The 227006-nt window shown below is 45.0% G+C and overlaps 8 protein-coding genes across 21 annotated transcripts; 4 read left to right on the top strand and 4 right to left on the bottom strand.

Moving 5' to 3' along the window:
• The first annotated feature begins 352 nt into the window (after window positions 1–352).
• EFHC1 (EF-hand domain containing 1) lies at window positions 353–16253 on the top strand. 2 transcript variants are annotated; one of them, XM_078856953.1, is made up of 10 exons: window positions 353–440; window positions 552–618; window positions 2235–2468; window positions 4328–4615; window positions 5759–5905; window positions 6121–6307; window positions 8452–8675; window positions 11040–11180; window positions 11703–11916; window positions 14512–16253. In XM_078856953.1, exons 2-10 carry the CDS (start codon window positions 559–561, stop codon window positions 14691–14693), a joined length of 1677 nt encoding a protein of 558 aa, XP_078713079.1. In that variant the 5' UTR covers window positions 353–440; window positions 552–558; the 3' UTR covers window positions 14694–16253. The 2 variants fall into 2 exon arrangements, with proteins under 2 accessions (XP_078713079.1, XP_078713078.1); XM_078856952.1 differs by having other exon boundaries at window positions 360–618.
• Window positions 16254–21887: 5634 nt separating this feature from the next.
• ZMYND8 (zinc finger MYND-type containing 8) lies at window positions 21888–85956 on the top strand. Of its 12 annotated transcripts, none has more exons than XM_078856946.1 (25): window positions 21888–22059; window positions 41260–41333; window positions 47759–47967; window positions 48131–48337; window positions 55958–56071; window positions 60229–60321; window positions 62656–62743; window positions 64207–64262; window positions 65073–65150; window positions 66389–66504; window positions 69128–69357; window positions 70914–71105; window positions 71404–71544; window positions 72872–73027; window positions 74102–74394; window positions 75019–75406; window positions 77453–77923; window positions 78327–78610; window positions 79575–79655; window positions 80480–80558; window positions 81685–81924; window positions 82582–82778; window positions 83557–83589; window positions 83773–83862; window positions 84320–85956. In XM_078856946.1, exons 1-25 carry the CDS (start codon window positions 22031–22033, stop codon window positions 84404–84406), a joined length of 4026 nt encoding a protein of 1341 aa, XP_078713072.1. In that variant the 5' UTR covers window positions 21888–22030; the 3' UTR covers window positions 84407–85956. The 12 variants fall into 12 exon arrangements, with proteins under 12 accessions (XP_078713072.1, XP_078713075.1, XP_078713077.1 ...); XM_078856949.1 differs by lacking the exon at window positions 21888–22059 and adding an exon at window positions 23777–23845; XM_078856951.1 differs by lacking the exon at window positions 21888–22059 and adding an exon at window positions 24478–24576.
• A 2650-nt stretch (window positions 85957–88606) lies between these two features.
• On the top strand, window positions 88607–99443 carry LOC144932655 (XK-related protein 8-like). Its single transcript, XM_078856938.1, has 5 exons — window positions 88607–88635; window positions 90922–91264; window positions 92260–92450; window positions 93173–93492; window positions 94441–99443. Exons 2-5 carry the CDS (start codon window positions 90936–90938, stop codon window positions 94837–94839), a joined length of 1239 nt encoding a protein of 412 aa, XP_078713064.1. The 5' UTR covers window positions 88607–88635; window positions 90922–90935; the 3' UTR covers window positions 94840–99443.
• Window positions 99444–99617: 174 nt separating this feature from the next.
• C5H16orf89 (chromosome 5 C16orf89 homolog) lies at window positions 99618–109330 on the bottom strand. The gene is given in 10 exon segments (XM_078856937.1): window positions 99618–100950; window positions 100953–101010; window positions 101013–101119; window positions 101983–102045; window positions 103854–103970; window positions 104758–104893; window positions 106300–106414; window positions 107631–107862; window positions 108186–108356; window positions 108756–109330. Coding segments are annotated over 10 exon segments (1635 nt in total). The 5' UTR covers window positions 109321–109330; the 3' UTR covers window positions 99618–100879.
• Window positions 109331–109431: 101 nt separating this feature from the next.
• On the bottom strand, window positions 109432–117221 carry PTCD1 (pentatricopeptide repeat domain 1). Its single transcript, XM_078856935.1, has 9 exons — window positions 116691–117221; window positions 116063–116203; window positions 115469–115693; window positions 114232–114333; window positions 112897–113601; window positions 112203–112322; window positions 111114–111230; window positions 110258–110440; window positions 109432–109912 (listed from the first exon to the last, which is right to left on the bottom strand). The coding sequence occupies exons 1-9, from the start codon at window positions 117102–117104 to the stop codon at window positions 109805–109807; spliced, it is 2115 nt and encodes a 704-aa protein (XP_078713061.1). The 5' UTR covers window positions 117105–117221; the 3' UTR covers window positions 109432–109804.
• Window positions 117222–118330: 1109 nt separating this feature from the next.
• Window positions 118331–127135, bottom strand: LOC144932652 (ADP-ribosylation factor-like protein 6-interacting protein 1). The gene is made up of 6 exons (XM_078856934.1): window positions 126918–127135; window positions 123115–123248; window positions 121771–121890; window positions 121014–121131; window positions 120572–120656; window positions 118331–119963 (listed from the first exon to the last, which is right to left on the bottom strand). The coding sequence occupies exons 1-6, from the start codon at window positions 126948–126950 to the stop codon at window positions 119845–119847; spliced, it is 609 nt and encodes a 202-aa protein (XP_078713060.1). The 5' UTR covers window positions 126951–127135; the 3' UTR covers window positions 118331–119844.
• Window positions 127136–149361: 22226 nt separating this feature from the next.
• Window positions 149362–170585, top strand: GCKR (glucokinase regulator). The gene is made up of 18 exons (XM_078856210.1): window positions 149362–149523; window positions 150616–150684; window positions 151372–151440; window positions 152833–152906; window positions 153272–153338; window positions 154018–154071; window positions 155448–155542; window positions 156909–157017; window positions 159750–159868; window positions 162238–162336; window positions 164195–164292; window positions 164601–164677; window positions 165113–165209; window positions 166609–166706; window positions 167560–167643; window positions 168115–168264; window positions 169211–169345; window positions 170399–170585. Exons 1-18 carry the CDS (start codon window positions 149362–149364, stop codon window positions 170537–170539), a joined length of 1797 nt encoding a protein of 598 aa, XP_078712336.1. The 3' UTR covers window positions 170540–170585.
• Window positions 170586–175712: 5127 nt separating this feature from the next.
• LOC144932651 (tyrosine-protein kinase HCK-like) lies at window positions 175713–219279 on the bottom strand. 2 transcript variants are annotated; one of them, XM_078856932.1, is made up of 13 exons: window positions 219093–219279; window positions 214965–215122; window positions 204966–205017; window positions 203542–203632; window positions 201024–201122; window positions 199841–199944; window positions 197855–198004; window positions 195389–195541; window positions 194422–194601; window positions 189213–189289; window positions 182930–183083; window positions 181008–181139; window positions 175713–180764 (listed from the first exon to the last, which is right to left on the bottom strand). In XM_078856932.1, the coding sequence occupies exons 2-13, from the start codon at window positions 215082–215084 to the stop codon at window positions 180562–180564; spliced, it is 1515 nt and encodes a 504-aa protein (XP_078713058.1). In that variant the 5' UTR covers window positions 215085–215122; window positions 219093–219279; the 3' UTR covers window positions 175713–180561. The 2 variants fall into 2 exon arrangements, with proteins under 2 accessions (XP_078713058.1, XP_078713059.1); XM_078856933.1 differs by having other exon boundaries at window positions 219108–219279.
• Window positions 219280–227006: the final 7727 nt, after the last annotated feature.

Raw genomic sequence — 227006 nt, 5'->3', positions numbered from 1 at the left:
AAAGACAACGCACCATCAGAGTATGAGAGCTCGGGGTAAACATTTACACCATTGGAACCTCCTTTGCCAGGAGGTTCCAATCAGAGTTGTGTTTTTTGTTTGCATTCCGACTGCAGGTATTGTGGTTAATACAAACATGACTCCTTGTAAAAAAAGGTGTCAGTTTTGTTGCCAGATAAAAGGGTAAAAAAACAATTATCGTATTTTGCTACTGGCAAAGGAGGTTCCAATGGTGGGTGTGAGAATCTTTGTGTTTGTAACAGCAGCCGCACGTGGCACCGCCGGCTGTTGATGTGAGGCAGTCGCCTGGCAACCGTCGCCTGGCAACCGTCGCCGTGGAGACGCAAGGACGCGCCGCCACAGCCACCGCCGCCACCGCAGCTGTGAGCCGCAGTGACCCGCAGGAACCAACACGAGTGGTGGTGGCAGCAGTAGTAGCAGTGAGTTAGTGAGAGATAGTGAGAAGGCTGCTGTTGCTGTAGCCGTGAGAGAGAGTCTCTCTCTCTCTCTCCGTGTGGCCATTGATTCAGTTTGCGTGTTGTTGTTGTCAGATTGAAGATGTCTCTGTCCACGCCGGAGCTGCCATTCTTGCCCGGGAACTCCTTCAGGGACCCTGCCGTGAGTGAGATTCGAACTCCGTGGGGGGCTCGCACCCCCCCCCCCCTCTCTGCCCTTGTGATTCCACTTGCGGCTCCCCCTTTTAAAAGTTTATTTTTACGTCTCCTGTGCGTGTTATTTTGTCTCCTCCACAGTGTGCGTGTGTCTCTTGTGTCTCTTCATCCTGTGTACGTGTTGTTTATACCTCTCATCTATTTCGTTGTCGCCTCTGATATCTCCTCTTACGTCTCATTGTGTGTATTGTGATCCCTTTTCTGTCTCTTGTGTATATCATGTCTCCGTCTTTCACGCATTCTCCTGCATCTCTTACGTCCCCTGTTGTACTCATGTACCGTACGTAGCCAACCATGCTGATTCTCTCTCTTGTGTCTCCCTCGTGTGTGTCTCCCTCTTGTGTGTATTCTCTTTGGTGCCTTACACCTCCTATTGTGTCTGCTCGTGTCTATTGTTTCCACGTTGGATCCTCCTTCTTGTTGTTGTTTGTGTATTTGGCCTCTTGTGGCGAGTTCTTTTCAACCGCACCGTGTGCGTGACTTCATAAAAGTTTCACAAAAGCATTTTACAGGTTTTACTAACACTTCTTGATAATTACGCGTGCATTAAAGCATAGTAGGGCGGACATAATTGTCCGTGTTTTTAATTTAAGGCAGAGGGTGTATTCAAGTATCTCAACAAGAGTGGAGCAGTATTTATCTGTCTCTATAAGAGGTTTATTTTCAGTTAGATCGCCTAAATATAAATGTGTCGTTAAACCCGCCACCACTCGACCAGCCAATTAGTAAGGTTTGTCACGTAAACAGAACGTGCCAATTCGTTACTAGTACAGCACACCGGTGTGTTGGAGAGTAAACCTACAGCATTTACAATTTGAGTACGACGTTTCACCAGTAATTACAACTAGCTTCATCAGGCGATAGCCAGATTTGTGGAGAAATCCTGTTTCGTATTGTATCTGTCTCTTTGCGTTCCTGAGCCAGGGGTGGAAATCCATACAATTAAACGTTTGATTTTTATAGTGTTAAAATGTAAAAAAAAATATCGCAAGATGCCTGACAGGAAGGAATTCTGATCAAATGTATCTTAAGTGCAATAGAGAAAGTAGTCTTGATTTGAAGCTTTCGTGACTGCAGGAATCCATACTCTTTGGTTCTTTCGGTAAAGTCAGAACCAAAGAGTATAAATAGAGAAAGGTTAAAACAGACAAAAAACAATAGTTAAACACATTCAATTACTATTCTAGGGAATCGTAGGCAGAAGAGAAAGACGAGTCTTGAGCATGTTCTTCAAACAAAGGGAGAGCCAGCAATCCAGATATCATGGACTACGTATGTTGAATTTCTTTCGCACCGTACGTAAGTCAGTCGTGTTAATTGGAGGTACTATACCAGTGCAACCATTGACTTTTCATAAGCATAATCATCAGCAGTGTGCATGTGCATATCTGGGGTCTATTGTCCATTGACTTATCATAAAGTTGTACTCAATTTAACGACTATGTGCGATGATAAGCTGAGATTTTCATGCTGTTTATAATCACAGCAGAATTACGATTCCACATAGCCAAATTGCAACAGCAACCTTACACGTAACCCTTGAACGATGTTTGCTGAGAGCAGAAGCCCAGGTTCCATCGGCTGCAGACGCTGGACTACAGAAATGGGTACGCGCAGCCACGGGTGGCGAGCGCTGGCGTGGGCACAGAGGCACCGCAGTGGGGTCCGACACAAGTGCAGCCCTCGTTGGCCGAGCTGGAGGAGATGGCCACGCAGCAGGCCCTTCTTACGTATGGGCCACCCCGCACGCCACCACCACCGCCGTTCGTACCTGCGCACGTCATCTGGGACAAGAAGGTGATACATTATTTATGGCAGGAGCAGTGGTGGTGCACATGTCCTCTCCGTGGTCGCGTGGATTTTTCTCCTGGTCCTCCGGTTTTGCCCTCCACATTTAGAATCAAAATGCGTTTAGAGTATTTACCTGCTTTTATATTTCCACGTGATAACCCACTTCGTTGAGCTATCATTTGTGGCCATGTCGCTTCTGAAAAAGAGCTGCATAGTTCAGTGGGCCTTGCCTGATACATAAAACTGCACTGAGACCCACGGACCGGGCAGCCTAAAGTGGCCAGGCTATGATGAGGGGTGTGGAAATTGGACAGGGGAGCTGCATTTAATTTAATTCACCAGGGCCCATGCCAACCAGGCTACATCACTGGGGAGGCGATGGCTGCTTGTTACAATGAGCATGAAATGTTAAGTCTATTTGTCAGTTTGTCCGTCCATTTGCGGACACTTCACATTATTTTCCAGAAAGCTAGAAAACCTCTTAAACAATCATGACTAAACTTAAGATACAGCTTACCAATGGCAACAAAATAATTACAAGAAAGTGTTTATATTTGTATTTCATGTTATGTCATGTACGATACAGTATCACATTCTATATGGATGGCTTATAAACTGATTGCATTACGTGTATTTCTTACTATGAGCAGAGGTATTAGGATTAAAATTATAGGATTCAAAGTTGAATGTTTAACTTATTAGATAATTCACAATAAAGGGTTTACTGAGACCAAAGTTTAGTAAGTCACCGGCACTAATGGAGTAAAGTCAACCAGAAGAACTGTGTTTAGATGAATGTGCCTTTTCAATACTATTGCACTACTACTGTATTAGTTAAAAGATTACAGGTGCAATTTTGTTGTTACAACAGAAAAAGTAAAATGTTGAGCATTTCTGCAAGAACATTTTCGAAGAATTACTAAAAATAGCAGGTATCATACATGGTGCTTCATTACTGTCAGGCATCCTTGAATGTCACAAGTTTTCAAGAACTTGTTGAACATCGTAAGTTGTTTGCAAGTGCAGCCACTTGACATTTTTACAAAGCTGTGAGCACAGTATCCAGTGTTCTATCCACTTTCGCATATTGAGAGGCCATGAAGGTTTTTTTTTTACTGTTGACAATGCGAAGAACATTGTCAAATAAAGTGCAAGTGATTATCAGGACAAAAATATGGGACTGTATTGTTAGTGTTGTAAAAGCACGAACCATCATTAACACTCTCATATTAAATAAACATACAGAAAATATGCAACACGCTAAGATTTTGGACAATGGCACTTCTACAGATCAGCATTGCTATGATAATAGATATGTGTGCCGTTTGTCCTTATGATGTCATTTCGATGAATACAACATCTAAACGCACCCCAATCTCAAGACATTTAGGGCAGTAATGTTAGTCTTACAGTATGCGGTGTCTTGTTATGAGGCACCTCCGATTAGCACAGTTGGCTACGTACGGTGTGAATGAAGTTATATATACATACGAATTACGTGTGATAAGAAAGGTTAAATTTATTTAAAACAAGTTGAACTTCTACAATTGAGCACCTGGCTCCTCTGCTAACTACTTTCTTGAGCACACTATGCCAAGCGAATTGCCTTGTACAAATACTGTACTGTAATTAAATCAACAATGTTAAGCAATACAAAAATTTTGGTTAAATTTTTAAAAGCTGCAATGAACATTATAATCTGTCGACATATATGTATTCACCTCAGTCAGATGTTCTTGGAACAAACAGAGGCATTCTGCAAACTTAAAATGCATACGAAATATTGGCAACATAAAACACCGTAATATTGTCACAAATAAAACAGGATTCTGTTGTAAAAATGTCCTTGCTTTTACTTGCGTCAGGTGCTGCGTTTCGATGCCTACTTCAAGCAGAATGCGGACGAGTATTCTGACGAAGACGGATTCATTCGTCCAGTCATCATATACTATTACCTGGAGGATGACAGCATGGTGGTGATGGAGCCCCCGGTGGAGAACTCTGGTCTGACGCAGGGGAAGCTCATGAAGAGGCAGCAAATGCCTAAGAACAACGAGGGGCACACTTGGCACTGGAAGGACCTCAATGTGGCGACCAGCATCACGATGTACGGCAAGACTTTCCACATCATCAACTGCGACCGCTTCACTGCCGTACGTACCAAAGCCTACTTATGCACAAATCAATAAAACACTTAATTCACTGCATTTTTAATTCCCATTGTATGTATGTATGTTGAACTTATTTTGCACCGTAGTACCCAACCATGCTCATCAAAGGTGCGGGGAAGGACAACTAACTAAACTCACAAAGCAGTCCTAATGAAATTCCCTACCATTGTCCTTTAACAGTCGTTCCCAAATGGTGGCCCATGGGACACTCGTGGTCTGTGAAGCCGTGGGAAGTGGTCTACAGAATTGGGAAGTGGTCCACATAATTGTTGCAGATACAATATTTATTTTCACAATACTACACACCATAGATTTTTTTTTACTGAATTGTGGTCTGCAGAAATTGTTGTGAGGGTTGACAGTGGTCCACGCATCCATAAGGGTTAGGAACCACTGCTGTATAGCATCTATATAGAGTAGTGTATGTCGCATCTTTTGTCCACATTTTTTGTTGTTTAATATGGGTTTGTGGTTTATGTACCATTTCAAGAGTTCATTTTCCATTCTCCATAGGTATTGACGTCTCATGCCCATATGTATATTAGTCAATAAACTTCTAAATTGATTATTTTAGCATTGTAATGTAACGATTAAGATGGGCTAATACTGTTGAGTATCAGTTGAGACATTGACGTGTGTCCATACAGCGTCAAGGATACTGTTGAAGATCATTGTTTGGTTTAAATCTTTAGTCCACATGTAATTATGCAAAGTCATGATCTAGGAACAACCTGTATCCTTACTTTCCTTTCGCCTTGTTTTATGACTTGTTCATAAGAGTTTTTTTTTAAACAAATGCACGTAGATTATGTTTTTTACTATTTCTCTTTGTTTCATTGATAATGTTGAAATGTGCATACACGAAATGTAAAAATTTACAATCGACAAATTGTTATAGCAGCATATGCATTTATTCAATGTACGTGAATTTATGTTGCATTTGTTTAGCACTCACATAACATATCCGCCCAGTCACCTGGCCTTTGCCATTGCTGATACACGAGTCTGATTAAAAAATATTATTTCTATATATTATACTTCAGTGTGTATATTATCTTAAATGATCTGTACGTTATACCTCAGTGCGTACATCATGGTGTCCTCTTCCGCGCGATCTTCCTGTAGGATTTTCTGCAGAGCGAGGGGATATTGCTGAATGAGCCAGAGGAGATGCCATCAAATCCACGCCAGGAGATGCCTCCGCCAGCTCCGGCTGCCCCAATGCAAACCGCCTTGGACAAGCTCGGCCAGTTTCTCACCATGGACCGCAAGGTACCCTCTCCTTGACACATGTGAGGAAGCCGCTCAGCCATTTACATCTGATAGCACCTGATCACAAATTTAATTATAACCCTCTGATGTGCTACCGGGTTTTACCGTAAGTTGCTCGGCATTATTTCTGATGTTTTGCTCCACGTGTAAGGCAGCTTCTGCAGCAACTCAATGATCCGGAGAGAAACGTTGCTGTTGTGCTCTGTGTTGGCCAGGTGCTGAGGTTCTACTGCGTATGGGATGACAAGGAGAGCGGCGAGGTTCGGCCCGTGGTGCTGCAGTACTACCTGGTGGACGACACGCTGGAAGTGCGAGAGGTTCACCAGCCCAACGATGGCCGGGACCCCTTTCCCGTGCTCCTGCGACGACAGCGCATCCCCAAGGATCGTGGCTCCATAAGCCGTGGGTCCCACACTCCAAGGGTTCAATGTCCTTATAATGGCTTGCCATGAACCGGAGCTATAGAAGTTTTCTAATTATTATAATTAGTAATAATAAATTAATCATAATAAAAATTATATCATTTTAAGCATAATTTTACATCAATGGGTGCCACGATGGCGAGATGATAACGACCTCTCCTAGTATACAGGAGGGCATGGGTTCGATCCTAACCCTGATGCCTGTATATTTGGAGTTTGCGTGTTTTTCTCTCCCCGTGGTCGCGGGGATTTTTCTCCAGGTCCCCCGGTTTTTCCCTCCACATTTATAATCAACATGCGTTTAGAGTATTTGGCTGCTATAAATGTCCACATGATAAGCCACTTCGTTGAGCTCATTTGTGGCCAGGTCGCTTCTGAAAAAGAGCTATATAGCTCAGTGGGCCTTGGTAAAATACAAAGTTTAGTTTTAGTTTATAGGTGCAGCGCGCGGCCACTAGAGGGGGCCCCCTCTTGGGCTTAGGGGGCACCCGAAAAACAAACAGAGACCACACGTGGCCGCGAACAAATGTAATGATAATTTTTATTGGATATTATAATAATAAGCATGTGATTTTAATTTTTACATTGGATTAGCTTTTAATTGGTCCATGTTGCATGTTGAAGCATTTTTCTTCCCATTACGTTGGTAAATTCGCGAATAAACATGAACGTACCATGTTTATGTAAAAATACTACTTCATTTTACGACAAAATTATACTTAGGGCAAATACTCTACTTGAATCATTATACCGTGTTAACTTGTTTCTTTGTTCTTATGATTTAGATAACATTGCAATTGTGATATCCAAGTCATCGCTTGACACATGTAAATGTCCTTTTGATTCTTTCACAGCCTGCATCACCTTGTGGTCAGAGAACAAACACAGATGTCACAGACCTGAAGTCACTTTAACAGACCTTTTTATCCTGACTACGGTTATTTATTTTCTAAGATCTGTAACGAGTGTTCTTATATCAATCAATCTCAAGTAAACCAAATTAATGATGGGTTTTTTTTGCGACTCGCCTGAGCCCATTACCTTGTGACTACACCTACGATTTCATTTACACGGCAGAGCTCCTTGCGCTGTGACACTTATGCTTTTAAATCACAGCTGCCAAGCACAGGCCCAGAAGCCCAGAACGCCAAAGGGCCAGCGATAAACAACATTCATGACGGTGTACAAGAAAAGAGTTGTGTTTTTTTTTATTGAGCAAGATTCTAAGAACTTGGGAAAACGAGATGAAGGAATGGAATTTCAAAGTCGAGCAGGCTCAATAAAATAATTAGTTTGACAAGTGTTTTGGCACTCGGGCTCAGGTGAAACAAATATGTGGGAGGATTAGGTGTGGCGGTCACAGACTCCAGGATTCAGTTTTCTACTCATCTAAAGACCCTCGGCACCATATTCTACCAGAATATATCGTTTGATCACCACGTGCAAAATATCGCGTCTTGCAATGTTCATATCAGGGCTCTACAATACATTCTAGAACTGTTGAGTCATGACATAGCCAACACGGTGGCGTGTAGCATAGTTATATCGACAAGGCTTGATTATTGCAACTGACTACACTACGGGACGTCTGGAAAAGTACATTACCAAGCTGCAGAGTGTCCAATATTATTTGCCACGTGTCGTGACGGATAATGCAAGATCCGACTATGTCCATCGAGTGCCTACTGAGCTGCATTATAAGGTTACACTCATTACACACAAAGTGCTTGCCACATATGAACCACAATACCTTGCTGATCCCATCAAGGAGCATACATAATTCTGTAAACTCCGGTCATCCAGCTTTTGGTGAACCATTGAACAAAGATGGTCACTGCATCGCACGCTTTCTCGTGTGCTTCTGCAGCCGTCTGAAATGCTGTTCCTTGTGATATTTGAAAGCCACTGGAGCTATGCACTTTTAAATCTAAATTGGAAATGAATTTCTTTAGAACTGCTTTTGGTATTTAGCTGTCCTTCCCTCGTACCTCTGATTAGCACGGTTGGCTACATACGGTGCTAAAGAAGTTCAACATACATACAAACGTACGTCCTGCAGTATGGTTGTTGAACACAGTGCGAGGTGAGACGCTCTTCACACTATGCCCCCTGCCCCCCCTGCAGCTACGTTCCCATCGTGCGTCCTGGAGCTGTCAGACCAGGAGGTGTCGGGGTGGCTCTCGCCCAAGGACCTGGTCCTAGGGAAGGAGGTGGAGGTAATGGGACGCCGCTTCTTGCTGTACGACGCGGACCGTTTCACCAAGGACTTCTACCAGAAATACCTCAAGATGTCAGATGTCACTCCCGTGGAACCGCCCCAGCAGTACCCCTCGTACTCCATCACACGGGTGAGGCTCACTGCTCGACCCATTGGGTCTGTCTTGATATTGCATGCATATGAAACGGATGCGTTCATTTGTGACTGCACGGTGGACGACATCTGTGTGCACTTTCTTCAAGAAAATATTTAGACTCCTGTATACATGCTTGCACATCTGTATGACAACCACTCGATCTCTTGATATATAGTAATACCCCGATTTACACCTTCCCCTTTGACGTCGTTTCGCAAATACGTCGTCGGTTTATTATTAATACCCGATTTGCGCTACCTCAATCCACACTTACATCGCTGACTGCATCGTCCATCCTTGCTCGTATCCGTCGCCTCAGCCTTCGCCTCCACCTACCCTGTAAGTTTATTTGATTTACATCGTTTCAATATTTGTCATCGCACCTTTCGAGAAAGTATCCCCTGACGTTCACCAGGGTATTACTGTATATGGTTACGAAGACTGTTTGTGTATGTATTTACAAGGACATGATTACATTAATTTTGATTTCGCTCATACCTAATACAATCACCCAGGAATTTCTGTCCTTAACGCTCGTGACGTCACTCCACATCGACCAGCCCCCCTAATTAATATTCATGAGCAGGTGACGTCCCCCAAATGGACACCCCCCCCACCCCTGCTCATTAATAATCATGAGCGGGTGACGTCACTCAATATGGAGTGCTCCCCCCCCCTCACTAATAATCATGCGCAAGTGATGTCACTCCACATCAAACAGCCCCCCTCATTAATAATCATGAGCAGGTAACATCCTCCAAATGGACATCGTCCCTGTTACTATTACCTAATATAATGAGCCAAGAATGTCTGTGTGCAACGCTCGTGACGTCACTCCACGTCGACCAGCCCTCCTCATTAATAATCATGAACAGGTTACGTCCTCCACATGGACCCCCCCCCCCCTCTCATTAATAATTATGAGAAGATGACGTCACTCCAGATGAAGCACCCTCCCCCCTAATTAATAATCATGAGCAGGTGACGTTATTCCACGTCGACCATCCCCCCTCATTAATAATCATGAGCAGGTTACGTCCTCAAAATGGACCCCCCCCCCATTCATAATAATTAGCGGCTGACGTCACTCCACATGGGGGGCCGAGGCGCCTGCTCCCCCCTCCTCGGCGTCAACTTACAACCCTCACTACAAAGGCAGAACCCTCACATCACGCGATCTCCTAAACGCTATTGAGACATCAAAGTAAAAAGGACGTCATGATGAACAAGGGATTATAACATTAAAATTAAATAAGTCTTTGTCACCGCGGCCTTACAAATTGCACACGAATGGATGTAATGAATATCACGTCGCGGTCTGCCTTTCGCTTGCAAGTTTCAGATTTACTGCAATACACCCGTCCTTGGACGGGCAAAAGGCTAGTTGATACATAATTTTACTAAATGAGTCATTACCAGAGCTGCAAGTCTTAGAAAAGTACTCAATTATCAAACAAATGTTTGATATCAGTTTATAGCTGTGTAGTGACATCAGGGATGTCACTGTATGGTGCCGGCCCAGAAGGGCTGCGCCGTTCGATGTTCCTACATCGTGGACAGCACCGTGTGGGTGGCTGTGTGTAACACCAGCCCTAGCGGGGCTTGGCGAGCACTGGGATAGTGCGGGCACCATGCACAGCGTGTGGTGGGGGGCTCCCCCGAGGGGGAGTGGGTGAGTGTCAGCCCAGGGGCAGGGTTGCCCCGGGCCATGGCACTCTGGTTGACCCCGTAGACACGTGATCCCTAGTGTCCACACAGGGGGCCCCAGGTGGGGGGGCTAGTGGGTGATCACGTGTCTGGGGAAGGCTCTTGAGAAGGATCGAGAGGGAACGAGAATGCTCGAGAAGGCGGGGTCGAGGGCGGAGCGGCTCCGACCGTAGGGGGATATAAGGCGGGTCCCTGAGAGGGCCCGGGGGCTCTTCGTTCTACAAGCTGGAAGCTCTACGTCTCAAGCTGGAAGCTCTTTGTCCTACGAGGCAAACACGTGGTCGGAGACCCGAGTGAGGGTCCGACCCTTCGTAGCAGTAACTCCTCTGTATAGTGTAGTTAGCTGGGTGGTCACCACCCGAGGTTGTATTTGGTAAAGGGGCAGTTACCCCTTTGTGTTACGGTGTTACAAATAAAAGTGTTGCCTCTAAAAGGAACAACGTCTGCGACTCAGTTGGACACACTACAGCTGCATAAATGTTAATCTCTCGAGACCAACACATGTAGTGAATATTCCATTGACAACATTCTATCTGGCAGACCTAAACCAACAGTTCAAAGGAGCCGCTTTTATGTGCCTTGAAAAGTGTTATATCAGGAGGTGAAATACAAAATATTAATGCGGCTCATGTGTATTTCGTTTCATTGAAGGAAATTCCACCATACAATGGGCTTGGGTCCCTGGAGGACTCGCTGCAAAACTGCCTCACTCTGGTGCCGCAGCCGCCCAAGAAGGATGTTGTTAAAATGCTGGAGAACAACGGCAAAGTGCTGCGATACGAGGCTGTGCTGGTGAGAGGTCACTCGTGAATGGTCTACGACAGGCATCCCTTCGTTTAATATCAATGGGAAGGCTCAGGGTTTTAAGAGCTAGCTCCTTGCAAGGAATTCAGTCGAGGTTAAAAGGTCAGCAAGGCCAATGCCACCACACCTTGTCGTCGCTGACCCTTTGTTACTGCCTACGAAGGTTTTTACGGATTTGCTGTACGGCTCTCTGATATGTTTTAAGATTGTACCTCATGTTGTGCTGATAAAGCTCCCAGTACACGATAGCGAAACGTTGAGCATCATGCCAAACTACATTGAGTGCAACCCTAAAACACATCGCTACACTGCATTCCTTCGTTTTTGCAAAGTTGACACCTAACAGTTTTGCATTAAAACCACCACTTACATGTCTGATGACCCATATATGGTATTTAAAATGAAAGTGAATTATTTGTTATAGTATTATTATTAAATTCGACAACAATGTATCTCAGTCTTTAAAAATAACTAATGACAACTGCATTATCCCCTGTGTGTCTTCTCCAGGACTCTGTGCGGGAAGTTGAGAGAGGACGGCGGTTTATCATCTCGTACTACCTGTCCACGGACGCGGTCAGTATTTACGAGCCGCCCGTTCGTAACTCCGGTATCGTGGGCGGCAAGGTGCTGGAGAAGACACGCATCTCCAAGCCCGGCACCTCCACCGAGAGCCCGGAGTACTACGGACCAGCCGACTTTGCCATTGGCGCCACTATTCACGGTATCCTCAGCATGCCTGTGGCGTTTCACTTCAACGTATCTTGCCCCTTAAGTGGAAGGATACCAACGCATTGCGCTTGGTAACTCTCCGATGTGTTTGCGAGACGTACTGCGTGGTGTTTGGCATGATGTTCGGCGTTTCGCTCGATGTGCTGGCAGCGAGGCGCAACTTTTAGTTTCTGCAGAAGCTTCCAGCACGTGGAGCGAAATGTCACACGTCATGCAGAACAGCACGCGGTACAACCCAAAAACAAATCAGAGAGCTATACAGCACAACAGCAAAAGGTTACACAAAGTATTTTGCTTGACGTTATATCTGCATGTACTGTATATACATATATGTAATTTGATTGTGAGTGCAAGCTTGTGGGTGTTGTTTGCCGATATTTCACAATGCTAGTCATTGCTGGTTGATGAAGTGGGAGGGGCCCTAATGTTAGCCATGTTTAGGAGTTGGACCAAAATACTATATCGTCAGGATTATAGCGTAGTGCATGAACCACTGGACCACCACCCTACAAGAGGGGGTGGTTATTCCCAGCCACAGCTAACATCAGTAGCAAGCAGAGGTGGGACAAAGTCATTGTTATGCAAGTCCAAGTCGAGTCGCAAGTCATCAAATTCATGACTCGAGTCTGACTCGAGTCCAAGTCACATGACTCGAGTCCACATCTCATAGGTGGGACAAAGTCATTGTTATGCAAGTCCAAGTCGAGTCGCAAGTCATCAAATTCATGACTCGAGTCTGACTCGAGTCCAAGTCACATGACTCGAGTCCACACCTCTGGTAGCAAGTGATATATCGACCGGTCCTGTCCCCTGCCCTCTCATCAACCTGCACTGACCAGCAGGGTGAAATATGGCTAAACAATTTGAATGACTGATACAGTATAGGGAGGCCTTCATCCAGCAGTTGGTCGACAAAGGGCTGTGACATATAATGTTATTACTATAAACCAGTAGTGGGCTCTGCATCACACTATACAGGAGCCAAATGACTTGGTTCACTGAAGATACCAATGAAATATGAAGTGTTTATCACGAGACGTAATGAAGAAACATATTTTGGCTGACTGCCGTATGAGAGAAACAAAGCAACATTTTGGCCCTATGTTTTCGGGGCATACAAATTGGCAAATTTTAGTTTGTGGTATTTATAAGCCCAGACTCAACTGTATTTGTGATACATTCCAACTTTATAGCTGTTCTAGAATACAATTATAAATTACTTCAGTTACTCAGCCACAGAGCCAGGCACATATTCCTTTCTCAGTTTTTGGCTTGCTTTCACCTATCTACTACTCTCTAAGGTACATACATTCTTACAGCCAAGTATAATTTAGTCCACGATTAAAACTCAGAACTATATGGAGGTCTCAAAGGTGCCAGAGCAGTAATCTTATAAGAGGATTTAACCCACAAAGCAACACAGCCAGTCATGCAGAGCAACCTTTATTCCAGAGCAACCCATTATGTAATGTATGTGTTACAAGGGAGTCTTAACAGATCAGAGCACACTTTCGTCACAATTTGACTTTGATTGTGGGGATGCGAGGGATGTTATGCAGTTTGTTTTTTAAAATGTGAAAATGCCATTTAGTCCCAGGGCATTGTGACCTCTGATTATGCAGAGTGTTGACAGTTGGGAGGCTTGTAGACTGCACACCGCAGGCATATTGGTAGCCAGCCAAAGCATACACTGAGGTGGATTTTCCCCTTGTTCCATAATTTCATGTCAAGTCGTGATGCTCCATGCTTCCTGCAGCGATTCGTTCTGTGAAAGGTCTCCATGTCCCCCACACAATGAACTAATCTGACCCGCCTTCTGGCATTGAGTAGAGCCCTCATTTTCCCACCCAGCCAGAATACATTATTTGGGTAAATTAAAGTGCATTATGGTGGAATGATTAAATATAAAAGTAGTTTGTTGTCTCATTTGTTTTGGCTAAAAGGGAAGTACATTTGAATTGTGCAGATATCGGTGGGAGTAATGTGTTTTACAAGCACTCTTCTATTTCCCTAACAGTTACTTGTAAAGCCCCATTTTCATTGTCGGTCTATTGTTGTACACTATTTATGTTCACTTACAAATAATGGTTCACTTGCAGTTAACTATTTAATCACAGTGAGAAAAAATCCTCAAATTAACATTTTCGATTTTGCTCCTGCAAATATTACAGCCTGGAGGTGTATTGTTTTCACTTACACGGCAGCCTCATCTTAAAGCTCTAAATTGCTTAAAGTCTTGTGTTACATGTTTTAAATATACAATATGACTGCCATCATTGATAAACCAAGTCATTGCCATCAATGGAATGTAACTCTAAAACCATTATGAAGAAGGAAAAGCTATAATATAAGTTAATTTACACTGTGGACCTCATATCAGTGTAATCATTGTAGGGTTTCTACACAGTTAATAAACCTGCAATACTATTCTTAGTTTATTTCCCAAAGTTGTGATTATACCGTTTCTGAGTTTAATCATACACCAAGTCAAGCCGGTTCATATGTGGTTTGGGAAATTTAAAAAAAGACGTCTTCATGAATCTACTTACAGGCAGCATGTGTTGTGTTGTTTTTATGTCTTCTGCAGCGTTTGGGCACAGGTACATTATCACCGATGCTGACAAATACGTCCTCAAGTTTTTAAAGGAGAATGCTGCAATGATCCCACAAGCAACTCTCAAGACCTTCCAACAGAAGCACGACACAGCAAACTATGAGGAGCGAGCGCCACTGGATACTGAAGCATCAGCCACGGTGCAGGAGCAGTAATAGCTTCATGATTCCCACTGCCATCCTGCTTCTCCTCTGTAGCTTTTAAATACTGCAATACGATTGAAATACAGTAATTTCAAATCGCATTGTTGGAGCCCTATACTCAGGGCTTAATTTCCCACTGAATGATTTCTGGGTCACCAGTAGACTTGAGTATGCACATGAATAGTAGCGACATCCGCAGCGATAGGTAAACTGGATGTGGTGTGCCGGATGCGACTCAGATAGTTCCAGCTGAAATCAGGCCCTGCTTATACCGCATTTGAGTCATATTGCAATGTGGGTGCCGACTAACTACTGTTATCTTTTCAAATTTAATCAGACTTGAAATTCGAAAACCATACCTTTGTTTCATTTTAATACATATATATGAAACACAAAATGAACACCACATTATTTCAATCAGCACAGGAAGTCAAAACGAACTTTGTAAACTCTGGAGGTTCTCTTAGAACATTAAAATATTAATATCAGTGAATATGCTCTCTAGCATCTCATTACATGGATTCATTTAAACTAGCCAACCTGTGTACATACTTATGACAGCTGCAGGCTTGTTTCATTCCCCAAGTTTTAATATAAACCGGTTAAAAAATAATTCACCACTGATGTTAGGCATAGCTGGTAATTAAAATTAAGTCATTAGGTTCAAAGTTCAATGCGCTAAGCACTGCATTATTACTTCACCCCACATTCTAATATATTGGGATAAATAGAGTATTTTATAGAAATAGGCACCTTGTTAGCATGTTTGTGTTGCATTGGAAAATGCTGTATGCATTTTTTTCTAAAGTTTTGCAGTGCTACACATTTTGGCATTGATGTGTGCTGCTACGTAGTTTTTGTGAATTGATTAGAAATGGTTGAGAAAATATTTGTCTTCAGCTGTTACTTTGGTATTTTCTGTATCTTTTATAGTTCATACAGAGAAGTGCATAACGAAATCCCACGTGGTACAAGAATGAAAATAAGTGTAAACTTTTCCCCTTTTCAGGGATAAATTGGTGAGAAATGTATCCAAAACATGATGCAATAACTTGCTCCTGATCAAGACTGTGGAGGGATATTTTATTCCAGAAAGAAGCAGACAGAAGGGCAGGCGTAATGTGCCCTCTCAATCATGGTACACACTAATAATAGTCCTGCAATTCATTATCATCGGTGAACTTCCTCTACAGCAGCTTCACATTACAGTGTACTGCTATGTTTACATGCACAATGTGTTTCAGAAAATCCAAAGGCAATACAAAAATGAATATTGTGGTTCGTGTCATTACCGTGCTTTTTTTGGGCTGATAATATTTAATCTTTGAGTGTTAAGAATTAAAACATTTATCTTGCTTTAGATGCTTGCTAATTCAGTAATCACAGTACAGTATATGTCTTGTATGGGTGGGGAAATTTAGGTTAATTCCATTACATGAAATGGGGTGAAGAGCTCATGTTACTGAATTAAGATGTAAATGAAAAATATCTAAACTCAAAATTTTTAATAAAGCAATTTAAATGCCTGTATTAAAGTGTGTGGACACTACTAAAAAAGTTCAATATATATACCACCTTGTCGTTTTGAAGTTTTGTCATTTTACACCCATGTCCCCTAATTGGTGATATAGTCCGTTATTGTAACGATCAGTATCTGTAAGTTGGGCACATGAATGGATGTGTGATATTTTTTTTAATGAGACAAACACTGACTTAGTGGTGTTTGGTTGCAGTTGTACCATGAAATCCTTGATGATAGGGGTGGCGCATTTTGGCAGTTTTCTGCCTTTCCAAAAATAAATCTGCCTGCAACCTACAGGTAATCGTGTATCAGATAACACCATGAGACTCAAAAAGCGTATCTGCAACTGCTGGAAACTGCCGTTAAAACATAAAACCAGGCGACAACAATCTGATCAAATGTATATCCATTGTCAAATCCATTGCTGGATGAGGGCCTCCCCACGCCGTGGAGGTCAGGTGGGTTATTGGATCAGGGTTGATGAAGGCGAAGATCATGGAAGTGGGAGCATAGTTCAGTACAACAATGGATGTTGCTGCACCGCTCACCACATAGCCCCACAGTCCTATGACAACCCATGCATGGCGGTCGCCCATCCAAGCACTAACCAGGCCCTGCTTAGATTCCAAGATTTGAGATAGGGAGCATTGCAAGCGATTTGGTCATAAATAAAATAAAACAAAATACTCTACACCAATTAATCACAACAACGACATCAAAATAACCACTAAACCTGATTACAAGGCAATGCAACAGCTATACCCATACGACAACTTAGCCACGAAACACTACATACAATAACAAAAACCATAGTACAACATAGTTACAGCCAAACTACAGGTATCACAACAGAAACGCCCAAGAGGTGTGGTTTTTTTGTAAAATGAGTTGGATCGATGATGAGATGGATTGGTGGCAAGGTGTGGGTTACAAAGTGAACACGTCATGAGGTGGTGTTATACGAGCGCGTGGTGTTGCGAGTATTTGAAGTGGTGAATAATGACGTGAATGGGTGTTGAGAGGCGTTACATTGTGAGTTGATGTGGTTGGGCGATGAGGTGTGTGTAATGTGGAGTTAAGATGTGTGGGTGATGAGGTGGATCTTTAAGCTGACCAGTGCTACAGGGAGTTTTAGCGGATGTTAAGGTGGTGTTTTTTCCACTGATGCCGTGCAACATTGGTGGTGATAGAGAAGCAGTGGTGGTAACATATACAGAAAACAAGATTTGTGTGGAAGTAAATCTGAAATACGACCGTATCTTCACGTGGATTACCACATGACTGTACTGTATGTATAGAAATGTACTGATGCATAGGCAACCAATTTAACTGTGTACTGTAATATTGAAACCAAAATGCCAATCAGTATGATATTACACAATCTCAGCACATTGTTTAAGTGTTTTGCCTCAGATGAATACTGACTGAAACACGTGTAAGTACACTACTGCCACGGTGCACATGAACGTTTATGTCGACACGCATAAATTGTACAATTGTGATACGCTATGCGTATCAACAAAATCGCAATTCCGTCATCTAGAATTGGTATGCCGTGCCTCTCCTACGGTGAACATCTTGTGGCACCAACGTGGGAAATGAGTAACAGTGGCCACCAGGGGACGTGGGACTGACTGGCAGTGGTCAGGGGAACCTCTCGATGGTCCATTGTTTTTTTCCTGTGCTGTGACACCACAGAATTGACCACATTAAAAGCCAGGGGTGTTCAATTGAGACTTGCAAGATCTAGACAGCCCAAGGCTATGACATAACACTTACAGGTTATGGCGATACCAGGGCCACATGACAAATAATGCGTGAAATGAGCATAAAATAAAAAGACAATGACCCCCATTTAGCCTGAAATACATTTGGGTCAAGTGCTGGTAGGACCCTATTAAGTGAGGTCGAAATGGCATACGAGGGGATAGTGTGGCCAACCCAATGTTTATGCAATCCACCGACTACCTATTTAGGACTGGGTAGACCCTACGGGAGGCCCAGGACAGGGTCAGATACCACTTGCCACACATACTGGTGTTGTCCGAAGCCGATAATCCAACCCAGGTGGCTGGGATTGGAACACAGTGCACTCTAAACTTGCGCACCCACACACAACTATAGAGTACACAGAGTCACACATCTTTAGAGGTGAAAGGAAATTGTGCTGTGAAATGTATGAAAATACGCACTTCCACCGAGGATTTTGTCATGACGGATGTGTTTGAGACGTGAAATCTGTAGTTCTGTAAACTATTAACGCTGTGCTGCAATTTTCTTGTTAAATGTTTTTTTGCCAAATAATGGTTACTTTAAAAAAATCTATAAGTAGTATTCTGCTTTACAAAACGGTACTATATGTTGTGAAAAAACCTTCCAACAATAGAACTTGTTCATGTACACACTCTGGAAAAGTTGCAGCCAATATTATTAATGCTAAATTAATCTTGGGTTCACCATGCCCTTTATTAGAATGCCACAATGAAGGTGGCATTTTAATGCCACTATAGCAGCTACAGGGGTCATGTGAGCCCATTTAAACACATACAGATGGAAAATTATTGATTCTTCGGCAGTTTTTATACATTTATTGTGGGCTTATGAATCTATGAATCGATGCTTCCTCACACTTCTAATATTTATCGAATGTGAATTTGTAAATATTACATATTGGAGCTCTTATAGCCAGATGGTTTGATTCAAGACGCAGTTAGCTTATTGCTTTGTTCGTCTTTGTGGCGAGGAAGGATACCAAGCGTGACTGAAGCCTTACCGCGATGAGGCTAAACAACCTCTAAGAATGTGTGTGTGCCAGCAACAAATACAGTGGAACGCCTCTTATCCACTTTGATCTCGGGGGGCATGGTCGGGGTGTAACCGTTTTCTGATATTTCCCTAGACGAGAGGAGGAGTTCTCATCCTGTTATCCACAAAAACAACTCCTGTTAGCCACAAAAAACTAACAATGGCATAACATTATTCACGTGGCCCTATCTATCCGTGAAACTTAACGGGATGAATTTATCTCCTGTTGCGACCACTCTGGGACAACTCCTCTGATCCATGAAAATAGCAGATAATAAAAATTAGGAAACATCGGCCCCGCAAAACTCGGAAGCACAGGTCAACGGAGTCACGGATACAATGGTCACAGATAAGAGGAATTCCACTGTGTGTGTGGTACAGTTACATTAATTTTGTCAGCATAGATTAAGATGGCACATATGGCGACATTTTCTAATGCGTACATAATTTTTACATTCTTCAGTATGGTGTTATAACTAATGCGTGCCCTAATACATACCATACACTTACTACACATACACTCTAGGAAAGTAGCACTGTACTGCAATCAATTGTATTGTTATATATTGCTCTTTCATGAGTGCATAGATAGGTTCGTGTGTGCATTACGGTGCATTGTATAGACAGGAACATGTGCACAACATGGCTGAACACTGTGAGTGCCTGCTGTCATAATCTACCATATGGAGTGGTCCTGAGCCTTATATAGTGCCAACATCTGGGGCCCACTCACCCTTAACCCTGATATCCTATTGTACCTTTATTGATGGATTTCATAAACAATTCGTATTTTTGTTGTATATTGTCTCTAATCTTCTTTCGTATGGATTAATAGCAGCAGATGAAAGATGCAATTTCAGATTTGTTATCCACTCAATTGTCTGTTCATAAGCAGAGTGGATCACGTCCATTCCTCCTTAAAAGGAGTGGAGACAGCAGCGGAGTGTTTATGATGCGGTCGATGGTTTGGGATTCGTGGCCGGACCACTCCAAGGCCGCCGAATCTTTGATGTGTCGTTTGTGCATCGGAGAGCCGCATCGGGTCATGCCGATTCGGTTGATGGTTGACCATTGGCGAAGTGGAAGGTTTAAACCGGGAGGTATATATCGTGGCTGTGACGGTTCCACCTGAAGACGGAGGCTTGTGTTGCCTCCGAAACGTCGTGATTTTTATTTAATTTTACTTTTATTAATTTTAATGTTTTTACCTACGTGACTTTACCGAAAAAACCTAAGAATATGAATCCTTGCAGTCACGAAAGCTTCAAATCTAGAATTCAAATCTAGAATTAAACCGGGAGGCTCGATGGTAGGGTCCAGTATGGTTATTAAATTATTAATAATTTATTGTCTCTAATGAACAGTTAGTACTGCTCAGACACAAACAAGCTTAGCACAACACATGCAAATATTGAGGGCAATTTGTGCCATAGATGGTCGTGCATATTAAAGCGTATCATAGTACGGCAGGATATTTTGACCGGAAACATTTTATGTCTTCTTATAAGCCCATGATTACAGTACAGTGTTACTCTATCGTACATTGCAATGTGATATATATTGCTGTAGTTTACTGGAGTTCCCCATAAGGAGTTTAACATTGCAGATAATCTGTTGCCTGTTTTATTTGTCATGTGGAGAACGCGTGACACAAGTACGTTATGACTGAAACAGAATTGACAATGAACGTCAATATACTGCACCCGGATGTGGTATACCGGAACCGTTAAATTCATCCGATTATCTGAGCATTTGCGTGGATAAGAGTGACCCAAAAGGTGGTAGCAGGATCACCCTATTGTCTGGGTTTATCCGCAGTGGAAGAAGACGGTGATCTGTGCAGATAAACACGGTTAATGGGATCACGAACAGAAAACACTGACATCGAATTGGATGTAGGGAAATTCTGCGTATGTACTCATAATCTAACTGAGAATGCAACGAAACTGTATTGGACTTTACATATGTGTATAGACTCCAAATACAGGGCTCTATAAACCCAAAGACAATGAAAGTTACAGCTGCAGCTAACACTGTTTTGACTACGGTGTTGTATTGCTATGTGGATGTCGCAACAAAATGAGAGTAATGGTAAACAGCACTATTTCACACGGTCATTTATAGATGATCTGTAATGCACTCTAACCTTGAAATGGACATGCATTCTGTCATGCCTGGCAATTAAACATATAATTGAAACAATGAAAATGCTTGTGCAGATGTTGTTAAGTTGAGGTTTCTCCATCAAAGTTAAAGCAGACCATTGCTTTTCTGGAGCACTGTAGATTATACATATTTCCAGAAATATAATAAGTGGAAATGAAATACCAAATTTCACATGTCATAAAGAGTAGCGATGTTTTATGAGAGTACAGATATGACGTGATTGTTTTAGTGTTCTATAGTCAGGATGAACAACCGGAATTTGTTTTACAGTGCTGTTCTGGTCCCAGCATTGGTCATAAAGATCAAAGCTACTCGACACAATTTGTCATGTAAAATAAAATACACGACAATTATGTGGATCTGGAGTACAACAAATTGTGTTCATTTATCAATATTGAATGTTAATTTGCCAATGAAAACACAGCGCGTTAGACATATTAAAGCAGCTTTTTGGCTGCTTATTCAAGTTTTGATATCCACCAGGCTGTTGCATTTGTTAATTTGGCTCTCACTGATTCCTGTCATAATTTATTGGGCGACATGTGCTGTACATCCTTGACAGTGGCTTCACGATGCTGTAATACTGCGGATCTATGTCACTATGGCCTCTATGTTAGCCAGTAGCCTCAAAATGTAGTGCGTGCAGGCCCGTGAGCCTTGTTTGAGTCTCTCTAGCTATAGATTCCTTCCGTCCTCCCTCTCTCTCTTTCTCTCCACGCTGCCTCGGAGGCCGGTGCTGGTGGGAGCGCAACGCACGCACACTGCAGGAGGGCTTTCTTGGGCACTCACTCGTCAAGCCGGCGAACACATACGGTGGCAACCATCTGGAGGATAGCTCTGGTCTCTTCCCACGACCATGGTGGTGCGCGTTTTCCTGAGGAGAAGGTAGGAAGATTGCATAGAAGGGGCACTGTGGTCTCTTGGTGAATTCTGCTGGATGGTTGGCGGTGTGTGACTGCTTGTAGGATGCATGACAGTGTGAAAGTGTCACATCTGTGACAAAGAGTGCATAAAGATGGGCTGCCCAAATATTGTGTATGAAGCATACTTTCTTGCCATGTGGAAAGGCGGCGAATTTACATGTGAATGGTGTTTGTTGAAATTGTCTATTATGTTTGTTAACCGGGATTTGTGGTCATACAAATAGCTTTTAATAACTGGTACCTGGAATTAAGGTGCAGAATTAATCACGTTTTGGCAATATGGTCAGCAGAAGTGACTGCAACCCAGTGTTTTTGTTCACATTGCAACTACATTACTGTGTATGTGACTTTCCCCATCAAACATTGCATTGTATGCCCAGCTTAGAATTAAGGAGAGCATTTGCTTGAGAGTATTTGGATTTTTATACTATCAATGGCATACAGAAATTAGGAGAGTGATATTTCTGGTATGTATTGAAGAGTAAAATATGCTTTCGTTATGTGTTTCAATAAATACAGGATGGTGTCTGGAATATAAATAAGGTCATAAAATTGCACAACAGTTGCAATGGCGGAGGTTAATATTGGGTAAAGTCAGCGGCCCGGTTATCCAGATAAAACGAGGTTTAAGATAATGATGACATTTTCCTATTCATATTCTTTGACATTTTTATAAAAACATGGAAAAATAGTCACCTCGTACAGGAAAATGTTCACACCACAGAACCGGATTAGTCTAAAGTATGAAGATTTGGTACTGGAATACACAGCAAAATATACCGGATCACTGTTTTCAGTATGGTGATAACTGTAACTTTGAATTAGAAGAATATATCCAGAAAATAAATGTTTTAAAACGTAGGGATTATGGATTGTTATTAATTGCAGTGCTGTGATTGATTTGTTTTGTAAATCGGTTTCAGGTATATTTACATTTTTGGATTCAGGCTTAATTGCAGCAGCATAGAGTGGCCATACTCTTGCTAAAACATACACATAAAGAGTAGGTGCAGGTAAATGTATGTTTTGTTGTAATTGCGGTGTTATACGTACAACATTAAGCATATTTATTGTTACAAGTGCAATTACTAACAATGTTATCTTAAGCCAATTGCAATGTACAAGAGGAAAGACACAATTGGGGGAATCTGTCTCGAAGGTTCACCTCACACAGAACTTCCTGTGAAACAGGAAGGACCATTTAACACATTTCAGCGTCGCTGATAACCATTTTCCGGTCGACAAAATGCTAAATCAAGAAAGCATAATATATCGGTATCATCACATCAGCTTTTTTTAATGCCCATTACTGTGCCAGAACCTCTAGTCATTTATACAGCTACGGGTCAAAGTTCCAGTGTCCAGTTGACCTTCAATGGCTGTCAGGCCCCCATGGCTGCCTGCATGCTTGGTGACAATGTGGCACTGTGCATCATTGGAGTTGTGACGGCGCAAAATGGCTGTCCGATGTGCTTGTTGCATGCAGCTTTGCCTTGTGCAGGGGGCCACCAGCAAGCGGGTTTGTGCATGAGAGAGCCAGACTGCTCGGCCAGCTGCGACACTCCCTTCTTCTTCTTGACAGCCAATCAAGTGTGGTCTCTTTTCACGTGATTGCCAGCCAATGCAGTCCTATATAGAGTGTGCAAGGATTGTTTTTTTTTGGTGTGATCAGATACTTTCCACCATATTATGCCCTGAGACTGCAGACTTTGTTTCCCAGTCGGTTATTTTTTTGCACACAAAAAAAGGTAAGGCTAATTTTTCGTGAGATTGTACTAGATTTTGACATGGGGTTTTTTTTTGCAAACCATAATTTAATTACATTATAGAGTGTGTGTGTTTGCGTGAGATGAGCCAAAGATATGTATTTTGTAAGAGAAAAATGCTAGCGGTCGTTTGCGTACTGCGGTTATAATAATTGTGCCATCATGATGTTTGGGAAAATTGGTGCCATTTTACATCGACCCTACCCCATGAAGCCCTCCCCTTGCATCTGTTCATCCCGTAGCATCTTTCCATTGTTTCACGTTGACATGGGCCTCATTAAGGGCCGTGACTGAGTGAGCCCTGTGATTGTGCCATCTGCATGCTGTGTGACATGCCCAAGGAAAGGACGGGTGTAACGTGTTCTAAATCATACAGAAGCGCCATCGACGGTCCCTGGCCCCAAACACACGAGGTTTGTGCCACCGCATGCGGGATCAGCCTTAAAGAGCCTCTCTCCTCAGCTATATAGATTCCGTCCCCTCCTCCCGCTCTCTCTCTCCTCTCTTCTCCTCGCTCCCTCCTCGGAAGCTGCCTGGAAAAAAACCCAGACACGCACACTATAAGCGAGGGGGCATTGCTCGGGGGGGACGGGGGGCACTTCGCTTGTATCGGCGACGTCGGCGACGCAGGCGAGGGGCACGCGTCCTGTGGTTGGAGGAGATAAGAGCCATCATCGCAGGATCATGGTGGTGCGAGTTTTCCTAAGGAGAAGGTATGAGTCAAAAGAACCACCACCGCCACCACCGCCTCTTTTATTTGGCCATCATCGATGCGTTTCTTTGGGAACAACAGGGTGGCAAATCCGGGACGCTCTTTTGCAAATATTTTTTTCTAATGGTGCTATTTTGCCCTCATCTACATACATTTTTATACTCTGTAAATGTGTTGTATTTCCGGTGAGGAAAGCAGCCTCAATTTGTTGTTGTGTTATTTTAATGCAAGGACAAAATTTTAGTGAAAATGACAAGTAATGTGCATTGATATTGTGCAATAGTGTTGGACAGGAAACACGACAAGTACGTGGAGTTTACGAATCTCGAGAAGCGTGCTGAAAATGCCAGAGCAGCGATTGATTTTTTAAAATGACACGATCATTTGTCTTTGCTTCAAAGGGGCCAATGCAGCATTTCCTATGGAAATGTGACGTTTTTTTAAACTCAATACAGTGCTAACGAACCAGGGCACCTACCCGGTAAGCAACCATAATTAAGGTAGCTTATGCTATTTTATAAAAAGTGGAAGAGAATTAAAGTAGAATTGAGCATATTCGTGGAGTTATATAGGAATTACTCTGCAAAGTGTTTGTGGAATTGGAGGCTGAGACATGGAGGCTGCTGCTGTTCGGGCTGCAGAAAGTCAAGTTGGTTCCTGGATTAATGTTTCTGATAAAAAAAAATCTGTTAAGCTTAACACTGTTGTTGAATCCAGTACAAGCATAAATCCTCGACATGATTTATCCAATATTATTGATTTAGTTTAAGGGAAGTAACATGAAGCCTTTAGGAGCTGTTGAGTGGCACACGTGGTTACAAAATGAGCTCAGCTCTATGGAATGCGAGGGCTTGGTTTAAAAAAAAGAAGAGCTGAGAGAGCAAGTGGCGCATTGTGTATTTCTGGTTAGACGCAGGCCGCAATGGCTCTTTTAAGCAGACGAGCAAATCCACGGTTGAATTAATTTGTCGTGAAACCGGCCAGTCCATTGAACAATTTACGTAAATCGTATCCAATTTCCACCCGCATTTTGTTAACAACCACCTCGAACCAAAAACATTAACAACAACCCAGCAACACTTCAATGAAGTCTTCCTTCCCCCACGGGCTCGGTCAACTGTACGTACGTCAATTACAGGACAGCGTTTTTTGTTTTTATCACAGCAGATTTGCCGTAATGTGGAAGATACATTTGAGCCCGTAATTATGTAACATTTTGTTCCGATTTACTTAATTTGACGTCGATTACGTGTTTGGACAGTGCTGTATCTTTTAAACATTTGGTAACAATGTACACTTGTTTTAGCAGAATTGCATGCCATTTAATTGGCATATCGTAACGTGTTGGTAACGTGTAAAGACGGGTACATTTGCATTCGAGACCTGAATTGTTACGATGTTTGTGTATCCACAGTCGTCTGGTATTGTGTATTGTGTAGGTGTGTTGTTAATGTCATTGTGTGATGTAACGGATTTGAACGCCAGTTTTAACAATGGTGGTGGGCTCAAGAGGCAGAGCGAACGACATGAGATGGTAAGGTTGCGGGTTCATATCCTGGTTGGGCCTTGGACCCAGCCCATCATCTCACCCGGGGGTCGATACAACGAGTACCACTTTTTGGGGGGGGGGGTGGAGATCACAATGGTGGCTGCCCACAAGTGCGGAATTTCCATCGCTGGCTCGGCTCACTTGAGCAAGGAAATCATTTTGAGTTTAACAGCAAACAGGAGATGTCAACATGCTAGTTATTGATTTCTTTTTCATCTGTAAAATCATAAAGGCCACAGCTGCATTGTGACTTACAACACTTGCACACAAAACACTACGTTGCTGCTGTATTAGACAAACCCTAAATACACCGGCCACGTTTCATTGTGTAGATACAGTACATTAACATGACCGGAGAGTATAATTTTCTCCTTTGTTCCATTTGTGTGTAAAGTCCACAGCACCGCAGAATGTGCACGTTGCTGCCCCCCCATCAGTCAAAACTCAGTGCCAACCACCCCACACCCTGTCTGGGGTCACAAATGTCGTGCACAGGCATACACACAACATACCCACAGTGTCAACCACCCCACACACTCGCTGGGGTTACAAATGGCGTGCACACACAACACACCCACAACACACACACAATACACCCACACACAACACACAAACAACACACAGTGCCACCAACCCCACACCCTCTGGGGTCACAAATGGCGTGCACAGGCACACACACAACACACACACACAACACCCACAGTGCCAACCACCCCACACCCTCTCTGGGGTCACACATGGCGTGCACAGGCACATACACAACACACACCCACACAACACACAGTGCCAACCACCCCACACCCTCTCTGGGGTCACACATGGCGTGCACAGGCACACACACAACACACACCCACACAACACACAGTGCCAACCACCCCACACCCTCTCTGGGGTCACATGGCGTGCACAGGCACACACACAACACACACCCACACAACACACAGTGCCAACCACCCCACACCCTTTCTGGGGTCACAAATGGCGTGCACAGGCACACACACAACACACACCCACACAACACAGTGCCAACCACCCCACACCCTCTCTGGGGTCACAAATGGCGTGTACAGGCACACACACATAACACCCACAGTGCCAACCATCCCACACTCTCTCTGGGGTCACACATGGCGTGCACAGGCACACACACAACACACACCCACACAACACACACAGTGCCAACCACCAGACACCCTCTCTAGGGTCACATGGCGTGCACAGGCACACACACAACACACACCCACACAACACACACAGTGCCAACCACCAGACACCCTCTCTAGGGTCACATGGCGTGCACAGGCACACACACAACACACACCCACACAACACACAGTGCCAACCACCAGACACCCTCTCTAGGGTCACATGGCGTGCACAGGCACACACACAACACACACCCACACAACACACACAGTGCCAACCACCAGACACCCTCTCTAGGGTCACATGGCGTGCACAGGCACACACACAACACACACCCACACAACACACACAGTGCCAACCACCAGACACCCTCTCTAGGGTCACATGGCGTGCACAGGCACACACACAACACACCCACACAACACACAGTGCCAACCACCAGACACCCTCTCTAGGGTCACATGGCGTGCACAGGCACACACACAACACACACCCACACAACACACACAGTGCCAACCACCAGACACCCTCTCTAGGGTCACATGGCGTGCACAGGCACACACACAACACACACCCACACAACACACAGTGCCAACCACCAGACACCCTCTCTAGGGTCACATGGCGTGCACAGGCACACACACAACACACACCCACACAACACACAGTGCCAACCACCAGACACCCTCTCTAGGGTCACATGGCGTGCACAGGCACACACACAACACACAAACCCACAGTGCCACCCACCCCACTCCCTTTCTGGGGTCACAAATTGTGTGCACAGACACACACACAACACACACCCAGTGACACCCACAATGCCACCCACCCCACACCCTCTCTGGGGTCACACATGGCGTGCACAGACACACACACAACACACACCCAGTGACACCCACAATGCCACCCACCCCACACCCTCTCTGGGGTCACACATGGCGTGCACAGGCACACACACAACACACCCACACAACTCACACAGTGCCACCCACCCCACTCCCTCTGGGGTCACAAATGGCGTGCACACACACACATCCACAGTGCCACCCACCCCACACCCTCTTGGGTCACACATGGCGTGTACAGACACACACAACACACACCCACAGTGCCACCCACCACGACTTCCGCTCTGACATTGCAACCCCCATCTCTCTGAAACCAGCCAGGCAAGGGGCACACACCAAACATCTCGGACACCGCCCCGTGTAGCCTCGAACAGACTTGTTGGGGCGAGTGCTGCTAGCGAGAGTCTATGAAGGCACGGCACACCACGCCCGGGGGCCGCCTTTGTCTCCCCAAGTGGCGAAGCTTTTGTTCGCACACCGCACCAGGTGCTCATTCGAGGCCGAGTCGACCTAGGGGAGGGCCCATGACCGGTTCTGATAATCGTTACCGGGGATCGAACTCGGGGTGAGCTGGGGTTCGTAGCGCAGCGCCCTAAGTGCTACACCACCGCTCCACACACGACAACAACACCACACACGAGGATAGGATTCAGCATGGCTGCCAACAGAGTTAAAAATGTGTTGCCTCTTTGCCCAGCTGACAGCAACCCGCTGGCTGGTGGGGGGGGGCATCGTCGTCGTCTTCCCCTTCCCAGGGTAGCAACAGCCCGACTCTGCGTGCCCATTGGCCAACCGCGTGGCGGCCCATGCAGCCCAACGGCCAATGGGAGGCATCGGCGGGCAGCGGTGGGTGGGGGGGGCCCTCACCGAGTTGGGTTAATGAGTGACACGCACGCACGGGCGGGGCTGCCCCCCCCTCAACCCCCCCACCACCCACCCCCCCACCGCCCCCCCCCACCACCAACCCACCCCCTCCACCACCAACCCACCCCCTCCACCACCATCCCACTGCAGATGTCTGGAACCTTCCACCATCTTTGTTTCTTCTCCACCACCACCACAACCTCCTCCTCCCCCCCTCCCGCCCCAACAAGGTTAGAGGCTGCTAATGGCTGAGGCACTAGTGGAGCAGAGCTTTGGCTCTCAGTTGGCTCCACGACAGAGGTATGGCTGTTGTCGCCGTCTCTCACGGGTTCACAAGCGATGCCGCGTAGAGGCGACGGGGAGCAGCAGCAGCAGCGTCGTCATCATCGTCCTGGAGCAGTTGTCATGATGTAAAGGGAACAGTGTTTGCAGTGGGCCATACCACGATGTGTATGCAGTGCTGTTAATTACTAAGGGGGTGGTGAGGTTACAATGGGTACATTTTTTTGGTTTAACTGGTGATGAGTTTTGTGGCTGTCTTTGTGGTTTTTTTGTAATTGCAGTACATAAGATACAAATGTCTGGTGATGCTTTGCTGTGATGTTAATGTGAATTTAAGTTCTGTAGTGTTTTATGTATATTGTATATATTTTTTTATTTGTTGTTTTGTGAAGTGTGCTTGGGTCTGTAAATAGTCACCTTGTGATGTGAGCTGCTCTTAGGTACAGGGTGCTGCTGCCTGTGATGATGATGATGCAGCCTGGCAGCCATGTTCTCGACTGGGTCGTGCTCACAGCCAGGACGTACTGAGCAGCACGACACGTCAGCAGCAGCAGCACAACACACACCAACAGGAGCACAACACATCAACAGGAGCACAACACACCATCAGGAGCATAACACACATCAGCAGCAATCGGCACACACAGCAGCAGTACACATCAGCACAACACACAGTAGCAGCACAACAGACAGTAGCAACACAACACAGTAGCAGCACAACACAGTAGCAGCACAACAGACAGTAGCAGCACAGCAGCACAACACACATCAACAGGAGCATAACACACATCAACAGGAGCATAACACACATCAACAGGAGCACAACACACATCAACAGGAGCACAACACACATCAACAGGAGCACAACACACATCAACAGGAGCACAACACACATCAACAGGAGCACAACACACATCAACAGGAGCACAACACACATCAGCACAATACACATCAACAGGAGCACAACACACATCAGCAGCACAACACACATCAGCAGCACAATACACATCAACAGGGGCACAATACACATCAACAGGGGCACAATACACTTCAACAGGAGCACAATACACATCAACAGGAGCACAATACACATCAACAGGAGCACAATACACATCAACAGGAGCACAATACACATCAACAGGAGTACAACACACAGTAGCAGCGCAACACACAGTAGCAGCACAACACACAGTAGCAGCACAACACACATCAACAGGAGCACAACACACATCAACAGGAGCACAACACAGCAGCACAATACACATCAACAGGAGCACAACACACAGTAGCAGCACAACACAGCAGCACAATACACATCAACAGGGGCACAATACACATCAACAGGAGCACAACACACCAACAGGAGCACAATACACACCAACAGGAGCACAATACACATCAACAGGAGCACAATACACATCAACAGGAGCACAATACACATCAACAGGAGCACAATACACATCAGGAGTACAACACACAGTAGCAGCACAACACACATCAACAGGAGCACAACACACATCAACAGGAGCACAACACAGCAGCACAATACACATCAACAGGAGCACAACACACAGTAGCAGCACAACACACATCGGCAGCACAATACACATCAACAGGGGCACAATACACATCAACAGGAGCACAACACACCAACAGGAGCACAATACACATCAACAGGAGCACAACACACAGTAGCAGCAGCACAACACACAGCAGGAGCACAACACAAAAGCACAACACAGTAGCAGCAGCAGCACAACACAGTAGCAGCAGCACAACACACAGCAAACACAGCACAACAGCAGCAGCACAACACGCGTCAGCAGCACCACACAGCAGCACAGTACAACACATGTCAGCAGCAGCACCACAGAGCAGCACAACACACAAGCAGCACAACACACGTAAGCAGCAGCACAACACGTAAGCAGCAGCACAGCACAACACATGTTAGCAGTACAGCGCAAAACACATCAGCAGCACACAACACAGCAGCAAAATGACACATCAGCAGCAGTATAACACTTCGAAGCTGCACAACACACATCAGCAGCACATACAGCAGCAGCAGTACACTACTCAGCAGCAGCACAACAGCACAATACAGCACAACACACATCAGCAGCAGAACATACGTCAGCAATACAGCAGCAAAACAGCAAACATAGCAGCAGTACAACACGCAGGAGCAGCACAATACACATCAGCAATAGCAGCACACATAGCACAACACGCAGCAGAACGCAGCAGCAGCAGTACAACACTTAGCAGCAACGCAGCACACAGCAGCACAAAACACATCACACATCAGCACCAACACACATTAGCAGCAATATAACGCATCAGCACAACACGCATCAACAGGAGCACAATGCACATCAGCAGCACAATACACATCAACAGGAGCACAACACACATCAGCAGCACACATGAACAGCAGCACCACAGCAGCATACACATTAACAGCAGCAGCACAACACAGTAGCAGCATAACACACAGCAGGAGCACTACACACAGCAGGAGCACAACACAGTAGCAGCAACGCAACACACAGCAGCACAACAGCAGCACAACACACAGTAGCAGCACAACACACAGCAGCACAACACACAGCAGTAGCACAACACACAGCAGCAGCACAACACACAGTAGCAGCACAACACACAGCAGGATCACAACACAAAAGCACAACACAAGCACAACACAGTAGCAGCACAACACACAGTAGCAGCAGCACAACACAGTAGCAGCACAACACAAAAGCACAACACAGTAACAGCAGCACAACACACAGCAAACACAAGCACAACACAGCAGCAGCACAACACGCGTCAGCAGCAGCACCACACAGCAGCACAACACACAGCAGCAGCACAACACTACACATGTCAGCAGCACAACACATGTAAGCAGCAGCACAGCACAACACATGTCAGCAGCACAGCGCAAAACACATCAGCAGCACACAACACAGCAGCAACACGACACATCAGCAGCAGTACAACACTTCGAAGCAGCACAACACACATTGGCAGTATACTACTCAGCAGCAGCACATCAGCACAATACAGCACAACTCAGCAGCAGCAGAACATACAGCATTATTACAGCAGCAATACAGCAAACATAGCAGCAACAAAACATGCAGGAGCAGCACAACACACATCAGCAATAGCAGCACAACACACATCAGCAATAGCAGCACACACAGCACAACACGCAGTAGAACACAGCAGCACCAGTTCAACACTTAGCATCAACACAGCACACATCAGCAGCACAACACAGCAACACAAAACACATCAACACACAGCAGCACCAACCCATTAGCAGCAGCACAACACACATGAGTAGCACAGCACACAGGATCAGCTCAACATACATAAGCAGCAGCACAACACAGCAGCAGCACACAGCAGCAATATAACACATCAGCAGCAAAACACACACCAGCAGCACAGCACAAAAACATCAGCAGCAACATGCAACAGCAGCACACAACACACAGCAGCACACGCAGCAGCAGTACAACACTTAGCAACATCACAGCACACATCAGCACAGCAGCAACACAAACTATATCAGCAGTAACACAGCTGCACAACACACAGCATCAGTACAGCACACATGGGAAGCACAACACTCAGCAGCAGCACAACACTCAGCAGCAGCACAACACAGAGCAGCAACACAACACTCAGCAGCAGCACAACACACACCAGCAGCACAACACTCAGCAGGAGCACAACACTCAGCAGGAGCACAACACAGCAGGAGCACAACACAAAAGCACAACACAGCAGCACAACATGCGTCAGCAGCAGCACCACACAGCAGCACAACACGCGTCAGCAGCAGCACAACACGCGTCAGCAGCAGCACAACACGCGTCAGCAGCAGCACAACACGCGTCAGCAGCAGCACAACACACAGTAGCAGCGCACAACACACAGTAGGAGCACAACACACAGCAAACACAAAAACACAGAAGCACAACACAGCAGCACAAAACGCGTCAGTAGCAGCACCACACAGCACAACACACATAAGCAGCAGCGCAACACATGTCAGCAGCACAGCACAAAACACATCAGCAGCACACAACACAGCAGCAACACGACACATCAGTAGCAGTACAACACTTCGAAGCAGCACAACACACAGCAGCAGCACAACACACAGCAGCAGCACACACGGCAGCAGCACACACGGCAGCATAACACTCAGCAGCAACACAACAGCATAACACTCAGCAGCATAACACTCAGCAGCACAACACACACCAGCATAACACTCAGCAGCAGCACAACACACAGCAGCAGCACACAACAGCAGAATGACACTCAGCAGCATAACACTCAGCAGCAGCACAACACTCAACAGCAGCACAACACTCAGCAGCAGCACAACACACATTAGCAATAGCAGCACACATCAGCAGCACAATACGCAGCAGCAAAACACACATCAGCAGCACACACAGCAGCAGCAGTACAACACACACCAGCAGCACAACACATCAGCAGCCCAATACACACGGGCAGCACAACACACACCAGCAGCACAACTCACACCAGCAACACAACTCACAGCAGCAGCACAACTCAGTAGCAGCCCAATATACAGGAGCAGCACAACACGCAGCACAATACAGCACAACACTCGGCAGCAGCACAACACGCAGCAGCAGCACAACACGCAGCAGCAGCACAACACGCAGCAGCAGCACAACACGCAGCAGCAGCACAACACGCAGCAGCAGCACAACACACAGCAGCAGCACAACACGCAGCAGCAGCACAACACGCAGCAGCAGCACAACACGCAGCAGCAGCACAACACACAGCAACAGCAGCACAACACACAGCAACAGCGCCACAACACGCAGCCTCAACACAGCAGCACAACACTCAGCAGCACCACAACACGCAGCAGCACAACACAGCAACAGCAGCACAACACACAGCAGCACAACACACAGCAGCAGCAGCAGAACATATATCAGAACCACAACACGCAGCAGCACAAAAAGCAGCAGCACAAAAAGCAGCAGCGCAATACACATCAACAGCAGCACAACACACATCAGCAGTAACACAACACGCAGTAGCAGCACAACACACATCCTCACAACACAGCAGCACAACACGCATCAGCAGTAGCACAACACAAAGCAGCGCATGCCATCAGTCACCACCTGCAATGCAGTCCATTACAGTACTGCATTGGCATGTTATGGTCCAGTCTAATGCTGAACATGGAACACACATCAGAGAGTATACTAGCAGCATTAAACTAGTTTGTAGTGTTACATACACCGTATTAGTGTGCAATTTGAGGGCCGCATTTTAATGTGGAACTTAAATGCCTTGTTGGATTGTCAAATGTGGCACCTTTGGGTGTGCAGGCATGTGCACTCGGTGTGCATATTTCTGCTGTGAACCGTCACTACTCGCCTGCCCTGATTCAGTTGAACGGTAATTACTGTACAGTGCTTGGCCGAAATGACATAATTTGCAATGTGGCTCTAGTAGCAAAAGCCGTCTTGTGGAATACTTACCTGTATTATTGCCCCGCAGTGTGTTAGTTAAACAGTCATGTAGCTGGACCACATTTCACCACTTATTTAACTCCCATGTGTAGGAATCCACACTGTCTCAACGTTAGGTCAGGTGCTGCTGTGGCTTTTGTTTCTTCTGGCAGAGGGATGGGCGTTGGCCACATGTGCTCACCAGGGTGGTGGTGGTGAATCAGTGATGCAGCACAGTGCAGTGAACCCTCAGGCTTATTCTGTTATACAGCAGGTGATAACAGGAGGCCCAAGGGCTTACTCCACGCACACACACGCCGTGGCTGCAATGCAGGTGGTGCATTGGTGAGTAAAGTGGCCTTGTTTGGAAGGGCAACCATTTCCTGTGCTCCTTAAGTACAGGAAATTGCCCCGTTGCATTCTGAGAGTTAATGCTGCTGGAGAGTTTGTTGATGTACGTTTTATTCATTTATGTGCCAATATGTTGGTACTATGTATTCTGTATTTTAGACCAAAATAACACTCGTGGATTTCCTAAGCATATGATGCTTGGTATGCATTCTGTACTATGGGACTGGACCCACCATTTATTTAGAACGGCTTTTTATGTTACCACGGTTGACTACGTACGGTGCAAAATAAGTTAAACATACAGTTTGTAATTGACGTATGATTTGTTTATTTTTGGTATAGGATGGGTTATTGGTCCATGTGTGTTCACCAGAGTGGGGATTGTTGTACACAGCACGGGCAAGTGAGTCCCATGGTTGCTCGTTATTCAGCTGGTGATAGCAGGAGGCCTAGGGGCTTTAACTATTCCACACACAGTGCTGCATTGATGGCTGAGTGGCGCGATTGGAAAGGAAATCAACTATCTTGTGCTGCTTCAGGGAAGTGAATGTTTCGCTTGCCTTCTGAGAATTCATGTTGTGCAACCTCGTTCGAATGTGTTCTCTGCATTGATTGTGGTTGACAACTGTGTATAATTAGTCTGGACGACATATTTGAGATGGCTTGCCGGAGGAAACTACAGTCGTATGTTCTAACTCCTGTTGTATTAAATATTTCCCACTCCAGGTGACTGAAGTATAATACTTTCGTCCGCGATCTTTGTCCATATTTTGTTAAATTTCAGGAGACAACCCAGCGGTAATGTGTTACGGTTTAATTCTGTCCTGTATTTTTAAAGCGCGGTGACGTACTCTGTCTGTACTGGGTTTGTACTGCGGATAGTTATCAGAGAGAAACGTCGTTGGATCCACAAGGCATAGAGTAACATTGCGGTATTGTACTCTGTGTATGATTTGTGTCGACTCGTGTAAACATGCAGAGCGCCACAGCGTGTAAAGGTGACGGCAATGTAAACAGCAACGTTTATGATGCGCCGATGTTTACAGGGGTTCCAGTGGTGGGGTCCAAGTACTGTATGTTCAGTATACGTCTTTTAGGCCTTGGTTCAGGCACTGCGAGGCATATATCTATAACGGTTCAGTACATGTACTGAAGTAGATTTTTGGGACACGTGTTATTGTAATGTTTCGGGTAATGGCCTTTGTCAGTTGACCTTACCGAGTAGAATAGCAATCACGTGTGCACGTGTGCAGTATTGAATACCACTGATTTGTAGCACACCTTTGTTTTTTCACAGCTCTTTGTCAATCCACTCCTGGATGAAGGCCTCCCCCACATACAGGGGTCATGGAGGTTGTTTGAACATTCTTCTTCACCACGCTGATCAGTGCGGTTTGGTGAACGGGGGCTTCAGATGTCACGTGCCACTGATGTTAGTCGTGGCAGGGAATCGATCACAGGTTGCTGGTTTTGCGGTGCACTCCGTGAGCCACGCTGCGAGCCACTCTGCCACGGCTCCTTTATACCTTGAATACAATGCTATACATTTATAGGGCAACTGACACGGCCCAATACACAATCCACTGATACTACCTCCACTAAAGGGACAAAAGCATTTCTAACAGAGGTACAATAGTGTCAACACTTGCACCTGATGTTATTAGACATGATTCATACTTACTCTACGGTCCTGATGTACTGTATAGAACTACTATGTGGGTTGAACTGATGACTTTGTGCAGTGTGCAGCACACGCATACGTCCAGCTAATTGGCAATTTCGATAGGCGCTTAAATGATTGACAGTACAGTCTTTGTTTGTGTACAAACAAGTTAATTTTACCGTGGTAAGTGGTAAAACGCCGTTGAGTAGAACATTACCATGATGAAACATTGTTCTTTTGAAGTTTCGTGCAGCATGTGCTCAGATGAGTCAATTAGTCCCTTGTCCTGCTCACACGAGCTTTGTTGTGGAGTTTGTTGGTGAACTTGGCCAGGAGTGGAAATGTTACATTTCCATATTTGAGGCCAGTGCATTCAAACGAAACAACCACTGAACTTTCCACAGACAGTTGCTTGACTTCCGTTCAATTCTCGTGCATTTTAAACACGGGGATGATATGGCCCCGCAAAAAAATCACCCTGACTGTGCCCAACCTTGGAATCTCACAGTAACGTTGAGCCTGGTTAGTATAGCTAGTAAATCTCATGCTTACAGGACAGCCTTACCCACTGGGTCTGTAAGGGACAACAGAAGTGAGCTACACGACTTGTGCCATGCCCGTACCATGACAGGTAGCCCCTAAGTGGGTGCATCAAATAGCCAGGACATGGAATAAATGCCACTTGTCTTACCACCATCTCCTTTTAACGCATTGTATTGCCTACGGCAGAGATTACAGTGCTATTTATTGAGCTTAAATATTGCCCGTTTCATGTGGTGAACGTCCCTTTTTTTTTTGGTGACTTTGTTTATGATGTTGGGGAAAACGTGTGATGACGTTTCCATTACCAAAAATCGGAATGCAAATTGCCAGGGCAGTGCATTTTGGTCGTTTTGTCAAGATGTGAATGAATGTGGCCCATAGAGTCGAAGCTCTAACCCAGGTACCATTTTATGTCGATCGTGAAATTGGTAAATACCGTGCGATGAACAGATTGTACGCAGGTTTTTTCTGTGCAGTACTTAATTTCTGTACTGTGCGTACTACTGTGTATGGAAATAGGTGGTGCGTTTGAGGCCTGATTCTTACCTATTACAATGCAGAGTTACAATTACTGTATTGGGTAGCGCATGCAGCAAAGACTTTTAAACACATCCTCGCCCCAAGTTGTGGTCCTGAAACACGTCACTGATTTGTGATGAAATGCCATTTAAGGTTTAGACTTTGGAGGGTCACTTAAATGTGACGGATGTTTCGCTGAAATGTTCATGCTCGCATTCTCCATTGTGTATGCAAGTATTTTTAGTTTCACGATCAGTACTGTACTTTATTATTGCAAGTGACGGGGAATGGGTACTTTTAGGTAATTACCGACATCGTTGAGTCGCCTTTGTATTTGAATTGAGGGCCACATTTTCATTAATTAATTTGGCACAGATCCACTTGTGTATGTTGAACGTCTTTCGTAGCCGTACGTAGACAACCGTGATCATGGGAGGTGTGCGGGACGGACAGACAACAAACTTAAACACGAAAAGCAGTCATGAGTTACATTTGAAAGAACTCCCAATTTAGATTTAAAAGTGCATAGCTCCAGTGGCTTCTTAAAAGTAGATATCAGCATGGAATTGTTTACTGTTATATCTAGATTGTCTCTTTTCATTTATGGGCAGATAATTTACAAACCTTTCTGCACGGCATTCTGAATCGGCGTTTTTTTACACGTTGAAAGGTTTAAAGCTGTGATCTTAAAAGGGAAGTAATCCGGGGTTATATATCCTACTGGACAGTACTTTGCGTTACTTTCATTCCACAGAAATTGTGCAGACCGGCCATACATCCGGGCTGGATATACAGATACCAGGGTTTAACTCCAGTCGTCAGACAAGTGGGCCACCACCAATACGAAGAGATTGTGATTTGAAGTCTTGGCCAGTGTACAACTGTGCAATGTTTCCTTTAGGGGATTGGTTGAACGAGTAGAGTACTTTTCCGAACACGTATTGCCGCCCCCCCCTTCGTGAGTGTCTTGGCATGAACGCAGAACGGATGTTGTCTTGAGTACAGTACAGTAGATTGACCTTCAGTTTCACAAGATGAATGTGGAATTTTAGCTTATATGCAGGGGGAACGGCATATTCTGCTGCCTTAGTCTTTTTGGTTCCAGGTTCTGCTATTGACTTGTTTTTAGTTTGAACAGGGACATTCGATGACACGTTTTTGTACAATAACCATGCTGTATGTGGATTGTATGCACTTCTTAGACATGGGCACCCTGGCATTGTACTGCAGTATCTTAAAAAAATCACTTTCAGTTGTGGTTCCCATTTATGTTGAGTTAAATTACAACCTGTAGAAGAAAACCAAGAAGTATTGTACGAGTGTTTTATACAACCAAGAACTGAACTGACAATAATGCATAGCCATAATCCAGGTTTTTTGGATTAGATCGCGTAGATATCTATAAGTGTCGTTAAACCCGCCACCTCCCGACACAGCCAATTAGTAAGGTTTGTCACCTAAACAGAACATGCCAATTCGTTACTAGTACAGCACACCACTGTGTTGGAGAGCAAAGCCACAACATTTACAATCTGAGTAATTACAACTAGCTTCATCAGGCTGTCGCCTTCATCAGGCTGCAGAAGTTGTCTAGAGGGCCGTCCGCACACAGGCTGTCGCCTAATGAAGCTAGATCTGGCTGTATTATGGATGATATTGGTCGCGAAAGCCTACGTGTTAATTATGCACAGGTAAAAAATGTGACTTAAAATTTCCGACCTGACTCACCGAAGGCAAGATAATATTGTCTGCTATACTGTGCAAGTTGTTTGATCTTGCAGAAGTACTTTGAGCACGATTAATTTTAACTGTTAAACCTACTCTTGAGAAGTGGTACCTCAGTTCCAAGAAATGTTTGCCATATGATTGAGCTCATTTTGGTTTCGGTGAGCTCACAAAGAAAACTACCTGAAGTGTTTTTAGGCCAGATGCAGTAGTTGTCTAGAGGGCAGTCCGCACACAATACTGAACTGTAGTAGGTGAACCTATGAAACACAAGTGAGGTTGACGATGGTGTACTATAATACGCGGTAAAGGCTTCTTGCTTATGCCGATATTCAATTTTCCAACAAACATTGATGCACATTGCTGAGAGGTGCCATCTTGAAGCACGTGCAATGCTATGATCAAATATTTAGCTTATAAGTGCGTGAACAAATGATGCGTGTCAAGATTTGAGATTTACAGATATTTATGTTTCATGTCATTTTATGTGCACTCACTGGTACAAGGAATATAGCAGGACAATAATTGATGAGGTTCTGTGGAATAAATAATTAAATTATAGCATTTTTTTCACTCCGCTGCTGCATAAAGGCCTTTCCCACACCTTGTAAGTCACCACGATGGTTAGTATTGACTGTTGAAGGGATAACGTAGGACCGGTTAAGATATTACTTGCCACTGATTTAAGCCATGAACAGGAATACAACTCGGGTCGCCGGGTTTTTGGCAGTGTTTGCACTAACCACTGCACCAATGTTCCCACCCTTATAATCGAAGGTAATATACGTGCCTGCAAACATGCTGACTGCTGTGAACAATAGTCTACAGAAACCTCACACAGGAGCAACATTACTCAATGGTTTAAATTTCTACATCACAACAGCATTTTATAATAATAGCAGCCTTTTATAGGTTAGATACAAGACAGCCCAGCATAATTTATTTGATTTGATGTACCGTATTATTATGTTTCAAAACTAATTGTAAAGAATTTTCTGCATATGTAATGCAGTTCTAAATTACACTTGGCAATGTTACATGACTACAAATACGGCACCGAAATGTAAACATGTGCGGTCTTGCACAATATATCACGTGGTCGTCTTTGAGCATTATAAGTTTGGGTTGATTTTTTTTGCGTACAATTCTTAGAGCCATTGTCATGTAAGCAAGGTTTTGTAAAGTCGGCAAACTTAGAGCATGTCGTTTTTTTTGTACTTGCCAGTGCAGGGCATTTTAGTTTAAGTGTCTTATTTTGACTCGTTTTTCTTTTGGAAGACTGCAGGTGTCGTGGTTGATAAGACGGAGCATTTAAACTGGCCAGCCTGTTTTGACAGAAGAAGCTAAGCATGTCTGGGAGGCTTTATAAAGAATTGGTTCAAATTGGCGCCAGCATGGCTTACCCTGGCAGAGAAGCAGGGCGTTAACGATAGCCGCTGCACTGTACAACACCCTATACAGGCCCTTACGACAGCTGGTATGCATGCTAAACACCCCAAAGCTAATATCTGCATTAATGCAAAGTTGCGTTCACAAAACGACTGTTCCCACGGACACAACGATGGGAGAGTGATGCTGTTTGCAGATGCTAACCCTTTTTCTGCCTTCCCCCCCCCTCCCCCAACCCGTTGTGTGTGTGTGTGTGTTTTTTCCACGATAGCTTAACAAAGGAACCCCTTAACAGAACGGATGGTGAGCTGGCTGGGAAAATGGAGATGAATACAAGGCTGAGAGGTAAGCCGAAAGCCATAGCGAAACCATAATGAATGTGGTAAGCACCAATGGACAGATTAAAAATGCTGCACTGTATACCATATTATGGCACCACGTTTAAAATAGTAGCAGTGGTTTTACTTTAACAGTGCGCTATTGCAGCTTTTTTTTTGTACAGGTAGTTTGCACATAGGGGTTCACATTTGCGCACAACAGAGCCGGCTGTCATCTCCGTCATTCAGATTGTAACAAGCCTAATCCTGTGTTTTTGTGGAGGCTGGCGAGATCAACAACAGACAGGCAAATACGCGTTATCACAAATGACACACTGTGAAGGGAGCAGCTAAAATGGCCGACGTAAATGCAGCCTAGTCCCACAGGCGAGGGGAGAAGCGCTGTGTGCCAAGCAAGTGCCCACTATAACAGGCTGTCGCCACGAAAATGAACGCCTTTCGCACGCACATTGACCGTCTGCTTTGTTTGTAGGGTTGTTTTTATCGTCTTGCGTCGCCTTTTAAGGATTACTTATCGCATCGGTTAAGCAAATCAGTATCGCGTGTGCTGTATTACGGAAGTGCGCTATATTCTTCAGACAGGTGCAATGGTTGTTGATGGAAATACAGCCATTTCAACATTGACAGTTTAATAATATTACGAGAGTATGTGCAGATGAAGGCAGTGAATGTGCACAAAAATGGGTATGGCACTAACCTATGGGGCGAGGGGGGGGGTGTCTCTAACACAGTGGTGTTTTTTACATATAGTCATGGTTAAAAATATAGTAACTGGCATAACGTTAACAAGTTAAGCCCATTTTAGACGTGCCTTGTCTTTCATTGTACAACAATACAATTGGTTATATCTTTTTATCCAGAATAATTGTCTTCATGCATTCACGACGGCTTTAACGTATACTACAGTAGTGCTTTTTAACATTCCCTGTTTGTAACTTTGAACGAAGAACCTTGGCCCGATTGATGTATTTCCGGATGTTCTTTGACCGCTTTAATGTGTGGAAGCGTGCCAATTTCTCCTTGACCAAACACAAGGGCAAATTGATGAAGGCGATAAGTTTTGGCCATTTTATCAACGTGAGAATCTGGCCCTATTTCTGGTGTGCAGTATTATAGTAATAGGCACTCTATAGAGATGTGTTATTAGCTTTAGTTTGTGCAAGAATAGGCGATAACCTGTTTAGTAAATAAATGCATCACATTACAGAACGGTATATTGTTATGATTGTAGGGGAGCGGTTGTGCTGTGGTTAGCGCACTTTGTGATTAACCCAGCCGCCTGAGTTTGATATCCAGTCATGGCTAACGCCAATGGCGATCGATATCACCAACCCACACTGACCACCATGAAATATGATCAAACAAGCCCCATATGACCGATACGGAGGGAGGCCTTCATCCAGCAGTGGATTGACAAAGGGCTGTAAATTATTTTATTATAATTGGAAGCTTGTGAGTGGTTGACTAACCTGATGATAATTCTTTGGGCAGATTTTTCAATAACACTCCCTTTTAATATACATAGTACTATAATAGGCATTGAAGCATTGGATTCAAACTGATTCACTTTGTCTTCTGCACTGCTGCCAACACAATCCCATAATTGTTTGCCTTAATTTTGCTGGGTGAGTTGAAAAATATTAAAATTTCGGAATGTACATTCCAACAGAATGGTAAAGAAAACTATAAAAGTAGCTTTTCACATCTTGCATCGAGGCCTTTGTCGTCACCTGATCCAGTACCAAAATCAGAGGTCTCCCCACACCTGGTGAACATAAATGGTAAAGATTGCAACATAGATGCATCTCCATTCCATGGCCAAAATATACATCCAAACTTCCACAAGCTAACACATTCACACATCTGTCTTTAATGTGCAATTTCCAAAATAGTCCAGTAATTTGACTAATAAATGCAACATGAAAGTAGAGCAAATGTGTTTACTGTATTCTGTGTGGGGGAAATGGTTGCTTTTGGAATTTGTATTTTCCTAAATCAGAAACTATAGGGAGACAGCTTTTTGCAGTTTATTCAACAGAGTTTTACATTAAAAAAAAAGTTGTAATTAAATACATTAAAGCAATTTATCTTCTTGTTTCTTTCGGTAAATTCACGTAGATAGAAAACTAAAATTTAAAGCAAAAAACCCACGACGTTTCGATCGCAACACAAGCGGTCTTCTTCAGGTGGAGAGAAAAGGGAAGAAGACCGTTTGTGTTGTGATGGAAACATCGTGGGTTTTTTGCTTTTGATTTTTGTGTTCTATCTACGTGACTTTACCGAAAGAACCAAGAATATGAATTTCTGCAGTCACGAAAGTTTTAAGTCGATCTAAAAGCAATTCCTTAAGCATGTGCTGTGAGAAAGGAGGCTGAGAAAGGCATCACAGCGTCACATTTAAGATGTGTGATATTGCTCAGTGGTCGTGAACTTTTTGCATGAGTCGCCTCTCTCAGCCTGAGATGGCATTCTGGTGACAGAGTGTCCTTGTAGAATAATAATAGCAAGATAAAAAAACAGCTTTGTTTTGTAGGTTGACAGGAAGTCACCGTGGGGGAGGGGGGGGTAAAAGGGAAAAACATAGCTGAGACCCGGATTTACACAATCGTTCCATTATAAAATTGTCTCGCCAGTGCCCTTCATCCATGTGTTGCTTGCACCAGGAGGGAAAACAAGCAGACATACTGCTAATTGATTCAGTACAATAGAGTACTTGAATATTGTTTGAGTGCTCGTTTTTGGTCGTCTCATCCCCTAACGTTCTGCTCATTTCTTGAATCCTATTGAAATGATTGGGTCGAGTACATTGTTTAAATATTTCAATTAATTAGACACGATCACTGTCCTTTCTATACCTTGGCCTTAGCAATTATTACCAGTCATTAGCTGCGTGATTTCTGCTCTTGTGCTTTTGCCAGTGTTATGATGGCGCCTTATGCTAATGCATCGATTAACTTTGCTGGATATCCGCCTTCTAATAAAAGCTAATTTCCTTGTCTGATGGGAGTACTGTAATGCTTACTAATAACTTCCGTTTACTGGAAGGACAATGTAATGATGTCATATCTCAGGGGAGCAAATTTAAGTTCAGCTCGCTAGCCTTTGTATTGTTTGCTCCATAAGCATGAATGTAACAATTCTATATAGTTTGTCTAAATCGTGGATAATATATTTTCAATATTATTCATTGACTGTATCTTGAGCTTAATCTGAAATAGATTCAAAAGCACAAAATATAGGCATCATTGAATAAATTCTTCATTATCTTTGCACTGAAAACAACCACTGCACTGAAAATTATCTGCAACTGAAGCCCCTCTAATCTTGCAGAACCGAATTGGTATTGTACAAGGACATTTTAAGGGTGGAACATTTTTCGTTTAATGGTAAAGTAACCCACGGTGTTGTTGCGTTGCCTCGACTTGGAGATTTAGCAGAAATCATTGGCAGAGCCAAAAAGACATCTGCAGAGCTGCCTCATATTTCATATCATGTTGCTGTCACCATATTGGGTTGCTATCACCGGCCAATACATTCTTTATTAATGCTTCTTTGTATCAATACTGTGCCGTTTTATGTTTTGTATGGTACAAGTACTGTCTTGTACACAAATCTTGCCCATCGCGGATTGGACCATTCACGCCAAATTTATTGAGGTACAGATCACCAATTGTGCCTCTGTGGCTTGACCGTTGGTGGTTGACCGCAATATTCCTGTACAGTATGCATCGTAAAGAAGTGCTGCAGTTTTAACTGCACTGCTTGTGATGATGCTGCAGAGGAAGAAGACACACGCCATTGAGTCACCATCTTGTCTCCCAAGTGGCCCATCATGGGTCCCAGTTCTCGTGCAGCGAGATTTTTTTTTTACTTTTTCAGTGCCCTTGTGGGTTATTTTTCAATGGCTCCGAAAAGGAAATTGTAGGAGTGAATCCTGTCATTAATCATAGTAAGTCATCTTATTTTTAGTTTGAAAAGTATTCCAATTCAACGCTGCTCAAAGTGTCTTGAGACTCAGGCTTTCCTCAAATTAAAGTAATTGATTATAGACCAAGGAAAACGTGTCAGTTGTGCACGAGGAAAGATTAAAAACACATGAACAACATCGGTAATATGGAACTGCTTTTTCATCCTTTTTCAATCCGCTGCTGGACTAAAATGAGCACTCGGCTGTCACTTGGCACTTTTATAAATTAGACAGCGGTGTAAATTCCACATTCTTCTCACTGGGGCTAGTCACCAAAAATCATATGTATACATGTATTTGCCAGAGGGCTTAGTTAGCTCCCAACCAGAATTTAAAACCAGTACCATGTGAATAGAAGTCATGCAGCAGTACCACACACCAAGATAATAGTACAGAACTGCAAGTGTTGTTACCAATCCATGGCTGTGTACACCACACTAGAGTATGCGGTATTTGTTGAGTGCATGAAAGTAGGGGCATTCTGATGAATGCTCAATGCTGTCCCCTGCCAAAGGGTAGATGACCATGGTGTTAACGCCATGGTCGTGGGGGTGACGTATCTGTCTGGAATGTTTGGACCCTGCTGTACAGTTGCGTGTGGCTGGTTTCCTTCATGAGCCAAAGGCATTGTTGAAAAAAAATAGGGCAAGGAGGGTGAAACTGTTTCATCCTGCCAAGAAAATCTTGCTGAGCTCCTGAAAATTAATAAGCGGCCATTTTACTTCCTCTCAGATTACATTTGGCCAGTTGGTGCAAGCTGTGAGGTTTATATTGGAGTATTTTATTGTATGGCTGCATAAGTATGATTTATTTGTATTTTGTGCTAGTCTGGAATGTATGCATTGAAAACGTTTCTATTGCGTTGACAAAAGTGCTCCCTGGTTTGTATGTATGTATGTGGAATTTATTCCGCACCGTATGTAGTCAACCGTGCTAAAAGGCGTACAGCACAAAGACAATGCACTATCAGAGTAATGAGAGCTCGGGGTGAACATCTACATCATGGGACCTCCTTTTCCAGTACCAAAATATGAGAATAGGTTTTTCCCCTTTTATCTGGTAACAAAACAGGTGTTAAGTTGTTAAAACACCAAACTGAAATCTTTTACAAGGAATCATGTCTGCATTAACCACAATACTTGTGGTCAATGCAAACAAAAACATACTCTGATAATATATGCATTGTCTTTGAAACTGATTGGTCCACACCAGAGACAGCTTTTTTTTGAGTCTCGTCTCAAATGGTGTTAGACCAGAGGATGCCAAAAGGCGTACAGCAAGGGGAAAAAGGGGAAAAACCTATTCTCATATTTTGGTACTGGCAAAGGAGGTCCCATGATGTAGATTCTCACCCCGAGCTCTCATTACTCTTATAGTGCATTGTATTTGGGCTCTGTCCCTAAATCTTTGTATGACAAATAGAAACTTAACTTGTGTTATCTGTTCTACAAGAGTAAATGGCAATTTATATGAGTGGAATGATGTATTGATTGATCTATTAATGTGAATGCTTAAGCCTATAAAAAATACACATACATTTGTATGCGAATGAAGCTGTTTCAGATCACTATAGGTTGTGATGGGTGCACATCACCCCAGCAGCTACCAGATGCGCTAACATTTATCCCGATGTGAAAAAAACTATCGATTCTTGGATCGAATTGTAACCTACGCGCAATTCACGAAATTTGGCATGCTGAATCGTTCCTCCCCCAGCAATTAGTGTTGCTGTTTTTAAACTGTTTGTGTGGAAAATCGAAAGTGTGGATGGAAACTTGTTGACACGGGATGAAAAGTGGTCAAGTAGTCCCAAGAGATGAGGAACATGCAGTGAAGAGGCAGGCCGAGTGTAGATTACTCGAGATAGAGTAAGTGAACTTTGCTTGGCACGGCTGTGACCAACCTATTGTTGGACCTCTTGTTACTACGAATTGAGGTGGATAATTTGGTCGTGTTAAAATCCCAGACACCTTCGATGTCGCCCTTTTTCTAGGGCTTGTTCACATGAGTATCACGGAGTGGAAAATGGCTTTGTTATAGATGGACTCACCTTTGCCGCATGAATATGGAATTTTCATCACTGGCCTTGGAGACCTGGTGTTCTACTTAGCTTGAATAGTTACTTTGGTCTGCAGGATGTTAACGAGATGCAATGCATCAGGCAGTGTTCAAGTGTTTGCCCAGGCTCTCCACGTTTTCAATTGGCGTCATTCCTCTGCTTCCACTTGGCCACATTGTCACCAGTCTTTTCTTCCCAGTTCTCACTCGATTTTAAGTTCTCCAGTGTCTTTGTTCGAGGTCAGGAGATGAGTGTCACTACACGGTCGATTGAGCAGGGCACCACTTTGAGTTTTCCTTTAGTCACAGTGATGGGGGATTTTTGTTCTAATGTGATGTATCTATGTTGAACTTATTTCGCATCGTACGTAGCCAACTGTGCTAATCAGAGGTGGGGTGGTGTGCAGCCTCAAGCCCACACAACTCGGAGGGGGACATGGTGCTGCTGCACTCCGGAGAGCCAGGCACAGCCGAACGGGTACCGCAGAAGCGCCGGCTTCCGAGCCCTCAGCCTCCGTCCAACGGACACCACGCAACCCGCGATTCCTCTCCCGCATCCTCACCCTCCCCCGGCAAGAAGAAAAAGAGGCCCAACACCCCGCTGGGCAAGGAGCAGGTGGGAGAGGACCCCTGTGTGTGTGCGTGATATCATTTTCTGTGTTTTTGTGTGTGTGTGTGGACTTTGTTGTTTTTAGAAATAACTTGTCATCAATACCACAGGTTCCTTGTTCCTCTCGATCATATATTTTCGTGTCTGCTGCCTGTAATTATTTGTTTAGATGCCAGTGGCACGCGGACCATTCTACCAGCCCTCCTCTGACACGGCGCCGACGGCGCCGCAGGACGGACGCAACGATTTTTACTGTTGGGTTTGCCACCGCGAAGGCCAGGTGCTTTGCTGCGAACTCTGTCCACGTGTCTATCACGCCAAGTGTCTCAAACTCGCCGCGGAGCCTGAGGGAGACTGGTTCTGCCCTGAATGTGAGGTGAGCCATCGTCCGTTTTCAGTATATATAATACAACTGTTTGAGTTTTCAAAATGTCATTCAGATTATCACTCCAGAATAAAAAGTTGTATGGGAAAACCTCGCCTAATGCTCGGGCTATGTTCCTGGGAAATGCTGTGTTTGGGCAAAACCGCATTCAACAAATAATAGACCTAATGGGAAAATAGGGTTCCTGGTTCCGAAAATTCTCTCCCTATCTCTTTGTTTAGCTAATTTTATGAATTCCTCTCTTGTTATTGTACTTAAAGGATGCTGAGTTGCTCTCCATTTCTTGTGTTTGCACACTTTATTTTTCAATTTCACCTGAAGCCCAACGCTCACCCTTGACATTGACACTTGAACATTAATGATTCGTTTTCTAGGCATCCATATGACTGACGTCCTAAACAAGTGGACAGCTAGATGAATGGGGCATTGTGTGAACATTTGCGTTGTGTGTGAGTGTGTCGAGTACATATATGTTACATTATCCACATGAGAAAAAAAACTTTACTTCAAGCTTTCGTGACTGCAGGAATTCGTATTCTTTGGGTCTTTCGGTAAAGTCACGTAGGTAGGTACTGTATCTCAATTAAAAAAGAGGGATGACATCATCTTCGAGCCGACAAGGGCAATGCCACGGTCATGGACAAAACCACATACAATAACAAAATTCAGGACCTACTTAATGATGGCAGCTATACAAAAATTAAAAGATCCGACCAACAGCCTCGTTACAAAAAACAACAATATCACTGATTCGACTTCTTTAATCGAACAAACCAAGCGGTTTTCCTTAAAACCCTCTGCTGCTAGACCACCCAGATTGTATGGCTTACCATAAATCTATAAAGAAGGTACACCCCTTCGTTTTATCGTGTCCACCATTGACTCACTCGCATACAAACTCGCCCAATTTCTGTCTGAGACCTTACAACCATTCACTGGCAAGACCGCCTCAGCTGTACTTAACTCGGCTCAATTGGTATCGTTAATTAAGGACATCTCACTATCTCCAGGTGATTTGCTCGTTAGTTTCGATGTAATCTCTTTGTTTACCAAAGTTACTGTGCCTGACACCATTGCAATCATTGAAGATTTGGTTCAACAAGAACTGAATGCTGATGTACTGGCCCTGGTGAGACACTGCCTCACCAACACATACTTCACCTGGAATGGAACATTCTACAAACAAGTTGAAGGCACCCCAATGGGTTCTCCCTTATCTCCGGTTGGCGCCAATGTTTAATGGAAAGATTTGAGACAGATGCCATCCAGGCATCCACTCTACGTCCGTCCCTGTGGAAGAGGTACATAGATGACACGTTCGTCATCTGGCCACATGGCCGACCAGCTCTGAACCAATTCCTCAACCACATCAACTCCATACACCCAGCCATCAAATTCACCATGGAGGTGGAAAAGGATGGCAAACTACCATTCTTGGATGTTTTAATCGAAAAGAGACCAGATGGCTTAATGGGCCACTGTCTACAGGAAAGCAACCCATACTGATGCCTACCTAAAACCTGATTCCCACCACCATCCATCCCAGAAGAATTCCCTCATCAAAACTCGACACCATAGAGCTTGATGTATATCCTACCATCATCACCTAGCCAGTGAACTGAAACACGTACAACAAGCTTTCAAGAGGAATTGATATTTAGACTACACAATCTGTAAAGCTATCACCCCAACCGTTGGGAAAGAACCATCTGAGGACCCAATCAAAACCATCACCTTGCCATACATAGGGGTCACCAAAAATATTTCCAAAATTATGACTAAACAAGATCCAGGTTTGATTTAACAGTTCGTAAAATTCGTGATCTGATCCCATCTGTGAAGGATGTGATCCCTGACATGCAATACAACGGCGTCTACAAACTAAGCTGTGTCTGCGGCAATAGTTACATTGGAGAAACTAAGTGACATGTCTTGGACCGTGTTCGTGAGCATAAGGCAGATCTGAAACACGGTAGGACCAATACTTCGGCCTTGGCTGATCATTGTTTTAATGCCGTTGGCTCACACGAAATTGATTTTTCTAAGACGAAGGTACTTTGCAAGCCCACTGGCTATCAACACCGATGAATTCATGAAGCCATCCATATATTCAGACAGACAATTTCAACCGAGAGGATAGGTACAAACTCGGCAATCTCTGGAAGGACGTTATCAACCAGTTTTAAGTCATAACTGGCTGTAATGTTTCCATTTTAGTACTGTCCGTTGCGCACCAGTCTTTTAATCCCTCACATTAACATAACCGCCGCTCAATATGCCGAGGCCCACCGTTTTCTAATCTCTCACATTAACATAAGCTCCTCCACCCGTATTCCCCCAGGGTTCTTGTGCCCCGCCCACTCCGTTCTGACACACGGGCTACGCCCATTTTAAACCTTTATAAACAGTTTACCTTTAGAGGCTAACCCCTATTTTTTCTCCACCTTGTTGTATATGTTGGTTATCAAAATTTGTTATGTTGTATATGTGGGTTATGAATATTCAGTGAAAATAATAATAATCAAATGAAATTTGGCCAAATGTGTAATTATCCGGAAATATGTTAATTTATGTAATTATGCACATTTAATTATGCCAATTCGAGAGGTAATCGTAGTAATTATGCGAGTGGGTGTAATTATGATAATGCAAGTCGTTATGATAACCAGACCCCGCCTCGGTGACGAGGGTGGGTTATCGATCGGAATAAGGCAATTAATCGTATGCAGTTATGCAGGTGTGGTGTAAGTATGCAAGATTAACTTAGATTAACTCGGCATCGTTGTCTAGGTTCGTCTCATTCTCGCTTTAACATTCCCAGAGTGGGAATTCGTGGTTATATTTTAGGTCCCCGGTTCACCCCGTTATCGCTTTAACATTTACTGAGTATGTATTAGTGTGTTTATTAAGGTCACCAAGTTCAGATCTCAACGCAGAAGCGGATCTTATGCATAGATTTCAGGAAAGAATCACATAACCACTTCTGTATTAATCAATTTATTACTAATTCAACCTCAACTATGATATAGTATGCGAACTCTCAATCCCGGAACGTCAACACGGCATCAATACAGTATCATCAACGATTGTCTGATTTCACTTTGACAACGGCACATGGATCCCGCATAACGCGATGGTTGTTAGTGAGAGAGAGAGTCGTTAAAATATGCAAATACTATGCTAAGAAAAACCTTAACGTTAATGAATGATTATACTCAATATTGTTCACGCAGTACCGCACTCCTTATTGATCATACGCAACCCTTATCACGTTGTTAGCACCTTGGGTCACGGGACAGTTGAATATTCTGTAGAGGATGCGAGTACGTGCGGCGATTATGACTGAAAGATACTTGAAAGATTATACGGCGATAAAAAAACACAATCAAAAACAGTTATTATTCTTAAAGGCACCAATCTCAACAGATACATCGGCAGGTTATCTGACAACAGAATGGCTCGGAGTAAGGGCCTGCGACGGTGCTCCTTTTCCGAAGATCGTTATCTTATACCAAGTTTACTAATTGGGGACCAGATCACCTGATAAGGATCTGGTGGGCCACCACTCCCCACGTGAGCGTGGCTCGGCGGAAGGAGGTGCCAAGAATCAATTCGTATTGATGGATCTGTTGGGAATTTATGCGATTAAGAGTACAGCCCACTAAATATTAAAGATAAAAATTACGAATACTCTTATAAACGACGGATGGCCATCACTCGGTCTCGTTGTGATGCCTTCACAGCCACGGATGGCTTATGGGTTCGAGTGTGTTTGAGTGGTAAGAGTTGTCTTGAATAGTCAGTGTTCGGAGTCGGTTCTTTATGTCAAACAGACGCCTGGTGGTCGTGTGGTGAGGGGGCGGTGCGCGTCATACGTATCAGTCGCTCCCCTGTCACCGTGGTGAACTGGTTCGGATACCCGTTGATACGCTGTCGCAGTTCGGAACCCGGTCGGTAGGTGGTGCCCACAGCTCGCTCGCAGCGTGCAGTGTTGGGTCGTCGACCAGGGTGAGCACGGAGCCTCGTCGCCAAACCGCGACCGTCACCACTCCGGCGGCAGCAGAGACCTCCGACTCGGCAGAGGTTGACCCACGCAGGCCGAGTTGAGCTGTCAAGCGGGTCTTGCCCGCCTGCAGAGGAGATGGGGAGCCGCTTGAGTCGAGCCCCGAGAACCGGCTCCGAGCCGACCCGCTGGTCGCAGCTCGCTCCTGAGTCGACCCTCCCGGTCGAGCTGGTTTCCAATGCTCAGGGTCCTTTCTTTTATGCCGAAAAATCCCTTTGGATCCTGCCCACAAGGCGGGGTTTCTTTCGATTTTTGCTGTGTCAGGATCTGTCCGTAGGTAGGTGTGTCCATGTGTGTGTCCGTACGTCCGTATGTCCTTGTGTGCATCACCCACGGTATATTCCGTTGTCATACTCCCTCCATAAAATCCACGAGCAAACAATCAGATGTTACAAATTGCCTCGAAGTCGTCTCTCTGTCTGGGTGCGATATTATCTCTTGTCTGGCCTTCTTCATGAACCAAAACACAGACGTTACAAATCGTCTCATAGGTGTCTTTGTCCGTGTTGCACGACCTGGAGGGAGGGGCAACACTCCCTCCGACCCTCACCGACGCACAAAGAAATGGTTAAAAAGTTTTAACATTTGTCCCTTACCATTTCACAGTTATGATTCTGTATGTAACCTAAGGTCTGTCGTTTCCCATCGTGGTGCTTGACTCAAGTGGAGGTGTTTCCCCGAGCGTATACACACTCCTATCCCGCGCTGCGGGGATACAAAGACGGCCGGGATCTCCCTTTCTCTCCGACCCTGGGTTTAACATCGGTCTTTTATTATGTATTTTATATTCGACCTGGTGGTGATTCATCCCGTTATCCTGGCTTTTCCATAAGTTTTACTTTTGTCTTTTCATGCATATGCTTATTATTATTAATTTATTTCCGATATCTTAGGTTAAGGGGTAAGTTTCTTGATCCTAGGAATTCGTATTCCTTGGTGTCTGCATGGTTATATAAGCGGAATATAGTTTACGGTGAATAGCGTTAACATTGATGTTATGTACGATATTATGTATTGTGATGTCTTTAACTTAACTTGTTTGTCAGGGCTTTACTGACATGAAGTTGCATTTCATAGCCCCGCAGTCTTTGCCCCACCCTATCTCTGCTCGCCGTTGTTGTTGCTGTCCAGCTGACGCCGTTAACTCAAGGCCTCATTAATTTCTGTCACTCCTTGTAGGTGAGGGCGGTTGAACCTTGGAGTCAGTTCTGGTTTTTGTCTGCCTGCTTCTTCTTGTGTCCCCTGACCCCGGGAGTTATTATTTCTACTTTTATGGCCTGTCGAAGCCCGACTCGCTGTTGCTGGGCTGGTGGGTCGCTGGGTTGGTGTCGTTCCCGGCTTTTTGCTTACGTTTGCAGTTCGCCGTGCTCTTAATTTCCTTCCCTCTTCAACCTTATATCGACTATTCGCTCCTGTCTGGGTGCGATTCAATTTTGACTTAGGAAGGTTCTGATTGTCATATGCTTCAGGTCGAGTTGTATAGATGGAAATAACATTTCATATTGACTTAATGATGGTGATGGTTCAGTAGGCGTAACTTGTGGCCTGGTTTAATTGGAGTGGGTGTGAATATCAATAACTTTAGCCTACCCTGTTGTTAAATTCCGACTTTAACGTTACTTTAATAGCAATACAGAATAATTGAGCTTTTTGTCTTAACTAGGCGAACGCGAACTTCTGGTGACCCCCGCAGCCTTGTTGTTCAGCTGAGTCTGCATCCTTGAGAGATATACAACACTCTTATTCTCGTCTCACTGTGGCCCTCCAACCTTCTGCTCTGGGAGTGTTATTCTTAATCAGCTCCCTCCCCTGTGCACACAGCCTTGAGCTGACCCACTTCCTTGGCCTTTTTGGGTTTATCTTTGCTCCCTCAGCTGCAGGAGGACAAGGTGTATTTCTACCTCCTCCCTGTGTGCACGTGTTCCAATTAGCTCGGAATCCCTAAACACACAATCAGTGATGATTCCTGGCTTTCTGTGGTTGTGATTTAGACAAAGGCGCCTCTGCTTCCTTTAATTGCCTTTGAGTTGACACTGCCCTATTATTCGCCCATGTGCTGAGGTCATAGAATTCGTTTTGACTTCAGTAATATTAACATTCAGTATTGGATTAGCAAATGGGCAATGGTTCATTGATGTAGCTCGCAGCCTGGTCTCCAATTTGAGCGAGCGTGAGGATCGATAATTTAGCCTACTCTGTTGTTGAATTTCGAATTTTGACGTTACTTTAAAACCATGCAGGATGGTTGGGCTTTTTGCCTTAACTATGTCTGGCTGACTCTCCCACTGTCTCTGCCGCCTGCACGGGTGACATGTGCCCGTTTATCAGGCCTTATCTTTCCTTGAAGCAAGGTTGCAAATTCTGCCATCCTAGCCCTCCTCCAGTTCATTACTTAACAACACCTGGTGTTTTGCAGTTTGCTGCGCTTTGGTGTGTTTTCATTCATAATAAAAAAAGTAAAAAGATAATATATAAAAATATCAATTTTGGAAGAAGGGTTAGTATACAACAACCTGATGACGACCGCTTGTGTTGCGATCAAAACGTAGTAGTTGTATTATTTTTTTACCTATCTATGTGACTTTACTGAAAGACCCAAAGAATGAGAAAAAAAGTTACACAAAAAAGCATACGTGGTAAATAAATTATTCTTTGTCAATTCATCCACACCACAGCACCTTTGAACGAATGCAGCACTCGCCTCTCGCAAGCCTGTCTAACAACTATCATAGCAACATTAATCGGTGTATCGCTGAAACATTACCGCCATGTTCTGGAAAACAGACCTCTTAAAGTAAACCATGTATAGCCGAACCATGTGTTCAATAAAACCACGTTCAGTGAGGTTTTCCTGTACAACAATCCAAAATCTACACGCACAAAAATCCGTTTACCAAGTTGATTGTTTGCTTTTTTTTAATGTACATGATCTGACCTGGAGAGTGGGGGCAGTATTGTTTTTTTAAAGGTTAACATTGAATGCCAACGCATGAGATTTACCTGTTGTATGTATGTTGAACTTCATTCGCACTGCGTAGCCAACCATGCTGTTCACATAGAGGTCACTTGGGTTGCCAGTTGGTAATCTTTACTTGGAAATTAACTCGGGACACGGGGTGGGGAGAGGTGGAATTCTATTCCTAACTTGAGAACCAAAATGCGTCATAGAAAGCTTTGGAAGGCCCTTTGTTTATATCCCTGTCAGGGGTTGACTCAGTACATCGTGTCCCTCCATGTTAGTCAAGTGCATACTCCACCACGTTGTGAGAGTTTGCCATTGACTTTTTCTTTGTAATGATTATCCCTTGCCATAGAAACATGGAATTTCCACCTCTGGTCGAGGGTATTCATTGGAGATGTGCCAGCCAGTGTTTGTTTTGTGCAACTTCGTAAATAGTTATATCGTGTATCTTGCCAAATGACAGTATGCTTGACCATTAATTGACTTATATTTTATTTTGTTCATTTACATACCTTCCTTCAAACCACCATGTCTGCAAGACATTCTCAGTTTAATGTTATCTTTGATTCTGTCTCGTCCGTTGCAGAAAGTAACAGTGGCAGAGTGCATAGAGACGCAGAGCAAAGCGATGTCCATGCTCACAACGGACCAGCTCAGCTACCTGCTCAAGTTTGCCCTGCAGAGGATGAAACACACAGGGGTGAGTACCATCCATAAAAGGCCATCATATTGCACTCGGGAAATGTTTCAATAATCAACGTTGACATTCGTGACCTGCAATGGTTGCAACACAATTTTATGTTGCATAGCGTGTAGTTGACCAATTGGACAAATATTATCTTTCCTATTGTAGGCAACCAAGATGTACACTTTCAATCAAATCGGAGGTCACATGACTACGCAAGGTAGTGTGCTGTTGAGCAGTAATTCATGAAACAATTTTTAACTAACTGTTTTCATTTGCTCGACAGAACTCTTCAACTGTGCTATTGCCATTGTTTGTACAGGACATGCATTGCCGGTGACAATTTCCAACAACGATGGGGCTAAAATGTCCCAAAAGTGTCATGGCCTTCAGTATCGTTCCATGTGCTGTGCTGGGCCAATTAATGTGAGAACCGCCGCGTTGGGTGATTGTTTGGCAGCTAGGCAGGCAGGGGGCATGAGAAGAGGAATGTGCGTTGTGTGGCTTCTCCACAACATAATGTGTAAGCGAATTGTAGCCACTGAACTCACGATGACTCGGCTGGATTTTTATTTTATTAAATCAAGTCCGTTTTACAATAGGGCAGTCCTCGACTTGCACACGGGTTCCTTTCCTGAAACCCGTTCGTAAGTCGAACGGTTCGTAAGTCGGAACACAATGTATTGTATTTAAATGCATATACGGTCAGGGAAGCATTGTTAAACTCAAATAAAAATTGTACATTTGCATGTAATACTGTAATAAATACTGTGTAGTCAATAAAACATAAAATAAAGTAACATTAATAAAAAAATCAGTTTTATTTTCACAACTTGAGTCCTCATGCTGGCTTGCTTGTCGGAAGGGCGTAATGAGTCCCCACAATTGTGCGCACACAAACAATAATGACAACGATCCCCCGATATCCTTAACAGGTTGTTGGGTCAAGTGCTGTTAGCGAGCAGCGCTTATGAAGGCTGGCACGGCACACAAAGGGGTGGGTGGCCAGCACTATGCTCGTCTGCCTTTGACTCCCCAGTTGCGATGTTTACACACCCCAACAGGTACTTTTGCGGCCGCCTGGAATGCTCTTCCGATATTAGGAAGCCACTGGAGCTATTCACTTTTAAATATAGATTTTAAACTAATTTCTTTTGGACAGATTTTTGTGTTTATTTAGTTGTCCTTCCCCTGCACCTCCGATTAGTGTGGTTGGTGACGTACATTGCGAAAGAAGATCTACATACATACTCGTTTGAGGTTGAGTTGACCTAGGGGAGGCCCAGGACCCATTCAGATAATCGTCACTGGTGTTGGTCGTGGGTGAGAATTGAATTCAGGTCGCCGGGTTGATAGCAGTGCTAACCATTGCACTACTACTTGCATTTTCAAGTCTGTTTAAACTACAACTATCTCGTGGAAGCTGGTTCGTAACTGCGGATGTTCGTAAGTCTGGTGTTCATAAATCGAGGACTGTCCATAAGTACTGGGGATGCAACGATTCACCTCTCATCACCACCAATGCGATTTGATGAATTGTCAATTCGGTCATGATGCAGTTCAAGACTCTAATCTTGTTTTGTCTTGCTGTCTTGCACTGCCTGTTTGTGTTGTCTCTTGTTTGTTCTGTCTTGTTCAATGTGCTCATGTAAACACTATACCAATTCATTTGCATCGTTTGTAAATAACTTTTCTTTATATGCACTATTTGATGCATGCATCATTAACGTATATAAAATGCTTACAATTAAAAGCATTTTCCAATGCTACTGTATTTTAAAACATTGGAAATCTGCACAACTGTATGAAATACGTCTGTGTGTAAGATGGTAATTGTGATAGTTCAGAATTGAATATTTGAAAAACTACTTTGCAAGCAATCCTCACCTCTTCATACTCTTAACTATTGCAAAATGTGTTCGGGTGCATGCAGACATAATGACGCATCCAAGGCTGTAACTGGTAAAAAAGAAACTAAGTGTGTTTTACTTGAGAATTTTTCCCAAAAATAACTTTGATTTGCAAATACAGCACAGGGGGCAGGTGTTATTCTCTTATTTTAAAGCAGGAATAACATGCATTGTCACTCCAGAGTGCATTAAGTTGACAGGGTAATCTTTTATATTGCGTTGAGCGAAACTTGGCCATTGCCATGCAAGGATAGCATTGTGTGCAAGCATTTAGGGGCTTGCTGTGTATTCGGCCTGACAGGGTCGTAATCACTCATCCCATTTACTTGTTAATGTTTAACGTTTAATGTTTTTTTTACACGAGCAGGTCATTTTATGCTGCTGTCTTCAACGAAATGAAAAGCTGACTATAAATTAACTACTGGCTGTCATTGTGAAACTGTCTGCTTGCTCCCGCTATAAGCCAGTTGTGTAACAATTTCCGTTTATCCCCCAGTGCTTCAATACATTGTATTGATTCAGGGTCACAATTCAATTCAACAATTGAGTCTTTTGTGTATTGATTTCACTGTCTTGTTTCTATAGTTGCTTGATTTGTCTATGTTGCTTGCCTGGTTTTGTGTTGTAATACTACAAATGTATCACTAGCATGTGTTTTTTAATGTTATTTGAGTAAATTATGAACCAATCTATAGATGCACGTATTGCAATCTCAAAATCAGTCTAATCAATGAATTGTTGCACGTTGAGTGAAGACTGACTGTAAATTAACAACCGTCTGTGGTCGTACTGTCGGGCAGTCTCTGCTAGTGATATGAAAGCTGTGAGCAGGTTATTATTCCACCGTCGAAATAATGGTCCAGATTGTCATCTTGACAACATCTGTAAAACATTTCCTTGGCCGTTGGAGACAAGGGCACGTTTTCACCAAAGTCATAAAGAAAATGAACATTTGCCAACAACACGTAAATTATGGCCCATCGTCATGTAAACACAACTGGTCATCGCCAAGATTTTGGAGTACTTTGACTAATTAAGTTTTAGGAAACTGCTTTTAGGCTAAGCTGTAGAAATTACACTATTCTAGTATGGGATGTTTTTCGTTGAGCACATTTTAATTGTAATATACCTCATAAGAGCCTAAGCTGACATGAGTGTGGTTAAATAATATGTATATACATAATGACCTGAAAACCTTAATACGGGATACAGGTACCCCTCAATTTACGAATGTTCGGTTTTACGAAAGTCTCGTTGACGCAATTGACAAATTATGGCACTTTTTGATTAACGAAATCGAATTTCTGCGCGAACGAAATTTCATACGGCCACGTGCCATGACATCAAATAAGAAGCGCCGGGGAGGCTCCTTCATCCATCTGCAACAGTGTCAACGGTATCCCTGCAGTGCAACAGTACCGCCTCCAAATCGCCTCTCTAGTCATTCCAACGTGCAGGTCTTTTGTGAGTTGCCTGAAAAGGGTATTTCCAATTAATTATTCAACCATTTTTTGTATTGTGAAAAGTGATATAGGTGTCTATTTGTAGGTTAGGATTTAAGTTGGAATGACTGTCCGAAACGCGTCCCTAATTTATAGTATTAAATTAATGGGAAAAGCTGTTCCCATGAATAAATTTCACTTTACGTTATTTTTTTTAAACGCACCCCTTTTGTACCGTAAATCGCGGGATACCTGTGTTTTGCTTTAAGATTGTAGACAGCGGGGTACTGTAATGTTTATGATTGTTTAATTTACAAATTTGCAGCATCTTTATACGATCACTGGAAAGCGCACAATTCCTTCACTGCATTTTTTAAATTGTACTTTTAGCTTTATCTGACCCTGCTGTTTGAGTGCCCCACTCGGTTATATAGTTGCACGTTAGATCCTTGGTTGTGTATCGACTTAGTTTGGAATCTCTTCATGGGTCAGTACATTTTGTATTTGTTGGAAGTCAACAGTGGTTATCTTATTTGAGAGATACATTTCCCACCATGGGAACTTGGAATTTCCACCACTGGTTCAGGGCCACCAAAAAAAATTGCTCCACTCCTTTCCTCAAACAAATTATTTAGTGATGCTGCCTGGGCAGTGGTGCATGAGAGCAATTCAACATCACATATGTCTTTTTCTCATTTGATCAAGGAAGATGCTTTGGCCTTGAGCTTTTGTGACCTTACGCCTGGGAAGATTGGGCTGTATTCTTATGTTATTAACAAGTGCTATGTCATCACTTTTGTGTCATATGTTCTATGAACAGACGGAGCCATTTCAGAAACCCGTCTCTCTGGAGCAGCATCCTGACTACACGGAGTATATCTTCAACCCCATGGATCTGAGCACGCTGGAACGGGTGAGGCCAGAGTGGGCGAGGCAGCGTGTTTGAGCCGATCCTGCATTATTCATAGCTCCTTTGAAACACTTCGGGGTGTGGCAGTATTTTCACGTCAGGAATGTAAAGGCAACAGCCCTACAGCTGCCAACCTGTTCTACTAAACAAACAACATACATTCCGTGCTTACGTTTGTATAAAGTCAATGCTGGTGGATTAATGTTTGGAGGTTAATTCCCATAGGGAGGTTCACTGTTAAACTTGCAATGTCGTTGTTTTTTTTGTCATCGACACACTTTTCTTTAGAACAGATTTTTGTGTTTAGTGTGTTGTCCTTCCCTCACACTTGATTAGTACGGCTGGCTAAGTAAGGTTCTACATAAGTTCAATATAATACACTTAATATTTGTTAATTGACTCCTATGCGTTGGCTGATTGTGACCTGTGCCCTTTTTTGTTCTTGGGCTGGTTGAAAAACATCGTCAAAATCGATGTAAATAGAATGGCAGAATAACATTGTTTTGCTGATTCATGACTTCCCACAATTTGAGGTGATGACGCATAAAACTGATTATATTTTGCCCCCCATTGCGTTATTTGAAGGCAGGTTCTAGTTGGTATTTTTCCATGTTTTGTGCTTAACATAATTTAAAGAAAAAATTAATAGATATTTAGTGTGTCTTTCTTTAGCCACAATTTATCTGAAAGTTAATTCATCATTATTTGTGGGAACTCTGTTTCGCATGCGCGGTGGTATTTGCTCTTTGTTATTGTTTCTGCATCGTGAACTTAACATTTAATAAACACTTAATTTCAGTCACTTTAAAGCAATGTTGGAATCTCCAAATCAAAATAAAATACGTTAAGAATGTTCCGTGACCACCGTTCTAGATGCATTATCGCCATTGTCATATAGTGGTGCTCAATCATTTATCATTTTCACATCCAGTTATCTCTCATCTTCCAACTTTTTATTCACCAAGCTTGTGTGTGAAGATAATTGGTTGGGGGTGGGAACCATACTATCATTATCAGTAGGGTGCTGGATTGCGGTATTTAGCCACTTCCCTTGATGAGTGTTGGACATGTGGAAGAAAACCTATATATCCAGATAAAACCACGCATATGAGGGAATAACTCAAAGTTCTGCAAAGATAAATTCAAGAATCCAATGTTTTATTGCCATCTTCTGCCCACCTTACAGCCCTAGCCTAAAACACATTGTATTCCCAGGGTGAGTCCTATTCAACAACTCCTAACCTGTTCCTAGCTTTGACTAACTTCCTAGGTTTGACTAGATCAGATTGCAAGTAACTTGGTCACCAAAGTTCTGTTTGGTGATGTCTAGTAAGGCAAATTATTTCCAGGCAGGTGTAGAGTAGCGCTTTGTTTGTATTTAGTGTGCACCGCATGAAATTCTAATTTCCAGCTCGTTTGGTGCCACAGTGTGACGATATATATTGACCACTGTGCAGTGTCAGCAGGTGTTTGCTGATGTTGGAGATGTCGTTTTATGTCCCAGTAGCACATATTCAAGCAGGTTTCTATTTGTGTCTTTACGTGCCTAAATTATTTTTTCAGTTGAATCCCCTAGCTGAATAAATGCTCTGCTAATGGACTGGCTTTTACAGACATGTTATTTTTTTACAATCTATTTCATTACAAAGTAATTTTTGCAGTATGCATTGAAGAGATACATTTTTACTGTGTATACCCTCATCAACAGTGTTTCTTACAAAGTTAATCTGAATGTGCATGCACTAGGGCGGCATGGTGTTACTTATCATCTGGGTGTTTAGCCAGGTGGTGGTGGCGTTTACACGCCTGTAATCCAACACTGGAGGCGATGATTGGTGGGATCACACATGTTGTAAAACTCCCTTTCCGTGGTGTTGTAAATGTTGTAAAACTCCCTTTCCGTGGGTTTCGAGGTGCCATATGCTGGTTTGGCAGGAAAAGGCAGTATAGAAAGTGGAGTAATGGCCATCTGTAAACATCTGTAAGGGGATCTATTGTTGCCCGTGTGCAAGTGTGGGTTTCTTCCAGGCACTCTGGTTTCCTCCCACACGTATAATCATCAATTTACTGAACACATCTTCAAATGAAACCCCAAAGTGACAGGACCCTCCTGAAAAATAATCCTAAAACTCGGTGTGGCTTTTCTGTATAAATGAATAAAATACAAAATTAAGTTATGAACATTGTTTTATGGATGCTGTTGAATTTAAACCAGAATATGGCAAAATAACACAACTGTCATGTTAAATCGGATGCTTATTTTGAGCCACCCATTCCTTTGCTTATGTGTTGAAGATATGAATTCCACATTAAGATGGAATTGATTTATTTTTACAGAACATAAAAAAGAAAATATATGGCTGCACGGAAGCATTCCTTGCAGATTGCAAATGGATCCTCCATAACTGCATCATCTATAATGGAGGTAAGTGTACAAGGTCTCCCGTGCAAAGGAACTTGTGACCCCTATAAAGTAATGGCATCACTGGCCTGTTGTAAAGTCTTAAATAAGTGCACCAACGCAATCCATTAGAACCATATTAGCAAAACATCCTGCAATATAATTATACACCATTCAGGTTTATAAATGAGTATATATTTCCAAACTTGCTCGTTTACTGTGGTTTTCTTTCCTTTGTAAACAGAACGCTTGGTGGGGGCACACACTGTAACCCGTGCTTGAGTACACTTTCATTTGCGATAAGCGAGTGGTCCTGATAAGCCTGGTGTGGGTGGATGCCTGCCAAGTGGTAGTCTCTGGATAATCTGTGTATGTGTGGAAGGAAACTGTAGATTAGTGTTGGCCACAGACTTGGTGGTAATTATGTAATCTATTACAATAGTGCCACGTGGATCGTACACATTTACAGCTCATATTGGTCGTCAATGATAAAAGCTTCCAAATATAAACAGTTATTTTTAAATACAAGTACAATGTACTGCAGACTTAAACACATCAGTTAGTAAATACACTTTTAACATTGCTAGATTGCCAACAGTGACTGTATTGTTGCAGAACTAGCTTATCTATGACAAGTACACACAAAGATAAGCCTTCAATGGAGAGTTGCTTTGACTATACACTATTTTTTACATTTTGCATTGGACACAACAGCACAGGTCTCAGTGTTAAATCAACATAAAAATAGCAATAACATGGATGTATGTGCTCAAAAACGAACTTAAAGTATCTATTTCGATTTAAAGCTTTCGTGACTGCAGGGATTCATCTTCTTGGTTCTTTCGGTAAATTCATGTAGAAGGGAAATAATAAAAATAAACATAATAAAAAAAATAGTATGTTTTATTATTCATTATTTCCCTTCTATGTGACTGAAAGAACCAAGAAGGGAAAGTATCTAGCGAAGGCTGCTGCTACATATGGGATGTGGCATAGCCCAGTAGCAATGCCACTATTTTGGAGAGGTTCGCTGTTGTAATCCTGCTGCTGCTCTGTTCAATACTGTCAAGTTTCACAGTGGGCATTAAAAATAATGTGCCGCTGTCATGGTCCAAATTTACCAAAAAAAATGTGAAGTTATCCGCAAATGACTCAATTGTCATCTAGATGAGCAATCGTCACCCGTGACTACATTAACTTGGCAGGACCGTTCGGAAAAAGAATCACGAGGCTTTTGGTGAGGCTTTCCTGGGTAAGCAAACCTAATAATAAATATGTAATAACATACTTCAGGACATTAGTGGTCTCAAGACTGGAATTGAGAACCATTTGAATGTTTAATGAACAAAGCAAAATAATAATTGGGAGTCATTGGCTGCATATTGCTATTGCAGGGAAGTATTATGTCTTTGTATGTCCAAGGACACAATTTCTGTTTTCACATATTAATGGGCATTTCAAGTGACAATTGAATTCTTATTTTTCAGCCAATCATAAGCTGACCACCACTGCAAAAATGATCATCAAAATCTGTGAACATGAGGTGAGGCTGGAGTCTCAAGGATATCAACCACTTACACAGCATTTGGGTTCAAAAAATGCCTGAAATCCCTCATGTATAACTCCTTTGAAACTTAATGTGTCTACAAACATGTGATTTTCTTTTTACTGTATACTAGAATGTGATTGAAATATGCTGCAATATTTACACGGATTATCAAACATGCTTAATAGGCATGCACTGATTCATTGATTGATTTGTGGTGCTTAAACTCTCGGTACACGCATATAACTGTGCATATTAGAATTGGTTTTAGAGTTCATGAAAACTGCAACCGATACATTTAGACTGTGAGGGGTGAACGCGACGTTACAATACATAGAAAAAAACGTGAAAGGGTACAAACCAAACGGTACAGACGAGACAAAGAACCGATTGTTGCATCTTAATCGAGCCATCAATCTTGATTTGAAGCTTTCGTGACTGCAGGAATCCATACGCTTTGGTTCTTTCGGTCAAGTCACGTAGGTAGAAAATAAATAGATCACGACGTTTCGATCGCAACACAAGCGACCGTCATAAAACCAAGTAAATATCTGTTATCATAGGAGAGGGTTACTTGTTAGATGTGTACAAGTAGGTTTTTTGTCTTGTGGATGCGAAGACAGGCGATATTGTACTGTGTACACGTGGGGTGGGGGGGGGGTAGAGGTATCATATGAACGCCTACCTACACAAATATTTTTGGAATTCACCTTTTCTTAAAAGTCTTTTTTTTATTTCATACAGACTTGCACAACTATAAATGTAACTATTTTTCGCTGCTTTGTGTACCGTCTTGTGTGTGTGCAGATGAACGAAATCGAAGTGTGTCCCGAGTGCTACCTCTCCTCATGCCAAAAGCGAGACAACTGGTTTTGCGAGCCATGTGTACGTTGACGGTTTCTCATGCACTCTCCTACCCATGCCGCCCCCCTCCTCCTCCCTTGGTGGCACACAAAGAGATGCGTGGCTTCCTGCACCTCCGATTTAGTACGGTTGGCTACGTACAGTGCGAAAGACGTTCAACATGCATACGAGCAATGCATATATTTGCAAGTTGCTGCCTCCGTGTACAAATCCGTTGTGATATGGGGAAGCCTGCGGACTCCATAAGATGAGAATTTGCAGTGCGCACATACGTTTTGGGGATTTAAGGAGGAATATGTCACGTGACTAGCAATAGGTTCATAATTTTGATGATTTAATATTCAAGTAGAAAAATGCTAAAATCCTTACTAAAACGACATCACGTCCACGTCAACAGTGTGCGCGACAGGCGTAAAGTAAATAAAATAACTAGAACAAATTTTGCATCTCTTTTTTGTCTCAATATCTGTTGGTGTCTTTCCATGTGTCTCGATTTCCGTTTATCTTTGCATCTGCCTTTTTGCATTTCCATCTCTTCCTCTGGATCTCCGGGGAAACAGCTCAGTGCTGCCATCCACTGTGCAACAGCTATAACCCCATACAACGTTTTGAATGAAAAACACGGCTGACGTTACGTTATGCTATAGCAATGCCCAGTTTGCCACGTAGTGTAGGAGGAAGGAACTGCATGTTTGTCGAACAATGTACCGTAGATTGGTATAAATCCTGTGCAGTCCCGCCAGATTGTGGAAATTTATGAAATACCCTGAGTACATTAACATGAATGGTGGGCCTTTCATAGCTCATCGGATTCTTACAGGAAAAATAAAGATTCTACAAATTTTGATTCTGCCAAAACAAGATAACTAATGGGCCACCAGAGGCACTTCCATTCTCAGTGTTACAAAATAAATTATTTTTCATTTAAATCGAAAGCCCGAATTGTGACCATTTATCTAATCAACGGGACTGAATCTATCAATCCACCATTAATTGGAAGGCTGCAAGTTCATATGCTGGATTTTTTCCTACTCGCCTTTTGATCCATCTGCGGTTGATTAAAATGAGCGCCAGTTTTATGGAAATCAGCTGCAGTCATCCTTGGGAGAAACTGCCGTCCACCATAGAAATGTGGAATTTCCACCACTTGGGGTAAAAAGAAGATGAGCACCATCCCACGCTCGTTGAGCAGGAGAGACTCGGAGTTTATATCGAGGCTTCGGCGTGTAAATTGGCATGTCGATGTTGTTGGCTCACAGAGCATCCCGCACCCATTGGTTTGGGCCAAGCTCAAGGGCTTTCCGTTCTGGCCAGCCAAGGCCCTGCGTGAGCGGGATGGACAAGTGGATGTGCGCTTCTTTGGCCAGCATGACCGGTAAGTCTCTGCAAGTGTCATCCTCAGCCATAATCTGTCCACTGCTGGATGAAGCTGTTCCCAAGCCATCACCGTCTCTCAGTCCTGCAGTTCAACAAGTGTTGTGCTGTGCAAAAACTAAAGCATGATTTAATCTATAATCAAACAGCTTCATACCCAGTAGGTATTTAACAATTCATTGATATATATAATGATACTTGGGGTGTATTCATCCAAAAGCATGCATGGTAATTGGCAAATTATGTTTCATGCAAAGGCTATATTCATGTTACCCTCATCCAGGTTAGAGAAGATTCTGTTCTTAATTGAATTGATAAAATTGTAGTGCGTGACCATAGGAAGGAGGGAGAGCGCAATTTTCCCAAGCCTAGCACCGAGGTGGTTCCCCAGTTTGTCCGATTTAAAGTTTAGTATTTTGTGAATTAGATAAAAAAAAGACTTCAAAACCCGGGTCAAGCGAGTTATTAGAAGCTCTGGTGACATCACTTCGACCTTTCTACTGTAGAATACACTTTAATAAAATGTTACAGTGACCTTGCGAGAGAGTGATTATGGAATGTTTGACCATAATTTTAAATACATTTCTGAATAAAAGCAGCTTGAAACCCATGTTGGACAGCCCAAGGACACAGCTTAGCAAGAAAGAATCTAACACTTCACCCTCCACCCACCCTGTCCTCAGTGAATCATCACTATTTGCCTGATTTCTGCAGCCTCATATCTAATTTGTTTCTCAAGAATCGTCGATGCTATTGCAACATTGTTTTAAGTATCAAAAATTGCAGTTTCTATCAGATCTCCCTGGAACTGCCTGTGGCCAGTTTCTGGAGGAGAGCATATATTGTGTAGTCTAACGTTCAGTTCGCTTTGTTGATATACTGTACATGTAAACAGCGGATGAGATCACAGCTTGCAAGTGACCTGTTCTTTTGAATGCTATTGTAGCAGAAACGTTTATGCAAGCAATAATGCAGAATTTCTTAATCCAAATGGCAAGATACACTTCAGTATGTTACCGCACAATAAAAGCATGAGATGGATACCTTGAAGGATGGCATATGGAATCTCTTGAACATGTTAAATTAAGCAACTAGACATCAGCATCCCCACAGCCAAAAGTAACCTGTCATACATGGTCGTCGCCCATTCAAGCACTATGCAGGCTCAAGCACACTTAGCATTCGAGACCTGACGAAATCAGGGGCATTACAGGTGGCTTAGTCATAATAGGCCACAAAGGTGGGCTTGGTGAGCGGCAGTGGTTAATGCCGAGAAATACGATTATGCTTCCAAATCTATGCTTCCCACCTTCACTGGTGGAGTTTGGTTAAATAATCCCCAAGACCCACAAGGCATGGGGAGGCCCTCCGCCAACAGCAGTGGATTGACAAAAGGGGCTGTCCATGTATTACAAATCACCTGCATGAAAGTTTATGCTGCAGTACAGAATTTATAACAGGAGTGCCTTATATGCTGTGATCAATAAACATGTCTTGTATATGAACGTATTGGTGGTACACTGGTGCATGGTATACATTTTTATTTACATTTTTTGCAATTATTTATTTTCCGGCGATTTGCAACCCTGGTCAGAGTCTTGAGGGGTGCGTCAAATTTCAGTTCTCGTGATTTCGAAGCAGTCGGAAGGTTAATGTTATGAGCAGCTGAACATGAAGCTTCACAGTCTGTTGCCACATAGCTCCCAGGCTGATGGCAATTGGCTCCGTGTTTTGACTCGTGCCCTAGACAGATTTGACTAGTGCCCTAGACTTGGTCAGATGGTTCCTAACCCTAAAGCATTCAGGAGAAGTACGACACAATCCCAACGCTCTACTTGCCGTACTATCCATCGGCGGTCCAAGACGACGAAGGTGATGATGCTCCAGTCCCACCTCAGGCTTGTAAGGCAGGCAAGAAAGCTGCTGCTGTTGCTCCGGGCCCTCGCCCTCCTGGTCGGCCCAAAAAATTGTGTAGGCCGGAACTAAATCAACGGTCAATGTTGACATTTTCAGCAAGTCTCAGTCGACTGAATAAACCTTCGAATTGCATCAAACTTGGCGACAGTGTCAATTAAAGACTGATGAGCAGATTTGCGGATTCAAATTTAGATTTCGGACTGTTGTATGAAGACCAGAGTGTTATGGTGCACTGGTGTACGGCCAATACGTCCATATGCTGCTACTACATATGCCTCACCAAATGAATGATTATTAATAAGCGATAATAATACTTTACAGACTTTTGTCAATTCTTTGCTGGACGAAAGCCTCCCCCACACCGTGTCTGTCGTGGGGGTTGTTTGACCATACGTCACCATGCTGGTTGGTGAAGGGTGAGAGCATAGACATTGGAGCATAGTACATACAGTACAACATTGCATCTTTCTGCACTGCCCTCTGCTGACAACAAAGCCCTGCAGGAGCCTACAACAAAAGGCCATTAAATGCTAATTTAATAATTTCACCTTACACACAGCTGATGACTGGTAAAAAAATATATGTTTAAAAAATATATAATAATTAAGGCCTGCAGTTTGAGAAGCCCCACCCTAAGAGAAGGCTAAGTATGTAGTCGTGTATTTATCGCTAGTGTTGACCTCGTTGATTGTCACGCCTGCATGCAGGGCGTGGGTGCCGGTCAGCAACTGCTACCTGATGTCCAAGGAGATTCCCTTCTCGGTGAAGAAAGCTCGCGGCATCTTCAATAACGCCATGTCTGAGATGGAGGTGTACGTGGAGAACATCCGCCGGCGTTTCGGCCTCTTCAACTACGCGCAGTACCGTACGCCCTACACGCCCGATACGCGCTTCCAGATCCTGCGAGACCCCGGGAGCGGCATGCAGCCCAGTCCAGGTGAGACGTTTGCCTGTGCCACCGACACCCACAGAGATGAGAACAGCAGTAGTGTTCTTTAATTAACCGGAACAGCAGCCTTGCTTCGTATCAAGATTGTTTACCGGCCGTGTGCTCTGTTGTGATGTTTTGCCAATTTGTGTAGTTTGGGCAATATTAAATGAAATAAATATATTGACAAATGGTGTTGTTTCACCACCGTAAAATAACATTTAAAACCATCAATTGGTATTAGAAATAGCAATCATCACCCCCTTCTGCAAAAACCTTGGTAGGACTCTCCTGAAAAAGAGTCATGTGACTCGGTGAGGATTTCCTGGTTAAACAAGTATAATAATTATAAATGATAATAATCATCCAATGGATTTCTGAACAATTGTATTCCAACAGTGTTTGTTTTTGAACAGCAAACTGATCCTGCGTATGGACTCATAAATGTATCTTGGTAAAATTTTATGAAAATGACGCGTAATGTATTTTATCAGCTCCGAGTCGTTGAGTTGACCCACAACTTAGATTATAATTCAATTTAAATTTTAGATTTTTGGTTTGCATGTTTTAAATGTGTGAAATAAACATGATTATCCTGTTTTTTTGTGGATTTTCTTTGGTTGTGTTATGATAATAACAATCATATAACACAATTTCTAAGGCAAATTTCACAAAACGGAAAAAACAATTTCCGGTCAAGAGGTCGGAGGTGCGAATTCGGAGGTGTGATATATAAGATCCTAAAGCAGAATAATTGTCAGCATAGCACTAATTTTATCAGCGCTGACCAAGATGTAATACTAATTTGTCCAATTACTGCTAATTATAGATAACTGGTGTTTTCAATTTTATCCTCCATGGCTTAAGTGTCCAGTAGAATATGGCCAGGTGCTATTATTAGCACGCATAAAGTTTGGCAGTTCAATTTGTCCGTGCAACATGAATATATTATTTCACCGCAGTTGGATTACTGGAAAGCAATAATTGAAAGTGAATTGACTTCTATATAAAAATGAATAGCCCTTTTGTTTAAAATTATGTATTAAATGACAGAACTGTACAAAGGCATCTACAGCAAAGAATTTTAAGCTGCCAGCGTGAAAATATTTATCGCGTGTTATTATTTTTGCACGGCATTTTATGGTTTGTGGCTTTTTGAGTGGCAGATTTGTGCCAGAAAGGTGCCACATGTTGACCTGAAATAAATCGACTTGGCTTGTGTTTGTGTTAGCATTTGATTTTTCAAAAGAAATTTTTTTGTCCGTGTGTTTACATGGGTAATGGCATGTCTGTTGCATGTGTTTTTTTGTAAGGTAATGGTTGCGTGCATTGTGCGCTTATTCTTGCGCATTGTCATAAGAAAATGCCTTGTGATTGTTGACACGTGTGCCCACTTGCATTTCCGTGAGTGCGTTTGTAAGCATGATGATCGTTTTTATTGTCCCTTTGCATGTGAACCTGCTTGTGTAGTTGGTCGTGTATGATTCGTAAGATGTCACTTAACAGTGCTTGCTTCCGTTGGTGCGTGTGTGTGCCCCTCCCCGCCAACATCCCGTGCCTTGCAGACGAGGAGGTCGAGCGGGGAAAGCTGTCCTTTGACATGGCTGCCTCACCCAAGGTGGTGCTGAGCCGTCTGGGGATGTCAGGTGGCTCCTTGGGCTACGGCGGGCACGCCTCCTCCGTGGGCACGCGCTCCCCGCTCAGCAACGTGTCGTCAGTCCCCACGGGCTCGGATGCTGAGACGGAGGGAGACCGGGGTGCGTACCGCACATCACAAACAGCGGATCCACTGCTGACTCGTGCATGCTCTTTGTGTGTGTGCGGCAAAGAATGGGGATTGTGGTTTGACTTTTAAATAGAGCGCTAAATTAATCTGTGCGAAGTTTGTTTCTTCACCTAAAATTATGGTAGTGACCATTATTATCTATTAGTAGTGCTTGGCGTCCATTTTGAACGCCATAAAAACGTGTTTTTAAAATTTGCCTGCTTTACGTGACACAGCTCTGTGCCCGTGTTCTATAGCAATAGCACGCTTTGTTGCATGTGGGTCTACAGGGTCACCGAGTACTCTCAAGGGCTCGCTTAAGGTGGAGAGCCCGGGTTCCTCCATCTCGTCATCAAGCCGCAATGTGATTCCTAAATCGGAGAAGCTGTCCCGCACCTCACCGGCCAGCAGCATCCTCAACCTCAAGCTGGGTGAGCGGCCGTGCGGCCACTGCCTCTCTCGCACCCAGCACACGGGTTGCAGCGGCTGCCCTTATTACCTGCCTGAAGTGCAAAGGCGGCTCCACCTCCCACGATGTCGAGCATTCATAGCCGAGTTTGAAGAAACGTGGATGAGCAAGAGGCTTGATGTAAAAACTCTTGTAATGTGTTTTTAAATTGACTGTTTTAACGTTTTCTGACTTTTCCCGAACCATTTTGGTTACATTTAATCATATTTTGTGAAATGTTCTCCCATTACCTCGACACTTTCGTTTCCTTAAGGAATTTTGTAGCTTGTAATGTATTTATGTGTTAAGTGCAATTTACCTTTTTATTTGGTATTATTCACATTCTATTCACACATTTAGTATATTTGTTATTTAAATGGTTTCTAAATATTGTGTTCTTATTGTTCTTGATGTAACCCAGTTCGCGTTTGCAAAATGGGCAGTGCTGTTTCATATTGGCTCCGGGTTAAATACAGGATGCAAACTAATTTAGTGCCACCTAGCCATATCCTTTGAATTGGGGATTCTGAAACTTTCTGCCATGAACAACAAATTATGGACCGTACAATTTCGCACTGCCCCATATCTAAATTTTAAGGTGGTGATTGTGCAATTCACTCTTAAAACAAACCAATTTAATGGTTAAATAATTTGAACTGAATCTCTAACGATTGCTCTTCATTGGTCATATACAATAACACTGACATGCCTGTCATTATGAGAGAATCCCCACCATAATATTAGGCTTATGTAGACCCAGAATGCTTTGTGGATTGGGTAAGGTGAAACAGGGTGCACGGCTATGTATATAACAGAATTTTAAATCTTACTTCGTATGTCCAACATGATGGCACGTTATATTTTTGTGCATATTAATGTCACGGATGTGTTACAAAAATGTGAAGCTCTTTATAGATATATCGATTAAAATAGATTATTACTCTTAAAACGTGCGTGTCAGAATCAATACATTTCAGTTCGTATATATGTGTTGTATGTAATTGTTTCACGTAAACCTTGCAGGTACTAGAAGCACAGAATTTACCACATTTGTTTCAAGCATTGATTCTTAAGTCAAATCGCGATGTCAAATTGTTGCGATTCATACAATTTTGAGGGAGGGCAAACCGCAACATGCATAATAAAACACCAGCCTGCTTGCTGCACAAACGAGACACCTTGTTTCCGTTCGGGGTTGCGTCACGAAACATCGACGTCCATCGCCTCCCTTTTGAATCTCGCTCTGCTGTAGCAGCAGCACACTCACCCGGCGTGCGTGTGCCCTCTGTTCTGATTGCGAACTTGTCCAGACCGTAGCAAGGCGGAGATGGACCTGGAGGCGCTGAGCGAGACCGTGCAGCAGAGCGCCGCGCCCGTTGCCATGGCCCCGTCGCCAAAGAAACAAATCAAAAATAGCTTCTTCCTCAACCTCGACAAGACCATCGCCAACTGCAAAGCCTCCCTCGGTACAGCCACCTGTTATTTATAACACCCCCCCCCCCTCCTGCCTATGCGTGTTAGTAGACTGAGCGAGGCAGGAGTAGTTACTATGTTACCGTCATGGTCAGTGCACCATGGGGACCAGGGAAGTCACGTCGGGTAAAGCGTAGTACTTTCATAAGTAACCACCAGCATTATCGGCTATTGTAGGTCTGGGGCTGTTAGGTGGTCAGGAGATGGCAGCGCAGCGTTGCTTTGAAGTCATCCGGACAGAATTTTGACTGCTTTCTCCTCGTGGGTTGTCCAGTATCCCCCCCCAGATGCCAAGCAGTATCAGCAAAACAACTACATTAAGCAAAGCTTTTCTTACCAATACCTTGCATTTTATTTACAGAAAACTGCTGTAAATGGAAAATTGCGCTTTTAAGTGTGTTATGCAACTGCCCACTGAAATTGAACAAAGCAACGATAAAAAGTTCGTGCACGAGGGTGCTATAAATGTCATGGCATTGTAGATGTAATCTTGAAGAGGAGACAGGAAGACAGCCACATGCTCATGAAACACATAAGTTTATACTTTTAATGGAACAAATTATGGCAAAGTGTCGTGGTATTGCCTTGATGACCTCTCCTTTGAATGTTTTTGATGTTATTTGGACTGACAGCTACCTTTAGCATTTGGTGCCTAGTTCCTTTTTGGTGTTATTTGGACTGACAGCTACCTTTAGCATTTGGTGCCTAGTTCATTATACGGCCAGTGTAATATGAACAGGTTACAGCGTGCCGTGACCCTTGTTTAAACCTGTGATACTTGGGTACATTCTGAAGGGCCTTTGGTCGTTGCTGATGTTCATGATAACAACAGGTAATATCCCACAGCTGTTAACTTGTTGTGGTTTAACTAATAGTATTTTGTATGGGCTTTAGGAAATTAGTTAACTAGGAAAACATTTCAAGATAACCAAAGTGTATAAAAATTCATTGCACGTTTTGGAGCATGACATGTCGTGTGTTCCTACACAAAACGGGATGTTTAACCTTTTGCCATTTTTAAAGGTGCTTGTTTATGTCTCCTTGAAACTGCCCGCTCACCAACTCAGGCATCAAGAAGATGGCATCCGAGGAGCAGAGCGACTGGGAGATGTCGGAGAACTCTAGCGAGAGTGAGGCCGACAGCGTCGCCGAGGACGACGACGAGAGGGGCCTGGCTGCTCGACGGGCGCGGCGCGTGGCGGCCTCTGCCGCCTCGGCACCGGGCGCACTGGGCGCGGACGGCAGAGGCCGAGGACTCGGGGGTGGCGCCATTGCGCAGGGGGACGGCGGCGGCAACAGTGCTGGCAGAGAAGAGACGGCGGCCAGTGACAGCGGTGGTGTCAAGCAGGATCTGAGCCAGGTGAGTCGTAAGGGTGGGTCCAGGACACTTGGCTGGCTGCACACAGATATAACGTGAAGCATGCCAGTTTCTTAAGGGAGCCTCCATTCTATTCAGACATTCATGTGATACCGCATCCCCCCCCCCCCCCACCAGGTGATTAGTACTTGTGGAGACCAGGCCACGTGCCGCTGCTGCAAATAACAAGAAGTCAGTCCAGTCCATTAAGGGAGTCTGAAATTTGTTAAGGAATGACTTGGCCAGTGTTTGTCAAATTCCAATCTTTGTGATCCCTCACGGTGCAGTGTGTGGTAGTTTTTGTATACTACAGGACAATACATGGCTTGATAGGCTGATGTCCAAAAATTTACGTAAAATGCAATTGATTATTTTTATTCTATTTGCTAATTCAGGAGTTGTATTCCCAGCTAAAGCTAATGTTAATAATCAGTGAGACATAAAGCAGTCTTGAATATTCTCATTCACCAACCCACGCTGATTAGCGTTTTGAAGTACTCTCAAATAACCCCTACGATTGACACTGTGTGGGGAAGCGCTGTACATTATTAAAATTAATATTAAAAATAGCTATCTCACCATAGTGTCTTTTGTCGTTTATTTTGAATGCGTTTTCACGGCTACTAGAACGGGAATATGAGCGCCAGGCAGGACAAAGCGGGCAAGGAGAAACCCTCCGGACGGAGGGATGCAGCTTCGAGCAGCCCAAGCGATGCTGATGAGAAGCAGGCACATCGCTCCCTGCGTGTGCGGGCGGCTCCCTGCAAGGAGGAGGATGACGACGACGGCGACGATGACGACGACGACGACCCAGACTCGCCGCACTCCCTTGGCCTGGACAGCGACTCGGAGAGCGAGCTCGTCATTGACCTGGGGGAGGAGAGCCGCGATGAAAGGGGAGCACCCCCGCCATCCTCACGGCGAAAGGGCAGGAATGGCGAGACAGGGAAACAGACGAGCCGATCTCCACCCCGAAAAGAGGCACCCTCAAATTCCACGCAGCGTAGCACAAACAGTGAGTCGCTTGTTGTGCTGTGCCTTTGGCCGCTTTACGCGGAACATGGGTGGTGGGGGGGGGGCGGCACTGCGCTGTAGCCTTGTTTCCCACGCAAAAGACGAACAAGAGAAATGGCTATGAAAGTTGGGTTGTTAAAGTGCGCCGAGGAGTGGCATAGAAGAGTTATTTTCTGTCAAGTTAATTTTATTGTAAGCAGACATTGCCTCATGCTCGTAAGTGCATTTGAATATTACTATAAACAGTGAAACCTTGGATTGCGAGTAACTTGGTCTGCGAGTGTTTTGCAAGACGAGCAAATTTTTTAAATAAATAATAATTTGATAAACGAGCGAGGTCTTGCAATACGAGCCGTACGTACAGTATACGCTTTGTCTGCCGAGCGTCACGTGATCAACTGAGCCAATGGTTCTTCTCTCTCTCGCTGCGGGATTGTGGTTAATCATCTCCCATGCTCGGTCTCAGTCGGCGTGCCTCACTCGTATGGTCAACATCCATGCGAGTGTAGACTGTTTACTATAGTCTTCTTAGGTTTTTTCGGTAAAGTCACGTAGGTAAAACATCAAAATGAATGAAAATAAAAAAAATCACGACGTTTCGGAGGCAACACAAGTCTCCGTCATCAGGTGGGACCGTCACAGCCAGATTAGCTGCATCAAGTGAGGCAATGATTCAAGATGTAATCCCTTAAAAGCGAGTTGAGGGGGGGAGGAGAGGGAGGGGGGAGCTCATCAGACTATGGTAGCCAATGAATGGAACGTATCGGGAGGGAGGGGGGGCGAGGCCAAAAGGGTGGGCGACGGCGTGCAAGCGATTGTGCGCAAGCGGCTAATTACTGCACACGCCAACACAATGGAGCGATTATGCGCAAGCGGCCAACTGCCGCACACGCCAACACAATGGGCAGAGAGGGGGAGGGAAGCTCTAATACACATGATAGACAAAAGAACGAAAATGCCCATGTTAATACCAATGCTGGCTGAACAATGGGCATTTTCGTTCTTTTGTCTATCATGTGTATTAGAGCTTCCCTCCCCCTCTCTGCCCATTGTGTTGGCGTGTGCGGCAGTTGGCCGCTTGCGCATAATCGCTCCATTGTGTTGGCGTGTGCAGTAATTAGCCGCTTGCACGCCGTCGCCCACCCTTTTGGCCTCGCCCCCCCTCCCTCCCGATACGTTCCATTCATTGGCTACCATAGTCTGATGAGCTCCCCCCTCCCTCTCCTCCCCCCCCTCAACTCGCTTTTAAGGGATTACATCTTGAATCATTGCCTCACTTGATGCAGCTAATCTGGCTGTGACGGTCCCACCTGATGACGGAGACTTGTGTTGCCTCCGAAACGTCGTGATTTTTTATTTTATTTTATTTTCATTCATTTTGATGTTTTACCTACGTGACTTTACCGAAAAAACCTAAGAAGATGATTCCTTGCAGTCACGAAAGCTTCAAATCTAGAATGTTTACTATAGTGTTGTGACCACGTGTGTGTGCGTAAAGCATTTTTTTATTTTGTGTCCAAGTGTAGTTACTGTTCTTTAGTAACTGTACTGCAACAATGCTTTTTGCCTCCTCAAAAGGAGGCAAAAGCAAGTCATTGGATAGGTTCCTTGTTAAAGTCGCACAAAAAGAAAAAGATTACAGTGAGCCAACAGATGGCAGTGATTCCGTTACTGACAGTGAAAGTCGTCCTACACAATAACCCCCCTCCTCCTCTCCCCTCTCTCGTCTCCCTCACACCAGCCACGATTACATTTCATTAATACATTTGATTACTTAATATTAATTTTAAATACAAATATACAGTATTTTGTATTAATCATTTTTATATGAATATTTTTGAGTTGTGGAACGAATAATTATTTCTAATGGGGAAATTCGCTTTGATATACGAGTGCTTTGGATTACAAGCACGTTTCCGGATCGAATTATGCTCGCAATCCCAAGGTTTCACTGTACTCACAGGCAGATCTAAGAGTTGATTGTTTTAAACGTCATTACAGAGCTTTTCCCAGCGTGCCTGTGCTATGCGCGTATATGTCACTGCAGATCGTGCCAGCTCTTCGGCAGGCCCCCCACCAGCGGCCAAGCTCCTCGAGCCCTCATCCACTGGTAAGGAGAAAACCTCCACTGCAAACCCCAAGCCGTCGTCCTCCTCGTCTTTCTCCTCTCCTTCCGCCTCGCCATCCATCACCTCCCCACCAGCCATCGTCTCCACCTCATCTGTCACCCCAGCCACCCCTGCAACGGTGGCAGTCGTGAGTCCCATCAAGAAGCAGCGGCTGCTTCTGCCCAAGGACAGCGCTGCAGGACAGGGTACTACTCCCAGTGGGTCTGCTGCCGCTGCCGCCGCCACCGCCACCACATCCACCACAACAACCACTCGCTCGTCTTCCTGGGCAGTCCCCGGCAAGTTCCAGACGTCCTCACAGAAGTGGCACAACCAGCGGATGCAGAGGCAGCAGCAGCAACAGCGAGAAGGGATGGGCTCGCGCTACGCCACCAGGCAGGCAACTAAAGGTCAGAAGGCCTGAAAATATACTCGCAAATATGTACATCGTTGCCGTTATCGTTAATCGTCCATTTTTATCGTCTTGTCATTACTGTCATAAAAATCAGCAATATTTCTGTAATCGTCTCCGACATCATCGGTAATGTTTTTGTCATCGTGACCATTTTTATTTACAGTCTACAGTAAAACGGGTTCAGATATACTTGTTAGGAGATTTGATTTGCAAGAGAAATGCATCGAATTTTAAAATACCAGTATAATCGTAAAATGTATGCTATTATGTAATACATAGTTTCCTTCATTCAGTGAATTGTTAACAAGGCCACTCAAGCACTAGTAAAATTGCGCCTTTGTATTATGCATAACATGTACTCCATGTCTGTGTTCCCCCCTTGCTTGTTCATAATGCAGCCACCCAGGAGAAAGATATCCTGCCAGCACCACCCCCAAAATCCACCCCAACTGTCACCACGGCGACAGTGACCCTGGTTACCAGCTCGTTTTCGGGAGCAACCTCATCTGCCGGGAGTCGGAAGTTGCCTGCAACTGGCGAGGGTGGGGGCGGTGGTGGGGCAGGAGGAGCAGCAGGGGGCGCAGGGGGTGCTAATATCCCCCCCCTCTCCAAAGCCGAAACTACCAGCGTTGGGAGCAACTCTGCAGAGGTGGCGGCTGACATCGCCAAGTACACGAGCAAGGTGCGGGGAGACGAGTCTCGCTGATGCGTGCATGGGTTTGGCTTGCAACTGGGCTAAATGGTTGGTTTACGGAAGCCCTCTTTACACAAAAGAAAATAAGCCAGTTCACTGCATTTATGGTGAATGTAATGGGCCCCCAGTAGCCGCAGCAGTCACGTTTTAGTGAACTAGTTAACTCACAATTCATTCCATGCATTGTGGGTGTAAGGTAAATTTTAATCGAGTCATCGATCTGTCGGTACACTACTGATTACAAATCATAACCTACCTGAATGAATGACGGTAGGTTATTTTGTATCGTCAGAACGATTGGTTGCTCTGGAGTTTATTTTCTTTTGTGTAAAAATAGCTGGTGTCTCTGTCGCAGTGCTTGGCAAGGTAAGGTGTGTGTAGAGATTTGAAATGAAAGGGAGGCTCTGAAGGGAGGCTCAGAAACGATAGTTCATTCCATAATAGTTGCTCGCATGAATAGTGCGGTCTTAGTTTGCAAAAAATTGGTTTATATGTTGCAGTAGTAATGAAGCCATTGCAATTCAGATTAAGCCAATGTATGCCAGCTAAGTTATACATTAACAATTCAAACACAGCGACAGCAAAATGTAAAGTTATGCACATAGCTTAGGAGGGTTATCTTGTCTGCCATTGTCATTCTGTTACCATTTTTCAGCTTCATTTCATTTACATTTTTTTTTTAGTTTCTTTTTTCATTTCCAATTATTAACTCCTATTTTTCACTCTTTGGTCAGGCAAGCAGTTAAAATTTACAGTAATTCTCTACCACGGCATAGTGCTATAAAACAGCAGCCTTGGTGGTAGAGAAAAAGCTCAAGTGGCAATGGAGGAGCAGTGTTACTGACAAATACTTCATTCCTTACCCATGCAGGTTGCGTGACTTAGACGGGTTATCGGGTCGGCCCGGAAGCAAGGGCTAAGCTCATTGCTTTCTAATGCGTTCTGTTAGCAGATGATGGAAGCCATCAAAGGCACCGTAACGGAGATGTACAACGATCTGTCTTCGGGTTCTTCTGGAAACACTCTAGCGGAGGTAAAGACTGCCTGCCTTTCTCTGGGCCTTTCGTAGCGTCTTATACCAATGTGAATCAGACAGAGACATCGCAGCTGCTTTGCCTGCCTTTACTGGTTGAGAAAGATTTATGTGGCTTGCTTGAGGGAGGCACCCAGGGTGATGTGGGGGGAGGACAGGGAAAGTTATCTTCTCCCTGCCCTGTTCGTTTGACAGACTATGGTAAGGGAAAGTAGAGCTTTGTTTGCATGCGCACTCTTACGCAAATGGAATGCTCAAGCCTCCCCGTGTCACAGCAGTCGCCTGTGCTGTTTAATAAGCAATGCTGTGGTGTGTCCAGGTTATAGCAATGGTTGCAGAGTGCTAGTCCTTGTTTGCAATAGTCCATGGGCTGGAGCATTACTTTCTAGCACCTGAGGTGGGAAAACATGAGATATATTTATTGGCCCAATAACATGTGTATTGTCCCCCCCTCCAACACCCTGATAATTAAATGTCCCGTAAAATCAGGGTGAACATTTTGTGAACATTGTGGTAAATGTAACCACGTCTAGTGGTTACAGGGGTCACGTGATCCCATAACTTATAACATATATGAATCTGATATCGTTAGCTTAAAAATCTATACTTGAATGGATGCATCGTTATTCCGCTCGAAATAATCCACTCATTTGTAATGAACATATAAATATCACTACCACTGAAGTTTTGCCACCCCAAGTGGTACGGAAAAGTATAATATCTGATATTTGGGCGCCCATGGGCTACCACAGTACGAACGTTGGGTGTCCATAATCCCCGCGATTGTTGTGCTGTATTCATCTACGGAATTTCCTTTTCCACAGATAAGAAAGTTAAGGATAGAAATTGAAAAGCTTCAGTGGCTTCATCAACAGGAGTTGTTGGAAATGAAGCACAATGCAGGCAAGTTACCGTTGGAATCACACACATAATCCCTGGTGCAATCCAATGCGCTGACCAAATTGGCAGCGTTCATGTTGTTTTTAACTACCTTTATTTTGACCAATACACTTATTTTCCACCATACGTAGCCGACCGTGCTAATCAAAGGTGTGGGTGAATGAGAACAAACCACGTATAGTAGACTCTCTATAATTATCCGCGTGCGGTTTATCCGATTTGCGGATTAACCCCGAACCTGAAATTTTTACATAAATGAATAACTCTTGGATTTTACCTTAACCAAAATGAATAATCTAAAAACAATTTTTATTCTTGGAAATGTTTATTCATGCTTAAACTAAAAACATGTATTGATCCGTCGATTCTTTACTACATTTTTTTTGTTCATTAACAAACTCTATTTTCTTCATTTAAACTTAATTTATACCTATATTAGTGGTTTTTGGCATAGAGATCCACGGAAAATGGATATTTGTGGATTATCGGCGATTTTAAATTATCCGCGGCCATCCTCCCCGTCATTAGCGAGGATAATTGAAGCCTATTGTATTTAAAAGGATTTTTTAAAGTACAAATATTCACATTTGTTGATTGGTTTGTTGTCCTTCCCTCACACCTCTGTTGAGCACGGTTTGCAATGTGCGGTGCGAAAGAAGTTCAACATATTTCTTTAAAAAAAAATTCCTCATAAATGAGTGTGGAGAGCAGTGCTCATCCTCTTGTTTTGCAGCCTTGAGCCAGTGGTGGGAATTGTAATGGGCAGGGCATGCCTGTCCATAATACAACCATGATTGACTTTCCACAGACAGTGCTGTCCGTCATCAGGGCCATAAAGGGAGGGGCAGTTGGGGCATTTTACCCCAGACTTCAGGTCCAAGGGGACATCAAAGGGCCATGGAGGGGAAATGAGAAGGGGCCTCATCTGGCAATTTGCCTTGGGCCTCGAAAATATTTTTGACAGACCTGTTATACCATAGGAAAGTGGATTTTCCACCACTGGCACGGGATCTGCTATGGGCACCAACCCATGTTCACTTTGACCATGTTGACGCTCACTTATTGAGCATCCACTGCCACGGGGGGCCCCGTGCTGAGGGGAGCGTGCGCGTGCGTCCTCTTCCCTCAGAGCTCACCATGGCGGAGATGCGGCAGAGCTTCGAGCAGGAGCGAGACCGGCTAATGGGCGAGGTGCGCAAGCAGACGGAGATCGAGAAGCTGGCCGTGGTGGAGGAGACCAAGAAGAAGCAGTGGTGTGCCTACTGCCGCAAGGAGGCAATCTTCTACTGCTGCTGGAACACCAGCTACTGCGACTACCCCTGCCAGCAGGCGCACTGGCCCGAGCACATGAAGACCTGCACGCAGTCAGGTGGGGCTCAACCCGCCCATCTCGGTACGCACGCCGGTTTGGTTTCATTTGGATTCTTGCAGTGCTCGCTAATTCTGGGTTTCCAAATTCACAACACTCGGTCTGAGATTCCAGGAACAGGCGAAATAACTTAGGTTATTCTCGTCACATGTAAATGAACGAGTAGTAACTCACTGCTATGCCAGTAACTGACATGGTGTCCTGCGAGTTGTTTGCCGTTTTGGCAGGAGTAACCTGATTTTAACTGTCATTGGATAGAATCTGTTACATTTAGCTAATTTTTACTGAGTCATTGCATCTGAAATGCATATATTCAACATTTTGTAAAGGAGGTTTAAAATATTCTTCTGTTTGCAAGTAGATTCACCCTCATGAATGAATTATCAAAAGCTAAAACACTTTTTTGGGTTTAAAGTCAACTTACGAGTCAAAGGAATCCCTGAAGTGTTCCAATTTTACTAGCAGTTCCTAAACAATAGCAGGTCCACCACAGTAGACATTACTCACGAGAGAGGCTTAGAAATGTCTCCTCACCGGTTAATTTGGTTTCGGTTTTGGCAAGGGCAAATAAATAGTAACTAACCTCATTGCTTTGCCCAATCGCTTTTGACCACGAGTGTGTTTTGTCCCCTTGCTGTGCCCCGCGGCTGGCTGCAGCGAGCACCCAGCCAGAGGTGGAGGCAGAGGCGGTGCCGGAGACGGCGGTAAAGGTGACGGCCCAGCAGGTAGCTACTGCCACCTCCACGGCCACGCACACGGAGGGAAAAGTGGCGGCGGCGGTGGTGGTGGCGGCGGCAGCGACGGCGATGGGGGTGAAGGAGCAGGTCAAGGACAAGGGGCAGGAGAACGTTACGGTACGCCGAGCGGGGCAACCGTCCTGCTCACAGCTGCGTCGCCACGTGGCGGCACTCGCCCCCATGTGTCATTCATTCACGCAGCGCGCTCATTTGTTGAAATGTCTCTTAGAGAGTAAAGCCGTACTGTGTGCTCTAAGCAATGTAGTGGTTATTCGATTCATCTCTTGAAATAGCTTCTTGCACTTTACAGTATGCACTTCCAAAATGTGCACGTAATAATTCATTGTTTGCGAATCATGCTGATTAAATCGCATGTAGGTGAAATTGTAGATTGAGTTATAACCAGTAAGAACATTTTGAGGCCTGCGGGAATATGAATGTCAAAGAATATCCAGTGATGTGAAAAATATTGTATCAGAAAGGTAGCATTTAGCAGGTAGTACAGAAAGTAGGTTGCAGACATTTGAGGGGATTTAGCATTACCCCCTCATATAAATGGCATGTCGCCATACATTGTCATTTCCTACCCAAACACATTAAAGCTCCAAGGATTGCTCACATCCCTAGTTAGACCCTGTACTGATTATGCAGACTGGCATGGCCCTGTGAGTGATCCATATTGGAGTGATGTGGTTTTATTGTATATGCCTATTCATGTTCAATGCACATGAAGAGGCATAAAACTGTGTTTAGTTTCTACTTAACCCGCACCTCCGATTAGCACGGTTGGCCAAGTACGGTGTGAAGGAATGTTTACATACATACATTAATGCAATTTATTATATTACCTTTGCAATGGTGGTGAGTCAATACATTTTCTGGCATTTTCTCACAGGTTAAATTCATTCCAACAAGCCCGACTGCCCAGGTATTATGAATGACAGTGCGCACTAACAATGGCATCGTAGAGATTAGTGTCTTCCAACCTAACTCTTTTGTGGCGTGTGGTGTCTTTCCCAAAACTTCTCCCCAATGTGAACCAGTTGCTTCTATGCATCAACATCTTTTCTGCTGTGCGTGATTAATTCCACACGGTCTCATTTGTTTGCAGATAGTGACCAGCGTATCCACAAACCAGCCCATAAAGTTGATTCCTGTGCAACCACAGACAACGTTCATCCAGACAACACAGCCCACAATTGTAAGTGGTAATCATAATGAGAATAAAGTAATTTATCCAGAAACCCCTCCCTGAGTCTTGGAACTGTTACATGGGAGGATCCTGCATTGAGATGCTTGGCCCAATTTCTTTTTTAAAGACTGTTTCGCATATGGAGCAACTCGTGCATTAAAAGAGGTACCGTGAAAATATCTGCAGAGACGCTTTTGCAAAATGACTTTATTTTGATTCTTGGGCATTGCCTAGCCTGCTGAGGTTGGGTTTTTAACAAATATGCACAGGCCCCACCAACCTTCACCTAGAAACACTAGGGTCACAGGCGTGTATTGCTGTGCCCAGTAAGCAGCCTCAAGATTCACTGGCTTGGCTTTGCCCCATCGCAGAGGTCACCAGTGGGGTTCGGCTGCTTGCGCTCGGTATACCAGACTATGCACCGCGAACACGTGCACATTTATCTCTTTCTTTACTTTCCCCACAGGCCATCCCGGTGGTGATGGGAACCGCTGTGAGGCAAGGTGTCCAGTACGTGCAAACTAGCATGCCGCTGCAAGTCCGCCGGCTGTGAGGGGCCTCGAGCATGTTTATACTGTATATGCAAAATTCCCTGAACTGTTAAGACAAGAATACAAGCTCTTGCAAAGAATCGTTATTTGAACACCTAAGAAAAACCGAGACTTGATCACGCCAAGAAAACTGTTGATCTGAGAAGACTGAAACTGAACGTGATCAGTTTAGCAGAAATTTTAATAGAAGGATTGTGATGCAATCAAGAATTCTGGATAATTCAACAGAAGCTGGAATATGCTCTTCTTGCCACTACTCCCCAATTTGTCTACATCACTTCACTCCAAGACTTACAATTTTTGTAATAATCAAATACCCTCAGAGCCTGGGGTAATCCACACTGCCAGGTATGCTGTACAAAGGTCAAGCCATCGGTGAAGACGCCTGTAAATTGTTGTACGTTCATGACACTATACAAGGCCAATGTTAAAACGTAGGTGCTGTATCCAGGACTTGTAAATAAAACAAAAAAGATTGTCATGCTCACCGACGACAAGCATGCACCTGCTGCTCCATTAACATATACGACGTGTGTTTTTGTTTACAATAATTTTTTGTAATAAAAGAACAAAGATGGAACATGAAGAACACAATTCAGAGGTTTTGCGCTTGGGTACGTCACTGTATAAGACCACTGGGATGTGACCAATGTATGTCCACGTTGACATCTGTGCTTTATCTCGATGTAGCCCTTCAAAATAGAAACATGCTAAACCCGGTAGTATGCAGTCAGTCTCAAATGACAGTAGTTTTGTAACACAGTGTTTAATGCATATAAGGGAGAGCATGTGCGTACTTGATTTCTTGTGCTGAGAACGAGTTTAGGGTGGAGTTCACCAGGAATGCTTTCTGTGCTATTGCAGGGAGTTTTATATATATATAAATTGTAAGCTGTGAAATGTACATAGTTTCCCTTCACTACATTTGTAATAAACACAGGGGCCAAGAGCGGCTGAAGTGCTGCACCCCCTGACTGGGTTGGTGGCAGCACAGAGCTCCACAGGAGCTCGTGGTTGTGGATGATGGTGCAGCAGTGCATGTGTCTACCCCAGTGGTAACAGTCGCCCGTTTGTTTGCGGTGGGAAAGTCCCCTTATAGGGGGCTCTGAAACGTCCATTGCAGACAATTTATCTCGTGTCACAATCGGCTTTGTGTAAACTGCACGTATGTCTTTGCTTATTAAATAAGAAATGGATATTCCTCCTTAATTATTATTTTTTTACCAGACCTTCATAATTGTATAAAGAGCAGTTTAAACAGCACTTGTGTACATATAGAGAACGATAGCATTGTTTTGTAAAGTATTTCTGCGATTATTCCCCAACGAATTTTTGGGAGATGATAATGGCTGACACAGGTGGCATACTTGTGATCCTTGAAATGTAACGCTGGAGAACATTTTATTAACAGTCCACATTGTTTCTGGAACAGCAAGTAAGAGTGTTGTGTGTAACTTGCGGTATGGTCTCACCATAAGATACCTTATGAATGAATGTATGTTTTGTAAATTTAACTTTATTGTTTTGAATATTAAACCTATATGCTTGAAAATTGGTGTGTTACGTTTTTTTTTATCATAGATTTAAAACAGGATTAACAAAAAATTAGCACGCCATTAGCCCTAGCATATATGATACATTTAATAATGGTTATTGCTGGATGGTAGCATGTTTTACACAAATATTGACTTCTAAGAAATTATAATAAAAAGTGCAAATGTGGACATGTAATGAGCACATGAAATGTTCAGTATTTCACAGCAGTGTTTTGGCTTTTGTCAAAAGTATTTATGTTTAGGTAAAAAGTGTACAAGGGAGTCGCTATGTAAAATACACGAATACTTTACATTTACAATAAGGATGAGAAAGTGATGTAAATCTGACACCTGCATTACTTAAGGAAGCAATGCTAAAGTCAAATGGAATGATATATTAACCAGGTAAGACCAGATCTCAAGCCTTAAGGAGAGCCGAGTTTACTCTAGCAGATTCCTAAACGGCCGCCTGCCGTTACCATTTATTCCACTGTTACAAAATTTTTTTGGTTTTTGGGTAGCAAGTGTTGTTTTCCAAATTGCTTATGCCTCAAAAGTACAGAAAATGGCTTATTCCCCACCTATTTTCTGTGAGAACGTGTGCATTTGTGTTTTTCCTTCACATAAAGTCCTGGTCACAAAAGCAAAGTTTGTGGGTAATAGCCATTTTCTATACTTTTGAGGCATACGCAATTAGAAAAGAACACTTACTACCCAGGAACAAAAATCGTGTTACATAGTGTTATTAAACCACAGCCATTGCTTAAGACTAAAATATCGAATGTGCAATGCATGTTTATCATTTGCATGCGAAATGGGAAGGCGTCACAACGTGCCCACATTGTGCTGTACCTTGGGCTGTCAGAGTAACAATATTTAGTGATAGATGCATTCAAACATCACAGGCAGTGGCGCCACTAGGGGGGTGCGGGGGGTGTGGAACGCACCGGGTGACACCATCAGAGGGGGTGACACCAAAATGACTGTCTATGACAATTTTTGTGCAGTGTTTCTGCAGAAATTTGTTTTTTATTTTAAAAAATCCCCGTAGTTATATCAACATTTTTTTTCGTAAGCCCAGCTTACATTTACTGTTTCAATATACCTACAAGGCTTATAATCTATGCTAATTTACTTTTTGAACCACCTAATGCTCTCAGATCAGAGCTGTCATTGTTACCCAACTGCAGTGACGCTTCGAGTCACGTGGTTTCGTCTGCCACGCGCTGCGAGCACGCGCTGTTTTCGTTGCTGCTCGTGTTTTTATAGTCGCTGGTTTTGTCAAATTGTCTTGTGTTTTAGCTACAATGTTGTGCTAATTAGTATTTGTGAACCTATTTCAATAACTTTTGAGAATGAAGTAATTAAAGGAAATATGTATAATTTAAAGGTGTAATTTAAATTTGATATTTGTTTATGTGACTACTATTGCCATTACATTCAGTGATATTACGGGAATTATGATGTACGAGTAACATTAGTACCAAAAACATTACTAATGATTTTGTACGGTCTGGTACGGGCGGAGGTCCATGAGGGGTGACACCATGAGCTATCCCACTGGGTGACACCAACCCAAGTGACGTCACTGATACTACATCCACCATTCATGCACAGCCCGCTTTTGTCCAGTGCTAGCGTTTGTTGAGGGTTAACATTTGCGTCAGATGCCTTTGTTTTAATGTGTGTTGTACACGGCTGTAGTTGTTAACTTGCGACGCAACCAAGTCCACAACGTTGAAATCCGCAAATTGCAGTGGGAAAATAACTTCCCTCCGCACGCAATGAAACAACAGGTTTCCCTCGCCATGTGCGGTTAGATGCGTTCCGACAAAGGGGAACAGCGAAACTGCACGAGGCGGCTGTCCGCCGAGTTTCGCAATGTTGTCCCACGTCCGATCACATAGCCAAGGGGCCGTCCATAAATGACGTCACGCGATTTGAGACGATTTTTGAACCCCCCCCCCCCTAGTCACACAAAAAGTCAGACCCCCCTCAAATATGACGTCACAAAGCTCTGCCCCCCCCCCCCCAAATAAAACATGCTTCAAATCGTCTTCTTAGGTTTTTTCGGTAAAGTCACGTAGAAAGTAAAATAAAATAAAAACAAAAATCACGACGTTTCGGAGGCAACACAAGTCTCCGTCATCAGGTGGGACCGTCACACCTAAGAAGATGATTCCTTGCAGTCACGAAAGCTTCAAATCTAGAATTATGCTTCAAATCGCTTTAAACTATTGTCATTGTAGTGCGTATTTAATGTGGCGCTGCACTCTGATGTTTTAGGAGAAAACATTTATTAAAAAGTCTATTTAATTAAGTAGAACGTGTTTATATTTAAAGTTGCGCATTTTGATGTGACGTCACATTTCTCAAGCCCCCCCCCCCTCGTCACACATCGTCACATGTCTGACCCCCCCCCCCCTAGGTGCGTAACGTCATTTATGGACGGCCCCCCAAGGGGTCGGCAAACCAAAATAACAAGCACCAATTTTTTATCGACCAATTCGGAATAAATTGGTTCGGGGGGAGGGGTATGGGGGGACGGGGGGGGGTAAGGGGGGGACGGGGGAGGTATGGGGGGACGGGGTGGGGGCTATGGGGGGGACGGGGTGGGGGCTATGGGGGGTATGGGGAGGGGCTATGGGGGATGACGTCACACGGGCTTCCCGACCGCCATGACGGAGCGGCTTGTCGTAAGTTCCTTCTGACGTCTTCTCGCTTCTCGTCAATTTCGTGTCAAACTCTTTTTCTCAAGACGCCCTCGGCTCGCCTGCTTCGCTATCGACACCCCCCTCTCTGCGTGGGGTGTACACGAACAGACTAAATAACATTAATAAATACCGTACCAATGTTGAGCAACTTTGCTCTGCAGACTCCACGCATTCATCCGTGGAACGATGTCGCTGTTGTTGCTGCTGCAGATGTTGATGTTGGAGATGTTCATGTTTGAGATGTTGATGTTGTAGATGTTGATGATGTAGATGTTGTTGATGTTGGAGATGTTGGAAATATTGATTATGGAGATGTTGATGTTGTAGATGTTGGAAATGTTCATGTTTGAGATGTTCATGTTTGAGATGTTGGAGTTGTTGATGATGTTGATGTTGGAGATGTTGGAGATGTTCATGTTTGAGATGTTGATGTTGTAGATGTTGTAGATGATGTGGGAGGAGATGTTACAGAGAGAACCACAGGCATTGCATTACCACGTCCCGGCTTATTTTCTTCTTTCGTGTGGGTGATGTGTAAACTGTCCTGTACACACACACTGTCATTCGTGTATGTGTATATACTGTATATAAATATAATGATGTGTGTGTATACTGTCCTGTACATATACATTGTCATGTGTGTGTATGTATATACTGTATATAAATATAGTCATGTGTGTGTGTAGGCTATATGCTGTATATAAATATAGTCATGTGTATGTATATACTGTATACTGTATATAAATATAGTCATGTGTGTATATACTGTATACTGTATATAAATATAGTCATGTGGATGTATATACCGTCCTGTACACATACACTGTCGTGTGTGTATATATATACTGTCCTGTACACATATAGTCACCTGTATGTATATTTCCTGTTTTTTGGGTCTTTCGGTAAAGTCACGTAGATAGAAAAAAAACTATAAAATAATGACAATTAAAATAAAGTGAATTAAAACTAATAAGATAATACTGTCCTGTATATGCTGTTGTACCTCGCACTGCATCAAGCTACAGCAACATAGTGCAGTATACACAATAAGTAATGTGTATGTACACAATAGTACTGTGTACACACACACACAACAATACACACAACAATACTGTTGTGTGTACACACGACAGGATACAGGGTGGGCCAAAAGTCAGGTCACACGGTTATATTTATTTTAACTCATCACAGGGTTATTTAACATATTATTTTATATATTTTAACAAATCTTCAAAATGACTTACATTCACAGTAATGCGTGCGTTGAATATATTTTGAAATTAATGTAGTACCTTTGATTACGTTCATCAGTTGCGTTTTGTCTCAATTGTTTCAGGGTTCCTGGTCGAGTTTTGTAAAAGACGAATTTAAGGTTGACCCACAGGAAGAATATATATTAATGATAATTTCTACAATGTTCACTTTAATCGTTAACATTTACACATATTTAATGTTAGTGTTAAAATAAATAAAATAACCTTGTGTGTCCTGACTTTTGGGCCATCCTGTATACTGTCCACAATACAGGCTACTGTTGTGCAACGCTATGGTATATGCTGTACTCGCAAGGCAATGTACAACACACATGTGTTGTACACTGCCACACACGACTACAGTATTGTACATACACCTGGTATTACCAGGTATTCTTACGTTCAGGCACAAAGTCTGCTTGGTTTCTAGCATCTGACGAGATCGGGCGCGTTCTTGTTCATGTGGCCGTAGGCTGGACATAAGATACATTTGTATTTGAAAAACATTGTTCTGTAAAGGACTGAGTCACATGTTTGTGCTATGTTCTTCTTAGACGTGTTCTGGTTGTTCCACGTGTTGTTCGGTATGGTGTCCGATGCCTTCGCTCGGTGACGTGATGTTTTCTCTCTCGCCTGGGGCAGAGATCCCAGGTTCGATCCCGACCCTGACACCTGGTGTGCATTTGGAATTTGAATATTCTGCCCGTGGTCACGTGGATTTTATTTTTCTGGGGTCCTCCAGTTTTTCCCTCCACATTTAGAACCAACGTGTGTTTGGTTGCTATAAATGTCCACATGATAAGCCACTTCGTTGAGCTATCATTTGTGGCCAGGTCACTTCTGAAAAAGAGCTACATAGCTCAATGGGCCTTACCTGGTAAAATAGAAATAGTAGTGGAAGACTGAATTGAGCTGACGTTTTCACCCATGACCGTGTAAACCTACGCAGATATGTATGTTCTTCACTTTCCAGTCGCGTCTCTTATTAAACCATACACGTGCGTGTGTCGCACAGGCTTTGTTCCTGAGATGACGAACGCCAGCAGCCCAGGGGGCCTGCGCCGGTTCCACTTTGGTTACTTTGACCTCTTCTGGGCAAGCGTGGGGCTCATTTCTACGCTGCTTGACCTCGGCACCGACATCAACACCATCACGAAGCTGTACCTCGCCAGCCATGTTGTGTCGGCCTCCCTGCTGCTGGCCTGCAGGCTGACGGCCGACATCGTGGTGCAGTTCTTCAGCCTGGCGTGGCTCTACGATGACTGGGAAGAGCGACGCACGAATCAAAACTTGGAATTTCCGCGACCTTCATTGGTGGTCAAAGTGCTGCACTGCCTGCAGCTTGGCCTCATTTACAGGTGTCACATTTCGATTTAAAGCTTTTGTGACTGCAGGGATTTATCTTCTTGGTTCTTTCGGTAAAGTCACGTAGAAGAGAAATAATAAAATAATAAAAATAAACCACAATAATATGATATAATATTTTATTATATTTTATTTTTTATAATAAAATAATAAAAATAAAACAATAATATAATATTATATTTTATAATGTTTTATTTTTATTATTTTATTATTTCTCTTCTACGTGACTTTACCGAAAGAACCAAAAAGAAGTGTCACATTGACTGTCTATCCAGCAGTGTAAATATGGGTAACACCACCGTCTGAACAGGTCATGTGTGATGGGGTAATGTGTGGGTACTTTGACCTCTTACAAGACGTTCACGTTTGGCCAGAATGTAAATAGTAAATTGAAATGACCTCTAAACAAGTTTTCTACAGCTGGAATTGGCAAAACCTAAGGCGCTCTCGGAAAAAAAAGGGTTCCACTTGGTGAGGGTTTTCTGGATAAATGAAAATCATTCCTTGTGGATTACATGAGGGTCTTGCAACAAGCTGTGTGGACACCCGTCAAGTAAAATTCTCAAATGCAAAACTAACTTTGATTCAAATAAAACAGCTACGTAAGACTTACAAGTCAATGATCACTTTCACAATAAATAATTTAGTCTCCACAGAATCCTTACCACGTTCATAATAAAAATTGTCTTATAACATAAATAATAGGCTGCGTTAAGCAATTACCCTTAATCATAGCCGAAAGTGAGATTTTGATAGATATATGCATTTGTGTTCAAGATGAACCTGGTGATATGTTTTAAATTTGTGAAAATGCGCCACTGCCCATACAGTCACTTAAACATTTTTGTGCAATAATTGACAATGCTATAGCTCTCCGCTGTGTGTCGGGTTACGATCCCATTGGTTGAATCGCTATGAGGCGGGAGTTGACTCGTGACACATGCCTCGTGAATATTCCCCATTGGCAATGTCGCAATTTATTTGTCAGATTTGTGTGCGCCCTCCGCAAGGGCTGGAAAGCGATACAGGATGGCGGCGAGGGGTTGGCGGCTGAGGCAGTGTACCGCTCGACAGACATCACCATGCTGCGCCTATTCAAGACGTTTATAGAGAACGCTCCGCAGCTCGTGCTGCTCATCGGACGCATGGTGCAGGCGGAGCGGGTCAACCTGATGGAGGGTGCGTTCGCCACGCTTGTGCTGCACGCGGGCATCCATTTGAACACTTTTATCCATGAAGAAAGACGAAACCCAAAAAGTGAACAGATCTCCCCTTTCACTAATGGTTGGATTCTCTCGTGTTGTTGCTGCGTGAATTGTTTAAACATCATCAGCCATTCAATGTTTGGCTGATGACAAAGGGCTCACCAAATTGTGGCCCTTCTTGCGATGCAGTGATCCATCTTGCTTTTGCATGAAATTAACAAAAACAAATCTGGTTGTTTAGGGTGGCAGGAAGATTCCTCGTGAGTAGCACCTTGTGTCTGCATGTATGTGCACGTATGTGTATATTTATGTGGAGCGATAGTGTAGCGGTTAGCACGCTGCGCTATGAACCCGGCGACACGGGTTCGATTCCTGCTCACGGCCAACACCTGTGACGATTATCTGAACGGGTCCCGGGCCTCCCCTAGGTCGACTCAGCCTCAAATGAGTACCTGGTGCGGTGTGTAAACATTGCCACTAGGGAGATAAAGGCGGTCGGGCGTGGTGCTGGCCACCCACCCCCTCGTGTACCGTTACGGCCTTCATAGGTGCTCGCTAACAGCACTTGCCCCTACAGTCTGTTAAGGCTATATGGGGGATCTTTGATATATATGTCTACTACCATGCTTGTGCACATTTGTGCAAATATGAATGCACATGCGTGCGTACGTTTGCACATGTGCGTGACGTGTGCAGGCCTCAGTGCAGCCGTCTGCCTCTTCTCCATCTCCTGGATACTGCTCGACTACCACAAAGCGCTGCGCATCTCACTGAACCACAAGCTCCAGCTGCAGGGCTACCTGGCCTCGTTCGTCTACCTCCTGTGGAACCTGCTGCTGGTGGTGCCGCGCGTCGTCACGCTGGGTTTCTACGTGGCGGCCGTGGGCCCCATGGTGGCCGTGCACGTGGCGCTGTGGTGGTTCGCCATGCTGGTGTGGGCCCGCCTGCAGCACACTGATTTCACCACTTCGAAGAAGAAGGAGTTCGTATACAACAGCGTCGTGGCCGTCATATGGGTACGTGTTATTTATGTGGTCACACTCGTTACACCCAAAGGGCTTGGCCATAAATGAACCACAGTACCTTGCTGATCTCGTCAAGGAGCATAAACCATTGTGCGAACTCCGGTTATTCTAGCAGCGGCTTTTGGCTAATCTTAAAAACAAAAACAGCCTCTGCATTGCGCGTTTTCAGATGCGATTCTGCAGCCGTCTGGAACACTCTTCTTATATTAGGAAGCCACTGGAGCCATGCACTTTTAACTCTAAATTTAAAACTAATTTCTTGAGAACTCATTTTTGTGTTTCGTTGTCCTTCCCCCGCACCTCCAATTAGCACGGTGGGTTAAGTATGGTGCGAAAAAAGTTCAACATGCATACATCACAAACGTGCACCTGCACCAACTTTCCTCACCATTATTTTTGCAATGTAATCCAACGACCGAATCGCCCGATCCTGTTGGATCTTAGAAGCGAAGCAGGATTTGAGTCTGGTTTGAATATTGAGAATACCAGTTGTTGTAGGGTTTGGACTGTGAGGTGAATTTAACTTTTTCAGAGTTTTGAGTTTTCTCCAGATACTCCTGGTTCATCTCAAGTGCCAAATGCTCATTTTTTTAATTGGGGAAAAACATCCCAATATAGGTCCCTCCTGAAAAAAACTGTTTAAAGAATCATTGAGGTTTTACCTGAGTAAAGGAATATTATTTATATTTTTTACATGTTATTAATATCTCAAATGTGTTTCAATGCATTTTTTGTCATGCAGTTGAATACAGCTGATGAAAGGTCTTTACACTTTCAATTTCCCGCTTTGTTATGAATATTTTTTTTCTCGGCAATGATAGTTCAACATTTACCTTAACCATTTATTGTATGCTGCACTAGCCTTCGGAGGCGCTCGTGAACAGCACTTGCCCCCATGGTTTGCTTGACTAATGTTAATGTTTGTCTATCTGTGTACAGATCTTTTCCTGGTTCAATGTGTCGAAAGCCAGGACGTTGTGGAGGAGCGTCATCTACCACTCCGCTGTACTCGCCGACATCATCATCATGATCGTGGTGTATTGTGTTTTCCTTGGCGAGGACACTCAAAAGCTGGTGGTCTTGTGTTTTGTCCCCGTGGTGTTCATCTGCTATGCCTGTGGAATCGCGGTACGCTGTGTTTACTATAGGTGCCTCCACCCCAGTGTGACGGTGGCAGCCGTAGAGTCTGTGCAGCCTGAAGTGGACACAGATGGGCCAGTGGAGCCATTCACCGAGCAGGTGAACAAGCGAATCACAAAGTTTGTAGGGTACCCACATTTGCCCAATAGCAGTAGCAGCCAGCGTAATGGCAGCAACAGCCGCTCTAGAATTGTATAGCAGCAGGGAATGGCAGCGTTTTACAATCTGAGCCTATTTTTAATTCAGGGTGAGGACTACAGGTAGACCTCGCTTAATGCTACGCCGTAGAACGATGATTCGTTGTAGCGCTCTTTGAACCTGGAGATAATGTTTCCTAAAAATTTAAGAAAATCTAAAAGCGATTACGAGTGAGAACTCGCAAGCGCTGGCTAAGGAAACGTACCTGCCTAGCCAACCAGACCCAACCCCCGTGATTGTGATTCATAGTCACGATAAAACTTTTATCTGTTTTTTTTACATGTTTTTATCCGATGTTATTACAGTACAGTATTTGTTTAGCTAGGTGAGAACTCACGAGTCCCAGGCTCCATCGAAAATAAACCTTACCACTGAAATTTAGACTGAGGCCATCGCGAAGATCATAGAGGTCCTGGGAGCTCTTCTCTGAGAGTGACCCACATTGGGACCACAACAGCTCCTCCAACCTCATCTCCCACCGCCGCTGCCTTGTAGGAGGAGTCCAGTAGAATGCACTCGTGAGTACAGTAAAAAATACTTATGTAAAAATACATTTTTATATTTGTTTATGAAATAATGTTCGCCCTCTGTATTATTGTTCGTGCTATTATCGATACCCCAATGAAGCCCTCATATATTGCTCATACGAAATAAATAACGCTATCGGGAACGCATCCCCACATATAGAATGGTATAATGACCCCTTTTAGCGCCGATTCGATTAGCGCTCACTTCTCCAGGAATGCATCTTGAGCGCTAAGCGAGGTCTGCCTCTACTAGGTTTTAAGTTGTGCTGAACAGCACTCTGATGTGTGACCCGAAAACGCGAGAGAGAGCGGGTTGAGATCCATGTTGTGCAAAAACCCAAATGCTAATTATTTATATTTTTTGTCAACATGTTCATAATTACTTTATCCTGAGCCCTAGCTGTAAGCTGCCATTTTGTGTTAATTTATTTCAACACAATGCAAACATTTACATTCCACTTAGGCCAAGAGTTGGATTTTATGTCCTGATTAACAGTCGTTGTCAAAGTTATTTTGTTTTTTTACTGCCTTTTTATATTAGATTGTTATAAGACCCGGCCAAATGTAGTTTTCCTAATTTTGTACGTACTGTACTGTATTTACAGTTTACAATGCCTGTGACCAAATTGGCAATTTTTAAAAGCTAAGCCAGTTCGAGACTGGCGCAAGCTTGGATGGGAGACCACAATGGATAATAAGTTGCTATAGGCTTGACACGTAGGCTTTCGTGACCAATATGACTTTTTACCAATTCTGGCAAAATCGCCCAATGATGCTGGATGTAATTCCCAGCGAAACTTCGTACTCAAATTGTGAATATATCGTGGATTTACACTCCAACACACTGGTGCGCTGAAGTAGAGACTAAATGGCACGTTTTGTTTACGTGATAAACCTTATTCATTGGCTGTCAGGTGGTGGCGGGTTATCGACACATTTACGCGATATAACCCAAAAAAAACTTTATTATGAATTGCTACAGGCCGCTGTGGGGCTGTGTGTTGGGCAGCGGAGGGGAGTGCAGCAAATTGTATTATTGTACTGTACTCCTGGGCAAAAACACATCTATGCTACCCACCTTCAACCCACACTGACCAGCTGTGTAAAGTATGCCAATGTCCCCCCACAATCCTCATGACACGAGATAGCCCGTCCTCCAGCAGCGGACTGATTTAAAATAACTATTTGTCGACTTTATTATTTGCTTCTTTCGGTAAAGTCACGTAGGTGAAAAAATGTAATTTAAAATTAAGAATAAAAATAAAAAATAGAAATAATTAAATTAAATCACAATTACTTGTAGACTTTATTATTTCCCATACGTTTTGTACATGTCACCTAACCTTCAGGATGTTAAGTTGATGAATAGAAGTGTTTTTTTGCACGAACACTGTGCAGTATTTAACACGAATGTCTGTTCTATCAAGTACAACTCATTGGGGAGACAGCCAAGATAGAATGTTGTGCTGTGCTTGAGATTAGCGGCTGGCACGGCTGTGTAAAGCCACCATCGTCTCCTCAGAACGGAGAGAAGTGGGAATGTGTACAGAATGGTAATGTAAGAGTACAGCCCAAGACTTAATGCCATGTATTTATCCAGATTGCCTTGCTGAGTCTTAAGACTTCTCCTGCCTTAGCATAATTGGCTATTCCACTTTAATGAATGTTTTGCATTTGACAGAATAGAGTATCTGGATAAAACACATGCTTGTAAGGGTGTAACCCTCAAATAATCCACAGCATTGGGTTCATAAACCCATTTGCTGTACTGCCATCTCGTGGCCACTTCGTAGCCCAGCGAATTTGACAAATCTCTGTGTGGTCCAACATCCCTTTCCTCAAAAGTAGTGTGTGCCACAGCACCTAGCCTGGCACAACCGCCGTGGTGATGTCACCGCTACTTTGTGCACAATGGTAGTTGTGTGCGTTAGCATCCACACTCGCGTGCAGGTGCACTCATATTTCACACCTCCGATGAACATGGTTGGCTACGTACGGTGCGAAAGAAGTTAAACATACATTCATTTAACCGGAGTCAACAGACCCTGTAAGGAACCAAGGTGACTTTAGGAGGCAGTGAAAGGTGGAGTCGGTCAGGATAAGCATTAGGAGCTTAAGAGTTTCTACAGGGGAGTTTCCAGCGTACAAATACGACAGTCCCCGCCTCTGCTATACCATTGGCACACTTCAGTTATACTATACAGTTCACGTGTGAACAAATGTTGCTTTGCATCAGATTTTTGGTGAAAATGTGTCAATGTCTTGCCAATAATGGAGGAAATCTCCAAAGCTGCTTTGTTAAGATGTAAATCTGACTCATAGCTTTCAGTGTTTTCAGTAATCATGTACCGGCTACACATAAACAAGACTGTTCCATGCATGTAGGCCACCGGTGATCATAAGAGCCCCTTTCAGAGCATCTATTTCCCCAAGGATCCCGTGTAGTTACTCTGTGGCAGGTATAAAACATGGAGTCACTCTACCTGTGATTTTAATAATTCAGCACTTGGTATATTTCACGTTGCCTTTCTGAAAGCACTGAAGTTTGTTTACAACGTAATAGCTCGCGACCAGTTGATAGCGATTCCTAGCAATTTTAAACAAGATACAACGTTTTTTTGTCGTAAGAGCCTTTTTGTTGAGCGCGTAGATTCATGGATGTAAATTTATTTGTTCAAAGTGCACGGTGCATATCTTGTCTTGGACCGATTGGCAAATGCTGTGAACCAAATGGGGTCCAAGTCCTGTCCGTGACTTACTGGAGGAATTTTTGATACAGATTACGTAACACATTAAGCTTTTACAGTTGATAAATCTTCGTGAGGCACAAAAGCTCACTGTAATTCTTTGGGGTTAACCCATCACCTATCCGAAGTTCACATGAAATAGTCGTCGTTGGTAAGTTTATTCACAAATAATGTATGGAAAGAAATGTTGAAAGACTTTAGACCGTTGTGTTTTTCGTAAAAGTGACCAGATGCTGTGTGGCTGCTGTGTAAAGTTAAATACGTGGTATAACTGGATGCCATAAAATAGATCATTCCTCTGAGGCAGCTGGATGGCTTATGGGAACAATTCTGTGTTCATGTCAGCGGTGATGCAGTCCAGCTGAGATTCCGGGTGTGAATCCCAGGTTTCTACCCGATATTAAAACTGGGCTGGTGTTGTTGTGCTTAACAGCAACTGACTACATTACTGTATTCAAGACAGCTGGTATATATGAGTAGATAGCAGGCGAGAGATGATGAACACTCGCTCCGCTTGGCATGAAGATGCACTACTGATCATGGTTGCAGCTGTAGCTGTGACGTCGTTCTGCTACATGACATGGCTCTGTTGTTTGTGGGAACTTGCTGAAATGGGGGCTTCTTTGCCCGAAGCCTTGGTTCTGTCGGTATATGTGGGACGCGGGCCGTGGAAATCCATCAGCACGTCAATGGATGGCGATTTGTTTAATTCGAGGACGTATTTATGTCTATTTGAACTGATATTTTCTTTCTCCAGTATTTTATTTAAATTCACTTTCAGTAAAAGATGTCTCTCTTGTCAGTTGAGTGTTGCACAGTGCACTTTGCTTTTTGCAGTTCTGAGCCGGTGGTGGAAATGCTGTATTCCTGTCTGGCCAGTCTCACCACATGAAAGGTTCATTGCTTGAGTCGTGCCCCAACCAGGACCTAAACTCACAAACTTGTGTGAGTTGCACGCTCTGCCGTTGCAACGCATCCTTCTAAATTGCCTTTGCGGTTTGGACTTGTGGTAAAGTGTATGTTTTTGTGTATTGAAATGTGCATTGTGATATCAGTAAACCAATGATGTCTGGTACACTGAGAAAATCTGTGGAGAAAGTGTTAAGGATGATTCCTAAAATGTTTTAATGTCATCTCATTTGATGGTGCCTTTCTGACCAGCACAATAATATCCCAGGGAGATAATCCGTACACTTTGTAACTGGGTACTATTTGAGGTTTACGTTTCAAGCGTTCAATGTTAAACCTGAATATTTGTAATCAAAAGTCACACTACCTTTGTGTCAATGATTTTTTTAAAATATTAACATTGTGTTAATAAAACATTTGGATATGTTCTGTACATATCGGTCTCTATTTATTACATTGAGTAAATGCATTCAGAGTGTTTCATGCATTGGCTGTGACAGAGCAAAACGGATAAGCTGTATGACACTGGTTCTCCAGACTCGGGTCTCAATGAGCTGTTCACATCAGACCGACAAGAAAGCACTTCCACACCAAGCGTTTGTAGGGCGTTTAATGACGAACGAATCGATTCACAGTCGCAAATGCCCACACATCACGCTCACAGAAGCACATCGCAGTAATTGTCAATTCCTGCCCCGGGGAAAGTGGAGAAGCGTCGTGTACGGAGTCTTAACAAACTAAGGTGAAGCAAACCCAGAAAAAAAAACAATTCTCAAACACGAGGCAGCTTCAACTAAGCAGCGAACTTGTTTTAATGTTGCATCATTGTTGTGCAACTTTGTGGCTTGAAGCTCTTGTGGAGCATTCATGTGTTGTTATTGTGAATCGTTTATTACAGCGAATTTGTTTTAATAACCAGATGTATACAACAATATTTGTTTTACTCACCAGATGTCCACTCAAAGATCGGGTTTCACAAACTCCAGTCCTCGCGAACCACCACGCAACCTCTTTCTCCGTTTACCAATTTACTCCCCATTCTAATACGAATTAGCTCGTTCCAGCAGGCTCCTGTGTGATGCGCAAAGCGATGGACGCTCTGTCTTGCGTTAATAGCCAATTCAAATTAAGATCTCAATGTGCGTTTATGTTGAACTTCTTTTGCACCGTACGTAGCCAACCGTGCTAAACGGAGGTGCGTGTGTGCACGTGTTCCATTCGTGTGCGTGTGCACGTGTTCCGTTCGTGTGCACGTGTTCCGTGTGTGCGTGCATACGTGTTCCACGTGACAAGCCGGTGTAGATTGCTTCGTGTGTTACGTGGGTCGCGGGAACTGGAAACCCTGTGACAACTCGCCAACAAATAGAAGCTAATAAGCTCATTTTGCTTCGTGATTTGTTTACCTTTCTGATACGTTTGCACCTCCTATCGTGTTTTTGTGTTGTTTGCTGTTGTAACATTCTGACCCGCCCCTGCTGGACATCTGTGAAATAGAGCCCCGTAGCTCATCGGCAGATTCCTCCTCCAGTCTGAATGAATCTTGTGATTCTGAAATACTTCTGAGACAGCGTCTCTCCCCGACTGAAACCTCCATCGCAATCAACATTTATTTGGCGCTGTTCTTAAAACTACAGTAAAACCTTGGATTGCGAGCATAATTCGTTCCGGAAACGTGTTTGTAATCCAAAGCACTCGTATATCAAAGCACTCGTATATCAGTTGTGATCACAAAGCGTATACGTACTACTCGTATTGCGAGACCTCACTCGTTTATCAAATTAATACTTATTTTAAAAAATTGCTCGTCTTGCAAAACACTCGCAGACCAAGTTACTCGCAATCCAAGGATATACTGTACTAGAGAAAACTCTCACTCCGAGCGGTCGTCTCCGACGAGCCCTGTTGGCGTTTACTCCACAACCTGCCTGCGACTGGGAGCCGAATCGCTGGGTAGGGCGAGGAGGGAATCCGTCCATCCACGACGCCCACTCCGTGGCGGAATTGGCTCCGCGGCGCAGGAGACGAGGGGCAGCAACTCGCGCACAAAGCAACCCAGGAGACCCACGGCGACCCCAGTCTTGTGGCTTGAGCAGCCACCTCCACCGCACGGTCACACACACGCACACAGGCAAAAAGACAAGGATCCCCTGTGTATTCATCTTCTTGGTTCCTTTGGTAAAGTCACGTAGAAGAGAAATAATAAAATGATAAAAATAAACCAATAAAATTATCAAGACGTTTCGATTGCAACACAAGCAATCATCATCAGGTGTGAAAACCACAGACTTGTTGGGGGTAAGGGCTGTGAGCGAGCACCTATGAAAGCCAGCACGGCACACGAGGGGGTGGGTGGCCAGCACCACGCCCAGCTGCATTTGCCTCCCCAGTGGCGATGTTTACTACAAGCCGAGTCGACCTCGGGGAGGCCCAGCACCGGTTCAGATAATCGTCACTCGTGTTGACCGCGGGGGCGGGGATCGAACCCGTGTCACCGCATTCGTAGCACAGCGTGCTAACCGTATGCAAAATACAAAGATCCCCCGTGTAGCCTGTAACAGACTGTTGGGGCAAGTGCTGTTAGCGAGCACCGATGAAACCGTACACACACACATCGCCACTTTTTATTTCCCTTCACGAATTTCATTCAATCACCACAGCGCCCCTCATTCCGTCTCAGCCGGGTGAGTGTGGTGAAGCTGGGTCCTGTGCGGTTGCTCTGTGGTCTCACAATGGACGTGACAAGTGGCAGAGTTGGTGAAGTGATTAAACAAAGCGAGACTTTTACGTAAAAAAAAACTCCATTGATTTATGTTTACGTCTCGTTTTGACGCACATTTGTTTTGTGTTATCCACACACACGAGGTTTCTGTGGGTACTCCCACAGGTAATAATATTCACTCAGGAATGATTTTGAGGCTCGCGCATAAATGAAGAGACTAGTGCTGCTGGATTAAACTCACCATCGATCCGCTTCTCTCTCCTCTTGTGAAGCCGCTCGAGTCCCACTGGCTCCCTGTGGGAACCTGTCGAGACGGTGCAGGACATCACGCCGTGTGTGGTGAACCGGGATTAAAGGAGACGACAACCCAGTGAACAAATGGTTATCTTGCAGACACGAACCGAGGTTGTGCATCCCTGGCTGTCCTATGTGAGTTTAAAGCGGTCTGGATGGGGCAAGAAGACTTTAAATTTACGGTCCAGTGTGTCATTATACCACTCAACATCGCTTGCATGTTACTACATGAATGCAGCATCATCACAAGAACACCGTGACAGAGCGCATGGCAGTGATTCTTTCGAAAATTTTGTTCTCAATTCCGAAGGTTACAACTCTTGTAGGATAGCCGGCAGCATGCGGCCTATAACAGCCATTTGTGTTTTGGTTTGCATTTTCCTAAAATGCTGTGTGTGTGTTGTGACGTGATGCAGTAGATACGAACCTGGCAACCCGAATTCGATTCCTGCTCATGGTCAATACCAGTGACGATTATCTGAACCGGTCCTGGGCCTCCCCTACGTCGACTCAGCCTCTAACGAGTACCTGTTGCTATGTGTAAACATCACCACTGGGGAGACAAAGGCGGCTGGGCGTGGTGCTGGCCACTCACCCCTCGTGTGCCGTGCCAGCCTTCATAGGTGCTCGCTAACTGCACTTGCCCCAACGGTCTGTTACGGCTACACGGGGGATCTGTGTCTGTATTTGTAGCTACTCTAGGTATTGGCAGGTTTCTGACGATGCTGACATGAGGGATGATTGCAATGATTGAGCATTATCTTACGGTCGGAACACCCATCGGTTTGGGATGCGTGCGCGTGTCGAGAGGTGGACGATTGCTCTTGGAGCATCATCGCAGGTGAAGATATAAAGTTTCGCTCCCGTGCCACTGTCCCCGTCATGCACGCAACAAGTGAACTTCCTCACAAAACGATATTAGTGATGCCAGCTACGAATAATAACGACGGAGTAAATATCATCATCATCAGCGTTTGCCAATCTACTGCTGTATGAAGACCTTCCCATGACGTATTTGTTGGGGAGGGGGGGTTAATAACCCATTGTGTGTATTGTGGGGAGCAATAGTGTAGTGGTTAGTGCTTTGAGCTATGAACACGCTGATCCGAGTTCAATTCCCGCTAATGGCCAACACCAGTGATTACTTGAACCGGTCCTGGATCTACCCTAAGTCGACTCAGCCTCCAAACGAGTACCTGGTGCCATGTGTAAACATGGCCACTAGGAAGACAAAGGTGCGTGCTTTGCTGGCAAACACCTCGTGTGTCATGCCGGCTTCCATACATGCTTGCTAACAGCACTTGCCCCAACAATCTGTTAAGGCAAGGGGGAGGGGACCTTTGCCTTTACCGCTGTACTTAGCAATTTGCCACATAATTTGGCCAAGTGGCACAGTCATTAGAGCTCATGGCTTTCAGTTGGAAGGTTGTAAATTAAAATCCTAGGAGTGTGCATATCAACTGTGGCAGTGATCGCGTGCATGTGGGGAACTGCCAGTGTATGGCGAGCGGTGGTGATTAGTGCACTGTGCTACGAACACGTAGCTTCCTGCTCAGAGCAAACATCAGTGACGAATCGCTGAACTGGTCTCCCCTGGGTTGACTCGGCCTTAAATGTAAATGCTGCAAACACTTGGTAAGAACCACTTGAAAAGCTTCCCTGGATCAACAGGCGTAATGAGTGCAAAGTGTCAACATCACCACTGGGGAGACAAAGGCCGAAGGGTGTGGTGCCAGTCACTCTCAACCCCCCCCCCGCCCTCATGCTGTGGTGGCCTTCAAAGGTGCGAGTGGCTGGGTGTGTGGTAGAGTCTCTCACCGCCTCGTGCTGCCGGAGTCTTGAAGCAGCCGCTGTGTGGGTGCTGCATGTGCACGACTCTCCTGAGCCACGCAGCCTGCAGCCCCATGCGCCTCCCCGCCATGGAGCACAACAGCACTGCGCGACAAAGACAAATATTCCACATGCAGCCTTTCACAGACTGTTGAGCCAGGTGCTGTTAGCGAGCACTTATGAAGGCAGGCAAGGAGGCCAAGGCACATGATGGGGTGGGTGTCCAACCCACGCCCGGCCGCTTTTGTCTCCCGAGTGCTGATGTTAAAGTAAATTTAAGGCGGAGTCGACCTCGGGGAGGCCCAAACCCGGTTCAAATATTCATCAACCGGTTTGCCGTGAGAATACAATTCGGGTAAGCAGCCACTGCACGCACGAGGACTCTCTCGCCTCACCACCACAGATGATTGCACTCGCGCTGATAAAAAAAATGAACACATTCCTGCGGAGGGAGCTGGTAGGAACGTTGGGTTGCTCGGTCAATGGCCAGGGTCAACGGTGGCGTGGTGTATTCCGCAAATATGCCCGACTGTGAGGGCAGGCACAAGCCGGCGTGAGTAGGTTAAACGTTGAGTTTTATAAGGGCACCACGGGGTGACCAGCCCCTCCCCACCCAGCCCCACCCCTCCCACCCCCCACCCAGCCCCTATTATCAGGAATTAACAAGCAAAGGAAAAACAATGGTAGGGGTCAATTCATTGGCAGTCACAAGACATCTGGACCAGCCCTGCACAATCCCCAATGCCCACTGCTGCAAAGTCTGCCTGTGGGAAGCCATCCACTGCGGAGTCCACACCTCCACACTCTAGCGGCCCATAACAAATGTGATGATCGTTGGTATTAGCGAATGGGCCCCATCGACATCGGGGCCCAAAGTGTCTCGCTCCCATACTGTTCTCCACGAAGAGGTCCTCCTGCGGCTGTGGGAGTCCCAGTGCGGCCAGGGCGCCGTTGTGCCTCATCATCCGCGCGCACAGCGCCCCCTGCTGCGCCCATACGTCCGGGCCCCGAGACCAGGGGCAGCCGATCTGAGGAACGCGCGCGTCAGTTTAACATTTAGGCTTTCGCGGCCAATATCATCCATATTATCGGTGTTTTTTGGGTCAGATCGCGTAAATAAATGACTTTGTCGTTAAATCCGCCACCCACCCGACGCAGCCAATTAGTGAGGCTTGTCACGTAAACAGAACAATTCGTTACGAATCGAGCACACCGGTGTGTTCGAGAGCTAATCCACAACATTAACAATTGTCGGGTGGTAGCGGGTTTAACGACACATTAATATGTATGAGATCGAACCCAAAAAACCTATAACATGGAAGACACGCGCGTGACGGAGGCATCTTGTCAATCTGTTTGTCCTGCACTTTGAACTTCTTTAACAACGTACATGGCCAACCACGCTAATCGGAGGTGTGCGGGGAACGACAAAAAACGAAATACAAATAGCAGTTCTAGAGACATGAATTTTCAATCTAGATGATTTAAAAGTGCATAGCTCCAGTAGCTTCCTAATATCGGAAGAGCGTTCCAGACGGCCACAGAAGCGCATCCGAAAGCGTGTGATCCAGTGACCACCTTTGTTCGATGGCAAGCCAAAAGACTCCGCGAGGATGACCAGGGTCCGCGTGATGGTTTATGCTCCTTGACAAGATTAACAAGGCACACATCTGCTCAGTTTTTTTTGTTACTCGTGTTCTCCACAATAATGCCAATGGATTATCTTGTGTATGTGTATATGATAGTTCTGTGTCGAACTATGAACGACACCTATGAACATCTGGAAGTTCACCAGCATTTCTTCAAGCAAACCTCACTGCTGGTGAAACACTGAATGTTGAAATTGGTCCAACGTTTGCCTGCGACAAACCAGTGCTGCCGAATATATGCACCCTAAACACGTACATCATAGCAGGCAATATGCACCAACATACAGTACCGACATGGCATGGAGAGGCCTTCATCCAGCAGTGGAGTGACAAAAGGTTGTAATTCTTGGTTTGATAGTTTTGTTGATCCCCAGATCTCCCTTGTAAAATAGACGATCTCTCAATGAACCCGACTGAGATGAGCAAAGGCAATCTTGTGTGCGTGTCTGTTTGGCAAGTGGGGAGCAGCAGTGGAGCGATTCGTGCGCGCTGCGCTATGAACCCAGCGACCTAAGTATGATTCCCACAAATGGCCAACACCAGTGCTGATTAATTATCTGAACCGGCCCTGGGCCTCCCTTCGGTCGACTCAGCCTCAAATGAGTACCTGGTGCGGTGTCTAGTAAACATTGCCACTGGGGAGACAATGGCGGTCGGGTGTGGTGCTGACCACTTACTGCCTCGGTGTACCGAGCCGGCCTTGCTCGCTAACAGCACTTGCCCCAAAACCCTGTTGAGGCTACACGGGGGGATCTCTGTCTTTGTGGCGAGTGTTAGGTGCTTACCTGTGTTGCCACGAACAGGTAGAGCAGCTGATGGGAAAGTGCGTAGCCTGTGCACCCACCAGCACGCGCCCAGCGGGCACACGGCGTCGGCACAGAGCACACTGCCACGCCGGGCCTACACGCACACCAACAATCGTTACCCTCCACTGCATAGTGCCGGGCTCGCTAGCCAGGGGAGCAGGGGAGGCTGCGCAAAGCGGGGGAGGCTCGCAAGTTAGGAGGGGATGAGAGGCGAGCAGGTGATATCGGCGGCACAGTCAAAAGTCTTGACCCAAACGTGCCTTGATTGAAAATGTTGGTAGTAAGCGAAAACTCAGTTTTATGTAGAGACGTTAACACAAGGCCTCACAGCGCTTTACAACAGAATTGGAGTAAAAACCCTGAACGTTAAAATTAAGAGGCAAACAAGCCTAAACAGACAGATACACAAAAAAAAACATGGTCTATAAACTGGCAACCAGCAGAACTGGGCAATTCTGGTCTTTTCATTGCTAAAATTATGTCACGACGTTTCGATCGCAACACAAGCGGTCGTCCTCAGGTGGAAAAAATAATCCAGCAGTGGAAATACTGAACCAGCGAGAGAGCTGTTACAACAAGAGGTTATTTACATGTTTTTATTTTTTATTTTTATATCTACGTGACTTTACCGAGAGAACCAAAGAGTATGGAATCCTGCAGTCACGAAAGCTTCAAATCAAAATGATGTCATGTAACCAAAATCAGGATTTCATTTGCACGAAAATTAGTGAAATTATGGATATCAGTAAGTACTCAAGCACTTTTATCAACCAGGCTTTCTTGGGAAGGTCTCACATTGGGATATTTGGCTAACTCTATTATTATTTGATGTCTATACGAGACGAGAAAATATAGATTCTTGATTTGAATTGCGATCCGTATTCGTGACAATTCCCTGAATTGCAGGTGGGGGTGTGGTGGATATTTTACATGCCCATCGAATAGACGTGTGCTATGGGAAATGGCGCGAATACCAAATGTTCTGATAGCTATCATCATCTTGGTGGCGAGATGTTAACTACCTTGCCTGGTATACAAGAGGTCGTGGGTTCAACCCCAACCCTGACGCCTGTATAGAGTTTGCAAGTTCTCTCTATAGAAGCGTGGATTTTTATCCACATCCTCCGGTTTTCCCTCCACATTTAGAAAAGCATGCACTTAGAGTATGTGACTGCTAATCATTTCCACGTGATGATAAGCCACTTCATTGGGCTATCATTTGTGGCCAGGTCACCTCTGTAAAAGATCTATATGGCTCAGTGAGCTTTGCCAGGTAAAATAAAAAAAATAGTTTAGTTTTGTTTCAGTACCCGGTGCCCAGCAGGCTGCTGAGGCAGCTGTCGCTTGAGTTTTCGTCACGGATGCACGCCGAGCTCGGCAGAGGGAAGAGAGACTCCATGGAGCTCTCAAGTGGATTCTCCGCGGTCTCCTCCGCCTTCATGCGAGCTGCGTGCCGCCGGCTGTTTGGAAGGGGCATCTGCGAGCAGCGGGAACCTGGCTCTGTGTTTGACCACAAAGTTGAGATAGCCAACGGGGCCATCCCTGGAGATGTCGCATACACACACGCACACAGGGAAAAAAGAGTCATCTTCTTGATAAAATGACAGTGTGCTGCATATTTCCGATAACGGAGATGGTGGTGACAGTGGTGTTGTAGACGGCGTCACGGAGCCTGGCTGTTCTGGGGGCTTGTACCGCAGGAAGCGGTGGTGTTGTTTGTGATCATGGTGCTGTTGTTAGCGATTGCGGTGGGTGTGCTGGCGATTGTGCTGGCGTTGTTGGCAGCGATTGTGGGGGGCGTGTTGAAGGTGGAGAGTTAGGTGCGGAGTACCGCGCCACACGGCCCGGTGCTGCTGTTTGCTTACTCCAGCAGTAATGGGGCAGGGAGAGGCAGGCGTGTTGCAGGGCGTCTGAACTGAGTTCGTGCACACGCAGTGCAAGCTCCCGCACGCGCTCCACCATGGGGGTCACACGCAGCGCTCCACCACGCTCCCCACACAGCGCCGCCTCCAGCTGCAGACCGTCCGCCAACTGAGCTGCGCACGCACAAAGACGAAGGGGAGGCCCCATTTGAAGTGCCATGCGCGAGCACCTTTACGAGTAATTTGGTCTGCGAGTGTTTTGCAAGACGACTAATTTTTAGAATAAATATTAATTTGATAAACGAGCGAGGTCTTGCAATACGAGTAGTACGTATACACTTTGTCTGCCGAGCGTCACGTGATCACATCTGATATACGAGTGCTTTGGATTACAAACACGTTTCCGGAACGAATTATGCTCGCAATCCAAGGTTTTACTGTATAACTCTTGCCCTCTAGCCTGTGTATCACAACATCGTAAGCGTGCATGAATACGTGACAAGAGCCCTTGTGGTCAGCGTAATCATTTCCTTTACAAGTGGCCCTGCCCTGGCCTACAATGCGAGTACCCACCGTGCATCATGCGGAATCCGATGACGCCGTCAAAGTTCAGGAGCTCCCGCGACGCCTCCAGGAAACGAGCAGCTCGTTCCAGCGCCTGCACCGTGGCGTGAAGAGCCTCCTCTCGAGACGGCATTCCCAGGTCTTCGATTCCACCTTCTCCCGGACTCTCACCTCCAAATCCTCCCAGACTCTCACTCCCAGCACCACCGAGATCCTCACCCCGAGGACACTTCCCAGGTGGACCGGTCCCAGGTGAAGGGGTGTGAGTAGTAGCGCCGATCAAAGTTACGATTATTAGCAGCACTGCAGTCGCCATCCCAACTAAGCGTCCCTGTAGCATGCGCACGCACGCACACTCTGCGTATCCTGACACTGGCAACGGGACCATCTGATGCAACACAAGTACACGGGCAGCACCCCTCCTCGACTGGTACGCACACAGACGACACGGAGCCTGCCCCCACCACCTCCTCGTCACGGCTGCGTGGACGTTAACACCGCTGGTGAATGCGATCAATGGTGTAGTCTTCCGCGAGAGACGCGGCAGGAGATGTAATGATCCTCTGACACGCATTCACACCCGATATCTCTCACATCCATACTCACGCTCTCTCTTTGGCAACATACAACTCATAAGCGTTAGAAGCAGTCGGGTTTTATTGACATGGCAGCGTAATGCTCACTTCTCGCTCTCTTGTGCAGTGTTGAGACAGGGATGAGTGTACGCACGCGAATGTTGCAAACAACCACCACCTCACTTGGCCATTACTTTCATCGCGATAATGAAGTTGTAATAGTAACAGCGCCGAGTTCGAGATGCATTATTTCCACGAGTGTCTTCTCTCTTTGTTAGCTCCCACATGGAGGCAGGGTGATGTGCACTGCTTTGTGCCAAGTACGATAGCCGGATAGGTGAGATGGGGAAGGGGTACATATTTGTCCAGTCGTCATTGGCACAGGAAATGCAGCTCACAGCACTGCAGCCGAGTGTGGGAATGGTCTCTCGTGGGGAATATTTTATTGTCTCTTTACACCCTTGGCTCACAACGCCAACAGATTCACCGGACTTGCGTTGCGTCGTCCACGGCAGAGGTGTGCTTCAGCCAGAGCTGGTAGAACCCACGGAAGCCGTCGATCTTATCCAGATAGGCGTTCGATGCGCTGTACTGCACACAGACAAACATATTGACATTGTGTCAGAGACACACACATCACAAAGATTCCCAATATCCAAACTACAATTTTAACGGGGCTGAATTCTCCAACACAGACATATTATCCCCCATGCATTCGCTTATGAAACTTTTCGTTCGTTTAGTAAATAGATTTTTTAAATGTAGTTATATCATTATTTTTAATGTTGAGTGTCTGCTACTGCTGCTGTCCTGTACAGCGCTTTGAGATCGTTGATGAAAAGCACTATATAAATGAAATTATTTTTTATTACGTGAAAGCGTCAACTGTTGTGCCGGTGTGCGCAGCGTGTGGTGCCGTGTGCTGCGTGTGCTGACGTGATCATATCCCGGTGGGTAGCGGGCTGCGAAGTCGAGCTGCCGCAGGATGGCGGGCGAGGCGGCGATGCGCGACCGAGCCATCTCCTTGAGCACCGCGGTCAGGTACGAGTAGTCGAGACGACGGATCGCCACGGAGATGATCACCCCGCACACGTGGGAATTGGGAGTCAAGCCGCTCATCTGTAGGAAGCAGAAAACAACAAGGAAGAATCGCACACACGCATGGATTCTACAACGCTTTCACAAAAAACTTCGTCCTCCAAATTGGCGATAGCAGTATGTTTTTAAGCGCATAACAAGTTACACGGAGCATCGCATACGACTACACAAGATGACATGCCAATTTCCTTGGCCACTTAGGATACTTTTAAAACTGGGTTTTTTTTATTGCCAGGCTTTGGACAGATGGACAGAGATAATGCATTAACGATTTCAAACTTGGTTGGAAAGTGTAAAAATACCAAGCTAAGAGATGCGCAAACACGTACACAGCACTCGGCAATAAAATCAGATCCCACGGCAAGACATTTCCTCCAGTGTTGAGGTCAATATTCTACTTAGCGACACGAGTACAAATGTTTACATAAGAATCATTGCAGCGGGAAAAGTTGCCCCAATTAACTTATGATAATTTGGTTTGGGCATGACGCGTCGCTAGAAGGGACGATGTCTGGTGGGTCAATACTTCTGTCAGAGCGGCAACCAAAGGAGAGGACACGCCTGAGAAGACATCCGCCGTAATGAGATGAGATCAGTGTGAGATGTCAAAGCATTGTCGGGTAGGGCAGGATGTCTTCATCTAGCAGTACGCTGATCACAGCTGACGATGTTATGCTCGTCGCAAGGTGCGCACCCTCATGTCTCTCAGCAGCTGCACACCGTCCTCCTCGTGCTGGCAGCCTGCGGCCAGCGCGCTGTACGTGTGCATGTCAGGGGACAGCCCCTCCCGCACCAGCTCCCCCACCAACGCCTGCAAGCTCGCAAGTGCACGTTCATGAGCGGGCAAGCGTATGTGTAAAAACAGGCACACTTGTGTGTGCATGCACGCACGCATGCGCACACATGCTTTAGACAGGGGCATGCGTGTGTAGTAGGCACATAACGAGTCTGTATCCACTCATGCAGTGTGACAAATTGTCACAAGTCGGGGTCAAGATTGCAGAATGGATGATTTTTTTCGTACGGTCTGCTTTGTACGTTCTATCCAGTTGGTTGTCTCTTGTTCCATCAACCTACTGCACAAAATGTTCATGCAACGTAACGTGCAAGTGCATAGAAATGTTGATATGATGTGCGTGCATGTGTACATGGCAGCGCTCATTCGTGTATACAGTGTGTGCATGCTTTCATCACAGCATTCGTGTGTGTGTGTAGGTAGCGTGTGTGTCTGCATGGAAGCGTTCAAGTGTGACGTGTGTGCACGCATGTGTCCATGCTAGTAGGCAGCGTGTGCGCGCACATGTTTGCGTCACAGTGTACGTATGTTTCATTCTAGTTTATTTTAGATCAGGTGAGAACTCAAGAGCCCAGGAGAGCCTGATTAACAGGAGCGAGCTTGGTCACCAAGACGACAAAAGCAAAACAAAGGAGAGCAAATAGAAAGCAGAACAAGAACAAACTGCCTCGTTACGCGAGCAATAGAAAATAACGCATTAACGTAAATCGACGTTAAATTAATTCCTTGCTGGCAAAAGCTGGCTGTGGACGATTCTTTTTTAGACTGATCACAGTCCAACTACAAAATTAAGTTACAGACAAATTAAACTCATATAGGCTGACTATGGTATGAATGTGCAGAACTGCTTTTTGTGTTTAGTTTGTTGTCCTTCCCCCACACCTCCGATTAGCACAGTTGGCTACATACGGTGCGAAAGAAGTTCAACATGCACACACATGTACGTGTAAACAGGCGAGGATGTGTGTGTGTGTTTGCGGCCCCTACGCGCGCTGCGGCCAGGTCACTGGCGCGGCTCCTGCGCCCCACCAGCACGTTGTACAAGGTGACGTCTGGCTCCGCTCCGCAGGCCTTCGCCTCCTGCAGCAGCCGCTCGTCTTGATCAAACTGCCCGGGTCGTAAAGGTGAAGAAAGGGAAACAGCAGACACACAGGGGGGGGGAGTTTGGGGAAACTCAAGGGCCACCGTGGCCTAGTGGGCAATGCACGAGTTACAAGCCGTGGAGAGCAATGTGCAGCGTGGCCTTGTGAGGCACAGGGTTTATGTGAAAGAGTAGTGGCATGTGATGAATTGTCACAATTCGGGATCATGGTGAGTCATATCTCTAATAAATATGGTTTGCAAAAGGATTAATTCGCTGATGTAAAAATGCCTCCCGACGCTTTGTCAGTCATGGGGCACGTTTAACCACGTCGGCATGTTGGTCAGTGTGGGTTGGTCAAAGTGATGTCCAGAACCAGTTCACATATCCCTCGCCACTGACGTCAGCCATGGCTGGTAATCAAACTCAGGTCACTGATTTCACAGTGCAGCGGGTAACCACTGCCCCGTCACTCTACCCAGGCATAAGATTGATACAATTGGGACAACTATTACCATCAACAAATCATTAAAACTTTAAGCGTAACGATGAATAATTTGAGTGTTTGCCGTTGTCCGTGCGGATCAGCAGCATGCGAACCTGATCAGCAGGCAACAGCATAGCGAGCTGTGTGAAGATAAGCACGTTGGGGGCCAGGCCGTGCCTCCGTAGAGCCCCCAGCACTCCTGCCACACCGCCCAGAAGCGCCAGCCGATCGGCGGGGTCGGGCGCCGCCCTCAGAGACAGCACGTGGCCCTTGGCGCTGCACCGGCCTGGCTCCAGCAGACTGCCCTGTAACTCGAGGCGACTGCCGCCCGGCGATTCGGGCAAAAGTGCCAGCGATGTTGAGTGCTGGGGAATCTGCTCAGAGTGCCGCTGTGCGATTGCCATCTGCTCGGGACACTCCTCGACATCCGCTCGCTCCCGAGATGCACAACTCGTGGACAGCTGGTCAGCTCTCGTCTGTGGCGCGTGCTCGTGGGCGAGCTGCCACTCGTGTGCACCCCTCGTGCTCTTGTCCTGTTGCACGGAATCTGGATGTGGACAAGCTCTTTGAGAGTTGAACAGTCGCCCTTGAAGGTCCTGGACACTTGCCACTGCTGCACTCGTAGAAGTCCGTCTCTTGGCTCCCTTCTGGCTGCGGACTGGAAGATTCCGGATATTTTTGCTCTCACTGGAATCGTTTAGCAGCAGAGCAGTGGCAACCGCCGGGTCGCCTATGTCGCACTGCCGAGCAACGGACAGCAGGAAACTGTAGTTGTGGAGGTTTGGGGCCACTCCGACACGCTCCATCCAGCGCCACAGCTACAACGACAAATCACACAAGGGCACACGTATAACAACCAGCTCCACTAACTACCCTTTTTGTGTTAAGTTGTCCTTCCTCACACCTCCGATTAGCACGGTTGGCTTGATACGGTGCAAAAGAAGTTCAACGTGCATACCCATAACAGTGATGTCGTCAAGTCACTTAAACCAATCAGTGTTTACTCCGAAACGATATAGCATCTGTCTATTTGTAGTGGTGTTTGTGTATAATGGTGGTGTATGTTTGTTTTTAATGGGATGTGTTGTGTGTAGTGTTGGTATGTGTGTGTGATTGGTGGTAGTGGTGTGTGTGTGTGGGTAGTCTTCGATGTTAACTAGGATACCTGTGTATTGATGGTCGTGTGTATGTGTGTGTTTAGAAACACAGTTGGCACAGTGGGGAATACAAGTGGTGCATCTGCCAGTCGCCCCAGTCAACTGATAACAGCTGGGTCTGTCCCGTGGCCTCAAGGTACACCTAGCCTGGTACAAGTACTCTGGTCATGTCACCGCCACTAAGTGGCGAACGGCAATTGTTGTCGTTGAACTGCAGCGTCTTTATTGATGTTGTTGTGTATGTATTTGTGTTGTGCATCTGTACTGGTCGGTCGTGTGGTGTGTGCGAACCTGCAGGGCGTGGCGAAAGCCCTCCGAGGGATCTCGCTTGGCTGCCTCCAGCAGGAAGCTCAGCGTGGTGGAGGTTGGGACCACACCATTGCCAACCATTTCCTGGCAATAAAACAACAAAGTCAAACCAAGTCAGGAGGCATCCCACAAAGGTAAGATTTCATATGAGCACAGCCAGCAACCAGGAGGTGCTCCACTACAATTGACTGTGAACCCTGCTCCCCCCCCAGGTTTTGTGTGAACGAATTCACCCACCTCATCTCCCATCCAATACGTCAGTTACATCTCCACCTTCCACTTGGTGCTACACTTACTGGGAGCATAAACTGCAACGTCCCACTGCTCTCAGTTCACTCTCTGGTATCAGGTCTGATTTAGGACACCAGCTAGTTTCATGTGCCACCAGAAATGTGTTGATAGAATAGGGTTTGAAAGTGGACGCACAGATGCAGCTGTGGGTATTCAACAACGAGCAATACAATGATCTGTTCTCCAATAGGCATTGGAGATGGGTAGTCAAGTAGCACTCAGGAGGTCTGCAACCAAGGGGAAGACCGAAGCCAGACAGTGGAGGCATTGAGACAGTAAGAGGCGCCCATAAAGGAGATGTCGACTGCTCAACATGAGGAAGCCCTGAAACTGGATGGTGGGATACTGTAAATGTGGATGACTGTGGGGTTTTTAATGTTTTACCGATTATGGGTCCGAGCAGAAGAAATCGACAACAAGGTGTGGTGACATCAACGACATTTCTCCCCGAGATCCACTGACCTAGTTTTAGAATGTGAGAATTATTACGTCACCACAACCAACCAATTCAGGCTGCCTGCAAACCACACATGAAGCCTGTGTGGCATTCAAGTGTAGTGAGCGACTTCCGAGACACGTCGTGTAGAAGGCTTCTTATTTATTCTCACACCTTTAGCACAACACTGGGCGATACATCTATGTAACGTTCTACGTAGCTTCCCGACTGATTCTGCCTTTCACCTCTACCCCAGATACGCCCCCCTCACAATGAGAGATTACGTAACATGCCCATAACCGCGATTACCCCTTCAGGCCGACAGGTGGCACCCTGTCATTACACAAGCACCGGAACTTAGCAAGACTTCCGTTTCAGGATGAAACTTGGTGTACAGCATGGCAATACTTCTTTGTGAATGTTAATTGAGTTTGGCTCCTAATAAACAAAGTTATATTACTCCAAGAGTGTCACGATTGGTGTGGCGAGTACCTTGAGCACCTCGATGGCGGGCATCAGACTACCATAGCGTGCGTACACCTTGAGCAGGGCGTGGTACGTGTAAAGATGCGTATCCGCTCTTCCAGACTTCTGCTGCAGCTCGGCCCACAGCTTCTCCGCCAAATCTAGGCCCTGCTCAGGGCGTCCGCACTCCGCGCACGCGTTGAACAACGCCGTGTAGGTGTGCGAGCTCGGGGTAAGCCCACGCTTCTTCATCTGGGAGACACGGGACACCATGGTAGACTGTCAGGAGCAATAGCGGCTCACAGCAATGTATCGGAGGTGGACAAGTATCAAAAAGAGTAGGGGGCACCATGGATTAACTAGGTGATGCATGAGATTATGGGAGGAGGTCAAACCAATTTCTCGGGAAACTATTTTAAAGGGGGAAAAGAGTGGATCTGTTTAGGGGGCCACCGACATAATCTCAGCCAACAGTGGCAATGTGGAACTTGGCACAGTACGACACATGGATGCTGTGGCGATAGCAAACATTCACACTTGATGTAATTTAGCCGCACTGGTGCTTATTGCTGCACCAAGTGGCCCTGTGCTGTGGGACGGGCGCCAGCTGCCACCGCTCACATCGTTATAGAGGCGGAAGGCGCGGCGGGTGAGGCCAGCGCGGGCGCATGCCCCGATCAGCACCGTGAAGTTGAACTCCTCGGGCTGCAGGCGCTGCTGCTTCAGCCCCGTCTCCTCAAACAGACGGAGCGCCTCCTCCAGCTGCAACAAAAAACAAAGATCCCCCGTGTAGATTTAACAGACTGTTGGGACAAGTGCTGTGAGCGAGCACTTATTGAAGGCCGGCACGGCGCACGAAGAGGTAGGTGGCCAACACAACGCCAGGCCGCCTTTGCCTCCCGAGTGGCGATGTTAACACACACACACGGTACTCATTTGCGGTCGAATCGACTCTAGGGGAGGCCCAGAACCGGTTCAGATAATCGTCACCGGTGTTGGCCGTGTGCGGCAATAGGACTCGTGACGCTGCGTTCAAAGCGCAGCGCGCTAACCGCAACTCTACCGCTCCCCAAATGCACACACCACCCCACCGCACACACCACCGCACGCGCACAGACCACGGCACACGCCACCCCACACTCTCACACCATCGCACCGCTCCCACCACCCTACACATCACGCCACACACCACCCCACGCGCACACACCACCCCAGACGCACGATACAGAGCCCGCGTGGCGAGACGCACCTGTCCGCTCCGCGCCAGGCGCTTGCACTGCACGTGGAACCAGTACGCCGTGTCCCTGCGGCCTCCCCGCACCCTCTCCTCCTCCTCCCCCCCGTCCTCCTCTTCCTCCTCGTGTGTTGTCGTGCTCTTCCTGAAGAAGGAGCGCGCCGCGAAACGACTGGAGAGGCTCTTCTCCTCCTCCTCGGCGTCCTCCATCGCCGCCGACTCCGTCCTCTCCCTGCGCTCCCAGGAGGAGGCAGACGCCGCTCGCCTGGATTCCCGCCCGCAGCCTGGACCAGGCCTCCCGCAGCCCGGACCAGGCCTCTCGCAGCCCGCTGCACGCCGCAGCTGCCCCGCGGCGAGGGCTCTGCCGAGCGAAGCCAGGGAGCCCAGGGGCCCCCGGCGGGAGCAGCGTGCTACGGCGGCAGTGAGCATAGCTCGAGGAGGGGGGTGGCTTCGTGTGTTCCTGTCGGCCTCCTCCTGTGTGTGAGTGTGGAGCGGTAACTCAAGCGAGCTCCCTCACACGTCAAACGGATTGACCTTTTAGGAATCGCGGAGAAACGATTCCTCGTGCAAGAATCGAGAATCGATTCCATAGGCCCCGACTTACGAACAGGGTCGGCTCCTTCGTCGGGCGGTTCGTAAGTTGGGAACGCAATGGACCGCATCGCACAGCACATAGGGTCAGTGTTTACAATGTGTTAAGGGGCCGTCCATAAATGACGTCACGCGATTTTGGACGATTTTTTTACCCCGCCCCTCCTCGTCACACGGCGTCACAAAAAGTCAGACCCCCCCCTCAAATATGACGTCACAAAGCTCTGGCCCCCCCCCCCCCAAAATAAAACATGCTTCAAATCGCTTTAAACTATTGTCATTGCAGTGCGTATTTAATGTGGCGCTGCACTCTGATGTTGTAGGAGAAAACATTTATCAAAAAGTATATTTAATTAAGTAGAACGTGTTGTCTATATTTATTTAAAGTTGCGCATTTTGATGTGACGTCACATTTCTCAACCCCCCCCCCCTCGTCACACATCGTCACAAATGTCTGACCCCCCCCCCAGGTGCGTGACGTCATTTATGGACGGCCCCTAAAGTACAGCAACACAAAGGGAGGTATTGTTACACTCATAAATTAACACATTCCTGCGGAGGGAGCTGGTAGGAACGTTGGGTTGTTCGGTCAATGGCCAGGGTCAACGGCGGCGTGGTGTATTCCGGAAATATGCCCGACTGTGAGGGCGGGCACAAGCCGGCGTGAGTAGGTTAAACGTTCAGTTTTATAAGGGCACCATGGGGTGACCAGCCCCTCCCCACCCAGCCCCACCCCTCCCACCTAGCCCGCCCCCCACCCCTCCCACCCAGCCCGCCCCCCACCTCTCCCACCCAACCCCACCCCTCACCCCTCCCACCATACCCCGCCCCACCTCCCACCCAGCCCCACCCAGATTGACGTCTACTGTAGTCAAGTTTTACTTCGTATGCCACTGGCCTTACGTTTTTTTACAACATCTGCACCCCCCAAAGTAATTCCTATTATATTCCACCCATCTGTAGTGCTCTCATGGCCACCACTTGCACAACCGAACCGCTATATTTTAATTAAAGCAAAACACATCTGTACTCTGCCATGGAAATAAGCTTGTGTCCACATATAATTCTTTAAGCATAAATTTAATACACATGGTGCCTTTTTTCAAACTTCCCTCATGTACAATTGTGCACTTACAGGCAATTTCACTTAACAAAACCAGCAAATAAATTCTTCTCCATCCTCGTGATACTGTGCCAAGATGCATTGACATTGTGCATATATTAATATTCAAATTTATAAACGAAGGTAAGTTTTGTATGCCGGTGCTGTTAGTTAAACTTGTGGCTTATAAAATTTGCATTTTAATGTTCATTCAAGGGTGACTTTGCAGGGATCCCTGACTGAAAAACACTGCCAATAAGTTACTGGAACAAAATCTTAAGTTAATAAGAAAAAAGCTTCCATTATTATGGTTGGTCATTGCTTATTTTCTTCGAGCTGCATACTCGTTAAACCAAATTTCAATTTGCATCTTTAGTTACCAAAATGCCACGTGTAAGGTGTTGCCATTTAGATGACTAATTCTGGACTCAAAAACCACAACAGTTTTGTCCTCCCACAATGTTTCAGTACTCTGATCTAGTATTTCAGGCATTTTTTGTGGGTTCAATAATTCAATCCAGTAAAGGCCGGATATTTCATAGGCATTGGAATACATACAACACCTTCGTTATAGGCTATCCACGTGATAATGGAAAATGCATGCATCTGTCTGCCCAATTGCACATGTGCGACTGAGGGAGCTGAAAGGGATGATGGCTGTTTTTGCCAACTACCCCGTGACCAATGGAGGGGATGTGGGTGTTGGATTCGCCGCTTAAAATGTGGGACTTTACGGTGACACACCATTTGCAAACCAATCTTTATTTGTATTTTTCTTCCATCCATTTACGTTATATATTTGTTTTCTGACGCCACAATTACATCGCGGTTTTACTGTATCTGCAGCTTCTTAGTTCAGTGTATTTAAAGGTTTGAAAGCAAATTTTCTACTTAAAATGAAGATTCTCTTCTAGAAAAGCACATATGCAAAAAGGACCAACCAAATTAAAAAATACATTGGTAAATACTTGTGGGAATAATAAGAATGGCAAAGAGTAAAACGTTAACACCGATCGTTTAGTGCAAGAATCTCCAGTGTGACACCAAAGTATGTGGTTGAGAATTCACCCCATGCATAATATAGTTTTTTTGTAGAACATCTGAACGTTTCTACATTTACAGAGCAAAGATAACATAGTCCCACTGTTGAAGCTCCCTTGAAATGTTTTCTGAAGACGTTTCGGAAATATGCAGACACAACTACTACTAATTATAATTCAGTCATGAGAGCTTATTAAAATGCCACTTCTTTAAACAACCTCTAGGCAGCAAACCCATCATGCAATATTGATGCACAGTGCATTTGCATCAAACCTCAAAATAGATTACACATGTTCACACCAGTAAATACAAAATCCTAACACATTAATGTTCTGCTATAGCGTACAACTACATTTTGCAGGCTAACTTGGAGCAAGTCGACTGGTCCACTCTACGTTAATTATACCAGAACAGTGCAGCAATGAGAAAGGCTTTTCATTCTGCTTTCTTCTCCTTGCGTTTAAGGAGCTTGTTGATCTCTCGTTTTGCCATGCCCACATAACTGCAGATTATCCCTTGTTGGGTGAGTCCAGGAAAGAGCAGCAGAAAAGTCACTGCAATGACATCAACACAATAATTGTTTACAAACAAGTTAAAATGCATGTTCAAATGGGTTTAAACAAACAATCTTTGACAATGATATTTGGACAAATGTTTTACCTTTTTACCCATGCAGCCCATTGTTGTGGTTTTACTATACAAAATCAGGTAAGTTATGCATGCATAGAAATATTTTTACACTCATAATACATGCATCCCATTGTGGGAGTGAGAATACATTTTTTATGATGCATAGTGTCAGAATATACAGATTCTCTGGATTCCTATTACTACAGATTGTGATACCCTGATAGATTGTTACCCTCATGATACGTGCATAGTATGTATGTCATGTGTAAGAATCCATCCATAAAAAATTATGCAAATTAAAGCTTCCATTAGGATGATGGAACGGACGAGCTTGGATATACAGAATACAAATGGATGAAATAATAATATAACATTTTATTGATTCTTGAATAGAGTTGTCCATAAAATCATGAGATTGCATTCAATCTCAGGGGCACAATTTGTCATTTACCTACTGAACATATCTATGCATAAAGCAAAATTAGCTCACGAAGGTCATCTTATTCCCAGTCTGTGCTTTTATCAGACGTACCAATCAGGAAAGTAAGAAGAAGGTTATGAACTTGCTGACCAATCCAAGCAGCCAGAGCAAGGACGGTAGTCACGGAGATGAAGTACTGCAGAAAGGCACAGGAGAAAACTACAAGTCAGAGGTATTTAATACACTGCGCTTTTAAAAACTTTATTTCAGTATTTTAAAATCCCCACACTTGTACTTGAGAAAGGAAATGTTTTCGTACATAATCTAATGGAAGGAAATTAAGGTGAGGTCTTAGTAAAATATCATCAGGTTACACAATTAATATATATCACTGGGTTAGAATCGGCTGCATTGCTAAAATAGGTTATGTTCACTTTAAGAGGGTACAGAAACTTATTAGAAGGGATAAAAAAAAACATGTTATCATTATCAGGCAACGCTATATTGAACGATTTATTTGCGTGAGGATCTTTGCTAATCAACTGCGACGTACCACTTTTGGCTTCTCCTCTTTAAGTGCCAACAGTTGGTGTCCCCAGTGAGCTACAGACAAGCGAGCCTTCACCAGACTGCTGCAGATCTCATGAAAGCGCTGCTGCTGCTCCGTAGTCCTAACACGTACAGGACAAGAGGCAACCACTTAATCTTAAATTGCAGACAATGGCATTGACCGATTGGATTAAAGATGGAACCCCAAAAAAATGGCTCATCTTGTAGGTATGTACCAAGGCTCTGAACCTGGGTTGTCCAATGTGTTTTAATGAAAAAAAAGGCATTAAAGTTAGGCACAATATTTTAGCACTATGGTAAAGTCACTGCATTGGCATTGTTTTAAAATATAGGCAAATAGTGTGACAGACCGGTTACAAGAGTAGTGTAGTGGATTCCTGACAGTAATGTTAAAGATTCACTCTTGTGTTGGACATCCCTTGGCACACATGGCTTGATTATTCATCCACAACATCAAAAAAACATTTATTTTAGCGGACTGCTTCTCCTTTGCAAGTAACATGCATCTTATCAGCTGCAGGGTTAAGGATCTGGAAACACCCAACCACTACCAACATTTCAAACCGCAATGTTATTGGCCAACACTGTACAACTATGCTTTTGCGTTGTCCATGTTATTTGTTGGCAAATTACTCTATTATCACAAACGCAGATATCAGTAAAATAATTGAGCGATAAGGAATTTTAGCAAACACATGGATCCAGAAATATAATTAAGGATGTGAAAGATGTACACCCACCATTGCTTTGAACTGAGGAACTTAGCAGTGAGGGTTGGAATAAGGTAATCTGCCAGGCAGACCAACATCACCACGATTGAGAGGCCCGTGAGCACAGATGGGTCCAGCCAGTAAATCACTCTGAAACGGCAATGAACACAGTTATTTATATGGTACATAATCAGTTCCAGTTTAATGTTGCATCTACCACTTGCTGGGGACAGAGGCATATGTGAACATTTATACAGGTGGTCCTCGGACCTACATCAGGTTACGTTACTAGAAAAGGTGTCGTAAGTCGAAACAACGCAAGTCAAGACTGATTTTCCCAGAGAAACAATGATATAATCGTGGGTTACGTTCTTGACAAATGCTCCAAAATGCTACTTTTTATACATATGATCGCAAATAGCATATTTAATCAACTATCAATGATATACAAAGAAAAATAATAGTGTTTAGAAAGTTCTTACTTTGATTCTTAGCAATTCCTGGCTTATTTGGCCTGCTACAATCTTTTTAACACCTTCACGAGAGCAATGACCTTTCCTTTTATCAAACAATTTTAAGGATTAAATAAACAAATTAAAAATACTTTAATATGACTCCGAATGCACAGAGGTTTTGCACCAGATCACGTTGGGGAGGCAGGTTGACTGTGTGCAGAACCGGCGCCTGAGTTGGCATCATTCTGTAAGTGTGGATCGACATAAGTCGAACAAACTTAAGTCGAGGACCGCCTGTATATAAAAACGATGGTTATATACCGTGCACAAATAGGTCACTGGACAATTTAAGCACAAACTGGTTTAGACATGGGAATATGCTTGACTGTGCTTTAGAAGTAAATATATACCCGAGATTAAATATACATTGTTTTAAGTGAAAAGGTTGTATTTGTTAATATCTATAGAAAATTACAAGTTGCACCATGCAAAAGTACTGCACTGGGTGTGGATAGTCAATTGCTCAAGGTGGATCTGAGATGGTCAGATATCCATCATTGTACTGTACACACTGACTATATTAATACAATGACATGCAGGTTCCTATTTAAAATGTTTTTAAATATAAACAAACATTTCAGTGGTTTCCTGCTCAGCTGAGAAAATACTGTGCTCATATCCTGTTTACAACATCGAAGCAATGGTGGAAATTCCACATTCCTTTGGCAAGGATGTATCTATCCATAGGGGACAACAACTGTCAACGTCCCCACAGTGGTACTCGTTAACATTCACAAAGTACTGTGCATCAAAATGTGTAGTTCGGAACGTACCGCGACAGAACATTGTGGTTCTCACTAAATATTATACAGGAGAGTTGGGGTTGTATTGAACGCAAACTGACACGAACGTAGCTTACAGGAAGATTAAAGTGGTTGCAGAAACGACGAGAGCTGGGTAGTACGGTTTCTCCCAGCGAAGTACACGGTCTGCAGCCAGCAAAGCCTCCCCCCAGCCTTGCAGCTGCTCCTCCAGGCGGGCCGTCTCCTGTGCCTGATAGGACCAAACACCAGGGATTACCACCACTCAGAGGTCGCAAACGGGTTTTGATTCCTTACCCGTACCCGGCCGTACCCGGCCGTACCCGTACTCTACCCGTACCCTGCCGGGTACGGGTAGGGTATTGGGTACCTGATTGCGACCTCTGGGATGAAGCCATGTTGCAGGCGCGGGTGGGTTGATTCTAGGAACTTGAATTGTGAGAAGAAACAAGACGTTGGGAAATGAGTGACAAACAGTTACTCACCAGTGACTCACGGTCTACCCATACCCGTACCCGGCCGCACCAGGGTCGCTAACGGGTACCCGTACCCGGCCGGGTACGGGTAGCCGGGTATCGGGTAGGGTACGGGTATCGGGTACCCGGTTGCGACCTCTGCCACCACTCACCAGGAGACATGGGGAAAAACCGACACCTGTGGTGGCTAGGTGGCTCAAAGAGTTCAAAACGGCCGTGTCAAAGCACTGAGCTCCAGCACCACTGACATCCTTGGTTTAAATACTGTACAGGCTTCAGCCACTTTAAACCAAACTGGATTTTCAGTGTGGTCAGCTGATTGTCTCAACCCAGTATTTAATTTCTGCACTGCACGAAAATATATTACATTATTTGTTTTCCACGGAAAAACACATGGGCTATGTAAACAATAATTCATGAGTTCAAATACGACTGTTATATATACTTTCACGAGGCTTTCTCTGCCATCAAGGATATGTTAAACCGCGCACTCTAAAAGTTGTAAATAGACATTTCTGAAATTTGTAACATGAGGCAGAGAGCGCAACTGCAGGAAAAAACAAGAAAAAAATTGGCCTTAATTGTAAAATCAATCTGAAATATAAACCAAATCCGTCTAGTAGATACTTAATTGAAGCCAGCAGGTTACACCATTGAAAGATGTCGAAAAATACATCAGATTGTCATTTGAAATATCTTGTCACACATTTTTACTGTACTGTGGCATGCCAATAAAACAGCAATACAAATATCAAGCATAATAAACAGCAGTCATGTGCTTCCTCCAATATTTAAAACTCAGTGCTTGTTATTTTTGGTTTAACTTATAACAAAAAATGTTTAGTGTCAACCTTCTATGAGTTACAGCCGTGACATGGCAACATGACCTCGCGTGCATGCCAGTGCATTTTGCAATGGTACTACAATAATGATCTATTCAACATTGATATTCACAGAACGGGCCTTGTTCATACTATTTGCAGAGGGGGCCTCCAATAAGTATGGATAGAGGGCCTTTTCGTTAAGCGAAAAATTCACGAGATCATAATTACAATCCTATGATGTTGCAAATGATTTCGTGAACCCATTTAAAGTGACATTGTATGACCTTGTGCACACAAAAATAATACTATTAGTACACAAGCATTTCATATCACTGTGTATGCTTACATTACATTCATTATACAGTCACCATCGTCACCATCAGAAAATATTAATCCACTGCTGGATGAGACTAAATTACAACGGTATTATACAATATCCTCGCAGCGACATAACCTCGTTATTTTAAATTTGAGCTGTTAGTTATTGTTCGAGTTCTCTTTAGCAGTAAGCGTATATCTAATATTTCACAGGTATACATGTGTCGATGTGCATCACTTGGCTTGTTTCGCTACACTATAGCCGAATTGCTAATGGTGTCCCATTGTTGTATTGGGACCTGGCTAATCCGCAACCTATGCAGTATTAATGAACGTGAACCATAGCCGCGTTGAGGCCGCGACACCAGCTGCTTTAACAACCCCCATTCCCCATCACTCATTGTTCAAACCCCGTCGCCGGTGTGGACCCAAAACTCATTTAGTGTCTTTATAACGTCCACTTTGTTACTGAAGAATGCATTACTGCCATGCTAACATAAGAAACACCGCATCACACGTCGTTTGAAATCGTGACTTAAATGCAGTACAGCATTATTAGCCAGTGAACACTTTCGTGTCAATTTAAACTATTTAATGATTATCACAATACAGGGGGAAATCTTGTTTAGTGGTATTCGAGAGGCATGGGCCAAACACATAGTTTCAGAAATTACATTTGACTCTTACGCTCACAATGCATGCACCAAATGTGCATACTCCATTACAGTCCTGTATTTCCCATTCGTATACTGTGCGTTGTTTGTTAACGTAAACTGTGAAAGCACTCTTAAGAGATTATACATTCACAACAACATGGCAATCTATTATTAAAATCAAATCGTGATCATGACCCATGACAGACAGACAATTCATTGTGTCATGGGGATGGAGACTCCATACCATGCCGGGTATTTGGCGAATTCCACAATGTTAACCTCCGGGCGGTCCATAGTTTAACAGACAGCCTTTTGAAAAGCAACAAATGCATTATCTGACCCTCTTAACTCGACGGATAGGATGGTTGTGTTCACCACATCCAAACTGACTTTGTTCCATAATCTTAGGTTTTTTCCTTTGTTCCACCGAAGCCTAGGCACAACATCTACTTATCGTAAGTGTCTAAGATGCATGCGGCCAAGCTACATAGACAACATTAAGGCGATGTTCGCCTGCGGTCATTTATACAGAAACTGCAAGGTTGGAGGTGATATCTTTAAAGGTGTTTTACGAAACCCCTTTAATGTCGAGATTTAGAGCAAGGGATGGATGCAGAAACAGTATTTCACCAGAGTTACTGCAACACTGCGGGACTGGGTCATTTTTGTCAGACAGCAAATAATCCCACATCAGGCGGCCACAAATCCTGGCCTGTGATTGTATTTTGTCCCGCGTCCTTGCCTCCGACAATATTTACGGCGCTAACTGATCTCAATAAAGGAAAACCGATATAGTTACAGACATAATATAAATACCAAATCTTACTCTACAACACGGCCACACACGGCTGCTACCTGTAGTACAGCGACACGTGTCTAAAAACCCCACTACTATACACTATTACACAATAATTTGAGACGCAATTAAAACATTAACAGGGCCGTTAGGTCCCCACGGGCTGCCTGGGCCCTCTCGCATCTCAAACTCCCCGGGGCCACACCGGGGCCAGACCCAGCCAGCAACAGCAAGGCCACACCAGGCCCCCTGCATCGCACAAACCCGGCCAGACCCACCCAGACCTCTCGTCACACGAGGTTGTATTTGGTGCTATAAACGCACCAAACTCAACCTCCTAAAAGCCATAAAACAATGCACGAAACAACCAAAGCCGCGCAGGCCACACAAGGCCACGCCAGCCCTCTAAACGCCACACCAGGCCCTGGCCATCATCGCACAACCCCGACACAACTCTCTCTGTGCACACCGAGACCCCTGCCTGTATAACAACAAAGACAAACCCCTTCGACCGTATCCCGCCTTCTTTAGGCCATGGACCCCCCCCCCACTACCTCCTCCTATACATCAACAACAACCCGCCAGCACAACAACCTTCACGTCCCAGACTAGAATACGACGCGGCAGGGAAGGCCAAACACCACGGGCGAGGCGAGTAAATCCTCGACTCTGCTCGCTGGTGTTGTTATTGCTGTTGTTATTGCTGTTGTTGCTGCTGTTGTTGTTGCTGTTGTTGTTGTTGATGGCCGCGCCCTTCGCGAACGTGGATGTGGCCACCCGCCTCCGAGCGAGGCCTCTCCCCGCCGCCCCAGATGGGCCTCACTGCCTCACCACGGCGCTCGTGCTTTTGTTGTCGCCGTCCATATCGCTGCTGTGGCTGCCCAACACCGGCCCCTCTCTCTCTCTCTCCCTGTGTGTGTCCGTGTGGAGGTAACAGCGGTGGTGGTGGTGTTGTTGTTGTTTGCTGCTCCGAGCGAGTCAAAAGGCGACTTGCTGCGGCTGCTGAGCGGGTCCAGCGCCCGTCACTGACGACTGAGGGGCCGCCCACAAATGACGTCACGCACCTGGGGGAGGGGCGGGGGGCGGGGTCAGACATTTGTGACGACACGTGACGATGCGTGACGAGGGGGGGGGGGTTTGAGAAATGTGACGTCACATCAAAATGCGCAACTTTAAATAAATATAGACGACACGTGCTACTTAATTAAATAGACTTTGTAATAAATGTTTTGTCCTACAACATCAGAGTGCAGCGCCACGTTAAATACGCACTACAATGACATAAGGGGTGGGGGGGGCAGAGCTTTGTGACGTCATATTTGAGGGGGGGGGGTCTGACTTTTTGTGACGTCGTGTGACGAAGGGGGGGGGGGGGCAAAAATCGTCCAAAATCGCGTGACGTCATTTATGGACGGCCCCTTGAGGGTGGGTGGGTGCAGCTGAGATGAGAATGACGGTGGTTCCCTTATCCACAAACCAAACCCGGACAAACATCTCAGTCGCCTCGGTCTATCAAAACCGTGCAGTTTACTTAAATTAAGTTCAAAACAGAATCACAAGATCTCGATACAAATCAATTCCCGCCACGCGGACCATTATGCAAATTCCAGAGCTGTCCAGGTCAAACCAGGACGAGTGGCAACCCTAAATGGACCATACACTTCCAAATAAAACATAAATGTTTGTGTACCGCACACAACCAGCTTGGTTACTGCATCTCTTGCAAAAACAATGTCCTTGCCATGGCGTGATTAGTGAGACGCAGAAAGCTAGAATAACTTCAGGGAACACCTGAGAGGAAAAAATTAACCCGTAAAAACAAAGTTTTTCACTATAAATCCTTTATATGTAAGATCACCTCTTGACATGCCCCGTATATTCCCGAGGGCACTAGAGTTGACCCGTTTTACCACTTTCAAGAACCTGGCGGCTTCAATTTAACTGCTCGATAAATAGTCTCCATTGTACAGCGTGGGGGCAGGGATTTCATGCCATGTGGTGTCAACATTTGCGTCATCATGAAACGGGTGGCTAGAGTCCTCTCGTCCTCTGGCTTGAGATGGCTGCCACCTATGGGTCAGATGATTGTCTGCCACCATTAAGCAATTGGTAATTAAATATTTTTAAAAAATTCCCTAAACAGTGTAAAATTTTGGAAAAAAATTTTCACGAAAATTAATTGTCACGCACAACTCGATTGGATCACGGGAAGTGGGTTAAAAAACGACCGAAAGATTTGCACGGTCGTAAGCAAGCAAGCAAGCACGCAAGCACGCAAGCAAGCAAGCAAGTGAACTTAATATAAAGGATTTAAAAATACTTGATTTGGCGCTTTCGTGACTGGTTCTTTCTCAGATTTCACACTTAACTTCTAATTTAGCAATCCTTGGAAGAACGTAATCAACCAGGCCATGCGTTAATTGTGTGTTGACCGACTTTCTGTGTTGCATTGCATTACATTTCCAAATTTGACTAAGTTTGTTTGATTTAGTGTGGTTTCTCTCTCTCTCTCTGTCTCCCCTCGTTCTGTTGCTTTGTTTCCTGGTGTTGCGCCAAGTTTTCTCATTGTCATGCTAATTTCTCTACCCCACCCCCCTCTCTCTCTGCCCCCCTCTCTCTCTATTTAAGGCCTCGACACAGAGGCGTTGTTTCTCTGTGTACCTATGTGTGTGTCTCTCTCTCTGTGTCTCTGTGTTATCTCTCTCTGCTTTTGTGTCTGTCTATGTGTCTCCGTGTCTGTGTTTTGTCTCTCTCTCAAATTTAGCAATCTTTGGAAGAACGTAATCAACCAGGTGGGGTGTTGACTGTTATGTTAGCCGACTCTCTGTGTTGTATTGCATTATATTTCTAAGTTTACTAGGTTTGTTTTCTTTTTCATTTATACCTTATGATGATTGCTTGTGTTGCAATCGAAACGTCGTACGCTGTTAATTTATAATTTTCTCTTTCTACGTGACTTTACCGAAAGAACCAAACAGTAACACCTGAGAGGACTTGCCATCTCATCGCTAACCTCACCAGAGCAGTCACTGAATATTTTATAGCTTGCGATGTTGTAGCCAACTGTGCTCGACTTCAGAACGTCCACGATTCGTGGTGCTGCCACCAGGTGGAGGCATTTTTGTCTTGACGGCCCAGGGCAAGCATCGGATCCTGAATTAAGTCCACGATCTCACCTTTCCCAAATGCAATACAAATTATTTGGTGGTACTGCGTTGGCAGTGGTGGATGAGGGCCATTGCCCGAAACGTCGCCTGTTACGTTTTTATGCGGTTCTATGCTATTCGTGCGGGTGGCAATTTGTTCAGGAGCTAGATGCTACGTCTACGTTTGCTTGCCGCAAGAGGGCGTCACGAGAGAGTTCGTACCGTGTTGCTGCTATTCCCCCTCCGTTGAAGCAGCTAAGACGATAGTGGTTTGCTACGTGATCCATAGTTTGGCTTGCATGGCCACACTCGCACTAACGTGGCCTGTCTTTAAATTTACAATGATAAAGAAGTGCCTGTTGATGTTCTGATGCTATTTATGGTTCTTACCAGTGTCTTCGAGGAATGCAAGAAGGTGTGATGTTTGGGCAGAACCGGCCCTAGACCTTTGGGGGCCCTAAGCAAAATTTGGTTGGAGGCCCCTTTGATGTATGATTGTTTTCACCCACTAGCTAGCAGTGACTCTAGGGGGCCCTCTGCTGGCCACGGGGCCCTTTGCAATTGCAAGGGTCGCTTAGTGGCTGGGCCGGCTCTGTGTTTGGGTCTGGAATGAGGCGTTTATTCTGGGCGTCCGTGTTGTTCCCCTGTTCCCCAGCGTGTTATTTTACTTTGTGTAAGGGGCCGTTATTGGCGAATGTGTTGCGTTTTTTTTAACTACATTATAGTAATGTACAAATGGAATGTGTCTTGCGGACGCATTCATGAACATTAAGATACACGTGTTGCAGGCTATACATGCACAGTAGATTCTGGATATAAATACACTCCTTTGGAGCAAGACCTGCCGTGCTTATATCCGAAGTATGCTTGTATCAGAAGTGACCACCACTGTAATGTAATAAAATAATTCAACATATTCGTCAATAAAATTGAGAAAAGGAAAAATATATAACAAGTGACATTTTTGGCAATAGCCAACGCAGTGTCACCAAATATAATGAGTGTAACGTAAGGGGGCGTTGCTTTGATCAGAACAGCTTATATTTGGAATTTCACTGAGATAAAAAAACGCACGGATCAGGGAACAAGTGCCTAATTTTATACATCATGACTGTTTAGAAAATACTTAGTGGTCTTAGGCAGGACACTTTACGATAGGGGATGATTGCCTATGGACGAGATTGGTGATTGAATGTCAGCCAAAGTAGGGAACACACCGAAAAAGGATGATCACCGCGCACGTGGAGTGATGAGACCAGCTTATGTGCAGGAGCCAGAGGGATTGATTGTTGCATTACAGGACGGTGAGGATTGGTGACAAATTTTCAAGTTTCAGCCATTGTACGTTTCAATAAAAATGAATTAATTTTAAAGCATTGAAAGACACTACCATTGATTTTTTACACAACTGGAAATATTATATTATTATATATTAACATTGTAATTTACGTAGTTTAACTTTATTATGTGGACTGCCCTGCAGTCAGTGTGTGCTATGAGCGCATATACTGTACTGTTTATGTGTAGGAGGCATGTAATGCCCAATATAATACAATATTTTATCCAGAATTTTTTTACATTATTAACTGCAAATTGGGAATGACAGCGCACTGCACGCATGACTGTGTATCTATTAAAGAACTACAATGTACAGATTATAATGATAAAAGTACACTTGAAACAAAACTTGTATTCCCATATCCCTTAAAACGTTAAAAATAATTTAGCAGTACACAAGGGAGGGAACGCTTTAAATGAACGCAAATCCGCTTTAGCTGGCAGATGGGCGAGTTTGCACGATTGTGATCAGCGAGATTTGACAAACACGTTGGCTCTGGGTGCATGCTTGCATGAATGTGTGTCAGTGTTGTACCTTCCAGAGATAAGGACCGAGACAAACGTCAAGTTGATAAGGTGAAGGAAATTCATAGCTGACATTTCATTACCTGACTGAAAGAGCAAATATTTTAATAACTAATATTACAGTCGTCTTCATTATGCTTACTAATTCAATATCGTTATCTTCAGTGTGCTCTATTATGCATACATTTACTGTTTTTATATATATTTGACGTTCCTGCTCTACTTTGAAATCGTTTAAGTTGATCGTAAGATAACACATTATGAGTATAAGCAAAATTGCTGTAATATACGAGACCAGGAATGTGTTTTTTCACTCACAGACCTCAAAAAGACATCAACCAGACTGAAACTGTGATTGAGACCACACACACAGTACTGGAGGGTCGCAGGCAGATATACGATTCAGAACCCTACGAAGTTGTGTCTCTGTTAGGGAGACACTCATGGAACTTAAACCTACGTGTAAAGGGGACCATATTTCCAGACGACAGTCAATGTGGACTTCCCAAAATGCGGTGCTCATTTTATCAACGTCACAGAAACCATGAGCTGAGGCGACTCCTGGACAAGATTTGAAGTCGCTACTTTCTGAATGTGTCGAGAACTCCACCAAAGGGCCATCCCTCCAAAATTATTGGCCGAGGTAAAGTTTTCCCTCGTTTGTGCGTGTACAATTCTGGTGCATTTAATATTTTTTTCTGCTTCTGCATAGCTGGTTCATGGTTGCACCCAGTTTTTCCCGCACGCATGCGCATGCCTACGCACAGGGGTCTTACACACACTTCACCGCTTTCGCTAAAGGGAGTCAGACTGACATGTCCAGGATTTTATCGAAGGAACTTGAAAACATTTCAGCTTTGTGGACAGATTCCATTCCGGATGAGGACAATGATAAACAAGAACACAAGCACGATCGAAATATGATAAAAATACAATAATTACCAGAATACACCGTCAACAAGTATATTTTCTATGCTGTCAACACCATGGCATTTGGACTGTGGAGACTTACTCCAAGCTACTCCCGTCTCCTCCAGGTACGATTGATGAAGTTATAACCGCTTTATCCATAATAAAGGAAACGTTGTACTCGAATTGTAAATGTTATGGGTTTACTCTGCAACAAACCGGTTTGCTGAAGTAGTAACTAACTGGCACGTTTTGTTTACGTGACAAACCTTACTAATTGGCTGTCGGGTAGTGGTGGTGGGTTTAAAGACACATTTATGGATGGATAATATTGGTCTCGGAAACCTACGTGTTAAACTACTTCCTGATTGTATATCGAAAAGAAAAAGTACTTTGAGGTACTAAACAAATACTGTAAGAAAAATGTATTATGATACATGTTATTTCCTAATTGAATGTGTAATTTATTTGGATGTTATTGCTTATTAAGAAATTGTCATACAATGATATTGGCGCTTGTAGCCCAGTCTCATAGGCAATTCATCAAAATTAAATGATGAATATACAGACATAATATGTAAATACTGAAGGGGAAATATTTACGTTTGATTAATGCGCGTTTAATATGAATTGCACCAATGCAATTCAATTGCCATTTGCATTCACTTTACTGACTTTACTGGCACCAAAAGAAAGACCGCCAAATGGAATTATAGCCGGTGGTTGAGAATAACGATAAAGTGACATCCGAGGGAATGTACACGCTCGAGGGATCGTCCATGGAGGAGATGGAGCGATGAGACCAGGTTGTGTGTCGCAGCGACATGGATCGTTGTATTGCGAGAAAATGTGAGAGATGGCGATAGCTTGGGGAATCCTTCATCCCCGGCATTAGATAAATTACGGCTGATGAGGGTTATGATTGGTACAGGTTGATACAATATTCGTGTTGCTTTTGTCCCTGGGTCACTCCCTATAAGCAGTAATATCATTTAATCAATGTAACGTCAACATACAGGGAAATGGCAGATGCTACTGTACATGTCCTGGAGGCCATCTTGCTAAAACCTTCATTATTTCTTTCCACTCATCCAGTGTCCTCTTTTTATAAAATTCAATTGAGGTCAGACAGCTATTTTTCAAGGGAGACGTGAGTAAAATAGAGACACTGAGGCAGCAAAGGTCATGGTGCAATATATTAATACGCAGAGTTAAATATCATAACAGCAAGAGCACAGCAAGAGCAAAATAGGTTTGCGTGCAATGAATTCATAGAGTTAAACATCATAACAGAGTTAGAGATCTCAATCAGTAAACACTTTGATAGCAAACATGTTCTAACGTGCAATTATTTTTTCCATATTACATGCCTCACCTCATCATGTACATCCCCAGTAAACACGAAACGTTGGACCAATGTTGGCCGAACTTTCCATGAATACTGTGCCTGCTATAACATCTCAGTTTCAGTGCCATCCTTATACCTGAGGTCAGCTGACCATGACAGACGCATGTTTACTAGTAACGAATTGGCATGTTTTGTTTATGTGATACACCTAATCGGCTGCGTTGGGTGGTGGCGGGTTTAACAAACCAATAAAACATCTATTATGGATAATATTTGTCGCCTTCCAAATTTAATTATCTTTTATTGAGAATCCCATCCAACTGCTTACATCATGCTATTATTACAGATTTCCAAATGCTCGCTAAAAAAAAAACTAGTGCTTTCAAAGTGGAATTTAACAGCAAGAAAAGCGTTATAATTTTTGGGATGTTATTAGAACCAGGTCTCCGCCGGAGTGGAGATGACAAAGTCTGCAGACGTCCGTCTGAACCGTCTGGCCATCCTGCTTGGCCTCCTGGGCATCGGGGTGTCATCTTATGCAGTGCAGAAGATGGTTCACCTCAAACGTGTGTAGATGTGAACTACTGCATCGCATCTCCTCAGACTCCATAGCCCCCTTGCTCTACATACTGACCAAATGGGCGGTAAATGGTGAAGTATTTCCGAGTGGTATTGCTAAAGGCATGCTTAGTTGTCATAACCTATCCATACACAAGAGAACAATTGGGTGTATTCTGTCAGTTCACCTGTAGTTAGATTGAACCAGTGGAAAATGGCCCAAAGTATGCTGTATACATATATAGCGATTTTTTTAAATCAATTTATTGGCGGATGAGGGTCTCAAGCAGAGGTCGCAACCGGGTACCCGATACCCGTACCCTACCCGATACCCGGCTACCCGTACCCAGCCGGGTACGGGTAGCCGTTTGCGACCCTGGTGCGGCCGGGTACGGGTAGGCCGTGAGTCACTGGTGAGTAACTGTTTGTCACTCATTTTGGGTAGGGTACGGGTACGGGTACCCATTTGTGACCCTGGTGCGGCCGGGTACGGGTACGGGTAAGGAATCAAAATCCGTTTGCGACCTCTGGTCTCAAGACGTTGTGCATGCGGATCATGGGAGTTTTTTGACCGTACGTCACCACACTTGTTGCTGAAGGTGGGGAGGAAAGACGTGGGATCATTGTACAGTACAATTGATGGTGTTGTGCTGCTCACAACGTAGCCCTGCAGCCTTTAACACCTGTTATGCATGATGGTCGCCCATCCAAGCACTATCCAGACTTAACTCTGTTTAGCTTCCAAGATGTGACGAGATTTGGTGCATTCCGAGTGATTTGGTCATAGGTGTAAAGGGAATATGCAATACTATTCAAAGTGTAAGTATTGGGCTTGTGATAATATTTGTTGGTGCAGCTGAAAATTCCATATTCTCACAGTGGGAGCCAGTCTTTCTATAAGAAACATTCAATTCTGACTTTCCACAATGTGGTACAGTACTGAAAAGCAGATTTGACTCGCAAACGGGAGTTGAACTTACAACATTCCTATTGTAAGCCTAATGATCTACCACCGTGCCATCCAGATGATTAATGTTCTATATCCACGAAAGCTTCTCTGAGTCTTAAGACTGTCTTTCAATAGGGCTCTACTGGGAATATTTGGCTCAATCAGTGCTTTTTCCTGTGGAATAAAACCAGAGTATTTCACGAAATCCACACATATGAGTACACAACACTCCAGAAATGCATTATGCTGTGTATGTTATTAAAATACGATGCTTAATTTTGTATTGCACAATATCTGTTTACATTACTAATTGCTCGAAAATTGTCAGTCCATGGGACAAAACCATTTTAAAATAATAATTTCACACTTGCTTCTGCATTATCATCATGCAGTTAATCTATTCCTGATGACAGTCTATCTCAATCTCTCTGCTGAATGGGTGAGTACATTTTGTGATTCTGCTACTGCCTTGCCTTCAGAATCTAGGACTGTGGTGCATGTGTCGAACACAGGGGCGATGGGGTATGTTCTAAGCCTGTTGTTTTCAAATGGCTGTGCAGGTGGGGCCGATGTAATGGACCGTGATTAAGGAGAACACGTGCGACACTGCGAGGGACAAAATGTTGTCCCTCATGATTCCAGACCTTACATAATAGATCACCAAGTCCATGATGTTGCTAGACCACCAACAACCACCTTGCAGATCCCACGTGACCAGCTACTCAAGCTCAAGCATTTTACTCGCCATGAAGGGAATTCATCAAGAAGTCATCCAGAAGTCCCTCGCTGCCTGGATTGCCGTTTCCACATCGTTCCGAGGGGCTTAAATTTGGTTATCATCTTCCTGGGCCTGGTCTGGGATATTTTTTCGTGGAGGCAGTCACAGGTGGAGTTGGACCATCCATGAAACCACACTCAACACCACCGCAATGCTGGGATTGGTGGTCGCCACTCATTCTATCTGACCCACGTCCATCTGTCCATTTGCCCTTTCTGCCCATGTCTCTCTCTCTGTCCATATCTCCCTCTTTCTGCCTACAACTCTATCTGCCCATGTCCATTCCTTTTTCCATCTCTCTGCCTATCAATTACCCTCTTCCATTACGTTTAAGTTACATATTGTTCATATTACAGTATGTATAATGTTTAGTTGTATACCGTACTTATGATCCTAGGGTCTATTATTACATTATTGTGATTGTTGCACGGTTATGAACCTTAACGTTATTTATCTAACCCAAAAAAACTCTATTAGGGGTTATTGAGCATATTGTAATATCAAGAGGTGTCATGTGTATGCAAAACTGGGATATACTGTACAGAGAAGTGGGATTTAACTGAGGGGGAAAAAGATATATTTTTGTATATACGACTGTACATGAATGTTTATTCATTGCCCTTGTGACTTGAATAACGCCGCCGTGACTAATAACGTTGCCGTGAATGAACAACCGATTTCACCGTATGCGTCGTTGATTAACGTTGTCGAGTAATCGTCAGTGTTGTAGACACAATTTACGAAGCGCATCCATGAAAGCACACGCAGTCTGCAAGCCACTGCACGTACAAATATTGTAGCTTTCGTTCAAACGAAAGCCCTTGAATTGCGAGCGTTATTAATTTAACGGGCAACGGCAGAGCGGAGCACAGGCGAGGGCATTGTTGTTGCGTGTCTGGACCGCAACTCTTCGTCATGCTCCACTTGTCATCGATGTGTTGTTTCGTGCTCCAGTTACCCTGCCCTACGCATTTTTCCCTGCAAGGCAGGTTCACCGCTTTGTTCGAGGCTTGTTCTGGGGCCAGCAACGCGACATTAAAAATAATAATAATACACGGATCAATATTACATCGAACCGGCAACTGAATTTGGGGGAAAATAATAATATCGCGTAATTACACGATGCATACCGCACGTGTAACTTTGCATTAACTTTGCACTCAATTTAAAATCCATGCTAAGTCGTTACCCTTGTTTTATTTTCACCATTGCACAGGAGACAGGTTTGGCAAGGGTGATTTATAATTTAGGTAGATCCACTGTACACACGCAGTCCTGTATCTAGGAATCCCCAGAAGGGTCCTGCATTGGGATGTTTGGACAATGCCATTAATACTCCTGCCCCGAGGCTTTCGCCGTTGTGTCGCATCGCTTTCCGATGTGCTTTCGAGTTGTACCGCGTGTTGTTTGGCTTAGATGTTTGACGTTTCGCTCCATGTGCTGCTGAGAATTGTTTTTTGTTACAGTAACTGAATTGAGTTCCATCCTAAAGAAGCTCCCACCATGGAAACTGAACAACTATATCCCTAAATTTTGATTTAAAGCTTTCGTGACTGCAGGGATTCATATTCTTGGTTCTTTCGGTAAAGTCACGTAGAAGGGAAATAGTAAAATAAAAAAATTGAAAAAAATATATTTAAAAAACTTTTTATTTTTATTATTGTATTATTTCCCTTCTACATGACTTTACCAACAGAACCAAGAATACTATATCCCTGTTCTTTGGTTCTTTCGGTTAAGTCACGTCTAAAAATAAAATAATAAATTAAAATAATAGCGACGTTTCGATTGCAACATCGCTATTATTTTAATTTATTATTTTATTTTTAGACGTGACTTAACCGAAAGAACCAAAGAATAATTCCTGCAGTCACGAAAGCTCCAAATTAAGACTATATCCCTGATTTCAAAAAACGTCAGTGCCTGGAGAGAAACGCATTTTATATAGGCGTGACGCTTAACACTGCCATCTCCTGGCCACCTCACAACTCCATTCCTACTTCGCCTGGCAAGCCCTGGGGGCCACCAATCCAACAAGTGCTGACTTGGCTTGCACATCTTCGTTTTTGAGAACCAACAACATTGGGTGCATTTCGGGTGATTTTGTCAAAGGCAACCATAAAATCAGATTAGGTAAGTAGGTTGAAACGCTGTAAATACACCGTGCAAATAAAACATACGTGTATAGTCGTATAGGAAAAGATATAGTCATTAAGTATGGCTTTAAGAAATTGAAGAGGGCTAAAGCAAAGCCAACAGGGGACATTTCTAAACATGTTGGTGCCAGGAGATGTGCAGCACAATCAAGGTGGTTCACTCGTGTGGACTTTTGAACCCATCATCGTGAACTTTTGAGTTGTCGTCCCATCGTGTGTGTGGTGCGGTTGCTCCAGGTGCTCCCATTGTCCTATTATATGCAAAGTAATCCTTAAAAAGGAACTGGCCAAACATCCCAATGGAGCACGTCCCTCCTACAAGCGAGTCTTGGCACTCCGCGAGTGTGGTATTTGTGTAGTGGTTATTTGTACAACACGTCGGCGTTTACGACCAATATAATTCGTAAACACATTCCTGCGGAGGGAGCTGGTTGGAACGTTGGGTTGCTCGGTCAATGGCCAGGGTCAACGGCGGCGTGGTGTATTCCGCAAATATGCCCAACTGTGAGGTCGGGCACAAGCCGGTGTGAGTAGGTTAAACGTTGAGTTTTATAAGGGCACCACGAGATGACCAGCCCCACCCAGCCCCACCCCTCCCACCCCCCACCCAGCCCCACCCTCCCCACCCAGCCCCTCCCCACCCAGCCCTTCCACGCCCTCCCCTCTCCACCTAGCCCCACCCCTCCCATTTTTGGATGCACGACGGACGGACGGACGGACACAATAATCCCCTGTGGGCTAGTGGAACCAGGAGGTTCCTACCAGTATAAAGGTTGTTTTTGGGATAGAACGCGTAAATATAAATGTGTCGTTAAAGCCGCCACCACCCGACATAGCTAATTAGCAGCAGAAAATGGAGCCATGCCGAACGCGATGTGTAGACTGGTAGAATTGAGAGTGCATTGTTATAGTTTGGAAGGATGAGAGACGTTGAGAGAGATGAGATAAAACTACACGTGACATTTTATAAAGGCATTGCAAATTATTTATCTCCTACAAAATCACCAATTACAGTACATTATAGAGCTTTATTAACCGCGCAGACTTTGTCGTAAGTTTATACAGCATCGCATTGATATATATGCTTAGAAAATTGTTGTGCAATATTTTGTCAATTCATATGAAGTGCAATAAAAAAATAACAGTGATATAACCGCAATGGTATTGAAAATGATTCACCATTACTGTCCTCTGATTATGGTAAACATTCCAGAACGCTTTATCAAACTGGCTCTCGGTATCACATGTGACAGATTGTGCTCTGCTTGAGGCAATAAAGAAAATGGAAAAAGGGCACAAGGTACGGTCGCTTAGTTACAATGATAGAAATGCACACTCTAATGTGACTTGTTGGGAAATGTTGAAAAATGTCATTACATGACACTAGTTAGAGCGGTGTAGTTTTTTTTAATCAGTTGTGCTGTGTGGCTCTTCAATGTGTTTTCAGGTTGTGCCGCGTGTTGTTCTGCATCATGTCTGACCTTTCGCTCCGTGTACTGGGAGCTTCTTCAATTCCTAATATCGTTGTTGCGTTCCAAAGGAAGCTCACAGGGGTCGTCCATAAATGACGTCACGCACCTAGGGGAGAGAGGGGTCAGACATTTGGGACGATGTGTGACGATGGGGGGGGGGGGTGAGAAATGTGACGTCACATAAAAATGCGCAACTTTAAATAAATATAGACATGTTCTACTTAATTAAATAGACGTTTTAATAAATGTTTTCTCCTACAACATCAGAATGCAGCGCCACATTACATACGCACTACAATGACAATCGTTTAAAGTATGTTTTATTTGGAGGGGGGGGGCAGAGCTTTGTGACGTCATATTTGAGGGGGGGGTCTGACTTTTTGTGACGCCGTGTGACGAAGGGGGGGGGGGGGTCAAAAATCGTCCAAAATCGCGTGACGTCATTTATGGACGGCCCCACAAACACGTGGGGAATTATGTCAGACATCGTGCCAAAGCAGCACGCGGATCATTCCTGGAAACGCATCGGAGAGCCGTGCAGTGCAGCAAATCACTACTGTGCTTTCGGCTGCTGTAATGCGTTGTATGATCAACTCCGTAAATGGACCTCATGATCTGTAAATCTGCACCAGAGTGTGGAAATGGGGAGTCTACATCCGTATTTGGTTCCCAGAGGCAAGATTTTCATCAGTGAGCATTGGTGACTATACTGTACTGATGAGTCCTCGTGAGAACAAAACCGGTCTACAGTTGTCTGTGTCCATAAGAGGTTTTTTTCGGGTTAGATCGCGTAACTATCTAAATGTGTCGTTAAACCCTCCACCACCGACACAGCCAACTAGTAAGGGTTGTCACGTAAACAGAACATGCCAAGTTGTCCGTGTCTCACTGCTGCCTGACAGTCGGTAACATTTGCTCAAATTCTTACCGTAATTTATGGTAAGAATACCAACAATGAATTTCATCAGGAACTGCTGATTTTTGCATACACTGCGCAAAGGCTGCATGCTTTTTGTACACGTTTCCGTGTGTTTGTTTACTTGTGCTGTACGAGTTATCTCCATATATATAAAAGGCAAAGTTGTGAATATGTGTGTCTGTTCAAAATGTTTAGCGTACTTCCCGACATGCAACAAACTGGAAATTTGCCATGTGTATACTTTCCAGACTGTACACCATGCAAATATTATAAAAATACACTTTTTTTTTGGGGGGGGGGGGGAGCTCAATAATGCATTTATTTTTTGCACAGCAAGTGAGGTGTGACGTTAAATCTGTCATGTGACCCGCGCACGTGGAAGCGTAACGCATTGTAGTGTAGCAGGTAGCGCGCTGCGCTACGAACCCGGCGATCCGAGTTCGATTCCGGCTCACGGCCACCACCGGTAACGATTATTTCAACCGCTCCTGGGCCTCCCCTAGGTCGACTGGGGAGACAAAGGCAGCCGGGCGTGGTGGATCCAAGTCCCGGGTAGTACAGCTAGTCACTTATATACGATGTCTCAATAGTCCACTAGAAGGCAGCAAATCACCACATTGGAGAAGATAGTGGTGGCATTCTGTGACGCTAAATCGAATCGAATAGAGGTATTCCACCCAAACATGGTGATTTAAATGTGAAGTATGATTGTCCTGTACCGTCTTCATCAACCACGATCTATCCACTACTGGATGAAAGTCTCCCCAAGTAGAATTAAAAATTACTGGGGGAATTATACGCTAGTGAAAAAAACATCCAGGAATCAAACTGTTTTCTCAAGTATTGCTTTGAAGAGTACAGTATACAAGTAGCTACTTGTAATTCCAAATATAGTGCTATGTTTTTACTTGTAACGTGCCGCACAGTATTTTCTCACTCTCGAAGAGAGAGAACGACCAATAGGCACGAGGAGGGACCACAAAAACAGGCAGCAAAGCAGTCAGTGGGCGAGCAGGCGCTAACAATTGCCGAAGCTCTGCGGTTGTCTATTTATTAAGATGTTTCCAGCCAGTTAATGATTGTTTTACATGTGGGATGAAACCAGAGCACCAGGAGAAAACGCACAGCGTGCAAAGGGGCAACACTCTATCCCATACAGATGGAACAGATCACATTTTGGCAAGTTTAAATTATAATCACAAACATCAAGCTGATTGTTAATATTTTCTCACTGTTACCGTCCCTCTTAGCTTCACCTGTTGTTTATTTAAAATTGCGTCTGTTATGATCCTACCCCACCCACATTCAGCGATGAACTGCACAAGCGCATCGATCACGATCACAATGGCTCTAAGACTGGCACGGGGGGAAACCGCGTGGGCAATTTGTCAAGGGTTTAGCAGCATTCCTCTTTTTCTTTTCAACACAAACAGTTCCCCGTTGAACTGTGGCAAAGAGGTTTGCGTTTCCGAACGAAAAGGACCCTAAATGTCTGGCGTTCTTCTGCTTGCGGTTACGTTATTCTGTTTGTACAAAAACTACAGACGCACCATAGACGGGGCGGTGGAAACCGGCGGTGAGGGGGGTGGTTTGTCGGGGGAATTTCCCCGTGACGTCTCAGCACGTGGAGCGTGAGGATCAAAGACCGCAGGTGCGTGCCTGCCTTGGGGGTCGTCTTGACGGTACATGCACATGTGTGTACCCACATGAACACACACACACATTACGCATTCACGTCCACGCACAACGACGACGTTCATGTGTGTACCCTGCGAAACACATCAACACGGCCCTCTTCACATCGAGACACAGTGGCACAATGCAGACGTTGACGCGCATGGCAGGCACTGTGTGTGTGCACACACACGCGCGCATTAACACACACGCACTCGCTGTTAGCCGCGACACGTTAACACACCGAAGCGTACACGTGGGTGTACATGTAAACACATCGACACACTCGTTCACCCTCAACTCAGGACGCATCGACAAAGACGAAGATCCCCCGTATAGCCTCTAACAGACTGTCGGGGCAAGTGCTGTGAGCGAGTAGCACCTGTGAAGGCCGGCACCGTGGCACACGAGGGGGTGGGTGGCCAGCACCACGCCCCAGTGGCGATGTTTACTACACACCGCTAAACCAGGTACTCATTTGAGGCTGAGTCGACCGAGGGGAGGCCCAGGGACCGGTTCAGATAATCGGGAATTGAACTCGGGACGCCGGGTTGAAAGGGCTGCGTAACACTAACCACTACAGCAACGATCCCCATCAACATAGACACATGAACAACAACAACAACCGCCATTCACCACGAAGTGACGGTGACGTCACCACGGCGCTTGTGCCAGGCTACGTGCACGTTGAGGCCACGTGAAGTGTCGAACGCCCGCTGGCAGGAGGTCACGGGGCAGACCCAGGTGCCACGGGTCGACTGACTGAGATGACCGAGATGACTGGCTGATGCACCACCTGTGCCCCCTTTTGTGCCAACTTGCCGTGCTTTAGCCACACGGCGCTCCGCTCGTCGTTGTGAGCGTCGCTCCTCTGCCCTCCGTTGTTGGAGGGCGACTGCCTCCAACTGCCCAGTAGCATCCTTCACGAGCCTCCTCCACAGAGGCTGATCTTTACACTGCTGGTACCAGTCATCGGCAAGTCCACTCAGCTCCACGTCCTCATGTACCACATCACTCCATCTCTTCTCTAGCCCGTGCCGCGCCCGTTTAGCCCCCTCGATCCGGCCGAACAAAATCTGTTTAGGCATGCGGTGGCTGGGCATGCGGGCTACATGACCCAGCCAACGCAGCCTTGCCTGCCGGAGGAGCTCACTGATGGGACTTTGTCCAGATCTTTCAAGGATTTGTGAGCTCCTCACACAATCCAGCCTGGTTAAACCCAGGATGGATCGTAGGCAGGTCAGCCTAAATGTTTCTAACCGGTGAAGATGTTCCATTAGGGGGGTCCACGTTTCGCAAGCGTAGAGAAGGGAGGGAATGACCTGAAGCTTCGTGCGGAGCGACAGACCAGGTAGCTTCCACACAGCCAGAGGCGTAGCTAGGGGGGGGCAGGGGGGTACATATGTCCCCGGGCGCCAAGGTAAAGGGGCGCCAAAATGAGGCTTACAACGTCACATTATAACTTATTGCGGCGGGCGCGGCAGCCTGAAACTACTGCACAAATCTACACCTCAACCTAAAAGTTAAATATCCCGCCACACACAGCCTACATGTCATGTAATTACATTTTGGTACGCGCGCCTATTAAGAACTTACATGGAAGAACGTCCCAAACAACAGACAGGCGCAGTCTTTCAGCCTTAGTCACTGGCCTGTTTTTTGGTGGCGGAAACTACGACATGATGATGAACTTGTTGACAGTAACGGGGAAGATGAGATAGAAGAATCTTCTGATAGAGAAGCTGAAAATACTCATTATGATGATGTTCCTGCTGTACTAAGGTTTCACGATGTTGGCTACTTAGAATATGATAAAACGACAAAGCTATCGAAAATAGCACAGCCTCTTCGCAATGAAATGATTACTCTCGGATCCTTGCCTTTTCAGCACAGAGACAATCTATCATCAGTATCCAGCAGAGGTGGGACAAAGTCATTGTTATGCAAGTCCAAGTCGAGTCGCAAGTCATCAAATTCATGACTCGAGTCTGACTCGAGTCCAAGTCACATGACTCGAGTCCACATCTCATAGGTGGGACAAAGTCATTGTTATGCAAGTCCAAGTCGAGTCGCAAGTCATCAAATTCATGACTCGAGTCTGACTCGAGTCCAAGTCACATGACTCGAGTCCACACCTCTGGTATCCAGAGAACGTTCAATTACATCCGCATGGTATGAACGCCGACTAGCGAATGAAGAGGAAGTGAATCGTTCGTGGCTATTATATTCATCAATCAATAAAGCTGCTTACTGTTTCTGTTGTCTATTATTTACATCATCGAGTTAAAACTCACGAGCTTCGTTTGAGTTAACAAACGGTTTCAACAAGTGGAGAAAGCCAGAAAAACTAAATTCTCATGAAAACAATCCTAGCCACCGCACAGTATATATTTGTTTTTCTCTCGTTCAACAATTCGTTGCGAAGAGTTAAAAAAAGCTGTGCCCATCACAGTAAAGCGGGAGTCTGAAACACGCTGGAGTGCACGATCAGAAGCTGTTAAAGCTATCTATGAAGGACTGGATGAACTAGTAGGGCTGCTAGACAAATTATCCGAGGACGTAACTATGACGCCTGAAACCAGAAGCGATGCAGAACAGTTACAGGCATGCGTATAAAATTTTTACTTCATAGTTTTATTACATTTCTGGAATGTCATTCTTGGAAAGATTGATCGTGTTCAGAAGCGCTTACAGGATCCTACTATGAATTTCAAGGAAGCAGCAACTGATCTTGAATCTTTGGAGCATGAATTTGTCATGCTTCGTGATGATTTGAGCCAAGTTGCTGTAGAAAACGCCAAAACAAGATGCACAGCCTGGGGGATCGATGTGCACAGAAGAATTAGATTCCAGGAGAACTGGCAAGAGATGCAGAACTTTCAGCAGAAGAAGAAATTGTGCACGTTATGAAGAGCGTATTTTATCGACTTCAACAGGAGATGTCAACACGGTTTTTACGACTAAAAGACCTGAACACAAAATTTGGATTTCTGCTGGACGTCAAAACTCTTCTATCCGACACAGATGTCGATGCAATTCGTCGAAATTGCACAGATTTTGGAAATTTCTATGACACAGACATCAATGGCCACGAACTTTTCACAGAAATTGGAGGTTGCAAAATGCTGCTCAGTAACCGGAATTAAGTTCTACCAGAAACTCCTTTGGATCTTCTTGGTTTTATTGTGTTTTATGGAGACGACATATTTCCGAATTTGCGAATTTCACTGCAAATTTGATTAACAATAGCAGTTTCAATTGCAAGCTGTGAGCGGTCGTTCAGCAAATTGAAACTTATTTTGTCGTATTTGCGTGCTTCAATGGGACAAGATCGTCTCAGCGATCTTGCTCTTCTTAGCGTTGAAAGAGAAACATTGAAAAAAAACTGATTTTGATTACGTGATTGACTAGTTTGCGACAGTGAAATCAAGAAAAATTTATCTTTTGTAGACTATGTCAACCAGTCTACGACAGTGGCTGAGTGAGCCATGTAATATAATTTCTATATATTTGCTTCTTTAAATACAATGTAATAAGAAAATGTGATTAAACGGGGGGGGGAGGGGGGGGCGTCAATTTTATAGTTCGTCCCCGGGCGCAAAATATCCTAGCTACGCCTCTGCACACAGCGTTACGCAACCGATGAAAAGATAATGCCACTCGACTAATTCGGAGTGAGACCTCTGCTGTCAAACTGGAGCCGGTCATGAGCACACTGCCCAGGTATGGGAAACTCTCCACTCTCTCCACTATTGCCCCATCACCGATTGGGAGTTGTGGGGGTGGAGTGTCCGATGGTACAAAATACCCAGGCAGGCGCTTAGTTTTGGTGGGGCTGATGGTAAGGCCCCACCTCTTAGTGGCAAGCTCCAGGTTCAGCAGCAGCGTCTCCAACTCGTCCTCTGAGTGAGCAATAGGGAGCCATCCCTTGACCGCACCCGGGCATCGATCAGCCTCCCATTGTATCTGTACCAGATAGAATTTCCTCCGGTACAGCCATCGAAGGCTTCACGAACTACGTGGTCGAAAAAAATATTACATAATGTGGGAGCCAGAGGACATCCCTGTCGCACTCCAAGGTGAACAGGGAATGCCTCCGACTCCCGGCCACGTAGTTTTACCCGGGCCCGCTCACTATCATGAAGGTCCTTAATGATCGTGAGCAGAGGATCAGGGACTCCGAAAGCACGAAGAATAACCCAGAGTCCAGGCCTACTGATGGTATCATAGGCCTTGACCAGGTCAATAAAGCAGAGATGTAGGTCTTTTTGGAATTCCCCACACATCTGCTGTAGCAAACGGACAGAAAATATGGCATCTGTGCAGGACCGCCCTTTCCTGAAACCGCATTGGGGCTCCGCAAGCCTCTCCTCAGCGTGCCTGGCAAGGTGATGTTGAATAATCCTTGCCAGGATCTTTCCCGGCACACTGAGGAGTGAGATGCCCCTGTAGTTGTTACAGTCTGTGCGGTCCCCCTTCTTAAAGAGGGGGGCCACCAGGGCATCGTTCCAATCCTGCCGAACCCGTCCAGTGGTCCCGACTGTTGTTATGATGTCATGTAGGGCAATCTGTGCACAAACGCCACCCTCCCTCAGCATTTCGCTTGGGAGATCATCTCTGCCCGGTGCCTTTCCTGGTCTCAGACTCTGGATCGACCACCAGGGCATAATTTCCATTCCTGTCGCACCCGTCCAGAGCCCTCATTTGGCCGCTGTGGTGGTTACAAATGCCATGAGGGGAATGGCCAATCTGTTCGCCACAGCGTTGCCGTCCGGCACCAACGAGGAGGTGTAGGGGGTTGTTTTTGCCGGACACATGAACACACACAAACACCGACTATGCACACGTGAACACACGCTCACACTCAGTGTAGACACATCGACTCGCATAGACTCACAGAGACTCACTTTGCTGTGCACACGTGGCCAGACGCAGTGCTGTGGTCACACTCACTGCGCTGTTTACCTGATGCCACACGAGCACACTTAAATTTCGATTTAAAGCTTTCGTGACTGCAGGGATTCATCTTCTTTGTTCTTTCGGTAAAGTCACGTAGAAGGGAAGTAATAAAATAATAAAAAATAAAACATAATAAAATAATTCTCACGTTTCGGCCACAACGCAAGCAGCCGTCCTCAGGTGAAACCAGGTCTGTCGAGGCGACAGCGTTTTATTTTTACTATTTTATTACTTCCCTTCTACGTGACTTTACCGAAAGAACCAAGAAGACGAGCACACTTCTTACGCTCAGTGTAGACACGTTAACACACATTCCACGACCATCCACAATCTTACCTTCAGAGACACAAACACGTGAACCGTACAAACATTGACACACAATACAGTACTGTATGAACACAAAGCTTGCGAATATTTACACACATACACTCCAGTACGCATGAGCAAATACACTCAAGAGTATACACGTGAACACACGTAATCATGTTATATTTTGCGCACAATAACAAACACATGCTATGTTTCCCCGTAACTCATGACTTGAAAACACAATCTACAGGGTGGTCCAGATGTCTCGTGACCCCAATTTAATTCTCTAAAACGTATATATTTTTAAGTAAGGTTTATTTAAAACAGAATAGGGGTCGATTCATTGGGGGGTCACAAGACATCTGAACCACCCTGTACAGAAATCTACTGCTCTCTCCAATGAGGGGGGGGGGGGTTCTTCTTGAGATTCAACAGCTATGACACACAAACAGGCACACGCACACACGTGTCACACACGTGTCACAGCCCGCTTTGCAGTTTCAGCATCATCACCACCAGCCATGATCAATCCACTGCTGGATGAAGGCTTGGGGAGGCCTCATTTCTCCAGAAATGTTTTTTGTGTGTTTAGTTTGTTGTCCTTCCCCCCCCCCCACTTCCGATTAGCACGATTGGCTACGTACGGTGCGAAAGAAGTGCAACATACAGTCCCTCGTCATCTCTCACAGCCTTACGACGCAGCAATGAATCCACCTGGCAGTTGCACCTGAGCTGGATCTCATCGCTCCATCTCAACGGTTGGACGTCCTCTGAGAAGTGTTCTCTCCTTTGACTGCCACTCCAATCGTCAGTCTCACCGTGATCCCTTTCCAGTCACGTGTTCTGCTCAAGCCCTACAATACGTATGTTTTCGCAGCCAGTGGTGCATCTGTTTTGATATTGGTGCAAATGAGCAACTTGTGTTTTTTTTTATTTTACCGTGGCACTCACCACGGGGAAGGGAACGGAAGAGTCCAGGGACAAAGTAAAATAAAAATGGATATAGCAAAAAAGGAACGGGCGTGTGATGAGAAAGAATGGAAATTAGTCAAATAAATGGAAAAACGGGAGAAAAAGGTTCAGGGACGTAGAGGCGATGTAGGTATTGTATGTTGAACTTATTTCGCACCATACGTACGTACCGTGCTCATCGGAGGTGCTGCACAGAGCAGCGCGTGTTTTCACAAGGGGCGGGGAGAGACGGGGGTTGAGAGGGGTTGCCACACAGAAGTCACGGGATTTACATGGGGCTTGAGCCGATTTAAATACATATATAGATGGTGTTGTGTAAACATCTGTGCTTGTATTGTACTTTGGCCTGAATTATTGTTTGGGATTTTTTTAACGTAAAATGGTGCCTTTTAAATACAGAGCAAATGATTGTAATACATCTGGTAATATTGGTAGACTATGAGTGTGTTTTTTAAACGTTGGTGTTTACTCTAGCTGAGTTGTTAATTTATTTCGTTTTGTGGACTCTATGAATAAACTGGTTTAATTGAGTGAAAATAATTTCAATGAATTTTAAATGAAGAAATGATTCCGAATATAAATTGGTTCAAGCTACTGGTGAACATTGAATAAAAATCTTGCTTTGTTCAATTATATTACAGTCGTGTGACCCAGTGAAACTGGGAATGGAGATGTTCGTAAAAATGTTGATCGTCACCAAATGTAATGTCAGTCTCATTGAAACCATTTTCGATGGATAATACTAAAAAATTCAATGGAGCATGTCATGCACTATAAATGTATATACTGTATCAGCATAGCCATGAAAGTCAATGCACATTGCAAAAGCAAATACAGTTATTTCCACATAAAAAGTCATTCACATAAAAACGAATGCACTCCAGTTTTATTTAAAATGTAAGTTGGGCAGAAGCAGCCATAGTGTATTCTATGAATGTTGTGGCACTGTTGCTTTTTAAAATACCATACATATATTACATTACCTTGGACTAAAATTACCCTCTAGAACTCCTCTGTAGCGGAGGCCCTTACACCTGCAATTAAGTGAGCAAGTTTATTAGCTTAACGCTTTTACGATGATTGTACAGCATATTAATATGCAGTCGTGCGTCAGTTGCATGCTCTTCACACATTGCAAACTCTGCTTAATTGACTGCCACACTAAACCTGTATTCAAGTTTGTTTTACGTGTTTGCAGTTCGCTTGTGTGTGGCGCATGTCCCATTCTCAGATGTCTGTCTGGATAGCAGAGTCTGTGGGGAGATGGCAGCACTTGAAGATTTGGTGCCACACACAGAGAGGGCAAATCCACGTACCCATGGCCTGGACACTGCCTCGCCATCCCAGCTTGTCCAGCTTCTTCAGCAGTGCGATTTAGAGATCTTCCAACGAGATGACAAAGCAACAGCGGCTGAAGAACACATGGTCCTAACATTTGTGGTTACCTCCTGTGACAATAACTTGTGTGCACAACACTTTGTATGAGATGCATTTTTGGATTTTTAAATTTCAGACTTTTAACGGAATTTTCAGACCTTTTTTGGGTAGATTTTCGCATCTTTACATTTATTATAATTATATATACTGTAATAGCATCTTTAACTTAACATGTCTACGTGCTTTGCTAACAAAAGTGACATCAGCTGATACCACGCGCCATCGCTCTTGCCATAAAAGGAAATGACGGCGTAGAAGTATTTTCACTTTCCAGTGACGTCATAGTTGTGGACCAATCCAAAACAAACATTTAGATAATTGAGAATTAAAAGGCCCTATTTTAGAAAATGTGTTTTGTGCAACATTTAGGAACACATTACTACTTCGTGCTTGGTCAGAGGATAGCGTCACAATGATGTTGATTCATCTGGGCAACGAATAAGTGTATTTTGGTCATATCTCTTCAGAGGCTTTGATCTAGCTGGACTTATTGTACAAAGTGCGTACATTCACATTCCGGTGAAATTAACATGTTTATTTTTAGAAAGACTACATCATTAAAAATAAATAATAGTTCAAAATATAAATGGATCCTTTTGAAAAGGTATACCCTTTAATCCTATGTAAATATAAAAAATAGGCTTTGTTGGCTGTGGTTTACAAGCACAATTAAAGAACAACCTCATGGCATCATTACCACTGTAATGTGATAGAATATACAGTAACAGAGAATTAACGTTTCAGCCAATGGCCCATCTCGCTTTAGAAGTGGGCTTGATGGATTTTGCAGGTCAAAGGAGGCTACAGAGAAGGTTATCCACTATGTTTCTTCTCTGGCCTCTATATGCTGTGAAGGGGCCATTCTTTCACCCACATTGTCATTGTAGAGTTGTTTTTGTACAGAAGGTAGTTTGCCAACCTCTGCAAAGTTTGTATGTCTATCATGTGTAAAGGCATCCGGTGTGTGTGTGAATAGGTTGTATGGGATATGAAGTTGTTTGCGTTCAATGCAAGGTGAAGTAAAAATATTAAATACCAATGAAGTACTAATTTAAACATTCATTATTCCTTCTTTTATAGACATTATTTGGTGAGTCCACAATAAGGTTGATGAGCGATGTGGCTGCACAAGCAAAACGCATACTCGAGGTAAGGACTCTCATTAAAAGCCACATTGAAAATACAGAGAATATGTGCAAGTTTAACATGGCACAAAGGCAACAACGTACGTTTGTCATATATTCTTTGTTGACATTTGAATATCAACTTTTTTAGGCTGTGAAACGATGCATCGATTTGTATACTTTGTATGCAAAGAGAGGAGATGGCAGAAAAGAAAGTGGACCTCTTATGTGTGGGTTTTCAACTTAAAGGGAAATTGGGCAAACATCCCAATGCAGTACCCTTCTAAAAAAGCCTTAAGACTCAATGAGGTTTTCCCTCGATAAATAAATGACGCGATCATTGTTTTTGTGGAATTACCCACGCTGTTATCGGAAGTGTTTATCAATACTTTAAATATTAATGTTATTCAGGTACACCATGTGCAGCTATTTTGACTGAGTTCTAAGGCTCCTACGAAAATATTTAATTAAAAAGTAACCCATCGTACACAAATGCAGTTTAAGAAATTGGGCCTTTTCATGTTCACACTATATTCAACAAATTGCAAAACAAATGCTATTACAATTCATAAGGTCTGCCAAGTAAGTGCATGTGTGTCCTGTGGACCTGTGTGTGAATTCATTTCCATGTGCTAGACTATTAATGTACAGTGTATTGTATATTTTATTTGAAAACTGACAGTGTATCGATTGTACATGGCTTGGTTCTCAGAACCCGGAGAACAATGCGATCGTGCTGAGTGGATGTGGGACATCGGGAAGACTGGCGTTTCTTGTTGTGGTATGTCTAATTGCAGCCACTACTTCTACTTGAGGACTTTACAGATGTGCAGTGTATGATGGTGCTGTGTATCAAAATAGCACACAATCATAAAACACCTTTCAGCCAGGTTAAGTCCTTTAATTATGCCTAGTCTTCGGGTCTTTCAGTAAAGTCACGTAGATAGGTTCAAATAAAATAACCAAAAATATAAAAAAAACTACGACGTTTCGATCACAACAGAAGCGATTGAAACGTCCTAGTTTTTTGTTATTTTCCTGAAGACGATCGCTTGCGTTGCGATCGAAACGTCGTAGTTTTTTGTTATTTTTTGTTCTTTTCTTTGAACCTATCTCCGCGACTTTACCGAAAGACCCAACGAATATGAATTCCTGCAGTCACAAAAGCTTTAAGTCAAGATTTAATTACGCATAGTTTTGTAAGTATATTTTAAAATGTATCTTTAATTATGATTAAACTACACGATATTTATCAGCATTGCCACTGGACAAATAATGATGCAGTGAATATTAATAATATATTGTTATGCTCTTTCTGCATCCAATCAAGTTATATGTTCATGTTACATGTATGATAAATTAGCAATCAAAACTGAAGACTAAAATACAATTGTCGAGATGGTAAAATTAGAACAAAAATTACCGTACTGTGTTTTTAAATCAGACTGTGACTCCGAATGGTGACTATTCGTCGAACTGCTGGAAGGGAGGATGTGACCTGTTACATGCCGAATTGCGACAGTCAAATTGACTTTGCACTTATTGCATTAAAATTCCGTAGTCTCGACAAAAATATCTGTATACCGAGAGCAAGCCACGATTGAATTAACATGGGAATACACATTATGAATTACCTAAACAAATGAAAAATGTAACACTGTGAACTGAAAACATCGAGGCAGCTGCCTGTGATTACACTAGGTTCATCAAGTGTTCATACTCTTATGAACACAATCAAGTGTTACTATATTTAGCTGGCCAGAATGACTTTAAAACTTTTTTTATTTGATTAGTTCTGCACTCAGTATCTCAATGTGGCTAAATTACAGCTGTGAGCATTGACTGTCAAGCAACGAATATTATTCCGCAGAAGGGCAGGTGTGAATCAGAGGTAACTTGAAGAGATCTCAAGACTAGTGATATGTATATACCTAATAATAGGGCTATACCTAATATATGAACTTTGAACTTTGATGTATCCGCTTCCATGGCCCTTTTCAATAAGACAGCTGCCCTCTGCGAGAGCTCTGAATGGATTCTACGCACGTGACCATAACACCATTGGCACAATTGGGATAAAATTGTGGTAAAAGACTATTTGATTTTTTTTAATCCATAAGTTCTGCTGCCATTAGTTTAATTTACTGCCATGTGTGTTCACTGTTTACTGTAGAAATCTTTCAACAAACTGCTGCAGGACTGTGGACGTTCCCCGTGCTACACCCACGTCATTGCGGGTGGAGATAAGTATGGGCCGTGATGCATGAACAGCACTCGTGCGTGTCAACGCGGTGTGCATGCAGTGTCCGTCTTAAAGATGGGCATTTATATACGCATATATTCACGTGTACTGTACACACACACATGGACGTTACTCAAGCGAGAGGCCAGTGAGATGAAGCAATATAAATGAAATAGCACAAATGAGACGATAAAAAAAGATGTAAAAATCATTGATACTTCAATCGAATTACGACCATAATTCACCCAATTTCGTGGGGTGGGGGTCCGAGGGAGTGAATTGTTACAGTATAACGAATCTAAATCACAGAGCTGACACCCAGTACAAGCCGAATTGTCACGTCCTGTAAATGCCCTCTATATGCCCACAGGGCGTTGATGACATCTCAGGAGGCCCAGGAAGACCAGCCCGAGCTTGGGATACAGCAGCTGAGAGAGGTATTCAGGGTGACCCTAAAAACTGACTGGGTTGGCAAACGGTGGCTTACTGCAGCAGCTTATGTAAGGCGACATTCTCTTTTTTTTTATTACGAAGAGGTAATTACTGCTGGTTCTATTAATGTCATCACATCTTGCCTTCCTCTCCTGCCAGTTTTCCTGAGCTGTTGCACAGTTTTGACACGTGACATTCATGGGCTGTCTTCCTTTTACATCTCGTGCCCCTTCTTCGTTCACCTCTTGGGACATCATGTTGCTTTCGCTCACCGGTTTCTCTGCTAAAATTGTGTGGCTTGTCCTTCTAAGCAAGTGAGAGGGAACATATCCTTGGGAATGGGAAAGAGTTTGTTTTCTGTAGCAAAATAGTACCGTACTATAAATTGCTGGGGCATGGATTATAGCATCACGTCGAGGTTATTATAAAAAAAAATTGTAGCAAAAGTCTTTTTGTATGATTATCCTCGTGCATCTTGGAATATTTTAAATTTTATATTTCACACCATACACTTGCATGGCTCGAGCCAGATTCTCTTGTTGGGCAATGTGAGATTTTATGAATTTTTCAGTTTAAAAAAAATGTGTCTATGTCTCCAGTTACCGACAATGGGGGCAAATCACGACGCAGATGCGTGCGGTGGGAATCTGGCTTTGGATGATTTTTCCTCCCTTTCCAATGTAGGTCACAATGGATAAGAAGATGATCCTCTTCATAGGCATTACGTGCGGGTTGTCGGTGAGTGAAAGCGGAGTCCCACCATTAAGCCACAAAGTTGTGCCGAACTTAGTTTAACACGTAAGATTTTTTTTTTTTTACCAATATTATTCTTAATAATGTTTTTTTTGTGTTAGATCGCGTAAATATAAATGTGTTGTTAATCCACCACCACCCGACGCAGCCAATTAGTAAGGTGTTGAAGTCTTCCTGCCTCTGGTGTCAAATAGAGCAAGATGATGTCATCACTGTGTGCCTATCAGGCGTGAAGATCGGATGGAGGTGAATGTAATTATATAAATTACAATGGCTTATGTTAATCTGAAAATATTCAGTATATATTATCGGTTGGGATAATCCTAGTTACACAATATGTGATTACCTGAATAGGCATGCAGTTAAAAAGTGCATTTCTTAACACTGGAATACATTACCAATCAGCACTGAGTCTAGCTGGCAGAACTGTTAAACATCTGTTTGATTTCTCAACATTTTCATAGATTCTCTACTGCACAAGGTGAGGCTGCACCATTTTTTTTGTTGCTAATATCCTAAATAATCCTAAGATGTAAATAATAGAGAATAATAGTGTAGACTAGAAAAACCATGAGTTTGAAACAACACACAAAAATGTGTAAAAAGCACACAGCCTTTGTGCACATGCAAGCAAACCCATAGCCACTTCCTGAAGAAGTGCATTGTTGTTATCTTGTCTGAGGTCACAAGTGATGTCCCCTTGTACTTAACATTGACAGATGTCTCCTTATTCACAACCAATTACTTTACGAGCCCATTGAGATCAGAGCTGTTTTAAAAAGGGAGATGAGGGTTTCAGATTTATTCTCAATAAAAGCATAACACGCTTTAAAAATGTATGACACTCAATAATAATGTAGCTAAACATAATATAACATACATTTGGAATTACTGTAGGTGTGGTTGTGTGATTTATAGCATCGTGGAGATGAGCAAACATAACGTAATCAGCGATATACAGTAACATCCAATCTTGTTAACGTGTACTTGTGGAACAATTCATATCTCCCTCTCCGGAGATTTGACAGATTGTCACGATTCAGGGCCATAATTAGATTGAAGACTAGATTAATTGTTTAACGTTGTGGTGAACGATACCAGCTCTATTCTCTGCACTGGTCACTTGAAGCAATTACATGCAACATACACTAATACAAAATATCACTTCCATCACATGATTCTGCGCGTGAATCACGAACTTAAGAATCAATGTTAATTGATGAAAGGCTGCATCGTACTTCCCCGAAAACATGGCTTCACTGCTACACATACCACTACTGAACCTACAGACTATGAGCTCACGCACAGAAAGTGTATGGCAGGTTCTGGAAAGATGACCTATGACCCTTCCCCATTCTCAGGCTCCCTTTGTAGCTGGACAGTTGGACATGTGTCTGGCGGACCCAGGTCGCTTCACAGCGGTGCTGTTAGGGTTCAACCCTCTCAGTCTGGCACGGTGAGAATACACACAAAGACAAAGATTCCACGTATAGCCCAAACAGACTGTTGGGGCAAGTGCTGTTCGCGAGCACCTATGAAGGCTGGCACGGCACACGAGAGGGTGGGTGGCCAACACCAGTGGCGATGTTAACACACCACACCAGGTACTCATTTGAGGCTGAGTCGACCTAGGGGATGCCCATGACCGGTTCAGATAATCGTCACTGGTGTTGAGCAGGAATCGAACACGGGTTTCTGGGTTCGTAGCGCAGTGCGCTAACCTCTACATTATCGCTCCCCACGCACACAACTCACACACACACATCTACACGTTAACAGTCTACGCAGGTGTTTCTTTTCTTTCAAGGAATAACATGGAAAAGGGCAGAGATTCACAAATGAATGGCAGCGTATCCCAAAACAGAACTTCTGTACACCAAGCCAGCCTTAGCACCGAGTGTAAAATTTTACAACAGCTGTCTGATGTATTTATTTGGACCCCGGAATCGCTTGATAAAGATACTCTATTTGTCTCAGATGTCTCTTGATTTAAACGTCAGCACTAAATTATTACAAGAAATGTAAACTTATTTTTTAGGTGTTAGCCCTTTTCTGGATGACACTCACATTACAAGCGTACTGTTTTAAAGATAAAGATAAAACAGTACGGCTCTGACGACTGACCCCTTCGTGAGTTTATGACAATTAGGGATCATGAGTCACTCACTCAATATTTTTTTCAAGTGCAGTATAATCTGTAAAATCAATAGTGTGTGTAAATGTATAGTGGCTGCAGGGTTTCCATAAGTCAAATATATTTATGTCACGAGACTCAGTCAGGATTTTCTAGGTAAACTAGTGTGATAAACTATTACAACATTTAAATATACAAATCACAAGTATTACATCCTTACATGTAAATGTGGTGTTTGTATCATGAGTGTAAGTACCAATATTCATGCTGGAATCATAACATCTTACCCCGACATTAAAATAAAATAAAGAATCTGTGTTTCAATTTGATTTAAAACATTTGTCTTGCTTGTACTGTCTCCATTATATTATCTGCACGTTACATCTTGTTTGTACAGCCTTGTTCGCTGGGTAAAGCCTAAATATAACAAAACGTTGTTTTTTTGTTCATCAAATATCGATTCTTCTGTACATGATTCGCTGCATATATCTTTGGTTAAAGATTATACTGTATTTTAATAAATGGATCTTTACATTCCCAAGTAGACAGCACTCAATCACACATGATACAAAGGAGACCAATCGTGAGGTCTCATTTAAACCGTTAATTCTATGGATGTTTTGCCAAAAATGGCAGAGATTTCAGAGTGAGTTTTATTCTGAGCGCGTTCTGTCGGTGTTGTGCTCAGGACAGCCAAGGTGGAGGGCTGGCACTCAAGTTTTGCACAGGTGGCAGAAAGGATTCACTCAAGAAGCATCTCAACCACCACCTCCTTCCTTCTCAACCCATTGGTCGGGGTGAGTCCCTCCTTCGGTGGGCTTTTTCACAAGTCACCGTAGACTCAATACTTATTTCCAGTAAATAGTCAAATGTATCGAAGTGGTCAAGAGGCGAGACCACTCAGTTAATTTGTGGGTTTCAGCTGCAAACGGTAATTATTGACCAAGTGGTCACCACTTGGTCAATAACAATTGCACAAAAAAACCCATCAAGATTTCGTGTTTCGCTTAACTTGGCAAACTTGCATGACATGACCAACGACTCTCTAGAGTATGGCATGTGTGAAAGTGCAGATACACCGAGTGTGAATAAGAGGTCAGTTGAATCCCTTCAGAAGTAGTTGTGTGATATCTTTCACGAGCCATTCTATAATACGGAGTGATGCATCGCTCTGCGTGAGTTCCAGATGAACATTTCATCTGAAGACATGACGTCTAATGCAACTGGAATCAAACTGGGCAAGAAAAAGATAGATTCAAATATCTGAAATGTATTATTTAGGTATTGGTCTTCCAAGAAAAACAGAACCATAGTGTATAATGCCCATGAGGAACTCCATGATGAAGACGCTGTTTGCAGACAAGGCAGTTTGGAGTTTTTTTTCATTCTGAGATGAAGTCTATTTATTCTACTTGGTTTCCACCCCACAAAAAAATTGCATTTTAATATTTCATTATTCTTCCCCTTTTTGCTGGACATAGTCATCATTTCGATGGATTGCGGGATCTACATCGCTGTAGACGGGTGGAAAATGTGACCGTAGGCAAGTGAGATGCTACCAAAACATTTTGAAAACAGGATATTAAAAACATGAAAACGTTCATTTATTAAGTACAAATCTATCAGCATAAATTATTTGTTGTGTCTGCAGAAAATTAAGTCTCAAGTGCATATTTTGTGCGGTCGGATATGTGGTCGTGTGGACTTTTCTCCGGGTCCTCCGTTTTTTTCTCAACATTTAGAATCAACATGTGTTTTAGAGTATTTGGCTGCTATCAATTGCCACATAAGTCACTTCGTTGAGCTATCATTTGTGGTCAGGTCACGTCTGAAAAAGAGCTGTATAGCTCAGTGCGCTTTACCTGGTAGAATAAAAAGTTGCAGCTATAGCTGGCTGCAGGGTTTGAAGGGGCATTGCTCAGTGCTGTGTAGGAGAGATCCATTGAAGTGGCTACAGTAGCCCTGTAATTTGTCTCAGTCGATCTCTCGTGTGGTGAGATGCTGCCTTGGCTGAAGTGGTTTAAAGGGTGCCTTCTGAACCCGTGACACAATTATGATGCTATACACGAATCCCTTGCCAACCGCGGTTTCATGTATACATGGTTTATTAGTTGTATAACAATTTACCAATCACGGCCTGAAAATGTGAGTCTCTGCGAGTAAACACGGTGTTAAGGAAGTCACGCGACGTCTGTATTACGTCATTGCGTTACAGCAATGACGTCATTGCGTTACAGCAATGACGTCATTGCATTGCAGCATGACGTCCTGTTGCAATTTGGGCTGGGCCGTGGTTGTCTGCGCCACAGCGCCACCCCGTTACGTGCAAGCGGTTTGCGTTAATTTTATACTGGTAGGAACGAAGTGAACCAGCCTACAATAGATTATATCGTCCGTCCGTCCGATGTCCGATTAGGTGTAGCAACATCGCCCCCTACTGCAAACACTTGGCAGGACCCTACAAAAACCTTTACACTCAGTGAGGCTTTCCTGGCTAAACAAGTGTAACATTCCCTTATAATTCCCTGAGATAGTTTTTAATTAAAACATTTAAATTAAAAATTAACTCACAGCGGCCTAAAGCCTACAGCTAGGCCTAAAGCCTAGAACTAGGCCTCAAACTCTCCCTTCGTATCGTACCCCCGCCATTTAATTTTATTATAGCCATTCATTTGTTCGTTCCTACCAGCCCACCCCGCAGGGACTTGTTTTAGGGGCTTTAGTGCTGTTGATCTAAAGACATTGTATTCACCGCAGAGAACTGTAGCGACACGACCGCACTCTCATAGCTGGTGCCAAACTGTGCCACACGTCCTCCCGCATAGCCTATAGTGGGAGCCTCCGTACATCTTACGACCTAAAGACGCACTTTACCGATAAAATTATTACAAATTTTCCTCCGATTCCGTAAAAGGGCTAATTTTGCCCCTAATCATGAACCCGAAGCGAGTTGTTGTGGACTGAGCCCCCCTCCTTCTAACCAGCCCTTCCCCCCATCATGTCATTGTCATCATCAGCGTTAATATTAAAGGTATGCAAAGTACATTTTATGTTTATTTCAAATTGTATTATGTTATTGTGCAATGCACTGGATTTCATTCGTGTTTGGTGAAGAAACAGGCAACTTAGTTAAGCAATGACGAGTCTGACCGCGGCTGTGGTTCCCTTAACCCCCTTATTTCCCATATGTCCTGTGCTTTACCAACCGCGGTTTTGCTTACCGTGACCTTTTTCAGGAACCTAACCCCCGCGTTTGGCGAGGGATTGCTGTGTAACATGAAAAACAGCTTGAGCTTGATGCCACTTTCACAGTATACATTTCTCACATCATATTCTGCCCACCTCCTTGCATATAAGTAATAATTGACAAAATACATGTTTTTAAAATAATACATATCGAAATGTGATACTAAATTCCCACGGTGGAGTTTTGTAACCTGGACCCCTATATGCCAATAACTGTGGACTCTTGCACTTAACAGCTCAACGCTGCGCTAAGGAACTGTTTGAAATGTTTGGCGTGTGACAGGCGGAGGCTCTGACTGGCTCCACTCGCATGAAAGGAGGAAGCGCGACCAAGGTCATCTTAGAAACGGTTTTCCTGGCCGCGCACACGGCTCTAAACGCCGGCGTCGCAGTCTCACCCAGGTGCGACTTCATACAAAACTCAGGAAATTCAGTGTCTGCACATGGGACGCAATCGACGCAGCTCCTAAGCCTTTGACTGACGGATACAAGGGCGCCAATTCATTCAAATTAAGTAATATGATTGGGGATTATATGAAAACAGCAAACGCATTAGGAGAAATGTACAAGTCACGTTCGCCAATAATTGACTTCCTTTATAATATTAAAAGATGTCGTGGGCTCATGTTTGTCCCAGAGTGGAACGGAGAACCCAGCGACCGATGATGTTTGCACGGCTAACATCAGTGGCGACTGATATCTAAACCATTTCTGGGCTGGCCCCTTCATCAATCTGCGCTGTGACCAGCATGGTGACGTGTGGTGAAAGAGTGGTCACCCAATCTGGCCATTGTCTCTGTCTGCTCCTCTGAAGAAAGGCCATTGCGCAGAATGTTAGCCTGTTAAGGTGGTGCATTTTATGAATGCAATCATATAAAAATGATGGGGATTTATACAATATCGATGCACACTCATATCTATGCAATATATGATGTGTAAAGATGTTACATATTAAGGATACGGTGGTTTAATTTTCCTCGGATTGTCATTCCACTGCTGTACGAAGGCCTTCCCCATGCTGCATTGAGCATGGGTGTTGTTTGACCGTTCAGTGGTTGGTAAGAGTAGGGCCTTGGAGTGGTTCAGAAATAACTCGCCATTGAGTGGCATTGACTGCGAATCAAACTCGGGCCTCTGGGTTCACAGTATGGTCACCACGGCACCGCCACTTCACCCGAAAGGGCCCGTGTAATCATAGCTCATGTATGAATGTACGTTGACATTCTTTCGCACCGTACTTAACCAACCATGCTAATCGGAGGTGTGGGGGAAGGTCAAGAAACTAAACACAAAAAGCAATTCTAAAGGAATTATTTTTTAAATCTTGATTTAAAAGTGCGTAGCTCGAGTGTCTTCCTCATGTGTTCTACTTAAAGCATATTGACATGCAGGAGTCAAGAGTGCTTTCCTAGATATCAATGTCATGTTCCTCCAATTTGTTTGCTCTTAAAACGCAATTAAATATGAATGCACGCGCACATATTGGTACACGCAGCCTTTTTTATCCCGGCAGTAGTGCAAATTGTTAAACATTCTTTGAGGTCAGTGTCCTCAAATGAACCCCTGCAAGTCCATGGCTTTGCTGGCGTTAACTTTCAGCAGGCTTAGGTCGATGCTGCACACTTTCTGGGAAGTATTTTCACATGCAATGGTCCCTCGTTAACGATATTAATTGGTTCCACGAAAATCATCGTTAATTGAAATAGTCGTAAATCGAATGTAGGAAATACTTGTTAAAGGCTTAATTTGTTCCAAGGCGAGCAGAAGTTAAGTTTTTTCACCCTAAAAACATAGTTTAAATATTTAAGCACGCAATTTTAATAAATAAACGTTATAAAACATGTTAAATAATCTATACTAATACAAACATGGATAAATAATTAATAGATAGAGCATACAATAAAACAAATATTACCTTAGGCTATAGGGTTTTCCCCTTTTTTCTGGCAACATAACTAAAACCTTTTTACAAGGAATGATGTCTGCATTAACCACCATACTTGTGGTGAGAATGCAAACAAAATACATACTCTGATAATATATGCATTGTCCTTGAAAGTGATTGGTCCACACCAGAGACGGCTTTCTTTTGAGCCTCGTCTCAAACGGTGTTAGACCAGAGGACGCCAAAAGGCGTACAGCCCAAATACAATGCACTATCAGAGTAATGAGAGCTCGGGGTGAGCATCTACATCATGGGACCTCCTTTGCCAGTACCAAAATCTAAGAATAGGTTTTTCCTCTTTTTTATGGCAACAAAACTGAAACCTTTTTGCAAGGAATAATGTCTGCATTAACCACAATACTTGTGGTCAGAATTCAAACAAAAAACATACTTTGATAATATATGGATTGTCCTTGAAACTGATTGGTCCACGCCAGAGACAGCTTTCTTTTGAGCAGTTAGTTGCTCTTGACGCTTATAAAAGGGCTTCGCTGATTGGCAGAGGTCTGCTGAGTGCACTTAGGAGCACTCCAATTGGCCAAAATTAGCGGCCATGTGATATCGTAAATATATTGTTAATCGAAAATGTCTCGTTAATAAAAATAATGGGACCCTATGGGAGGCTGATCGTTAATCGAAATATCGTTAATCGATGGCATTGTAAAACCGAGGGCCACTGTATATTCTGTCGGGCTACTCGTCCTGGAGCCGTCCACTGGCTCACTCACCAACCTCGACATGAACGTCGATTTACTCCCCGCCAAAACGAAAGAAGAAGAAAGGTGTACACTAACACGGCGACGGTATCGTGTGACCGCGTGTGCAGCTGTGTTCGCGAGTGCCTGCTGTCCTACGAGGCGGTGCACAAGATCACCTACGCCTGCAGCCCAAGCATCGCTGAACTGGTGCACAGATGTGGAACAAGGTGAACTACAGATTCTACCTCCTACTCAATAGTGCCATATAAATGTACAACGAAAATTGTACTCTTTGTATTGCATCTCAATGCGGCTTCGTCTACAAGACGCGGGAAAAAATCGGGGCGCACGTTTTCTTGGGAAACCACAGACAAGAAGCTATATTTATCTCGTCATGTAGCATACACTATCACAAACTGCGGTCATCCTCACAGTGGATTTTGGCTGGCCATCGAACAATAATGGCCACCGCATCGCGCACTTTCAGATGAACGTCTGCGGCCGTCTGGAACGCTCTTCCTTCTGATATTAGGAAGCACCTTTAAATCTAGATTGAAAACTAGTTTCTTTCGAACTGATTTTTGTGTTTAGTTTGTTCTTCCCCCGCACTTCCAATGAGCACAGTTGGCTACGTACAGTGCAAAATTTCAACGTACGGTAGACAGTACAGTGTACGAGGAGGATGACAAAGGAAGGCCTTCATGGTTCGAGGGGAGAGCACATACCAGGAAGTAGAGTGACACAATCTATAAAAATAAAAGGGAAATATGTGTATGTGTGTCTGTTCGAAATGTTTAGCATACTTTGAATATGTGTATGTGTGTCTGTTCGAAATGTTTAGCATACTTTCCGACATGCAACAAACTTGAAAATTGGCATGTGGGTTCAGTTAATTTCAGTTCATTTATTAGGTATAGCCCTGTGAGCCATGCGGCCCTTGAATTGGGTGCAACCACAACAAACAAAAACATGAACAAGGAACATCTTAAAGTGACTACGCGCAACAGAAAATCCAGGAAAAAACAGCAAAGTCTTCCAGAAAAAGCACCATATATCAACGCTGTGTGCAAAATTCCCAGTGGGATGCAAGTCAAACAATAACAACCGTAAGACAATTTAGATTAAAGTTATCAGTCAAACTCTGTACTACAACAAACAAATATGGCTAAACCAAAACGTTTTCGAAATCACCAAAGTAAAGCTATAAAAACAATGTAACAGTGATCATAGGAACTGTGATTCAAATTTAACAATGAACGATATACATAACATATACGACCAAACTTTGCAGCAATAGCTGGCTGCATGACTCACTCCATAACAGCAGGAGTATCAGTAGGAGTATCAAAACATTTCAATGCACCTTTAAAGATCAGCACACTATAATAAAAACTCAAGATCATACTTTTCAGCGGTCATCCGGAGCGATACATTTGATTTCAGGCCACTGAATAGCAGTGGCAGCTAGGGGTGTACAACTCCTCTAGAGCAGTTTTGAGTGAAGATCTCACAGGTAGTGATCCAAGTTGCAGTTTATTGACGATACCATTCCAGACCCTGGGGGCATCAATAGCAAAGGCCCTTCCTCCAGTATTTGTACGGCAATAAGGAATGTGACGCTGGTAAATGAGGTAGTCTGCTGATTTTGTAAGTACATCATGAATAAATAAGATCTGATGCACAAGCCGTCGATCATTAAGATATGTTAAGTTTGACCCAATGTAGTGGTGGGTCCTAAATGGGCAGTTCAATGCAAATCTTATGGCCGAGTGATAAATTGAGTCAATCTTGAGTCAAGCTGAAGGTGCCTGTCCTCCTTCTCTGCAACAATGATGTTTTTGGTTTTGTTTTGTTGTTGCTGTGCTCACGCACCCCGGATGTCCCTTGTGGAAATAGCCGGAAAACTGGCTAAAGGTGATCGTCCGTGTAAAGAAATAAAATGAACTTAAACTAGTATTGCGTGAACATTAACACTTGTAATAATAGCTTTTGGGCCGTTACAATGTTGATCCTGAATTTCCTAAATTTGAATCATCACAATATGATCGTCTCACTTGGTCAAGGCTCTCGATACCTCATTCACAGCTTACAGCAAGCTGGGCACCTGTACTACCTGGGTTGGGGGACGTTGGGCATCGTGGCGATGATAGACGCCAGCGAATGTCCACCGACCTTCGGAGCCGGTCAGACACGTTCACCGCCACCGCATGAACATCCGCGTCACTGCACCTGCACTGCCTTTGGCACTTCCGTGTAACATATTTGCTGAATATGGCACGTTAAAAATCTTGAATTCATTGATTTGCTGATGTTATTCTACGTCTAATTTGCTCATTTCACTTTTAATTCGAGTGAGATGTGTGTATTACTTGGGCACATTCCGGGTGGGTTGGTAATAGGGCGGTAATACAGCTAATGCGATAAAACTAGACATGCAGGTCCTTATTGCAACAAGTGATGTGCAATGTCCTGTCTGTGTTTCCTTTTGAAGACATCAATGACGTGCGTGCTTTTCTCCATGGGGGTTACCAAACGCTGGGAATCAAGGAGGGTGACGTCTCATCTAAGGTACAGTATTGTGTTTGGCTCACGTCTAAGAGACATTATTGAACAATAAAGTATGTTTTTGTGACTGGAGCGGTGTTGGCGCAATGGTTAAAAGCCACCCGAGTACGATTCCTGGTTCCGGCTAACATCCGTAGCGAGTGATATCGGAATTGGTCTTAGGGTCTACGCCGCTTCAACAACCTGCACTGCGTGGAGAGGTTTACATTCAAATCGTAGGTGCGCTGTGGTGACGTCCAGCGCACATCTGCGTGATGACGTGGCCCGCATCCCAAAGTGTTGAACCGGGTTCATGCACCGTGCCGACGTCACACCCTCCAACCCAGCCGTGTATCTCATGCAAATGCACGGGCAGTGCTGCTTCCCATGTTAAACAGTCTTGACAGAGTTGGCGCGTTTCTTATCAGGGCCTTAACCATGTGACAACTTTGTGTTTAGGGTCAACAGTTTTGCCTTTCCCATGAGGACTTCAAGAAGAACATCTTACCGTGCTTGACTGATTGGGACACAGTGATCCTTATCTTCACTGGCGATGGTTTGTCTTTTAACATGACTATGTGGCTGAATGAAGCATCTCTCACAAGCCAATTCCTGTATATTTGTAATTGTGTTATTTAAATGAGATCTGAATGACACCAATCATGTGCTTAAGTGCTATCAAGTTGCAATGATACACGACACTAAAACTCTTTAACGTGATTTATAAAAGGAAACTATTGGGCAATAACCTTCCAGCAGTCCGTATAAATTGATTCATAAGAAAGGTTTTTGGGTTAGATCGCGTAAGTATAAATGTATCGTAACCCTCCACCACACAGCCAGTAAGGTTTGTCACGTTAAAAAAACGCGCCAATTAGTTACTACTTCAGCCCACCGGTGTGGTTGGAGAGTTACAACACATTTATACTTACACGATCTAACCCAAAAAACCTTAATTATGAATAACATTGGTCGCGAAAGCCTACGTGTTAAACATACCAATTGAGTTACATTTTCACTTACAGAGTATGGTAAATGTTTTACTTGCATAGTTTGAAGTAATTATCATGATACGAAGTATCGAATGGCATATTTTGACGGTAATATATTCTATTGATGTTCCAACATAATATATATCAGTTTGTAGTATGAAAATATGAGTTTCAATTCTGAATTTTTTTTTACGATTTTATAAATCACGGTTTCTGATTCAATACATTCTTCAGGATGGACGTAATTCTTATTTGTGTATTAATCTGTGGTTCTTCAGAGCAATAAGGATACCAGTTTTGGTGCAGAAAATGTTACCTTTTAAAACTACTCTCGCTTGGTATGCAGGAGTACGTAGGTTTCATCCTCACCCTGACATGTATATTGGGAGTTTGCATGTTCTCCCCGTGTTCGTGTGGATTTTTCTCTCGGTCCTCTAGTTTTTCTTTCCACATTTAGAAACATGCATTTCGAGTATTTGGCTGCTATATATTTCCACATGATAAGCCACTTCGTTGAACTATAATTTGTGGACAGGTCGCTTCTGAAAAAAATCTGTACAGCTCAGTGGGCCTTGCCTGGTAAAATAATTCTTGTAATAGTTTTTAGTTTATTTCACCACTCTGAAGACTACATCATAGAACTAATTTTTAAGTCGCCTTCAGATTATATTAAGATCTTTTAATGTAGTGCAAATATTGTTCATCATATGTCAATCAAAAGTCAAACTCACATTTTCAACTTATACATAAAATTTAGCCTAATTGAGCAAAACAAAATATACAGTGATCGTTTTTATTTTTGGGTGCTATGATTGGCGACCTGACTCAGGTCATCAACTTGTTAACCATGAGAACCCAAGTGAATTGACGCGCGGCTGAAACCCTGATTCGTACCCAGGATCTTGGCGGTGCCGGCTCGGACCCCCAGGCACCACACAAAATTCCTTTTGTGTGTGCGCACAGACGATCAGCTGGAAGTACGGTGCTTCGCAGAGGCGATCCACGCTCGCTCTCCACACATCTCAGCCATCGTTCATGCATCAAGTGAGCAACATCTAACGGTAAGCGTCAACACAGCATTTTGTTTAATTAAATTTCCTTTGTATTTTTATTTCAATCATCTTCTTGACGTTATATTTTCATGAGCTGCACACATTTTTATTTGGAACTGTGACGGTGAGCAACGCAAAATTATAACTGTGCTATCAGATTTCGATTTAAAGCTTTCGTGACTGCAGGAAATTATTTTATTATGTTTTATTTTTATTATTTTATTACTTCCTTTCTACGTGACTTTACCGAAAGAACCAAGAAGATGTGCTATCAGAATTATGTCAGCAAACTAAGAATCATGTCTATTTGGAAATCTTGCAGTTAGTAGAAAACATGCGGAGTCATTATTACATCACAGAACTACTTCTGAAGTTCCATCAAAATGCCTTTTTTATCCATATGCTCTTATGCAGAGCGATTACCGTATATCAATCAAACCAACTATTTTTTTAATTCTTAGAACTAGAATAAGCAGTGTTAAAAAAAGAATAAATAAATTAAATGCTTTTTTATTGTTATTCTGACTCAGCTGCGACCATACAATTAAGAACCAGTTTTAATCATGGGCAGCTGAACCCATGACACAAACAGTGGTGCCGGCTTCATGTCTCTGACACGGTGTTAACCTTCTGAGCCACCCAGCCTCCTCGACCACAAAATCAAGATGTCTTCATGCCCAAAGCCGCTAATGCCACCACATCACCGTGGCAATGCTTTCTATCCTCCGCCATTCTCAGTAGATGCGTGACCTCCAAGATCTGCCCTTGCAGTATCTACCACATAGAGCGCTTGTCATATATATATGCCACCCAATAATGAGTGAATGGTACCCACTAATATATTGTAGGGGTTTCTCTGCAGGGAGAACTGGAGAGGCTGTTTGCTACAATCGTGAAAGTAACATGGCCTACAAACAGTTCACACAAGATGAATCATTACTTGAAGGTACACAAACGTTTCACGGTTGCACTTTAATTTGTGCTTGGTTGCAATTTATCAGAATCTGGATATTTATTTTCCTGAAGGAATCCGATGAGCTATAAAGCTCTTTTTCACCAGTAGGGGCAAGCAAGAACATTACCTTTGCTAAGTCAGTGTTAGCGACCGAGGGCGTCACATGTTTATTTTTAATTCATGTTGCTGTACGCCCCTTGTACAATTTCCATTCTGTTGTAATGTGCACTGATGCCTACTTTATTGAGGGCAATATTGGCACGTAAAATAAAGATTGATTGATTACATGTTTTGTTATATCCAGTTGAATGCTTTCTTTACCACCATGAAGCTCGGCACCAGCTTTCAGTATGCAATAAAGAAGTTGATAATATCATTGATATTCCTGAAGACAATTACATTGTTGATCATGAAGACGATGATGCCGATAGCGAGAGTAGTAAACGATAACGTGTTCTCCAGATATTCCACTGGGAGCTTAGCACAAAGTGGATCCTGAATGCCGCCAGCACGGGCGCCCATGTGGCCAAGGGAAAGGTGCTCCACAACTTCATGGTGGACCTGAAAGTCAGCAACAAGAAGCTGTTTGAGCGAGCTTTGGGAATGCTGCAGGTAAGCCAACGGTGATACTCTGGAACGTTCTTCCCCTCCGATATTAGGAAGCCGCTGTAGCGATGCATTTTTATGCAGGAGGTGCGGGCTAAGGACATAAATTCTAGAGAAATGAGTTTTAAATGTAGATCATTGAAAACTCATTTCTCTCGAATTTATGTCCTTAGCCCGCACCTCTGATTAGCACGGTTGGCTACATACGGTGCGAAAGCAGTTGAACATACATACAAGTTACAGAACCTCTCGTTTTCTTTCCTGGCGTACCAAGCTTTAATGAAAATCGAGATCTTGTGCTTTAACATTTTCTGGCCTCATACTCAGCTCACGATACAGGCAAAAGGTGGGAGCTACCCGGGTAATGGGTATGGTTGGTCTGAAAGAACAAGGAGGCTGTTCACTGTGTGGGCAGGGTTCGTTATTGAGTGGGAGCGACTTTGTAAAGGTGGGCAGAGCTGATAGACGGAGTGCCCGCCAGCTTGCCACGTGTCCTGGTCGATCCTCCTAGGAATGTGGTAGTCGCTTTATGTATCGACTCAATGTGTGAAGATTCACCCCTGCTAGCGATTGAGTAAATTGTTTGCGATTGGGGGTCAACATTATATTCCATTCAAGAATTTAATGTCTCGCTTGTAATGTCTGCCTCATATATTCTAACTTGTTCTGTCTCGTGTATTCCATTATCCCAAGAAGGTGATATTTTTGCATAGCATTCATTGATCTTTGCACGTGCGAAAATCATTGAGTATAAACGTGCAAAACACAACATATTAGTAAAGCAATGCCTCTTGAACGTTAAAATGTTAACATATTCTTCATTTAGGGTAAGGCCCATTGAGCTAAGGAGTTCTTTTTCTGGGCATTGTATCTTTGGTAAATCGGTCACGAATGACAATGCATTTCTGGAGACGTGTGGTATCTATATTGAACTACAGATGATGTGCTTCAGAAATCCACAGGACAATCGCGGGAGGAGTGCCTAAATGCCTTACTGCGATGCATCTATGAGACAGAGGAGATTTCTGAGGAGACTTGCACTGCAGACATTTCAAGGCACATCCAAGTCATTGCGCACAAAGAAAAGGTGATGTAAACCCTGACTTGTTTATACACATTCGTGTCTGACCATAACTCTCCTTCGTGCTGGTTGGTGTTAATGGTTATATTATTTTGGACTGGACGGCATATGGGCCACAAAGGGAGTTTTTGAATAAAAAGTGGCTTGACAGGAAAAGGCAGTACAGCAAAGTGTGGACTAATCTCGATCTGTTCCACCTGCTCGGGATAGAATTTAACAATAGCGTGATTTTGTTAATCATCAAGACGTTCTTGGGCACCAAGCAGAAGCCCTGCGCAACGGGCCATGGCCAACGGTAGACTACAACCCTGCTTGCTCCCGTCCCCATCGCTGAATCTCCCCGCGGCGAGATATTAACTCCTGGTGCACAGGAAACCTCCTGGTTCGATCCCGACCCTTGACGCCTGCTGCATAGTTTGCGGAGTTTGCGCAGTTTGCGCAGTTGCGCAAACTGCGCAAACTGCGCAAACTGCGCAAAGAGTATTGCCCCTTCACACGCATGGGTTTTCTCCGGCTTCCTCCAACACGTAGAAATTATTATAAATCATTACAGAGCTTGGGCAATTGTTGGTGTCTGCTCACAGCTTGGCTGCTGCCTTCCAGCTTATCTGTGCTTCCTCAAAAATTGTGAGATGCAATTTGCATGAAGGCCTTACTGCCACGCTGACCAGATGTGGCGTCGCTTTGACGAGATGTTAACTACCTTACCTGGTTTGCAGGAGGTTGTGGATTCGATCCCGACCATGATGAATGTATATTTGGAGTATTCATGTTCTTCCCGTGGTCGTGTGGATTTTTCTCCGGTTCGTCCCGTTATTCCCTCCACATTTAGAAATATGCGTTTAGAGTATTTGGCTGCTATACATTTCCACATGATAAGCCACTTCGATGATCTATCATTTGTGGTAGCCAGGTCGCATATAAAAAAGAGTTATATAGCTCAGTGTGCCTTACCTGGTAAAATAAATATAGTTTAGTTTTAGTGTAGCATGAACAACGACGCTATAAAAATAAAACGTAACATTTGGATACATCATGAATCGTTACTGTGGTCTGCAGGTGGTGCCCACTGCCATGGTGGCTCTGCTGTGCGACTGCTCCGTACCAGAGGCACGGAGGCTGCTGAGTGAACGCCGCGTCATCAGAGACGCGATTGAGCACTGCCTGGACCTCCGCAGAGAGAGGACACCCATTGTCTGAGCTCTCACCAAGCAATGCGGGCCAAAAAGACCACGGGGTCCCAAAAGAATTGTCACAGACCTGGCCCTTCCTTAATAAATACAAATCACGGTTTTTAAGCACAGGCCCAATGGCCCAAACTGCTAGCAGCCTGTAACCAACAGCACTGTTGAAAGTAGAATAGATAAACGATTGTATGTGTTTCTTGAATCGAGCAAGGTTGTTCTAAGAAACTGGCGAGAACAGACGATGGGAGGGTATTCCAAATTGAGCAGTGTGAGGAAATAAGTATCAACACAGGATAAAAACTTATAGATCTCGCCCCGCTCATTAACTTTCACTGTGGCATGCTTTAAACGTAACCTTTATAAAATATTAAATGTTTTTGAAAGGAGATGATTATTTCCACGGTCATGTGATTAGGATTGGCAGTTTTATTTTTTACAGTGTCGGCAATTGCTGGAGTATAAATATTTTAACCACTTTTAAAATACTGTATGTAAAATCAGAGCCAAGGTAAGCACCTGTCCATACCAATGATGATACGAGAAAGTTTAATGTAAGATACAGTATAACATTGCCATTCTTTTTAACTACAAGATTTAATTTTCTAAAAAGTACCATGACCATCCATCTGTTAAATGTAACGGTGCATCCTTACTTGCAATGCTTAAATAATGTGGTAAAAAATTTTTTCGAGTATTTGCAACTTATGAAAATTATAAATGCTGTTATACTTTGGTTAATGGAGCAAACAAAACTGTACAAACAAGGCAGATAACATCAACAACAATAAAAACGACACAAACAAGAACTGATTTTGAATCGAATCACCACCTTTAATCACGACAATTAACCGAATTGTTACCCTCACTTAAATAGAACTTGGTCCATCCCCTGAAGATAGTGTTCCCAACCACTTTGCTAAAGTTCACGTTTCTCTTAGTCAGCCCTCATCTAATTTTTCTCATTGCAAGTTAGAAATAACTGTATGACATCCCAACACCAGAAAACCTCACCTTACGTTTTGAAGACCAATTAAACTGCTGCTTCTGGTGGCGTCCATCACGTGACTGTCCTATGACATTTTTTTTTCTCTCCATACATTTCAATCAGGTCTAAAATGAACCTCCCTGGATACAGGCAACTTTATTCAGGAACCAATATCTCCCTTGCCTGGTATGCAGGAGTTCGTGGGTTCTATCCTGACCCTGACGCCTGTATATTGAGTCCTTCGGGTTTTCCCTCCACATTTTTCAACATGCGTTTCGAGTATTTGGCTGCTATACATTTACAGTTGATAAGCCACTTCGTTGAGCTATCATTTGTGGTCAGGTCGCATCCAAAAAAGCTATATAGCTCAGTGGGCCTTATCCGGTAATTAAAAAATAGTTTAGTTTAGAATAACACGAACTTCAAGTTTAGGCAAGATTAACAATTTAAATTATGGTAGTGCAGCGGTTAGTGCGTGTGTCGTGAGGTCGAGATTCGACCGTGTCCGTCCGTCCGGTACTCGCCGAGACTGCATTGGCTTCCGCTTTGCCGAACGAAGCCATTATCAGCTGGCACTCATTTACACACAAAGTGCTTGGCCGCAAATTAACCACGATGCCGTTGCTGTTCTCGTCAAGGAGCATAAACTATCATCACGCGAACCCCGGTCACCCTCCCAGCAGTGTTTGGATAGCCATCGAACAAAAACGGCCACTGCATCGCGCACTTTCAGATGCGCTTCTGCGGCCATCTGGAACCCTCTTCCGATATTAAGAAGCCACTGGAGCTATGCACTTTCAAATTATCTAGATTGAAAACTAATTTCTTTAGAACTGCATTTTGTGTTTAGTTTGTTGTCCTTCCCCCGCACCTCCGATTAGCGGGGGTTGGCTCCGTACGTTGCGAAATAAGTTCAACATCCGTGACCGGGAATTGGACTCCGGTTTCCCCACGTGTAGAGGGCAGTGTGCTAACCACTGCTACACCCTGCCCTGATGTTACATTTACCGAAAGAACCAAAGAGTATTACATATCTAGTTTAAACATAAGTGTCTTACCCCTCTTTTTGCAGGAGGGTCCTGATTTTAGGATGTTTCATTAATTCCATTATTGAGAGAGAGAACAAAACATCAACACACTCGTCATCAACACTTTGGCCTTTATAAAAGAAAAAAACCATACACTCTAATCGGCGACGTTACGGACAATGACCCTTCTTCATAGCACATCATCAAATCATTTTTTAAACTTATAATTATATAATGAAGGCGCATTGAGTGGGTCTGTCCTGGGTATATGTTGCTCAGACCCACCACTTTACACCGCTGTACAGCATTGGCAGGCTTTCTTCCGAAAGACGCTCTGTGTGAATGAACACTGTTACAATATTTACGTAAAACACATGGGACGCATACGACATTGCACACATTTGAATCAACAAGCGTTATTAAGTCTTGTGCGGTGATGCATAATTAATGGTGTACTTAAAACATTAAGAGCCCGTGGAATGGATAATTATAAATTAATTATGAACGGATTTGGGTTCTCAGCTTGCGGCCAAGAAGATAATGCAATGGTTAACGGATTTGAGTACATCGGTGTCTGTGCCATATAGGCAGAGGTGTGGACTCGAGTCATGTGACTTGGACTCGAGTCAGACTCGAGTCATGAATTTGATGACTTGCGACTCGACTTGGACTTGCATAACAATGACTTTGTCCCACCTATGAGATGTGGACTCGAGTCATGTGACTTGGACTCGAGTCAGACTCGAGTCATGAATTTGATGACTTGCGACTCGACTTGGACTTGCATAACAATGACTTTGTCCCACCTCTGCATATAGGCTGGCTACGAATTCCCTCATTGTGTGTGTTAAACTTCTTTCGCCCCGTACGTAACCAACCCGCGCTAATCGGAGGTGTGGGGGAAAGACAACAAACTAAACACAAAAAGGCAGTTCTGAAGAAATTAGTTTGTCAATCGAGATGATTTAAAAGTGCATAGCTCCAGTGGCTGATATCGAAAGGAAGAGCGTTCCAGACGGCCGCAGAAGCGCACCTGAAATCGGGCGATGCGGTGAGGGTCTTTGTTCGATGGCCAGCCAGTCTATGTTTGTTTGCTTTTAAGGTCAGTTTTTTATGACGAATGTGTTTTCAATCTTTGATTGACTATTTAAATTCAGGATTAATTCCCCATCGTCGTTTGTAAGCGTAATCGTGAGCAGCGTTCTTGTGCTGAATATACAGGGTGATCCAGATGTCTTGTGACCCTCAATTAATTGACCTACGCATTGCTTTTCCGTTTTAGTTTCATTTCTGTTTTAAATCAACTTTATTTAAGAATACTGTACTAAGTTTTAGTTAATTAAATGGGGGTCACATGACATCTGGACTACCCTGTACAATAATTTGACTGTAATTTATCTCATTTAACATGTTAGAGATATGACTGGACGTGTAACTACAATTCACACATGGATGCAGGGATTTGAAGTTATCACTTGATTGAAGAGTCGATCACCGTGACTAGTTTTCAATGTCCGTGGTCAATACTCTCCAATCTTCTCTCGCCGAGTGACTGCAGGCTTTATACGTGGACCCAAACAAACACATCTCTGAATCCAAACCAATCGATTCCCGCGCGCATGATGAGATGCATTGATTACCTACCATGAGCGTAATACCATGCTAATGAATTGAATGATGCATCGTTACAATGTGCGCAATGTTGTTGTGTTTGTTGTTGTGTTTGTACATCAACCCGTGGCCTTGTGCGTACAGTGCAAGGAGTTTAAAATGACAGTTTACCGGTAACCAAATGAAAAAAAACCAGGCTATAAATCGCAGTTACCGGTTTTCAGCACGAATATATATAAACATGTATATGAGTAAACGTGGAATTTATTTATCTTCTTAACTGAGAAACGAAGGGATCTGCCGCCACAATGGTGTTCATCGTTGTCACATCGTTGTCACATTGGACTTCAGATGTCGCCGGTTCGATTCCACCTCCCGCCCCTCGCTCCAGCATCGGTCCATCCAACAGTATAAATGAGTGACACCACGGCGAGCAGATCGGGAGGTCACGGGCGCTGGGGTAAAGTGTGGGTGTACTGCCACCTCTTCCCAGAGATGTCAGGGCCGACGTGGAAGAGTAGACCAAACACCCTCCGGCGCTCCATTGAGTAAGCCGTCGCAGGGCTGCACCTTTACCTGTTTTAAAAACTAAAAATTTGCGCAAATGTACCACGCGGTGATTGAGGCCACGGTGCGGCGTGTCGATGAGGGCATGTATTCCTAAAATGCCACTGGAAGCGGTTTCCGGCTCCTTAACTGGTCATCGTTTGCATAACCGAAAATATGAAAATGATTAATCGGTTTAGCAGTTATTGCTTAACCCTAAATAGTGTAGTAAGAACAATACATTTGCGAAGGTAGAGCACGTTTTAGATGCAATTTTAAGTAATTATTAATTGCACTAAATATAACATAGCATTGAACATCAAGTCTTTATACTATTTTCGTCTCGCCACGACGGCGAGATGTTGACTACCTCGCCTGGTATACAGGAAGTCGTGGGTTCGATCCCGACCTTGACGCCTGCTCTATATTTGAAGTATGCAAGATCTCCCCGTGGTGGTGTGGATTTTTCTCCGGGTCATCTGTTCTTTCCCTCCACATTTAGAATCAGCATGCATTTAGAGCATTTGGCTGCTATAAATTTTCACATAAGGCACGTCGTTGAGCTATAATTTGTGGCCAGATCGCTTCTTAAAAGTAGCTATATAGCACATTACAACAGAATGGTTAAAAAGTGCCTCAATTGAATGTGTAAATCAGACCAGGTGGCTGAAACAGAGGAAATGGTGCAGATCTGCAAGTACTTTCCGATACCACTGCTGGTGGAAATGCTCTCTAAAGGGTATTTTTGATCTGCTCTTCTACCCTGCGAAGACGTCTTGGGAGGAGGTGAGGGTACCTACAGTTTACCCAACCACACACGACCTGCCAATCAACTCACTGTGGTTTACCTCGAAGGATTGTGGTCATCATCGGAGCCCTTACAAAAACGGTAAAACCACAAGCTCCCAAGCGAAAAGCACGTGGACAGCGACCATTGAATATAAACCACGCAAACACAGTGCATTCAGACAACATTGCAAATGGCTGGAGTTAGTTGATCGGCTCTTACACTTTATTAGGAAGTTTTTTTTCTTTCCAGAAAACAAAAATCTTCAGCGTATCGTAACACAGTGAAGCTGTCTTTAAGGCTGGCACTAGAATCCAGGTGACGAGTGCGGAGTGACTGATTGTGGCGTGTGGGGGTTTCACCGAAGGCTAGAAATCATGGTTTGACCTCGAATCAATTGGGCCTCGTGTGACGTACGTGGAAATGTACAGAGAGCCCCTGTTGCCAATCCACTGCTGAATGAAAGGCTTCCCCACTCCTCCGTGTGGGTCATGGAGGTTATTTGGCAATACTAAATGTCACCAATGGCCAGTGTGGGATGGTGAAGGCGTGGATCATAGTGCAGTACAACAAGCCGTTCTGTTGCACTATAGCCATGTGAAGTGGGCGCCACAAGATTCAAGTGTCTGGTCACCCTCACTCTCTCCTGGATTTTAGAGCTGATTAACAAAGATGGCTATAACTTATTATCATTATTACTTTACAATCACACGTTAGATGGAAAATATATTTTGAACACGAGCGTGTTGGAAAAGGCGGCAAGGGAAACTTGCTGTGTTAGAATGTCAAAGCGGGTTGTTTTTTTTTAAAGGTAACCCTTAATCGTATCCAACGCTTAACAAAACAAACTCACAAAGCAAGCTAGGGAATGGGTCACGATATATAAAATATAACTCTGAACAACATTACGTCGTTTAAATAACCAAAACAGAAGCCGTGTATATCGTACTTTGCTTAATCGCAAAAGGAAGCTCTTTCACATTAATGGCAGCTTTATCAAATAAAAGAAACCCAGTATGAGCCCGTGACGTGAAGCACTTGACAATTCGGTACCACTTGGGGACCTCAGTTCCTCTTAAGAGAACTGGGAGAGAAAATTATCTGCTGCACCGTCGACGATTACTCATTCCGTCACCGTCAGCCTTCACCCCCCTCCAACAAATACGATCGGATCTCTCCAGTGGGCTATGGGGTTGTGTCTCCGCGTGTCGGTCGGCATTTGTTTGACGTTTCGCTCCACATGGCGAGCCGATGACCCACAGCAACGAGAGGAACACCATCGACTCGAGATGTATAAGGACGTCAAACCTCAAAGGCTGGGTGACCCGTAAAATGACATGACATTTTTGGTGTGAATAGAAACACCTCCTGAAGAAGCTCTCAAGCTCCCTGGGGCGGAACGTCGGGCATCAAAGCCAAAATAGCACATCACTGAGAGGCAGGCAGCGCAACAGCAAACACCTAAACAACAGTTATTCCTAAATTTGATGTTCTCCTGTTCAAGGCTTGCGGCTCAACATTGAATCGTACATATTTCAGTTACAAACCTGGATTTTTCTTTAAATGTTTCGTCAAAATGTTAAATCGAGTAGCTTAAATTGTATACTTTGACTATGTGTCTAATTGTGTCATTAATTACCTTTAAAAAAGCTTCCAGTAAAAAAAAGATGATTACATGTTTCTGGAATGAAAAAAATAAGTTTAATTAAATGCATTATATTCTGTTGCGTGTTGGCACATTCGGGTCGCCGATAGTTATACATTTACGTTTTAAAGGAACTTTGTAGAGAAAAAAAGCGAAGTACTGTACAGTGCAGGAGAATGGGGAACCACGATAAACCCATGTCCTCTTATCAGCAGAACGAGGCCAACCATGCTGCTTCCTGAAAACATCACCACTGATCAACTTGCCTGTACAACACCCTCGCACGCACATTTACCCACTATCACACACGGAGACAAACATGCTGTTTGGGGCAAGTGCTGTTAGCGAGCACCTGTGCAAACCACCCACCCCGTCACGAAAAGGTAGATAACACCACGACGCACCAGGTACTCATTTGAGGCTGAGTCAACCTAGGGGAAGCCCAGAACCTGTTCAGATAATCGTCACTGGTGTTGGCCGTGAGCGGGAATCCATCTCGGGTCGCCGGGTTCGTGGCGAGGCACGCTAACCACTGCGCCACCGCTCCCACAACTATCACCACACACACACATTCATTTACACACAAAGACAACAAAGATCCCACGTATAGCAGGAATAACAGACGAGCGCTGTTAGCGAGCCCCTATGAAGGTCGGCACAGCACACGTGGGGGTGGGTGGCCAGCACCACGCGCCCTACCGCCGTCATCTCTCCGGTGGCGATGTTTACACAGCGAGGGCCAACACGCACACGTTGATGATTATGCACACTCCTTGCGAGGCAGCCGTCTGCTCTCGCCATGCTGCGGGGGATGACGAGGGCAGTGGCGCGCAGTGGAAAAGTTTTCTCGCCGCGTCCATGACCCCGGCGCGTGACCCTGAACTGGGCGCGATGGTGTTCCACGTTTACCCAGTGAACCGGCCAACGCAATTTTTAGCTTTTTCACGTGGGGCCAGGGGTGGTGTGGGGAGTGCCTGTGCACCATTCAATTTAAATCTTGTCGGTCACAACTGGGAAAATCATGGCAGGAGTTCTTAAGCTAATGTCCTCATAATTAGCCGATCAAACTATTACATGTTCACGAACAATTTATTTGCAGGCCTTTTTTCATTCCACTGCTGGATCAAAGGCTTATCCACCCCCCCTGCTGATGTGACCATACTTCACCATCCTGGTCAGTGCAGGTTGGTGAAGCATGGCGGTGAGCTGAAGCAGAAACCGGTTCAGATATTACTCGCCGATCATGATAGCCGTGGTCGGGAATCGAACTGAGGTCGCCGGAATTAAACTACCGCTCAACCACAAGGAATTTCAAAATTAAAGACATCACGAAGAGCAGAGGTCATGGGAGCAGACCCCAACCTCCACGAAGGAGCAACCTTTGCGAACGGCGGGCCACTCCCGACTTCCTGTCTCAGTTGTTGTTCGCTTTGTTAAAACAATGCTCACAGCTGCTGACGGGCAACAATGCGGAACACTCACCCACTCGCCGTAAGAATAACGACAAAGTCCCTGCAGCCAGTACCACCCCAGAGACACACGGGAGCAAGATAGTCCATTGTGATGTCAGGTGTAAAAAAACACATCAACACCGAACGTTTTGCATGGTTATGACGCTTGCCAATATTAACCCTCTCGTGCATCAACTATTAAAACAAAAACCCGAGAGCTATTTTCTTTTGTTTAATGTGATTTTAGGAGAAGCGTCCCCTCCCGTCCCTTCCCAAAAAACGTGTTGAAATAAAATTTCATAGCAGTCGTATATATCTTAGCGACTTCACCCGCAGTGGACGTGAACGCGTGAAGCAAAGTTAAACGTAACCAATGCGATTTGACAAAATGCGGACCCGTGTCAAAAACACCCACAGTGGAGAAGTCCACCGTCCGCTTTTTAAAATTGGATTTTGCCATATTCGCGTTTTGGTTTCTAAACAGCACACAGCGCTTTGTTTAGATTAAGGCCCTGTTTTTGGTATTTTTGCGTGTGTGACGCGGCTAAGTAGCGTCACACGGAGTTCAGAAAAAACCCGATTAACGCTCTCCCATTAAAAACATTGCAGAATACTCTGTAACAAACCCATTACTGTACAGTACGGTCACGATTCGGTTCCGGGCGATGTGACGGATGCGTGTGGTCCCAGTGACGAACCCGGAGTCCTAAATTGGACTCGATGAACACAAACACAATTTCACGGAGCTGGTGCAGGCCTCCACTCGCAAGTGGGCCACTGGAGGGAACTTATAATGAAACCAACCGTGGGTCTCAATGTTAGCAAACTCTAGCAGGTTGAGGCCAAACGATTTTGATTTGTGTTATATACTGCAAAAGTCTTGTGTATGGTGATGGTTGGAACACAATTTATGACAGCGTTATGCGTCTTTGGCAAAGTGAATAACTTCTGAATTGATTTCAAGGCATGAGACCGAGGCCACATCTTTCACGGTGTCAGAAGTTAACCCTGCTCCCGCGGGGAGAGGTTAATGTCACACGAATCGTTAAGCGGGGGTTCGTTCACCCCACGTGTGACCCTGTACGCGTACGCCCTGCCTCAACATTTAAATTGTCTGGCATGAGCCCTCTTAAGAAGCCACATTATCATGAAGTGGATCTCGTTCTACGAGCACTGCAAAAGCAGTGTGAGTTTTGGTAACCTGGGATAACGGTTTCCACAGCTCCAATCGGTGACACGCGGCGTTTTATGCGGAGATCCCCAAGCACAAATCTAGTGGAAGCCAACGCTACTCACCATGAGGAGCACGTTGTTGCCTATGTCAAATGTGACACGGTATTTTAAATTTGAAAGTGTACTTGGAAAAGGCATGGTGTTTTATGTAACAAAAATATAACATTTGAGCATTGTTTAATGAAGCAAAAGTGGTCTTGTGACTGTAGCACAAACGCACTAAACCATGACCACAGATCGCTTGTACAGACTCTAAACGCGAGGTCGTAGCTGTCGGCTGTCAAGATGAATGCTCTCAAAACAAATCACAGACCCAGCACAAATTAAAACTGCTGACACAAAGAAAATGAAAAACGGTGATAACAACGCGCATGCTACGGATGTTACTTATTTATGGTATTTCCACAGCTGTGCACTGGGAATACAATTTGTCTAAGTGCTCATGTGCATTTGTGTGCATCCTGTAAGCGGCACATTTGTGTTATGCGTGTACTATTCATACGAGCGTTTACACGCGCACGTGTGCAGTGTGCACATGCATGCACGTAAAATCACAGAAAAAAGAAAAAACCTGTGTTCCTACATTTGTGCAATGTGTATTTCATTTACCGTACGTGCACATTTGCATAATGTGACCAGACACACGCGCGCGCACAAAGTGCACTTGACGTGCGACCGCATACCCGCGCGCGTGCGTCGCAGTTCACGCCGCAGGGGCGCCATGCGCGCCGTTGCACACTCCCCGCGCCCTACACCTGCTGCTGGTACTGGCCCTCGGTCGATGTGAAGAAGTCTTCGAGCACTCCCTGCAGGTACTCAAACGTGGGCCTCTCCTCGGGCCGCTCCTTCCAGCAGTCCATCATGACGCCGTGGAGCTGCTTGGGAGCCTGCTCAGGGCACGGCATGCGGTAGCCGCGCTCGAGCTGTCGGATCACGTCCGAGTTGCTCATCCCTGGAAAATGCGCGCGGACGCGCACGCACGCACACAAGCACGCACGGGTCACAAACACTCGCAAAGGTCACTGGTAGACACGCAGAAGCATGCACAGGTCATAAGCAGGCATGCAGACAGACGCAGGCGCGCGTGCATGAACCCTGGGTCACGTTGATCGTTGTCCCGGTGTGTTGGGTACGACTCGAATGTTCCATGCTGCGGCGTGCAAAGGGTCGATAACACAGCGCGCGCAGTCCAAACCTGGGTAGGGGATCCTGCCGAAGGTGATGATCTCCGTGAGCAAGATGCCAAAGGACCACACGTCGGACTTGATGGAGAAGGAGCCGTAGTTTATGGCTTCGGGCGCCGTCCACTTGATGGGGAACTTGGCGCCTGCTCAGTTTGAACAAAGCCAAGAGAGCGCAGAGAAGAGGTGATCACCGAGCCACACGGAAGAGGCACCAAAGACAAATATCCTCATTTCGCCTAAATAGACTGTTGGGGGAAGTGCTCTTAGCGAGCACCTATGAAGGCCGGCACGGCACACGAGGGGGTGGGTGGCCAACACTACGCCCGGCCGCCTTTGTCTCCCGAACGGCGATGTTTACACATCGCACCAGGTACTCATTTGAGGCTGAGTCGACCTAGGGGAGGCCCCGGAGCGGTTCAGATAATCGTCACTGGTGTTGGCCGTGAGCGGGAATCGAACTCGGGTCACCGGTTCATAGCGCAAGCGCGCTAACCGCTGCACCACCCGCCTCCACACGTGGAAGAGGCACCGCACGCACGCACACGCACAAACTGTCATGAGGGATGAACGAAAGATTCTGGGCCGAGCCGGGCATGGTGACGTACGCTCGTAATCAAATAGGGCTTTTGAGTTGGGGTATCGCGCAGGATGTCAGCAGGGCGGCCCAGACAAGTGGGGGGGGCAAGTGGAGCGAGGGCCCCACAACGGGCGTCTAATTTTGCCGCTCATGAATCGAGCCGGCTCCTCGTGGCAATCTGCTCAGGGTATCTAGGAACCCCTGGGTGGCCCTGTTTTGACTCCTAAAATCCACTTCGCTGCAAAGTGACAAAGATGTGACAGCACAACAAGTGGGCTTTGTGTGAGACCGTCTGTGGAACTTTGATTGTTATAATCTTATAATAGGAGGGCTTTCTCCAGGTTTCTTCGTATCTTGCCAGGTGAAAACCAATCCTTAAAAGTGAAGTGAGCAATCATCCTTATTCAGGACCCTCCTATAAAAGTCTTGAGGCTCAGCGGGAATTTCCTGAACGAATAAATGGATGCCACTTCCTAGAAAGATAAATTACACAGGAAGCCAAGAATGACCACTTCCTCCCACGTCTGTCCCAATTTTATACAAACCCAGATTTGTACAAGGAGTGTACACATTTGCTCTGGTGTAAAGTCACTTTTCTGAAGCCTCTTCACTGTGCAATGATTTTCATTTAGTGTTTTCTTGGAAACGTATATTTTTGTACTCATAAATATTTTTTGTAACTTAAATTTGACATTTATTTGGTGTTTCTATGGTGTTTTCAGCAGGGAATTTTTGTAACTGGTACAAATATTTGTGCTCATATTCGCACCCCAGGTCTCCCTTGCAACAGATAATGTTTATGTCAGTTTGCTCTTAAGTCTGGTCCTAAACCAAGCCCATTGTTTGGATTGCACACCCCACCAGGGTTTCTCTGACCAAGTTTCACAATTATAATCTCTTAGTGCATCCGTCAACATACTTGGCATGACAGCTGCATCTGCTGTAGGATTTTCACGGGATGCTGCCGCAGTGGTGGAAAGGTTCTCGGCACACTGGCCTTGCAATCCTGAGGTCACCTGTTCGGTTCGATCTCCCGGCATGGCAGGTACGTTTCTTTTTTAAACCCTCGCCCCCCGCGCCTCTGTCTACCCAGCAGTATAAATAGGCACGCCACAGTTAGTTGATTGACAGGCCGCGTGTGGTGGGGTAATTTGTGGGTACCCCCCAGCTCTTCCAGGATGTATGGCCAGCGTGTGGAGTGGAGTCCCTTCTGTCAGCAGTGGCGTGAGCAAGACATTGCAAGGCTGCACCTTAACCTTTTTACTAGGCTAGTCACAAGTTATTTGCATTGCATAACAGCCGTTTTTTCTTGCCCGTGGCAAGCTGCTGTGGTTAGAAACGCGAGCGGTTGCGCACCTTCTCTCGCCGTGTACTCGTTGTCCTCGATGATGCGGGCCAGCCCGAAGTCGGCGATCTTGCTGGCGAGCTGCTCGTTGACCAGAATGTTGGCGGCGCGGAGGTCTCGGTGGATGTAGTTCTTCCTCTCGATGAACGCCATGCCCTCGGCGATCTGTGGACGTGAGGTGCGTTTCGTGCAGTCAGAGCCGTCTGGATGTGTGACTCGGTGCTTAGTGGAGAGCAGTGGCGTAGCAGTTGGTGCCCTGCGCTACGGGCCTGGCGACCTGAATTCGATTCCTGCTCACGGCCAACACCAGATTATCTGAACCGGTCCTGGGCCTCCCCTAGGTCGACTCAGCCTCAAATGAGTACCTGGTGCGATGTGTAAACATCGCCGCCTGGGAGACAACGGTGGTCGGGCATAGTGCTGGCCACCCACCCCCTCGTGTGCCGTGCCAGCCTTCATAGGTGCTCGCTAACAGCACTTGCCCCAACAGACTCTATGGGGGACCTTTGTTTTGTGTACACTTGCACGCGTATGTTCTCGTGTGTATTTGTCCAGTCAAAATTGCTAAATGTGAGTATCATACAACGGCAAATTTAGAATACAGTTTTAAATGGCAGGACATTAACTGACCGTACTTTATTCATGAGTGCATTTTAACGAGCGTCCATGCTGCAATTTGCGTTAATAGGCAGGGGTGAGGTGGGTTGAAGCATTGCAGGACCGCGACGGCGACGATGTAGGAAGGCCATCATCCAGCAGTGGATAGACAATGGCTCAAGATGATAACGATGGAGTATGCTTGGCAGAAGCGAAGAGTGTAAGAAACAATAAACAATCGATAATAGTGTAACATACAAAACGTGTAACAGAGTTCCTAAGTCCCGCTACGATCGGTTATGTAATCTCTCGGGCACATTTACTGGTTCATCTGATAAAAGCAACTGCTGCCTTCATTTGATCAAAACTACGAGGGGTCAGGGAGGTGTTGGTTGCTAGTTATTTCTTAAAAGCATTGGGCCATCAATCTTTCACGTTGAAGAAAAAGGGTAAAGTTACGTTTGATGCGAGAGAGCCGGAGAGGGCGCACACCCCGTGTCCTCGTTCGATCTGTCTCGCTGCGTCCGTGCAGCTTTGCATCTTCAGCTCCAGTCTCACGCCAATTAAGGCCATGGGTTATTGTTGTTTAAAAAAAAAAATCAGCACGGCAGGAAAGGAATGAAATGTCGAACGAAACCACACGGCGCGCACAGCCTACAGTGGACTTAGAACCCTGTTTGGTCATTCCGAGTGTCCACAGATTTGACGTTCAAAACCGATTCGTCAACCATGTTCTACCCACTGCTGGACGAAGGCTTCCCCAAGCGGTAACCATCTCTCATGGATTGTGCCATGCCACAATCCATGTCACTCGACGTGTCCTGCCCAAGCACACACTTCTTCACAGTCCATATTATTAGGAAGCCACTGGGGCTACTATGCACTTTTAAATCACCTCAATTGAAAACGAATTTCTTTAGAACTGCTTTTTGTGTTAAGTTTGTTGTCCTTCACCCGCGCCTCCGATGAGCGTAGTTGGCTACGCACGGTGCGAAAGAAGTTCAACATACATGCATATGATGTCCACACGTGCTGTTTTTCTGTCTTTCGGTGTAATTCCAAGCATGGACCTCTTTGCACCTTTTAAATCTTTTTTTACCACCTTCTTTGTCCGTGTACGTGTTTCCAATGGTAATGCCACTCTCCATAAACAGATTAAATCCATCTCGGTTCACCTTCAATAATTGATCCAGCTATACAGATAATAATGTGTTTTCCACTCATGTCCCACGAAATATTGTTTGATTTTGCTCAAAGTGACCAAACTGAATTATTATTTTTCTCATTCAACAAAAAATGCTTTGAATCGAGCAGTTTCAAAATCGGCGATATTGTTTTTCGTACGTTGCGATTTGGTTCCTGGAAAATTTGCAGCCCCTATTGCAGTTCAGTAATGCCACGTGCACCGCACTGTAAATGTAGATTTGTGAATCCTATCAAAATCATAACATTCAATCGAGTTGTTTCATGGGGTGAATTGTTAATATCTGCAAACCACTTAATTAGCATCTGCCTCCGGATTGCTCACTCTCCCTTGCAATTCAGATTAAAGTCTGTTTTAATATTGCTGTTCATGAAGGACTCTACTGAAAAGGGTTCCGTCAGTTTATTAAACGTCTATAATTAAAACAGTTCTAAAGCGTGGCACATACATGACGGGAGGAGAGATTCCAATTTAAACTAAATTATTGTGGAGACATTACTGCACTGCAGTCTTCATAACACGGTGCTTGAAATGCAAACTAAATTCAGTTTTGTATAATTCCCTTAATTAAAATGCTTTCAAAATGCAATTCCTCTTGCAAGTGTGTCTTAATGGGATTATAGAGCACAGTATTGTGGAGTGGATTTATATTAGTATTCATCAGTGGGCTGACCTGAATTTTATTCTCATTCTGAATTGATGTGCAAAATATTGCATTAGAGAGTGGCCGAGTGGCTGAAGGAGTTGGAGGTTCTGAGCCACCACTGCTGAAACCCTGGGTTCGCGTCTAGGTTTCAGCCAACCAAAATTAAACTGGGTTCTCCAGTGTAGTGAATTGTCTCAGCTTGGTCATCAATGACTACACACAAAAAACCCATTATGTTAAGTTTGGTTCATCATTCATTTATCTTATTCCAGCTCTAAAAAAGAGACTTAATTCTGAGTGTTGATAGTGACTTCAAGAAGTAGTTCTATTACATCAACTTCCAGGTTTATTCTTTCATGTGGTTAAGCGAGTAGCAACCATAAATCGATATCAAGTGCTGTGAATCCAGAAGCTGATTTCAGGGGACACAACGATCGTGGAGACCGCTCGTGCCCTCAGATAACGCTGGCAGTGGACACGAGTTCACGATCCGTTCCTAGCGTTCGTTGCGGCACGCCGCAGAATTGCATTTTGGGTGATTTTTTTTCTTCCATTTTTAGGAAAAAGGTGATTGCTCCTGCTGTGGTCGTCTCGGACATGGTTTAAGGTGACTCATTCCTCGGGTCATTCTCTCACGCATGGTGATGCACTGCTAGCTGTGAGAGTGCCACATTGTATTTCTTTGTCTAGTGATAAAACTCAAGCAATCAACTGGGAAATTGTTATTTCCACCCGTTGCAGAGGTTCGTGGTTCGAACCCAGTGGCCACCTTAGTTAATACTCTTATTACGTTATGAATAAACACACAATGCACGCCATCTGCTTTGCAGTGAACGTTAAAGATTCCGTGACGTTAAATAGGTCATGTGTACCAGTGTCAAAGTCCATATTTGTAAGATTTGAAAATGACTCGAATATCACTTGAGCTAAAACCACATAGCAACATCTCTCCCGACTGGCGGAGCACATTTCTCTATGAGACTAAGCATCTTCCTTTGAGCCTTGCGTGATAAGAATGGCACAAATACCAAACATAGTGAACTATTATGAATAAATGCACTGTATAGACCTACTTTTAGTCATAAAACAGCATTTTTCTTTATCTGCCTCTAGGCAATCGCCCTTCTAGAACTCCCTTCATCAACCTTTCATCTCTGAGAATGTGCCCAGTTCACATATATGTCTTTTTCGAATTAATTTTCAAATCTAGGGATCAAATAATTCAAATCCAATTCCAATACATGTCAGTTTTACTATCTAACCTTACGCCGACATTTCACTTGAGCTAAAATAAGTAGAATGTTTGTTAAATTTCTCTCCACCCAATACCTCTTGACCTCGCATAGATTTTGATTTAAAGCTTTCGTGACTGCAGGGATTCATATTATTGGTTCTTTCGGTAAAGTCACGTGGAAGGGAAATAATACAATAATAAAAATATAAAACAATAAATTGTTGCCCATTGGAGGCCACCCTCCCAGGGTCAGACACTCGGCCGCAGTAAACGGGGAGAGGCACAGGAGGGCATATGGGGAGGAAGGGATGCAGAGGAGATGGATGTCATTGGTTGAACTTAAGATGCTTCATTTGCATATCAGACGGGATGGGGGGAGGGGCTCAAGTCTGTGCGACTGTTCCTGGACCAGCACAGCCTGGGTTCCGTAGTCAAGGAAACGAGGCGATCGGTTTCCGTGTACCCCTCCTTCTCTCACCACTGTACTCCCCTCCCTCTCCTTCAATTTAATCTCAATGGTGTCATTGATCACATGCACTCGGGCAAATCAAAAAGGAGTCACGTTTTTTTTTCCCTCCTGGAGCCCTAATGCATTTTTTTCCCTTTTTTTCTGCTAGCTCTGCTTGTAACAGAAAAAAATACACACACGCATGCAACGGAACACTACAGCTGTACAGAAATATATTATCTTTCAAAAACAACTAAACGAATTCAACGGTGTTACGTACACCAATTGCAGAATGTATTTTTTCCGTTTGCGGCGTATATATTCGGAATTGATGTTAGAGCGTATATAAACAAGTTTGTTACAGGAATGGGAGTTTTTAAAGGCTCGGTGATTTCTGAAGATAATAATCAGCTTCTCAGGACATGAAAAGCGAAGGATACCCGTGGTTTGTGAGGCCTCACCTTTCTCACAGACCAATAGGGTTGCCACCTCTGAGCTACAAAAAGAAACTGGGATATATAATTGGAAGAAGAATATCTCACAATGCCGGCAGAGAGGGGAGAACTACATGCAAATGTGTTGCCCATCGTGGTGAATTATTACAAAACCGACAACAACCAGGACTTGTAATGGCCCGGGAAGACTTGCAAATATCTCAGGATAGCCACTTTAAAAAAAGAGGGCGATCCTGAGAAAACCAGAACAAGTGGCAACTCCGACAGGTAATTAGTGTAAACCAGGAAGTTGACATTGAAGTGACCACGAAAAGTAATGCGGAATTCGCCACGCCACCCGTCACTTTTGAAGGTCATTCTGTGTTATGATTTATTTGCGACTTTACTACATCTCTTCCTTATTTGTTGAGTTGTACCGAACAACATTTAAGGACATCTTTATGAGGCATTAACAATGAAAATGTCACATCATCAAGAACCCTAAGCCTGTTAGATAAAGAGGTGGAGTGAAACAGTGTCCACTGCCAACGCCAAAGGTCACCAAGATGTATGACCTTTCGCGAGTCGAATTTGATTTACGGCCACGGCTAACAACGGCAACGAGCGATACCTGAATCGGTCATAGCCCCCCCCCCCCCCCACCTTCATCTACCTGCTCCTGACCAGTACGGAGAAGTATGGTCAAACAATTATCAGGACCGACACAGCATGGAGAGGCTTTTAACCAGCAGTGGATTTACAAAAATATGTTTACAATTTTTTTTAAATCTAATCACTCCTCTGTAATTGCTACAAGGAACTATGGCATCTAGGATTCTTGCACACTTTGCCTGTGCCGCTGTGGCCTCGTCCCTGCAGACTCAGGGTACACTCACTCCTTGGAGCCGCTCGCATCAATGGCCATAATACGGAACTACCACCAATACGTTCGGCTGTTCAACACATTAAATGGACTCTCACCGGGATGTTTACAACCAAAGACACAATTAGCAGGGAATATGAAAGGTTTGCCCTCATTGCAGATCGAGCGCCCTTATTAAAACGTAGTTCTGTGATGTCATCTTCCGGGGCCATTCCTTGACACTAAGCGATGCACTCTTAGTTGTGCAGTTCTGGATGGAAACATCTTCGTCTCATACCACGTGACACTGAGAGTGCAGTGGAAATACTTTAGTGGCGGGGAGGGGGCGGAAAAAAATCATGATTTACAACCCTTTATAAATCTGTTGAATCAAGACTTCAACACTGTGTCGGCCACAGGGGGTTGTTTGACCGTACTTCACCACATTGGTCACCATGTGTTGGTGAAGGATTAAGGGGAAACAGGCCCAGGAACGTTTCTGATATCACTGGGCTACTGATGGGAATCAAACTCAGGTAGCCCAGTTCATAGCGCAGTGTGTGAACCACCGCCGCTCCGCCCCAGTAATTAAGTTTATATATATAAGGATGGTGTTTACGTGATTGCTCAGTTACTGTCATCATGTGTTGACAAAACATCACGAAGATTCAGTCGCTGTGGCTGCAGCTTTGGTTTCAGTGGGCGTGGCCTGGGTACTCGTGGGTCATGCAATCAGAGCCAAGCTGCATTGCAAATAATAATACTAATGCTGCTGATGCAGGAAACAAAAAAAAACATGTTATTAAATCGATGAATCAATGGGATCGTTGTCCAGTGCCCAGTGCTTGGGAGTGAAGTGACATTCTTACCTGGGCAGCCATGTCAATCATCTTGGGCATCGGCAAGGTGCTGCCCTCTGTGCTCTTCAGGTAGTCGAGCAGGCTTCCTGTGAGCGCACGTAGAGAGAGAGAGCAAAAAAAAAGAGAGAGAGCGTATAAGATGAGCATTCTAAGGGGACGCTCCACCGCATGGGTTTCCGCAGCTGTGGAGTGAAGCTCTCCCCGGTGTGCTTTTGGGTTGTACTGACGTTTCAGTCAGAATCAGCTCCCAGCACACGGAGTGAAATGTCGGACGCCATGCCGCGCATAGCAGGGTACTGCCCTGAAACAATGTGCGAGATATTTGAGGAAATAGTTGAGCAGAATGCCGACTTTGTCAGAAAAAAAACCCCACAAGGCTTCCTCATTGCTGCAACAGTGGTGTTTCCATCGCTGACGTTGCAAGTGTCGCAAGCGTTTCTGCTTATGACACACATTTTCTCACAAAGCAGGTGTTTTCTAGTTAATACTGCCCTCCACACCCCAAGAACACAATACATTCAAGGTCTGATGCAACACTTAAAATACGTGAAAATCCTATGAGTACGTTTCAAAAAACAAAATCCGACAATTTTTGCGTGGTGGGAACTCATTATCATAAGAAGAATAACAAACTTCCTCCTGCTAATATTAACTTAGAGCCCACTGTTAATTCACTGCTGGATGAACGCCTCCCCACACCAAATTGATCATGGTGGTTTGCCTGACCACACGTCACCACTTGGCAAATGCGAGCACCAACAACGCAAAAACATTTTCGAAAAAAACTACCAAGTACGTCAAGGCACGAAGGAAACGAGAAGCCCGTTGAACGTTAACGAGAAGAGACAGAATCAGACATCACATTGCAAGGGGCAGAAAACGAGTGACACATACTTATCAACAGTGACATTGGAAATGGCCGGATCATGTAGGAGAGACTAATCAACAGGGCTTCATTCCAGCCAAAGCTGTCTGGGTGGGTGGCCTATACAATATTTGTACACCCCCGGCACACACCGCATTCACGATATCTCTCATCTATGGTCGTGCAACTCACTACTCTACGGGACGTCTGGCAAAAAACATTACCAAGCTTAATCGTGTATAAAATTCTCTAGCACCTGTCATGACGGGTACTGCAAGATCTGACCATGTCCATCCAGTGCTGGTTGAACTGCGTTGGCTTGTGGTCGCCGAATGAATACGTTATAAGTTTGCACTCATTACGCACAAAGTGCTTGCCAAAAATGAACCACAATACCTTTGCTGATCTCGTAAAGGAGCATAAACCATCACGCAAACTCCGGTCATCCTAGCAGCGGTGTTTGTATAGCCATCGAACAAAGAGGGTGACCGCATCGCGCGCTTTCAGATGTGCTTCTGCGGCCGTCTGGAACACTCTTCCAATATTAGGAAGCCACTGGAGCTATGCACTTTTAAATCATCTAAATTGAAAACTAATTTCTTAGGAACTGATTTTTGTGTTTAGTTTGTTGTCCTTCCTCTGCACCTCCGATTAGCACGGTTGGCTACGTACGGTGTGAAAGAAGTTCAACATACATACGTGGGTACTAATCACATGCCACCATCTGGTTAACCAGGAACATTCAGGCCATTGCAAATAGATGACAGATGGATATAATTTACAACGGACCAGACACCACTTGATGGGAAAAGGAATAGAGAACGCCCAAAGTAGAGACGGAGCGATGGACGTGACGCGCGCACTGAGGCGCTGGTTGGACCGGGGACACATCCGTAGAGTTGAGTGGGACACGATTGGAATTGACTTTGCCCAGCAGCGGGTCGCCTGGTTACGCAGGTAATTGGCTGCTATCAATTTCCACGTGATAAGCCACTTCATTGAGCTATCATTTGTGGCCAAGTCGCTTCTGAAAAAGAGCTTCATAGCTCAGTCGGCCTTATTTGGTAAAATATTATTTTTTATTTAGCTTTGGTTTTGATAAACAACAAAACACTTCAACAAGCTGGTCCTTCGCCCACACCTACAGGTGAGGAGCACAGTGCACTAACCGCTACACTACCGCTCCTACACACTCTCGCACGCACACACACACGCATGCAACACACGTGCACAGACTAACCCACACTCATATACAGGTTAAACATTAACGCCCTCACACATAACCACATACACAGACATACTGCACGATACCATCATAATCATTGTGCAATTATTTTTTGTACCATAATTGTTGTACTTGTTGGTAAAGCGGTGCAGAATTTTACCCGCTGATAGTTGCACTTCTGCAAACCAGCAAATGCACTCTGCTCTACAATTTCCCGCGTCTACATACGGTGTGAAAGAAGTTCAACATACATACATACAGTGCGGATTGGTGATGGGAGTGGGTTCCCAGAATTGGTTTAGATATCACTCGCCTATATTGGCCATGGCTGAAAAGCAACACTCAGGTCGCTAGGTGTCCATGGTGCAGTGTGCCAGCCTCTGAGCAGTTGGATAAATTGTCATGATTCAAGGCTATGATTTGTTGAAAAATAGAGGTCGTTATTTGTGGACTTTTATGTGTGCATGGGGGTGACCAGGGCATGGTGACATCACGGGCGAGAACATTGGTAATGAAATGCCCTCTCGTTGTATCCTCTCTGTGCCCTAAGAACGTTGCGGATATGGTACCAAGTGTACAGAGTCACTCGGCCCGGAACAACTCAACCCTCTCGTCAACCGAAGCGTCACCTCCGTAAGGGCTGGTGATTCGATTCCTGATTCAAATCGGATTTTCCCATAAAAGTAAAAACTAGTGAATTGCATGTTTTTTTAGTTTCATATACACTGTGCAAAATAAACACATTCTCTCGAATTTGGTTTCAATTAAGATATTATCAACCAACAGAGAATGTCCTCGCTGCACTTCGGCCCACTGTAGAGTGGTCCGTAGTGAGAGGTCGAGCCACAGCCTCAGTCTTGTGCCACTGCCTCCACGTGATGTCTCACTTGTAGCCTGCACTGTTTTTGCCTTCTGTATGTTTTTGCATTGTTGTTTTGTTCACTGCCGCCACGGGAAGGAATAGGACTGGCATGGGAGAGGAATGCAATTCGTGTCAACGTCGTGAGACAATGAGTCTGAGAGTACGACGGGAGATGGGATTCATGTTTCAATTCTGTGTCACCCTCGACAGTGTCCACGTCAACACGACGCCAAACGCAACACGTACCGCCTTGTTTACAATCATCGTCACATCACAGTGTTTATGGAACGATTCATAAACCAATCAAATTATTCCCCCACGACCGACACAGCACGTGGCCTTCATCCAGGAGTGGATAACTAGTATTATTATTTATCGTTACAAAAGCCAAAGTGGCCATATTTACTTGGAAATACAATTTTCCAGATAATATTTTCACTAGCTTTTAATGTTTAACATGCATGAAGAGTTCTACAGCCGAACTAAAGAAGGCTGTCTGTAGCAACGAGACCTTTGATAGAATTTTTTTTTTAAACGCTATCGTAATTTTGTTTTAATCATCCCATTATTGAGGGCACAAGTCCACTCAAGCTCTAAGCTATATCATTACAATCACCGGGTGAACGTTTTGAACACGCTAAAGCGTTCGTGTCTCACAAGTGCCTGGCTGCCAGAAGTCAAACCTGAAGTAGAGACATTTGCGGATGTCACGACGGTGGTCACATTTTCCAGGAAGCACAAAAGGTTCATTGTGGCTTAACCCCTCGATTTGTAAGCATACTGTCCTTTCACAACAGCGACCACTTGGTGTGTGTGTGCGCACGTGTGCGTAAGTGAGTGTTCAATTGGGCAAGTTAGGAAAATGTCGTACTTATGTGGAGGTGATTGTGTGTGATGAGGGTGTGAATGTGGAACCTGTGTATGAGACTGGCTGAGTCTGTGCACGTGTGTTGCGTGTGAGTGGGTGTGCAAGAGTGTGCGTGGGGAGCGGTGGTGTCGCGGTTAGTGCGCTACTCTACGGACCCGCCGACCCGAGTTTATTTCCTACTTATGGCCAACATCAGTGCCAATTATCGACCCAGCCTCAAATGAGTACCTGGCGCGGTGTGTAAACATCGCCACTGGGGAGAGCAAAGCAGTCGGGCATAGTGCTGGCTACCCATCCCATCGTGTACCGTGCCGGTCTTCGTAGGTGCTTGCTAACAGCACTTGCCCCAAAAGTCTGTTGAGGTTATAACGGGGATCTGTGTGTGTGCGTGTGTGCGCGACTGAGCTTGAGCGAGTTTGTGTAACTGTACGATGTGAACGTGTGCACGAGTGTGCACGCATCTGTCAGTCATCTTAGTTAACCGGTATAATCTAGGTCTTTCCTGTCGCCCCCTACGAATGAGCCTTCCACATTTTACGCCACATCACGGCGCACCTAGCCTGGCACAAGCGCTGTGGTGACGTCGCAGGTCACTTAACGGCGAACGGCGGCTGTTGTTGTGTGCACGAGCGCGAGTGGATGTGAGCGAGGGTGTGCGTGGGTGTGCACGTGAATGTGCGCATGTGTGTGTGCAAGCATACCGCACGAGTACACGAATAGAGGAAACTTGGTTCCACATTATATGTGCAATGGAGCGCCCATTGGCATTGCCAATTTGCATACAAGTTGCTCGCCGGCAGTTGAAGGAAGCTTATGTTTCCCACAGTGGGTGCAATTTCATTTTAATGTGTCAGTTTCCTGCCCCCTACAATACAGTGTTGAATTTCTAAATCCTAACAGAGAAGTTTACAATCGGCACTTTGATAGTTACTCACAAAGCCAACGCTCACGTGGGGTAGAAAAGAGGAATTTAGTTTTCCACTTCGTTGTTCTGCTAAGTAAGAACGTATCAGGAATGAGACCACGATGGGTTAGGGAGTCGTGTGCCCTTCCATGGTAAGGAGACGATGCGAGCGGCAGTGGCCAGTGGTTTCAGAAAGTCTATCGCGGTGTCCTGAAGCTTTTACAGACACATTTTGGGGCTACATGAATATTAGGTGGGGCTGGCAGAGGAATGGGCAGTGCCTGTGAGCAGTAGGCAGGGTCAACGTGATCGACAGGGGCTAGCAGGTGAGTGGGCGTGGCTATTTAAAAGTGGGCGGGAATTGACCTGAGGAAGGAGCTGCTGGTCTCGTGGTGTGTCCTGGTTGAGCCTCGTAGAAATTAGATGGCTTCGATCAAATTGAAAGTTCCTGAGTGTTATTTCGCGACGGGTGTAAGCGAGCATTGCGCACGCACCGTTCTCCATGAACTCCGTGACGATGTAGATGGGCTCTTGTGTGACGACGGCGTAGAGGCGCACGAGCCGAGGGTGCTGCAGCGTCTTCATCAGGTTTGCTTCGTCCAGGAACGCCTCGGGTGACATGCTGCCCGGCTTCATTGTCTTGATGGCCACCTTCGTGCGGTTGTTGTAAATGCCTGCGGTGAGACGCGTGGTGGCGGGAAAAACGGGGACGATGAACACACGTCGGCGCTGCACGGGAGACGAACATTCTCGGCGCACAGGACTTGATCGAGCTTGAAGACGAAAACACAAAAACAACGGCTCTTATCTTGCAGTTTTACACCTAGGCTATGTGCGCCTGCAGTTCAACATGAGTGTTTAACTTTGTTGATGAGGAATTGGTGAGTTGTTGGTAAGGGTCAGTTGGGAGCACGAATATGAGTAGCTGGTTGGTCGGTTAGTTAGGCTTTAGGGTACGGCAAGCGTTTGATTAGCTCGTGCGGTTAGGGGAAGGGTTCGTACTAGTCGTCGCTGCTTGGTAGGATAGTCAAGGATAGCGGTGGGTAAAGGGCTTCGCTGGCTAGCGTGCTCCACACCAAACATCCCGCCTCTCCTCCCGCCTGTCAGGATACGGCCTTCTCAGTGTGTGACCGCTCCCTCCCGCTGCTGGTGGTGGTGCTGGTGGGGAGTGGAAGTGTAGCGGTAAGCGCGCTGCGCGAGTTCTATTCCCGCTCACGGCCAACGACAGTGACGAATTTCTGAACCAGTCTGGGCCTCCCCTAGGTCGACTCAGCCTCAAATGATTACCTGCTGTGGTGCGTAAACATCACCGCTGGGGAGAGGTGTGGTACTGGCCACCCATCCCGTCGTGTGCCGTGCCAGCCTTTCTAAGTGCTACTCGCTGACAACACTTGCCGTTGGTGGTGGCGTTAACCGTATGTGCGTTTGCCAGCGCGTGCTTGCGTGGTGTGGAGGCCTCACCCATCCACACCTCCCCGAACTGGCCAGCGCCCAGCCGCTTGGAGAGCTTCAGCGATTCCCTGGGGATCTCCCACGCGTCCTTCTCCCACAACTGCTGCGGCTTCTTGCTGACGCAAGGCCGCAGCAGCTTCTGGCACAGCCCATCCGAGTGAGCTAGGAGGCAAGAGAGACGGTGTTCGAACAACAAGAAGAAGTCTACGCAGGGCGTTATAGAACCTAGAGCGAGATGCCTTTAAATGTGAATATGGTTACCGCACAAGTAACGGAGGGTGCATGTTCGGTTGCAATATAACACTCGTGTGTTCACTGCTTTATATTTACAGCTCTTAAAATTGTGTTTTATCACAACCACTCTAACCATGATCAAACACTGCAGTATTCAAAAACACGGTTGAATGATTAAATGTAAGCAAAGTGTTTTGTTTTCATTTGCTTGCTTAATTACATTTGTAGTTGATAACAAGATACCGCCTTTAAAGTTTCACTTTGTAAACACAACCAGAAGCCTGGGGGTCATCGTGTACAAGGGATATTGATAACTCCACGCGAATACCAATTATTATTTCTGTTCAATCTTGATTTTCTGTTTACAATGTGTTTTTTCTCGTAATCGTCACACAATCTCAAAAGCCAGAGAGGTATAATACTCTTGTTGCCAAATGAGTGTTGAAGGCACGAGTAAGGTCTGTGTTGCTGTTCGGGTCAGAGATCTGGAAGTGAACAGATAATGTAGAATAAGACACTCGATTTTCACGGCAGGTTCGTGTGGAGGATGTGATGATGTGCGACGTTTCCCTCCAGGTGCCCGGGAGCTTTTCGCGACAGAGCTCCTGGCACGTGGAGCGAAACGTCGGACATCGTGATGCGGTCACAACCCGCAAAACACACCGGAGAGGTAAACATCGTCGCATTACGATAACGGAAAAAATGCAACCGAACGCGTAGCCGGCGCAGAGCCGGACTGCTCCAGTGCTACGACTGTCAAGCTGTGTAATGACATCGCTGCGGTGACACACAGGAGCACTTCAGCTCTGGCTCTCTTCAGTAATGGGTCTCTCAGGACATTTCTCTTATGTTGGCCGTGCTGAAAGGCAGTGTGGCATCAGCAGATCTCATCGCAGGATAGGGTGACAAATTTGGAAGTTTACAGTTAAACGTGGCAGGAGCTTGCTCTCGATGTAATCACGTGGAGGATAGGGTTGTGATGGGTGGGACACGTGGTGTGCAGGGTGGAGGAGGTTGTGATGGGTGGGACACGTGGTGTGCAGAGTGGAGGAGGTTGTGATGGGTGGGGCACGTGGTGTGCAGAGTGGAGGAGGTTGTGATGGGTGGGACACGTGGTGTGCAGAGTGGAGGAGGTTGTGATGGGTGGGACATATGATGTGCAGTTTGGAGGAGGTAGTGATGGGTGGGACACGTGTTGTGCAGGGTGGAGTGACACCGAGAGAGAAGAGCTGAAGCCAGATGGTGTGACACGGTCATAGTATGTCTTGGAGGTCGGGTGTCAACCTTGTAGCAGCTAAGGGATCGAACAGAAGGAGGTGGTGGCAAGGCGTGTGGCGCATGGACAGCGCTGCCCGTAACGTCCCCTCCTTCACTTTTGGACACGAATGCTGAGACGCTGTCACACATCCCAGCGTAGATTAAAACACGGCCACTGTTTGAGAATGAATGTCACTCAAGGCGAGCACTGCAAATACCTTCGTCACCTCCGATTAGCACGGTTGGCTACGTACGGTGCGAAAAAAGTTCAACATACATTCTACTCCAAGTGGATCTAGGAGCTCAGAGCAGTTATAGGCATAAGACTTAAAACTATTGAATTGGGGTCAACGCACATGAGGTGCAGTAAGATAACCACACGCAGGCAAAGATCGCTTGTGAGTTAATTATTAGCTTTGGTGGTACCTTTGGCACCTATTCACGACTGTGTCCATAGTCATCGTGCATTCGAAATTGACAGGAAGTTTTGTGTGCACAATCCCCACTCGCTCTCTTCACCTCGTCCAAACACACAGTCTGTGCGCAATCTCTGGTACGTCTCCGATCAACGTCTGCTTGATTGCTCGCAACTGGCAGATGGCGTCGAGGTGGATGGCTGAGCTGTTAATCATCTCCAATAGATTTTATTTGTCACTCACTAAATCAAGTCATGCACGCCGGAAAAAAAAACACCCATGCTTTTTTTAAAGGGGAATTTTTGTTACGTATTTTCCTGAATTGTTACTTCTCTATCTTGAGTTATAAGTAGAATGAAGGCCAAATAAATATCTTTCAACAACTCAATCGCAGTACGGCGATGATGATGATGATGACGATGCTGATATTGTTAAAAGCAAGTTAACGGTGACCCGTGAACTAACCCGATTCATGGATATGGCACGGACCACCGGTATCGCCGCTGTAAACACGAGGGGAGCAGAAGAGGGTTTGGTGAGTGTGACACCGTACGTGCAGCGTCTCTACCGGTGTAGTGCTTGATGAGGGCAAACAGGTCTGGGAACGTGAGGCGCGCGGAGATGAAGTATCCCCCATTGTCCAGCGTCCGGATCTTGTAATGCCGCACCACGTCGCCGTTCGTGATGTCGTAGTCGCGCACAGACAGCGAATACGAACCTGGAATGAGCACAAGAGACACCAGCGGGAGACACGGAAACAATTGTGGATGTGGTCACATGGGGCTGAGGCTTGGAAGACAATTACTAAACACAGAGAACAAATGGAACTGATTTCTACTGCGTGGGTTTGCACGACTGTGCTGTACAGCTCTCTGATGTGTGTTTCGGGTTGTACCACGCACGGTTCAGCACGATGTTCCGACGTTTCGCTCCAAGTGCCGGGAACATCTTCCTAACAAAGCTCCCGGGGGCACATGGAACGAAACGTCGGACTTCGTGATGCGGTTACAACCCCCGAAAACACACCGGAGAGGTAAACACCGTCGCGTTACGGTAATGGAAAAAATTCAACCGAACGCGTAGCCGGTGTACAGCCGGACTGCTCCAGTGCTGCAGCCGTCAAACGGTGTCACGACGTCGCTGCGGTGACACACAGGGGGGCTTCAGCTCTGGGTCTATTCGGGTAATGGGTCACTCGGGACATTTCCCTTCCGTTGGCTGTGCTGAAAGGAAGCGTGGCATCAAATTTAGAGGAGCATCACAAATGTGTCTTCGGATCAGCCAATCAAGCACAATCGGTAAATTTGACAGTAATCGGATTAAACTTCTTTTGCCCACGTCGTTATTAATTTGTAACCAATTTGATGCCGTTTTCTTTTAGCCCAATTGCACGCAGCCACGAAACACAACGCACTCTCTCCAAATGCCCTCACGCATGCGGAATCCTACCTCCCGAGCCGCGGGAAACCACCTGCCCCGCCGTGTTGTTTTGTTTACACATTGGAATTTGTTTTGCTGATTTGCTGTACTTATATAATCCCAACTCTCCCCTTGAAAAATAAACTCAATTTGGCAATGTAGATTAAAAAATAAAATAAAACGTACGGGCCTCTTGTCACTCAATTGCCATTAGCATGTTTTTGTCGTGGACAATGTCTAACCACGCTGTACCACACTGGTGAATATGGATCAATGAAGGTGGGGGGGGGTTCCTAGCACCGGTCACAGATATCGCTCACCACTCACACGAGCCGCTGGCCCATAGTGCAGTGCGCGCAAAGCGCTCCAAACACCGCACCTTCACCCCTTGCCCGGTTAGACGGTGCCAAAGGTCATCCCACGGCTGTCTATTTATCGATGGGAGAAAAAGGGGGGGGGGGGGGGGAGGCCCTCGCCAAGCAGTGGACAGTTGCAGACTGCCGGAGGTGGCGAGATGAACCTCATGGCGGGAACCTTGGGTCCCGAATAAACGGAAGTCAAAATGGTAATTAATTTATTTTTGGCGACTCCGTCCCACCGCGAACATTACATTTGCAGAGGCAGACCACGTATTAGATGCAAGTTGAAGTAAATATGAATGACACTGAACATAGTATTGAACATAAAGTCTTGATATTATTTTCATCTCGCCGCAATGGCAAGATGTTAACTACCTCGCCTGGTATGCAGGAGGTCGTGGGCTCTATTCCGACCCTGAAGCCTGCTGTATGTGTGGAGTTTGCGTGTCTATCGGCCCGTCGTCGTGTTCATTTTTCTCCGAGTCCTCCGGTTTTCCCCATCCACATTTAGAATGAACGTGCGTTGAGAGTGTTTGGCTGCTATAAATTTCCACATGGTCAGCCACTTCGTTGAGCAATCGTTTGTGGCCAGATCGCTTCTGAAGAAAAAAAAGCTAAACAGCTCAGTGTGCCTTACATACTGGCAAAATAAAAAAAGAATAAGCAACGAGGAAGTGTGTATTATCTAGGGGAGTTGAGTACTCAGTGTCGATGTTTGTGGAGGGAGGGAGTGAATGTAGGTGGTGCAGCGGGGTGCCAGGGGAGGGGGCAGTTGCCTTTGTTGGACTCGCTGTCCCTTAGCAGGTAAGCGCCGATGCTGTTCCCCGGCGCCAGCAGCAACCGCTCGCCCTCCTTGCGACTCACACCCGAGAAGAACCACCTACGTACGGACGTGCAGGCCACGGGGAAGGGAGTAGGGGTGGAGGGGAGCGGGGAAGTGAGACGCGTACAGGGTAGGGACGAACGTCAACATCGCCTCTCGTCCAGCATCTCGTTTATAACTCAAATCGGTAGTGGCACCGCGTGACCCCAAGCTGCCAGTGTTGTTATGCCGCTCGTGTTAGCCATGCAGCAAGCGCGTCATTTCGAATAACAATTAATGATTATTATTACGTAGGGAATTCAACAGAGGCAGTAGCATCAGTAGCAGCGATTCACTCAGCCTCGCATGAAGCCACAGAGTGGCTCTCTCACACTCGGATCTGTAAGTGGCTAATTCACTCAGCCATATGCAACCAGACAAATTATCCTCATGTGAAATTATCCTTTCCAAAAATAATGATAATCAGTACGAGCTCTAATGGGGCCACTGGCGCTCTACCGCTACGGTGGCTGTGTCTGTCGTTGTCAATTCGAGGCAATGGATGGATCATGAACGTTGTACAGTTCAATCTTCTCTCTCTCTCTCTCTTCACCTTGTGCAAATGGGCACTGTTGCACGCTCCCTGTTGTTCACTCAGTTATTTGATTACGTTGTGACTCGCAGATGGCAGTGAGGTGGTGTTTGCCGAGCTGATAATGAAATCAATTCAAAATATTTCGCCCCCGTTCTCCTGCTAGAATCTTGCAAAGGGGGAGATTTTTTTCTGACAATTTCTTTTGGTGAACCGCTCATCTTTTGCACCACTTTTGAATTCTCAAATTAGAAGCATAATGGCGGACACATCATCCATCAATAAGTCAAGAGCAGTACGACGATGATAGATGCACGTTAAAGGTGACTCGTGCCTTATCACATATCAATCACAGCCTGTTCCGCTCTCCTCAGACTGTTGTATTTGCATGGCATTTAATACCAGTGACTTCAGACAGAGCTGAACCAGCCCAGCCACATACCTGGACTTCATGCGTCTGTACCCCCCAGCCCCCCCCGTGTAATGTAAGCGCCAGGTGATTGTCCAGCGCGTGCGTGCGAAACGCCGCACCGCGTGCGTGTGAACACAAAAACAAGTTGCTCACTCCTCAGTCTCCAGTGAGTTGGCTTTGGCCACGTAATTGCTGGGAATGTATCCTTTCTGACTGCCGTCCATCAGCTCCGCCATCCACCACTCGCCACGCCTGCCACACAGAGACAAAACATCATTCTAGATTTGAAGCTTTCGTGACTGCAAGGATTCATATTCTTAGGTTTTTTCGGTAAAGTCACGTAGGTAAAAAATTAAAATTAATAAAAGTAAAATAAAATAAAAATCACGACGTTTCGGAGGCAACACAAGCTTCCGTCGGTTCCACCTGAAGACGGAAGCTTGTGTTGCCTCCGAAACGTCGTGATTTTTATTTTATTTTACTTTTATTAATTTTAATTTTAATTTTTTACCAACGTGACTTTACCGAAAAAACCTAAGAATATAAAAGATAATTCCCCCACCATGCATAGCCGACATAGACCGTCGGGACAAGCGTTGTCAGCGAGGCCAGAAAAGTCCAGAACCACGCCCGGTCCGCCTTCGTCTCTCCACGCCGCTGACGCCTTCCGTACCCGTTACTCATCTGAGGATGTCGGCTTGAGGGAGGAAACTCAGGGCCGGCGGCTTAGATAACAGCACTGACGTGGGGGCCGTGAGCGGGAATCGAACCCGGCTCTCCGCCGGGTTCGTGGCACGGCCGCACGTCTAGAACGGCGACCCTTGCCGCACGCGTCCTTTGCGGGATGACCCCAAAAAGAAAGGACATTGGAGGGAGCCGGAGTGAGCCACCTCCACGCGCCCCCGACTCAAGGCTGGGGCTGGGCCAAGAGTGACACTGAGAGAGGCTTCGCTCTGCAGGGCAACGATTGTGTGTGGGTTTTTTTGTTGTTGTGCGTATGTGTACATTAGCCTAATGTACACGGACACTGACACGCGTCAAGCTTAAGCAAGCCAAAACGCCCGCTCCTATCACTCCCAAGGTCCTCGAAAAGGAATTGGATCAATCGCGACTTGTTTTAAAACACTGCAGTAACCACGGTGGTCATTTTAGCTCCAGTAACTGTAATTGAGTGATTTGGCAGCCGGCTTGGGTTTGAGCAACGACCCTCTCGTACTGTAAAATACAGCCAACGCTTTCATCTGCGGCTTAGATAATACAGGCAGACAAAGATCCCCCGTGTAGCCTTTAGCAGACTGTTGGGGCAAGTGCTGTTAGCGAGCACCTCTGAAAGCCGGCACTGTGGCACACGTGGGGATGGGTGGTCAATGCCACATCCGGCCGCCTTTGTGTCCCCAGTGGTGATGTTTACACAATGCATTAGGTGCTCATTTGAGGCCGAGTCAACCTACGAAGAGGCCCAGGACCGGTTAACAAAAAATTCGCCACTGTTATTGGTCGTGAGTGGGAATGGAACTGGGCAGCGGGGTTTGTGGTGCTTGCTCCCTCCACATCTGTGTGCACACACACAGCACGCACATGCACACATGCAGATGTGCACATGCACACACGCACATACGCAGACGTGCACACACACACACAGCACGCACATGCACACCCGCAGACGTGCACATGCACACACACAGCACACACATGCACACACACAGCACACACACAGCACGCACATGCACACACGCAGCACGCACATGCACACACACAGCACGCACATGCACACACGCAGCACGCACACAGCACGCACACACACACAGCACGCACATGCACACACGCAGACGTGCACATGCACACACGCACACACGCACATGCACACACGCAGACGTGTGCACACACAGTCCGGTGTGGTGGCGCGCGCCCAGCCTGTGATCCCAGGATCGTGGAGTTAAGGGGTGGGCAGATCACGATCTTTAAAACTCCCAAACCCACCGGGTTGCGAGGTGGCCGTCACATAGCCGGCGCGATGATGATAGTACAGCATTGAACCGAACCATGCAAAGCGTTGTGTGTTATCCCCTTGCACACGTGGGGCGTGTTCTCTGCATACTCCAGTTTCCTCCAACATGAAAACAAACACTCCCCAATGAAATTGGCCAAACGTCCCAAAAATAACAGGATCCTCCTGATAAACAAAGGTATTGAGTGTCAGTTTGAGGTTTCCTTGGATAAACAGAAGAAACTATATTTACCTCATCATTAATAACAACAACATTCTCATTCATAACGATTGGTTTAACCGTGAAGACTTAACATAATTTCAATGTCGCGCGGTTTGAAATCACAACAAAGCATATCATAACAAAGCATATCATCATAATCACTGTGCAATTGTTTGCACTGTAATAATTAATTGTTTGTCCTGTAATAATTTATTGTTGCACTCGTTTAAATAAAGTGGTGCCGAAGGTTGCACTTCCACAACGAGCAAATGCACTCTGCTCTACAATTTCCCCGCACATCTCCGATTCAACATACGTGCAACATACGTGTAACATACGCACACTGCGTGTGCATCGCTGTAATTCAGTGTGGCGAGGTGGAGGTGCGTTAGAGTGCTCGTGGTGTTTCTATCGGTTTGGGTGCCTGGTTGCCGACGTAGGAGAACAATGCTCCGACTTACTCCTCGATGATTCGCATTTTATCTCCTTTCTTGAAGCCCATGTCGTCCGGGTTCAGCTGCTCGAAGTCATATAAGGCCACCACGAGGTCAACTGCGAATGATAAAACCGCGAACGTCAGCACTGCTGGATGTGATCTTATATACATTTACAAAGCGCCTTATTCCAAGGCGCTTTTCTGCAACTACAAAATTGTGCATAAGATGATAGTGAGTTGAGATATAGAGCGGGGTTATGTAACGTGGTGTAGTTATGGTGACAGGAGGACAGGCGGGAGAGGTTAATGGGATCTCTTGCAGAGCAGTACCACCCCCCACCCCTGGCTTCATGTTAGACAATTGCCCATGGAAGTGGACATCACAGAACAACTTCTAAGATATGTTGAAGTGACATTTGGTCTACAGAGTATGGAACGGCAATAAATGCGTTTTTTTAATAATCCTGTTACGTGTTTATAATTAATCAGCATTAGTAGCTTTAACACGTTGTCCTTTACGACCAATATTATGATTCATAATAGATTTTGGGGCCAAATCGCGTGAGAACAATGTGTGTCTTATACCCTCCTCCACTCGACAAGGCCAATTCACAAAGTTGTCACGTGAACAAACGTGCCAATCTATTACTGCTTCGATTTAAAGCTTTCGTGACTGCAGGAATTCATCTTCTTGGTTCTTTCGGTAAAGTCACGTAGAATGGAAATAATAAAAGAATAAAAATAAAACATAATAAAATAATTCTCACGACGTTTCGGCCACAACACAAGCAGCCGTCCTCAGGTGGAGAACAGGGGCTTGTCATTCAGACGATGTCTCCCCGACAGACCTGGTCTTCACCTGAGGACGGCGTTGTGGCCGAAACGTCGTGAGAATTATTTTATGTTTTATTTTTATTATTTTATTATTTCCATTCTACGTGACTTTACCGAAAGAACCAAGAAGAAAAAAATCTATTACTGCTTCAGCAGCGCCACCGGTGTGTTATCGTTAGAGAGAAATCCACAGCTTTGAACAATTTGGTGCGGATGTTTCGCTGGAAGTTACAACCAGCACCATCAGGAAGTTGCCTGAATTGTGAGAACTGTTGCAATCATACGTGATAATTACTCATTGACAGCAAGGTAAAAGTGGTGTCCCTCCCTCTGCTGATGCTTCACCAAGTAAATGATTGTTTTCAACAAGGTTAATAACACCTTCAAAGTAAAGGCTCTTGGGCCACATGCCGCACAAAACTTGCACTGCCCTGAATTGGACTGTGTGTCAATCAGTGAATCCGTGACGAAAGTCCCACTGGAATCGACGACCGGTTCCCGACACTCGGAATCAGCGACCGATTCTGTAAAGGGTTTACTGGCTTCATCGTTAAAACAAACCAAGTTGTAACTTTACGGAATTTGACGGGAAGAAAGAGATTAAACGGCACGTACCTGGAGGCTCACGCATCCCTGGGAGAGTGACGTCCACGATAGACTGTGCCTTCTGAAACGAAAGTCCACAGAACGGTCACAGTCTGCTTCACAGCTGGTTAGTTGATACACAATCGTCACTGTGGAATTTTGCAAAACCATAGCAAAATTTTCTTAACGCTTTAAAATCTACATTGAGAATGTATCCACTGCAAGTGATTAGACTCCACCCCCACCCACCCCACCCATCCCGCACCTTAAAGACCCTGGAAGTTGGTATCTTATAGATCGTTTAATTATTAATGTAGGGTCCTATTTAATAGGCTTGGCATTTCGGGACTGCCCTCCACCGCTACCTAAGGAAGTTGCTGGTTAAACGTCTGTTACACACACCCGTTGCTTACGGAAATCTTAAACAAATAAACCGACGAGGGCTGTTTGACCGCCAAAAAATAAAATGACACTTTGCTCCCCCAGCCAAAAGATTTTTCCGGACCAATGTTTTCCACCAGCTTTTGTTGAGGCAGGCGGACTTTAACATTGTTTTCACTTCTCTAAGTCTCATCGGCAGGGAATGACCTTGTGTATGTATGGAAAACGTCGAACTTATTTCGCACCATACGTAGCCAACCGTGCTCGTCGGAGGTGCGGGGGAAGGTAAACAAACTAAACACAAAAAACAGTTCCGAAGAAATGATTCATAATAAAGGTTTTTTTGTTGTTAGATCGCGTAAATATAAATGTGTCGTTAACCCGACACCACCATACACAGCTAATTATAGGTTTTAATGTAAACAAAACGTGCCAATTAGTTACTACTTCAACATTTACAATTTGGGAACGACGTATTGCTAGTAATTACATCCAGCATCATCGGGCAATTTTGCCATAATTGTCGTAATTGTAAATGTTGTGGATTTACTCTCCAACACACTGTCTGGAGGAGTAACGAATTGGCACGCATTGTTTACATGACAAACCTTACTAATCGGCTATGTCGGGTGGTGGCGGGTCAACGACACATTTATACTTTGTGATCTAATAAAAATAACTTTATTATGAATAATATTGCTCGTGAAAGCCGAAGTGTAAAAAAGATAAATGAGTTTTCAATCTGTTAGATGTCATTGCCTGGTTGTCTTGTGTTATATGCAAGAGCACTCCGTGAACACTGAGGGCCTCTATTCAAGTGCAGTAAAGGGACATTAAAATAATGTTTACGCGTTATCTTAATGCGGACCCATTCTCGGCCTTTTATCATTCATCTGTCCCTGCTTGCCAACAGCGAGGGCCTTTCCTAAAATGCTGAAAATACTGCAAAGCACACTGTCTTAATGAAGTCGGTCATGATATAACAAACAAATAAGCCTATGAATCTTGGCCAATTTTTTTGTTATAACCGTTACGTTCACCACTGCTTGATCGCGCTGTAAAGCTCTCCGATGTGTTTTTCGGTTATAGCGCGTGACATACATCACGATGTCTGACGTTTCACTCCACAGGCTGGGAATTAAGTTTCTGAGGAAGCCGAACAACAACGCGAAACAATCCGACAAACACATCGGAGAACTATGTATGTCCACGACTTGAAACTTGTGTACATAAAGTAGAAGACTTTGGTATTTAAATAAATCCTGCTGGGAAGAAAAACCACGTGTCCAAAAGGCCCAGAGGTTGGTGCACGTGAGTGTAACTTCAATGCACTTGTGGCGACAGAACGACTCCTTGTCTCTTGATTGTTTTAGTATCCACAACTCTCCAAGGCAGCAACATTAACACATTCCTGCTGCGGAGGGAGCTGGTAGGAACGTTGGGTTGCTCGGTCAATGGCCAGGGTCAACGGCGGCGTGGTGTATTCCGCAAATATGCCCGACTGTGAGGGCGGGCACAAGTCGGCGTGAGTAGGTTAAACGTTGAGTTTTATAAGGGAACCACGGGGTGAGCAGCCCCTCCCCACCCAGCCCCACCCCTCACACCCCCCAACCCAGCCCCACCTTCCCCACCCAGCCCCTCCCCACCCCACCCTCCCCTCCCCACCCAGCCCCACTCCACCCTCCCCACCCAGCCACTCCCCACCCAGCCCCTCCCTGCTAGACGGACACAATAATTCCCTGTGGGCTGGTGTAACCAGGAGGTTCCTACCAGTATAACGATCTTACTCAGATGTTACCAGACACTGCCTTGTCCTACTTGGGGCAGACAAAAGCTCACAAGAGATCAACAAAGCATCGCGATGATATTAAACCGACAAGATGTTCGGTATTAATTATTCACCAGCACACACTTTAGAGACGTATTAATGTGCATAACGTATGACGTGAGTAACAATTTTTTTTTCTACAATTGAACGGCGCGGTCGCAGCATTAACGAGGCTTTTCAATCAGCAAATATGTTAAAGGGAAAACGATCCACGTGTGCACGATTTGTCACCGGGAAACGAGAGCACTTAAAACATTACGGCGACAGTCTCGGAATGATCCTGCAACTCACGAAATTAGACCAGCTCATCGCCCCCACCCAGTAACGTAAACGTTTCATAACCCGCACCCATAAATGAGAACACATCATCTCGATTCTGTACTTCCAATCCCTTCGATGGCTTGCGATCCAATCCTCAATCAACACCGTCTCCAAGATCCAACATACACCCACGCCTGTTTACCTCTCCCCTGTCATCTCACTCTACTCCTTCCACGCACTCACCTACCTTTCCCTTCTCACCTCACTCTACTCCCCTCCATTCATTCTCCTACCTCTCCCCAATCACCTCACTCTACTCCTTCCACACACTCACCTACCTCTCCCCTCTCACCTCACTCTACTCCTTCCACGCACTCACCTGCCTCCCCCCCTCATCTCACTCGACTCCCCTCCATACACTCACCTACCTCTCATCTCACTATACTCCTTCCACGCACTCTCCTACCTCTCCCCTCTCACCTCACTCTACTCCCCTCCATACATTCTCCTACCTCTCCCCTCTCTCCTCACTCTACTCCTTCCACGCACTCACCTACCTCTCCCCTCTCTCCTCACTCTACTCCTTCCACGCACTCTCCTACCTCTCCCCTCTCACCTCACTCTACTCCCCTCCATACATTATCCTACCTCTCCCCTCTCATCTCACTCTACTCCTTCCACGCACTCACCTACCTCTCCCCTCTCACCTCACTCTACTCCTTCCACGCGCTCCCCTACCTCTCCCCTCTCTCCTCACTCTACTCCCCTCCATTCATTCTCCTACCTCTCCCCAATCACCTCACTCTACTCCTTCCACACACTCACCTACCTCTCCCCTCTCACCTCACTCTACTCCTTCCACGCACTCACCTGCCTCCCCCCCTCATCTCACTCGACTCCCCTCCATACACTCACCTACCTCTCATCTCACTATACTCCTTCCATGCACTCTCCTACCTCTCCCCTCTCACCTCACTCTACTCCCCTCCATACATTCTCCTACCTCTCCCCTCTCACCTCACTCTACTCCTTCCACGCACTCACCTACCTCTCCCCTCTCTCCTCACTCTACTCCTTCCACGCACTCACCTACCTCTCCCCTCTCATCTCACTCTACTCTCCTCCACGCACTCTCCTACCTCTCCCCTCTCACCTCACTCTACTCCCCTCCATACATTCTCCTACCTCTCCCCTCTCACCTCACTCTACTCCTTCCACGCACTCACCTACCTCTCCCCTCTCTCCTCACTCTACTCCCCATCCACGTGCTTGTGCCAATGTCCCCAAGCAACCTCCTCTCAGTGGGAGGTCGCTCCTTCCCTGCTGTTGCTCCCACTGTCTGGAAGGCCATTCCTCTGTCGATCCACAGGTAACCTTCTGCCCATGTTCAAGTCCAGGCCCAAACCCCTCCTTTTCACCTTCTCGAGATATTATTCAGTGTCTTCATTTGCACCTTCACCAGATTCCTCGCCGTGTAGCATGTCAACCCTCAACTTATACCCCTCGAATGATCTTCTTGTTTTTCTTCTTCTTCTAAAAATAGCGTCTACACGTGTACGGGTATTGGGGTCATCGTGATTTACGCATTGACCTTATTTGTACAGCGTCTTAAGGCAACGCAGCTGCATTCAGAAGCCCTCGAAATCCACGTTGTGACACGAGTACACATTCTTGGACACGCCACATGTTATTTGGTCACGCTTTAGCTTGTGCCAAACATCGGGCGCACAATACGGCGCGGGAAAAACACAACGAAAACCGAGTTGTGCCAGCACACTGTGGATGTGCGTGGCGTCTACATGCGAGCACGTGAGGGAGGGGGTGCCAGACTACTGGGGGGGGGGGTGGACAGCAGTGGAGAACGCGTGAGTGACAGAGCGAGCGAGTGACGGGGCCATGCAAAGCGCAATGCAAATGCAAAAATGTGAACCCTCAGTTCACGAGAAATATTTGCAACGATCACATTTCAAGATAAAACTTAAACCGTCCAGTTTCCTGCCACCCCAGTTAGTGGCGTCCGTGCATTGCTGTTTCCGCGGGCAGGTATTCGTGGCGTTTAAAGTGCGCGTAACGTCGTGCAGCTCATGACGAGCCCAATGCCGACAACGCAACGTGAACCTGCAAAATCTAGGCGCTTGCGACGGTGAATCAGATAAGGGTGAGACCACGTGTCTTGGACAAGGTTAGTAGAGCAACTTGTGAAGGTCGACGAGCGTATTTTCTTTCAGCCAGGTGTGAGAACTCAAGAGACCAGGATGACGGTCGTTTGCAAGAGTAGACCTGGAGACGATAGGGGCAAAGCCGCGTAGTTTGGGGAATTACAATGATGAATATTGTCTCCTGGATGGAATGCCTGGCTGAGACTGCCTCTACCATCATCGCATGGGGCGTCGCTCAGTTAAGCCCTATGTGTGTGTGCCTAGCACGGATATAAATGTGGGTTTTGTAAACAAAAAATATGCGGCGAGTGTGTGCGAAGGCGTTAGCGCAACGGGTCTTTGTGTGCACGGTTTAGCCACGCTGCATAATGCAGTGCGTGCCGTGTCACGAACACACGGGGAGCACTCGAATCAGATAACCTCGTGAAAACAAATTCATTAAAATAATTAATCGGACCATGCGCAAAGCTAACCAGCAAAGGCATTGCTCGTGTCGCTGGGTGAGAACTTGTGGCTCATCGTGTAGCCATAACCACAGCGAGTCCATACGTCTATAAGAGGCCCGCAAATATGTCAACCTGTACAGTCTTCCCTGAAGATGCCAACATCCACACCACAGCTGGAACTCAAAATAGAGAGAGGCACACATGCTTGGCTTACCACACAATCATGGGAAGAATAATAAGAATATCTCAGGATACTAGAGGGGGAGGGGAGGGGGTGCAGAACGACACGTTAATGTATTGTCTGATACATGCATTGTGACACAACTGACAAAACACAGAGATTGTAATGTCCTGGGAAGACTGACGGATCTCCCAGGACAGCTGGTTCAAAAATAGGAGGGGACTGGGAGAATAGAAACCCAGGAGAGGTAGCAACCATTGCACACACCCCGAGTCTGCGCCTCTTGAAAAGAGAGTTGCCAGGGGCTTATATGAAGCCCCCAGAAGCACTGTAGCTCTACAACCTGCCTTCCATGTAAAAAAAATCCCCACCGTAACTCGATACCTCCACGGACCACTCGACCTAATCTTCACTTGTGACAGCATTGTTAAATAAAAATATATATACTGGACATGTCAGGCGTGTTCGCGGTAGATTCAACAGTGCTCACTGCCAAAGTGCAGCCACGATCACAATTGCAGTCTGCACGATAACACGCATCGGCCCTGCAACTGTTGTGGATAATTTACCTCGTGAATTCCCACCGCAACCGCCATAACAACCACATTTCTAACGCCGTTCTTCTCTGCTGTTCTACAGAAATACAGAAATACTTGACGTGTTTAATTTTGCAAGACATGTCATTGTCAAAGCATTAATGTTTTACTAAAGTTGCGAGCGCGATGCATTATCAGGATGGAATTTTAAATGCACTTACGATCTCAAAGCAATCGGCCCCAAAATGCTGAATATTTTGACAATACAATTTGAAAAACTAAGCAGTAAAAAATTATCACGCTTTGTGGCTAATACTTATATAATATAACCATTGCCCAACATTTTCCTTTTGAAATGGCAATAAAATGACCTTAATCTTTGCTCTTGGGAGCTGCGGCGTCACCAGACAATAACGCTAATGGCTCGGTGCTAGGGAACGCAGCCGGGCTACTTCTGCGTCCATGTCCCACTTTACAAGCGGGCATCTTCCTGCAGCGAACTTACAGGCAGCAATTTTCCTGCCACTGCACTCACATCACACAGGCACGGGGCAAAGCCTGCGCGTGGAAGAATTTCCTATATACGCGGGGAGACCGTTTCCCTGAGAACAAAATCAACGGTGAGTAAACGTTTCAGTGAAATTCCACGAGCTCCTCCAAATATCCCAGGAGGAGGAATGCCATAAAAGATTTGTTTCGGGTTAGATCTCGCAAATATACCGTTAAACCCGCCACCACCCGACATTCAATTCGTGCGGTATCTCACGTAAACAAAACATGCCAATTCGTTACTAGTTCAGCACATCGGTGTGTTTGAGAGTAAAACCCATAACATTTACCATTCGAGTACCATGACGTTTCGCCGGTAATTACAACCAGCCTCATCAGGCATCAGCCAGAGTTGGAACGCATCGCAGTGTCCCGCCACGCAATTTTCCTTGGACGCACGGTGGTGGCCCAACAGAACCGGGTCCGAAGATTTGCATTACACGCTAGCGAGGGACAACATTTGGGAAAATGAGATGCCGCGACGAGAGAAGATTCGGTTATTGAAACGGCTGTTCCTGAACAATTTACCTTTTTTTCAGCGTTTAAATGCACCCACATCTCCTGATGCTTCGTAGCAAGAAAAAAATCAACAACACATTTTTAGCTACATGCGCATGAAACATGAGCCTCAAAATATTGGCTTGAACAAGGGCAGAGTGTCAACTGCACGAACATCACTGGAGCTATGCACTTTTAAATCGAGATTGAAACCGAATTTCTTTAGAACTGCTTTTTGTGTTTAGTTTGTAATCCTTCACCCACACGTGGAGGGGTGAGGACAGGGACACGCTGGTCGTATGAATGTTTATTGAACTTCTTTCGCACCGTAAGTAGCCAACCGTGCTAATCGGAGGTGGTCAATGCGTGATGCTGAAGCGAAGAGACTCGGGACCGATTCAGGTAAAAGTATTCGCCACTTGATGGAATGGAAGTCACGTCGCTAACCATTGCTACACTGCTCCACTCCGTGCATAGAAATACACAGCTACTATAATTAGCACCGGATTTCTGGTGAGCAGACCTGAATGGGCCAGGAAGGAGAGAGAGGCTGGGCAGACGCAAGTTACGCGAGACAATGGGAGGTGGTGGTTAGGGGTTGGCGGCGGCTGCGGGATGTTGCTGTGGCAGTGGAGATCGGCGCCGTGCGGTGGTTGTGATGAATCGACGTCGATGGTTCGCGTTGGCGCCTTGCGTCGCTGCGCCGTGTTTGTGACACTTGTGCGCGAGTGTGAGCATGGAGGAGGGCACTGTCGTGGTGCCCTCCGTGAGAGGAGTGCGCAGCGCAAACACGAGTGCACGATGCGGCGGGTGCGCGTGTTTCGGTGCCACTTCCCAACGCAGATGACTACACTCCGCAAAGGACTACACGCCACAAGTTTCAATATAACATGTTATTTTAAAGGCTCTGGTCACACTAACTACTACTCTCGTGGCTGTATAATGAACACATCATACCTTGTCAACCCATACGGTTTACCCGTATTATTGGACAGGAAATTGAGTTTTCTGTTCCATACAGCGTCTAGCCGTTTTAATACGGACACATTTATTTTTGTCTATTTGTTTGTGTTTCTCCCTTGTGATGGGACGTTGTAGGATGAACGTTGAGATTTATAAGGTCACGGGGTGACCAATAAGCTCTGAATTGGTCTGTAATAAAGTAGGCAGTGATAAGGGGTTGACAGGTATGGTACAATTACACATTTTGTCACAATCTAAGAAGCACGGTTGACTACGTACGGTGTGGAAGACGTTACAAATACGTAAACACACTAAGATCTTTAAAATCTTGCGCAATACTTGGAAGTATGTTGGCCGATGTGACTGTGCACGTGTTGTCCTATGTGGTAGTGTACCGGTGTCCCTTGCGTAACGTACCCCCCACCCACCCCCACATCGCGAATTCGCAGTTACGCAATTCATCTTTTAGGGACCCACTTCACACTTAGCTATGCGTGTCACAGTTACACGCTCAAGAAAAAAAAACAAAAAATAGTTTAACAATTTTTTTTTTAATAAATAATTTTTTTCAATGATAATAAGAACCAAAGAGTATGTAATCATGATAAGTTAGAACAAATATTTCTGATAGTGTCACCACCGCGTCATCGCAGCGCCCAGCGTCACGGGCTGGGCGTAGCCACCTTCGATCTGAGTAGAAGCAGCCCACGGAAGCGTTCAAAAAGCCCTGAAGTTACTCCTTATTAAGTCATCTTTATAAGTAGTAACATTTTCAATCGTCATTATTATTTCTTATTAAACTCCCTATTAAATATGTTTTTTTAATTGTTTACTTTAATTGACAAGAGTCTGGTAAAAGGCACGAACCGTAATAAGGGAGGGGGTGAGAGGGGAATTTAGAAATTTCGCGGACCTCAGTGCGAACTCGGTGCTCTCCTGGGTTCTGGGAATGGGGAGAAACTTTTGGGGGGGGGGGGCACACTGCCTCACTCACGTAGTAGGGACTGCGAGCAGCGGGGGCGTAGGGTTCTTATATGGGGAAGGGAAGGCGAGCGGAACAAAAGTAAAGGAGAAAAAGGGAGGCGGGGGATGATGATACTCATCATCATGCTACGTCTCTCAAATAGAACGAGGATGTCCTCTTGGAATAAGTCATTTTTCAATAAAAACCTGACCCAGTGGTCGGGCGCGTTCAGTGCAAATGCTTTTTTGGTCACCCCTGTGCCACATCTGAGCTGTACGGATTCTTGAACCGCATTTGTGTTCATTGTCCATGTCTGCGACCGATGGTTTTAATGTGCTCTTGGTAGTTAACGGGGTCCAGGTGGCTTGTTCGATACAGCGAGAGGCTCGCAATCGGCTCGCAATCACGGTGGTCGCGAATTACATTTCTGGGTTTCGGGGTTGATTCAGCCTCATAATTCCTCCAAGGTCCATAAAACAAACAACTACTGTGGGAAAAAATTAGAATGGCTGTCCAATGAATGGACTCAACCCCCGCCATATGAACGTGGAATTATACACCGGGGCTGTAAAACGGGTGCTGACTGCTGGCTCAATTCTCAGTTGAGCAGGAAGTTAGTCTCGATGTACTGTAGCTTCGGGGTTTATTTGTGACATTTCACATTTGAGTTTCCTGTTTTCTGCGCGCATAACCGACCGAGTTTCTCAGTGGGCTCTCACTTGGTTAATAATCAATGTTTGCTCGTCTTAGAGAGACAGCAGGAAACTAGCTAACTATATTCTGGCCAATTGAGTCGCGATAAACTCGGGTCGAATTGGGACTGCAGTGTTCGCCCAATTAGTGTTCGATTGAAAACGAACTTTTTTTTAGAACTGCTTTTTGCGTAGAATTTCTTGTCCTACCCCCGCACCTCCGATTAGCACGGTTGGCTACGTACGGTGCCAAAGAAGTTCAACGTACATACACACACACACACGTGAGTGCACCGTGTGTCCAGTGCGTGTGTTCTGTGTGCACTATGTTCAGTGAGCGTGATGTATGTACTGCGTGTGCTGCTCTAGTAATGAGTGTGCTGCGTTGTGTGTATGTGCTGCATGTGTTACGTGCTGATTGTGCGTATGCTGTGCATAACGAGTGTGTTGTGCGTAATGCAAGTTGTGTGTGTATAGTGTAATGAGTGTTTTGTGTGTAGTGTATGACCTCTGTGAACTCTTTGTGTACTGTGTGAAGTGTGTGCTGTGCGTGTGCTGCGTTGCAGAGCACCTGTGGTCGTAACGTGGGGTCCCGAACGTAGATACCCCCCGGCGCCTTGCTCTGTACCTTGTCCTTCTTGCCATCTTGATCGTCCAATCCGGACTGCAGTGCGGACTGGGCACAGCCCATCCTTTATCCAAATCGCGCCCTCTGTGCACAGGCACTACCTGCCACCACAGCCGGGCACAGACAGAGATCATCCACGTAGCATTGAACAGATTTCTGGGGCAAGTGCTGTTAGCGAGACACCTAAGAAAGACTGGATCGGCACACGAAGGGATTGGGTGGCCAACACCACGCCCCGACGCCTTTGTCTCCCCAGTGCTGATGCTTACAAACCACAGCTCGTAGAGGAGATGCCCTGAAGACTGGATTAAAATATTCTCAGCATCGATGTTAAAACGTGATCGGGAATTTAACTTGGGTTGCTGGATTCGCAGCGCAGTCCGCAGTCAGGCGCACGCACTGGCACACACAAAGACACTGGCACACACAAAGACACTGGCACACACAAATACACTGGCACACACAAAGACACTGGCACACACAAAGACACTGGCACACACAAAGACACTGGCACACACAAAGACACTGGCACACACAAAGACACTGGCACACACAAAGACACTGGCACACACAAATACACTGGCACACACAAAGACACTGGCACACACACACTGGCACACACACACTGGCACACACACACTGGCACACAGACGCACACACACATGCAGCTGGACACACACACTGGCACACAAAGACAGCGGCCCACACGAAAAGACACTGGCACACACACTGGCACACACACTGGCACACACACACTGGCACACAGACGCACACACACATGCAGCTGGACACACACACTGGCACACAAAGACAGCGGCCCACACGAAAAGACACTGGCACACACACTGGCACACACACAGCAGTGATAGGTCTGCGATGACTGCCCTCCAGCTATTGGCAAATCGATTGGCCTAATGGCTCCCCAGAGCCGGGTTGTCACTTACAGGGAGATGCACCGTGCGTTCGATTTGGACATTCAGTTCAAAACCCGGTCGGGCCGAGGCGTCCATTGGCAGCAACACCGCCGTGTAAATACTAAACATTGCAGCGGCGCGCAGCGGGTGCAGGTGAAGGAGAAGAGCAGAGCCGGGCAGGGCAGCAGGCAATGTTACCAGCTGTAACGATTTTATCATTTGGAATGTCAACACTTAGGAGCCGCAACAGACGCATACAATATTCCAGTGATAATGCGGTAAATACTTATTACAGCTCCCTTTTTTTCCCCACAACCCACTGCTGGGATATACAAAAACAATAATGAATGTTGCGATGTTGTTCTTGCAAATGAGGTGAAAGGTTATGTGCGGCCCTGCAATTTCCCGCTCATGCCACTGTTGGCGAAAGAGGCCTCCATTGCAGGTAGCCCCTATAGAGCCCCGTCCAGTGAGGAACGGGGGGGGGGGGTAATTCGGCCTACTCTTCCACGGTTGTCAGACGTCCTGGAAGACGCGGGAGTACCCACACTTTACCCCAACTGTGATGTAGCCCATTTATACTGCTGGCTGGGTGCATGGACAGAGCCAGGTGTGGATGGGGTGGTTCTTGAAATGTAGCCCATTGTTTATAAACTGCCACGCCGGGAAATCGAATCGAGCAGATGACCTCTGGATTGCAAGTCCTGTGTTCTGATCCATGAACACCACGGCAGCTCCCCACAGGATTCTACATTCTACAGCATTTGTTTCACGTCGTGGCTTTTTTTTTTCGTTGTTTGCTGCACTGCATTTTACATCGTCGTGTTTCTCACGATCGCCCCGTCCGATTTTAATTGGGAATACCGATTTATTAACGCTCTCTACGCGGAGCAAATCCATCCCTGTGTCGTCTGCTTACCCACCGCAGCCCATCCCACCCCAAATTGTGTGCCTTTTAAATGGTGCGTACACGTTTGTTTGAATTACCCTTCACCTCCCGCTCCTAACGGGTCACGCATTTAATTGAATGATGAAATGAAATGACAATGGCTTGTAAATGAATTATAAATGAGCGGCTGATGTTAGTTAAGAACGGCGAATCCGTGCGACTCCAACCGACGACCAAAATCACCCAGAGAAGGCGCCCGCTCGGATCTCGCCAGAGCCGGGAAGCTAATCAGGCGCTGAGCCTGGACAGCGCTTGGGTTGCGTGACCACAACCATGCGCACAAGACAGGCACAATATCGGCGTTGTGGGCAGCAACGAGAGGGCAGGACATCCAAAGACACCGTGATGTCTGCATCCCTTCCACCCACCCACACCTTTACCGGCGCGGTGAAGTGTTGTCAAATAGTCCTCAAGGCGTGGCAAGGTTCGCATCCAGCAGTGGATCGACAACACGGGCTGCTCTCTCAACGCGGTGTACTGACTACTACACGGTAGAGCCAACACAAAGCACGCCACCCCCACGCCGTTCAATAGTCGCACACCCCCTATGAGTGGCGACCTTGTTACAGACCGATTCAGACTGTATTGATCACCCCGTGCCCTTATTAATCTCGACGTTCATCCTGCAAAGTCTCATCACAAAGGAGAAACACAAACACATAGACAACATATATATTGCCCGTATTGAAACAGCTGTACGCCGTATTGACCTGAAAACTCAATTTCCCTGGACAAGAATACGTGGTATAAACCGTATGGGTTGACAGGCATGGAGTCGGTGTGACAATGAGTGGTGGGCGATCGTAAGGCCGCTGCAATCCACCCACCGTGGCAGACTTAGGGCGGAGGCCCTCCTCGTGAGCCCATTGTTGCGCGACCCACGTTGATCCCGATCGATTTGACTAAATACTCCCCTCCACTCGCAGGCCATATATTAGCGCTGCTGCCGGTCGCGTTACTAATTAAAACACGGGCAGGGTTGCGTTACACGGTCACAGCAATGATGGGGGTGGGGGGGGGCTGTAAAATAACGAGAAAATTAAATACCGGTTCCGCAGACGCAGCAAGGCAACTTGAACAAAGCCGCACGGCAGCGTATCTACTGATGATGATGATGGGTCACTTTTCGCGTGCCAATGTTGGACTGAAGTGAGAATGTGACGAGGCTGCTGCTGCGTTGGCAATTTTGTAACAAGGACAAATAACAAACAAAAAACACATTCTTCGATAATCGTGAAATAAAACAATAAGCGACGTTTCGTGTGTTTGTCAATGTCGGGCTGTTCATCCACAGTCTAAATATTAATTTCTATGAGGCCCCTAAAGTACTGTCATGTGTTTGTATCGTTTGTTGTTGTAACGTTCTTACCCGCCCTTCTGGACATCAGTGAAAAAGAGCTTTATAGCTCATCGGATTCGTCCAGTATAAATATTTTCATTCTGAAAAATATTCTGATATTGTGTACGGTGCAGTGCTCCAACTATTATTCACTCAATTTATCTGGCCTTTCTGCTATGCAAGATGGGCTATTGTTCGACACGTCGCCTATTACTGTACAGTGGATATGTTTTTCCTCTTTATGGCAGTGCTATTGCAGACTGTGTTGAGTTTTGTTAACGGGGTTGCATGTGCATCCCTGATATCGCAGTCTTACACATTTTTAATAGGGCGGTGTTTTCATAATAATAAAAAATAAACCTTCGTAGTGATGGTTCCATCACCCCAGAGCCAAACAGGTCCAACTAACTCGTCAGTGATGTAGGCTCACAGTCTGTAACCCATGTGGACCAGTGTAACCAACATTGCACCTTGACCACAGCTCAGTTGTTCGACGATCCCACGCACAACTATGCGGTCTGATGAGAACAGTGCCACTAGGCTAGGTAACACTCGGCTGAGACTCCTTCCAGTTCTAGCCTAGAGAGAGAGCTTACCTGATTGAAACTCTCCTGTCTCACCTGGAGACACCACACCTGCCTGAACCCCCTCTCACCGCCGAGGGTATCTCCTCCTGCCTGGATCTCCCCTCTCCATTCTCACCTGGCTTGACAAACCCCCTCTCCCCTCTCATCTATCTGGAGAGACGTCACCTGCCTGAAACATGATCCATTCTCACCCCAGAGTCAGGGTAACCTCATCTGGCTGAGCTCCTCCCCCCCACCTCACTCTCTTCCCACCTGGAGACCCTTCACCTGGAGACAGCTCACCTGGAGACAGCTCACCTGGCCGGGGACGCTCCGTTCTTCTCCGCCCCTCAAAGGCAGCAGCCACAGACCCCTGGTGCCGATGATGCGGCCGCTGCTGCTGCTACTGATGCGTCGGCGGCGGCGGCGGCTGCTGCTGCTGGTTACTGAGGTATCCGCCCTTCTCTCGAGGGGCAGTGGCTCCTGAGTGAAAATGAAATAAATGGTGGGGGGGGGGGCCGCGGGAGACTTCTCCTTGCCGCTTCCCCCTGTGACGAGGAAGTGGCGGCGGCCCGGCCCGGCGTTGCGGGCATCGCTCAACGCGCGTGCGTGCGCGCGCGCGCACGTGTTGTGCGGGGAGCGGTGGCGCGGCGGTTAGCGCATTGCGCGACGACCACTTGACAGTGGCCAATGTTCGGACCGGGTCCCGGGGGTCTCGCCTAGGTCCACTCAGCCTGAAATGGCAACCCCCGGCGAGGTGTTTAAACGTCAGCGCTGGGGAGAGACAAAAGTGTCCCGGCGTGATTTCTAAGCCACGTGAAACCCGCTCTCTTCGTGGCGTGCCGACCTTGGCAGGCGCTCGCTCACGGCGCGAGGTTCATCCTGCCTCGACCGAAATTGTCTGTCCGGTTCGCCACGAACGTAGATTACGCGCGTACATACTTACACGTGCGTCTACGGGTCTGCCTGTGTCATCCACTCTCCGTCTCAGTGTCTCTCTTGCCATGTTGTCGATCTGCGTGTCTCTGTCTCTCAGTCTCACTCTTTGCTGCGACTCTGTATGTTTTTTTCTTCTGCGTCTCGTCTCTCCATTCCTTTGTCTATCTCCCTTACGAGACAAAGATAACCTTAACAGATTGTTGGGGGCAAGTGCTGTTAGCGAGCACCTATTCAATTTTATATTTAGATAAAGCGCCTTTCACCAAAGGTCGGAACACGAGGGGGTGGGTGGCCAGCACCAAAGCCGTCTCCCCCGTGACAATGTTCGCACATCGCTGCAGGTACTGTACGTCTGTCCTCATTGAGGTTGAGTCGACCCAGGAGAAGCCCACGAGGACCGGTTCAGGTGACCTTCGGGGTGGTGTTGGCCGTCGTCTGCGGGAATCGAACTCAACTCGGGTCGCCGGGTTCGCGGCGCAACGCGCACATCGAGCGCTCACCCACACGCCCAGAGCAGGTTCATACAACAACAACAATAACAACAATAACAACAAAAATAACAACAATTTAAAAAAACCGAGGCGCTTTTTCATTGTCATTGAAAGGGAGGGAACAATCGTGACATTTCGGCTGACTGGCTTTTTTATGAAATGGGTTTACAAGAACCTGTTTATCCACGGTATACTATCACTCGAGCAGACATTTCAAGACGAGAAAGGGTCCCGTGTCACCCTGGGACTTGTTGGGAGCAAGGGCTCTGGGCGAGCACCTCGATTGAAGCCGGGAGGGGTTTGGTGTGGACAGCACCGAGCCCGTCGCCTTTGTTTCCCCAATGCGGAATGTTTACTGAGCTACTCATTTGAGGCTGAGTCGATCTAGGGGAGGCCCAGAATTGGCTCAGATGTCACTGTTGACTGTGGAAGCGAATCGAATCCAAGTGCGCTCACCACGAACATCAACACCGCGCCACCCGCGACACCCACGCACGGACGCACTTACAAACGCTCACCAACACACGCATATGTAAGCAAGCACACCAAGCACACTCACAAACAAAGACAAAGACCCCCCGTATAGCCTTAACAGACTGTTGGAGGCAAGTGCTGTTAGCGAGCACTCATGAAGGCCGGCAGGGCACATCAAGGAATGGGTGACCAACACCACGCCCAGGCCGCCTTTGTCTCCCCAGTGCTGATATTTACACACCGAAAGCAGGTACTTATTTAAAGGCTGAGTCGGACCCTAGGGAAGGTCCAGGAACGGTGCATATATTCGCCACTGATATTGGGCGTAGGGCGAGAAACGAACTGGGGTCGCCGGGATCGTAGCGCAGTGCGCTAACCACTTCGCCACCGCTCCCCGCCCCACGCTGGAACAGAACGGCGCGTCTTGAACGCGCGCAAAGCGCCGCCCCGTGGTCTCGCCTGGCTCCCTGCAGCAGCAAGTCGTGGGCCCCTTCCACGCACGCACAACCCTCGACAAAAATACGGAAAAACAACACTGTGTGCCCGTACGAACGAATATAATCGGCGACATTTCGGGCAAATGGGTCTTCTTCGCAGCACGTAAACGGAGACGCCAGAGAGAGAGAGGGTGAATAATACGAGTTTGAGACTTAACTAACACCATGGGGCCTGATGAGAATTACATTTCAAAATATGTTTTCTGATGGCCAGGTTTTAAATGGGCGTATGCAGAGCGGCTACCTATACATGATGTGCTCATTTCCCTACTTTGTGATTATGGTGACACAACGCCTTACCCACGAGGCGTGGGAGGAGGCTCTCATCCAGCGGTGGAGTTGCAAACAGATCCGAGCCGAACCTGGCAACTAAACTTGTGCAGGCACGTTTGTAACAATTGCACACTTTACTGTATTGCGGTTTCTTTGAAAGAAAAAAAAAGTTAGCAGCTCCGGAAAACAAAACAAACAGTGGGCAACGTTTCCGTTGAGTTTGAGGGATTCCCACGGCCAGGGTCGAGATGGAACGGACTCCGCAGTTGACCCGAGTCCACGGGCACAGCAGCGAAACACCACCATGGAATGTTGGGGCAGGATCCAAATAACATATAAGTGAAATAAGTAGCCGCATTACAATGCACTTACATCATGGGACCTCCTTTGCCAGTACCAAAATATACTAATAGGGTTTTTGCCCTTTTTTATGGCAACAAAACTGACACCTTTTGCAAGGAATCATGCTTACATTAACCACAATACTTGCAGTCAAATGCAAACAAAAAACAATACTCTGATCATTTATGCATTGTCTTTGAAACTGATTGGTCGACACAGAGACGGCTTTCTTTAGAGCCTCGTCTCATATGGTGTTCGACTGGTCGACTTGTTTTTTGTTTGCATTTGACTGGAAGTATTGTGGTTAATGTAAGCATGATTCCTTGCAAAAGGTGTCAGTTTTGTTGTCAGAAAAAAGGGGAACTGGCGTCTAAATGACTCACCTCAGTAATTGGCGATGTGTATTTATAGCACGCGAGATGGCGGTTAATTGGTGATTTGTATATGCTGTAGTGTAATTACATTTCCTCCAGTAAAGTTGTGTTTTTAAAGCATTCTGTCCTTCACTGCTTTGGAGGAGTGTGGTAAGCTCAGTGGGGTGTTTGCTGTTGTGTTGTCCGGCTCTCTGTGTTGTGTTGCATTGTGTTTCTAAGTTTACTATGTTAATGCTAGATTTGAAGCTTTCGTGACTGCAAGGATTCATATTCTTGGGTTTTTTCGGTAAAGTCACGTAGGTAAAAAAATGTTAAATGAATAAAAGTCAATTTTATTAATTTTAATTTTTTTATATGTTAGTTTTTTTCTCATGTATTCTTACCCAATGACGGTTGCTTGTGTTGCAATCGAAACGTCGTATTCTATTATTATTTGCTTTATTTTCTACGTGACTTTACCGAAATAACCAAAAAGTAATTCCTGCAGTCACGAAAGCTTCGAATGTAGTTTGAAGTCAAGTTTGCTTAACCCAACAATGATGATGAACCTCCAGATGTTTAGAGGCAAGGACTCTCTCCTACTGTGTTAGATACGGGTCCTAGCTCGGTGTAGTACACAAGCACACGATACTCATATTTCATTGCTTCTCTTCTACGTGACTTTACCGAAAGAACCAAGAATATGAATCCCTGCAGTTACGAAAGCTTTAAATCACACGATACCCATTCCCGTCATGGAAAATATGACAAACGAATTAATTAAGCAGACGATATGACTCCTTCGCCTATCTGTCCCTCGACATATCATAAAACAAATATTTTACACGGCCCAGCACACATTAGAAAGGTTTCATTGCCAGAAAGGGGAAAACCCTATTATCATAATTGTATACTGGCAAAGGAGGTCCCATGATGTAGATGCTCACCCCGAGCTCTCAATGTCCTGATAGTGCATTGTCTTTGTGCTGTACGCCTTGTGGCGTCCACTGGTCTAACACCGTTCGAGACGAGGCTCTAAAGAAAGCTGTCTCTGGTGTGGACCAATCAGCTTCAAAGACAATTCATGGACTGTCAGAGCATGTTTTTTTTGTTTGCATGTTCACCACAAGTATCTGTGGTTAATGCAGATATGATTCCTTGCAAAGGTTTCACAGAAAGGGGAAACCCCTACTATCATTATATAGGTTCAATCTAGATTTGAAGTTTTCGTGACTGCAGGGATCCATCGGTAAAGTCACGTAGGTATAAATTAAAAGAAATACAATTTATTTATTATTTATTTTATTTTATACCTACGTGACTTTACCGAAAGAACCAAAGAGTATTATATAGGTGGTCAGCAGAGGGCAGTGGCGAAAAATCCATTGTTGCACTCCGCTATGCTGCCACGTCTATGCGCCCCGCCTTCACCCACCAACCCGCACTGGACCAGCGTATGGTAAAATAACCTCCCCAACCCCGAATGGCGTGCGGAGATTCATCCCGCAGTGACAATGACAAAGGGATGTGCGCATGTTGTGATACGCGAATAAGAACATTATTTTCGGGTCATCTTAATGAGACGAAATTTCGATTTAAAGCTTTCGTGACTGCAGGGATTCATCTTCTTGGTTCTTTCGGTAAAGTCACGTAGAAGGGAAGTAATAAAATAATAAAAGTAAAAATAAAACATAATAAAATAATATAATAATATAATAAAAAATATTATTTTTATTATTTTATTATATGCCCCGCCGCCCCAATATATATTATGTTTTATTTTTATTATTTGATTACTTCCCTTCTACGTGACTTTACCGAAAGAACCAAGAAGATTAATGAGACGAATTAATGTATAAAGAATTTGCGTCAGACATGGTCTATCCACTGGTGGATGAAGGCCTCCACACGTGACGCCGTCCCTCGCGGTCCTGCGTGAAGCCCAGATCCACGTGCCAGTCGCGTCGTCTTCATGCCCTCCCTGCGCTGTCGTGTAGCTGTGTTCATGTGCGCTGTTGTTTCTGTCAAGGCCGTAGCCATGGAGTCAACATTGGGGGGGAACAAATCTTCCAGAGGGTGTGGGCCCCCCCCCCCCCAAAAAAACGAATTTCCTGCCTAAAATATTTTAAAAATTCACTAACACAGAGGATGGACTTTTTTTACAATAATGTTTAGTAGTGTATTGTATTACATTGCTCAGTTTTATATTTTTTACCTTTTCTTGTTTCATTGTATGTAATGGCAGAGATTAGGGATTCATAAAGTACAACCATAACCACAATCATATAAACAGAAATCCATTTTATAGCAATATATTGGGGGGGGGGAGGACGGGACATTTTGTTTTAAATTTGAATGAGTTGAATACTTGCGCGGAACAATACGGGCTGCTGCTATTGCACATGTAGTGTGTGTGTGTTTTTTTAAGGGAGCTGATTGACTACTCATTGTTATGCCCGGGAAATGTTATGACCGTTCATATAAAGGAGACTTCATGTTTTCTGAAAAAAACAAAAAAACAACTACAATACCGTCAAGCAGCCAATCGATCCCTGCAACAGTTTCCAGCTCACCACCACCACCCATTTGTTTGCATTCATTGGGGCAATAGAACACCCACGCGGATGTGTGGGCCGTCCATAAATGACGTCACGCACCTAGTGGGGGGGGGGGTCAGACATTTGTGACGATGTGTGACGGGGGGGGGGGTGAGAAATGTGACGTCACATCAAAATGCGCAACTTTAAATAAATATAGACAACACGTTCTACTTAATTAAATAGACTTTTTAATAAATGTTTTCTCCGACAACATCAGAGTGCAGTGCCACATTAAATACGCACTACAATGACAATAGTTTAAAGCGATTTGGAGCATGTTTTATTTGTGGGGGGGGGACAGAGCTTTGTGACGTCATATTTGAGGGGGGGGGTCTGACTTTTTGTGACGCCGTGTGACGAGGGGGGGGGTAAAAAATCGTCAAAAATCGCGTGACGTCATTTATGGACGGCCCCTAATTACAGCTTCCAGGGGGAATACCATTGTTTCATAGAAACGACACGTGTATTTCAACAGACTAATGACAAACACGTTATGGACCCCCACTTCCGATCAGCATGGCTATGGATGTGTAATGACATAGTGACACCTACTGGTTGTAAAAGGGAAGCACGGGTACAGGCCCCACTAGAAACATCATCAATCCCAAAGAGAGGTATCTGGGCCAAAGGTGAAGGGCGGGGCTGGCCGAGAAACTCCGGGAGCCGGCGAGAAGGTTCCACGAGAGGGCGTGGCCGGAGGCGGAGCCTAGCCGCGCCTGCGGCTATATAAACAGAGGCGGACTCGGGGTCGGTGTGTGGAGTCTTGGATCCGGACTGTGTCGTTGCTCGCCGTCATCTCTCTCCGTCGTTCGGCCACGTGGCGGGTCTCCTGCGGAGTTCCACCGCCCTCCCCGGCACGCCGTCAGCCAGTGGCGAGGCCGGCAGTGGACGGGCGGAACCCGCCGTGTGATCAACCGTGTGTGTAGTCTGTAGAATGTTAATATCTAAAGTGTGTACTTGGAAGAGGAAGAAGATAACGTTGGCCTGTGCTGTGCCCGTACGTGAAATAAAGAAGAGTACCCTCTACACGATGTGTCGCGGAAGTCACGTATCACATTTGTATGTTGAACTTCTTTCGCACCATACGTAGCCAACCATGCTATTCAGAGGTACGGGGAAGGACAAACTAAACACAGTTTAAAATAAATGCGTTTTCAATCTGGATTTGAAAGTGCATAGCTCCAGTGGCTTCTTAATATCGGAAGGAAGATCGTTCCAGACGGCCACAGAAGAGCATCTGAAGGTTTATGTTCCTTGACGAAATCAGCAAGGTATTGTGGTTCATTTGTGGCAAGCACTTTGTGTGTAATGAGTTCGACCTTCTAATGCATTCGTTCAGCAACCGGAAGCCAATGGAGATCGACGAGCACTGCACGGACACGGTCGGATCTTGCAGTACCCATTACACGACACGTGCCAGAGAATTTTATACACGCTGCAGCTTAGTAATGTTTTGGCAGACGTCCCGTACAGTTGAGTTGCAATCGAGCTTTGTCGATACTATGCTGCATGCCACGGAGTCGTGACATCGCCAACACGATCGGTCGAATGTGTTGCGGAGCCCTGAAATGAAAATTGCGGGACCCAAATATATTTTTGACGGTTATCTCCGAACGGGTCGGAAGAAGTTCAACAACTTGGGAAAAGTGGAATTACGAAAATCGCAGCCCAGCTCTGGTTTCATGAGGGACACTACTGAAGACTGAAATGCGATGAAAATTTAACTGCGCTGCCCAACGAATATTGTGCCATCTGCTGGCAGAGCGGAGCCTAATTGCAGCATCACGAGCCACATTAAGCTTCGTGTAAGTGTACTTTGGTCAGAATATAACACTGGCACACATTACACAAAGATATGAGCCAATATCGTGAGGAATTTGTTAAAAGAGGCTATAAGGTTAGTTTTTATTCGCATATGTAGCACGGCCGTGCATCTGCCGATGCCCATATTTATTAGACGGCAAGTCCAGGTGACTTTCAAATGACATTAATGTATTTTGATCTCTTGACTTGGAGACTGCAGATATTCACAACGTAGCCCCGGAAATAATTCGTGTCAAAATCAACACCAACATTGCTTGCAGACGCAAACACGTGTAGAAGAGACACTGCACGTGTCAAAACGCTGTTCTTAACAGCATCCGCCAACGCTCATTCGTGCTAGAAACGTTCACTTGTCAATTTTAAGTGTTACTGCATAAACAAAGCCATGCAATCCTTTCCTTAAATGTTACTACTCGGTTTAAAA

The sequence above is a fragment of the Lampetra fluviatilis genome, chromosome 5, assembly GCF_964198595.1.
Source record: "Lampetra fluviatilis chromosome 5, kcLamFluv1.1, whole genome shotgun sequence".
Taxonomy (NCBI): domain Eukaryota; kingdom Metazoa; phylum Chordata; class Hyperoartia; order Petromyzontiformes; family Petromyzontidae; genus Lampetra; species Lampetra fluviatilis.
The sequence above is the reverse complement of the archived record's forward strand: the minus strand, read 5'-3'. Positions and strand labels throughout refer to the sequence as shown.

Coding starts and splice junctions, on each gene's coding strand:
- PTCD1 (XM_078856935.1), bottom strand. CDS start 117,104: ATGCTCACTGCCGCCGTAGCACGCTGCTCCCGCCGGGGGCCCCTGGGC. Junction 112,323..112,896: donor TGCTGTTGCCTGCTGATCAG/GTTCGCATGCTG, acceptor CGACCCGGGCAG/TTTGATCAAGACGAGCGGCT. Junction 109,913..110,257: donor ACCCACCGGGATATGATCAC/GTCAGCACACGC, acceptor GTCTGTGTGCAG/TACAGCGCATCGAACGCCTA.
- LOC144932651 (XM_078856932.1), bottom strand. CDS start 215,084: ATGGGCTGTGCCCAGTCCGCACTGCAGTCCGGATTGGACGATCAAGAT. Junction 189,290..194,421: donor CACGGAGTTCATGGAGAACG/GTGCGTGCGCAA, acceptor GTGCGCTCACAG/GAAGCCTGCTCGACTACCTG. Junction 183,084..189,212: donor TGATTGACATGGCTGCCCAG/GTAAGAATGTCA, acceptor TCACGTCCACAG/ATCGCCGAGGGCATGGCGTT.
- GCKR (XM_078856210.1), top strand. CDS start 149,362: ATGGCAGCACTTGAAGATTTGGTGCCACACACAGAGAGGGCAAATCCA. Junction 164,678..165,112: donor AGGGTGACGTCTCATCTAAG/GTACAGTATTGT, acceptor CTTTGTGTTTAG/GGTCAACAGTTTTGCCTTTC. Junction 167,644..168,114: donor AGATGAATCATTACTTGAAG/GTACACAAACGT, acceptor CGTGTTCTCCAG/ATATTCCACTGGGAGCTTAG.
- ZMYND8 (XM_078856939.1), top strand. CDS start 29,136: ATGTCTGGAACCTTCCACCATCTTTGTTTCTTCTCCACCACCACCACA. Junction 77,924..78,326: donor CACCAGGCAGGCAACTAAAG/GTCAGAAGGCCT, acceptor TTCATAATGCAG/CCACCCAGGAGAAAGATATC. Junction 78,611..79,574: donor TCGCCAAGTACACGAGCAAG/GTGCGGGGAGAC, acceptor TTCTGTTAGCAG/ATGATGGAAGCCATCAAAGG.
- EFHC1 (XM_078856953.1), top strand. CDS start 559: ATGTCTCTGTCCACGCCGGAGCTGCCATTCTTGCCCGGGAACTCCTTC. Junction 619..2,234: donor ACTCCTTCAGGGACCCTGCC/GTGAGTGAGATT, acceptor TGCTGAGAGCAG/AAGCCCAGGTTCCATCGGCT. Junction 8,676..11,039: donor CCTCGTACTCCATCACACGG/GTGAGGCTCACT, acceptor GTTTCATTGAAG/GAAATTCCACCATACAATGG.
- LOC144932655 (XM_078856938.1), top strand. CDS start 90,936: ATGACGAACGCCAGCAGCCCAGGGGGCCTGCGCCGGTTCCACTTTGGT. Junction 91,265..92,259: donor CAGCTTGGCCTCATTTACAG/GTGTCACATTTC, acceptor TTTATTTGTCAG/ATTTGTGTGCGCCCTCCGCA. Junction 93,493..94,440: donor GCGTCGTGGCCGTCATATGG/GTACGTGTTATT, acceptor ATCTGTGTACAG/ATCTTTTCCTGGTTCAATGT.
- LOC144932652 (XM_078856934.1), bottom strand. CDS start 126,950: ATGGACGGCGACAACAAAAGCACGAGCGCCGTG. Junction 121,891..123,114: donor GCAACCACTTTAATCTTCCT/GTAAGCTACGTT, acceptor TTGCCGTTTCAG/AGTGATTTACTGGCTGGACC. Junction 119,964..120,571: donor TCTTCTTACTTTCCTGATTG/GTACGTCTGATA, acceptor ATGTCATTGCAG/TGACTTTTCTGCTGCTCTTT.